The sequence below is a fragment of the Ovis aries genome, chromosome 6, assembly GCF_016772045.2.
Source record: "Ovis aries strain OAR_USU_Benz2616 breed Rambouillet chromosome 6, ARS-UI_Ramb_v3.0, whole genome shotgun sequence".
Classification (NCBI taxonomy): Eukaryota; Metazoa; Chordata; class Mammalia; order Artiodactyla; family Bovidae; genus Ovis; species Ovis aries.
In genome coordinates this window covers 68,285,907-68,509,686 of record NC_056059.1, presented here as the reverse complement: position 1 = coordinate 68,509,686, position 223,780 = coordinate 68,285,907, and the positions used below count along the sequence as shown (strand labels likewise).

The following is a 223,780-nucleotide window of genomic DNA, read 5'->3' as shown; positions in this document are numbered from 1 at the left end:
AAAGTCTTATATTCATGAGAAATTGAGGGCAAAAACTGATTGTCTAAACATTGTTTCTGCACAAACTAGCCAGTTTATATTTTTCAAATAACCACGTTAATGTTCTACTACTATCTGAAAAGTCTAGGTGTCATGGGCAGTGAAAGTGTTACTGAATTTTAAGGCTCTGCTGACTCTATATATAATTTAACATACTCAATATAACAAGCATACTTCAGTCACCATAATGAATAAGGACATCCCAAACCCGGGCACGAAATCTTTTCAGTCTTTTGTTGATAGGCATGTTGTCTGCCTTTGTGTGTATATGTATCTGCAATCCTGAAGCACTGTGTGCACTTCCACATGGTAGCATCTTGGCTCATTTGAATAGATGCAACCCACACTTGTTATTGGAAAAGAAAATTCTTCTTTTTCTTTGAATGTCATTGACTGTGGCTTTCAGGACTCAATATATTTTAATTAACCATAATTTTTGGTTTTTAGTTTTTGATACTTAGATTGTTGCAGTTTGGTCAATCAATCCTCCTTTAGGCTGGTTTCTCCATCTTTCTCCAGATTTTCTAAAGCATCATTACTATCTGGCAATAAATGTTCCAAGTCCATCTAGAATGTTACCCCAAGAATGGAATCAGCTTCTCTCCAAAGAGACCTGCTTAAATAGACCTGCTTAAATAAATAGTTCTGGTTTGTCTGCTATAATGTGAAATGTGCATTAATGAAAAACCACATGTTTTACAAAAATACACATTAAAAGTCATGGGGCTTATGGGATAAATAAAGTTAGGGAGGCTGCTCAAAAGATAGGCCACCTTGTGACTAAAGTGCTAAGAAAAACAATCATTGGTACCTTGGCAATCACCTTGGACCACACATGCAGGCAGCTAGACATGGCTAGAGGCTACCAGAGTAGACATTAAAAATTCACATAAACATTGAATGGCAATACTGGCCACTGTTCAGTTAGAGCAGAGCCAGGATGTTGCTGGGATAATCCAGCCGGAACCAGCTCTGAGCCAGGAACTTCCCAGGCACAGGAGCCAAAAGTGACACAAAGCTGGGGTCCACCTCTCTGGGCTTCCACAGAGCCTGGTACAGATGCTCATTTTCAATGTCCACAAAACACAATGTGAAGAATCCTACTCCAAGGACAGCACTGAGCGGTGAGCATGCTTTCTTTTCTGCTGAAGGTTTCAGTTCTACTCCTGCTCTTCTAGCACTCCTCACCTAGAAAAATCTGATATGACCAGGCTTGACTTCTGGGTTAGACTGACATCATTCTCTAATCACACTCGAACTATTTCCTATGGCAGAAACGTGCTTTGCAAAGCCATCAATTTCTTCTCTCTCTGTACATGCAGATATCCTCCCACCTCCTTGAATCTGAGCTGACCTGAACCTGCTTTAACTACTAGAGTACAGCAGAAGTAACTGAAGGGCTTCCAAGATTGTCATAAGAACTTTTACAGCTTCTATCTAGGTGCCTTGGAATGCTCACTCTGGATGATGCCAACCCCCACCTAAGAAATTCAGTTACCCTAAGCCCACCATACCGTAAGGAAGCCCAAGCTAGCCACGTGGAGAGAGAGATACCCAACTAGCTCCCCATTGTTCCAGACATCCCATCCCAGATGTCAGACATTTAAAGATGATGACTTCAGGGAGTTCCCTGGTGGTCTAGTGGTTAGGACTCAGCACTTCATTGCCGTGGCTGGGTTCAATCCCTGGTTAAGGAACAGAGATCCTACAAGCTGCAAGGCAGAGCCCCCACCAGCCCCAAAAAAAAGATATACAATAAAGATGATGACTTCAACCATAGCCACACCTGACTGTAACCCTAAAAAGACCCAAAGCAAGAACAACTCAAGCAAACCTGTTAACCTCCAGAACAATGAGAGATAATGGTGATTGTTGTTTTAAGCCATTAAGTTTTAGGGTTATTTTACCACTTTAATGACAGAAAGTGAAGAGGAACTAAAGAGCCTCTTGATGAAGGTGAAACAGAAGAGTGAAAAAGCTGGCTTAAAACTCAGCATTCAAAAACTAAGATCATGGCATCTGGTCCTATCACTTCATAGCAAAGAGATGGGGGAAATGTGGAAACAGTGTCAGATTTCATTTTCTTGGGCTCCAAAATCAATGCGGATGGCGACTGCAGCCATGAAATTAAAAGACACTTGTTCCTTGAAAGAATAGTTATGTCAAACCTAGACAGTGTTTTTAAAAACAGAGACATCTGACAAGGTCCATAATAGTCAAAGCTATGGCTTTTCCAGTAGTCACGTATGGATGTGAGAGTTGGACTATAAAGAAGGCTGAGCACCGAAGAATTGTCGCTTTCAAACTGTGGTGCTGGAGAAGATTCTTAGAGTCCCTTAGACTGCAAGGAGATCAAACCAGTAAATCCTAAAGGAAATCAACCCTGAATATTCATTGGAAGGACTGCTGCTGAAGATCCAATACTTCAGCCACCTGATGCAAAGAGCTGACTCATTGGAAAAGACCCTGATGCTAGGAAAAATTGAGGACAAGAGGAGAAGGGAATGACAGAGGATGAGATGGTTGGATGGCATCACTGACTCAATGGATGTGAGTCTGAGGAAACTCAGGGAGATAGTGATGGACAGAGAAGCCTTGTGTGCTGAAGTTCATGGGGTCTCAAAGAGTCGGACATGACTTAGTGACTGAACAACAACAAAATTTTAGGGTGATATATTATGTAGTTGACCAGAACATAGAGAAATATATTATACTAGTGTACAGAGAAGGCAATGGCAGCCCACTCCAGCACTCTTGCCTGGAAAATCCCAGGATGGAGGAGCCTGGTAGGCTACAGTCCATGGGGTCGCTAAGAGTCGGACACAACTGAGCGACTTCACTTTCACTTTTCACTTGCATGCATTGGAGAAGGAAGTAGCAACCCACTCCAGTGTTCTTGCCTGGAGAATCCCAGGGATGGGGGAGCCTGGTGGGCTGCCATCTATGGGGTCGCACAGAGTCGGACATGACTGAAGCGACTTAGCAGTAGAAGTGTATGAAAATTAAGCATAGGTATGGAGGATAGATTATCTGTCTTGAGTGTGGTGTTGGGACAACTATAGCTGGGCTATTTAGAGGCAGAGTTAGAAAAGATCTCCTTTGTATACATGAGCTCACATGGACACTTTCAAGGTTTAGTTTTACATTTCCTCTGTGCTATACCTGCTAACAATTTTAGCTTCTCTTGGGGCTTCCCTGGTAGCTCAGCTGATAAAGAATCCGCCTGCAATGCAGAATGCAGGAGACCCCGGTTTGATTCCTGGGTTGGGAGAAGGGACATGCTACCCACTCCAGGATTCTTGAGTTTCCTTGGTGGCTCAGATGGTAAAGAATCCACCTGCAATGTGGGAGACCTGGGTTCGATCCCTGGGTTGGGAAGATCCCCTGGAGGAGGGTATGGCAACCCACTCCAGTATTCTTGCCTGGAGAATTCCATGGACAGAGAAGCCTGGTGGGCTACAATCCATGGAGTCACAGAATCTTCCAAACTTTGATTTTAAGTTCTTATCTTCCATAACTTCCTGAGTCACAGATTTATTTATGAAAGTGAAAGTGTGAGTCGCTCATCGTGTCTGACTCTTTGCAACCCTATGGACTCTGTAGCCTGCTAGGCTCCTCTGTCCATGAGATTCCCCAGGCAAGAATACTGGAGTGGGTTGCCATTTCCTTTTCCAGGGCATCTTCCCGATCCAGGTATCAAACATGGGTCTCCTGCATTGCAGGCTGATTCTTTACTGTATAAGCCACCAGGGAAGCCAGATTTATTTATAACTTAAATGATACAACTACTTATTTTTTATCCTTCCACACAAATTAAGTCTGAAGGGAAAATGTTAATATTAACACAGATAATAAGACTACTGGATGATTAATAAGGTTTAACATTGCAGTGTTTGGCAGCTATATTTGTAAATATCCCATTACTGATTGCTACTCAAATTCTTTTGCTTTGATTTATTGCGGTTGAAACATAAACAAAGCTTCCTGTTATGTTCTGGTTTTAAGATTTTTGAAAGTCCTATTTTTACCATGCTACTGTTTCAATTACCAGAAATTATAATGTACTTTCTAAAGCATTAGTAGAACCAGAAACAGCTTTTCATAGGAAAGGAGAAAACACAACTTGTTTTAAGTTTATTTATATTTGCAGTCATTAATAAGTACCATTTTCATCTATTACTGTTTCTTACCTGGCATTTTGTGACTTTTCATCTGTTTCATGATTACTGACATCCAAACAAATAAAAGAGTTACATTACACATGGTAAAAAAACTTGCATCATAAAGTAATTTGATAACAAGAGACTTCTGATGGCTTTACACTGGATAGCTGAGAAACACAGACAAAAAGAATTATCACCAAGATACAGACAGTCCTCTTACCTGAGACTTTGTCTTAACCCTGCTGCTGCTGCTAAGTCAGTTCAGTCGTGTCTGACTCTGTGCGACCCCATAGATGGCAGCCCACCAGGCTCCCCCATCCCTGGGGTCCTCCAGGCAAGAACACTGGAGTGGGTTGCCATTTCCTTCTCTAATGCATGAAAGTGAAAAGTGAACGTGAAGTCGCTCAGTCATGTCTGACCCTCAGCGACCCCATGGACTGCAGCCTACCAGGCTCCTCTGTCCATGGGATTTGCCAGGCAAGAATACTGGAATGGGGTGCCATTGCCTTCTCCGTCTTAACCCTATTATTTAGCAAATATGCACTGGTAGCAGCAGCACCTTCTCTTTTCAACAAAGAGGTATTATTTGCATATAATGCCCAATTAAACAAATGTACCTTTAGGTGCAAGAGTTTGTTTACAGTTCCTTTTTTTTTTTTTTTTCAGAAAGACTACTCTTTTATTATTATTATTATATTTTTGACTGTGCTGGGTCTTCCTTGCCGTGCATGGACTTTCTCTAGTTGCGGCAAGTGGCGGCTACTTTTCGTTGTGGTGCATGGGCTTCTCATTGCAGTGATTTCTCTTGTTTTGGATCAGGAGCTCTAGGGTGTGAGAGCTTCAGTAGTTGCTGGTGTGTGGGCTTAGTTGCCCCGTGGCATGTAGAATCTTTCCAGACCAGGGACTGAACCGGTGTCCCCTGCATTGGCAGGCGGATTCTTAACTACAGGACCACCTACAGTTCTTTTTAATTAAAATACTTTCCTTTCTTAAAGCGGCTTAAACTTTTTTTGTTCCCTATCTTTCTCAAAAGATTAACCACTGTCCTTCAAGTGGACTTCCCTGGTGGCTCAGACGGTAAAGCATCTGCCTACAATGCGGGAGACCCGGGTTCAATCCCTGGGTCAGGAAGATCTCCTGGAGACGAAATGGCAACCCACTCCAGTATTCTTGCCTGGAAAGTCCTCCAAATGTATTGAGACAAACAGCTGGCTGATGAAACTTGATTGCTCAATAGCAGCTTAAATTTAGGCCCCAATATTATGTTTGAAATATAAGTGTGGGACTTTCTGCCATATATTTTTACAAGACAGTGGACTATTGTGGTAGTGCAGCCCAGGCCCTGAAAGCTGATCTCTCTCGATATGGTCAGGACTACGTCACTGACCTCAATAAACAGAGTGCCCGCTGACTTTCTCTGCAGAGTAGCCCCAAAGCACTAGGATGTGCCCTGGGTGGTATACTGGGTAACACTCGGTGACTCCAGGCTTACAGGTCCTTCTTCCTTCTCTGACAGCAAGCTTTGCTCTACTCAGAAGGGCTGGAGATGGCTTTTAAGCTTACTGTGGTTTCACCCATATCTTTTGTGGCTGCATGAAGATCCATTCCTTTAGAAAAAAAGACCCTGCTTTCAATTCCATCACCAGAACTAGAATCGCAGTCTTCATGCAACCTGTGTCCTATAGCATCTGAAACCCCAAGCTTACTGAGACTAAGGGCATGCTTTATACATAACCCCCACCCCTACATTCCAGCAATCAAATATTGAGCTGAACTTAAGGGAAAAATGGATTTCAAATAATCCTTACTTGGTGAATTATTTCATCAAAATAATTAAACACAGAGTTGATGCTTCAGTTTTAATGAAAAGTAGTCTGGAGTAGCTCATAAACAAGAAGCATTAGCAAGGCCTTGATCAGTTCTTGGTGGAGCAGTGTAACCCATTCAGTTAGTAGCAGATGTAGCCCAAAGGAGTGAACCCGTGGATTCCTGCAATTTTTGCTAGGATGTGATATAGAAATTAGAAATGCTTTTCATATCAAATGTAAAGTTACAAAATTAACAGAAATAAAAATAAGACTAGATATTTTCCATAAATTCTTTGCATTCATATAAAGCTTTCTTTCTGTATATTTAATATCCTTAATACAGTCTTCCAGGTGACCCAGTGATAAAGAAACCACCTGCCAAGCAGGAGACATGGGTTTGATCCTTGAGTTGGAAAGATCCCCTAGAGAAAGAAATGGCAACCCATGTTAGTATTCTTGCTTGGGAAATCCCATGGACAGAGGAGCCTGGCAGGCTATAGTCCATGGGGTGGCAAGAGTTCGACACAACTTAGCAGCTAAACAACAATGCCCTTAATAACTAACATAAATATTGCAATCATTTCTTACACTTCACTGATTTGAAAGCTTGTTTTTCCATTCAAATGAAATGTTTTGACTGGTTAAATAGTAGTTACCTGAACACCCCAGTGGAAAACCTAGAGTTGTATTTACTTTCATTGACTATTTCTCAGTTCAGTTCAGTCACTCAGTCGTGTCTGATTCTTTGCAACCCCATGAATTGGAGCACGCCAGGCCTCCTTGTTCATCACCAACTCCCAGAGTTGTCCCAAACTCATGTGCATCGAGTTGGTGATGCCATCCAGCCATCTCATCCTCTGCCATCCCCTTCTCCTCCTGCCCCCAATCCCTCCCAGCATCAGAGTCTTTTCCAATGAGTCAACTCTTTGCATCAGGTGGCCAAAGTACTGGAGTTTCAGCCTCAGCCTTCCAATGAACATCCAGGACTCCTTTAGGATGGGCTGGTTGGATCTCCTTGCAGTCCAAGGGACTCTCAAGAGTCTTCTCCAACACCACACTTCAAAAGCATCAATTCTTCAGCACTCAGCTTTCTTCACAGTCCAATTCTCACATCCATACATGACCACTGGAAAAACTATAGCCTTGACTAGACGGACCTTTGTTGGCAAAGTAATGTCTCAGCTTTTGAATATGCTATCTAGGTTGGTCATAACTTTCCTTCCAAGGAGTACGTGTCTTTTGATTTCATGGCTGCGATCACCATCTGACTATTTTTAAGATTCACTAATTAATAATATTTGCCATATTTATTTTTTCTCTCATACACTTGTGTACACACACACTAAAACATATATATGTATTTATATATATTATATAATTATATATTTAATATATATTATTTATTATTATATATATGCATATATATGCATTTCAGAAATGTGGGTGAATATGTCACAAATATCTTCAATATGAAATAAAAGTAAAACAGTATTATCTATGATTCCAGACTCTATGGACATCTTGTAGATACCAAAATCATAACTACATTTTTGTCTTGCCTCCACATCAATTTATTAATGTGGGTCACATTCAGAATGCCATCCCTCAGCAAGGGGAATGAATTTCTGTTGGCAAATGATGAGAAATAATGTTGATAATTATGCAGGGAATAAATTCATTTCCCCTCCTTTTTCTTTCTTTCTTTTTTTTTAGCTTTGTCATTTCATTCTTTCTTACAGCTGGTGTAGGTAACTGACCTGACTGGGGAAACTCTGTTCCAACTTGGAGCAGTTTCCAGGAGACTAATGAATCAGAGATGGCAGAGCCCACCATTGATTCTAACCTTATTCTGTAGAGGAAGAAAACGAAGCAACAGATTAGTAAACTGCTGTGCCCAAGGTCACCCAGCTAGTCCTTGTTTCCAACCAGGATTCACTCTGGATGTCCCCCACCAGTGAGGATGATCCTTATCCTTGCCTCTGCCACCCAGGAGATGTAGAAAACATTCTCTTCAGGATGTCACAGTATCTTCCAGGTATTTCTTCCGAAGAAGAAGACTAGTGCCTGCTGCAGCAGATGCCACACCTGGCATCCTCCCTGCCCCATGCACAGGGCTATGGGGTGGTACCCAGGGTGTAGCCCCAGGCTGTTGCAGCCCCATCTTCACCTTCCTGTGTTCTGGGATGGACTCCACGGAGTTGTCTTCAAGGGTCAAGGCTTCCTTCTTCCTGCTTCCATCACTCCCTCCAGATCCAGGTGAGCCCTGAGGTTCTCCCTCTGGGGATGAACCCCCACACTGCCCTTCCCACCCTGCTCCTTCCCTCAGGTGAGCTGGCTGTACTTGGCAGCTAGGACTCTATGGGTGGTAGCAGCTAAAGCGGCCCTCGGTTGCTCCCACCACCACCAACTTTAAAAAAAAATCTCAAACAGCTGGAGTGCGTTTGTTTGGTCTGGAGTTATTCCTGCTACAGACAGCCGCCACCCAGCTGGCAGAGGCCAGTTGCTCTGAGAGCAGCCTCCCTGCCTCCTGCCAGCCCCATGTTAGCTGCACACACCGATTTTTTTTTTCTCTTTAATGACATGTAGTTGATTTACATTGTTGTGCTAATTTCTGCAAAATGACTCACTTAAACACAGATACGCATTCTTTTTTAATCTCCTTTTCCCTTATGGTTTATCCAGGAGATTGGATATAGTTCCTTGCTGTTTATCCATTCTAAGTGCAATAGTTTGTATCTGCCAACCACAAACCCCCCAGTCCATCTCTCTCCCTTCCCCACTGCCGCTGGGCAAACTCAAGTCTGTTTGCTACATGTGTGCACGTGTTTCTGTTTTGTAGACAGGTTCATTTGTGCCATATTTTAGATTCCACACATAAAAGATATCATATGGATAAGGTATTTGTCTTTCTCTTTAATTAACGTTGCCAGGTTTAGCAAATAAAAATACAGGACGCCTAGCTGAGTTTGCCTTTAAGCTAAACAACAAATGTTCTCCAACTATGTAGGTATGTCTCATGCAATATTTGAGACTTATTTATACTAAGATATGATTTGTTGTTTAGCTGAAACTTGGACCCAACTGGGTGACCTGTGTTTTACCTGTCAACCTTACTTTCATATTGAAATAAGAGGAGCTGAAAATTCTTCTGCAAGGTCCTGAAAGGATCTGCAGCTCCAGCAAGGGTGCAAGGCAGTGCACACTGGTGAGCTACATTTGCTGCCACGAGACAGTGATTAGATGTCTGGTATGTCCTACATGGGGCATTACGCACATGCCACCTGTGCTTGCAAAACTGCCTCCTCAAAGCTAGAAAATGATTTACAAGTAGTAAAAATGGAAATTCACTCACACCCAAATCCAGAGGGCAGAAAACCCAGAACAAGTTCTGCTCGCAGTTGCCAAGGAAAAAAAAAAAAAAATAAACCATGACAAAGCCAAATAGTTGCAAAAGCATTCCCTTACACAGAAGCAAAGAGTTACTTGTAGGGAGAGTGGGTTTGTAAACTCTTGCCGTTTCCATAGGAGCCTCTCCTAAGATCTTCCCATTCTGTAAACCCTGCCACTAGCGGTCACTCCAAGTATTCCACCAACTCCCCGACCTGCTGGCTTCAAATCGCATCAGCTTTTACTTTGGCTGACTCAGCAGCCTGGAATGACTCACTTTCAGTTAAATCAGTGACACATTTAAAATATTGCCAAATTCAGACTTAAACTGAAGAAAGTAGGGAAAACCACTCGACCATTCAGGTATGACCTAAATCAAATCCCTTATGATTATACAGTGGAAGTGAGAAATAGATTTAACGGACTAGATCTGATAGAGTGCCTGATAAACTATGGACAGAGGTTCATGACATTGTACAGGAGACAGGGATCAAGACCATCCCCATGGAAAAGAAATGCAAAAAAAGCAAAATGGCTGTCTGGGGAGGCCTTACAAATAGCTGTGAAAAGAAGAGAAAAGCAAAGGAGAAAAGGAAAGATAAGCATCTGAATGCAGAGTTCCAAAGTATAGCAAAGAGAGATAAGAAAGACTTCCTCAGTGATCAGTGCAAAGAAATAGAGGAAAACAACAGAATGGGAAAGACTAGAGATCTCTTCAAGAAAATTAGAGATGCCAAGGGAATATTTCATGCAAAGATGGGCTCAAAAAAGGACAGAAATGGTAGGGACCTAACAGAAGCAGAAGATATTAAGAAGAGGTGGCAAGAATACATGGATGAACTATACCAAAAAGATCTTCATGACCAAGATAACCACAATGGTGTGATCACTCACCTAGAGTCAGACATCCTGGAATGTGAAGTCAAGTGGGCCTTAGAAAGCATCACTATGAATAAAGCTAGTGGAGGTGATGGAATTCCAGTTGAGCTATTTCAAATCCTGAAAGATGATGCTGTGAAAGTGCTGCACTCAATATGCCAGCACATTTGGAAAACTCAGCAGTGGCCACAGGACTGGAAAAGGTCAGTTTTCATTCCAATTCCAAAGAAAGGCAATGCCAAAGAATGCTCAAACTACCGCACAATTGCACTCATCTCACATGCTAGTAAAGTAATGCTCAAAATTCTCCAAGCCAGGCTTCAGCAATACATGAACTGTGAACTTCCAAATGTTCAAGCTCGTTCTAGAAAAGGCAGAGGAATCAAAGATCACATTGCCAACATCTGCTGTATCATGGAAAAAAGCAAGAGAGTTCCAGAAAACATCTCTTTCTGCTTTATTGACCATGCCAAAGCCTTTGACTCTGTAGATCACAATAAACTGGAAAATTCTGAGAGAGATGGGAATACCAGACCACCTGACGTGTCTCTTGAGAAACCTATATGCAGGTCAGGAAGCAACAGTTAGAACTGGACATGGAACAACAGACTGGTTCCAAATAGGAAAAGGAGTATGTCACGGCTGTATATTGTCACCCTGCTTATTTAACTTCTATGCAGAGTACATCATGAGAAATGCTGGGCTGGAAGAAGCACAAGCTGGAATCAAGATTGCCAGGAAAAATACCAATAACCTCAGATATACAGATGACACCACCCTTATGGCAGAAAGTGAAGAGGAACTCAAAAGCCTCTTGATGAAAGTGAAAGAGAGTGAAAAAGTTGGCTTAAAGCTCAACATTCAGAAAACTAAGATCATGGCATCTGGTCCCACCACCTCATGGCAAATAGATGGGGAAACAGTGGAAACAGTGTCAGACTTTTATTTTGGGGGCTCCAGAATCACTGCAGATGGTGACTGCAGCCATGAAATTGGAAGACACTTACTCCTTGGAAGGAAAGTTATGACCAACCTAGACAGCATATTCAAAAGCAGAGACATTCCTTTGCCAACAAAGGTCCATCTAGTCAAGGCTATGGTTTTTCCAGTGGTCATGTATGGATGTGAGAGTTAGACTGTGAAGAAAGCTGAGTGCCGAAGAATTGATGCTTTTGAAGTGTGGTGTTGGAGAAGACTCTTGAGAGTCCCTCGGACTGCGAGGAGATCCAACCAGTCCATTCTAACGGTGATCAGTCCTGGGTGTTTATTGGAAGGACTGATGCTAAAGCTGAAACTCCAATACTTTGGCCACCTGATGCGAAGAGTTGACTCATTGGAAAAGACTCTGATGCTGGGAGGGATTGGATACAGGAGGAGAAGGGGACAACAGAGGATGAGATGGCTGGATGACATCACCGACTCATTGTACATGAGTGTGAGTGAACTCCGGGAGTTGGTGATGGACAGGAGGCCTGGCATACTGCAATTCTTGGCATTGCAAAGAGTTGGACACAACTGAGCAACTGAACTGAACTCAACTATTTATGGTATTTATGGCAGGCCAACTTTGGCTCCCTAAATTGTACACGCACAGATGTGGAGATGTGCTTAAATTTACCTCTCTATTCAAGGGAAATCTCTCATGTGCAAAATGCCATGAGGGCCACTCCGGGGGCCGGGGCTGGGGTGATGGGATGAGAAGCTGGACAGGTGGGAGTGTGAATATTCTGTCCATATTGTGAAGTGACTTATGGGTGTATGCCAGATGAGTGTCAGTGTGTTGTTTAAATCACTTATCTAAATCAGTCAGTTCAGTTCAGTCGTTCAGTCGTGTCCAACTCCTTGCCACCCCATGAATTGGAGTACACCAGGCCTCTTTGTCCATCACCAACTCCTGGAGTTTACTCAGACTCATGTCCATGGAGTCGGTGATGCCATCCAGCCATCTCATCCTCTGTCGTCCCCTTCTCCTCCTGCCCCCAATCCCTCCCAGCATCAGAGTCTTTTCCAATAAGTCAACTCTTTGCATGAGGTGGCCAAAGTATTGGAGTTTCAGCTTTAGCATCAGTCCTTCCAATGAATACCGAGGACTGATCTCCTTTAGGATGGACTGGTTGGATCTCCTCGCAGTCCGAGGGACTCTCAAGAGTCTTCTCCAACACCGCACTTCAAAAGCATCAATTCTTCGGCACTCAGCTTTCTTCACAGTCCAACTCTCACATCCATACATGACCACTGAAAAACCATAGCCTTGACTAGACAAACCTTTGTTGGCAAAGTAATGTCTCTGCTTTTTAACATGCTATTTAGGTTGGTCATAACTTTCCTTCCAAGGAGTAAGCGTCTTTTAATTTCATGGTGCAATCACCATCTGCAGTAATTTTGGAGCCCCCCAAAATAAAGTCTGACACTTATCTAAATAATAGGTGTTAAATTTAATTCAAAAGTGCTAAATGTGATGGGCTCCAGTCCTACGTGGTCATTAGAGGAAAAATCATTTTACAGATTCACAATCAACATTTGATTTACATTTAGTAATGAAGATCCAACCATGCAACCCAGCCTAAACCTAGAGATGGCAGCACCTGGGGATTTTGTCTTCAAGCACGTGATGTTACGAACTGCAATATGTGAGTGAAACTCAACCCAAGGAGTTGGGGGCTGGGGCTCATTTCCCTGTGCACGAAGGTCACCACTAAACCACATGAAGGGGTTCTTAAAAAAGGGAATCCTGGCCCAGCCATGACGGTATACAGTTTGCTCTTTTGCTCTTCTCTATTAAAACACAGCTGGGACTTGCACAATTTTCATGGGGTGTCCAGATCACGTCATTGTCCTGCAGTTGTTGTTGTTGTTAGTTGCTCAGTTGTGTCCAACTCTTTGCGACTCCATGGACTGTAACCCTCCAGGCTCCTCTGTCCATGGGATTCTCCAGGCAAGAATACTGCAGTGGGTTGCCATTTCCTTCTCCAGACTTAGTGGAGTAAGTTCCTGGAAAAGGAACAGTGCCCAGGGTCAGGAGTGAAGCCAGTCTCTGTCTTCTAAGTTTGCTATTAGAGAGTTTCTCCAAGTGAGATGCCAGAACCACAATGTCCAGACCTTCTAGGACAGCAATCCTCAAATCCCCACTGTGCAAACAAATCACAGAATCACAAGAGACCTGGTTAAGATGCAGAGGTGTCAGGCACCCTAGATTCTGCATTTCTAACTTCACTCAGGAGGTAGGTAAAGACCACACTTTCAGTAGAAGGACCTCAGCATCGTCCTGTAGAAAACCTTCCAAATGGGTTCCCTTCTTGGCCCATGTCCCAACTGTGACATCTATGCTGCCACCTCCTGGCCACCCCTCACCGAGCTACTCTCCTTTCACTACTGCAGCCACACTGGCCACTCTCGGCTCCCAGAACATGCAGGGCCTCTTCCCACTGCAGGAATGGGCACTTGGCAGTGCCTCTGTGTGGAGTGTTCCCACCAGGGCTTCTTACTGTCATAAAGATCTTGGCTCAGATCTCACCTCCATAGATAGGTGTTCCCATCTTATCCTATCTAAAGTAGCACACCCCACCCGAAGCATTCTTTATCACATTCATACCTCCTAAAATTATCTACAAAATCATTGCTTATTTAAATATTCCCTTCTATATTATCTCTCTTCTCAATAAGAACAAAAATCATTTTTGTCTTGGTCACTAGAGCACCCCTGTGGACTGGGGACAGAGCCTGGCACACAGTAAAGTGTTCAAGAAACATTTTTGACTGAGCAAATAAATTTCAACTGAAGCCCCCAAAAGTGCTTTTCAACATACTTCTGTTAGAAAAGACACACATGTTAGTGATGGGAAGGTGGTCTCAGACTGTTCACTTTCCAGAACTCACTAGAGAAGAATGTAGTTAATCTCTTTTACTAACTTTATGTGATCTCTTGGGAAGCATCGTCATGATCAAGAAAATTTTTAAAGTAGAAAAATGTTAACTATTCCTGACTTTCAGTCTAACTTTCCCTTTACTTAGAACACTTTCATAGAATTTCAGTAGAAAGGGTGACCAATTACTGTCTCTCTGACAGTCTTTACCATTGGAAGCAGGTTGTTTGGATCTAGCTTTTAGATGCTTTGGTAAGTGGAAACCCACTTGTAGATGTATTTTAAAAGGGTTTGGGTAAAGATTCCTGGGATTTCTAGGTCCCTGGCAGTATCTACCCGCATCTCTCTTGAGTCTAACATAATACCTTCCTTAGCCTCGTTCATGCTTTTACCCAAGCCTTGAACTTGCCCTGGCTTCCCAGGACCCCACCTGTATTTCTGCATGACCCGTATGCCTAATGCAGTCATGCTTCAGTGGGAGCCATTTATTATAGTCCGTCATCAGTCCCATCAGAGAGGATGTGTTGAGCTCCTCCTCAAGGGCCAGGGGCAGATTTCTATAATCCTCCCTGGGTCTCAGCATCTCAGTATTCAAACCTGGCACACTGAGGACAGCCAGCAACTGAGGGCCTCCCTACATCTAATTGTGAGATCTTTCATCTGTCTGCTTACCTTGAAAAATCTTTTCAAGGAAGTATGTATAACCCCGGCATAAAAAAATTATCTTAAAAACTTTAAAAGTAGGGATAGTGAATAATTCATGTTCATCCCACTGCTCTGTTGGAGCTCATATCAAATCACAAACCAGATTGTCTGCAGCCAGGAAGTCAACAAACAGGTCATTGTTTCCAGAAACCTGTAGCCACCTGAAACCCTGTACACCTGTACAAACGTGTAACCTTTGTACACATTCAGGCTCCACAGTAGCCACTGATTGATCGACTGATTGAAGAAAAGTGATTGAAGTTTTCTAAGAGAAAAGCCATAAATGCTCCCAATCACTCCCTCCTCCGAGCTCACCAGGTGCTCACAGGAAGGCTGGGGACAGGATGGTGACCGTGATTGGGGTCATGACTAAGGAACACTGAGCTTCAGGATCGCCTGCTCTTTACCTTCAGGGAGAGGCTGCCCTGCTCCTCAGGCTGCTCCTTGCACGCACACCCCTGAAACGTGGCCTGAGAAAGGGGCTGAGAGCTGGGGCTCCTGGCCCTCCCAGTGGGAACGTGCCAGCACCCACATGGTGGATCACCTCTCCCAACTAGGCCAGGAACAAGTCCTAGAGGCCCCGCCCAGAGGGTTCTTCCACGGAACCAGGCCTAGGCCACGGGCCTGCTGTTGAGCAGGAGATGTGAAATAGTGGAACTGAAAGGTCAGAATTGCCCCTCTGGCCCTGAGGCATTGTAGGCGGTGATAAGAGAGGAAACAGGAGGGGAAGAATGAGATGAGGAAGGAGGAACTTAAGCATAAGTCCAGGGAATGCTGAGGGCGTCAGTGAAGACTCTGGGAGGGGGTCCCTCAGATCCTACCCCCTTCCACACACCTGGGGCTGCCAGAGCCCAGGCGCCTCAGCCATGCAGCAAGTCCAGGAGGTAGGGGCTGGAAGCAAGCTTTCCAGAGCTGCTCTCTATACCGCTGTGGTATGGTTCAGATCAGACAATCCTGCAAGGGCCCAGAAGAGGGTGCCCTGGACAAACGTGCCTCCCTGGACTGCTGTGGCCACGTGCTCCTGGACCAGCCATGCTGGACCCTTTCCATTCTTTGCCCAAAGCCAGCAGCACGTGCCCACCTGTAAGTCTTTGTGTCTTCACCCGTGGTATAGGAATGAGAGTGGCACTGACCCCACAGGCTTATATAACTTCTTTGCACTTTAGTTTCATCATTTGCAACATGAAGATAATACTACTATCTATTTCAAATGATTGATCTAAGAATTAAATGATTCAGCATTTGTAAAACACTTAAATCATGTCTGGTACCAATAAGCACCATACAGATGTTTATTGTCCTTGTTATTCTACTTCCAAGTTAGATTTGTTTCATGAACGTTCCTGTGTGAAACTTAGGAAAATTTCATTTCTCTTAGGAAATGAAAATATTCCAGGGTCACAGAATCATAGCCTTTCAGAGCTGGAGTGAATTTTTAAAAATTAATCAAGCCCACCCTTTTGGATTTTAAATGATAAAAGTCATCTCAGTGTAACACAGCCAAGGTGAGCTGGCCCATAATGCAGAGCCCAGACCAGAACCCAGTTCAGAGCTCTTTCCAACACACCACTCTCTGTCTGTGCTTATCAAACCAAGCACCACATGTCAGGGGCCCCAAGCAAGTCAGAGCCTTTATTGCCACAGTCAAGCTTGGGTCCAGAGAGCAACACAGAAGCATAAAAGAATTTGGAAATCACTCCCCAGTACCACCACTGCTTCACTGTCTTTGAGATACCTCTAGAAACCTGATCCCCTAATCCTATTAATAGAACCTCTAGAGCTATTGCTGAGTCCCCTCTGGGCTCCACCCACCACAGCTTTCAGTGGAATTCCAGGGATTCAACAGGAAAGTTCTTCCAGTTCTTCAAAAATGAGCTGTGTTTATGCTACCTCTTAATTCTCCCTAAAAAGTCTCTTGCCCTGGGGAGAGTTTATGTAACTTTCTCCTAAGGTCAAAGCACTGTTCTCTTTCGGCAGCTGGACATTAATTGGTCATCGATCTTTGAACTATGCTTTTTCAGACTGCTGCGCTGAGAAAAATGAATAACATCCATCTTTTGGAGTGCTTTCTGCAAAAAAAAAAACCTTTCTCAGGCATCCTTTCTCTCCTTTGCCACTACCACCCTCCTCTAGGTGGGCCCTTTTTACACTCCCGGGTGATTTATCACAAGGTGCTCTAGTGTGCTGGTAAGGAGGACAGCTTCAGGGTGAGACCTGGGTTTGAGCTCTGGCTCTGCTGTTAGTGTGCAGGGAATTGCTTTGGGGGTTTAGCTTAAGTCCTCTTAGCAGAGACACAATGGTGCTGGCTCTGGCTCCAGTCTGTGCACACACAGAGCAAATTTTTTGCCTCTCTTCTCAGATGGGGCTTACCACCACCCCCAGGGCAGGAGGATTCTCATGTTTAAACTGTGATGGTTGTCTCTCTGATGGAAGATGCTGCCTACCACCCAGTCTTCATGGATGCTCTCCAGACCTTTCACTGCTTTTTCTATTTCTTGTTTGGCTTTCAGCTTTTCTTGTCTGTCAATATCATCACCTCCCAATGGAAGAAGGGAAAGTAGGAAAGTTGTGCCCAGGAAATGCCAAAAGGCTATTAAGCATGATTATATACCAAAGCTAACTTTTCCCTGAACTAACTAGTCATTTATCTGGTTTGCTGGCTTAAAGAAAATCTGCTTTGTGATTTGCTCTGAGCTCCAACAGAGTGGAGGAAGGAAGATTATGAGTTGTCATTACTTTTAGACTTTGCAAAGTTATTCACTTATGCCAAGGCTCTGCACATTTCCTTGAAAAGAGAGAAGGGAGAGGTGTTTTTCCACCTGTTCTTTCCAACTTACTCTTTCTGCCCACATCCTTACCACAGCTTACCTGGCTCTTCCATGATTTTCCTGTTGGCCAACTGCTGACCATCCCTCCTCCCTGATCTTCCCTAAACCCATACACCTGATCTGAGCCACTTTGCTTTCCATAGAGAATTTGTTCCAGATACAAACAAATTTCCTCCCTCCTCAGTTCAGTGCAGCAGAGTTTGGAAATTTTTTTGAAAGACCTTTATTAAGAACCTAATGGGCAAACTAGTATTGAGCTGGTATTCACCATTGTGATCCAGCTGGTTATAAAGTCACTGAAATATTGCAAATGACATTATTTTATAGAGAGAGAGCCCTAAAGACTCCACTAAAAACTAGAAGTGATCAACAAATTCAGTAAAGTTGCAAGATGCGGAATCAGTATACAAGAAGCAGAAGCATTTCTATACACTAACAACAAACTAGCCATGAAAGAACTTTAAAAAAAACTCATTTATAATGGCATCAAAACCAGTAAAATATTTAGGAATAAATTTAATAAAAAGGTAAAATATCTGTACACTGAAAACTATAAAACATTGATGAAAGAAACCAAAGAAGACACAAGTAAATGGTAAAAGATTCCATGTTCTTAAATTACAAAAATTAATATTATTAAAATATCTATAGTACCCAAAGAAATATATAGATTAAATGTAATCTCTGTCAAAATTCAAATGACATTTTCCACAGAAATAGAAAAAAAAATCCTAAAATTTATGTGGAACCACAAAAGACCCCAAATAGCCAAATCAATCTTAAACAAGAACAAAACTAATGTCATCACACTTTCTGGTTTCAAAATACACTACAAAGCTATAGTAAATCAAAACATTATGGTAATGGCATTAAAAACAGACATATAGACCAATGGAACAGAATAGAGATTCTAGAAATAAATCTATGCATTTTCAGGCAATTGATCATTGGCAAAGTTCCCAGAATACACACAGGAAAAGAATAATCTCTTCAATACACAGTGTTGAGAAAACTGGATAGCCACATATGGAAGAATGAAACTAGACCGTTGTCTCATACCACATAAAAAATCAACTCAAAATGGATTAAAAACTTAAATATACCTGAAACTGTAGAATTATTAGAGAAAACATAGGGGAAATGCTTCTTGAACTGGTCTGGACAATTATTTTTTTGGCTATGACACCAAAAATCATAGGCAACAGAAAAAAAAATAGACAAATGGGATTCCATCAAGCTGAAAAGCTTTTGCATAGCAAAGGAAACAATCAACAGAGTAAATAGACAACATGAAAGAGGAAAAAATATTTGCAAACTATACCTCTGGTAAGGGGCTAATATTGAAAATATAGGAGGAATTCAAACTACTCAATAGCAAGAAAAAAATAACTCTATTAAAAAGTAGACATATGATTATCTCAATAGATGCAGAGAAAGCCTTTGACAAAATTCAACATCCATTTATGATAAAAACCCTCCAGAAAGCAGGCATAGAAAGAACATACCTCAACATAATAAAAGCCATATACGATAAACCGACAGCAAACATTATCCTCAATGGTGAAAAATTGAAAGTCAGGAACAAAACAAAGATGCCCACTCTCACCACTACTATTCAACATAGTTTTGGAAGTTTTAGCCACAGCAATCAGAGAAGAAAAAGAAATAAAGGGAATCCAGATTGGAAAAGAAGTAAAACTCTCACTGTTTGCAGATGACATGATCCTCTACATAGAAAACCCTAAAGACTCCACCAGAAAATTACTAGAGCTAATCAATGAATATAGTAAAGTTGCAGAATATAAAATTAACACACAGAAATCCCTTGCATTCCTATACACTAACAACGAGAAAACAGAAAGAGAAATTAAGGAAACAACTCCATTCACCATTGCAATGAAAAGAATAAAATACTTAGGAATAAAGCTACCTAAAGAAACAAAAGACCTATATATAGAAAACTATAAAACATTGATGAAAGAAATAAAAGATGACACAAATAAATGGAGAAATATACTATGTTCATGGATTGGAAGAATCAATATAGTGAAAATGAGTATACTACCCAAAGCAATCTATAGACTCAATCCAATCCCTGTCAAGCTACCAATGATATTTTTCAGAGAACTAGAACAAATCATTTTACAATTTGGATGGAAACACAAAAAAACCTTGAATAGCCAAAGCAATCTTGAGAAAGAAGAATGGAACTGGAGGAATCAATCTGCCTGCCTGGCTATACTATAAAGTTACAATAATCAAGACACTATGGTACTGGCACAAAGACAGAAACATAGATCAGTGGAACAAAATAGAAAGCCCAGAGATAAATCCACGCACCTATGGACACCTTATCTTTGACAAAGCAGGCAAGAATATACAATGGAGAAAAGACATCTCTTTAACAAGTGGTGCTGGGGAAAATGGTCAACCACTTGTAAAAATGAAACTAGAACATTTTCTAACACCACACACAAAAATAAACTCAAAATGGATTAAAGATCTAAATGTAAGACCAGAAACTATAAAACTCCTAGAGGAAAACATAGGCAAAACACTCTGACGCAAATCATGATCCTCTATGACCCACCTCCCAGAGTAATGGAAATAAAAGCAAAAATAAACAAATGGGACCTAATTAAACTTAAAACCTTTGTGCAATGAAGGAAACTATAAGCGAGGTGAAAAGACAGCCTTCAGAATGGGAGAAAATAATAGCAAATGAAGCAATTGACAAAGAATTAATCTCAAAAATATACAAGCAGTTCATGCAGCTCAATTCCAGAAAAATGTGACCCAATCAAAAAATGGGCCAAAGAACTAAACAGATATTTCTCCAAAAAAGACATACAGATGGCTAACAAACACATGAAAAGATGCTCAACATCACTCATTATCAGAGAAATGCAAATCAAAACCACAATGAGGTACCATTTCATGACAGTCAGAATGGCTGCTATCAAAAAGTCTACAAACAATAAATGTTGGAGAGGGTATGGAGAAAAAGGAACCCTCTTACACTAGGGAATGCAAACTAGTACAGCCACTATGGAGAACAGTGTGGAGGTTCCTTAAAAAACTGGAAATAGAACTGGCTTATGACCCAGCAATCCCAGTGCTGGGCATACACACAGAGGTAACCAGAATTGAAAGAGACAGGTACCCCAATGTTCATCACAACACTGTTTACAATAGCCAGAACACGGAAGCAACCTAGATGTCCATCGGCAGACGAATGGATAAGAAAGCTGTGGTACATATACACAATGGAATACTACTCAGCTATTAAAAAGAATACATTTGAATCAGTTCTAATGAGGTGAATGAAACTGGAGCTTATTATACAGAGCGAAGTAAGTCAGAAAGAAAAACACCAATATAGTATATTAACACATATATGTGGAATTTAGAAAGATGGTAATGATGACCCTATATGCGAGACAGCAAAAGGGACACAGATGTAAAGAACAGACTTTTGGACTCTGTGGGAGAAGGCAAGAGTGGGATGATTTGAGAGAACAGCATTGAAACATGTATATTATCATATATGAAATAGATTACCAGTCCAGGTTCAATGCATGAGACAGGGTGCTCAGGGCTGATGCACTGGGATGACCCTGAGGGATGGGATAGGGAGGGAAGTGGGAGGGGGTTCAGGATGGGGAATGCATGTACACCCATGGCTGATTTGTGTGAATGTATGGCAAAAACCACCACAATATTGTAAAGTAAATAGCCTCCAATTAAAATAAAATTTTTTTTATAAAGTAGGCAAAGGACCTAAAAAGACATTTCACAAGAGACATACATGAAAAAATACAACATCCCTAATCATTAGAAAAATACAAACCAAAAACCACAATAAGGTGTAACTTTCATCTGTTAGAATAGCTATTTTCAAAAGACAAGTTTTGGATGCAGAGAAAGGGGAACACATATATACTGTTGGTAGGAATGTAAATTGATACAGCCATTATGGAAAACAGTATGGAGGTTCCTCAAAAAAATTAAAAATTGAACCACCTGCTGTCGACAGAAAAAAAAATGCACAACATGAGAGTTATAAGTAAAGTTTATTTGGGCACAAAATGAAGACTATAGCCCAAAAGACAGCATTTCAGATAGCTCTGAGAAACTGCTCCAAAGAGGTAGGCGAAAGGTCAGTATTATATATGACTTTAGTGTAGGGGGTTATATGCAGTAAAACGTACATTTTGGTAGAGGCTTGCTGCTAGTCATGAAGAGCAGAGGTCATCATTAATGATTTTAGTGCTTTTCTAGATATGAGGAGGTACAAGAATTGGGCTCATAAAATTGTCTCCTGAAAATATCTAACCATCTGAAGGTTTGTTCTGCTGTTTTTTCCCAGAGAACACATTCCTGATCTCCATCCCAAACTCTGTTCAGAGTGTGTTGAAGATTAGCAGTACAGCAGTTTGTGGCTTAATCCCTGCAGAGGCAGATTGCTTTGCGACCCCATGGACTGTAGCCTGCCAGGCTCCCCTGTCCATGGGATTTCCCAGGCAAGAATACTGGGATGGGTTGCTATTTCCTTCTCCAGAGGACCTTCCCAATCCAGGAATCAAACCCATATCTGCTGTATTGGTAGAGGTAGATGGCAAGGGCCAATTTTTAGTTGGCACTATGATCCAGAAGTACAACTTCTCGGTATATTTCCAAAGGAAATGAAATTGAGTCTTGAAGAGATATTTGCACTCCCCTGTTCCCTGCAGCATTATTCACAATAGCCAAGATATAGAATCAACCTAAGTGTCCATCGATGGATGAATGAATAAAGAAAATGCGGTGTATGTATACACAGAGGAATATTATTAGGCTTTGAAAAAGAAGGAAATCCTATCTTTTGTGACAACAGGGATGAACCTAGAGGACATTATGTTAAGGGAAATAAACAAGGCACAGAAAGACAAATGCTGCATGATCTCACCTATATGTGGAATCTAAAAAAAGTCAAACTTAGAAGCAGAGAGTAGAATGGTGGTTGCCAGGGAGTGGGAAGGGGGGTAGAGAAAATGAGGTGCTGTTTGTAAAAGGGTACAAAGCTTCAATTCTGCAGGTTGGGTAAATAAATTATGGAGATCTAATGTATAGCATGGGCTTCCCTGGTGGTTCAGCTGTAAAGAATCTACCCGCAATGCAGGAGGCTGAGGTTTGATCCCTGGGTCAGGAAGATGCCCTGGAGAAGGAAATGGCAACCCACTCCAGTATTCTTGAGGTTGTAAAAGAGTCAGAGACCACTTAGCGATTCAACAACAACAAATATATAGGATCGTGACCATAAGTAACAATTGTATACTTGAAATCTGGTCAGGCAACATGTTCTCATCAGACACACACAAATAGTAATTATGTGAACAAAATGGGTATGTTGAGTTCCCAAGGTTATCATTTCACAATGTATCCATATATCAAAACATCATCATACACTGTAAATATTTATAATTTTTATTTGTCAATTACACCTTAATAAAGCTAGTGGGGGAGGGTAGGAGATTAAAACACTGGTATCCATTCAGCAGCTTCCCCAAGATTCCTGAAAGTGAAAGTCATTCAGTTGTGTCCTACGCCTTGTGACCCTATGGACTTCAGCCCACTAGGCTCCTCTGTCCATGGAATTCTCCAGGCCAGAATACTGGAGTGGGTAGCCATTCCTTTCTCGGGGGGATCTTCCCAATCCAAGGATTGAACCCAGGTCTCCCCCATTGCAGGTGGACTCTTTACTGACTGAGCCACCAGGGAAGTCCCACCAACAAAGGGAGTTGTTGTTCAGTCTCTAAGTGGTGTCCCACTCCTCGCAACCCCATGGACTACAGCACACCAGACCCCTCTATCATTCACTATGATAGAGTGAATGGTAGCATCTGTTCAAATTCACATCCATTAAGCCAGTGATGCTATCTAACCATCTCATACTCTGCCATCCCCTTCTCCTTTTGCCTTCAGTCTTTCCCAGTATCAGGATCTTTTTCAAACAGTCGGCTCTTTGCATCAGGTGGCCAAAATATTGGAGATTCAGATTCAGCAACAGTCCTTCTAATGAATATTCAGTGTTGATTTGATCTCCTTGCTGTACAATCAAAGGCAGAGCACCCACTAAAGCAGCAGGGGGCACTCCAGATCCCTGCCCCAACACTCAGCCATTCCACTGATTAATGTTTGTCCTTAAAATAGTTGACTGTTACCCCATGCTAAGAGGAATAAATAAGATTACACATTTCCAGAGTTAGATTCCTCATCTGAAATTGAGTGACCAGAGACGGGCAGGCTCCCAATGCCTAGAGGACATAGCCAAGCTCCTCCTAGAACCCTGCCCTGTCCCAGGTAAACTCCCTGTTGGTTGAGGACAAGGACATTTCACTGTTCCTTCTGATTCTCGCCTAGAACCTGGGCTCCCTCCTAGAAGTATGAGGCCTCCTGGTCCAGTGATACCCAAACAGCCACTGACGATCAGTGTCCAACTGTGATGAGGTTTTACCAGCCTGCTGAGACATGAGTGAAGCAAGAGACACACCTATATAGAGTGGGGTTTGTTTTGAAGAGGAGAACAATGGTCTCTTTTATTTTTTCATTTTTAACTGTTATATAATACATAACACATAAATTTTTCCATCTTTCACATTTTTAAGTCTACAGTTCAGTAGTGTTAAGTATACTCACGTTATCATGCAGAGCTTTTTCAATGTGCAAAACTGCCATTCTGTACCTATCAAACAATAACTCCCATATCCCCCTCTCCTTCATCCCTGGCAACCACCATTCTATTTTCTCTAAAAGTCTGATAACTCTAGGTCCCTAATATAAGTGGAATCATACAGTATTTGTCTTTTTGTGACTGGCTTATTTCACTTAGCGTAATGTCCTCAAGTTTCATTTATGTTGTTGCATATGTCAGAATTTCATTCTTTCTTGATTTGTACATTATTTGGTATCTATATACCACTGCTTATTCATCCATTGATCTGTCAGTGAACAATTTGGTTGCTTCCACCTTTTGGCTATTGTGAATAGTGCTGTTATGAATATGGGTGTACAAATGTCTCTTTCAGACCTTGCTTTCAATTTTACAGGTATATATATCCAAAAGTAGAAAAGTTGGAGCGTATGAAAATTTTAATTTTTTAAGTTGTCGTCTAGAACACCACTTTACATTCCCACCAACAGGGAACAGGGGTTACAATATCTCCACATTCTTACCCACGCTTGTTATTTTCATTTCATCTCAAGAATGGGTGTGCTCATATAGGGTGTGAAGAGAGATTTTTATTTCACCATCTTTCATTACAGGGTTGTGTATTTTCCTTTTACTTTTTTTAGAGATTAAAATCATCTTTCATCAAATGGCAGCAATCATAGATGGTATTTTTTTAAAAAACAAACAGACAAATATGTTCTCATTTGAAATATTTATACAATAAATATTCCTCTTTTGGTCCAGAATAGCCAATAAAGTTTAGTATAAAAGGAAAACTATGCTACTCTCTGCCACTATACTTTTAAACAATTCCCAGTCTAGGGAATATAAAGAGCACATACTAATTTGCACGGCCTGTCCTGTTTTGAAGCGCCCTGGCATTGTTTCAGTATCAGGTACATCTATACTCCACGTATTTGAACACATTTAAGCAGGCTTTTTTTCCATATTTTAAAAAATTGTTTTACATTATGGTTTATCACAGGCCATTGTTCCCCGTGCTATAAATTAGTACCCTGTTGTTTGTTCATTCTAAAAGAAGGTATTTTTTTTTAAATATCCTTACATGGAAAATTTTAAAATTGACATTACTATGTTAAATCCAGCCATTTTTAAAAGAAAAACTTCAGATCAAAACATCCAAGTCTAGAAACTATTGGGCAGAAAGAACAATAAATGCACTAATACTTGCTTAGGGTAAGAAGACGATGGATTTAAAATACAGAAAAAGGAAAGAAAATAAGTGGATTGTAAAACATATGCAATAGAGACAGAATAATATTGCTTAGCTGGAAGCCAGTCCTATTCCTGCTAATCTAGGAGGGGGAGCAGATGGTATTGGGGTAGTGCCCAGCCTCCTCACCCCATTTCGGGAAGACTGTGAGTTGAGAATGGACGCAACAGAACCAGGATGATCTGTCCAACTGGCTACCATTGATATTCTTCATTTCATATTCCTCTTTAGTTTCTTTCCCCATTAAATTACTTGTGGAAAACTGCCCTCTTTATGTGGCTGGTAACTACACTGGAATTTATTTCACATCCCAGGAACTAAAGGAAAACTGCAGGTGTGTTTAGAAAGGCTATGCTACACAGAGCCACCTTCATACACAGCAAAAAGTCCAGAAAAACTAATCTAGTGCACACTGATCAGCTTTACAAGTCCTCACATATTATCCTATTGTAGACTTAAACTATCTAAATTTCTGTACCTTGTCATAATTTTTAGCACCAAAGAGAGAGAGAAAGAAAGAGATGATTGATTTTATATGGCAGAATTTATAAGGGATAATATCACATCATTGCCCAGAGTATCAACTCAGCTAATATAAATGAGATGAAGCCTGATATCAGAGGCTGGGTTTTTTTAACCAGTAAGAACATGAAGAGATGAATCGGTGTGTCTGCTTAAAAGTTGTTATCTTGAAGGCTATAAATGTATTTTAATGATTTCTGAAATACATTCTTTTGAATGATTCCCTGGGTAGTAAATTGCCATGCACTCGGAATGGATGTGATTTCTGGAAATAACTAGAAGTGATTCAAAGCCACATCTGGTGAAGATGATTGGAATCACACAGGGAAATGCTAGTTTCATCTAAAAAGGAGATATGGTTACAAAATAATATAGCTGGTTTGTAAACCTTTCTGAAGACAATTTCAAAAGAATTCTGGAAATGTGTGGAGCAATGAAAAACATTATCGGTAAAAGTGTAGGTGCCTAGTTTGACTGCTCTGTAGAAAAACTAAGTTTAAACTCTGCCATTACTATCTGGGGGAAAAAACCCAAAAACTTTGCTTTCCAATGATACTGCCTAACTACTGCTCATGGAACGCCAGACACAGGCTGGCAACATAGGCCATGTCTTGGCCTACACTTCTGTTTTCTTTGGCTTGGAGAGTATTTTTAAACTCTGCATATTTAAATTGGGATATTTAAATTTTTTTATTAATTACAAATTTTTATTTTATGTTGTAGTTGATTTACAATGTTGTATGATTTTTGAGTGTACAGCAAAGTGATTCAGTTATACACGTCTATTTTTTTTCAGATTCTTTTCCCATTTAGGTTATTACAGAATATTTAAATAGAGTTCCCTGTGCTATACAGTAGGGCCTTGTTGATTATCTGTTTTATATATGGTAGTGTGTACATGTTAATCCCAAACTCCTAGTTTATCCCTCTCCCTCTCTAAACCTTTCTCCTTTGGTAACCATAAGTTTGTTTTCTAAGTCTGTGAGTCTGTTCCTATTATGTAAATAAGTTCATTTGATCATTTTCTGAAAGTTTTTAAAATCTCAGTTTCTGACTAATCATGGGAAATCAGCAGAATTGTGCTATCATTACCAGGCATGCTCTGGCACCAGACTGCTTGTGTCTGAAGCTCAGCTCAGCCACTTTCCTACTTGTTTGGACTTCAAATTATTTAACCTCTCTGTGCTAAGGACTCAAAGCAACTCAAGTTATCATCTTCATCTGAAAAATAGGGATAGTAACAGTAGCTCCTTGTAGGGTTACTGTGAGCTTAAAATGAGATCATCTATCTGCCTCCATAAATGTAAGCTATTCCCTGGGAACACCACACCTCTTTTCTGCAGTGGCTGCCTGTTCATACGGAGTAAACATTCTCCATTTCACACAGTTCCCGTGAGGTCCACTTCACCCACTCCAGTAACTCCCTGGCCCTTGTGGGCACCTGCAGTTTGCAACCTCTGCCATAGAAACATGGATTTGGCCAAGCAGCCACAGTTCAAGATAAAGAAAGAACTACCTCCCAATCACAAAGTTAGCTGACGGCTGTCCTGGCCAGCTATCTGCCCGTCCATGGCCACTTCGGGTGCTCCTCAGTCCTGTCACCTTGGTTCTCTCCGAGCCCTCCAGCGAGTTACAGGTGGCCCACAAAACTGCTTCAAAGCCGTGTGGACTTGCAGAGTTAATCGGATTTTTTTCTTTCACTTGTAACTGATATTCTTCCTAGGTTAGGAGAAACAACTTAGACTTGCCAATAAAAAATATTTATATCTTTCCCAAATCTAAATTGTCTCCTTTCTGAATAAAATTTTAATCTGTTGGAAAGTAATGGAACTCTGTCTGGACTGGTTTGAGCAGCCTCACTAGAATGATTTCATCTCTGATTTTTATCTCCTTTCTTTCCCTCTGGTCAGTGTCTGGGTACATGAGGAACACACTCTGTTTTGGAGCCTTTGGGGAGAAAATGTTCTCAAATTAGGCTTTGCAAGGGGACTTCCCTGGTGGTCCAGTGGCTGAGACTCTGAGCTCCTAATGGTGTGGAGCCAGGTTCGATTCCTGGTTGGGAAAATAGATCCCACATGCCGCAACTAAGACTTGGAGCAGTCAAATAATTAAATGCTAAAATAAATAAATAAATAAAAGACTAGGCTTTGCAGAAGGTGTCACTGGACCGCCCAGTAGCTGCACATCTTATTGTCATTCTCTTGCTGTTCCTCACCGGCCAGACCCTGCCCAGGCTCTCACAAACACTAAGGTTGGCCTGATTTCCCTGCACTTCTAGCCCTAAAGCCCTCCATCAAGGGTCACCCGGCCACATAGTCTGCTTTAGGGCAAGATCTCCAGAAGAAAATCTTAACCACCCTCCACATTTGCTGCCTGATCCTGGGGTCCTGAGAAAAAAGATCCTGTGGTCAAACTTAAAAGCCAGTGTATTATTAGCAGGGAGACCTGTGTGTGTGTGCTAAGTCACTTCAGTCATGTTCGACTCTTTGCAACCCTATGGACCATAGCCTGCCAGGCTCCTCTGTCCATGGGATTCTCCAGGCATGAATACTGGAGTGGGTTGTCATGCCCTCCTCCAGGGGATCTTCCCAACCCAGAGATTGAACCTGCATCTTTTGTCTCCTGCACTGACAGGCAAGTTCTTTACCACTAGTCAGCTGGGAAGCCTAGGGGGGTCTGCAGATGGGGAACAATCCCTGGGAAGCCACAGTGAGAGGAAAAGGTCACTGAACAAGGACAAGGGGGTGCAAATACAAGACGATGCTCGAGGAAACATAGCTGGCTGCCCAGGGTCGTGGATGTCTCTAGAATGGCTGCCCAGATCTTGGAGTAATTAAATAGTCAAGAATGGGGGAGGAAGGGGAGAGGAGGAAGGGCAAGGAATGCATTTGTGGGCTCCTTCCATTTCCTGTCTCCCTGTTCCAACTTTACCCCACAAATCAAAACTTTCCTGCACATCTGGGTTGCATTCCCCAGACCCGCTGTGCAGCACTCAGAGAAGCCAAACCCCTGTGAAAGTGTGCTGTGCCTGAACTTGAAAATGGTGGGGCTCTGGCTTCAGCTGTAATGGCTTCCATGGGACCCACATTTCACCATTAGAGGGTGAGGTCCATAGCAGGCCCAGGGCAGTTGCTCGCTCGGGCTGCACATTGCTGGCCCAGGCTGGCTACCATGAGAGAAGAGCTGCAGAGGGTGGACAGGGTCCAGCACGGCTGACCGCAGCCCTGTGACTGGGCCCAGGGGTGGGTGGCCAAGGCAGTGCAGGGAGGCACATAGGTTGGGTCCAGTGCACCCCCTTCTGGGCCCTTGTGGTACTGCCTGGTCTGAGCCACACCACAGCCTACAGATAGCAGCTTGCTTCCAGCCCCAACCTCCTGGACTTGCTGCATGGCTGAGGCGCCTGGGCTCTGGCAGCCCCAGGTGTGTGGGAGAGGGTAGGATCTGAGGGACCCCCTCCCAGAGTCCTCGCTGATGCCCTCAGCATTCCCTGGTCTTTTCCCTAAGTTCCTCCTTCCTCATCTCATTCTTCCCCTCCTGTTTCCTCTCTTATCACCGCCTACAATCCCTCAGGGCCAGAGGGGCAATTCTGACCTTTCAGTTCCACTATTTCACATCCTCCTGCTCAACAGCAGGCCCATGGCCTAGGCCTGGTTCCGTGGAAGAACCCTCTGGGCGGGGTCTCCAGGACTGGTTCCTGGCCTTGTTGGGAGAGGTGATCCACCATGCGGGTGCTGGCACGTTCCCACTGGGAGGGCCAGGAGCCCCAGCTCTCAGCCCCTTTCCCAGGCCATGTCTCAGGGCTGTGCATGCAAGGAGCAGCCCGAGGAACAGGGCAGCCTCTCCCTGAAGATAAAGAGCAGGTGATCCCGAAGCTCAGCGTTCCTTAGTCATGACCCCAATCACGGTCACCATCCCGTCCCCAGCCTTCCTGTGAGCACCTAGTAAGCTCCAGTGAAGAACTTGTGGGCATGCTAAGTTGCGTCAGCCACGTCCGACTCTGTGACTACATGGACCGTAGCCTGCCAGGCTCTTCTGTCCTTGGGATTCTCCAGGCCAAAATACTAGAGTGGGTTGCCATGCCCTCCTCCAGATGATCTTCCCAACCCAAGAATCGAACACCATCTCTTAGGTCTCCTGAATTGTCAGGTGGGTCCTTTATCACTAGCACCACCTGGAAAGCCCCAAAGAACCTGCTGCTGCTGCTGCAGCTGCTAAGTCGCTTCAGTCGTGTCCCACTCTGGGCAACCCCATGGAGAAGAGCCCACCAGGTTCTTCTGTCCATGGGATTCTCCAGGCAAGAATACTGGAGTGGGTTGGCATTTCCTTCTCCAAAAGAACCTGCAAATTGGTGCAAATTCTGTAGCTCCAAGGAGTTTTGTATTTTTATTCTAGTCACATTCAGCCCTTAGAAATTCATTAAAAACCTTAGTTGAATTCTTACCAACTTGTATCTAGAAGCATCTGCCCTGGTCAAGCAAGGGCTCACAGCCCATTCCTTCTTGGAGATGCCTGTTTCCCCTCAGATTTTTTTTTTTCTCTCTTTCTTTTAGCCAAGCAGCTTGTGGGATCTTAGTTCCCCAACTAAGTATTGAACCCAGGCCACGGCAGTGAAGCGTGGAGCCCTAATCACTGGACCACAGGGAATTCCTTAGATTTCAAGTTAGTTGGTTAACACAACCTCAACTCTCTGACAGATTCAAGAGAAATGAATATGCAGATTATCTGCCCAATCATCATATATTTGATTAAGGTCTAAAACACTAGAGAAAAAGATATGATAAGCCAACTGAATAACACGACTCAGTAGTAAATGGAGAAATTGGAGAACAAACCATCAAACAGCAAGAGAAAGCCCTTGTTTTTGTTTTCTTAAAACCCATATTAACTCTTGTATATTAAGCTGTTAAGAAAATTCTAGCATCTGCAGAGTTTTGCAGTTCAGCTTGAATTGAGCTGGGAATAAGTGAGTGATGTGGATGATGTTTTCATTAGAATCCTCTCTGCATTATATAACTTATAACCATGCTCATTTACCATTTAAAAATATTTTAAAATTAGAGAAGGAACACATTTTGCTAGTAAGTCATGAGCAATAAGCAAAGCATCCCAGCCACATGTTGTTGATTGCTGCTACGATCTGGGGACACAACGTGAAAACAATGGAACCGAAATCTGTCTCATTGAGAACACTGGAATCATTTCTTCTCCAAGAAACAGAAATTAGAAGTCTGGGAAGGGCTGGCTCCTTGTAAACTAGGCCTTTCTATGCCTCTTCTTAACCTATTTGATGACTAAAAATATTTGAATTGTTTGTGGCACCAAGTAGGCATTTAAAGGAATCCATAAAATTAGTATTCATATAATTAAGCTGTATGAGATGAGACAGGCTAGCAGGTCTCACACATTGAGATCGCTGCCCGGACAAGCAGAAACACCACAACGGTTACCATTCACACTGGCTTCAGTCAGTCTTCATCCCAGCAAACCCTTTGCCATCTGTTGACACCCAAGAGTTAACCTGGGCTGGAATCAGAGTTCCCAGACAGGCTGGCACCCCTAAACAATCCGAGCCGTGTCAGGGTTGACTTATCTTCTCTGAAGTCACTTTCTTTAATCAACCATTTCCAAAAACACATTTACAAAATGAAATGAGTCATGAGTACATACGAGTAATATTTTAGCTGGTAGTATATTCCTTGGACACGTAATTGCTTAGAACTTAATCTGAAGAAGGAACTAGCTTTCAGTCACTACAAAATTGAGTCAGATTAAGCCAAAATGCGAAACTTTGGAAATGCAGAATGTTCTTAACAGCTTAAAGGAGGTGGTAGAGTGTCAAAATCTAGATTTCTGGTTCCCACATTGACCCAGTTGCTCATCAGTTCAGTTCAGTTCAGTCGCGGCTGACTCTTTGCGACCCCATGAACCGCAGCACGCCAGGCCTCCCTGTCCATCACCAACTCCCGAAGTCCACCCAAACCCATGTCCATTGTGTCAGTGATGCCATCCAACCATCTCATCCGCTGTTGTCCCCTTCTCCTCCTGCCTTCAATCTTTCCCAGCATCAGGGTCTTTTCAAATGAGTCAGCTCTTTGTATCAGGTGGCCAAAGTATTGGAGTTTCAGCTTCAGCATCAGTCCTTCCAATGAACACCCAGGACTGATCTCCTTTAGGATGGACTGGCTGGATCTCCTTGCAGACCAAAAGACTGTCAAGAGTCTTCTCCAACACCACAGTTGCTCATCAGAGAGACAAAAACCAAATTCATAGAATTTCATGTATTTTCAAATAAAGAGATATATAAAAACCAAGAAACCCTGACCAAAAAACAAACAAAAAACTGAATGGTGTCCCAGAGGAAAGTCACTGTTACAAAATGATGTGTGCTGTGCTTAGTCATTCGGTTACAACCAACTCACTGCGACCCCATGGACTAGAGCCCACCAGGCTTCTCTGTCCATGGGGATTCTCCAGGTTAAGAATACTGGAGTGAGTTGCCATGCTCTTCTCCAGGGGAATCGTCCCAACCCAGAGATCAAACCCAGTTCTCCCTCATTGCAGGCGGATTCTTCACAGTCTCTAATCTCCCCCTTTTCCTGAAGAATTAGGATTGGAAACAGATGGGGTCCTGAGCAGAACAGGCTTAAAGAGAGAGCTTCTATTGCTTCTAGAAACAGGTAGTTACTTGCTGTCACAGCCAAGCTCTCCTAAGGTCAGAACTTTCTAGCAGCCTCCCCTAATTCTAAGCCTCCCCCTCGACTAGGCAGGAGGAAGAATTATCTATTGTAAAGCTGCCAAAAGAAGGGCTTTTCATGCAGATGAGTTTCTAACCACGGCAAAGGAGAAAACAAAAATATTTTCTTTGGGCGGGAAAAACATTCTACCAGAGCATTAAAAAAAAAAAATTGTATTCCTTCCATCACATTACTGAGATGTGTGCAAGACCAGTTTGTAAAGTTGCTAATTAGCCTGGAGCAGCTGTGTGGACAGACGTTAGGAGTTTGGGCCCTGCGGCCAGATTGCCTGGGTTCACATCTTGCTTCTCTACTCCCACACCGTGGGAAATTGCTACACCAGTCTGTGCCTCTGATATTTTCATCTGTGTAATGAGAAAAAGGTTATCGTGAGGATAAAATAAGTTATTGCTTGCAAAGTGGGGCTGGGTCGTAAAAAGAGCTCAGCAGGTATTATGTATAATTATTTTTTTTTAAAGATTTATTTATTTATTCAATTTTTTTGGCTGCTCTGGGTCTTCATTGCTGCATGTGGGCTTTCTCTAGTCATGGCGAGCAGGGGCTACTCTTCGTTGGGGTTCATGGACTTCTCATTGCGGTGACTTCTCTTGTTGCAGAGCCTGGGCTCTAGGGCTTCAGTAGTTGCAGAGGATGGGCTCAGAAGTTGCAGCTCGCAGGCTCGGGAGCACTGGCTCATTAGTTGTGGTGCACTGGCTTAGTTGCTCTGCGGCACATGGGATCCTCCAGACCGGGGATCAAACCTGTGTCCCTTGCATTGCAAGGTGGATTCTTAACCACTGGACCACCAGGGAAGCCCCACGTACAATTACTTTGGTGGCAAACTTCTTTACATGCCTCAATTGCTTGTGATCCATGACTGCCTGTTAGCAGAGGAGGAGAGTTCCCATCGGATATTTGTTAATCTGAGGCTTCTTCAAGGCCCTTGTCCCATAAAGGATTTTCTTTAATTGTCTTCTCATCCTTGAGATTCCTGGCAGCCACATGGCTCAGCTGTGACAGCCGAGGGATCTATTTGGATTCTACACATACCACATACATTGCACCCACTTGCCTGATTCGTGAGTTGTGTTGGGGTTTATGCATTCATAGGATGAATTGCTGCCTTTCAGAAAAAGAAACCAGGGCAGTACTTGTGTGGCAGTGCAAAAATTTCACAACTTCAGTAAAGTGGACAATTTCCTATGCTATCATGTTAATATAAATTCTTTTACTGAAGTAGAATATATATAACTAAAAAGGGTACAAATAATGGAGAGCTCCAGGAGCAATTCTAAAGTGAAAAAACCTGTACAACCATCATCCTAAGACAAACAAGTCACTACCAGAACCTTAGAACTTCATCCCCACCCCCCACCTACTCTGGCTCCAAATGACGATTCTTCTCTTCCTCAGAGGAAACCTCCTCACTTCTGACCCTGCAGATTAGCTTTCCTGGTTTTGACTCTTATGTAAAGGGAATTACAGAGAATGAACTGCATCTTGTTTCTTTCATTTGGTAGTGGAACTGTAATAATCACACAGCATATAAGGGTGGTTTGCTTCCATTTCAATATCATTTGGCACTCAGACTCAAGCATTTCTGATGAGTTATACCTAGGGTGGAAAATGATGAATCACAGGGATTATGTATGTTCAAATTTAGTTTGTATGTTCAAATGACAAACGATTTTCCATAGTATGGATAGCAAAGTGTACTCACAACAGCCACAGATAAGAGTTTCAGTCATTCAATCTCCTCACTAAACTGGGGGTAGTCAGGCATTTTAATTTTCATTGTAGCACCTCTAGGGGTTCTAATTTATATTTCCCAGATGATTAACTGTATGGATCATCAGACACTTAATTAATGAATATCAGATGCTTTTGTTAAATATTTTTTCAGCTATTGAGATTATACGATTGTAAATACAGTAGATTGCATTGACTGATTTTCAAAAGTTTAACTTTTCACTCTTGGAATAAATCCAGTTTGATCATTATCAACTTCAATTTAATATTTTGTTTAAGATTTTGCCTATATGACACAAAAGAAACTGATCTAAAGGATTCTTTCTTGTAAAGTCCTTAGGTTGTACTGACATTATAAAACAAGATTCAAAATGTTATCTCTTCCTCAAATGTTGGGACGAATTCATTGATGGGGTTCTCCAGGCTTGAAGTTCTGCCTCATTTTGTTTTGTAGGAAGGTTTTTCTGTTAAGAAACAGATGAATCAGCATCCCAAATGCCCATTTCTTTTCCTCTTCTTATTATCCCCCTTCTCAAGAGTAATCCCCAACCTGACTTCTGAGACCATTATTTAGTTTTGCTGTTGGTACCTTATTGGAATCTGTTAAGCAAATCTGAGACTTGTATTTTGAACCAATATATGGTTACTTTTGGTATTGTTTTACATACACGTGAAAAAAATGCCTATTCTGAAGCTGCTGAAAGCTGTGTGCTATGTAAGGCAATGAAGTTTGACAATTTTGCTCCTCAAATGTTGAATATCCTTAATGTCTATTTATCTGCTTATTCTATCAGTGAGAGATGTGATAAAATCTCTAACTATGTGGGTCTAATTTTCCTTTTGGTTCTGTCCCTTTTTGTTATATTTTCTTGATATAATAAATTGAATGTATCAATAGATTGATAAAACAAATTGAATAGATTGAATATATTAATAGATAGACATAACAAACTGATAGATTGAATATTTTACTGTTTTAAAATATCTCTCCTTACGTCAGTAACATCAAAGTAGATTTCAAGGCAATGGATATTACTAAAGATAAGAAGAGATATTTCAGAATAGTAAAATATCCAGTCCATCAATCTAGCATGAACTGCTAAATGTACTGCCGAACTGCTGGGAACATATTCTTTTGATTTTCAGTTATCTGAAATTGTCTTTATTTTCCCTTTATTCTTAAAGGATATTTTCAATGGAGTAAATGTTCTAGGTTAACAAATTTATTTTTCACTTTGGCACATTTAAAGTATGGTCCATCTTCTCAGCTTCACTATGTTTGATGAGAAGTGGTGGTTCTTGAAATGGCTGTAGCCATTGTTATTGCCACTGAAGCTGTTGTTGCCAAAGAAATGTATTTTTACCCTTACTGCCTTTGCAAATTTTTCCTTTTTTTTTTTTTTAATAGCAGTATAGTTGATTTACAATGTGTGTTAATTTCTGGTATATAGCAAAATGATTCAGTCATATATATATATATATATGTTTGTTTTTAATTTGTTGATAATATTTTACTGTTGTTACTTATAGGTCTGGCCATTTTTAAAGACTTTCTGTGTTGTTTTTTTTTTTTTTTTCCCTAGAAGTTCTACTTGTATGTACTTAAGTCTTGTTCTTTTATATTTGTCCTGCTTGGGTGTTTGTAGGGCTCTAATTGGGGCTTGTCTTCTTTCATTACTTTTTGGAAATTACTGAACATTACAGTCCATGGGGGTCATGAAAGAGTCAGACATGATTTAATGACTAAACAAAAACATTTCTTTAAATACTGCTGCTTCTACTTTCTCTCTCCTCTTTTCCCAAGACTCAAATTATGTGTATTTAACAGCTTTTCACTGTGCCACACATCTCTTGACTTGTCTTCATATTTTCTACATTTTGAAAGTTTTTCTGTGCTTTCATCTGGATTTTTTCTCTGACATATCTTCTCAACACTAATTCTATCTACATAGTGTTTAATCTTCTGTTAAACCCAATCCACTGAGTTAATTTCATCTAAGTGGGTTTTCCAGTTCCAGAATTTTCATTTTGAATCTTTTTTATAGTTTCCAGTTCTCTGCTGAATTTCCTGTCTTACAAATATTCATTTAATTTAAATTCCATGTCAGATAATCCTAATATCTGAATCTCTTATGGGTCTTTTTTCTACTGATGTTCCCCCTTAAAAAAATCTTGTTCTTTTTATAGGCTTGTTTTTTTTTTTTAAATGATTGCTAACACTGCAAACAAGAAATTATAGACATCACATGAGGTTCTGTATATTTTTTAATAAAAGAAAGCTTATGTCAAGGCTTCAATAGTCTTATGCTGCTGCTGCTGCTGCTGCTGCTGCTGCTGCTGCTGCTGCTGCGTCGCTTCCGTCGTGGCTGACTCTGTGTGACCCCATAGACAGCAGCCCACCAGGCTCCCCTGTCCCTGGGATGCTCCAGGCAAAAATACTGGAGTGGGTCACCATTTCCTTCTCCAATGCATGAAAGTGAAAAGTGAAAGTGAAGTCACTCAGTCATGGCCGACTCTCGCAACCCCATGGACAGTAGCCTACCAGGATCCTCCATCCATGGGATTTTCCAGGCAAGAGTACTGGAGTGGGTTGCCATTGCCTTCTCCCAATAGTCTTATAGATATCCAAAAATAGACATCAAAAAGCTGAGCAAAGGCCTGGGGAAATGGGTTATGGACCTGAAACTGGGGACCAAGCTGTCCCATCCATCTCAGGGAACTGCATGTCCCATATCTGCTTCTTGCTCCTGCTCTTTGCTAATCAGCTTTTATCTCTAATTTATTAGCATATTGTTGTTGTTCAGTTGCTCAGTCAATCCAACTCTTTGTGACCCCATGGACTGCAGCATGCCAGGCTTCCCTGTCCTTCACCATCTCCTGGAGTTTGCTCAAACTTATGTCCATTGAGTCAATAATGCCATCCAATACAAACAACGTAAAATGTTAACCTACCCCAAATCTTCATGACATTATAGATCTCACACTCACTTATATCCCCTGGAGAAGGAAATGGCAACCCACTCCAGTACTCTTGCCTGGAAAATTCCATGGACTGAGGAGCCTGGTGGGTTACAGTCCCTGGGGTCGCAGAGTCGGACACGACTGAGCGACTTCACTTCACTTCACTCACTTATATCTTCCTGACGGACTCAGTATATCTTAGTTCAAATTTCTGAGGAAGAGGATATAAAAGACTTAGCCAAGTCTGTGGCTGACTGGCACCTGCTGGAACAGGTCCAGTCACCATAGGTGTAGAGGTGTGAACTCACATATTCCAAAAAGGCAGCAAGATCAAGCTTAAAAGTAAGTCTCAGCAGGGACTTGCCTGGTAGTCCAGTGGTTAAGAATGTGCCTTCCAATGCAGGGGATGTGGGTTCAATCCCCAGTCAGGGAACTAAGACACCACATGCCATGGAGCAACTAATCCCGTGTGCCCTCATGCCACAGTAAAAGGGCCCACATGCCACAAACAAGACCTCAGGCAGCCAAATAAATAAATAAATAAAATTTAAAAAGAAGTCTCTGTAGAAACCAAAGATACTCATATCTAGTATGAAAACATTAATGTCAGCATCACCAGATTTTGTCATTTTCATTTGGGCTTCCCAGGTGGTTCTAGCGGTGAACCCGCCTGTCAATGCAGGAGAAATAAGAGATATAGGTTCAAGCCCTGGGTCAGGAAGGTCCCCTGGAGGAGGGCATGGCAATCCACTCCAGTATTCTTGCCTGGAGAATCCTATGGACAAAGCAGCTTGGCGGGCTACAGTCCACAGGGTGGCAAAGAGTTGGACACAACTGAAGTGACTTAGCATGCATGCACACACTTAATCTGTTAGCTTTTCTGAAGATAAATTACATCTCTGCTTTTAATTTTAATTTTTCCATGAGTGAATAGAATTTTACTTCATATATGTATCCCCCGTGGATGACATATTTTTCCAAAGAGAATTTACTTCTGGTTCTGTCAGGCTGTTAGAGGCTATTACCTTAACTTCATGAGGGACTGAACTGATCTGGAACTGAGTTTTAGTTCTGTGAGTACTGGTCTATTTCTAGATCATCCTTATTCATAGACAGCCTTCACTCTCACAGATTCTCAGGGTCCTAACCTTAGATCTGGTGACCAGGGCCCATCCTTCTTGGCATACTCTGAACTCTGGGAATTTTGTCACCCCCCTCCCCATGAGACCTTCAAAAGGTCTGAGCCCCTCAGCTTCAGCTTTCACTTTCATACTTGGAAACTGCCTGGAGGGAAAAAAGATGAGCCTTGAATATCAGGCTCATTTCTCTTGGCTTCTTTCTTCTAGATCTTTGCCTAACAAATGTTCACTTCCTTAGTAGCTTTTCAATTCCTTCAAATAGATTTTTAGTATTTTGCCTAACTTGTCTAGTTATTCTTAGGTTGCAGGAGGTTGTCCTAGACAACTTAACCACTACAGGAAGCCAAACTGCATATGTCATCCATGTACTTCCCAAGAATGTTATCATTTTAGAATAAGAATTGGTCTTATTCTGGGGATCTTTGGTCACTCCATACTATGGAAGATCTTATAGCTAACTTTTTTATTAATTGTCTCACCTGATGCTTTTTCTCAGCAGCTTTCTGAAAATATAAGCCCATATGGCACATTTTCTGCTCTTGCTCCTTGTCTCAAAGAGAGATCTCAAGCTCAGGGTGAGCAACCTGTGAATATGGAACAGTGCTATCTAAGCCTCATCCAGCTTGGGTGGCAAGTGGGATAATGATGACAATGCTTCTTAAATGTGTTGTTGTGCCTATGACAATGTCATAGTCCTGGGGTCAGGCCACAAGATCCATTCTTCCATTTCCTTCCACTCACCATCAGTTCTATTTCTAGATCTTTCCCCTCTGGAGTGATTGTCTCCTACCGAGAGTCTTGGTTTTCTACATGCCCTTCCTCCAGGACCTCCTTCAACATCTCCTGTATGCCAGGCAGGAATCTAGCCCCGGAGCTGGACCAGTGGATCACCTCTGGGTGAGTCCTCTTTACCTAATTGTCCTCTACCTTAGTATATCTCATTCTCTGCCTTGGAAAATTTGACCTCCTCTGATGCTTGTTTTAACTAGTCATCTAGTATTCCTGGTATTGTGATTCTGAGGCACAGCCTACCCTTGTCCCACTTTTCCTTTTTATTCCACCAGCTGATCCCCTCCAGTGCCCCCAAATAATCTCACAAATGCCATCCTCCATTGTGCCTGCAGCTCAAAAGCCATAGAAAGCTCTGGCTTATTACATCACTCCAGGAACTTACGAAGTTTCCCATGCCTGCTTCACTCTTCCCCTGCCACCTTCTCATCAGTCAGTTCAGTCGCTCAGTCATGTCTGATTCTTTGCCACTCCATGGACTGCAGCATGACAGGCCTCCCTGTCCATCACCAACTCCCAGAGCTTACTCAAACTCATGTCCATCGAGTTGGTGATGCCATCCAACCACCTCATCCTCTGTAATCCCCTTCTCTTCCTGCCTTCAATCTTGCCCAGCATCAGGGTCTTTTCCAATGAGTCAGTTTTTCACATCAGGTGACCAAAGTATTGGAGTTTCAGCTTCAGCATCAGTCCTTCCAATGAATATTCAGGACTGATTTCCTTTAGGATTGACTGGTTGGATCTCCTTGTAGTCCAAGGGACTCTCAAGAGTCTTTTCCAACACAGTTCAAAAGCATCAGTTCTTCAGTGCTTAGCTTTCCTTATGGTCCAACTCTCACATCCATACGTGACTATGGAAAAACCATAGCTTTGACTACACGGACCTTTGTTGGCAAAGTAATGTCTCTGCTTTTTAATACACTGTCTAGGTTTGTCATAGTTTTTCTTCCAAGGAGTAAGCGTCTTTTAGTTTCATGGCTGCAGTCACCATCTGCAGTGATTTTGTAGCCCAAGAAAATGAAGTCTGTCACTGTTTCCATTGTTTCTCCATCTATTTGCCATGAAGTGATAGGACTGGATGCCATGATATTAGTTTTTTGAATGTTTGAGTTTTAAGCTAGCTTTTTCATTCTCCTCTTTCACTTTCATCAAGAGGCTCTTTAGTTCGTCTTTGCTTTTTGCCCTAAGGGTGGTGCCATCTGCGTATCTGAGGTTATTGATATTTCTCCCAGCAATCTTGATTGCAGCTTGTGCTTCAAGCCTGGCACTTTGCATGATGTACTCTGCATAAAGTTAAATAAGCTGGGTGACAATATATAGCCTTGACGTACTACTTTTCCAATTTAGAACCAGTCTTATAGCTCAAGTATAACCTTCTTATACTTGAGGTCATCCCGCCCCAGTCTAGTGACTATTACACAGGGATGGGGCTGACCGCAGGACTAGTCTGGATTTGAAGGCTGGTAGGAATGGCAACTCAGCTCAGCTATGGAAACTTCCCACTTTGTTTTTTATCATCCCTTCACCTGGAAAACAATGCAACGTATATGCAAGCCTTTGGAGATGTACGATAGTTCAAGATAGGGGAACTGGGTTCGTTGGGTCTCCCTTATTTCTCAAAAGGCATGTCCAGAGATGGGTGGTCTCAGCAGTCTGTAAAGAGAGAGGAGTTTCCTAGGTCAGAGGAGGCTGACTTCCAAATCTTACTGCTTTTCATATCAGTCGGGGGCTGGAGCCTGCCAGCCACGTCACCTAGACTGAATGTCCTAGATCCATCACTTCTTGCTGTGCCAGTTACACAGCCTGCTGCTGCTGCTGCTGAGTCGCTGCAGTCATGTCCGACTCTGTGCGACCCCATAGATGGCAGCCCACCAGGCTCCCCCATCCCTGGGATTCTCCAGGCAAGAATACTGCAGTGGGTTGCCATTTCCTTCTCCAATGCATGAAAGTGAAGTCACTCAGCTGTGTCCGACTCCTAGCAACCCCACGGACTGCAGCCTACCAGGCTCCTCTGTCCGTGGGATTTTCCAGGCAAGAGTACTAGAGTGGGGTGCCACTGCCTTCTCCGGTTACACAGCCTAGTCTCGTTACTTTTCATTTCTCTCAGGGCAATGAGACCTATTTTTTAATCATCTGTTCTCACTCTGTCCAGGGGCTCTTTCAAACTTTCATCTCTCTACCTCTTCTCTTCCTCTCATTAGAAATCTTTGAATCAGTCCCAGAGAAAATGAAAACCAAAGGCGAGAAACCTTCACGACCGCCTACCCATTTACAAGAATCTTCTGTCTTCTGCTGTCTTGGGAAAATTCGTCCAACTTGTCCTGCTACTAAATCTCCGCCTATGCTTTGGAATCCTTTCTCCTTATTCCTTCAGTCTTTTACTCCAACATTATCTCTTGTCTCTCCTTTATCTTGTCATCTTAAAAAACAGTCACAACATAGAAATTGAGTCAGTCAGTTCAGTTGCTCAGTTATGTCTGACTCTGCGACCCCATGAACTGCATCACGCCAGGCTTCCCTGTCCACCCCCAACTCCTGGAGTTCACCCAAACCCATGTCCATTGAGTCAGTGATGCCATCCAACCACCTCATCCTCTGTCATCCCCTTCTCCTCCTGCCTTCAATCTTTCCCAGCATCAGGATCTTTTCAAATGAGTCAGCTCTTCGCATCAAGTGGCCAAAGTACTGGAGTTTCAGCTTCAGCATCAGTCCTTCCAATGAACACCCAGGACTCCTTTAGGATGGACTGATTGGATATCCTTGCAGTCCAAGGGACTCTCAAGAGTCTTCTCCAACACCACACTTCAAAAGCATCAATTCTTCAGCACTCAGCTTTCTTCACAGTCCAACTCTCACATCCATACATAACTACTGGAAAAACCATAGCCTTGACTAGATGGACCTTTGTTGACAAAGTAATATCTCTGCTTTTTAATATGCTGTCTAGCTTGGTCATGTTACAACTTTCCTTCCAAGGAGTAAGCGTCTTTTAATTTCATGGCTGCAATCACCATCTGCAGTGATTTTGGAGCCCAAGAAATAAAGTCTGACTGATACTGTTTCCACATCTATTTGCCACAAAGTGATAGGACCAGATACCAAGATCTTAGTTTTCTGAATGCTGAACTTTAAGCCAACTTTTTCACTTTCCTCTTTCACTTTCATCAAGAGGCTTTTGAGTTCCTCTTCACTTTCTGCCATAAGGGTGGTGTCATCTGCATATCTGAGGTTATTGATATTTCTCCCAGCAATCTTGATTCCAGCTTGTACTTCCTCCAGCCCAGCGTTTCTCATGATGTACTCTGCATATAAGTTAAATAAGCAGGGTGACAATATACAGCCTTGACGTACTCCTTTTCCTATTTGGGACCAGTCTGTGGTTCCATGTCTATTTCTAACTGTTGCTTCCTGACCTGCCTATAGGTTTCTCAAGAGGCAGGTCAGGTAGTCTGGTATTCCCATCTCCTGCAGAATTTTCCAGTTTATTGTGATCCACACAGTCAAAGGCTTTGGCATAGTCAATAAAGCAGAAGTAGATGTTTTTCTGGAACTCTCTTGCTTTTTCCATGATCCAGCAGATGTTGCAATCTGATCTCTTGTTCCTCTGCTTTTTCTAAAACCAGCTTGAACATCTGTAAGTTCACGGTTCATGTATTGCTGAAGCCTGGCTTGGAGAATTTTGAGCATTACTTTACTAGCGTGTGAGATGAGTGCAATTGTGTGGTAGTTTGAACATTCTTTAGCATTGCCTTTCTTTGGGATTGGAATGAAAACTGACCTCTTCCAGTCCTGTGGCCACTGCCGAGTTTTCCATATTTGCTGGCATATTGAGTGCAGCACTTTCACAGCATCATCTTTTAGGATTTGAAATAGCTCAACTGGAATTCCATCACCTCCACTAGCTTTGTTCATAGTGATGCTTCCTAAGGCCCACTTGACTTCATATTCCAGGATGTCTGGCTCTGGGTGAGTGTGAGTGATCACACCATCGTGATTATCTGGGTCATGAAGATCTTTTTGTACAGTTCTTCTGTGTATTCTTGCCACATCTTCTTAATGTCTTCTGCTTCTGTTAGGTCGATACCATTTCTGTCCTTTATTGAGCTCATCTTTGCGTGAAATGCTCCCAATGGACGGAGGTTTGTGACATTGTACAGGAGACAGGAATCAAGACCATCCCCAAGAAAAAGCAAAAGAGCAAAATGGCTGTCTGAGAAGGCCTTATAAATAGCTGTGAAAAGAAAAGAAACGAAAAGCAAAGTAGAAAAGGAAAGATATACCCATTTGAATGCAGAGTTCCAAAGAATAACAAGGAGAGATAAGAAAGCCTTCCTTAGCAATCAATGCAAAGAAATTGAGGGTTATGTTTTATCTGGTGGGAATTTTTAGGATTTCAAGCCTGGAAGACAGTATCTCAACTAACCCTGAAATAACTGTTCCAAGCAGGCAGGGGAAGGAGTCAGGTTATATAGAAGTGTGCAACAAACGTCAAAGATTATTGTGAATTAAGGAAAAGCAGGTATCTCAAATTAAGGAATATAGCACTCATCTTTGTATGGGAAGATGCAAATGTCTGGGTACACTGAGATCATTCCTTTCATATGCATCTCAGCTATCTGAGGCCAGCATCCTGCTTTTGGTTTTTCACATCCTTAGTTCCTCATTCACCATTCACTGTAGAGTATCAACAGTCAACAGCTGCTGGATTGCAAGCATTCTTCTCCCTTTTTGAGCACTCTTGGGGCTCAGAAATTCACATCTGGAGGCCCAAAATCACCAATGGCTGCGGCATCCTTGTTTACTGATATGGCAGGGAATTCTCCATTTCACATCTTGAGAGTATTTCAAATCCAAAAAAGGAGGGAAAAGTGGATTTTTCACTGATCATAGGAACATGTAACTGCTAGAACTTGTTTTTAAACTCATCTCTATTGATCAATGACAGTTTTTTATCGGGACCCACATGTGGTACTTCGACTTAAAAGTTTTAACGGTATGTTTGGTCCTTGTCCCAGTTCCTGACACAGAGCTCCTAAAATCCTTGGGATTTCTCTAAGTGAATAGAAATTATGGTGCCTTTTGTTATGTCAATGAGATGCCTTTTAGAAACCCCCTAATGAGGCTGCTTGCCAGGGGAACCAGCCCTGTGATTAGAGGGTTGGAATTTCCAGTCTAAACCCCTCATCTCCAGAGAAGAGCTGGAGATTGCATTCAATCACCAATAGCCATTGATTTAACCAATCAGGGCTGTTATGAAGCCTCTTTAAAAACTCAAAAGACTTCAGAGAGCTTTCATGAACACATGAAGATTTGGGGAGAGTGGTACACTTAGGAAGCATGGAAGCTCCATGCCCCACATACCTTGCCCTTTGTGTCTCTTCCATTAGGCTGTTTCTGAATTACATTCTTTTATAATAAACTGCTAACGGAAGGAAGGGGTTTCCCAGGTGATGCAGTGGTAAAGAATCCACCGGCCAATGCAGGAGACTCAGGTTCAACCCCTGGGTCAGAGGATCCCCTAGAGAAGAAAATGGCAACCCACTCCAGTATTTTTGCCTGGGAAAACCCATGGACAGAGGAACCTGAGGGGGATACAGTCCATGGGGTCCCAAAAGAGTCTGATACAACTTAGTGACTAAACAACAACATGGGAAGTGACTATTACTCTAAGTTCTATGAATCACTACAGCAAATTAATTGAACCTAATCAACAGTTGTGGGAGATTTAGCTAATTATAGCTGGTTGGTTGGCAGCACAGGTGACAACCTGGACTTGGAATTGGCATCTGAATCGAAGTAGGGGTGCAGTCTTGCAGGACTGAGCCCTTAACCTGTGGGATCTAACACCCTCTCTGGGTCAGTTCAGTTCAGTCACTCAGTCGTGTCTGACTCTTCGCGACCCCATGAATCGCAGCACGCCAGGCCTCCCTGTCCATCACCAACTCCTGGAGTTCACTCAGACTCAGGTCCATCGAGTCAGTGATGCCATCCAGTCATCTCATCCTCTGTCGTCCCCTTCTCCTCCTGCCCCCAATCTCTCCCAGCATCAGAGTCTTTTCCAATGAGTCAACTCTTCGCATGAGGTGGCCAAAGTACTGGTATTTCAGCTTTAGATCATGTCAAAACTGAATTGCTTGGTACTCTTGGAAAACACCCACACACCAGACCATGCCTTTGGAAGCCAGCCACAAACTTCTGAAATTGGCTAATTAGCAACAAATAGCCTTACTCCAGTGACCTCAATTCCTTGACTGATGCTCAACAAATCCCTAAAATGCTCACTTCTGAAAAAGTGGCCAATCCTGAACTCCAGTTTCTCCCAAACTCTAATAAAATTAGCAGGAGAGGGGCACCAGTAAGTTCATCAGAGAACCCAGCAGCGCACAGAGTGCTTACACACTTTCATCCTCCTCCAGGCCAACTCTCTCCACACTGTGTGAGCACCCCAGCAAATTCTGGGTAGACACATCCACCTGAGTTTACACCTCGGCTCCCCTACCTTCCAGCTATGTGACTTAGGACCAGTCACTCAAACGCTCTGAACTTCTGTTTCCTCTACGTATTTCCAGGAGATCAGGATACAGCACATGGTCTGACTGGCCGCCTTCTCTTCCAAAAGGAGCTACATGATGTCATCAAGTCAACAACTGGCCTTCTAGACTACATCCCTTGAATCCTTACAGCCTGCTGATAACCAGATCTCAAAACAAAAATCCACACATAAACACTTAACAATGGTGTGCTAAAGTAATGACAATCATCGTGATGGACTAGAAAGATTCTGCCACCTCCACTGGTATCTTTGTGTACACTGCTGCACCTCCTTAGGGACAGTTCTTGGATCAGTCCCCACAATGCCCAACTCTCCAAAAGGGACACTCAGTTCCAACTGAGTCAGTATCTTTCTGGCCTACCATGTATAACTGATAAGGTGCCACTTACACCCAATCACCATAAGACCTTCCATCCAGAGGTGAGGTGAGGTGAAGTCGCTCAGTTGTGTCCAACTCTTTGCGATCCTGTGGACTGTAACCTACTAGGCTTCTCCGTCCATGGGATTCTCCAGGCAAGAATACTGGAGTGGATTGCCATTCCCTTTTCCAGAGGATCTTCCTGACCCAGGGATCAAACCCGGGTCTCCTGCATTGCAGGCAGATTCTTTACCGTTTTGAGCTACAGGGAAGTCCTCCATGATAGGATAACCCTTGTCCAAATCCTACTCTCGAGGTAGGATATGTAGGAGCCAACAAGTAATGAAGCCAAAATAAATAATGGGCCATCAAGAGGAAAAAAAACACAGTGGCTTTCAATATACTATTAGAAGTTAGACCAAAACTCTTTGGAGAGTTAGTTCACTGGTAACAAGTACAACTACAGCTCTCTTTAATCATCATACATTTATCGTAAGACTTCTACAGAACACTAGTTTGAATTTCAGATATTCAGATTAGGCAATTCTGAGATGCCTCTGCTGGAAAGTGTCAGAGGGAAAACCAAACCTCTTCAGCATGCTTTCTCAAGGCCAGAGTTCTTCATAATCCACTCTCCAGGGAGCAACTGCAAAAGAATTTCCTTCAGAGGACTGAATACATTTCTTTGGGAAAAGAGATTTACATTTTAAATGATATTTTTAAAAAATGTCCATTTAATTACTACAGTCAATTTTTGTTTTTCAGTTTCCAATTATTATTCTCAGCACAGGCTACTTACCATAATTTCTCAGCAAGTACACTTCTATACATGGGATGATTTTATTTTTTGTTAAGGCAATTGAAAATAAATGTTAGGAACCGACTGGGGGTGGGGGGTTGGGGGCGGGGAACCCAAAGTATTGTCTGTTGAATGTGCCTGAAGCGGTGAACATGCCTTATTTTGGAATACCTCCTGCACCACAAGCGTAGCTTAGGTACACAGGGCCAGAAAGCCTGATGTATTGTTTGCTCACGTGATAGGTTTCTTTTTTCTTTCCTTTCTAGCTATAACAAAGTTCCAAGGGCAATTCTTTTCTAAAGAAATCACAAAAGCTTCCCTCTAAGCTTCTGCCTAAAAGTTATTCTTCCCACCAGAATTTGGGAAGAACATTCAAATGAGTCATTTCAGTATGATATAACCACGTCACAGCACCATGGGAACTAGGTCCTACCTTTCTATAGGTTCAAACAAATGAAGAAAGTTCAGAAGGAGATGTTTCCCACCTCACTTTTGTAGCCTTGGGGCTGACTTGATGATACATGAAATACTTTAAAACTACCTTGTGTGCTGTGCTTAGTTGCTCGGCCATGTCTGACCCTTTGCGACCGCATGGGCTGCAGCCCGCCAGGCTCCTCTGGGGATTCTCCAGGCAATAATACTGAAGTGGGTTTGCCATGCCCTTCTCCAGGGGATCTCCCCAAGCCAGGGAGAGAACCCAGGTCTCCTGCACTGCAGGCGGATTCTTTACTGTCTGAGCCACCCAGGGAAGTTTAAAACTACCTTAAGGGGTTTTTAAAGAGAAAGCCACGAAAAGAGAAAAATAAACAGATCAGTTCTGAAATCAAACACAAATAACTTTTTTATTTATGGGGTATCGTTTTACATCAATTCCATTAAAACCTAAAACCAGTTTGCTGTACTCAAGTTAGGTGGCATAACAATATTTCAGTTAAGCTGGGAGTCACAGACTTGCACACGTTTATGAAGGTGATGCAAATACTGACGACACGAAGCATTCACAGTTACAGGTTAGCTGCAGTTCACTGACAGTAACCCCCGAGAGAAATGACTTCATGAAAAGAAGCAACCCACATTTTGGTCTCATTTACAGACACCCAACAATTTAGTTGGTCAATGGATTCTATACATTTATTATACAACATATGAAAGAATAAAAGATAAGGCTTACAGAGGTATTTTAGCAGTTGTAAGAGTAAAAACCAAGGGCACAAACTAACTTTTAAAGCTTTCTGTATAAACTTCAAAAGCACTGTTAAGATGGAGACTGAGAGGCAACAGAAGTCTGTTGTTAATCCAGATCCTAGAAGTCTGTCTAGTCAGCTTTATAAAAACTTAGTTCAGAGGTCATGCTTCAAATAAGCTGCACGTAACGTTATAGAGGGTGATTATGGCAAATAAAATAATGCAATTTCTGACCTACCGCAACAGTAAACATCTAAAAGTTGGATTCCATTATCACAGAGTATTGCAACGTGGAGGCCAAAACACGACAGAAAGAGAGAAAGGGTGGAGATGTAGGTGATAAAGAAAAACCAGAAAAAGGCACCCTCATTTACTTAGCATTTGCCCATAAATAAGTGCTTGGTGACTGCTCAACTTATGTAACTTAGGGAGATTTTTATGAAAAAATATCTTATTACTTCTGGCTCTTCCTCCCCTTAAAAATAACTGCATAAAATCACAGAAACCAAGGGCAAGCACGCTGCAGTCACATTTATTTTTCAAGGGAATTCAGAGATTATTTGGCCTTTTCTAAATAGGCAAGATCATCCTTTGGAATACTTACTTCCATGTTACACATCATGAAATAATTTTTGCTTAGCTTTTCCAAAACCCCTGTCATCAAAATGTTCAATGTGTGTTAAAATGTAACATTTTCCCTGTAGCCACCCTCTTATTTTGGGATTAACTGTGCTTACTGTTAAAAAATTTTCCAGTTTCTTACAGTACCTTTGAAAATAATTTCATTGATGATTTCTATTTGCTTTAAACAAAACTAGAGTTGATCGAATTTAAGAACTGCTGCCTTTAAAGTGTGATTTGTTAACTTCATGGGATCCTTTTGAAAATGAATCAAGTTCTTTACAGGCTGGAACCTGCCTATAGCCAATTGCCAACGGAGTTAACAGGCACCCGTCGGAATGGAAGCCCTTTCAACACGCTGGTCTCAGGAGCTGTGCTTGCTGTCAACGTCTTCTGTTCTTTTCAGGGATGAATTTGTGCAAACTGGTGTGAATGTGTAAAGTAGAAGGGGAGTCTACAGCTTCTAAACAAGGAATGATTAAGTATGCTTAATCACTACAGAGTTTTTCAAACTTCTGGTTTATTTCACAGCAAACCAAACCTTTCTATTTGGTAGAAAAAGGAAGTGAATTTCATTCTACCAGATCATGATTTTGTATATGCACACACACTGTATATACATACAAAATTCCTGTCTTTGGCGGTTCAGTTAGGGAAAAACAAAATATGAAAATCTGAACACTGTTTGCAAAGAAACTATGAAGTCGTGGTCAAACAGTAGCATTGTCTGTGTGCTTTACTCATATAATGCCATTTAAAGGTTCACATTTGACCCAAAAGGTTTTGGGGCCAGGTTTTGAAATAATCTGAACCTCTTCCAACTGTCACATGTTCAGTCATGGATTCTGCTCACAACTATGCATTTACTTGCTCAAATGCACCAGTAGCTTTTACTTGGTTCTAAGTCATTAGACTGTCTAATGACGGTCTAAGTCATTAGACTACTGTGTTCTCACAAAACTTTAGGGACTAAATTAAGTCATTCAATAGCACCAGAGAGTTGAGGGAGAAGCATGTTTTTTATACATTTCCTTGAGAAGGGCTAAGACAAGAAAAGAAAAAAACAAAAACATAAAATACAAACCTAAAAATACCGTCCCGTTTACTTCTGTTTCCTTACCCACATAAATAATGGCTATCACCTCTCTGTACATATTACTCAGGTAATGACGAGCGGCCCCTCCAGGAAAGGTCCTACCGTGTAATAGAGTTTTTAGCTCAATGCTGGTGGTGTCGTGTCCACTGCCTGCAATGGACATTCTGCCAGGAAAAGCCTAGCATGAAAGAAACAAAAAAAGGAAAACAAAACAAAACACCTCTCACTTATAGTATAGTTCTTCCCCCCACCCGCCCCCGCAAAACTAGAAAATCAGACACCATGAAAGCTTAACTAAAAATTCAAGCCACAACTAAAAGTGCTCTGCAGTTATAAATTGCCAGCAAACCATTAGGTTTTCATGGAGGCGGCAAAATAAATTTTACTTAGAATGGCATAGAAAGCATCAGCAGACCAAACACTGACTAGAAGAATGCAAAAGGGGTGGGGGAAAGCACTAAAAAAGTGTACAAGGGTTTAAAACCAATGGGAAAAAAGGTGCAATTGTAATTTGTTCATCTGTACCTATATTCAAACTATGACAGCTTTAACATTAGAAAATCAAAACCTATATACTGCATGGTGGAAATGATTTGTGGCATGGTATGGGTCTATATGTTCAATTATTCTAACTTTCATCATTTCAAAATGCTAATATTTAAGTAAACCAAATTAGATTTGGCATAGCGCCTCTGAAAAGTTACGACTCCCACCTCCTTCCAAAGTTGGCCTCTTAAATAATAAGGTTAATTCTGGCAACATTTGCATATGGTAATAGCTGTTCTGTCTTGTGTTCTGAAATGCTACATTTTGAGACCAAAGAAAAGTGTAATTGGGTCATTTGAAAAAAGGGACTAGAAATATGCCACAAAAATTATTTTACAATACATTTTTGCAGAAATAATCTCTAGGTGAAGCTTTGTCTTTTTATACACATATACAAAATTTAAACAGCAATATACACATAATCACAGTGAGGACGTTGGCAAATTCACCAATCTGTAGTGTAAATACAAACTGCAAAGCAGCCTTCCAAGAGAACAATGCTACACAGCAAGCAGAGCTGGCCCATTCAATAGCAAACACCAACACGTCCCTGCCAAAGGGAGACAGTGCAAGAAAAGCAGCATGCGCTTGGATACAAACAGCAATTTATGGCTAATGGTTGACATAACTGTGGTAACAGTGACTCTCTCGCTGCTATGCATAAAGTCCTAGGACATCTGTTTGTCTTTATACCACTCCACAAACTCGTCCAACAAAACTGGCCCTGAAGAGAGAGAGAAGAGAGGGAGGGAACAACACAGCTATGAGACTTCTCAGAGGCTGAGGAGCAAATGCGCGGGAGACAGGGGGAAAACAACACCCGCCCAGTACTTACACGCTCCATCTTCATCATAGTTGCTGAGGTCAAGGTTAATTGTTCTGCTAAACTCTAGCACATTGCACCACTGGTCTTTATTAATAACTTTATATTTTGATTGCTGGTGGAGGAAAAATAATATGAATTACTAACACAACAAATCAGACAGTTTCAACTGCTGTGACAATCAACTTGATAACAGCTCACAAAGGTCCATTTGAGGGGTGTTAGGCACCATGCTAGGAGAAGGGTGAGTGATGGCGAGAAGGGAACTTTGGATGACAATTTTAATTACAAAAATATTATGGGGGCTCAACATAAAACAACAAATGCATCAAAGAAACACATCTTTACATCCCTAGAAGTGCAACTGCTAGATGGCAAAAGCCCTTTTATGTAAAAGAGGGATAATATCCATTTCACAGAGATGTGGTAAGGCTTAAGGCAGATAATTTCTATAATTTATGAAAAGCACCTTATTGAGTGTGTGGCACACAGTAAGTGCTAAATAAAGAGTTGCTCCCATTAACAGGCCCTGACATGAACATCATGCTTCCTGTCAAGCTGTCAGCTAACGGCACATGCCACTGTGGGTTTACTCAACGAGACCTTGCTAAGAGCTGCAAGCAGTCTCAGGACTAGGTGGTCCAGCCACTGAAGAGTTATTGTTCTAATAATTAAAAACTTGAGTCTGATCATAAAAGGACTAAGAACAGCCATGAAATAGTTTTTCTCTTCCTCCCAGACAGGAAAAAGGACACATGCATATTTCAAAATACAGTATTCCTGTATAAAAATCTAAAAATAAAACCCAGTCTGATAATTCTTAAATCTTTGCCACTGAAACCGGGAACACTGGAAAACAAGTACATAAAAAGCAAAGAGAGTTGAGCCAATGGTTTGGAGGATGCAAACACAAGAAAAGCTCAAGTGAAAGGATTACTGGGTCCTTTTAAAAGAAAAATGCAAACTGGTGTGAGAGAGAGAACAAAGCACAGACTATAAGTGTAACTTTCTAAGCAACTAAAAGCAAAACCCAGTCACTGTTGATGGTGCTCCTGGAACTGTGTGAAGTCAAATCTGCTGTAGTCTTTTAGCTATAGAAGGACCTTCACACCCAGCCTTAAATTCTTCCCAGCCTCCTGAGATCAGGAGCCCATTGCTACTCACTTTCCAAATAAAGCTAACATTTTTGAGGATTGTCAGAGAAGCTGGAAGAGATCACTGGTATACATGGGCTGTCATGTAAACAAGTGCTTCTTATATTAAAAACTTATTTTCATACCTTTCTTCAGGAATCCCAGTTAATAATGTTAAAAGCAAATTTCAATAACAGTTCTCCAAGGAGCCTGTCAGTTAGAAGTTTTTCTGGACCATTACACCAACAAGTTGTGAGGAAAATTATTTCAAGAGTGAAGCTGGAGTCAGGGTAAAGTCCAGGAATTTCTCCAAGATCCAACACCCTCTTCCTTTCAAGCAAAAAGCAATTTTTAAAGGGGTTTGGGGACTGGAGGGCAAGAAGGAGGCTATATATGACAACCCAAGTAACTCAGACTTTCAGCTCAAGTTCTTCCAGGTCTTAACAGTATTATTACATTGGCATCAGAGCCAGTTCCTAATAACCAGCAGCTCAGAATTTCTCTCATTAATACTTAGAGCAAACAAACGATAACAATGGAGGGAAGTGCTGGGTTCTTTCAAACACAAACATGAAGAAAATTTAAACTGCAGGAGATACCAAATGAAGGAACTGGCCACTGAGACTGAAGCTGCTTGGAGATGAGAGTGGGTAAGGACTTGTTACAGACTGAACTTAGTGAGAGAGTGGATGGCTGTTCTCTAACCTTCACTTCATCAAAGTGGAGCTTCATCTAAAGCCACAAAATAAGGTAAAGCTTGTCCCACTCTCGTTATAAAAAGCAGGAAATCTAAACACAAACAAAAGGGGGAAGAGAGAGGAAAGGCCAGAGCTGCGCTGTCTGGAGCATTTGCAGGGGGGCCAGGGGCGTGTGCAGTGCACACGTGGGGACGCTCGGGACTCGGGAATGTGCTCAGTGGCAGCAAGTGTGTCGCCACAGTTCCTACAGGCAGAGAAGTACGACAAACAGAAAAGTACAGAAAAGGACCAAGTAAAGCACACTTGGTAGTTCTAAGCAAGCAAACATACATTCCATAAAATAACAATTTAGTACCTCTAAGAACTGGTGAAAAACTGGAAAAAGGGGCCAGATTTTTCCTAGTAACAGTCCCAACATGCACTTGGCAGTGTTTATGTCTAGGCTTCGCTGGTCCTTTTCCTGTTTAACAAACAAAAACAAGGATGAGCCAAGTGCCCCCAAATAATCTGTTTCAACAATCCAAATTCCTATTTCACTTCAGTGAGGAATCAGTAAACAGCTCCTGTATCATACACCATAAAAACCCTGAATCAAGACTAGGGTAGGGGGGAGGAGAGGTGGTCAGACATAATGGAAGGATTAAACAGTTTTGTACTATAGAGTTTTACTGTGAGAAAGATTCATATCAATTAAATGATTACCCTAATCTATGATTATTTCATGGGATATGATTGTTACCTGTGATTATTTCTTGGGATAAATAAAAATCCATAACTCAGTCACTAGCTGTTTGACATTTATGATTATTATCGACATCATAATTACTGATCCCCAAAACCTTTAACTTAACTAAATAGAGTTTAAAGGTTTCAAATTTCATGCTTAGGAATCAGGTTTCCTTGAAAAAAAATCTTTCTTCCACCAATTTTATTTCACTGGTAAATGTTTTTTTTTGTACCTAAAAATGATGGAGTTCAGTGGAGCTCATAATGAACACTGGGGCACTGGAGAATCTTCCATCCCCCACCCTGGGGGAAAGCAGTATATCCACCTGTCTACCAGCCACAGTGCTTCTTACCTTAGATCTGCTGCATGCGACATCTCCTAGCAGAACACCCCTAACTAACAGCCAAGTGAAAGACGACATTGCATGAGGAATCCAGAAAAGACATTTACATAAACCTGAATGTGGGCAGATTAAGCTCCTTCTACGGATATTTACAATTAAGAATGCTAATTTCTCACTGATCTTTCTTACAAGATTCCATTTGGGAACTAAAAAGTGGGCAGTTTCTATGTAAAAGGACAGAGGACCTGGGACCCTGAGTGGTAACCTTAGACATCAAATGCTAGCTAGCCTCGTCATGGTATCTTAGTTTCAAAGAAAGTTTGCAAAAGTATCTTTCTACAAAGGGAGAAAGTGCCTGGCTGTTTCATGTGGAGTGGAATCTCAATGTTCACCAGATTAAAGGAGGATGCATGACCCCGTGGCAGCCACATATGCAGCCACACATACCTCCTGATAAAACTGTTACCTCAAGGATTCTAACAGTGAAGTGCTCTTGAGTACAAGGAGAATTTCTGGCCCTGACATTGATTTTAAAGTAAAGGACTTAAAACAATACAGCAAACGTAAGCGCCTCACTCAATAGCCAAGAATGGAGATGTGCGACGGGTCTGCCTTTTAGCCCCAGTTGTGCGGCACGATGACCACGCAACCACAGGCCGGGTCAGATGGCTCTCAGTCACCCGGCCCTGTCCTGGCCACACAGCTGAAGTCTGAGGCGGGCTCCACAGTTCAGGGCAAGGAGGGGCCTGCCCTCCGCAGCCTGTCCTGCCCTCCCCTGGCCACATGCATGGCCCTGCTCAGGGGTGCAGGGCTCACTCCGAGGAGAGGACAACAGTGGGAAGGGCGCCCTGTGGGGGCCCCGCTTCTGCCCCCGAGCCTCATGGGGTGTTGCACTGCATGGCTCGTGCTTCCGCAATGCACTGTGCAAGGAAACAGCAGACTTCCTCTTGTCCTGTCACATGGGTGCAGCAGCAGCAGCATTCCCCGCTATGAAGCACCCTCCACAGTCCCATGGAAGAAACCCAGGGACCTGCTGGAAACGCACGCGGCACCACGGGACCGGGCACCAGTTGAACAACAGCTCAGGCAACGCTGGGCTGAGGGCATGGACGCTCTGGAAATGCTCTCCCTCTGAGGAGCCTGCAGTCACTCACTAGACCTAAAGTCGCCAGTCTTGCCCTGATACACACTGTGCCTTCTTCCAATACCATCCACGTCCCCATCACAATGGACATACACTAAGGTGACAGAAAAGAAGATACAGAGGACCTGGACAGACTCTTGGAAACAGTGCAACCATCTGACAAACTGGTGATCATGAAGGATTTCAATGCATGTGTTTGGCAGCGATGCCAAAACATGGAGGGAAGGCATCAGACTCACAGGGCCGGAAAGCTGAACAGCACTCACTCACTCCTGCTCTGCCAGGGTGCCAGCCAGCAGCTTGCAATCACTAACACCATCTTCTGCCTAGCAAACAAGAGAGAGATATTATGGAGGCACTCGCAATCTGAACAGTGGCATCTCGCTGATCACCAATGTTGCCTGTGGGGGGAGGTGAGGCTACGTGCAAATGACTATGACTGCAAACACTGCAGATTCCTGGGGACAGCACAACTGAGAGATCCCAGAGCAAACATCCACGAAACAGCAAAATGGAGACACGCCCGGGGGTTCTCTGACAGTGATCCTAATGGCATTCTCAAAGATGTTCCCAACTAAGTGAACTGAATCTCCCAGGATGCTATGAAGCAGCCATCAACACTGAGTGTTGTTTTTTTTTTTTTTTTTAAGTCACCTTAACAAATCCAAGGAATACAGCTAAAAACATCTAGAAGCCCTTCAAAGGAAATTCAAATAGTATGCTGTCAACACTGACCCTGTGATTCTGCTTGTGGAGCATCAGGGTGCAATAGGCAGACTTCGGCATCTCAAGGTCAGAATCTAAGCAGCAAGTACCTTGAGACAGACTGTCCAGTGTCAACCAGAACCCACAAAGGCCCATCAAGGCTAAGGGGAAAGCAGCAGAACCGCTCTCCCTGCCACCTCTTGACCCACAATGTGCAGGTATGGATTTCATGAAGTTTCATTTTTCTAAGACAACAAAACAAACAACTTTCATTGTATCTATCAAATACTAATAGGAACCAAGCAGGTTTCACACACACACACCAAAGATCTATTAACCCCCTACAATACACCACTAGAGTCTGCTTTGTGGTCTTCCTTAAACACACATTTTTAAAAGCAGTTACAGATGTTATTTGCAGCTGTAAAACCAAAGGATCCTACTCAGAATATTCTAAAAAGCTATGTTTCGTATATGGAACGAGAATGCACTCCTCAAGCTAAAGACTACTAACCACTAATGTAGTGAATAATGAAGTTTTATCAAGTTCTGATTTGACGTTCAACTTTGAAAACAAATAGTGTTTTTGTTTATGTAAGACTGTTCAAATAGAGGTCTTCCTGTAAGATGTGAAAGTTGAGCTTTTTTTTTTTCTTAAATGGCACAAGTGACACAAACTAAAACAAAATAATTAATCAATTGTAAATATGTAAATATAAATATTACAAAAATGATTCTCCAAACATCTAGGTATTCAGATACGCTATGTCACAGATCTCTATCAGATGACCAATTTCCAATTTTCCCAAAGTTTTAATAGCTTAAAAACTTGCATTTGAAAAAGGGGAATGCGTAATTACTAAAATTATAAAGAAAAATATCTTTAATGTTAAAAAAGACATCCATAAGATTTCGAGAGAGGCTAGAATATATAAGAAACAACATATAAGTGCCCATGATCACAAACATATTAAATGGTGACAACCAAGAAATTGGTGACAATTTACGTGAAATCAAAAGACTGTCACTGAAGATCTGTAATACAATTCACAGAATTTTTATTTGAAACCATGGGGATTACAAAACATAAAGAGACAAAGCAGTCTTCCTTATCACAATTCAACAAACATAAGGCAAAAACAGAGTGCTAAAGAACTTGAATCAATGTGGTTGTCTACAAAGCTGAAAACACAGCAAATCAGTTTTTTGAATGGGAGTTGTTTTTTTTTTTTTTAATTACACATTAGAAACAAGGAAAAGGTCTTAAAACTCATGAGTGCCCTCTCACTGGAAAGAGTAAAACTAAAACAAGATGCTTAGAGAATTCACCCAGGATAGTTCTCAAAAAACAACGTTTGCAAGGCAATTACTTAATTAAGCTCAACTACTGACACTTTCTTTAAAACGTAAAGAGAAACAAAAAAGATCTTTCAACTGGCACAGCTTTTCCACAGTCATTTTATTTGGTATAGCTTCTATTACTGTACTCTTGGAAGACAAGATATTATTTGAAACCTGAGGTTTGTGCGTGTTAGTCGCTTCGGCTCAGTTCAGTTCAGTTCAGTCGCTCAGTCGTGTCCGACTCTTTGCGACCCCATGAATCGCAGCACACCAGGCCTCCCTGTCCATCACCAACTCCCGGAGTTCACTCAAACTCATGCCCATCGAGTCAGTGATGCCATCCAGCCATCTCATCCTCTGTCATCCCCTTCTCTTCTTGCCCCCAATCCCTCCCAGCATCAGAGTCTTTTCCAATGAGTCAACTCTTCGCATGAGGTGGCCAAAGTACTGGAGTTTCAGCTTTAGCATCATTCCTTCCAAAGAACACTCAGGACTGATCTCCTTTAGAATGGACTGGTTGGATCTCCTTGCAGTTCAAGGGACTCTCAAGAGTCTTCTCCAACACCACACTTCAAAAGCATCAATTCTTCGGCACTCAGCTTTCTTTACAGTCCAACTCTCACATCCATACGTGACCACTGGAAAAACCATAGCCTTGATTAGATGGACCTTTGTTGGCAAAGTAATGTCTTTCCTTTTTAATACGCTATCTAGGTTGGTCATAACTTTTCTTCCAAGGAGTAAGCATCTTTTAATTTCATGGCTGCAATCAACATCTCCAGTGATTTTGGAGCCCAGAAAAATAAAGTCTGACACTGTTTCCACTGTTTCCCCATCTATTTCCCATGAAGTGATGGGACCAGATGCCATGATCTTTGTTTCCTGAATGTTGAGCTTTAAGCCAACTTTTTCACTCTCCTCTTTCACTTTCATCAAGAGGCTCTTTAGTTCCTCTTCACTTTCTGCCATAAGGGTGGTGTCATCTGCATATCTGAGGTTATTGATATTTCTCCCGGCAATCTTGATTCCAGCTTGTGCTTCTTCCAGCCCAGTGCTTCTCATGATGTACTCTGCATAGAAGTTAAATAAGCAGGGTGACAATATACAGCCTTGATGGACTCCTTTTCCTATTTGGAACCAGTCTGTTGTTCCATGTCCAGTTCTAACTGTTGCTTCCTGACCTGCATACAGGTTTCTCAAAAGGCAGGTCAGGTGGTCTGGTATTCCCATCTCTTTCAGAATTTTCCACAGTTTATTGTGATCCACGTAGTCAAAGGCTTTGGCACAGTCAATAAAGCAGAAATAGATGTTTTCTGGAACTCTCTTGCTTTTTCCATGATCCAGCAGATGTTGGCAATTTCATCTCTGGCTCCTCTGCCTTTTCTAAAACGAGCTTGAACATCTGGAAGTTCACATATTGCTGAAGCCTGGCTTGGACAATTTTGAGCATTACTTTACTAGCATGTGAGATGAGTGCAATTGTGTGGTAGTTTGAGCATTCTTTGGCATTGCCTTTCTTTGGGATTGGAATGAAAACTGACCTTTTCCAGTCCTGTGGCCACTGTTGAGTTTTCCAAATTTGCTGGCATATTGAGTGCAGCACTTTCATAGCATCATCTTTCAGCATTTGAAATACCTCAACTGGAATTCCATCGCCTCCACTAGCTTTGTTCGTAGTGATGCTTCCTAAAGGCCACTTGACTTCACATTCCAGGATGTCTGGCTCTAGGTGAGTGATCACACCATCGTGATTATCTTGGTCATAAAGATGTTTTTTGTACAGTTCTTCTGTGTATTCTTACCACCTCTTCTTAATATCTTCTGCTTTTTGTTAGTTGCTTAGTCGTGTCCAACTCTGTGACCCCACGGACTGTAGTCTGCCAGGGTCCTCTGTCCATGGAATTCTCCAGGCAAGAATACTGGAGTGGGTCGCCATTTCCTTCTCCAGGGGATCTTCCCGACCCAGGGATTGAACCCATGTCTCCTGTGTTGCAGGCAGATTCTTTACTGTCTGAGCCACTAGGGGGTTACAAGCACCTAAGTAATGTCAATGAAGAAAAATTTAACCACTATTTCTAATTTTATGGCTAACTTTTATTGAGAACTGAACCAGCAACGGTTTTAAGTGCCTTATACTCAATATTAAAATAATAAGAGAGGCTATTATCATATGCCTATTACGAGGCATTATTATAATCCCCAATTTATCAATAAGGAAACTGAGGCACAAGAGTTAAATGACTGTCGATAAGAGCTGGGTCTTGAACCAAGAGTCTGATTCCAGACCTGAGCATTTCATCTTGTACCCACTTGCCTCCTTCTCAGCTCTTCAGAGTTCAATTTACTTTACAAACAACTGCTGAGCAAATTCAGGCAATAACCAAAGGGTAACCTTAAAGGTAAAGCCAACAAGATGTTCACAGTAACGAACCTGGGATTAAATGACCATATTTTCTTCTACTTCTGTCCTCACCCATGTCCGCCTTCTGTTTTCCTCATAATTTACAATTAAAGTATAAGAAGTCGAGAGGAGTGTGTGTCCGTGTATGTCTGGTGTGTTGCAGGTTGTGTGGAGAGGGAAATCAGACAAACACATTGGTTAAGAAATAAGAACTGACTCAAGTTAGAAGAGGAAATGAATCAAATGGTCACAGCAGATCTCAGGTTAAAGTTAGACAGAGTTCTCTGGTAACAGGGTGTTGAACATTAAGACCCAACAAAATCTTCCTCAGCAAATTCTATGAGTAACATCCACAACCATTCCACTAAATGGAAGTGACTTAGACATTAGCTCTAACATGTGACCTCTTAGCACCTTCCTGAAACACCTCAAAAACTAAATAAAACCACAGGCAGTTGGAAAAGTTGGGTGTATCACAGGACAGGCTGTGAGGACTAATTTCTAACAACCGATCAACCATCGCAAGATCACCTCTCAAGAAGGCGGGATTCCCACTAGTACCTTCTGCCTCCACAAAACCCTGTGATACAACTTCTTAAAGCTTCACTGCAAGGGCTGAAAAGCCAGGACTCGCCCCTAAAGAAATCTCCCATCCTTCTCTTGTTCACTGCCCTTCTTCTCTTTTACCCCGCCAAAACCCCCCTTCTACCCATCCAGAAGCCTCTGTGCCTCAGTCACTCAGAAGGGCTCCACTCAGCTCCCATCTCTCCACCGAGCCTAGAAACTTCACTCAGTCCTCCCTGTCATTCTCGCCTTCCTGCACCTAGGCTGTGGGATGTGCTGCTGGAAGACCTCCTCAGTGGGTCATCAATTCATGGTGTCAACTCTCAGCCAGGCTAAGATGCTGTTCTTCTCAGCGCCTCACTCAGCCCAACATTCACCCTTCTCAGAACCCCAAGAGGCAACTCCCTCTATGGCTTTCAGCACAGTACCTTGTCTTTGCCCCAGAGGATACAGAAAAAGCAAATTTAACTGATATATAAGAACTAGCATCAGAGCAACCAAAAAAACCACTCTATTTAGTCTTTTATCTCATTTCTTTGTCCCATCTTATTCTCACTAGGTCCTTTTAAAGGAATAGGAATCCATACAACATATGTTTATATAATAAAATTTATATTAGGGGAAAAAACACTAAGCATAAAAATATTCAAGGCAAAATTCCACTTGCAGAAGAAATGGCCATTTCAGCCCAAGTCTCTATCCCCCCACCTTCCTGGAACAAGACACCACAGGACGGGGTGGCAGTTTGAGTCAGGAAGGTGGTGTGGCCTGGGGACAGAGCTCAGGCCCTCATGCTGTCCCCTCCTCTCTGGCCCTCAGTCTCACCATCCGCACAGTGACAAGACTGAACCCAGGTCCTCCATAGTTTCTTTCAACTCTAAAGTGTCATGATTCTCTGACATCTGTAAGACTATATGTAAGCTCAAGTCAAAGTAAACTTAGGAGAAAAATAATATAACTTTACAATCAAGTGCTATTTTTAATTGGTTACAAGGTTCTAAGCTGAGGGGGAAAACAAGCATATCCTTAGGACTATAATTTTGGTGGAGAGATGTTAAACATGGGCATTTTATCTTTTCCTGGTATTATACTATAGTTTCTTCCCAGGTATATTAAAAGGTGAAGTCAAAGTGTAAGTTGCTCAGTTGTGTCTGACTCTTTGTGACCCCATGGATTGTAGCCCACCAGGCTCCTTTGTCCATGGGGATTCTCCAAGCAAGAATACTGGAGTGGGTTGCCATAGCCTCCCCACCAGGGGATCTTCCCAACCCAAGGATTGTACCAGGGTCTCCTGCATTGCAGGCAGAGCCACCAGGGAAGCCCCAAGAATACTGGAGTGGGTTAAAGGGTAATTCAGAAAATTTAGCAAATGCTATTGTGTGGCCTTTGAGAAAAAGAAATGAGCCCCCCAGTGACACCAGCATACTGTGTGGAGGTGGTTTCCAGGCTACATCAAGAGAAGGGGGAACCCAAACCCAGCCCACTGGGACCCCAACTCACTAGGCTGGAAAAGACAGTTTGTGGATTTCGAGGAGGCATATAATTTGTGGGACAAAACACCAGCGAGGTAGAACTGCACAGAGAGGCCTGGGGACCCACACTGTCCCCCAGTTGCTGGCTGAGGACTTGTCTGTGCACATGTGAGAGGAAACCGCCTGAGTCTAGGGAAAGAAACATTGCAGAAGAACTTGCAGAAATTCCCAGAGCCCACACATGGCTGGGAACAGCCTGAATTCCCACCAGGCACAGTCGGAAATTCTCAAAATACACAGGGCCTTGGGTGGAATCCTCAGGAGGGTGTTGTCTTCCTGGTAGGGCTACGTCATCCCTAGACTGAGGCTGCTCTGGACCAGTCCTTTCAGAGGAACAACATGATTCCAAGTAACTTAAATACATACCAGGAAAAAAATTTTAGTTAAAGGAATACAACAAACTCAAGCAAACAACAACAAAAAACAATCAGCATCCAATTAAAAAACAGAAAAAAAAAAAAAACCCTATCAGGAATGCAGAGAAACAGTAAAATATGACCCATAACTAAGATAAAAATTTTAACCAAAGAAAGAGATAAAGGCATGACGGATATGACAGAACCACAACACAATGCTGTTAAAACACCTGTCATAAACACATCTGAGAAGTTTAAGATGGTATAAGAAAATATTATCATGATGAGAGAAATGGATATAAAAAGTCACAAACAGAATTTCTAGAGATGAAAAATACAGCATCTGAAATGAAAATATACCAGCTGCAGTGAGCAGAAGAAAAGATTAGTATTAGAAGATACAGTAATAAATATTACCCAAAGGGAAACAAAAAGAGAAAACAAAAACAAAAAAAACCATAACACAGCATCAGCAGCTTGTGTGACAGGATCCAGCATCTAACACAAGTATAACTGTAGTCCCCCAAGGAAGAGAGAGGGAGAACAGGAGAGCTATTTGAAGAAATAACAGCTGAGAAATTTCCCAATTTAATACAAACTGTTTCAGTTCAAAGGCCTAAAAACTCAACAAATCCTAATCAGAGTAAACATAAGGAAATTATGTTGAGGCACACCATAGTCAACTTGCTGAAAATCAGTGAAAAGAGAATAAAAGCAACCAGAGAGAACAAAACAAGACACTATGTTCAAAGGAATTATGAATGACATCAGACGTATCATCAGGAACTGCACAAGACAGAAGACAATGAGAGCTAGCATTAAAGCACTAAAAGAAAAAAATGGTCAATCTAGAAATCTTTTATCTAGATAAGTACCTTCTAAATTGAAGGCAAAATAAAAGCTTAGAAACTCATCACCAGAAAATCTGTACTATGAGCAATGCTGAAGGAAATTCTTTAGGCAGAAGATAAATGATACCAGGTAGGAATCTGGATCCACACAAAGGGAAGGAAGCACAGACAAGTGGTATATCTCTGGGTGAATATAAAAGACATTTTTCCCTGGTGGTCCAGCGGCTAAGACTCTGTGCTCCTCAATGTAGGGGCCCGGGTCCAACCCCTGGTCAGGGAACCAGATCCCATATGCTACAGCTAAAAGCCCATATGCCGCAACTAAAGGTCCTGCATGCTGCGACTAACACCCAGTGAAGTCAAATAAATAAACTTTTATAAAGTTGCTTTAAAAAAAAAATTTTTTTTTTGCTTATTTAAAGCAAAAACTATATCAATATATGCTATGAACTGAATGTTTGTGTTCCCCCCTTCCAAATGATGGTAATAAGAGGCAGGGCCCGCATGACTGTGGAGGAACTCCACTAAAACAAAGACTGCAGGGAGCTCCCTCCTCCCTTCCACCATGTGAGGTTACAGCAGAGACACACCTACCCTGCTAGCACTATGAGCTTGGACTTTGCAGCCTCCTAAACTGTGAGAAATAAATTTCTGTTATTTATAAGCTTCTGAGTCTCTGGGACTTTGCTAAGCAGCCTGAAGAGACTAAAGCAACATATCGTGAGATGTGCACACATGTGTAAGTAAAATGTGTGACACAGCAGCCACAAGCACGGAAGGGCAAAATGAACGTGTCCTGCCACAAAGGCTCTAACGTTATACGTGAAGTGGTATAATTAGTGGAAGATAGACAGAATTTAAAGATGTGTGCTGTAAAGCCTGATTAATCACAAAAAATAACACAGAGATACAGATAATAAGACAATGGTGAAATGGAATGATAAAAACAGAGTCTAAAAAAATCCAAAAGGAGTCATGAAAAGAGGAAAAAAGAAATAAACATAGACGGAACAAAAAGGGAAACGAACAGCAATACAGGAGGTGTAAACTTAACCATATCAATAAACACATTAAATGCAAATGGTTTAAGTATCTCAGGACATATACTGGCAGCCCCAACTATGCCTATGCTACCTAAAAGAAACCCACTTTAAATATAAAGACACAAATAGGTTTATAGAGGATGAAAAAAGACATATCACATAGACTTTACTTAAAAGCAGAAACGGCTATATTTCTATCAGACAAAGTAGACTTCAGAACAAAGAATATTATCAGAGATAAAGAGAAACATTTCATAATGCTAAAAGGTCAGTTCTTCAAGAGGACATAACAATACTACATGTATCTAAATCTAGTCTGAAGCCTTGAAATACGGTGAAACGAGAAAAGACACAAACAACAGAAGTAATTACAGTCAGAGTCCAATATTTGTCTCTCAGCAAATAATAGAACAGTAGGCAGAAATCAATTAGGATACAGAAGACCTGACCAATCCTACCAACCACTTGACCTAATTGACATTTATAAAACATTCTACTGAACAGCAACAGAATAGTCATTCTTTGCAGGCACACATAAAATATTCATCACAGCAGACCCATTTGGTCGCATTTCAGGCCATAAATCAAACCTCCATACCTGTTAGTGGACTGAGACTATACAAAGCATGTTCTCTGACCATGGCAGAATTAATGATAGATTATTTGGAAAAATCCTAGTAGTTGGCAAATAACACAACACACTTCTACATAATCAATGGGTCCCAAAACAATCACAAGGGAAACAGGAAAATATTTTGAACTGAATGCAAATGAATATTTAACACCTCAAAACTTGTGGGATACAGCTAAATAAAACAAATTCAGTAACAAATTCATCTTAGGGCATATTTTAGCTGAACTGAATCTATTTGGTAATGATGTGGCTGTTATTCAGCATTACATAATGGGGCTTTACATAATGGGGCTTTACATAATGGGGCTTAATTCACTGATATTTATTGATACTCTCCTTAAAAGGCAAAGATTTTTGCAGGCTGCTACCAGACATAGGAAGAAAGAAAACACGCAGCCCTTAAACTGTCAGAAAAAATGCAGGCCTGAACCCAAACTCCCAGGCCAAGCTAGCGGGACACGAGGGCCATGTAAGTGATGATCCTATGTGACGGTGGAGCCAGGCAGCTTGGCCCAGAAGCTGGTGATGGAGCGAGCAGCAGGGATACAGACAAGGCTTAGACAGCGCTTGGCACAGCACAAGGCAGGGGCAGGCGGCAGGTTCAGCAAACAGCTAGTTCACGGTCAGCAGAGCACAGGCATCTTGCGGAAGGGGAAGCCTGGATGGGACTGGACTGCAACCGCCTGGGGGAACCCGGAGATGGGACCTGGAGCCAGAACCCGAGTGTGGTCCTGGACCTACTGCTGCGCAACAAGGGGCCCCCAGTTCACCCTACTCCTTGGTGAAGGAGAACGAAACCATCCCATTCATCACTCAACTGTGATGTCCACATGGTGATTGAAGCGCTATATTCACATGGAGGCGGTGGTGCTCATGGCTGAAGGTGGACAAGTGGCCCAAGGCTGCGGGAAGACGGACCAAGCCCTGCTGGTGTGAGTGCCTGGTGAGAAGGGAGAGGGCGTGGACAAGAGGCTACGGGGGCAGTGCCGGCAACGAGCACAGCCTCAACCCCCAGGATGTAGCAGAGGCACAAGAGAGAGGCAACGGAAGGAGCCTCTGTGCCCGACCGAGAAGGGACAGACAACCGGGTTGGAGGAAAACTGGACCCAGTTATAAAGTAGTGGATATGTGGGGAAATTTCACTTCCAAACAAGGAAGTTAGAAAATACAGTTGTTCTGGTGAAAAGGCAAGATGCTTCTAAACAAAACTTCACCCATATGATAGGACACCGCTGACTCAGGGAGGAAAAAAATCTTGAGAAGGAAAACATTTAATCCTGGAAACTATGCATCTACTCTAAAAGCATCTGATCAACAGCTTCTAGATATAATTATACAAATGCGATTGAGTGAAACACTGCATCTGAGTTTGACCGTATCACTTCTAACATCTATACATTTTCATGCGTGTCCTAATTTTATCTGAGGCTGCAAAAATTCACACGTGAGGACACCACACTGAACTTACTGCTGTGCTGTAGGTGCACCAGATCTCGACAGCAAATAAATTTTTGGCTAAACTAACAGAGCCAAAGCGAAGAAAAAGTGAAAAGATCCACATGGTGGTAAGGAAAAAAAAGAACTGTTAACTGAGTTCTCTGCTTAAAAAAAAGAAATCATTAAAAAAAATCATCAGTCAAGAAAGCCTAATCACCTGAACCCACCAAACACACAAACAGAACAGAAAATTACCGTCCTGCAATACAGTATAATCGTTATGTTCGGGCCATGGACAGTGAATGAACACAATGCCAACTGGTGCCTCAGGATTTACTCACTACCTGTGGTGACCAGGCTGAAAAATACAGCTTTGTTTCACTCTAGTAGAACCACCGTCCCAAACTTGGCCTGGTTCACTGTGTGACAAACAAGATGATCATTTTTCAAAATGATGACTAGAAACTACATTTGAATCCTATCCATTGAAATTAGCTTACATTTGCAATTCAAATGATTTTCAGGTTTGATCCAGCACCCCAAGTGAAACCGGCTTCGACCTGACTACCTTATTCCAGAAAACTCAATGGGCGAACGTTTGCTGTTTCGTGAGAAGGAAAAGCTTTTCCAAGCTTACCTAAGAGCTGTTTAGAACAATGTCTATGATATACCCATTTACAATTACTTCTAAGCCAATCACATGGCTATTAAAGGCCTGTCACTAGAGCTTTTTGTTGACATACTACATTCTTGCCCAGACTCAGCTCGGGTAGAAAGCCTATGTGTAGAGAGAAAGTCTAACTAGCATCCTGGGAGTAGCTTACTCAACTTCCTTGCTGTAGCATGTAAAACAAACCTCAAAAGGCAGTGAAAGGGGGGAGGGGGGAGAGAGAGAGAAACATCTGGATAGGATCCAGAGGACTCACCCGTGCAAAGTCAAATGCATATCTGTAAATAAGTTTAAAGTTTGTAGAATCATTTAATAATGATCTTAAGTAATCCAAAGTATTTCTGAGTTTTTCTGTTGTATCACATCTAGAAAAACAGAATAAAGGCAAATTATAACCGGAGTTTTTTCTGACGTGGGGCAGTAATATAAAACACAATCCCAAAAGACAATAAAAACGCTGGAGTTGGAACACGTCCACGATGAGCTTTTTTTCCTATGCTTTTCAAGAAATTTTGAATGTACGGAAAAGCTGAAGGTCCTGTAAATAAGCACCCACGTGCCCATTCCCTGGGTCCACCATGAACACTGTCCCATCTGTGCTCTCTCACACAAGCACTTTTTTCTGTGCCTTTTCAAAGTAAGTTGCCAACATAATGCCACTTTACTCCTAAATGCCTCAATGCCATCATCACTCTTAATATCCCAGAAATGTTAGCTTTCTTAGCTCGCATATGACTCACGTGCAGATGTCCCAATTTTCCCCCAGCTCCTATCTGCCATCAGAGATCCAATCACGGCTTATGCACTGCTCCCAGGTGTCTATCTCCTTAGTCTCTAGAAGGTATCCTGCCTTTTTTCTGTCTTTCTTGACAATCTCATTTTTGAAGGGACCAGATAGTTGTTTTGCAGAATCTCAGTTTGTCAGATAATTTCCCTATGATTACATTTAGATTAAGCACTCATGGTAAGAACACTCCATGCTATGTGCTTCTCCTCCCACGAGGACAGTCCGTTCCATTACTGGTGATACTAAGATGACTCATTTGGTGAAGGTAGTACCCGCCCATCTCTACTTAAAGGTACTCTTGGCCCCTCTAAATGGTGTGTAACCTCGAGGATGATACCTTGAGACTGACAATCCTGTCCCTCAACAACCTATCACCAGGTGGGTTCAGCATCTGCTATGATCCCTGCCTAAATCAGTTTTACATTTGAGGATGCAAAATGGTGATTTTTCTAATTCTATCATGCTTTTACACTTACAGGCCGGAACTTTTCTATAAAGTTCCACTCACCACCTTTCTTAGTTTTGGACTAAAGGACTTTTGCCTTTTACTCAGGGTTATAATCTGTTACTGTCCTCATTCTTTATGGTGCACAACTGTCCCTCCAGTGTCATTCTGACATGTCCCCACCATCAGTCTCTGAGCGCATCCTTGCTTTCTGACACAAGATATTCTAGTTCACCTTGTACTACTCTCTCTGCCCTAGACTTGAAATCAGTTATTTCTCCAGGAAGCCCTGGTGATGACAACCTGTTTTCACAGATGACACACTTTATTTTCCTCATTCAGTCACTCTGTTATGTTCGACTCTTTGCAACCCCATGGACTGCAGCACACCAGGCTTCCCTATCCTTCACCACCTCCCGGAGCTTGCTCAAACTCGTGTCCATTGAGTCAGTGATGCCATCCAACCACCTCGGCCTCTGTCATCCCCTTCTCCTCCTGCCTTCAATCTTTCCTAGCATCAGGGTCTTTTTCTTAAGTAGCATCACAGTCTTTTTCCTAAGTAGACTATTTGGCTATTTTTACAAGCTAACTTTCTGTTCCTAATACTAGCCTTTAAAATTGAGAACCAAGAGTCATCATTTTCACTGGCAATATTAAAGATTTTCTATGCTGGATGTGTTTCTTTGTGTTTCCCTATAGAGCTTTTACCTCCTACCAAGTACAGATAATACATATTACAAGTATTAACAATGCAATGATTTTACATACTTTATTAAACCAAAATATAGTTCATTATAGAACACACTGATTTATTTTCAGCACTAAAATTGTGAAATTTCTGCAATTTTTTGTAGCCATCTACAAAAAGCTTCCCATGATCTACTGAGATGATACAATATCTAAAAGTCAAAAGTTACAGTAAATGTTTCACTTCTGAGTTTACAAGAATTTAGAATATCCTTGACTTCTTTGAAAACTAAAAAAAGATTAAAATTAGGCTAACTTTAGAAGTCAGAAAAGGCTTCTTTAAGGAACTGACTTGTAGGGTGAGAGCTGAAAGATAAATGGAAAATAGATGTTTTTGGAGAGGAGGACCTTCGAGATTAAAGGGATAGTATGCATAAAGGTCTAGCAGCATGCCAAACCTAAAGACTAAAAGAAAATCATGTGACTAGACTGGGTAGGGTAAAAGGGAACATGGTCCAAAAAAAAAACTGAAAGAGAAGTAGGGCCAGACCATAAAGTTTTTGTGGTCCACAGTGGGTTTGTTTGTTTGTTTGGGGTTTTTTTTTGAATACCTAGAACAACAGAAGCTACCTCCTATCATGAGGTTACCATGATCAGGCTTCCATCTTGAAAAGCCTACTCCGAATCTCTGTGGAACAAGGTGAGGGATGGGGGGGAGGAGGGGAGACACTGAGGGATAGCTAGTTAGACAGTTAGTGCCAGAATCCATAGGGTTCATGGAGGCTAGAAGGATGCATGAGAAGGCAGTACGTGGGAACCTGCGAAGCAGGAGTAGGAGCAGAGCTTACTGTGTATTGGGCTCTCTGCTCTACGTTTTGATTTTCTTACCACAGATATATGAGTAATATTTTATAAGTAGTAATATGGGGGAGGAGTAAAGAGAAGGGAAACAGCTAACCCCAAAACACCTAAGGCTGGAATTCCCCTCTTCATTTGGAAAAAAGGTTAAGGACCAAAACCACCGGAAAGTGGCCAGATTTGGGCCAGTTGGTTTAGTTTAGTTCTGCCCAATGAAAGGAAGAAGAGTAGCTGCTTGTTTCAGCAGATTCTAGAGCAGGAACCACTGCATAGCTGAAAGAATATTACGCAGCTGCAAGGTGAACGTGGAGTTCTACAGCAAGCTGGGGAGTAAGTCCAGCCAGCACTGGCAAAGATGTCCTGACACTGCAAGAGCTGGCCTGGAGAGTCACACGTAAAATGCCCAAAGTAAACTTTCACTTCATGTGTCTATTAAAGAGAGGTTAGAGATGATGCTGTCAATAAAGAGTTTAGTGCCAGTATTAGTCGTTTAGTCGTGTCCAACTCGTTGCGACCCCACGGACTGTAGCTCACCAGGTTCCTCTGTCTACAGGATTCTCCAGGCAAGAATACTGGAGTGGGTTGCCATTTCCTTCTCCAAATAAAGAGTTTAATCTGCTTTAAAAGGGGCCTGGTCCCATAGAGCCCGTGGACTAACCCCCACCAGGGATCCAGGCCGCTGAGTCACCCTGTCTGAACCATACATTGCCATCTAGTGGCCACTTAACAAGGTCATCTGCAGACAGCTCTGTTCCAACAAAGATGTGAAGCAACAGGCTTGGCCTGAGACTTCGAAGAGCAGCCACATCATTCAGCCCATTTCCCCCAGCTTTCCTGTGTACCACATACAAGAATGAGGTTGTCACAGAGTGATAGTGCCGCGCTGCTAAGGGGCATCATATGCCACAAGATAATACGCACATATTGTGGAATCACTGCTTATTTGAACTGTGCTGCTGAAACATAATCAGAAGTAACAAGAATGAGGATAATCTTCAAAGGTTGTAAACTCAAAGGTAGTTCTCTTCTATTACTCAGGGACAGCCTTCACCCCTTCACTTAGTCAGCCCAGAGGTATTTTTCCAGCCCATCATCAGTTCTATGCAGTTAGCTACAAGGCTAACATACTTTTTTGGTTTGGTTTTGTTTAGCTTAAATGCTCTATAAGCTTAATTCATCAGAGGTAACCTTAAACCCACATGCTGGAACAAGACAAAAAATAAAACAGTCAATTAAAACAAGAGTTGGGAATTTCCTGGCAGTCCAGTGGTTAGTACTCTGTACTTTCACTGCCTGAGGTATGGGTTCAATCCCTGGTCAGGGAACTAAGACACCCCCCCCCCCCCCCAAGTAACACGGCAGGGCCAAAATAAAATAAGAGCTGTGCCTTCTTTAAGAACCATCGCAAGAGCCTGGAGATAAATGTTCCCTTCCCCAACAGCTGCTGTCGCTTCTTCCAAGAATCACGAAACACAGCCCTGGAGAGGCCAAGCATGCAGCTCCTCCAGACAGCGTCCAGGAGACTGATTTCTGGGTGCCCCATATTCCATTGCGTCAACCTTCTTGGTTTTAGGGACACTACCAGAGATATCCAGGAAGTGGCAGATTCAAAACTCCCTGGTTCTAAAACCCCTGGGCTTCCTATTTCTAGTATGCACCCACAGTACAGTAACTTCAAACAAAAAAAGTCTTTTTTTTTTACTTTAATTTCCACTTGAGTCCAAAAAAGTTCACTTGACAGGTTTAATAAACCCAAAATGAGAAAAAAGGAAAAAATTCCAAATAGAAGACAAAATAGATCATTCAAAAGATGGACTATTTTCCATCTTTAGAAGATATAAAAGACTGGCCTCTGAGTTTTCTTATTTATTGGGTGCAAATACCTTATAAATACAAGTAGCATAAACAAAAATGACCTTATTACTATTGGATGTTTTGGCTGAACATTGCTTCCAAGCTCCTGCCTCAAATGGACTTTGTCTTGTTCCTGGCTTTTGTTTCCCCAGGACCTAGAATTCCGTGCTTGGCACATCACTGCCACTCAAATATTTGCTGAACAAATGACGGATCTAGGGAGGCAGGAGGGAGAGGGGGGTGGAAATTCATAAAACTTGAAATTGCACTATTTTTGAACTACAAAGAACCTTAGAGGTTATTGTGAGTAATCATCTTCACCTCACTGAAGAGGAAACTTACTCTCGAGTTTCACATCACAAAAAGAAAGAAGATTCCTCTTTTTTTTTTTTTTTTTTGCAGTGGATCAGGTTTGTTACTACACATTAAACCTCAAGGACCAAGCAGCAGCATTCTCTGGGAATCCACCTGCCACCACTTGTGTCACACAAAGTGTCAAGCAGAGTCCCAGCAAAGAGCTTGTGGAGCACCCCCTACCCCGAGAGCATACATGCAAGGCCTCTTTCAGGAAACTGCAAAGTTCAGTTCCCAGACAACGTGATCCTCAAAACATGAGCAAGGCCTTGCACTGGGTAATATTCTTCTGTAAAGGCAAATGTAAAAACAAACCTAGAACTATATAAAAATGGGATATTATACCATCTTAAGACAAATGAAAATGTGCCTGAAAAAATGCTGATGATACCTCCTCTAAAGCCTTGAATAAAATCTTGATTTAACCTTGCATTCATCATTACAAGGGTACTTAAAAAGGACCAGCCTTCCTGTGTTCTATCCGGAAAGCAACAGAGAGAGGCAGCAAGGAAAATGATGCAAGAGTTAGTAGGCTTAACATCACTCGAGAAGATGTTTCCCAACAGGATGAACACAATCCTATGAGATCCCAGAGACGTAACCCCAAAATTCTAGAGCATGCTGAGGAAAGCGTATTTGCAAAAGGGTGATTTGGCTTTTACCTAAAATGCATGTGTCATGAGATAATAGTTGTTAGAGGAAGAATGTGACTGAAGAATCCGAAGTCCTAGGTTTTCTTCCTACCCCTAATCCCATCGCAAATCAGATACCCCTTTGAAGCCTCTGTCTCCTCACTTGTAAAATGGGCAGGATGAAGTCTGATCTATCAAAGCAGGTGTGAGGATCAAATAAGAGAACAGTGAAAAGGCCTCATATAAGTGTACTAAAGCACAGCGAAAATAAAGTACTGTTACCAACAACAAAGGGACAATGATATTAAAAGTTGACAAATTTCTGAATTATTTAAATAAAACCATTAAGCTACTCAATTCCAATTTTAATACAAGTCTATTATTCCTACTTAAAGTAAAAAGAAAAAGCCATTCCAAGTACTTTAGATCAGTTATTCAATACTATCCTAAGAATTAGCACTTCCTCTTTTAATACCATTTGAAATGTTTCATCATTCACCTCATTTGTATCTTTCAGTGGATAAAAGAATGACAATTTGTTTTCCTGAGTGAAACTCTTAGCAAACACACACACATAAACACACACACAGAAACACATGCATGTAAGCACCAAGTGAATTCATAAAACCACCGATTTTTTCCTCAACTCTGCACCAAGTAACATAAACAGAACCTGTATTATTACTAATTTTTAATCACTAGAGTAATGAAATTTTAAATTTTCACAAAGCTAATGTGAGAATATATTGAATAAAAGATAAATATCTTCACTTGTAAGTTATACTTCACTCAACTGTTCTCACTAACTATAAACCAGATGCTAACACTGTGATTTTAAACCTATGCTGTCGAACATGGTAGCCACTAAACATACACAGCAACTGAGCACCTGAAATGCAGCTAATGAAGACTGAGATGTATCATAAATGTAAAATATACACCAGATTTCAAAGATTCAGTACGAAAAAAAAGTAAAATAGCTCAGTGATTTTTAAAATATTGATTAATATTAGGATGATAGTATTTTGGATATTCTGGGTTAAGTAAAATACATTAAAACAAATTTTACCTGTTTCTTTTTCCTTTTTTAAATGTGGCTATAGAAAATTTTAAATTATATATGTGGCTCACATATATGAGAAAAGGATGATCCATTCCTATTGAGCTGCTCTTGAAGAATACTAAAATAAACAGTGTACATTATATAAAAACTTCAATTGCTAAAATTTATCCATAATAGCCCTCCTCCACATATGAAAACGGGGCTTGGTCTTCACACCTGTGACCACAGGTGAAGCCTGCCCAGACCCCCAGGCTTTCCTCCAGTCACCCAACCCAGATGAGGTACCAGAGGGAGGCCATCACCCAGGGGAGAGCAAGGACCCCCACTCCCACTCCCATCCCAGGGCAGCCTCGGGACTTACTGTAGAGAAGTCATTCCTTTTAACCATTCCTGTAGAGTAAAATAACCCATATTTTGTGCATCCAATTTCCAAGCTAGGACAAGCATAACTACCTGTTTAAAATAAAACAAAGCAGAAAGACCAATCAAATCAGGAGAACATATCTCAGCAATTAAATACATTAACATCACACCAAATGTTCACAGTAGTTTAGTCACTGAAATATGGACAGGGTAACTTGAAAATGAGTTTTAGTTTGGCAAACATCTAGAAGTTTGATAATTCAGTCTGCTGATAAGGGTTTGGGCAAACATAACTTCTGTTGATGCCTGATGGTGAAAAGTATAAAGGGATTAACCTCTCCAAAGGGTGGCTCTGCAGTATCAAAACTGGAACCAGCAGTTCCACTTATGGAAGTTATCTCATAGATACACCTACACATGTAAACAAAGCTGAACAGGCATCAAGACTTACTACAGGACCATCTGTAGTAGTAAGAGACTGAGAACAACCAAATACCTGCTGGTAAGGGACAATTTAATACACCTTTGCTAAACACATTCTATACAAAGGAAAACAATGTCACTATTGAGACAAATGAAGTGGGGACATCAACACAAATACGGAACAGTTTCCAAGACCTAAGTGAAAATGAAGAGAGACATGCAGAACAGAGTGTTAAAACCCAAAAGGTAGGTGGTGGGACAGACAGTGGACGTATCTGTAAATTTAACTCTAAAAGGGGGTAGATGATTCTAATGTAGCCCAACATTCCCTGGTGGCTCAGACAGTAAAGCGTCTGCCTGCAATGCGGGAGACTTGGGTTCGACTCCTGGGTCGGGAAGATCCCCTGGAGAAGGAAATGGCAATCCACTCCAGCACTCTTGCCTGGAAAATCCCATGGACGGAAGAGCCTGATAAGCTGCAGTCCATGGGGTCACAAAGAGTCGGACAAGACTGAGCGACTTCGCTTTCACTTTCTTTCACTTTCCCAACATTCCACGTCTATGGCGCTGTGCCTGCAACAAGCACAGGCTGAACAGACTGCCACTCAGTCACTTCTCAGTGGGCACCATCCTTGCTTTTAGTGGATCTTCTGAAACTCTGCTGATGTGAGCAACTGTGGTAACTGGTTTGTGGCACTGCTCACCACTTTTTCACTTAGATGTTTTAGAGAAAAGGGTGGCACCAAGACAGTTATGGTGAGTTTAATAAATACCTGAAGGTATAAAAGACAAAATTACATTTTGAAGATGCCTCCAGCTGCAAGCTCTCTGGGGTTCTTACACAAGGACAGAGCTGAGGCCTTCTAGATTAGGGAGAGAGGAGGAGGCCCTCCCACCTCATCTACCTCAAGACCCAAGGCAAGATGAGGAGTAACTGAAAAACAAAGCATGCCATTCCTGGAGAGGTGACGAAGCAGGACGGGGCCTTCCTAGGACCAGCCTGCCACTCTGCAAGGCTGGCAATCTCTGGACAGTCACTCGAGAAGGGAACTCGAGTTCTCAACTGGAGATCACACATACCCTGAACGGCTGTATGTCTGTTTGTTGTAATAAAAAAAAGGGCAATGGGAAGAAAATACATGTTCCTATAATACAGTTGGCTGGGGACAAGCAGACGTGGCATTTGGCATGTAATCTCATTTCTTTACACCAGAAGAACTGCCCCACACCATTAAACTGCAATCTGGGTCAGATGGTGCCCAACCGGGTCAGATGATGGTGATAGTGAGAGGAAATCAGGGTGATGTAACATAAAAAAACGAGGCAAGCCAAGACATGGAAGCAACCTAAATGTCCACAGACAAGAGAATGGACAAAAAAGACATGGTACATATACACTTTCTAATTCAAACCTGATATGTTCTCAAACAGTATCTATATGCAATCCTCTATTAGAAAAATTAAATATTCCACATAAACACTTGTTAAGTTAAAAAAAAAACAAAACAGTTATGGCAAAGGAACACACACACACAGTATGCCTGTCATGTGGCCAAACAGCCAAAGCAGTTACCACACGGGAATTTCTTTACACAAAACAGACCTTTCCCCAGACAGCCAATAAGAAGCTAACTAAAGAACTTTATTGCTACCTTAGTAAATGAAAGCTGACCTGAATTTTACAAGCCTGCTTAAATTTCATAAGCTATAAATATCAGGCAAGGGGAAGATTTTAAATACTTTGAAGTGCTCACTTATCAATACAGATAAGCCTTTAAAAAAAACTATTTCAATGTTTGTTTTTCAAATAATTTCTAAAACTGGGATGCATCCATACCTGATGGCTTATCAGATTTACTTAATACTTTTCCCTTTAAGTGATGAATAAAATAATAAAATTTCTATTAGTGGCATCTTAAATTGAAATACAATAATAAGTACTTGGGAATAATAGTCTGAATTGGGTCTTTTAGTCTTCTATGCGATTCAACATTTCAAGATTATTTCTATTCCTACAGAAATGGAGAACCAAAGACTCATAATTACCAGAAAAGATAATAATAGCAACTATTTTTTTATTGAGTACTGGAATTTGGGGGCTTCCCAGGTGGTACCACTGGTAAAAGAATCCACCTGCTAATGCAGGAGATCAGGGTTTGATACCTGGGTTGGGAAGATCCTCTAGAGGAGGAAATGGCAACCCACTCCAGTGTTCTTGCCTGGAAAATTCCACAGACATAGAAGCATGGCGGCTACAGTCCAATGGGGCTACAAAGAGTCGGACATGACTGAGTGACTCACACACACACACACACACACACACACATACACACACACACACACACACACACACTGGTATTTGGGGGTGAGGAACTTTAAAGAGCTGGGCCTCGCTAGTTTTTTTGCTTAGAAACAGCTGCAGCACTCCTCTCACCCAACAGGCCTTTCTCCCCTGAGAGCAGATGCCCACTTAATCCCTCTGACACCTGCGGCCTGACACCTCCCAATCTCCCCACCATCAGGCCCTGCTGCCCATCCCCCTGATTACATGCTGACTGCCATTCCTTGGGTAGAAACTTGGGACTCCTCTCAGAGCCAGCTCACTCTCGCCCCTCTTACACTACCCTCCAGAAAACACTTGTCAACCTTAGACCATTCCCTGTCAGGAAACTTCCTTCTTAAAGACAGTGAAATGTTCTTTTCTGGCTATGTTCTTTTCTGGCTAAGGACCAGATTAAGCAAAACACTACTGACCCAGCTGTCCCCAAACCTCTGCACCAATCTGAATAATGTATCAAGACATCTGAACTAGAAAGATGGCTTAAAACGCAATGTTCAAAAAATTAAGATCATGGTATCCAGTCCCATCACTCCATGGCAAACAGGTGAGGGGAAACTGAAAGCAATGACAGATTTTACTTCCTTAGGCTCCAAAACCACTGTGGACAGTGACTGCAGCCATGAAATTAAGACACTTGCTCACAGGATGGAAAGCTATGACAAACCTAGACAGCATATTAAAAAGCAAAGATATCACTTTGCTAACAAAGTTCTGAATAGACAAAGCTATGGTTTTCCCAGTAGTCATGTATGGATGTGAGCTGGACCATAAAGAAGGCTGAGCACCAAAGAATTGATGCCTTCGAATTGTGGTGCTGGAGAAGACTCTTGAGAGTCCCTTGGACTACAAGATCAAACCAGTCAATCTTAAAGGAAATCAACCCAGAATATTCATTGGAAGGACTAAAGCTCCAAAACTCTGGCCACCTGATGAAAAGAGCCAACTCACTGGAAAAGACCCTGATGCTAGGAAAGACAGCAAAAGGAGAAGAGGGCAGCAGAGGATGTGATGGTTAGATAGCGCCACCGACCCGACAGACATATATCTGAGCAAACTCCAGGCGATAGTGAAGGACAGGGAAGCCTGCCATGCTGCAGTCCGTGGTGTCGCAAAGAGTTGGTCATGACTTAGCAACTGAACAACAACAACCTGAACCAGATCACATTAAAATTAAAAATACAAGGCAAAAATCAGTCCAAAGGCTCTTTAGAAAATTTAAAGTGTTACTGGGAGGAAGTGGGGAAGATGTAGGCATAGAAATGGTAACAAAAAAATTTTAATAAAATTTCTTTGTGAAATCTCTAGGCGCATGACATATCAGCATGGGTACCAGGTTATCTCACCAATACTCTGATGAAAGGGATGATCCCTTGGGAGCTCTACCAACATATAAATTCATTGAGGATGAAAGAAGTATTTGTTAAACTGGGGGCTGTAATATTAAACTGTATAGCTAACGAGCCAGGGCATTTGTATAATTTTTTATTTTACAGTAAGACAGATGTGGGAATAGGAAAAATATTCAATAATAACATGATAAGAATTAGGCAAAAATAATTAAGCATGTAAAAAACTTCTAATTGAATTTTTTAAGGGAAATACTTAGCACTTTTACACTAAAAATCAATCACTTTCCAAGCTAAATTCAACTGGAAGTGAAGGAGCTATGAAAAATCCTTGATAATTACAACCTATTCAAAACTCTTATAAATAATTAATTATTCAAAGTCCTGGGCAAACTCTGTATTAGTCTGGAACAACTACAGAGGAGGACAAAGATACACAATGCCATCAGTCCCCTAGTTATCTGTCATCAGAGGTACACACGCACACTCCACTTTTTAAACGTCTAGTTTAGTTACTTGATTAGTGAAATTAAAGAAATTAAGAAATTAAATGAGAAAAAAAAAAAAGACTAACTGTAGTTATACCATATCAACTGCAAAAAAAGTTCTGCTTTACAAACCAATTCAGAATGGAACTTATTTCTTAGATTGCCTCATAAAAACTAACATATCCTTACTTCTTTACTGTTGCATTATTTGTTGAGAGACAAAATCAGATCAACTGAGTTGCCCAAATTAGTAAGTTAGACTTACATTTTCTGGCTCGACACCAATGTCTTCACAGAATTTCTCCATGCCCTCAGGACCTACAACATCATCAGTACCTGTGATGAAATGCAATTTATATAAAGTAAATCTAACCATGTACAGATACTATTACTACTACTGTAGCATTATACTGTTAAAATACTTATTATTAAGATCAAATAACACCTAAAGACCATAAACCCTTTCTGAAGGAAGAAATTACCAAGCGTAAGTTGAAAAATATTCTGGAATTTAAGTTCTATCTTTAAAGGATTCTGCTTTGCACAATCATTTACATCAGTTTATGGCCAAGTCCTTCAACCTACAAATAGATGTACATATAATTGATAACTAAAGATAAGGTTATAGGTATTCAATTTCTATTCTTTAAAGTAGCTTATAAATCTCTATCCTTATTTTGATAATAATTTCAACACATAAAATAAATTTTGGAAACACAGTAAAAAACCACCTAATATTCTTTATAAAATTAACTGGGAAGTAATATAATTGTTTCTTTTACACAGAAAAAAAAAAAAAATCAAGCAGTCTTTTTGTTCTACACAAGGCAATAGCCCGTTCTTCACACTCCATGTTACTCTCTCTTCCTGAAAGAAATGTCCACACATTCCAGCTCTATCGCATCCCCACTCATTCTTCAACCACAGCAACTGTTTTCTGTTCCTCTCCCTCCATGGAAACTCCCCTTGCCAAGGCCACCAATCAGCTCTAATTACCACATCCAATAGACACAGTCCGTCTCTGTTTTATGCGGCTTCCCTGGAGTGGCTGGGATTATCCTTCCATAGTGTCTCAACCCGGGTCACCACTTGAAACAGAAGGCCTCATCCCGCAGCTCCCTCTTCTCCTACATTCTCAAGAGTCAATCAATGGTCCAGTGTGTTGCCAATTTTACTTTCCAAATATTTCTTAACTGCTGACTTATTATTCAGACATCATTCTCTTACTTAGATGACCATAGCAGTACCCTCAGGGTCTCCCTATTTCCAGAGCCTCACCCTGCTCTGACTCACCCTGCACACAGCCACCGGGAGGGTCCACCTCAAACATAAACTCCATCCTGCCTTAAAATCCTTTGATTTTAAGTTCCCTGCCATCTATGGATGAAGTCCAAAGTCTCTGTCATATCAAATAAGGTTCTTTATGATCTATTGCCACCCTTCCTCTTCAGCCTCATAACTTTCCACCTTCAAATCAAGTTTCCCAGAAATAAAAGAATCAAATAAATATTGCTGAATGAATAAAAATTAGGATCCAGAAATACTGATCCATGGTTTGCTCTGCACACATACATTGACATGTGGTACTAATACATGGTACTACACGTGGTACTGCTCTTGGGGCCTCAGTCCATCTCCCTCTCCCCTCTTCTGAGCTCCTTCCATCTTGAAGATGGGAACCATACAGGCAGTCCTCCCAATTTCCCCACCAATGGAGGCCGGATCAGGCAGTCCCCATGCAATGCTAGGAGTACTGTATCCACATATGCATCAAGTCCCAGCTCATCTACCTTTCCTTCTAAATTCCAACAGAGTAAGGTCTATTTATTCTTCTTATAACCTCAACTTACTACCCTGGCATGAAGTAGTTGCTCCATAAATTTTATTGAATGAATGGAGGGATATCAGAATACAAAAACCACTCTACAATCTTCCACAGCCTTCAGATGTACCAAGCTGCCAAGATCAGCAGAATCCATCTAAATGCCTTTGTTATTCAAATATTATCAACTGGGCACATACTTAAGCTAATCACTGTAGAAGTAGCTGACAAGGAATAATACATGGTCCCTGCCCACCAAGACTGGAAATAAAGCACAAGAGTCATTTCAATACAAAGTAATACCTAGATCACCAAGTATAAGGGGGTTAGTCTCAACAAAGGGTGACAACTAAAACCACCTTGCATGCTTGTTGGTCAGTTCTGTGTCACTTTTCTCCCTTCTAGTCCTTGGCTTCTCTTAAAATCCAGACTCAGGCTCTTCCACATAACCTAGCCGGAGCAAATACTTTTTCTGCCTGCTTTATTTGCCTTTTAATCACAAATGTGTTATTTCATGACAAATAATTTCCTTTCACATAGTTCAAATCTGTTACCTTTTTTGGGACTTTCAGTTTTTTTCTCCTTTTATTTTACATGTTTTTCAATGTATCCTTCATTTTGTCTTATTACAGGAAAATCAAGTAAAACTTTAATTAATTTTTAATTTAGTTTTTTGGGCAGCATTAATACATACAATGATATGAAATTTCAATTAAAACTGAAAATAAAAGTGCTAAAAAAGCAAAAGTTGTCCTTCTAACCTTTCCCTACGCCCCAGAAGAATTTCTTTAAAAATCCTTCCTCAAATAAGCTATTTTATAGAATTTTAGCTACAGTAAATATATATATATTTATTTCTATGCGTTTTTCAGGCAATTCTCTTTGGCCTCCAGGTGCACAACAATCATTTCATCTTCAATGAATCATTGTTTTTGCCTCCTCCTTTCCTGTATTTATGCCCCTTCTTTCTTTTTCTTATCTAACAGGATTAGCTAATAATCTCCCAAAAACAATGGCAAATAAGAAAGAGTGAGAATGGGCACCCTAGTTTCAGTCTTGACTCAAATGGGAATACAGTTAGCATTTTATCATTTGGGTCTGAGTGTGCACATGGGCTTCCCAGGTGTCTCAGTGGTAAAGAATCTGCCTGCCAAGGCAGAAGAACCCCTGGAGGAGGAAATGGCAACTCACTCCAGTATCTTTGCCTGGAAAATCCCATGGACAGAGGAGCCTGGTGGGCAACAGTCCATGAGGTCACAAAGAGTCAGACACAACTGAGTGACTAAGCACACACACGTGTGTGCATATACCTACATGTGCACACTCGTGCGTATTACACAAATGATACATGAATACATTCGTATGGTGAAACGTTCAAACAGAGAAGTCCAAGTGAAGTAAAGAGAAAGCCTGCCTTCCTCTTCTCCTTACCAGGCAGGCATGCATACTCTTGGGCCATTTTGCTATGTATTTGTGTATGTGCAAATATATAGTGAGATGTGGTTCTGAACTTGTTTATCTGCACACATGGTTCAGACCGTATCCTGCTTTATTTCACCATCTGGTAATTTTCCTGTGTAAACACCCAGCTGATATTCTGTACACTGCTCCACTGTAGGTCACTGTGTGTGTGAATTCCATGTTTCGTAGTCCTTATCCTCATGCCACTACCATAAAGTATTTGGGCTATGAGATTAAAGAGCAATGATATCCGATGGAAGTATTCATCTATTTCTAGCCTGCTAAGAGGTTCCGTTTGTAGGAACAGATGAGTTTTTAGTATCTACTGAAAGGACTCATTGGGAGGTGGTTACACAAAGCTGAGGGAAAAAAAGGCACTTCACAATCTTAAAAAATTTTTGTCTTTGGTTTCTATACTTTGTGATCTAAAAAAAACCCTCTGCTACCGATTCCTGAGCCTGGCAAGCCACCTGCCCTTCCCCTGCCTGGGCACAGGGCCTGGGGGTCTCCCAGCTGGCTGTCCCACTCACATGCCCTCCAACCCCACCTCCCCTCCCTGTCAGTGCTCATCACAGTGACGGTGCTTCTCCACTTGTCTGTTTACCACACAACAAAATGAGCTCCAAGCACAGCACTTCGGCCGTCCACACACACTCCACAGCCTGGCATGCAGCAGGCCCTCAGAGGTTTGCTGAGGTACACTGGGCAGTGGTGACATTAAGTTTCCCATGCTTTTTTCTTTTTTTTTCATATTTTATGCAATGCCATATGCATCTGTGTATTTTATAAAAAGCAAGGTTTTAACAGCATGGTTTGCAATGGCACGACTCATATTACTTTAATATTTTATCCTAAAAAAATTAAAACAGAGCTTATCAGTCAACATTACTTAAAGGCTACCCATAATCCTGTTATCTCCAATAACTTTTCCTTTTTTCTCATTATCATTCCCATGCACACATTTAGATCTATTTGTAATCACATTGTTCATTGGGCTTATGGGTGTACTGACACTAGACTTATCATTTATCGGTAGAATTGAGCAATCTTAATCTAACAAAAGGGCTTCCCAGGTGGCTCAGCGGTAAAGAATCCTGCTGCAATGCAGGAGATGCAGGTTCAGTCCCTGGGTTGGGAAGATCCCCTGGAGAAGGAAATGGCAACACATTCCAGCATTCTTGCCTGGGAAATCCCATGGACAGAGAAGCCTGGCGGGGTACTGTTCGTGGGATCACAAAAGAATCAGACATGACTTAGCAACTAAACAACAATCTAACAAATAGGCCACTCGCTAACACAAAGTAGATTAAAAGTATGTTTGAGGGAGATGGTTTAAAAGCTATGGAATGCCCTGGTGATATGATACTAGAGGTCCATTTAGAAGGTAGATATACTGACAATAATCTAGAAAACAATAGTCCTCCCACTTTCACTGCTATTTTAAGCAGGGGCTCCTAATTAAATATATTTAACTTTTCCATGAGGGCCCAAGACCATCATGGTACAGTTTCCGTAATCGCACCACGCTGCATCACTGGGGCGAAAGGGGCCACTCTGTCTCCTTCACCGACAGCCCACTGCTCCTGATCCCTAGCCTCACTTTGCTAAACCAAAACACAGCTCTGCTATAGGATCTAATTCAAAGTAGAGATGAAGAGCCTACAATCAGGACTTGCAGAACTTTTAGAACTCACATGTGTGAGCTTCAGTGTGACTTAAATGTTGGCACTTGGGTACCTGCTCTCACCTCTTATTCTTAGATATATTTCAGAAGGTGAAAGCCATCAGATAAATTATTTATGTATAGCTGGTTATTTAATGAGATTCCAGCTTCAGACAGAGGTCTAAACAAGACACTCCCCCAATCTTGCCCTCAGCAACACTGTCTAAAGTCAGAGGACTAGAGTACCACAGCACCAAAGTCAGTAAACCTATAACCACAAAGAACAGGACAAGAGCCCCAGTCAAGGAAGTTTCATTTATCAAATCTCTGAGAATCAGAAACTGAGTTGGCAGGAATTTTAAAAGGCAAGAGGTTGTATCCTAAGAGGTGCAAAGGAGGGCTAGGCTCAGGCTACGGGAGGGCGGAGGGCAGAGGTCAGGGCAAGAGTGGAACTGAGAGCTCTGGGAAGAATGCAGTTCCATCTGTGTCGTGGGACTGCACTGCCAAGGCCCCCTACCGCCCTCCACTCCACTCTGCTCAGGTGTTCAGCCTCCACGGCAGGGGGCTATCTCCCAGGGAACACAATAACCCCACAGGGTAGGGCCCTCCTCCGGGCACTGGGCCCGCAGCCTCACCCTCTGCTCCCAGACTGGCCCGGAGCACAGCCTGTCAAGCCTCCCGGGTACCCTCACCACGTACTTTTCCTGAATAATACTGATCTACAGTTTTTATTCATGTGGTTGGGATATTAAGAAATGAAAGAAGGTGCCAGGTGGGGCTTTTAGTTACTCCCAATTTCAAGCCATTTTTCCTGATGAGATACAAAAGAAAAGGGGGGGGTATCAAAATAGGGAGAGGCATACCACAGAAACTTCTTGCAGTAATGAACCCCACAATGAACCACCTGGCAGGGGTCTCAAGGAACCTAAAGAATGCGGCTTAATCTTCATCCCAAATGTCACCTTTTTGAACCAGAGAAGAGCAATCAAGAAGGAAAAACTGTACTGTGTTTCCTTTTAAAGGAAAACAGAAGTGTGGCTTTTACTATGGAAAAATTTATATTTGCTTATAAAGGAGGACACAACAGTATCAAAATGGCTGTGCGATGGTGATGGGATTAAGTGTACTTTTTCTGTTTCAACTTTCCTTCTTATAATACATGTCATAACAATAAATGTGAACCAATATAAGAAAGCAAGAGATTTTCATAATCAAAGTGACAGAAACACAAGAAAATGCTCATCACTCAGACCCAAGTACTGAACACCTGGAAACGTGCCGACTGCTTTCACTAGGAACAAAGTGTCCTCAAGAGAGTCATGCTTTCAAGATGTAAACATGAAAAACAGATAAATTCTAATACTATGTAAGTGTTTACACTATGTGTCCATCCCTGCAAATAAAAACCAGCTCAAATTAGTTCAAGTGACGAAAGAGAATTCACTAGAAAGACACTGGGGCAGCTCACAAAAATCCAAAAGACTACAGGAAATCAGGATCACATCCTTTCAAGTCTATCACCGGAAGAGAAAGAGGCTCTTCCAGTTTCAATCTGAAAACCCCAGGACATTTTATCTGATGGTCCTGATCTGGGTTACCTGCCAGCCCCAGGAACAATCTTTGTGGGCAAAGAGGGCAAGACTTTTATCAGAAAAGGGTGGGGTAGGAGCAAAACACTGGCCTCCGGAAGAATTCTCATTCTGATACCCAAGAAAAGGGCATCGAAACCAGTTATGATTTACCAGAATGTCCTTCCTGTAAGAGTACAAAGAAGGTTATTAAGCTAATGAAGCTAAGAGATGTACCATTTGCTTGTCAAATGGAAAAGTGGAGAAAAACACGCCAGGCAAAGGGACCACTGTGAGTTAGCTGTCTTTTCTCCCGCAGGTTGGGGTTAAGGGTGTAATGGATTGTTAGGGAATGACATGTGTGATCTGGACATTTTTTTTTCTTCTTCAAATTAGACAACAGGCAACCCATAGACCCTGATTGGGAGTAGAGACTGATATTAAGTAAATCGGTTTGAAGGTCATTGAAACTGTCAAGTGGATACGTTATGATAGAAATCTGGTGGGGAAGAGGAAGGGTAAAATAGCCTTCAGTTCAAACTTGTCTGAAAGGTTTTTTTCCCCCTTTTTTTACACCATACACAGCCACGAAAACAAACAAACCTTTTATTTCAATATTATTCAACGAGTTATAATAAACTGCAAAAATGGGATTGGTTTTAAGATATTTTAAACAACAAAACCAACACTGTCTGCCAAATAATCTTTCAAAATAGAGACACAATATAAGAAATTCCACTGCGCTACATAAAGGTTCAAAGCAACAAAGCCTATTTTAACTTGGACGCGTGAACCAAGCAGCCACCCATTACCAGCATTTTCAACAGGTTTCCTAGCAATCCAGAGTATTTCTCCCAAGTACATTTCATCTTTTCAGTTCCCTTCTAGTGTTCTGAATTCTTTGGCTTAGCTGCTGGCTATAAATAGAACCTTTGGTGATTTGTTTCAACTGTGCTCCCTCTTGAAAACAGGAAGACACACATACACACAGACACACACACACCAAATTCGAAAAGTACTCATTTTTTAATTCTTTAGTTTCCTCTAAAGTACTCTGTATTTTTATGAGGCTCAGCCTTAGGTGATATGATTACCTACCTGCATATTCATAGAACCATTCTAAGCACCTCTTACTTGAAAAGGCTTCTTCTTCAGTCTTTATTCTAGTTGAATCATATTTTCTATACATGCTAGAAATTGAGAAAGGAGTTTCAGAAGTTATTTAAAGATACTGAGTTTTTTAAGTAACAAATAGTTTTTATTCTTTTACCCAATCAGATACCTAGTTAACAGGTATTTCACATACGTTTAGAATATTCCACTTCTTGCATCTGGAAGCGTCACCTTTAATAACTATAGTTTTAAACACAGTCATACCTAGTATAGAATTAAATGGTAAGCTCTTAATACAGGTTTTTATCTGATGAACAAATAGCTAGTAAAAACTGAACAGAACAAGTATCTGATATACACCTTTCTACCTCTCCAGCCAGAACCAACTACAGAACAATAGTGAGATGCAGCAGGAAATGTCGCTGGTGTTTTCTTCAACTGAAGACCCTAGAATTCAATTGTGTTCCTGAATTAAGTTCTCCTAATGCCCATGTCATCTGAGTCAGGCTGGGCACAGACCACGGTCTAATGAAGAACCTGGCAATAGGAGAGACCTCCAAGGAACTTGTTAAGCAAATGAAAAGAAACATCAAATTATGAACAAGCCTCCAGGGGAAAAGAACCTCAGGAAAAAGAAATACAGAGAAATCCTGGCTCCTGCCCTTCTCCTGGCGTGTCCCATGTGGAACCAGTGCGTAAGCTGGACAACTGAGTCAGCAAGCACAGGGCCTCCTCCTGCACTGCTGTGACCCTCGTCAGGAATCCCTTATCTCATGACGACATGGGGCTGAGGAGCCAGACATTCCCTACTTGGGGAGGGGAAAAGAAGCAGTATCATTACAAATAGTGATTTCAATAGAAAAGTGATAAGCTTTATCCCTTATTTATATATGAACATTTATGAATACAGCTTTTATTTACGTAACATATAATATCACACATAATTCTTTTTTTTTTTTTTTTTCCCACAGAAGATTTCTCTCAAATTTATTGTTTTGAGAGTCTCTTTTTTTGGTATACATTTTTACTTTCTGATTTTGAAGACAATGGTCTGCTTTTCTGGTTGCCTGATGTCCTCTGCCAGCCTACAGAAGTTGTTTTGTGGAGTTTGCTCGGCGTTGAAATGTTCTTTTGAGGAATTTGTGAGGGAGAACGTGATCTTCCCGTCCTATTCCTCCGCCATCTTTCCCTCTGGACCACACATAATTCTTTTGAAGTGAGCATTTATTCATGATCAAGACTTTCACCAGGGATATCTGTATATACTGCTAATTAGAGATTCTGGGTTTTTGTACCCAAAAAACCCCAAAATATGTTATAGAGTATTAAGATACTGAAACCACAAACCACTAGTTTTGTAGTTCCTCTATAAAAAGCAGCCATACCACCTGGAAACAAAGGTGGGTACCGGGCAGGGGTTCAAACAGACTTGCTCTAGTCCTGGGTTTGGACATTTCTATCTCAGCTCAAAGTCTATAACTGGTCAATTAACTGGAGATCTACATAAGACTGTAATGTCTGAGTTACTTGACAATATTCTACCTAAAACAGGACACTGGAATAACACTCAGAAAAAAATAAATAATACATGCTACTACATGGAAGAATCTCAAAAAAACCGATGCTAAGTTAAAAAAAAAAAAGGCATTTCACATAAAGGTTCATTTATGTGAAATGTTCAGAAAAGGCAAATATGAAGACGTAGAAAGTGAATTTGTGGTTCCCTGGGGCTGGGAATAAGGACAGACAGACTGTTTACGTGGGTATCAAGGATCTAACTGGGGTGAGAGAAATCTTATAAAACTGGTTTGTAGTGATGGTTGTAAAACTCTAACTTAGTAAAAATTACTGAGCTGTACATTTAAAACTGTACACATTGTGGTATGTAAATAAAGTTTTTCCAAAAAAGACCAAGAATGAAACTCAACTAAATCATCCAGCTATAAAATTAGTTCCCCATGCCCTGGGTGACCAATGAAATGCTATCAATGAGAGTACCTCACACCTTTCTGCAACTCAACTAACCAGTTTTTTTGTGTGCATTAAAACACTATATTTTAATGAAACATAATTCTAGTTTTAAAAATAGTAAGTGAGAAAAGGGGCATTATTTTACATTTTTGCAAATGCTTTAAAAATATGGCTTTATATTAGACTGTCCAGTTCTCATTATCTGTTTCTACATTCAGACTGTTGAGATATACTGTTCTGGTTGAATTAGTGAAGAAAATTCAGCCTTGTACAGACTTGAAACTGGCTTTATCACGCTAAAAGAATTTAGACAGTGAAAAAATAGTAAGTGCTACATATAGCCATGCTATGTGATAACTAGAATTTAACAATTCCTTGATAATCATATCTGTACCACCAAATGGTCAAGGAGCTTGGCTTCATAAAGCTGAATCACTGGTCTAAACGGTGCTGGTGATTATTGATTATCTTCTAAATCACGGCTACAGTTTTTTCAGATAATACTTTCCACTCATGTGAGATAGGAACAGTGACACGATTTTCATGTTCTCAGAGTCCATCTCTCTAACCCTCTAAGAGTTACAGTATATGAAACATCACAAAGAGAAAGAAGCAGAAAGATCTCATCTGATCCCTCTGATTATCAATATGGCAATTCAGGCCACATCAGTGAAGTGAAATGACCTACACAGCCAGAATGGAGGAAGATAGGAAAAGGCAGAAAAGATTGAAACTATGTTGTTTGTTCATTGTTTAAAAAGAGAGAGAGAACAAAAGTGGCCATTAAAATCTGGCTGAAACAGTAAAAATGTCTAAAATAAGCAAACCTAACAGACCTTGGGAGTTACCAAAATTAGCAGGTCACTTGTCTGAAAGAGAAGTGGTTTCAACAGTCTTATTTTTCATGGTTCCTAACAAATCCTCACTCTTCAGGGAAGGAACGTCAGCTAAGCTAATATTCCAGGCAGGCTCAGAGCACTGAGGACAGGCAGCTCCCTTCAGCCACGTGGCCCAGGTCCTTGCAAAACCAGCTACGGGAATCCTGCTCCTGTTGCAGGTAGGGAAACCCTCTTAAAGAACAGATACACACCTATCCTGAGGTCCTCAACGGGCACAGACAGCAAGCCCTTAAAAGGAAAGAAACTCTATACCAGTTTTGGTGGATCAATGGCCTAAGATAAAACTTGAAATTTCTAAGAACCCAGATTACCTAACTCGTTTTTATTTCATGAACCCACACATTAAGTATCACAAAAATTACACTGTGTTTGCCTGGCAGAACCAAAACGACATTCCAGTCGGTGTTCGTGTACCTGGAAGGCCCACACTGGGCTCACGCATCAGTGTGCCTCTTTGGCACGTATGCCATCAACGTGGATCCACTGTCTCTGCTACATACCTATCGTGTCTACTTTTCTTGGCAGAGAGATCATCTCCAGAAGCAGGTCTCCTCTTTTTCCTCGGCGGCATCACTTTACTAAAGCAGTCTGAAGAACTGCAAGACCGCAGACTTCCTACAAGACACAGTGAAGAGCACAAAAGTAAGGACTGCCATGTCAAAACTCTGCTGAAGAACACCACCACTGAATGAAGAGCTCTCACGGTTTATGCTACAAAGGGTTTATATGTTACCTGAAAATGCTATAAGGTGAAAATATGGTTTTTAGTTCCTCTTTGAGAAAATGTTACACATACCATTTGAATCTTGGGCAGAAGCCTGACATGATCTTCAGCAAAACTTCCACAGAACTTTTTAGCTTGTTTTGCCACTTGAAGAAGATTCTGGTCTTATGGTCAGGGTTTTCTGAGACATAACTTCAATTTGGTAAAAGATATTAAAAATGTAACACCATCACAGAACACCTGTTGAGACTTTACCATGTACCAGGCCCTGCTCTTAACACTTATATGTCTGAACTCACTTAACCTCATGACAAGTTTATGAAAACAGAATAATAATGCCTACGTAGATAAGAAAATGGAGGCAGAAAGAGGTCAGGTAAGTGGCAAAACTGGAATTCAAACCCCGGCAGTCTCACTTCAGACTGTTTTAAATCACTGTAAATTAAAAGACAATTACAAGCCTATCTTGGCACAAGTACTAGCAGAGATATTATGTCATTGGTTCCCACAATAACCCTGCATGACACGCAGGGCAAAGACAATGATCTCTACTGACAGATGGGAAAAGCTAAGGATCAGGCACTCAAGAGACGTTCCCAAGGTCTTGGAAATGCTAAGTGGTGAGCTCTGGACGGCATCCTGCTCATCCGCTAGGGCCTTGGTGAGAGGCCTGGCCCTCAGAGAGCAGGCACTAGGGGCTGAGTGCTCTGCACTCTGGGCATGAGCTCCAGCTCCTCACCTGTCATGTGGCTTGGGCAGCCAATGACCTATCCTGGGTCTCTGGTTCACCATCTGAAAATGAGACCTTCTCAGCAGTGTTCTGAGGTTAACTCTTTCTCAGGAGTTTTCTGAGGGGAAAAGATCCACTCAGCAAGGGCTCAGGTGCCAAGCGTCACATGTAGACAGATGTTGGGAGCTGAGTTTCACAAGAGAGGTATGTGCTCAGGCCAGAGCTCCACATTTACCTGATCCTTACAACCACCCTACAATGGAGGGCATCCTTAAAACCCCTGTTCCTACAAATAAGGAAACTCAGGCAGAGAGATGAAGCAGTGGTTGGAAAGCAGCAGGTGGCATCAAGGATGGAACCCAGGCAGGCCCTGGCTCCCTGCCACCACTCACTGTCACTCCCACACGGCCACAGCAGCAGAGGCTGAGAAGCAGGGGACTGAGGCCAGAGCCTGGGAAAAACAAAAGTACCTCAGTTGTGTCCGACTCTTTGCAACCCCGTGGACTGTAGCTCGCCAAGCTCCTCTATCCATGGAATTCTCCAGGCCAGGACACTGGAGTGGGTACCTGTTCGCTTCTCCAAGGGATCTTCCCAACCCAGGGATCAAACCCAGGTCTCCTGCATTACAGGCAAATTCTTTACCATGTGAGACACCAAGGAAGCCCAAGGATACTGGAGTGGGTAGTCTATCCCTTTTCCAGGAGACCTTCCTGACCCAGGAATCGAGCTGGGGTCGCCTGCATTGCAGGCAGAGTCTTCACCAGCTGAGCTACCAGGGAAGTCCTTAGAGCCTGGGGGAGTCTGGATGCTGGGGACTTGGAAAAGAAGATGAGGACCTGGGTGGGGAGAAAACCTGGGTGAGTGCACTGTCCTCCCGGAGGCTTGAGGAGGAGGAGTGCGCTAGTCAGTGGGTGGCGGCGGGGGAGGCAGCAGCAAGGGGCGGAGGCGGAGGGGCTAAGGCTGGGGAACAAACCCAGCAAGCTGCAAAGCATGGACAGCTCTTTGCAGAAGGCTGTTCAGAAGGCAGGGAGAGAGATATCAGTAGCTAACGGTTCCAACATGAAAAGAACAAGGGCAGGGACTGGAACCTAAATCCTGGACACACTCAGGCTTCCACCTCCAGGCGATGTACTTTCAGAAGAGGCCAGCCAAAAGCACCTCTCCTGAAACAAACCAGGACAATGGCTCCAGTGAGGCGCGGGTCCAGCACTGGCTATTGGACCAGGCTGGCTCCTCAGTGCACAGGTAGAGCCCACTAGGCTGGAAAGATGACCCTCGGCCACCCTTCCCAGAGCTCAACCAGGGTTGGGGTAGAAGGATCTTCAGAGACACCAGAAACCCTCACATCTCACTCACAACAACAGCAAGAACAGGAAGCAGAAGAGCCGGAGCAAGTGCTGCCACCATACACACCCGTCCATCCTCCCTGCGAAACCCAGTCCTGTTTACACTGACGCACAAAGAGGTCTGAGAGGGGCAGAGACCCAAGCTTTTGCAGATCGCCAACAGACAAGATTTATTCTTGTCCAGTAATGCCTCAGGGTGGGGCTCGCAGAATAAAAAAGTGTGACCCAACTTGCCGGAAAGCCTGCCACGCTTCTCGGAAAGGAGCAACCTTGACGCTTGCTTCTCCCTTCGGATGTGCATGTGTGAAGGAGAGACACTGTCTCCCGGCTCTGGTCAGTCAGGTTCTGAGCTTCTAGTCCGGCACTGACCTCTCCCTCCCACCAGTGTTTGCAGAGCACAGAGGAAATGCACCCCTCTCTCCAGCCCGTGGGAAGATGACCATCATTTAAAACAATGTTTCCACCAATATTCACCAGTAAGATCTGATCACCACCAGCTCCTCTACCGTTGCCTCTTCCTGCAAACACTGCCATCATCCGTTACCTAACTTTTTCAACTTTCTTTTTTCTTACTAATGAACGCTTTCTGTTAAAGTTTCACAAATCACTTTTCCTGGCATAAAACGTATTCATATTTTAGCCCCAAAGCATCTCAAATTTTGCATTTTGTTCTTTTATTTATTCATGTGGCCCCTGTTCAGATGTCTCTGCTCTAATCATCGGCTTAAGTAAGTGACTATCAGGGGCCGTCCTTCACAATGAAACAGTGTCTGTTCAGTCCCAACGCCTGCTACAGTTCAGGCACCCACTGGCTCCTCGACCCTCTCACCTCCACCTCACAGGAAGAACGTGTCCAACTCACATTCCAGAGAAGTCACAGAGCACAGCTCTACAGGCAGAATCCTGGAACTCAATGACTTAAGTTTCAGGCTAACTCAAAAGCAAGTGTTCAATGCTGAGGAAAACAAGTTGACCTAAAATAATTTAGTGACATGAACCAAGTCAACAAAAACTTATAGAGTGCATACAACTCAAGGTGTGGTAGCCCCAACCCCCCACTTTGGCTTCAGGGATCCTACCCAAGCAACAGCAAGAACTCAAGATTTTTAAGTCCATGCACAAAAGTACTCCTTGGTTTGCAAGGTTCTGTCTGGTTCATCTGTGCAGACACAGCAACTAATACAGTATCATTATACGGTAATAAGGTATATATATATATATATATCCTATAGTAGACTCTCAAGAAATATTTGTTAAATAAATGTGTTCCTAAAAAATTTGTAAATCAACTTCTGCTAAGACGTCAGTACATTTCCAGAGATTTGAAACACCCAGGAATAGGTAATGGGCTTCCCTGGTAGCTCAGAGGTTAAAGCGTCTGCCCGCAATGAGGGAGACCCGGGTTCGATCCCTGGGTTGGGAAGATTCCCCAGGAGAAGGAAATGGCAACCCACTCCAGTATTCTTGCCTCGAGAATCCCATGGACAGAGGAGCCTGGTGGGCTACAGTCCACGGGGTAGCAGGTAATACACCACCATTTCAGACTTTTTCCCCCCATTTATCAGTTAAGACAAGCACTTGACTCAAGTATCCTGGCAGGTAGGATTTTTTTTTTTTTAATAACACAAATATTTGAGAATGTTTGCTTCTTAAAATCAAGACACTTAAACCCAAATGAATGTTTCACAAATTTGTATTTATCTGTATCATTAAATTTAGACTTTATTGCCTCAGAACTTGAATCACTTAATCTACCTGAATTACACTTATTTTTACACTGAAAATTTAGCAAGCAAATAATATAAACAAGAATCTTATGGAATGTTTATCTGTTTTAAAGAAGCTTTAGCTATTTTAACCTGCTACAAGTATCCACTTAGGTACAAATAATCTGCTATTATAGGTCAAGAGGCAAAATATTAAGGCTGAAGTTTTCAATTAACAACTACAAAGCACTTTCAAAGTTATCATCACAAATCTGAGAGGTATTATTACCACCCCAATTCGACACATAAGAAAACTGGCCAGTAAGTTGAGCTCCTAAAAGTTCCTATTCAATAAATAATTAACAAATAAAAGCTAACTAACGCACAAATTCATTTGAAATGATTAGAGTTAATACTCTGGTTTCTCTTCCAATCATATTATAGCCTTCTGGGGGGAAAATGATCAGAGTTACAAGTTTCCCATGTTTGCCAGTCACGCATCATCGACTCAGTGGACATGAATTTGAGCAAACTTCAGATCATGAAGGACAGGGAAGCCTGGCGTGCTGCAGTCCATGGAGTAAAGAAGAGTCGGGCACGAATGAGCAACTGAACAACAACAAAGAAAAAAGAGGAAAGAAAAAGATTCTAGGAATCCATCCTAAATCTCATTAGAAACGTTTGGCAGGTACTTACGGAAAAGGAAAGGCCTTCTTATTACAATAATAAAGAAGTAGGAAGACGAAGGGATGGATAATCTCAACTAGTAGTCCCAAACCATGATTCAGGCTCCTTCACATTACAGCGACAGACATTCTGGCGTTCAGTCTGCACACCTCCCCATTAGATGGACAGTGACCCTGAAACCCTCCCTCATTAGAAACACTTTTGATGCTGAAGTGTTTGTATGATCCTTAGGAAGAAAACAAAATTGTTTCCATTTTTTAACCAAAGGTTATGAGTGAGTTCAGGTTCATTTCTTTTTGGTTCAGTGTTTAACGAGAACAAATAAATTAGTCTATTAACTGACCATATTTTCAAATAAATCTGACCATATTTTCAAATAAATCAGTCAATGAATGCAGCTCTTCTTCTTACATTAAACAATTAGAAATATTACAACATTTTAAACATATCTAATAGTTGGTCCCAGAAAAATCAATTTTAAACAGCAAATTGAGTTCACCTGGATCAAACCACAAAGCCTTTTAATGCCTATGCAGCTGGCTGTTTTCATAATAATTTAACTAAGTATGTTATTCCTAATAAATGGTATCTAAGTAGCTACTCTGCTACTTTTTAAAATTTAATCATTTTGCTTGTGGGCCTCAAGTTAAAAAGAGGTCCTGTTCAGGAATTAATTCTCCTACGACATATTAAATTGTGCACCCAGTTGCATCCTCAAATAAGAGCTCTATACAATTAGAGATCTTTTTCTGACTTTTCCAAACTTAGTATAAATGCTTGTTCCAATACAAAAATCTCACTATCGAATTTTCATTATGTTTGTTGCATCATATAGCCTTGACTCACTTAATAACATTTTGTATGTTCATTCTGCCACTTCCATCATTTTTATATAGCTTTTTCACAGAACAGTGTCACAAAGGTACAGTCATTTAAGTTGATAAATGCAAGCGTGCTCAGTCGTGTCCGACTCTTTGCAACCCCACCGACTGTAGCCCACCAGGCTCCTCTGTCCGTGGAATTTTTCAGGCAATACTGGAGTGGGTTGCCATTTCCTCCTCCAAAGTTGATAAACAGGTTGTATTTTAAGACATCTTATCAGTATCACAATATTTTATTTCATTTTCTTGAACACATAAACTACTTACTTGCTTGAGTAAAACTATTAGTGTCCAAATGTGCAATTTTTATCCTACTATTAAAAACCAAAAAATTCCCTTTCCTTTCTCTCTAAACAATACAACTTCCAACATCTATCATCCTCCTTCACTATTATTATTGCTATTGGTCCTCTATGGTTTTTTAAATTCACGCCCACTATTTTGGGCTATTTCTCCAGTATTAATGTACACGCTCTCTCCTCTTTTTCTTTCTTTGGTGGCAGGAAGACTGAAAGAACCGAAGAAAAGTATTAGAAGAAAGAGAGGAGAAAGATACTGGCCTCTCACACTTGGTTTCACTCTCTCATGTACAGTTGGTATAGAAATTGCTCTACCACTGAACGAAGAGATTCAAAGAAGCACTACAGTGATTAACTTTCTCAGATTTCCAAACATTACAGATTTTATGTTGTTTAATTTTTCAAGTACGCTCTGTCAGATATGATAATCACAAGTGATGCTATAACCAGATGGGGAAATGTTAATGAAATGGACTACTCTAAGAAATTACTAATGCTAATCGACACTGACTGGCACGTGTAAGGCACCAGGCACTGCACCAGCAAGTCATATACCAAACATCAGACACACCCACTGTCCCCAAGGACAAAAGAGGACGTATGAGGCCAAACACACTCTCCACTTCAGTATTCCTGAATTATAGCCCCCAGTTATTAAACTCCCACATTCAGGTTAAATATTTAAATGTGACATTACTATAATAACAACACTCACTTAAATCCAAAGTTCAACATTAACTGAATACTGTACAAGGGGAAAACTTAGATGTTTCTTTTTTTTTTTCCTATGCCTATTTTTATTTATTTATTTATTGTTTTACTTTACAATATTGTATTGGTTTTGCCATACATCAACATGAATCCGCCACGGGTATACACGTGTTCCCCATCCTGAACCCCCCTGCCTCCTCCCTCCTCATACCATCCCTCTGGGTCATCCCAGTGCACCAGCCCCAAGCATCCTGTATCCTGCATCGAACCTAGACTGGTGATTCATTTCTTATATGATATTATACATGTTTCAATGCCATTCTCCCAAATCATCCCACCCTCTCCCTCTCTCACAGAATCCAAAAGACTGTTCTATACATCTGTGTCTCTTTTGCTGTCTCACATACAGGGTTATCGTTACCATCTTTCTAAATTCCATATATATGCATTAGTATACTGTATTGGGGAGAAGGCAATGGCACCCCACTCCAGTACTCTTGCCTGGAAAATCCCATGGACAGAGGAGCCTGGTAGGCTGTGGTCCATGGGGTCGCAAAGAGTCAGACACGACTGAGTGACTTCCCTTTCACTTTTCACTTTCATGCATTGGAGAAGGAAATGGCAACCCACTCCAGTGTTCTTGCCTGGAGAATCCCAGGGACGGGAGAGCCTGGTGGGCTGCCATCTATGGGGTCACACAGAGTCGGACACTACTGAAGTGACTTAGCAGCAGCAGCATACTGTATTGGTGTTTTTCTTTCCGGCTTACTTCACTCTGTATAATTGGCTCCAGTTTCATCCACCTCATTAGAACTGATTCAAATATATTCTTTTTAATGGCTGAGTAATACTCCATTGTGTATATGTACCACAGCTTTCTTATCCATTCATCTGCTGATGGACATCTATAGGTGTTTCATTACCGTAGCCAAGGGAAAGATAGCCGAAAGACTCTACCAACAAAAAATTAAGTTTAAAAAAATCAAAACAACTAATTATCAAGTTTAAAACATCTCCAGTGCCTACCAGTGTATTTTTCCAGAATAAGAAAACAGAAATGTGCTTTTTCTTAACTATTAGAACTGGCCCTGAAAATTATTTTCAGCATTATTGGTAGTAGCTAAAAGTTAAACACACTTAAGTGTGCATCAACAGAAACACATTATGATATATTCTCAAGACAGAAAATCATGCAGTCATTAAAAATAAAGCTTCATAAATGTGCTATACAAAGATCTCCAGGATACACTGAGTGACAAAAACAAGAGGCATATATAAATGTATACTTGTATTTGGGGGAAAATATATCCTCATCATCATTTGGGAAACAAATACAGGAATTTAAGAGTTATCTCTGGAGAGTCAAGGGTGTAGTATTAGCAGGGGGTGGGAGCTGGCGCTCATAAAACTGGATGGCAACGTTTGCTTTTTTACACCTTTTTGACACTTCTTTTAAAATCATGTGCATACACTGCTTTTAAAATTATTAAGGAAACTGTTTTTAACTGTCCTGACCTATGTTTACTAAAACAGAAAGATCAGGTGAAGGGACCCTCTGTGGCCTGGCCTTCTAAAACATACCTCCCCTTCTCTCACTCCTTTCCCTGGAAGGAGGAATGTCTGATCTAATTGGTAATGGGGGGCAGGAGGCCCTGTGCAGAGGGGCCCAGCCCCTTCTGGACTCCCTTTCAGCCCAGCCTGCCAGCAGAAGCTGCTACCCCGCACTGCCGTAAGTGGGGGTTAGAGGTGGGCCAGGTGTGCGGTGCTCTACTGCCTATGGCAGTGATTGTGTGTAAAGCTGTCTAATTAAGGTGAAAAAGCTTCTGCATTTCTGCTGTTCATCTAAGCTGTGTTTTCCAACACAACTGTTAGTTTAATATCCATCTTATTATGCCTAGTTTTCAATTGATCCTGAACCAATCTGGAGGAGAAGGGTAGGGAGTTCTAAATCCTAACAACCTCCAAGGTAATTTTTTTAATAAAAAAATTAAATGAAAAAAAAAAACCCACGATGCTATATAGTATATACAATATGAGCTCACCAATGCTAAAAAAAAAAAAAAAAACCAACAAAACACTACTATAAAAACATATGCAGGTACAAAAATACCCGAAAGAATAAGTATTAAAACAGCATACTAAAGGAGGGTTATGGCTTTTTCCTTCATTTGTTTTTGCGCTATTCTCTAACAAACTAACAGTTCTCTAACAATTCTCTAACAAGCTTGTGTTCATATATTACTGTGGTAACTTTCAAAAACTTTAAAATATATTTTAATAACTTTCACTGGAAGTTATCATAACTATAGATCAAGTGCAAGTTTCTGAACTCTGTGATCATCACAGTATAGAGAAGTGGTTCTCAAAGTGTGATCTCCAGACCAGCTCCATCAGGATCACATGGGAGCTGGTCAGAAATGCAAATTATGGGGCCCTACCCCAGAGCTCTGGAGGTGGAGCTGAGCAACCCGTTGAAACTAGCCCCTCCTTCCACCATGATTATAATGCCAGCTAGGGTTGGAGAACCAAAGGGCTAGAGAATTGTTTACAATAATCCACTTACAATTTTCCCAGTCATAAATCCTCAAAGTGAAAGAAAGTGTTAGTTGCTCAGCTGTGTCCAACTCTTTCACAACCCTAGGGACTGTACCCCGTCAGGCTCCTCTATCCATGGGATTTTCCAGGCAAGAATACTGGAGTGGGTTGCCACTCCCTTCTCCAGGAGATCCTCCCCACCCAGGGATCGAAACCAGGTTCCCCACACTGCAGGCAGATTCTTTACTGTCTGAGCTACCAGGGAACCCCATAAATCCTCAGGACCCATACAAAACACAGATATACTCCTATCTCCCTATCAATCAACTCATTTTATATCTCAAGTCAACAAGCATTTATGGAAAACCTTTCAAACTGCACTACTTTTTAGTATAAGCTGAAATACTTTAGTAAAGGAATGATTATCTTCAAACCACTGGGGAGAACCCCCAACCCCGTTAAAGGAACTGAAGTACTCGGTTATAAACCGGAGCTCTAGAACAGATTTCCTCCTGGGAAGGAGCTGTGGCATGCTGCCTCTATACACCCTGAGAAAGATCCTCAACCAAGGAACAACTTGCTAATGGGATGTATTATAATAACATGGAGCGGTCTCAGCTAGTATTTCTCCTTCGTAACTATTAGAAAGTTTATTGAAAATTAAGTAGGGATAGCATTTATAGATACCTGTTTGGTGATCGTCTTGGCCAACGTCTTCTGTTAGATTCTGCAAGAAATATTTTCATTATTACCAAGAAATCACACACCATACAGCAAGTTTTAAAATTCAGTATTTTCATAAATAGCTGATATCTTAATATCCATAATCTAAATTCTTATCAAATACACTTAAAACAACTGAACAGCTGGTAGTTTTGTCTTTAAAAAATTGACTTACTAGCTTATTAAGGGTGTGGTAGATCTTATGAATATTTGCCAGTGTTGAGAGATGAGAGTTCAGCTGAAAGTCTTTAAAAGAAAAAGGGGAAAATTCAGTGTCATTTATTTCCCATACTGTAAAAAGACTATTAAAAAATAAAGCTCAAAAGTGGAAATAAATGTTTTGATACAATTGAATACTATCACCATTATATTTGATACTTATTAAATACGATACAACATGCAACTACCAACCTATCTGCTAGAAATAGTCTGACAATAAAACTAAATTCCCAACCAAATGTTAAAATACCGTTCATGAAATTTTCATGTGAATTGTAAGACAAAACAAAAATACTTATACTTGTAGTTATAACATCCTATCAGCAATGAACTTAAGCTTAATAGAAAAATATCACTGATGCTGGCAAATTTAAGTAACACAAATAGACGACGGATCTCAAATGAACCATATTCACTTTCTCTTTCTCCTCCTAGAATTACCAGCACAATACAAGCTCTTGGCAAGAAAATAAACAGGAAAGCATCTCAATCACTTGACATTTCTTACAATATACGTATTTTGTTGACTCTTACACAACATAGAGCAGAAATGGAATCTAAGCCCCTCCCCCTCGTGTTTAACAAATACAGATAAATCAAAGGGCTGGCCTGAAAGTGGCCTGTCTGAGAGGCCAGGGCCCTGGGATGGAGTCTATAGTTCCTGGCACTGCAACAGTAAAATGTGCCACAGAGCCAGTAACACAGAGGCAGAACTCGCACTCACGGAGAATCGAAGACTGTCTCCACCCGCCATCTCTAACAACTTCAGGACTGCACACTAAATCACCCACAAAAGACAAAATCAAGCTGCTCTTCCACACAATACCGCACAACATAAAACTCTATGCTCGGCTTTTGAATCTCCAATTTCAAATGCTTCTCATAAAAAGTATGCTTGCCTCCATAGTGGGTTATATGAATGTGAGTTAAAAGTCGACGGCTATTTTCATATTTGAATAAGCATCAATACAAGCAGTTTCATAAAACATCAAGATTTACATTAGTTCCTTTTCTTTACTATCATCACAATTAGTAAATGTTAGTCTGAAAGTAACCTTGAAAAGATACTGTAACTTTCCAAGTTATGTCATTCTGATATAAAAAAGAGAGAGAGAGAAAAAAATCACCCTTTCCTGGAATATTTATTTAGGATGCATGTCAGATGCAAGGAGCCAACACTACAACACAAATTGTCTCTGCTGAGCTGGACTCTAGGCTGTGAAAGCAAGCTGATCTGCCTGCCAGTATTTAGAAAGCTTCACTTTTCTCTTCTAAATCCTGCCAGGAATCCAGGTCTGGGCTGGCCTGGAGGGCAGAGGGGCTAGCAGGCAGCAGAGTCCCTGACATACACACACCACTGTCAGGAGCAGCGGGCTATAAGTGCACATGTACACGTGCACGCGCTGGCCCAACCACCAGAAGCCCCCGGCCTGACACCACACGCACAGCCATTGAGAGTGGGGGCCAAAGAATCACAGGGCTTGGCTGAGAGACAACCAGAGAAGGACCTCAAATACAGACAAGTGTTAATTATTTAGCATCTGAATGGTTGAGCCATATTTAAGGTAAATGATGATATAAATATGTACAGATCTTGATTTTCCATCTTCATTAGTGCAACTGCACAGAAAAAGATTTTAAAATATTTGGGGTGTTTAAATATATATATATATACACACGTGTGTGTATGTATGTACTTACACTTCTATTTCATAAACCTAGGTAGGAGGCTCTAAAGCTAGGAGCAGTAGCAAAGGCTTTGGGGAACTTAATCTTACCCCATCCCCCTCCCCTGGCATCTATGACCAAGCCCTAAGCTCCCTTTTTGTACTCTCTCAATTTAAAATTTGGAAGACAAACGATACACTACAGTAATATCTTGATATATAAATTAAACTTCTGGACTCGCAAAAAAAAAAAAAAAAAAAAACCAGAAAACTTAAGGATCTAGATTCTGTCTTCACCGGGGATACACAGGGTCTGCCAAAGATCACCAAAGCAATAAGGTCTCCAGACCTGCTGATTCAACTGCCAAAATTCACACAGGAGAATCTAAACAAATTAAAATTGCTAAATCCGTCTTTACACACACACACACACACACAGTTTCTGCCAAAATAACACTCTGAGCTTTACAACCTGACTCTGGAGTCTAACAATTAGTTTGAATCTCAGATCCACCAGTTATTTAACCTAAATTTCAATGTCCACAGTTGTGAATGAGACTACAATGCCTGGATGGGGCAGAGAGTCAGAGTAATGTGTGGATCACAGTGAGTGCCCAATAAAAGATATTATCACTGTTAGATTATATATACCATTTTCCACACCAACCACCTACAATGGTTTCTACTTCTGTAGATCCAAGTCAAGCCCCACATCAAAGATCTCAAAGCTGCAGCTGCCTCTGTAACAGAGGCATACGGCCTGATACATCTCTACAGCCTATGATGGTATGTCTACATTCATATACCACCAACTGATTTCGTAACGATGGTGGAAGAATATCTCAGCAGTGGAAAAAAATATACAAGAGCATTTAAGGTTCTTTACATGAAGTTTCACTTTACAGACGATGCAAGTAACAAGGTTCATTTCACAAGTCACATAATATATGTCAGCAAGTCTCTATTTCCATATCCAGTGTCTACTATCATAACCACCTCATCATCACCTCATCAAAAAAAAGGAGAAAGAAAAGGAACCAGCAGCATGAAGAGAACAGTTTTTCTTTAGTTTCATCAAGGTAAAAAGCTAAGGAGTAGACACAAAATCCGGGGCGGGGGGGGGGGGGGAGAGACCAAAATGGCATTAAAAGATAAATCCACAAAGGTTAACACTATTGAATTCACGGTTCATCTGTTCACTGCTCAGGGCAAGTAACAGACCTTGAAATCTAAAATAGATTTCACATCCTTAAGGAATAGATGTTAAGGGTGAAGATCGCATGCTTCACAGAAGCGCATTTAGGAAAGCACTGACTGACATAAAATCTCCTCTGGCTCCTATTTCAATTCTAAAGGCTAAATGCTCAGTTAAGTCAACTTTAGTCCATGATCAAAAGGCTCTCCACTATCACTGGGTTAGACTCTCATGTGTGACATGCAAACCTAACATTCTGTATTAAAAGTGACAAATGGCTCTGCAGAAAAATACAGCATGCTTGATAAACGGCTTGCCTAAATTATCTTCCGAGTATTCTTTAAAATGATCAAAAAATCCTGATGTAGCATTAAGTTTTCTGGGAGTTTTGGGGGTTTTTTTTGTGTTTTTTTTTTAATAATTATCACTTGTTGTGACCTATATAACAGAAAAAAGTGAATGCCACTGAGAGGGTCAAAATTCACTTCCTTCAAACTACTCTTTGTATACAGAATCCCACAATATAGAGAGACGTAAGTAATAAAACAAAAACTGGTAAGTTCAGACAATGACCATCATCAACCAAAAGAATCAACTTTAAGAATTAACAGTGGTGGCTCAGAGGTTAAAGTGTCTGCCCACAATGCGGGAGACCCGGGTTCGATCCCTGGGTCGGGAAGATCCCCTGGAGAAGGAAATGGCAATCCACTCCAGTATTCTTGCCTGGAGAATCCCATGGATGGAGAAGTCTAGTAGGTTACAGTCCACGGGGTCGCAAAGAGTCGGACACGACTGAGCGACTTCACCACCACCACCAACAGGAGTTTACTTCCATAAGAGGGTCAGAAACAACTGAAATAGATAAAAATTCAAAACCTTCTTTTATGCCATAAATAATCACTTGTTAAATATACCTGGGAGGTGATCTCAATTATAATAGCAATGAAAAGTGACAGTACATGTAGGAATAAACTTAAATGTGCAACATTCAAGTGAAGAAACAGTAAAAGTTTACAGATGCAGAGATATATTCCTGGAATGGAAAGACCTGGTATTGTAAGACGATCACTTCACCCTGTACTGAACTACAAAATTAAACGCAATCAAATTCCTATTCTCCCTGCTTCCCACTTCCCCATCCCAAAAAAGAGGTGAGGGAAAGGGAAGGGAGTCAGGCAAGCTTAACAGATTGATTCCAAAGTTCACCTGAAAAAAACAAACACACTTGACTTGCCAAGAAATTGTTGTAAACAAAGAATGAAGAAGAACAGGCCCTATCAGACCATACATAATATAAAGCAGAGGTTGGTAAACTCTCTGCAAGAGTGCCAGATCTTAAATATTTTAGGCTTTGTGGACCATCTCTGCTGCAGCTACTTTGCCATTGAAGCTCAAAAGCAGCCATAAACAGTACACAAGCAAATGAGTGTGGCTGTGCTCCAATAAAACTTTATGTCTAGACACTAGGTGGTGGGCCTGGTTCGGACCATGAGCTGTAGTTTGCCAAGGCCTGGTGCAGACATACAGTGCTATAAAATAGGGTACAGGAGCAGTAAGACAAATCATTGAGAGAGAGTTAATAAACATGTCTATGCACGTCTGTATGGTTACGTGTATGTATAAGCACACAGAATTAACACGATTAAATGGTATTTCAAATCAACAGGGAAGAGATAATTATTCAGCAAGCAGAGGGCAACTAGCTACCATGTGGAACAAATTAAAATTAATTCCAACCTCAGAAGTTACAGATAGAAGGGAAAGGCACTCAAGGCTAAAGAGAAGTTATGGCCTCAGGGCCCCGCACGTTCTCTGCCTCTTCTACCCAATCTCATCTCTTACCTATCTTCCCCTCACTCTTCTCGGTCACAGAGAGCTTCCTGCTATCCTGTGAATACTCCATCCAAGCTCTTACCTCAGGGCCTTTGAACACACTGTTCTCTCTGCACTGAGCCCTCTTTCCTCTAATAATAACATGGCTTGCTCTCATGCTTCATCAGGTTGCCACTGAAATATCACCTTCTTACAGAACCTTGCCAGACCCAACAAACAGGACCCGTTCTTCACTATCCCATTACCATGCTTCACTTCTCTTTATGGCATTAGTGCCACCAGACTTTATGTCATATTTGGGCGCCATCTTCCTCTAGCATTAGAATATAAGCTTCACGAAGGCCAGAACCTGCTCTTGTCCACTGCTATAGCCCTAGTACCAAAAGCAATACCTGGCGCACATCAGGTGCTCAATAAATACTCAAGGAATAAATGACTGTAGGCACAAACGCATCAAGACTTAAATTCAGCATGCTTTGGTATTTCAAGGCATTCATATCTCTAGTTCTTCACATGTGAGAAGCAGCATGGTAACAGAAGAGACTCAAAGGCAGGGCAGGACAGAAAAAGGGTGGCTCTGAACCCTGTTTAAGAGGTTAGTCTAAGGACGAGTATTTCCACTGGGCTGGTGGAGGGTATGCAAATGCAACAGATGAACACAGCACGCTCCGGCATGCCTACTCAAAGGTGACTCGTGCACAGCTGTTTCACGTGAAAGCGACAAAACGGCTGTGGCACGAGATCTGAACGAAATTTCACCAGACCAAGTTACGCTCCCAGCGTCCAGAGAGAGCAGTTAATTCTGCACAGCAGAATGCGGGAAGCACTGCTATGAGCCTGGCTGCCACAGGAGTGTTTAAATCACCTTTTTTAGAAAGACTGCCCAACGGCAAGTGTGGCCTGGATTCAGAGTGGTGTTTCATGAAGGCTGCTGGTAGTGAGCAAGGTGGGAAATGATTAGGGCCTTCAGGTGGTCTGTGGCAGCAAAAGTGGAGAGTACAACGGGACCGCAGGACATCCACATTTAACTCACACCAATTCATGGCAACAGCTTGGCAAAAAGAAGAGGGAGAGAGAAGTCAACTGTCCTAGTAACTGCCCCTGAGGCCTCTACTTAATGACAGGGAGATGGGCAACAGGACTCTGACAGTCGCTGGGTCCGCTCAGTCTCCGCATGCATCTCAGAACACTGTATGAGCCAAGTATTTAGGAGATATATTTTTCATAAAACACAGTCCCTAAACATAAGCCAACTGGTGCTCAGTTGAAGAAGAGTTGGTGACCTGTCCTAATACTGGAGGTAAAAACTGCTGTGCTAGAGACAATCTGCAATGAGGGGGCACCTTCTGAAAGTATTTCCAGCAATTTTTTTTTTGTATATTTTTATTAATTTATTTGACTGCTCAAGGTCTTAGTTGCAGCATGTGGGATCTAGTTTCCTGACCAGAGATCGAACCTGGGCCTCCTGTATTGGGAGTGTTAAGTCCCAGCCGCTGAACCACCAGGGAAATCCCTCCAGTGATATTTTTAATACTGGTGATTTTCACCTTAGATATGGACTTTAGAACTCATCTCTATATAAAATGGACTGCACTAGGAGGAAGACCAACAAGACTGCTTTCAGGAGCTGTGAGGGAAGCTCACGTCCTTTTGTCCAAGTCCCCACAATTCTCCTTGAGCTATGAAAACTAGCACAAGCAGAGTCAGGTAACTAGTTGTGGCCAAGCTGGGGAGAATTCACACTCCAAAGCCCCTTCCTCCATTCTAACTCATCTCTGATGGGAGCATCAGGGAGTAAAAAGCAGCAGCATGTTCCACCAAAGTTGTCAATTAGTAGTCAACAATCAGTTCTCACAAAGTTAGAGAACCTTAATATTAAATAAAAAGATACTGGTGAAATCAAAACAATCTACCAACTTAAAAAAAAACACAGATGGTACAGAAAAGACATAACATCCATGTTATTTCTATTTCAAATACACCTCTTTGTTCTTGTCACTAAGAATTCACAAAAGTTTTTTATTATTAGCTAAACTCCAGCTGGTCAATCAGTAAGCAATGCTCTCAGGTACAAAATTTTTAGTATAGCACTATGCACATATATGTATTGATAAATGCATGCTGCTGCTGCTGCAAGTCACTTCAGTCGTGTCCGACTCTGTGCAACCCCACAGACGGCAGCCCACCAGGCTCCACCGTCCCTGGGATTCTCCAGGCAAGAACACCGGAGTGGGTTAATGCATTCTGAGGACAATGAAAATGACGAACTAAACTAGTAATGGCTTTGGGGGTGGAGGCAGAGGACAGAACATGGGGTCGTTACCATGTCACTGCCAAAAAAGTGAAACAAAATTAAAGGTTATCAAAATCAGCATTCATCCTACATGTTTCTGGAACAGAACAAGAGCAAGAGGCAGCGGTGCAGGGCTGGGCCTCTCTAAAGGCGATTCCACAGGGAAGGCTGAGGGCTGCTCCACGCCACTGGTTACATGGCCCACCCTCCTGAAACCTTAGTTTTACTCAGTGATGTGGAAAAAGTATATAATAGTGTATGTAACTAAGACTCACTGTTTAGGTCTGTCCTTTCTTCTAGAGAGCTTCCCTGGTAGCTCAGCTGGTAAAGAATCCACCGGCAATGTGGAAGACCTGGGTTCAATCCCTAGGTCGGGAAGATCCCTTGGAAAAGGGAATGGCTACCCACTCCAGTATTCTGGCCTGGAGAATTCCACAGGCAGAGGAGCCTGGCCGGCTACAGCCCATGGGGTCATAAAGTGTCGGACACAAGTGAGTGACTTTCACTTTCTTTTTCCTTCTAGAAACAGGAGCCCATTTTCCTACAGGTTTCGGGTACACTGAGGATATGAATGTCACTGAGGGGAAAAGAGACCCCTGCCAAGGGGGTCCTACAAGTGACAAGTAACAATGTAAGGTTGTAGAGATTTTGGATTTGTGGCTACCGCATGAAAGGAAAAACTCCAACAAGTCCAGGCAAGGCCCTACACGACCTGACCTAAGTCATCCCATTTCATTATCCTGCTCACTCCATTCCAGCCACACTCTTCCTGACTACTCAAGTGAACTCCTGGCTCAGGGTCTATTTTATTTAATATACCCTCCTCCTCTTTCCCACCTCTGTTGTCACTGGCCTGACATTGACATCACTGAAATGTCTGTTCAGACATCACCTCATCCAGAGGCCTCCCTCCCCTGACTTCTCTATCCAAACCAGCACCTCCATCCCCACCAGCGTTACCAGCTGAGCTACCAGGTTAGGGTTTACACCTTCATTTTTTGACCTTTTTTAAAAAGCTTTATTGAAATAGAAATCATCCACCATACAATTGATCCATCTAAAGTGCACAAGTCAATGCTTTTTAGTGTATTCACAGCTGCACAACCATCACAATGTTATTTAACAACATTTTTATCACCCCATCAGCAATCACTCCTCATTTTTCCCCTCACCCCTACATCATCAGGCAACCACTAACCCTACAGTTTGCCTCTGTACATTTTCTATCAATAGAATCGTAAGATATGAGGTCCTTTGTGACCCAGACATTTTATTTTATATATATTTACATCTTTATCCTTTGTCACACTCCCTGGAGCCCAAGCTCCATGATTACAGGCATCTTCTTTAGCTGTGTTCACCACTTTATCCCAATACCTAGAAAAGCACAAGCTGTCTATGGGGTCGCACAGAGTCAGACACGACTGAAGCGACTTAGCAGCAGCAGCAGCTCATGACCAATAAACAGAGGAAAAATGCTTTTAAAGTACCCACTGGGGACTTCCCTGGTGGTCAGGACTCTGAGCTCCCAATGCAGAGGACCTGGCTTGGATCCCGGGGCAGGGAACTAAATCCTGAATGCTGCAACTAAGACCCGGCGCAGCCAAATAAATAAATAAACTTAGAAAAAAGAGTAGCCACGGGATTGAGCAATGTGCAAGTTACTCTATAACTGGGGTGAAGCATGAAATGAGGCATGGTTGGAGCAAGAAGTGAGGGATCAGTCTATCATCAGGCATAAACAACTTGTTGCAGAAGTTTTACCATGAAGAGAAAGAGAAAGGGCAGAGTGGGTATTGAGTTTGGGCTTAACAATGATGAGACTGGAGCACATTTTTAAAACACTGGAATTCAACTTGCTTCGTACCCTAGAAGGTTACAGAAGGCACAGCGCACAGAGTGGGTCAGATTACAAGTCAGGGTGGGTCTATAATATGAACACAAATATACGTAGCATGTGATTTTAAAAAATTACAAAATGCACTTTTAAGTTTAAAAATTCATTAAAAACCAGTTTCACTTCAAAATGACTTAAAATACAAAGTCTACCATAAAATGAAGTCTACTTTTGACCCTATAAACAGTAGTGTTTTCAACTGGTATTCTAGAACCAACTTACGCTTCTGCACACCAACTGATAAGTCATTGAGCTATGTGAAAAGGCACAAGTACGTGTCTCACTTGTAAAACCTATTTTCACATTTGAGGCCAAATTATTAAAACACACAGATCTGAAACGAGTTTTCCACACCGCAAAACTAGGAAAAACCAAAAGCCAGGTTTGCGGGTCAGCTTCATACCGCACACTTGTCGAACTTGTTAGAAACAGGAAGCTCTTGGTCTAACAGCACCTGTCTCATGAGAACACTGAGGATCAAACGAGCCCCTGCTGCAGTGTGCCCAGCACAGTGCCCGGCGCAGAGCGGGCGCCACCTGAGCGGGGCTCTGTGCCACTCGGTGTCACCTGCAAGCTAAGCAGCGTGGCCTGTACAGGGGAGGGCTGGCCCAGCCCTGCCAGCCTCCCCGCCATAGTCCAAACCAAACCCCGTGTACACACTGAGCTACTGAACACTGATCCAGAGGCTGCACATCAGAATCGCCTGGGGAGTCTGAATAACTGCCACTGCTGGGGCCCCATCCAGGCCAATCGAACAAAAATAGGAGTGGACTTGTCAGAGCTTCTCAAGCAGCCCAGGTGACTCTACATGCAACCAGAGAGGAGCGTGCGTCCCCACCCTCTCTTCTATCCCCAGTCCACATCCAGTTCACAATCTCAGCCAGGCCAGAGGGGAGTCCAACCCATTCACGGCAACCCTCGCAGTGTGAAGATAAGATCAAGATCCAAGCTGTTCAAGGTCAAAAACTTAGGTGCAAACTGAAAGGAACCAAGGGGCAGTGAGGAGGAAGGCATGAACATCACTCTCCTCATCAATAAATACTTGTTATTTACAAGACACAAAGTCAGGAAAGTGAGCGTGGGAAGGAGGAAACTGACGAGGTGGGACCAGGTCATGGTGGGTGACTCGGAGCTTTCACTGAACACAAGATCTGAAGCTAAGGCCATCCAAGCACACCACCGCTTCTGGCTTTTTCCTCCTAATTCTCACAGGACCTGAAAAAGTGGCTGGGAGGTGAAGCCCCCATCCAGGACAGGTGGCGTGCCACTCAGCACCCGTCACCAACCGCACAGCCTGCGCCTGCTGGTGCCACCATCTTAAAGGAGCCAGCCACGTCAGGACAGCCAGACTGGCTGCTCTCCCACCTTGACTGGATACAAAGGGCCCTGGACTCACTGGCTTCACCCCACCCTACCCACTGAAGAACACAGATCCATTTCATCTCACTCATGTTAGAAGAGGCCCGATTTGGGGTAAAGAGTACAGCTCTGGCCTCGGAAAGCCCTGGGTAAGAGTCCCTGCTCTGCCGTGTCCTAGCTGAAGGACCTTCCTGTTACCCAGCCTCACTAAATCAAACAGCAGGCCCCTCCTCACCAGACTCTTAGGGTGTGTGCCAAGCACTCAGCACAGCACTGGCCCATACTGTGAACCAACAAAGGTTCATTATTTTAATCCCTATTATTATTATTCAACATGGAAGAGACTAAGGCAGACAGAACCCAGAAGATCAAAAAGACAGGGCAGAAGAATGACACGGGGACAGGTCTTTAAAACTCTCACGTCAATAGCCAGCTGTCTGGACTTGAATGTTCAACACTCCTCCTCAAGCTTCCTGTTTAATTAAGAACAAATAATCTGTGGTCTAATTTTGGGAACGGAATCTATAGAAAGAGATCTTAAAGGGGAAAAAAAACTTAAACTCACCCTTAAGCACAGAAAAAGATAAGATATCAGTTCAAAGATGTCACACAAAAACAACATTAGTAGCTCTATAAGTTTTCTGGCTTTTCGGCAGTGATGTTAGGCATCTCCTATATTCAAAAAATATATGCTTAAAAGGTACGTAATACAAATGTCTATTTAAAATAAAATCTTTAAGACTAAAAAATGACTATTTCATCAGTGACAAGAAAAAGTATGGAAATACTCTTCTTTGCCATAATCAGTTGCCCAGCTAGAACGCATTTTTAAATAAATGACTAGTTTCATTGTGAAATGGCAATAACGAAAGAAGAGGAGTGGGATAGAAGGAATTCATCCCAGACCCTGTTGGGATCCATTCCAAGAAGAAAAGAACCAAGTGCAAAACGAAGACAATCGTAACAACAGGCTCTGCCACCAACATTGATAGGCCAGTGACAGAACACAGAATTCCAGTATACCTGCCAGGTTACCAAAGGGTTAAGTGAGATGCACAAATAAAACAGTATTATTTCAGAGTATTCTTGCCTGGAGAATCCCACGGACAGAGGAGCCTGGCGGGCTACAGTCCATTGGGTTCCGAAGAGTCGGACGCAACTAAGCACACACGTTATTTCATAGGCAGTCGCAGGCACCTAAACACCAGTGCCAGAATGCCTGAGTTAGCATCTCAACTCACCACTTACAGCTGTGTGACCTTCAAAAGGTCACATTCTGTACCTCAGCTTCCTCACCTGTAAAATGGGGATGATAACAGTACATTCATATTCCTACCTTCAAGGGCTGGGGTGAGGATTAAATGAATGAAAGCAGGCAAGGCAACTGGAACAGCCCATGATTAATCACTGTGTATAAACATGTTGTCAGTCCCTCTCCTCCCCTGCGCCCCGCTCTGTTCCTCCTTTCTCCCTGCATCCCACATCTTCTGATTTCTCTCTTACCACTCCCCTCCTTTCCACTCCCTGGAGACTCTTTCTAGCCCTCTCCACGTGGCTCCTGCCCACCCCTCCACCTGATTCCCCTTAGCTCTGGCTTATCCAACTCCTTTGCTACTGCCAGGCTGCTCCCTCTACTTGGAAAGCACCCTTCCACCTCAGCCCCGGAGGCACACACCCATCTTTTCCTTCACATACTAGAACTTCAAAAGCTAAGCTTACACAATAATAGCTAACTTCCCTGAAGGGCTTCCCTGGTGACTCAGATGGTAAAAGAATCTGCCTGCAATTCAAGTGACCAGGGTTCAGTTCCTGGGTCTGGAAGATCCCTTGGAGAAGGGAACGGTAACCCACTCCAACAATCTTGCCTGGAGAACTCTATGGGCAGAGGACCTTGGCAGGCTACACAGTCCACGGGGTCACAAAGATTTGGACACGACTGATCGACTAACACGTCACTTCACTTCCCTGAAGTCTAATTTTAATGACTACCTATTTGTTTCTAAGCATGCTGGGCATCCATCTAACCTTCCCTGCCCCACATTTCAACGGTCCAGGACTTCTCTGCCTCCACCACTAAGCACTGGAAGGAAGCTCCTTAAACGCAAGGGCCAGGCTCATCTGTCTTTGTCGCAGGAGCACCCAGCTATAGAAAAAACCGCAAAGGTTTGGTGAGTGACCAAGTGAGGCATTGCCTCTTTCTTATGACCTCTGTTCCTCTCCACGGTCTCCTTTCATTTATTTATTTGGCTGCTCTGGGTCTTAGCTGAGTCACACGGGATCTTGAACTGTGGCATGTCAGCTCTTGTTCCCTGACCAGGGATAGAACCTGGGCCCCCTGCCCTGGGAGAGTCTTAGCCACTGGACCACCAGGGAAGTCCCTCGAGGGGCTCTTTTTAAAGCCTAATAAGAAAACTGTCATTACACAGTAATCATCAGCAACAAAAAGAGAAAAGTGCCAAGCATTTCTCTAAACATTTTGTCTTCTATTTAATTTAATTCTCAGGATCACTCCTCATCTTGCCTCCTACTCTTCCTCTCTGCCCAAGCCCCAACTCCACTCCAAGCACAGTTTGCCTGTTTGCCATTCCTCAAACACAGGTCTGCTCCCCTCCTCAGAGTCTCTGAATTTGTATTCCCTCTCCCTAGAATGCCCCCTTCACCTCCTCCAGCCTTCCCTGACCAAGCCATGTAAGCTATAACATCCTCTGCTCTTGTTCCCCTCCCCTGCACACATGGGGCATGGGTGTGCTCCCCTTCCCTGCTTGGTTCTTCTCTAATGAGCTGATCACCATGGAACACACTCTTATTATCCACTTCTTTCCCCATGCTGGAATGAAAACTTCATGACAGGTGAAGAATGGGGCCTAGTACACAGTAGGCATTCAATAAACACCACTGACTGAACAACTCCATACCCTACAGTAGGTGGCTTTATGCATGAGGAACCTGAAGCTTACACAGAGTGGTTGAGTAATTTATCCACGGTCACACAGCTAACAGGCGCAGAACCCAGATATTCTGACTCTAAGGCCCACACTTAACTACTCTGCTACTCTGCTTCCCTGCCTCCCGATCTGACCCAGAAAATACATCATCTCATCCAAGGAACTAATCCTAGAACTGTATGCCTTTGGTCCACAGAAAAGCCATCCACCAGGAAAACCTTTCAAGGGAACAAGTCAACTAAGACAAGTCAATTCTATGTGTAAAGATTTATAATTTATGCAGCACTGTTAGTTTTTCTTTGGATTTAATAGTTCAGTAAGAAGAGATGCTGGGAGGGATTGGGGGCAGGAGGAGAAGGGGACGACAGAGGATGAGATGGCTGGATGGCATCACTGACTCGATAGACGTGAGTCTGAGTGAACTGAGGGAGCTGGTGATAGACAGGGAGGCCTGGCGTGCTGCGATTCATGGGGTCGCAAAGAGTCGGACACGACTGAGCGACTGAACTGAAGAAGAGATTATTATATCTTTTTACACTGTAATATCCTCACAAACAGCAAAATGACAAATCATCAAATAACATGGAGGAGGCCTAAGCTGATATATATTAAAAGCCAAAAATTGTGGTGGAAAGTACAGAAGCACAGACTGCAAGGGAATATAAGGGTATTTTGAGGGACAACAAAATCATTCCATATCTTAATTATTGTGGTGGTTACACACACACATGTATTTATCAAATGGGTAAAGTTTTATAGAATTAAGTACATTCAATAAAGTCAACTAAACAGCAATTAGGACTATTAGATATGATTTTTGGCTAAACAAAATAAATATTCTACCAGTATTCTTTCCATACCTAATACTCTCAACAATTTGGGGGCGGGGGAGAGGACACAGATGTGATTAAGAGAAGACAGCAGTAAAGAGCTCTACACAGTGAGATCAGTGGGGTGACTGCATGCCTCAGAGTCCAGCATGACCACTGACAAAGACAGCTCCTACCACGAACACTGCCTCAGTACCCGCTTCAGTCTTTTGGATCACCTCAAGTCAGGGCTCTTGGACTCTGAACAGAGTCCAGGCAGAGTGGAAAGGCAGATCACTGCTCTTCTCCACAACGGCCTCTGCCATGTATCGACCAGTGATCGGTCTGGATGTTGAATTTGTCAGAATTCTTAGTTGTAAGCATCACAAACAAACCAGCTAACTTAAACAGGACAGCAATTTTTCTTTTTTAAGGTTATTAGATAGTTCCCACAATCTCCAGGAAAACCAGAGGACCAATCATACCAGCTGTACAACCAAAACATCTAAGGGCAGAGTGCACCACTGACATTACCTGGACCAGCCTTCAGTCTCAGAATCACACTCTGGTGTGGCTGTGTCTAGGCAGCTCTGCTTTGACAGTTAGAATTCCCCAATGAGAGGAAGAACCAGGGCCCCAAAGACTGGCAAAAGCCATCACAGATATAAAGAGATGACACACCATCTTTGCAAATACTACTGACACGGACAGCAACTAATGAAAGGTTTTCAAAAAATATTCACAAGGAAAACAATCCTCAAAGATGGAACTAAAAGAATCATACTCAGAGGTAATGTGATCTGGGGAGGGTGGGGGTCTTTCGACACATTATTTAATGTTTTACAGTGGTTCAGTTGATAAAGAATTCGCCTGCGATGCAGGAGACACAAGTTCAATCCCTGGGTTAGGAAGATACTCCGGAGAAGGAAATGGCAACTCACACCAGTATTCGTGCCTGGAAAATCCCATGGACAGAGGAGCCTGGTGGGCTACAGTCCTTGGGGGTCACAAAGAGTCGGACATGACTTAGCGACTAAACCACCACCACCACCAGTATATTAATTAGTAGTTTCAAAAACTACAAAGCCTACCTTCCTAGATTGAAAATAACTCATTAACAGCATCTTCAGATTAAAACAAAAACAATTCAAATCTAAAGCAGCAAATACTTTGTCTACCAGAATATTGGACATGACAGAGAAAAGATCCTTAGATCTGAACAGTCATGCAACAATTGTTAAAATATATGATTCTATTCAAGATGCACTTCAGTATTTTTTTCTATTTGAAACATAAGCCAAAAGTTGTAGCCTCTTTTATAGCCACCAATATAATAGCCTCTCTTATAGCCACCAAGGGTCCATCTAATCAAAGCTATGGTTTTCCCAATAGTTATGTATGGATGTGAAAGTTGGACTATAAAGAAAGCTAAGCGCTGAAGAAGTGATGCTTTTGAACTGTGGTGTTGGACAAGACTCTTGAGGGTCCCCTGGACTGCAAGGAGATCCAACCACTCAATCCTAAAGGAAATCAGTCCTGAATATTCATTGGAAAGACTGATGCTGAAGCAGAAACTCCAATACTTTGCCCACCTGATGAGAACTGACTCACTGGAAAAGACCCTGATGCTGGGAAAGATGAAGGCAGGAGGAGATGGGGATGACAGAGGGTGAGATGTCTGGATGGCGTCACCGACTTGATGGACAGGAGTTTGAGTAAGCTCAAACAGGAGTTTTGAGTTGGTGATGGACAGGGTACCCTGGTGTGCTGCAGTCCATGGGTTCGCAAAGAGTTGGACACGAATGAGCGCCTGAACTGAACTGATAGCCACCAATATTTTTTTTAATACTTTTTTTGTTTGTTTTATTTTTTGTGGCTACACACCATGCAGGATCTTAGTTTCCCAATCAGGGATCAAACTTGGGCTCCCTGCAGTAGAAGTGTGGTGTTTTAACTGTTGAACCACCAGGGAAGTCCCAGCCACAAATATCTTTACATGTATGTTCTGCTTAAAAGAATAATTCTCAAGAGGTACTTCTGCTAACCTGAATCTCAGAATTAAAAAAAGAATATGCTATGAAAGGCTACTGACTGTAATTTAAGCTGGTTACCTAAGTAGAGATGTCAGCATTAATGTCAGAGGCTCAGAAAACTCACCTCCAACACAATTTACTTCCTAAATAAAGAAAGACTTTGGTGAGCTTAATGTATTCTTAACATTAAAAAACAACAACAACAAAAAAAAAACACCCTTAGGACCAGACTCTGGTCATAAAACAAAATAGGAAGGGAGACAGACACTTCCAGGCTCTTTACCATCAGACTTGCCAAGCCCTGCCCAAGCCTTCCCCACCACGGCCCATTACACACCAGGTCAGAAGTGGACACATGTACTGTTACACATCACCAGTGTGCTACTCCCTTCTGGAGAACTTCTCCATGCCACAGACATTCTTCAAAACTGGTATCTGCATCTATTTAAAAATACATATTATTTAAATTGGTTTGCATAGGACAACTCTGTCCAAAAAAAATGGCAGAGAATGAATAAGTGAAAATAAGTGTATTCCTGGAAGAAAAACCTAAAGATAACAAAAGACATCTCAGAAGCAGAATTGCAGGAGGAAGCATGAAAATCTTTCAGATAATTCACTAACTGCTCAAGAGTTCATCTAAGTTCATCTAAGAGACCATCTAAGTTCAGTTCATTACATATTTGAGGTTCTAAGCAATGCAATGCACAGGACCACAGCATGGATACTAAGGCAGAGTCCCAGATCTCAAGAGAGAGTTATTGTCCAACTGGAAAAGGGACAAGTAAGTAAACACATAGCTACTGTTAAATAAGATAAAACCGTTAAATAAGATAAAACCGAGAATAAAAGTCAACAGTCCTTGGAGATTCGGTGGAGGGAAGGAGTCTGCTAGAGTGGGAAAAAGGAACAATTAAGAGGAGTGGCACTGAGAGCAGAGCAGGGAGAAGAGTTCAGAAGAAAGAAACTAAGCTTAAACTACAGAACCAGTTCAATCCCAGCTCCTGAGACATCTGTAAGCAACTGGGAGCCTTTGAGGTTTTGGGGTAGAGGGGTCATAAGGACAAAGATATTCAACTGATGATGAAGAGGATAAATAGGAGGCTGAGCCTGGCAAAAAGATTACTTACTGGTTATTATAAGAAAGGATGGCTCAGACCTAGGGCGATGGCAATCGGTATGGAACAGAGAGGACAGGCATAGGAAGAGAGATGCAAGCTTGCACTCACTACCAACCAAGAAAAGAGAGGATGAGCAATGTCTAAGCTTTCAGCCTGGGTTATTAAATGAACTGCAGTTTCATTCACCAAATGAAAAAAATGAATTGGTCTTGTTCTCATCTTTATTTTGGCCACTAGGAAGCTGAGAGCCAAAATACAGGGCCCATTTCTAACATACAGCAAGCATTTATGTGTAGCCTGTAAATCTGTATTTTCTTTCTCTTGACAGAATTTTATTTATATTTATTAAGTCACCTCTAATCATTTTAGAATGTGGCAGAAAATAAATCAACAGATAAAAATGATTGAGACCAAGTCAAAGACAGTTGGACAAAGTAGCTGATTCAGGGATATAACTATAGGCTGCCAACTCATAGCATTCTCCTCACCCTTCTTGGGCCCTAGGGAAGTCTGGAACCCACAACAGAAGCTAAAAATGCCAGACTTTCACCTTCTCCACCTCCCTTACAACTAGTAGTGGCATGATGTCAATTCTACCCAATGAAACTAAAGGGAAAGTCTCCAAGGTGACCGTCCAGAAAAGATTCTCTCTGGAAGGGAGGGAACTATAAGTAAATATACCGCTTTCACCCTTTTCTTACATAAGCATGATGTCTGGTGCTACAGCAACCACATTGCAAACATGAGGCAACGAGCTTAAGGCTCCTGACAAACCAAAATACTAAAAATAAAGGAAAAAAGTATACAAAGAGCCTAGATTCTTAAAAGACATACTGAGACTCTGTACCAGCCTTAGAACCATCCATCTCTAAACTTCTTGTTACTGAACAAAAATAAGCTCTATTACTTAAGCCACTTTTGATTGAGTATTTATTTGCCAGAGGCATCCTAAATCATACAACAAAAGTTATCAGGAGGTCAGTTTCTGAAACCATGATTTTTTTACACTGCTGACTACACAAGACTATTACTACTGAGATGAGAGCTGCTGCTGCTACGTCACTTCAGTCGTGTCCGACTCTGTGTGACCCCATAGACGGCAGCCCACCAGGCTCCTCCGTCCCTGGGATTCTCCAGGCAAGAACACTGGAGTGGGTTGCCATGTCCTTCTCCAATGCATGAAAGTGAAAAGTGAAAGGGAAGTCGCTCAGTCATGTTCGACTCTTAGCAACCCCATGGACTGCAGCCCACCAGGCTCCTCCATCCATGGGATTTTCCAGGCAAGAGTACTGGAGTGGGTTGCCATTGCCTTCTCCACTACTGAGATGAGAGCAATGCAAACATATATGATAGGAAAAAAGCAATAAGAGCTTCTGGGAGCAGTTAAAGAGAAATGGATATAATAATAAATAACATTGAAAACATGTGATCAAGTGTTAATAGGGGTACTTCTTGGGAGCAAGAAGAGAGGAATAAAAAACAAAAATACAGAAATTCTCAGAAGTGGAAAATTGTCCTATTCTTTGCAACCCCATGGACTGTGGCCCACCAGGCTCCTCTGTCCATGGGATTTTTCAGACAAGAATACTGGAGGGGGTTACCATTTTCTCTTCCAAGGGAGAAAATGAGGGGTTCTTTCTTTTCTGGCAATGTTACTGGTAAAACAACCTGAAAATATTCCCATTATAGATCTTTCTCTACTTATGATGGGGTTATGCCCTGAGTAAACCCACTATTTAACTGAGAATATCCTATGTCGAAAGTACATTTAATAAACCTAACCTACAGATAATAGCTTAGCCTAGCCCATCCTAAACATGCTCAGAACGCTTATGTTAACACACAGCTGGGCAAAATTATCTCGAAACTTCAAGCCTATTTTATAACAAAATATTGACTATCTCAGGTAATTTTTTTTTTTTTTGGCCATGCTATGTGGCAGGCAGGATCTTAGTTCCCCAACCAGGGATGGAATCAGTGCTCTCAGCATTGGGAGCGTAGGGTCTTAACTGCTGGACCACCAGGGAAGTCCCCTCAGGTAATTTACAGAAAACTGTACTGAAAGTGAAAAACAGGATGGTGGTCTGGGTACAAAATGGTTATAACTGTACTGGTTGTTTACCCTCCTGATTACGTGTCTGACTGGGAGTTGCCGAGGCCGCTGCTCAAGCATCAGGAAACTATAATACCAGACATCACTAACTTGAGAAAAGATCAAAATCCAAAATTCAAGGTACAGTTTTTATTAAATGCATATTGATTGAGCACCACTGTAAAGTCACACCATTCTTAAGCTGGAACCATCTGCTTGAAACAGTCGCAAAAGTTCTGGGAAAAGTTTAAGAAACGTTTGTTTAAATGCATAACTAAGCTCATAAGAAAATAAAACAACCTCCCCAAAGGCCAAAAATCAAAGAGGAACCTAAAAACCATAGCAGAAAGTGCTACGATAATAATGTATAGGAATCTGGGGTTTGCGTGCTGAGGAAGAGAGAGCGTCATGTGTATCTATAGGGCACCTGCCCTTTGGGATGAAACTGAAAAAAGAGAAAAGGGAACAGAACGACTGGCCTAATATTTTCTTTAAAAACACCCCCTTGAAGACAGTTACAGGTCTTGTTTTCAACCTCATACACTTCACCCTTTACAAGAGCAAATTTCATGACACATGCACATTAAAAAAAAAAAAGGAAAACATAACCAGGTTAAATATTTACATGTCACAAAGGAGTTCCTGGATATGTCACCTTAAGCTTAAGTAAAATATAAAACAGATATAAATCTTTTCCTGATAAAATCACACATTGCCCAATTTTTCAGCCATTATGAAATGAACCATATGAGTTCATTGAATCAAGCACTCAAGTTCAATATATTTGTAACCATACTAGATAGTTTCCAAATCTTTGGACTTCTTGGTAAAATTTTTATCATCTGGGTCATCACAATAATCTTCTAGTGACCATGCTACCAATGGTTTCATAGTACTTTATACATCACATTAAAAAACTCTTGTCACTTCTGAGCTAACCTGATAGCCCTCCTCCACATTACAAGTTTTGGAGTCCTCATTGCATATCAATGGTAAAGGGAACTGGCAAAGGATGTGATGTCTGCAGTCTACAGGCTGAAAGGATGGTTTCTAATACTAAAGAAAAACACATGAAAACCTAAGGTTCTCTCCAATGAGTTTACCTTCCTCTAGTCTCATTTGCTTTCCATGCTTCTTTGAAAACCAAAGACATCAAATATTCCCTTTGCTCATCTTCACATTTTCATGCTGACTTAAATAAATGAGATCATTTTCACCGCAATTCCATTAAGCCACCTCCAGCTCTCAATTGGTGGCACAGTGGTAAAGACTACGCCTGCCATTGCAGGAGACGCAAGAGACCTGAGTTCGATCCCTGGGTCAGGAGGATCCTCTAGAGTGTAAGTGGCAACACACTCCAGTATTCTTGCCTGGGAAATCCCATGGACAGAGGAGCCTGGCGGATTATAGTCTGCTGCTGCTGCTAAGTCGCTTCAGTCGTGCCCGACTCTGTGCGACCCCATGGACTGCAGCTCCCCCATCCATGGGATTTTCCAGGCAAGAGTACTGGAGTGGGGTGCCATTGCCCTCTCCGGATTATAGTCTACGGGCTCACAAATGAGTCAGACAGGACTGAAGAGACTAAGCACGTACATGCACACACACCAAATTCAAGAACATCTTTTCCCCAAAAGTCCCCTTATCCTTTGGCAATCCAAACGGCCCAAGAACTGCAAACACAATTTATACTATCTTCACAACGTTTTTACGTGTCTCCACCGCATTCTTAGATTTAACTAAGACGGAACCTTTTAACTTGGTGTTTATACACACAGGAAGCCACAAATACACACTATTCTAAACGCTGCTTTAAACTGCGTCGCATCTTCAATGTTTTTCCACAACCTATGTACTAAATGGTTCAAGACGAAGCATTTATTCTACAAGTAAGGGCAACAAATGCAAGTGGGAAATATTCAACTTGGGGATAAAGAACCCAAGTGTGAAAGGACTGCGCTTGGCTTGGTTCTCGCCCACCCGCTGACACGGGGAGAAGGTCCCAAAGGACAGGAACGCCTCCCTGGAGTGCGCTAGGGTCCGCGGGGAATAAAGCACGAGTTAGCGGAGCTGGGAGGCTCCGAGAGGCGCGCTGCATTCTGGGACTCGTTTCCACAGTTACCCACGTGCACCCAACCCAACCGCGGTCCGGACTACAAGTCCCAGAATTCCGCGGGACCGCCTTTCCCCTTCACGCCCGGCGACTGGTGCCAGACCCTAAAGGAAACCCCTAAAGCGCCCTCTCCGCAAGGCTGGAAGAGGTCGCGCCCCGAGGGCGCTACGCTGGGTTTGTGGTCCGGCCCTCCCGGCAGGGAAGCGGATCCCGAAGCACCAGCCTCCACACCTGACGATCAGAAATTAGACAACTGCGTCACAGACTGCCAAATCCTCGGACCGTCAGGGACCCCCCCCCCCGCCGCCGCCCCGCCCCTGGACTCCAGGGCCCCTCCGGCACCCACAGCGGAAAACCCGCAGCCTGCTCCCCTGCCCCGCCTCCCAGACCCGCAGCCATAGCCCGCGCCAGCGTTGACCTCGCTTCCCGCCGATCAGGGGTAACCGCGGCAAGCGCCAACCTCAGGGCACCTCCCCCGCCCCCTCCACCCCAGCCCCGCCCCCCCCTTATACCCTGAAGCTCAAGGCTCCCCTTCAAGGGACCCAGCCTTAATCCAGGGAAGGATACATCTCCCCCAAACACATAGTCCGACACCTTCCTCCCCGAGCCCCACGCGGACAGAATCTGGACAAGACAAGTGTTCCCCCTGCCCTGGCCCCTCCCAACCTCTCTTCCCTCACAACTAGCTCTTCACCCCCACAGCACCTCCTCTACCCCTGGCCCCATTATGTCACCCCAAACCACCTTCTGCCTCTCCTCTCACTCCCAATTTCCTTATGTTCCCAACACCTGCTCCATCCTATTACCCCAACCTCGGCCCCCTCTCACCACTCCCAGTTCTATCCCTCCACGCTTCCTATGGCCCTCCTGCTCGCCGGACTCCCCAACTATCCCATCACACCCCAATCCCTCCCACCATCTCCCTTTCCCATTACATCAGCCCTCATCTCCTTGCCTGCCCTCCTGCCCCGCACGGCCGCTGCCCCCAATCCTCCACCCCATTGTTCCCCCCCACCCCCGCCATCCAGCCCTTCTTCCCATTGTCCCCGCCCCCGCGCTCCCCTAGCACTCACCCGCCTTTCTCACGGAGCCGCCCGCACCGCTCAGCCCCTAGGAAATCCTCACCCCTGCGCCCCGCTCGCTCGCTCGCTCCCTCTCTCCCTCCCCCCGTCGGTGCCAACCCCCAACCCTGCTCGCTAGCGCCCGCCGCCGCCTCCACCTCCATTCACCCGGGACACTCTGGTCCCGGCCCTTCATCGCACGTCCCCCCCCCCCCCCTTCCCCCAACACTGAAATGGAGCCAGTCCCCACCCCCCTCACCTCCGCCCTCCCCCGGCAGGCCGGCCCCTTCCCCCCACGCCCGCCCCCGCCCCGCGCCGCCCGCAGCGTCACCGCCCGCCCCGGCCCCGGGAGGGGAAGGGGTGGCTCCCGGGCAGGGGATCCCGGCGTGTTTCGGGACAGGAGGCGCGGGGCGGGGACTGCGGGAGATGAGCGGAGAGTGTTGGCAGCCGCCCGCTCCCAGCCGGCTGGTTCTCTGTTACTCACTGACAGCGGCGGCATCCGAGTGCATTTTCGGGCAGCTCACACCGCTCTCGCCGCCCAAGCTCCCGCGCTCGCCTCGCGGTCCCCCCACCGGCTCGCCGCACCTCGGCTGGGAGCTGAGGACCCGCCGCCGGGCACTCTCGGCCCGCCCATCTCGCCTCCTCCATTGGCTGAACTTCGGCTGAGGGGCCGCCCACCCGCGTCTCTCATTTGACAAAAAGAGTGCAGAGAGAGCTGGTCTGGAGCTGGCAAAGAGGCCCCGCCCCCTAAAGTCCAATACGATTGGCCCCGGCGCCTCGTCCCCGTACCGCCCCTGGCGGGGGCCATGCTCCCGAATAGCAGGTTGGACCTGGCCGCTGTCACTCAGCCCCGGGGGTCCAAAAGCGCGTGTAGGGGCGAGGCTGGGGAATTGGTCCACCTTGACCCTGGAGCCCCGCCCTCTGGTGGGCGGGACTGGTGGAGCTGTAGACCAACCAAGGAAGATAGGTCGGCGTCTGAAACAAAGCAAGCGAAGTGTCTCCCAAAGAACGAAGAAGGAGAAGAGCCGCTGCACTGAGTGGGGGAACCGCCGACTCGACGCGTCGGAGTCTTCTGCTTGTCTCTCACGCCTCCGAGCGGCTCTCTACGGGAGCCCAGTCCGCGACGAAGTTGGACTGGGACTTCTCTTGCTGGCTGTTTCCTGCAGCTAGAGACTGATAAAGAGTCGCCGCGTCTTTATTTCCAGCAAACCCCCTGGTGAGGAACAAATTCTTTCTTGCACAAGTCACAACAATCCACTCTGTCCTCATTTTCGAAATGCGCTTCTTTTCCAGCGACAACACATTTCCTCCTCCTTCGTCACAAATGGTCTGTTCTAAAGGCTTCGACTGCTCCATGGTCGGTGATACACATTTGTGCGCCCGCAGACCACACGCAGAAAACCAAGGGCCACTCTCTGAGCATCGGGCTCAGGCTGGCACCTGAGCAAGTCCAAGGCTCAGGTCACCAGCCCTTGAAGGACAGTATGCGTCAGCTAAGTGAATCTAAGTCAATGACGGCAAGAAGCGGTCCAGAAAACTGTTGTTTGGCTGTTATTTGGCAGAGGAAGGAGTTAGTTTAGATGACTTCTGACCCTTGAGTTTCCTCAGTCAAGAATTCTCAACATTTTCCATAGTTCCGACGAGTTTTTCGCAAGGCTTTCAAACCAACTCAGCACACTCACCATATTAATGTAGCGGAATAATATTTTGAGATATTAGTGGAGGACCGCTTCTCCTATCCCAGCCACAACACACAAACACCACTTCCCTGTGTGCAGAAGCCTTGCCCCAACCTGCAGCTAGGCCATTCCACCCTCCCGCCTTAGAGAATGGATGACACTAAGAACAGCTGGTAACAAATGAGTCGTTTTGGTTTTAGACTTATACAGCCAAAGCTTTTGAGTTTCAGGGTTCTGAAATTTATGTTTCAAATCAGGACATAAATATTAAGACCAAAAACAGCCTATTTGAAAGAACAAGATGAAGCCAGTTCCTACGTCCCACACCACTCCCCTTGTAATATACTCCATCTTTCTTAATCCCTAATGTCTCGTTTTGTATCTGTCATGCTTCTATCATTCAAATACTTATGAATCACTCCATCTAATCATAGATTCTCAGAATGGAACCTGAATTTATCCACTTCAGGTTCAATTCAGACAAGACAAGAATCTCATCTCTTCATTGGTGACCTTTAACCTAACAGCATCAGCTGGGCCCTGCAGAGATGGGTAGGTACCTCTGTACTCTGAAATGAGGCATCCTTTGGGGGCACATCTAATAGTAAGAACGTCTGTCCTTAGCCTGAGGAGAGAAACTGCTCCTGCATTCTTTATACCATTTGTGTTTTCAACTTACTCTACACATCTAAGAAGTACTTACAGTTCATCCAAGTTTATAGTATTTTGAATATGTGATATTTGTATGGCTTTTTACTGCTTATCATGGTACTTCAAGGGCTGAAACACGTTTGTTTGTTTGTTTGTTTTTTACAATAATGGACTTGTTACTTGACACCTCTAAATTAAAATAAGACCAAAATTAATTTGTTGTAGGTAGTCATTTGCTATATCGATTTATTTGCAGCCAACTATATAATAATATATTGATATATTAATCTGCATGAGGCACCTGCCAGCTGCTTTGCCCCAACACCCAACATTGTCCTCTGGCACATAAAAATGTACGAAATATACAGCCTTTGTTGTATTCCAGCATCACTTTCAGTCGGGTCCGTATGATTGTTTTTAAAGAAAAAACAGATCTGGAGAGTAATTTACACAGATGTCTATAGTGAGTCAGCTGTAGCCTGAGGATTGGGAGGCAAAGCTCACAGCCTGCTAAGCCTCTCTGGCCCACAAGTCTTATGAATAATAAAACAGATATAATGAAGTGACTGCATAGTGAAAATGTTAGTTGCTTAGTCGTGTCCGAATCTTTGCAACCCCAAGGACTGTAGTCCACTAGACTCTGTGGGATTCTCCAAGCAAGAATACTAGAGTAGGTAGCCATTCTCTTCTCCAGGGGATCTTCCCAGCCCAGGGATCGAACCCAGGTCTCAATCGTTGCAAGCTGACTCTTTGCTATCTGAGCCACCAGGGAAGCTCAAGTGACTGCATAGTATTCTGTATATATTACCCTGTCATTTTAACAATCCCCAAGATTATAAACCTTTGATGGTAGAAAGCTTGTTTTTAATCTTTATGTCCCCAGCACCAGCTACAGTGCATTCAGAGTAGGCACGAATTAACTCTTCCTCAGAGTGAACTGCACGTTGACTGTAAGATGTAATTTTAGATGGGGAAGGAACCCTGCAGATAATCAAATCCAGCTTCCTCATTTAAGAATATGAGGCTTGAGGTCCAAAAGAATTAAACATAAAGTCATTCAGCTAGTTAACAGCATTAAACTCAAGTATCCCAACTCCTAAACTAGGTCTTTTCCTAAACCACACTGTCTAATAACAAATCTTCAAATTCCAAAGATGGATAAACCAGTCTCCTTTTCCATTAGAAAGTTATCAGTCTACTTCAAATTCTGTACTTCACAGTTAGAATATTGCCTTCTTTTTTATGAAGTTCCGTAAGGAATTTTTAAAATACATAATACATTTCCACTTTTTCTCATTGGTAGCATTCCCAAATCACTCAATTCCTGTGGGGATGTTTACTGAGATAATGTTATTCTGTGCATTTATATTCATGTCCTTGGAGAACCACAGTCTTGGGACTGTGGTGGGTAGAGATGTTTGGGAATGTAGTCTCTGCCATTTTGCTTCACCCAATTACTGCTTTAAGGTAATATTAAAGCAAGTTACTTTGTTTTAAATGATAATTTAATTGGAATTTTTCTATTTGTTGTACAACATACTTTTAATCAGCTTCTTTACCATCTGAGCCACCAGGGAAGCCTCCTTAATTTAAATCAATTTTTTTTAATACCTTAAGCCTAGATTGAAATTTAGTATGGAAAAGTCAAGTGAGAGAACAACAATGCTCTTTAATAAAATTTTAAAACTTCTCCCCAAATTCCACTATAGCATGCTTTTCTTGCATTTAGGGTTGGGGTTACAGAATGGAAAATAGCATAGTCCTCAAGACTGAAATAAAGTTGGGCCTGCTCAGACAAATAAGAGCCATAGTAACTTGCCACTGATGAGTAATGGTGCCCCTGAGAAGTCAAACTCCCTATGTTGTCGTGTTCCCATACTGGGGGCAGGTATATGCCCTCATACCTGAGAGGTTTATTTACAAGGATATAATAATATGGATATGAATGTGATTTTCAAAAATAGTGTAGGAAACCTGGCCTCTTTCTAGAGTATCTAGCCACTCCAGCTGCCTTTGTAGATATATATTATGAAAAATATTAGTCAGAAAGATTATTTGCAGGTTACTACAGCTTTCTTATCTATTTGATCCTTTTGATCTTGTTTCAAAAGCATCTATCTACTTCATGCTATGTCATTAATGAGGTTATTTATCCAGAGTAGCTAATGAGGTTCTGCTGAATGTAATGAATACTCTTGGACTGAGCATACATTCACGCTGTATCAGTAAGAGAGGAAAGCCTCTTCAGCCTACTGGAATTAACCTTCTAACCACTGAGGCCTGTGTTATTGGGAACCAGTTTCAGCTCTTAATTTAATTACGTATGTCAGAGTAAGATACATTTCTTTTCACATATATACATAGAACAGTTTTGCAAATAGCAATTTGCCAGATGCTACTAGGATAATAAAAATGTTGGTCTCATTTTTTAAACCTGCATCATAGTCAGGTCCCAATGATTAGGTTGTTAAAGGAAAAAGCATAGAAGTAGACATTTTCCTCACTGGCACCAGAAAGGACGGCCTCTCCTCAAAACTGGGAGTAATTGACAAGCCAAAAATATAGCATCATTTGCCTTCTGTCTTACTTTACTACCCTTTTCCCTTCATCAGCTTCCTTTTCCCCCTGCCTCTCTTACACTAGAGGTCAGAACACTGGATATTAAACACAAGCAAGTAACAGTGACCACAGATTATTTCATAAAATTGATCTGCTCTGGTCATGTGGGCTTGTAGTGCACACTCAAGACCCTTCCACTTTTTCATCAGCCTCCACTGGGGCTATATCATGTCTCCCAATATACAAAAACACTTAGCAGATGGAACTTTCTGGAACCACCTCTACATTGGATATTATTTAGCCTCCAGAGCACTTATGCCATCTTTTTTTGAAGCAGAATTTAGGCTTTCTGCAGCCAGATTGCCTGGACTAAATTCTGTTGGTTGTTTACCTGCAAAATAGTGAAAATAGTAGAACCTACCTCATAGCAATGTTGTAAGGATTACATGAATGAGTAAATACAAGTAAGCACTTAAATGTACCTGGCATAGAGTAATGTTCAATAAACATTAGCTGCTGTGATCAGTGTGACACTCTCCAGTACTCAACACATTCTGGAATAAACTTTCCCCCCTTCATGTCCAGCTTTTCATCCCAAGCTTGTTTTTTGTCTAATCTAGTCCCTAACTCCATAGTCCCTATTTTCTATTAGCTGGACTTCCTTCTTCCCTTCTAGAGTTCACGGTGAAACATATAGTTAGTATTCAGGAACATCCTTCACTAGGACCTAGGACATGCCACCAGTGTGAAATTAGTTTGAAATGACGTGAGACTTCATACAGTAGAGATAAAAAGTGAGGACCCAACATCAATGTCCATTGTTCAAATTATTTAAAAACTTGTGTAATGAAAATTGATTGATACTGGAAGTTCAAATGGATATAGGAAATTCCTGTGGCTATAGAAAGATGGTATACCCCAAAGGAGTAAACAGATCGTCATCAGTTACAGGGGATTCTGCCTGAATAGAGACACATGTTATGTTCCATAATGAATAATTTCTCTTACTTGTACTTTGATGTACTACTACTGCCTTTTCCCAAGAGCCACAGGAACTGGTATAAAAAAAAACAGTTTAAATCTTCTGTACTAGAGGCAGGGCTTCCCTGGTGGCTCAGACGCTAAAGAATCTGCCTGCAATGCAGGAGACCCAGGTTCAATCCCTAGGTCAGGAAGATCCCCTGGAGAAGGGAATGGCAACCCACTCCAGTATTCTTGCCTGGAGAATTCCATGGGCAGAGGAGCCTGGCGGATTACTGTCCATGGGGTCGCAAAGAGTCAGACACGACTGAGCGGCATGTTAGAGACAAAGGCAAAATGTCTTTTAAGTATTGCCCTTGGGCCAGCCTGAATTAAGACTTAAACCCTACCTACCGCTTAAACTCTTGAACAGGCATTAAACAGGCCTCAGTTCCTTCAACTATAAAAATGGGACTAATACCTTCAAGGGAGAAGCAAGGACTAATATATAAAAGCATTTTATAAAAGTCAGAGGGAAACACGAATGAATGAATGCTTGAGCACCAATTATGTGATGGGATCACATATTTCCGTGTGAACCTGATGCAGTCTTATGAGATGCAGTTGGCTAATTGTTATGCTTGGGACTATTTCAAGTAAAAATGAGTCTATTTTTAAATTCTAGAGGAGCCTGATTTCTTTATGAAGCAGCCATCTTAGGCTTCTCTCAGAAGAGCTAAGAATTTTTCAATTACACTGAGATTTGACATCAGTGTGTCAGTTTTTAATTTCATTTAGCACTAAATTTTTTGCCTGTCCTCAATGTAGAGAAAATTTCATTTATTTTTAAAAACTATTTCTAACCTGCAAGATTTCTTGACATGTGACAATTAGGGTAGCATTAATAAGCCTTTTTTTTTAAACTAATCTTTTCTCCAGCCCAACTGTAAGATGCTTAAAACGACTCCTTTCTATTTTATCCAGAGCCTTTTATTTTATGGAAATCATACCTGTCTGGGGATTTAACAGAATATTTGAATAAAAATGTATTCATTCATTACCACAAGTTCTCTGAATTGGGTGTTTTCACCTTAATCACATTGAGCTAATCAAGTCCTAATGAGGTCACATTAAATTCAATCTCAGAAGGTATAATTTTCCAATAGAATCTAAACAATGGATGACCTTTATAATGACTTTCTGAAATATAGCATTGCTTTAGTTACTCCAGTAAGCAGGGGATAAGACAGAAGGAAAAACCATTTTGCTTGGACAGCGGCTGCTGTGTGTTGTTGAAATGAGGCTCTTCATTTCTCCTTGCCTTTTCTAGCCCGCTTCCATGAATACAATGTCTTTTTAACATCCCTCTCAGGGCAGTACAGGAGGCCCCATCTATCTCCAGACGTCGTGGCTGCACAGCAGCCGAGCATCTCATTATGGCAAAGTGAAGCATGCCGGGAGAGTGGATGGAGCTGCAGACAGCAGTAGGAAATGGGGGAGGGAAGAGGAGGAGGGATGCTGTGGAAAAGACATGCCCACTTCTTGGTTCCACGTTACAGAAGTATGAACTTGCTGTTTTAGAAAGAAAAGACTATGTAGGATGTCAAAAACCTATGACTAAGCAGATTTCAGCCCCTACAACCTGGGTACACCTGTCTCAAGATACCCCACACCTCCCGACAGTCACACCTGAACCCCAGTCGGAGCTACCACAGGAGCCATATCGGTAGGAAGAAAGCATGAATCCAAGCATTTAAGAAAAAAAAAAAAAAAAAAAAACCTATGGTTCCAAAAAAGAAACAGGAAAGAATTTTGACACACAGACAAACCACTAACGGAATTGAAAACTATGTTCTTCCAACTAATCTGAATGCTTCCATTTTAGTTTGTTCCACTGCCTTAACCAAAATAGGTTAAAGCAAATGCCCTTAACATTTTGGGAAAATCAGACTCCCTTTAAGAATTGCTGAGAATGATGAGTCTCTGTCAAAGGCCTGAAACCTACCTACGTCCACCCCATCACCCCCTAAATTAAGGATTCCTAGATGAGAAATTCATTTTAGTTTACAGGTTTTTCCTTTTTAAAATCCAGGCACCTTAGGGACAGTCCGTGGCTAGCAGTAATTTAGTTATTGAGAGATGAGGTCCTCTCTGTTAGCTTTCCTTCAGGCAGGCTGACTTCTGAGCCTGCATTCAGATAAGGGGAGTGGAGGGTGAGGGGAGCAATTTCAGGCGGGGAGGGGCAGCATTTTCAGGGCGGTGTGCATGTAACAAACACAGAGTAACAGGAGCAGGGCTCTCTGCAGAGGAGGTGCCAAAAATTAATTTCATCTCTACAAATTTTGCTCACCTCCAGTTCCAAACTGGGTTGCAGTCAAAACTGCTCTTTCTGTATCGCCCACATTCAGCCTGTGGGCCCTACCCTACCCACCGTCGCCTCATGCCTTCTCTGTCCTTTAACTTTCTTCTCTGCATCCCCAACCCCAGGTCCTCATCAGCTCCAGCTGGGCTCTAGGCCTCCCAGCAGCCCCGCATCTCCTCCACCCCCCACCCTACCATCTGTTGGGTCTCTCCTGTAAGTCCTGCCTTGCACCTCTATAACCGCTTCCATTTTAGTCTCCATTCTTCCATCCTCACGATCACTTTTTCTGGCTGCCAAGCTCTATCACCACAACTTCAGCCTGTTTTAAGCCTCTATTCAAATCCCATAACTTCAACTTTGGGAAACATTTCAAGTTTCAGGAGGTAGATTGAAGGATATAAATATTGGCAAACACTTAAGGTTTGCAATACAGCTCACTTGGCACCAGGTACTATTCTAGTGCTTGTGTGCATTCGTTTAACCTTCCCAGCAATCCCACTTGCTCAGTCATGTCTGACTCTTTGCGACCCCATGAACTGTAGTTAACCAGGCTCCTCTGTCCATGGGATTTTCCAGGCATGAATACTGGAGTGGGTTGCCATGCCCTCCTCCAGGGGAATCTTCCCAACCCAGGGGTTGAACACATGGCTCCTGCAGCTCTTACGCTGATGGCCAGATTCTTTATCACTAGCACCACCTGGAAAGCCCATCAGTCTCACTAGGCAGAAACTTCTGTTCAACTCATTTTACAGGTGAGGAGACTGAGGCATAAGTAGGTAAAGTAACTCGCCTAGAGTCATACAGCTAGTGAGTGACAGAACCAAGAGAATTACACCGACACAGACTTGCTTCAGATCTATACTTTTAGTCACTACACTATATTGCATCTTTGTAAAGCATTTTACAGGGGATCGCTTACCCACCCAGTTCCCCTTCCGCCAACACACACTTCAGGACCTCTAATGTGGAAGCGGTAAGCAGTCACACTGTATAGTTCTAGGGGTCCAGGCAATGTCCTGTGTTCTCACCGTTCATCTTTAGTGGTAACATGGGACACAGTTTCCCCAGTTCTAGGGTATGGAATTTTATTCTCTCGTTAAACAGAGCCCTGAGTGCAGCAACAGGACTGTGTGTTGGGGTGTGTGAGAGGGCCCAGAGTAGCAGTGCGGTTATAGGATTGCCACCGAACCCAGCTCTGGACTGCGCCACTCATTCCCCTCTTGCCACATCCCCGTGGAGCCTTCTCTCCCTCTTCCAGCCTCTCTCCCGGGTGCCAGGAGCTTGTATCGTGGTGACTGGTAGATGGCCCTCCTGGACAGACTAAACCCACTTTCAGAACAAGACCCATCCTTAGGGAGTGAAGGCATACCTCACTGTTCCCCAACAGGATCAAGACTGACAAAGACTGAGCTTAGCTTAAACAACATCCTTAAGGAGTTGCTTGAAAAATCGGAAAGGGTACAGACAGACACCAACAGGTTATTGTACTTAATGGACATGGGAAGGGTTTAGGGCCAATTGTGTATATAAGAGCCTCAAGCATTTTAGCGTCCTGAAAGGGAGACATTTCTTTGCTCCCTGACTCCCTAAGTCACTCTCTCATCCTTGGAGCAAAGCTATCCCCGACCCCCAACCAGCACACATACAAAGTACAGTTGTCCCTTGAACTATTGTTGGGGTGGGGGGGGTTGGGAGCACCAAAAGTTTGCATACAACCTTTGACTCCCCCAAAACTTTATTACTAATAGGCTGCTGCTGCTACTGCTAAGTCGCTTCAGTCTTCTCCGACTCTGTGCGACCCCATAGACGGCAGCCCACCAAGCTTCCCCATCCCTGGGATTCTCCAGGCAAAAACACTGGAGTGGGTTGCCATTTCCTTCTCCAATGCATGAAAGTGAAAAGTGAAAGTGAAGCTGCTCAGTCGTGTCCGACTCTTAGTGACCCCATGGACTGCAGTCCACCAGGCTCCCCTGTCCATGGGATTTTCCAGGCAAGAGTACTGCCTTCTCCAACTAATAGGCTACTGTTGACCGAAAGCCTTACTGATAAACCATTGACTAACATATCTGTACATTATATGTAATATATACTGTATTCTTACAATAAAGTAAATTTGAGAAAAGAAATGTTATTAAGGAAATCACAAGGATGAGAAAATATATTTACAATACTGTATCAGCATTGTAACCTTATGCTTTATGAGTCATCTGTTAGTATCGACATCAATATTGTCTCATACAAAGTGCTATAAATGTTATGTATTACTAACACTAGTCATCAAAAAAGGAAGAGATAATGTGAAAAATAAGTTCATATTATTGGTAATGAAGAAGCAACAATATGATTGCTTTAATGTAGCTTGTTGCTGTTGTTGTTCAGTTGCTAAGTCGTGTCCGACTTTGCGACCCCATGGGCTGCAACACACCAGGCATCAATGTCGCTCACTGCCTCCCAGAGTTTGTCCAAGTTCATGTCCATGTAGCTTGTGTAATCCATTTGATTGCTTCCCAGTAGCCTAACATATACACTGTGAATGAATCATTATAAAATTTTGATGGCATATAGTATCATATTCATAATACAATGTTGGAAACATTGCAACATATTTTTAAAAAACCACTTACCTGTGATGATAGACTGATATGCAGTGTCTCCAATTATGACAGAGAGAAGCAGACTTTACAGTAATGTAATTCTTTGAAAGCAAAGTTATAAAACAGGAAGACAACTAACTTTATTAATTTTATATTAACTATCACTCACCTTATGCCTAGCTACATAAAGAAAGGCTGTTCACTTCAATACAAGTCTTGTACACGGTGTTCTACAAGTATATTTTTGTATACTTATTGAAAACCACATAAAAATGACCCGTGTAGTTCAAACCATGCTGTTCGAGGGTCAGCTGTATACATCGACCCCATGATGATCAGCCTAATTCATACATGCAAGAGGTGCTTGTACTCAGGATCTATTTTGATTATCAAAACTTACCTGTCCAGTGTCTCATTCCCTCAGATCCTTGTGGATGAGTGGCTTGCTGTTCTTGGATAAGCTAATTCAGGAGAAAATACAGGTAAATTAACATGGTATCCCTTACAAAGGTACTTACTCATTTAAAAAAAAAAAAAAAGACTTCTGGCAAACAAATGGCTCAACACCAATCCCTAACATACTGCCCCAGCCAGCCCCTTGCCCTGAGATGCCATCTCTCCTTCCTCTGCCTGTCCCCCTAAGTGTAAAGCTCACCTCCATTAAGCCTTCCTTGACTGAGACTGCCCACAGTCATGTCTTTTTCCACTTAACACCTGTAGCACTGGAACAGAATTTGGCGGGAGGAAATAGAACCAGAACAAAGGGAATGGAACATTGGGCTGGATGATCTCAGAGGTGAGCTCAGCTCATTCCCTCATTTCACAGGTAAGGAAACAAAGACTCAAGTGACTGGCCCAGGGCAAGTCAACAACGGTGTGGCGGCCATCAGAGTTATTTCTGTCCAGCCTTCCCCTCTTTCGCTAGCAAGGGCCTCCTCTTCTTTTGGGGAACTGCTCACCCCCACCATTCACCAAACAGCTTGGAGAGGAATTGCCTGTCAGGGGTGCTCCCACTCCCAGTGGACATGTGATCTCAAGTGGGCCAGCTAGCATCCTTCCCCGGAATTCTAAAAATCAGAAGTAAGAAGCAGCCTTCTCTGTCTGTGGGCTTATAAGCTGCCAGCAAGCATAGCCCCCTGCTCATTAAAAAAAAGCCAGTCCCAGAGAAATAAACACACACTAATTTGTTTGCTTATCCATTTATTCATGAAACAAACATTATTTATTAAGGACTTTCCATGTGCCAGACACTGCTGGGCCCATGGAATCACATGTTGGGCAAAAGCAGACCCAATTGCCATCCTTGTGGAGCTTACAAGTTTGCAGGGGAGACATTTCTTAAGTAATCATGCAAGCAAAGTAAAACTGCTATTTTGACAAGTAGGTAAGGAGAAAAGGAACTTTCTTCTGAGAACACAGTGGAACACAGGGTTTTGGTTTGGGTTTTGTATTTTGTGTATGTGAGCACCACATCAGTTTACTTCTTTGGTTTTCCAACTTCCCTCTCAGTGCCAATTCAGTCTCTCCCTTGACTGGTCAGCGGTGTCGTCCGTCACTGAGGATGGCTGCGGTCTCTGAGGAGAGGCTCAACAGAAAGACTGGGGTTTCCAGGTGACAGCCAAACTAGCCAAGGACTGCAGGGTCCACAGCAGATGGGCTAGCTTGTACATGGCATGAAGTTGCACTGCCAAGGAGGGAGGAAGGCTGAAACCCCACCTGGATTCTCCTAACCAAGCCATGGGGCCTGGTGTGAAGCTGTATGTGCCAAGAGGCAGGAGACCCTATTCACACACTGGCATTGTCCCCTCAAAAGGGTCACCTTTTTCTAATTGACCCCCAAAGGCTTGAAAAACTCCAGCCGGCTTTCTGGGTGTGATTCAGTCAGGCTGCTGAGCAGGGGGAGTGGCGGCTTTGCTGAGGAAGTGACTGGACACATGAATAATGAAGGCAACGGTGAAAATGAAAAGTCATTCAGTCATGTCAACTCTTTGGGACCCCATGGGCTGTAGCCCGCCAGCCATGTCCATGGAATTCTCCAGGCAAGAAGACTAGAGTGGGTTGCCATTCACTTCTCTAGGGGATCTTCCCAACCCAGGGATTGAACCTGGGTCTCCAGTGAGCAGTAGATAAACTAAGTTGGGGGGAAGGATTTTTTCAGACACAAGCCTGTGCACTGACCTTGTCTTGACGGCTATCTAGTCCCTGACTCCAGTTGTTTCTGAATCTTGAGAGATCCCCTGCCCTTCCAAGGGATTACTGTCCTGACCATACATTCCCTCTTTGCAATTCAAGTTAGGTTTCTGTCGCTTGCAATCAGGAGAGTTCCGACTCAGCCAAGCTGGACCATCTCGCCTTCCTCCCAAGTCCAGCAGGCCTCCTCACTCTGCCGTGCCCCATCCTCCCATCTGGGTAACCTCTACTCTGTGTGGCCGCCTCACCTCCAGAACAAGAGCTCTGTCTTTGATATTCTAGCATTGTCTCTAGCATGTATTTAGAAACTCAATAAATATTTCATCCATCAAGGATTGTTTAATCTGCTGGTGATCTTTGTTTCCACTAGGACTGGAAGATGTGGTGAAGAATTAGAGGACACAGTGGCTTTTCTCTACCTTTGTCATCACCCACCAAGTTCATCCATGGTTTCTACTGCCTCTGAGCATACAGCCGCCAGTTTATACTTATATCGATAGAGAGCTCTGATTTGTTTATTAGAGTTTGGCTGTGGGGAGCCAGTGGGATTCATTTCATAAGGAAGAATCAGCAATTTTTATTCTGTCTCTGCATGCTTCATGTCAGTGGGCCACCTTTAAGATGAAGCACATTCCAGAGATGAGAGTCTACGCATGTGTGCATGCTAAGTTGCTTCAGTCATGTCCGAATCTTTGCAGCCCTGTGGACTGAAGCCCACCAGGCTCCTCTGTCCATGGGATTTCCCAGACAAGAATACTGGAGTGGGTCCCCATGCCCTCCTCCAGAGGATCTTCCCAGCCCAGGGATCGAACCCACATGTCTTATATCTCCTGCATTGGCAGGCCCCTGAAAGTCTATAGTTGAATGTTAAAGATGGCTTTTACTCTGTGCTTAATATCTGCTAGCCCTGGAGAAGAAAATGGCAACCCACTCCGGTACTCTTGCCTGGAAAATCCCATGGACGGAGGAGCCTGGGAGGCTGCAGTCCATGGGGTCGCAAAGAGTCGGATACAACTGAGCAACTGTACTTTCCTTTCACTTTCCTTAATATCTGCTATAGCCCTGTCTAGAAGTGTCAGGAAACTTGAATTCCTCTGTGGTTTTATGAGCCAGGAAGTCTGCTTTCCCGTTGGTCTTCATTTTATTCTCAAACTAAGGGCAGTAATTCTTCCTTCCCTTCCAACTCCAGGGCCTGAGCCATTTCAGCTTCATGGTATAGCTCATGCCACCACTGCTGCTATTAGTTTTGTTGTTTTGGTTTCTTTTTAACCTGGTATTTGAGGCTTTTTGAGACTCATGTCTCCTTTTAATAAGCCAGACTCTAATGCTTGAATGCGCATTGTTCTACGGAGACTGCTGAACAAGCCAACATTGGGAATAAGAATCAGAGAATTAGATTACTTTTCTTCACTGTCTCAAGACTCAAGGGTTGAGGAACAGTGAGCTTAGCATGGCTGAGGAGACTTCCTACATGTCATGTTAGTTGGTCTCTGTCCTGCTGCTGTTTCATACCTTGGAACCAGTTTTGGGTACACAGGAATCAGTATATATCATCCTATTTTTGAATCTGGACCTTTGGTCTGGAAAAGCAATTTTCAGTCTTTTTTTTTTTTTTGCCATGATACACCTGAAAAATATGTTCCCACCAGCAACTTGTTCCCACAAACTTGGAGTAAGGCAATATTATACCATAGATTTGTATATATGCAGGTGGCCATGTTTTCCACTCGAGAAAGCACATCAGAACACAAGGGAGTGAAATTTATGTTAGTATAAACTTAATCAAATTAATTAAATATATATATATGGCCTACAGATTGGAGAGATATTTTTGATTCACATATCTAACAAAAGTTGGTATACAGAATATATATTTTTAAATGCTTAAAATTCAAAAACAGTCACCCAAATTTTAAAATGGACAAAGAATTTAAATAGACATTTTTTTCCAAATAAGATACACAAATGACCAACAAGCAAATGAAAAGATGCTTCACATCATTAGTCATTCAGTTCAGTTCAGTCGCTCAGTTGTGTCCGACTCTGTGACCCCATGAATCACAGCACGCCAGGCCTCCCTGTCCATCACCAACTCCCGGAGTTCACTCAGACTCATGTCTGTCAAATCGGTGATGCCATTCAGCCATCTCATCCTCTGTCGTCCCCTTCTCCTCCTGCCCCTAATCCCTCCCAGCATCAGAGTCTTCTCCAATGCGTCAACTCTTCGCATGAGGTGGCCGAAGTATTGGAGTTTCAGCATCAGCCCTTCCAATGAACACCCAGGACTGATCTCCTTTAGAAATTAGGGAAATGCAAATCAAAGCCACAATGAGTATCCACAGTTTGTATCCACTAGGATAGCTATAATTAAAAAAAAAAAAAAAGTAATAAGTGTGGAAGAGGATGTGGAGAAACTGGAGCTCTCATCTTTTTCTGGTGGGGATATAAAATGGTTCAGCCATTGCAGGAAATAGTTTGGAAGTTCCTCAAAAATCTAAACATAGAATTATCATAAAAAAATAATAAAGTTAGTTGTTCAGTTGTGTCCAACTCCTTGTGACTCCATGGACTGTAGCCCACCAGGCTCCTCTGTCCATGGGGATTCTCCAGGCAAGAATACTGGAGTAGGTAGCTATTCCCTTCTCCAAGGTATCTTCCCAACCCAGTGTTCAAACCCCGGTCTCCTGCATTGCAGGCAGATACTTTACCAGGGAAGCCCCAAGAATTGTCATGTGACCCAGCAATTCTACTCCTAGGTATATACCTAAAACAAACAAGGGTTGGGGAGTAACTGCTTAATGGATACAGGATTTTACTGTTGAGTAATAAAACTGTTTTAGAACTAGATAGAGGTGATAGTTGTACAACATTGCGAATGAACTATATGCCACTGAATTGTTCCCTCTAAAATGTTTAATTTGATCTTATGATAATTTCACCTCAATAGAAAACATAATGAAGCATTCAGATTTAGGCGTTTTATTATTACTAATAAGAACCTAGTGACACAGCTAAAGCTATGAGGACACTGTAATCTGAAGTGCTCTGCCATGACAATATCACTTCTATTTCTCTTTCCTTTAATTCTCAGCTGAGTGCTCATCACTGTGTACATAAAGATGCATGGATTTTTTAGTAGGTGTGTTGTATTTGTAGGCATACAAGTCATTGTGCTTCCTTTTCTATCAGTCAACTTATTTTGAAGGGAACATAACTCTTGATTTCTTTAGTTCAATTGTGTGTATGTGTGCATGCTCAATCATACTGAATATGACCCAGGGATCGAACCCAGGCCTCCTGCTTGGCAGGCAGATTTTTTTTTACCACTGAGCCATCCGGGAAGCCCTTAGTTCAATTATCAATCCTGTTTAACCAAGTCTTAAAGATACCTATAAGGTTGTGTTTCCCTTCCCCTTGTTAACATCTTAAGCCCACTTTATCACCATGCCACTATGCTAGTGTTTCTCAGAAGTGAAAACTGTGGACCACCAGCATCAGAATCACCTGGCCCCAAATCCAGACCTACTTAATCACACTACCTAGGGGGTGACCTCAGGAATGTGCATTTTTATTTTAAGTACCACTGCCATATGCTTTTGTGTGTAGATACGGGGACCATTGAGCTTCTCAGGTGGCTCAGTGGGTAAAGAAGTCGGCTGCCAATGCAGGAACCACAGGAGATGTGGGTTTGATCCCTGGGTTGCAAATATTCCCTAGAGGAGGAAATGGCAGCCCACTCTAGTATTCTTGCTGGGATAATCCCCATGGACAGAGGGACCTGAGGCGGGAGGGGGCTACAGTCCACAGAGTCAAAAAGAGCTGGACACAACTGAGTGACTAGGGATGTGTGTACTTGGACTATTAGTTTAGTCTTGATTTACTTTTAATAATTAATTTACTAATTCATTCAACCGAACATATTGAGTACCCATTAGGGCACTATGTGAGATACTGTAGTGAGAAATGGAAACCACAATTTGCCAAAAAACAAAACCCCACAAACAAAAAAAAAACCCTGTATTGTGATTCACAAAACAGATTAACTGCTAGACTGTAATGTACAACTTAAAGTATCTAAACTCAAATTATTTTAACACCTGCTCATTCAGAACCGTGTATCCCAAGATTGACCTATGATGGGATTAGTGTCCTTATAGCCATATGAGGATACAGTGAGAAGTCAGCCATCTGCAAGCCCAGCAGAGGGCCCTCACCAGGAACCAAATCTACTAGCATCTTGATCTTGGATATCCCAGCCTCCAGAAGGGTGAGAAATAAGTGTCTGCTGCTTAAGCCAGACATTTTGCTATGGCAGCCTGAGCAGATTAAAGACAGGAAGTGGGGACCTCACTGCATTCCTTCCTGAATCCACCTCAACACCTCACTGCAGCCACAGTCATTTTTACCTACACCTGGACTCTCCGTCAACATCATGCTCTAAGATCACTCTCAAGGCTAGTGCCTGGATTTCTTAGCACTGAACATCTCCAGCTCCTTCTCACTTTTTTCCTCTGCCACCCTCCACACATACTTTCCCCATCATAGTCCAAAGTGGCTCTTGAGAGCTCACCTCCCATTCCTGGCCACAGAAAGGAGAAGAGGCCTTCCCTTTAAGGACAGTGCCTGGAAGTCTCACCCACTCTCTCCTCTTAGATCCTGTTGTCAAGAACTCAGACTCATGGTCATTCCTCACTGCAAGAGAAGTTGGCTGTTATAGCCATTTTTTCCTCACTGTCCATGTGCCCAGCTAAAATTGGGAGGTTCTTACAGAGGATGGAGGAGAAGAAATATCAGAAGACAACGAGCAGGCTCTGCCACAGTGGTGTGTCTCAATTGTGATTTGTATCACCAGGAAATCTGTTACTAATGAAGTACTCAAGATTACGAATGAATTATTAGTATTTCTAAAACAGGAGTAGATGCAGGGTCACGTCTTTGTTAACACTTACTCTCTCTCCCTCGTATTTTGATGTTTTCTTGAGAGGTAGTGCTAAATTCCACAGTAGGGAATTGAGTAAAACACAATCTTATCGATGCCTCGGTCTGCTGTGAATCACTGCTGCTAAGAGTTATGGCATGTTTTAGTTGTTCCAAACCTTTGTGGTTTTGTCAGATGTGAATATATTAATGAGAAAGTGTCATGCATTTATCTTAATGGCAATCATCTTGGCTCTCATGAAGGGAAAAAGGTTAAGAAATCTTATACCAAATGAGCTCTGAAGTGCTAATCAGTTCTAAAACATCTGCGATTCAGGGCATATAAATTCTCTTGTGCGTGGACCGCTTGAAACAGAATCACATAGGAAGCTTGTTAACAATACAGATTCTTAGGCTCACCGCATACTGATAGAATAAAAGTCAAGGGGAGTGAGGCCCAGAAATGTGCCAATTGCGCAAGTTCTCCAGGTGATTCTTAGGAGCACAAAGGTTTCAGTGCATTTCCTGGGTCTCTTTGAGAAAAAGTCTGGCTAATACTTTTTATCATCTCTCATGAATTAACTCACCTGCATCTAGCTGCCAGGCTGAAACACGCACAACTTGAGTCAGAGGCTACTTGCTTCTAGAGCAGGGGTCCCCAACCTCCAGGATCTAATGCTTGATGATCTGAGGTAGAGCTGCTGTGACAATAATAAAGGGCGCAATAAATGAAATGCACTTAAATCATCCCAAAACCATCCCCAGCATGGTCTGTGGAAAAACTTGTCTTCCACAAAACTGGTCCCTAGTGCCAAGAAGGTTGGGGATATCTGCTCCAGAGGATGATCAGTAGTGGATTTTACTAGCTGTTCCTCACAACAGCATGATGTTGAACTGCTGCGGTCTACAGCATCACTGACACTGCTTTTCTTTGCAGCTTGGAGTTTCAGTGGAAAATTACATACACCTCTTGAAATCACTGCAGATGGTGATTGCAGCCGTGAAATTAAAAGACGCTTACTCCTTGGAAGGAAAGTTATAACCAACCTAGATAGCATATTCAAAAGCAGAGACATTACTTTGCCAACAAAGGTCCGTCTAGTCAAGACTATGGTTTTCCAGTGGTCATGTATGGATGTGAGAGTTGGACTGTGAAGAAAGCTGAGTGCCAAAGAATTGATGCTTTTGAACTGTGGTGTTGGAGAAGACTCTTGAGAGTCCCTTGGACTGCAAGGAGATCCAACCAGTCCATTCTAAAGGAGATCAGTACTAGGTGTTCATGGGAAGAACTGATGCTAAAGCTGAAACTCCAGTACTTTGGCCACCTCATGCGAAGAGTTGACTCATTGGGAAAGACTCTGGTGCTGGGAGGGATTGGGGGCAGGAGGAGAAGGGGACGACAGAGGATGAGATGGCTGGATGGCATCACCAACTCGATGGACATGAGTTTGAGTGAACTCCGGGAGTTGGTGATGGACAGGGAGGCCTGGCGTGCTGCGATTCAGGGGGTTGCAAAGAGTCGGAGACGACTGAGTGAATGAACTGAACTTGAAAAGGGTAAACATGTTCAGTACACTCACTTGCTACCCTCCCCACCTGTCTGTATTGGCATGGTATCACAAAATGTAATATACAAGGTTATAGTCTGTAGATTGTAGGAGAGTTTTTCTTTTTTTAGCTTTTGTGCATATACTGATGTATTTGGGGGCTAATAGATCTATTTAGCAAACAGAAGAGCTTACACTACTGATGCTGTGGCATCCACAGCTATCTAGGAAAAGAGGAACTGAGGGTCTGTTTTGTGCTCAAGGTTCATTACACGCTTCTGATACACACAGGCTTATTTAACTCTCCTTAACAGTCCTGTGAGATAAAGCATCTCACTTTATTTTCATTTTCTAGAGTGACTAAGTAACTTGTTTAAGTTCATCTAGAAAGTGAAAGAGGCTAAATTTTTAATACCCTTCCCAACCCAAGTTTAATTAGCAAAATAGGGAGAAAAAAGGGTGGGGAGGAGGGTATATGGCTCTTGAGTCAGCAGGTTTCCATCACAGCGTTGCTCTCCAACATTTTTGTTTGAGCATCCCACCAGTAAATATGTCTGAGTGCCTCTCCCATCTCTGTGTATTTTTAAAATAAATATCCACATTAGAAACCAGTTTGCTTTTTGAACTCTCATGGGTATCAGAATCACCTAGAGAACTTGCTGAAGCACGGTTCATGGGCTCCCACCTCCAGAGGGGCAGAGATGCAGTAGGTTTGCAATGAGACCCAAGGATCTGAATTTCTAGCAGGTTCCCAGGGGACTGGAAAATACCCTGATGCTGGGAAGGATTGAGGGCAGGAGGAGAAGGGGGCGACACAGGATGAGATGGTTGGATGGCATCACCGACTCAATGGACATGAGTTTGAGCAAACTCCGGAAGATAGTAAAGGACAGGGAAGCCATGGTGTCCATGGGGTCGCAAAGAGTCAGACACAACTGAGCAACTGAACAGCAACAACCCAGGGGACAGCGATGCTGCCTGTGATGAACCTCGTTTTCAATAGCATTGCTATAAACATAACCTCCAAATCAAGATTCTAAAACACTAAAATACAGTGGAATAAAAGTAATTCTAGGGACTTCCCTGGTGGTCCAGTGATTTAGAATCTGCCTTGCAATGCAAGGGACTCGGTTTTGATCCCTGGTCAGAGAACTAGGATCCCACATGCAACTAAGAGCAACTAAGGCTGAGCACCACAAGGACAGCCCACATGCCACAGTTGGAGTCCGTGCACCTCCGCGAGAGATTCTGTATGATGCAAATAAGATCCTGCGTGCTTCAGCTAAGACCCAACACACTCAGACACATAAATATCTTTTAAAATACACCCCAGGAGTGAAAGAACTCATTTTGGAAACCACTACACCAAACTGAGCTATAGTAGCTTTCCCTGGCAGAGAGGTAAGCTTGGAGGCACTTTCATAAATCACAGAAATTTCCCAAGCCTCAGACACTGTGGATAAAGGAGATGATAAAGGGACACATCAGATGGGCACAGCTCAGGGTCTCACTAATACTCCCCGGTAGCACTCAAGCTCTCTGCCTTTCATTTCCAGCTAACTACTCCTATCATCTTTCCTCTGCTTTAATTTGTTTCCCTTTGTGATAACAGCCACCATTGCTTTTAGGTGATGCAATCTAGCACTCCTGCTGTTCCTTTTATGGAAATTCTAGCCACTGCAAGTACATGTGGTACTTGATATCCACAAAGCAAAAATGTTCCGAGTGAAGGATGCTTTGATTGAACTTTAATTTTGCTGTTACTTTGAAGTCCCAAGCTACTGGAATGCAATATGCTGTTCAGCATGGTTACATTCAGAAACATTTGGAAGGGAATTTTCCCCTGCTTACATCTGATGTACATTTGCAAAGTGCTTTTTGTAGATTTCATTAGTGATTTTGCTGCTTGGTAAAAAATAGGACAGGTTTCTATTCAGTAAACAATTTTCAGTACTTTGGAAGAGGAGCGATGAGGTATTTGCAAAGACTTTGTGCATAAATTTAAATCTAAAGGCTACTACAGCAATAAGCTATAAAAGACATAGAAGCTATAGCAATAGGCTATTATAGCAATATAACTATACTATAAATTAGATAATATGTTACATAATTAATAATATAAAGTAATACAGGGTAATATAGCAATAGGCTCTGCTGTAGTAAGAAAAAAGAGGGTTGGTATAGCCATTGCTTCACTGGAAAAGGCAAAGAAGCATCTTTTGACATTTTGAAATAAAGAAAAGTGAAAGCATAGCTTATTAGTAAAGACAAAGTGCCTTCGACCAGAGAAAACCCCAGAATTTCCCATGACCAAATCTGAGCAATAGAGCAAATGTCATGTACTGGGCGGTGCTTTTCAAAAAAATCATTTGTACTGTACAGGAAAAGTACTGTGATGTGTGCTCTGACTTTTGTTAACTAATGTCTCAATTTAAAGCCAGATTCCAAAGGACTGATTTTTATTGGTCAGTGAAATGACTCCTACAGCTGTTTATTTCCTGACTAGTTTCTCACCCCCATTCATTTCAACTAAATGGCACTTCTTTCATGGGTGGAGCCCCTTGCTTGCTCAGAACTCAACATAATGGGACTGGCAGCCTAGGCTGATAGCAGCATCTGACACCACAACCATTATCCTGACCCCCAATTCTTCCAGAAAGTACTCCCCCTTTGCCCTCAGCCCTCATCTCATTCCTGCCTCAGGAAGAAAATAGGTCATGTGGGAAAAGAGAGCGCATGTACCATCAGAAATGCAGGCACTTAAGGTAACATGCCTAGGTCCTAAAAGTCCTGAATTCCCCCAATATACTTGAAAAGCTCAGAAGCCAAAAAGAGGAAGATGGGTTGCATATTACGTTCATCAGAAAATATGTATTTGAGCCCAGCAAGGTCTCCAGCAGTACAGGTATACTGGCCTTGGAATCAGCAGTTGTGAGCAGTGTTGTACTTTCCCCATCTCCTAGACATGCCATTCTGGTCAAATCAACTCAATTAGCTTGAGGATTAGTTTTCTCATCTAGAAAATGCAAAGAAAAGCTCCTGAAATCTAGCTGTGGCAGATTAAAGACGCTCACATAACTTTTCCATACATTTCCTATTGAAAGTGGGGTCCTGGTCCCCTGTCCTTGAATTTAGCAACTACTTTGCTGAATAGGATATGGCAAAAGTGACTGTTCTATCTGAACCTACATTTTAGTCTTCTGGAAGCTTCTGTTTTCTATCCCCTGGAACATTTGCGTAGGAGCCCTGAGCCACCATGTATAAAGTCCACCTACTCAACATAGAGAGGACACCTAGGAGACTCAGATGAGTCCTCCTCTCCAGCCTTCCTCATCAAGATACAGTCACATGAGTAAAGCCGGCCAGGAACTTCTGGTCCAGACCAGTCACCATCCATATGCCAGCAAGTGACTCAGACAGTGCCACAGGGGACAGAAGGATTGTCCAGCCAAGTCCTGGCTAAGTTTCTAACCCGCTATAAAAAATTAATAAACCTCAATTAAAGTGGGGCTGCCCTTGCTGGCTCAGACCATAAAGAATCCGCCTGCAATGCAGGAGACGTGAGTTTGATCCCTGGAATGGGAAGATCCCCTAGACAAGGGAATGGCAAGCCACTCCAGTATTCTTGCCTGGGAAATCCCATGGACAGAGAAGCTTTGCAGGCTACAGTCCATGGGGTGGCAAAAAGTTAGACAGAACTGAGCAACTAAGGCACTCACACGATTAAAGTGAGGAGACCAGAAGGGGGTGCTCTCATGCCCTGTGATAATAGCAGAGACCCACAGGAAGAAGAAAGACTCCTCTTTCCTGGCAAGACTCGGCCTTGGAGTGTTTACTGTAGCACTCCCAACTTCCTTTTCTCCTCTATACAAGTGGTCTCCTTCCCTTGCCATGTGGGGACTTCCATGTGGCTTGTGGTCACAGACCCTAAATTGCAATTGTCTGCTGATCCAGAACAAACCTATCTTTGCCAGAGAAATATCTGGCAGTCTATTTGTTTTAGGTCAATACCACAAAATCATGAGACATAGTTTATTATACAATAATATATTATTAGGACATCAGCTAATAGTATATTATTATTAAAAAGGTGACTGCTATAATCAAAAAGAAATTGCAGGTGCAAAAGGATTTGCAGACTACAAAGCAACATGTTTTGTCACTATTATATAAAAGAACAGTCTCGGAACCCAGGTGTTTACAATGATTAATTTTGTGACATTTGCCATTCCTGTTGAGGAATACAAAGTCAAGTATCTGTGGTAGAAATGAAGAGAAATACATTCAGCTTCTAGTTCTTTATTTTGATGGGAGCCAGGGCTGTGGTGTTGGTGAAGACTCTTGAGAGTCCCTTGGACTGCAAGGAGATCCAACCAATCCATTCTGAAGGAGATCAGCCCTGGGATTTCTTTGGAAAGAATGATGCTAAAGCTGAAACTCCAGTACTTTGGCCACCTCATGCGAAGAGGTGACTCATTGGAAAAGACTCTGATGCTGGGAGGGATTGGGGGCAGAAGGAGAAGGGGACGACAAAGGATAAAATGGCTGGATGGCATCACTGACTCTATGGACGTGAGTCTGAGTGAACTCTGGGAGTTGGTGATGGACAGGGAGGCCTGGCGTGTTGCGATTCATGGGATGGCAAAGAGTCGGACACGACTGAGCGACTGAACTGAACTGAGGGCTTTGTGAGTAAGGGATATTAATGTTATTTCCAGCTGGTAAAAGAATATGCCATCAGGCTTTTATTTATTTCATTTCCTTAATTCATAAGGAATTTGGGGGAGTGATTTCTTTTCCTATGACTATATTCACCTTAGAGTATTTTGAAGCAATGATCTCAATTAACCAGAGTATTCAAAGATGGTATTCTAATTATCTGAAAATTTCATCAATGTTTCTTGTTGATCTTTCTTAAATGCTATGATAACTTTGTCTTAGTATGTTGTTTGGAAAGTCTAAACTCTTGAAAAAATCATGAAAAGTTAATTTATTAAAAAGCTTATAAGTTGAGTGTTTCAATAGAGTACATTTTCCCATTGAAATAAAGCTATAAATGATAAGATTCCAAGACTCAGAAGCAACAGAGTTCCAAATGTGTTATAATACTGCATAATTGTACATTTTAAAGTTTTTTTAAAATTTCTACAAGCAATTCTATGCTGTGAACTTTTTTTTTAAGCCTCATAACATACACTCAGCCTGATCAAACCCTTTTCAGTAAGATCTAGGGAGCCCCCAGGATGTCAGACTCCAAGTAGAATGGCAGTTTCACGAGGGCAGAGGCTGTGTCCCGGCTCGCTGTGCTCAGCACAGAGCACAGACCTCAAAAGCTTGCTGTCATCCCCAAAGCAGCACAGCACAGTGCCTAAGGTGCGCCTCAAGTCAGAGAGACCTGGCTTTCATTCTGCCCTGCCTCTTGCTAGTGTCAACGCTGGGCAGAGCTCAGCATCTCTAAGCCTCAGTTCTTCAACATTAACCTGAGAATTGAGTGTGCCTACCACATGGAGCTCCTGCAAAATTTCAATGGGGGACTTCCATGGCAGTCCAATGGCTTAGACTCTGCCCTTCTACTGCAGGGGGCTTGGGTTCGATCCCTGGTCAGGGAACTAAGATCCCACATGCCACATGGTATGGGGAAAAAAAACAAAATTCAGGGACATTTTATGTAAAGACTTGTCATGTCTGGTATATAGACAGGGCTCAAAATGTGGCAGTGATCATTATTACTATTACTGAACACAGACTCATCCCAGGTGTGGCTCCCATTTCAGCAGTTCTGGGGAGTGGTGGAAAGAAGAAGAATCTGCAAAGAGTATTTGTGACAATTTATATTTCTTTTTCCCCCAAATGTTGGAGATCAATTAAGTTTTATTTATATTTAACATATGGGTTAATAGTAGTACATGTATGGAAGTTATAAGTAAATATATTGAGAGTATATGCTCTTTTTTTTTTTTTTACTTATAGGACTGCATACATCAAAATATTTGTAAAGTGTTGGCCTAATTCTTCAGAAAAGTCACTGTATCTGAAGCCAGGCAGAGGTGGACACTTGCCTCAAAGAAGGAGCCCACCTGTGAGCAGAGGGAGCTAAATATTCTTGGCCACAAGAGAGACCTTGAGTCTCTATCCTCCAGCCTCCAACAAAGACAAGGTCCTGCCTTCTTAAGGGAATGACCTTGGAGGAGTAGATAAGTAAAGGATAATAAGAGAGGAAGGGAAGAATTCTAACAGACAACCAGCCAGCCAGGCAAAGCATCAGGGATGAAGTTAGCCAGCAAATGGGTTCGGACTACCTTTGCTTAGAGTGTCTCAACAAGAGGGTGTGGTAGGGTGTGTGGGGGGCGGTGTGTCAAGCAGAGTTTCCATGGTGTTGCTGAGAGCAGGATGAATAGAGTGAAAAGAAGAAATGAGGTCCAAAAAATGGTTGGGAAAGGAATCTCCTCCACCAGTGATACAGGCCCTATTCTGGTGCCTGCGGGGAGAGGGAAAGGAAGGAGAAACAGAGATGCAGGTGGAAGGTCAGGAATGTCCCTATAGGGTGGTGAGCCCAGGATTGGGTCACCATCTGTGATTAGAGATTGTGGCAGACAGACAGACATAACTCAATTTGGTGCATCAGTTTTTATGGTGTAGAAGCATGGACTGTCCATCAGATACTCATGATATACCCTGGCAATATTTCCCCTCTCATTCCCGGATTTTATAGGAGGCGATATTATATGGAACACACAGTGCTGAACCAGGGAGTTAAGAAAACTGTGTTCTTGTTTCAGTTTTTCTGTTACTTAGCTATGTCCTTGTGTAGGCACCTAGCTTCTGAATTCATTTTGTCATCTGAAAAGAAAGAGAACTAATTTACATGATCTCTAGGTTCCCTTCCAGCCCTGTGATTATCAATTTCAGGATTCTGAAAGGGGCATATGCTCTTAGGAATTGCCTCATATGCCTACACATTGAATGCAGAGAAAAGTTATAGTCTATTAAGGTTGTCTGATTATTTATGTTATCAATCAATGTTTGACTAGGTGGTTCCCCTTCTAGAGTCTTCTTTAATGTCTTTACTCTGAAATAACTTGACTGTGTTACTACTCCTATTAACTACTCACATAATGAGGTAGCTCAAAGCATTAACTCAGAGTTCCTTGGTACTGATTAAAGTGTTCTAACTAAGAGAGAGAGAAAGGGAGAGAGAGACTGCATTATTAGCTCATAAGAAGCTATGGCTAAAATAATCAGATGCTTCCCAAATACACTGAAATTGAAATAACTACTGACCCAGCTGTATAAATTGAGATAAATTCACCACTCTACAATACAGCAGGTCAGCACTTTTCTTATTTCTTGTCTCTTCCATTATCCTCAGAATCCATTTGATCATTTAAAAAGTGTAGTAGAATTCAAAAACAAAATGAGAAATGAGAAAATCGGTTGGAGAGAAAGCGGGGAAAAAAGGAGAGCCTGGTCTCCAGAGTGGAGGAGACGTTGGCTGTTAAGAATATGTCCACTGTAAAGTAGGGGGAGAGATTTGGGTGTTTCCGTTCCCCGCATGGGACTCTATCCTCTTCAATCTATAGACTGTATAGTCACTGTATTATCAGACCTGTTCTCTTGGTCAGTTAATGATGCTATAACAAATTACAATGGACTGAGTGAGTTAAAAAACAAATGTTTCTCACATTCTGGGAAGTACAAACTCAAGGTGCCAGCAGATCCAGTGCATGGTGACAGCCTCTTCCTGGTTTTGCAGCTGGCTTTCTTTTCCTTGTATCCTCACATGGTGGAGGCAAGAGAGAGAGAACACTCCTTTGTCTCTTCTTATGAGGGCGCTAATTCTTTTCATGCAGGCTCCACCTTCATGACCTTACGACCTCTTAAAGACTTCACTTTCTAATACCATGACATTGGGGGTTATAATTTCAACATATGAATTTGGGGAAGACAAAAACACTCAATCCATTGTACCTGTTCCCTTAAGGGCTTATTCAAGAAACAAATATTGTCTTATCTTAAATTTAAAAGGAATCTGGAAAAATAATAATAACCATCTTGCTTGCAAGCTCAGTTTTTAAAAGGAAAAAAAAAACGTAGGTGGAAAATTGCCAGAAATGTTAGAAAATGTTTACAGAGATACCTTTAGAGGTTTTCTGTTAATGCAAAAAAAAAAAAAGGAAAAAACCCAGAAAACTTTATATAGTGTTTTACTCTGCTAGGAAACAGTGCAAACATAAAGAATCTGTATACCTTCTCTACCCAGTAAGCTGGATGTGAAGAGGAGCTAGGGCTATAGATTTCCCCAGAAACCCTAAAAGTAAGGAGAACTAAAAACATATTGTATTTTGCTGGATTGATAGATTATACCCATTTACCAATCATTTCAAGTGCATTCACATTATCAAAGTTGTCAAAGCAGTCTCCTAAGTCTCAGGATGGCAACCTTCCCCCTCTGTCCCCACCCCAGTTTACAACCAGCATCAGCCTCCTACTCCAAGGTGAACCTTCTCAGAAGGGCTCAGTCATCAGAGAAACTGTGGTTAGCCACATCCTCACCCCACTCAAAACATTAGGGCCTTTACTTTACTCCGGGATTCAGCAACAACAAGCCTCTGTAAGGCTGAGCTAGTCAGAGGTTCTCTGAATTCCTGGACTCGCATTGGAATAATCATCATCAGGTTAAGGGGGATTACATATTATCAGGGTTCCATGAACTTTTTGTTACAACTAGTGAAAGATGTATACTTGCACAAAGCACGCTATAGTGTGAAGGTATAAAGAGATTATTAAATATGTGTCTATTTAAATGGAGAACAAAGATAGTGTCTTTGCAAATATTAAGCAGTTGCACTGGAATTTTCCCCTTATCCTTATTCCCTGGGAGCCTTCCACTGGTGAACCTGAGTGCCTTCAGACCTATCTCCAAGCTCTTCAGATATTTGTCTGTTCTGATGTTAAAGTAGTTCATGGAAGTCTTCATTTCAGTGTATTTTTGTAGAGTATTTTTTATAGTATTTTTGAGTCCTAGAACTTTTCTTTTTCAAATGGGCTGTGTCACTCTGTATAGTTTTACAAAAGTATAATTTTCCTGCTGCCTTCAATCTTTCCCAGCATCAGGGTCTTTTCCAATGAGTCAGCTCTTCACCTCAGGTGGCCAAAGTATTCAAGCTTCAGCTTCAGCATCAGTCCTTCCAGTGAATATTCGGGACTGATTTCCTTTGGGATTGACTTGTTTGATCTCCTTGCAGTCCAAGGGACTCTCAAGAGTCTTCTCCAACACCACAGTTCAAAAGCATCAGTTCTTCAATGCTCAGCTTTCTTTATGGTACAACTCTCACATCCATACATGACTATTGGAAAAACCATAGCTTTGACTATATGAGCCTTTGTCGGCAAAGTAATGTCTTTGCTTTTTAATATGCTGTCTAGGTTGGTCATAGCTTTTCTTTCAAGGAGCAAGTGTCTTTTAATTTCATGGCTGCAGTCACCATCTGCAGTGATTTTGGAGCCCAAGAAAATAAAGTTTCTCACTGTTTCCATTGTTTCCGCATCGATTTGCCATGAAGTGATAGGACCGGATGCCATGATCTTAGTTTTCTGAATGTTGAGCTTTAAGCCAGCTTTTTTTACTCTTCTCTTTCACTTTCATCAAGAGGCTCTTTAGTTCCTCTTCGCTTCCCGCCATAAGGGTGTCATCTGCATATCTGAGGTTATTAATATTTCTCCTGGCAATCTTGATTGCAGCTTGTGCTTCATCCACAAGCTGGAATCCACGTCAGTAAGTCTGTTTCCTTTTGTCTGTTATTTCTGCTGATCATGGATTGTAGTGTCTTATCTTCTATGTGCTCTGTCATCTTTGATTGTGTACTAGACATTGTATATGAAAAAATTATTGATAGAAATCATTTGAGATCTGTTATCTTCCTCATAAGAGGATTATTCATCGTATTTTACTTTACTTTATTTACTTGTTTTGCTAGGTGTCAAGGGGCATGAGCCATCAAGAATCACTTTCATCTCAGTTCAGAGTTTGAGATTTTGTGGGGCCACCAAAATCAGGGACTTTCAATCTTTAATGTGAACACATCACCTATGGATCTTGTTAAAGTGAAAAGTCCTACTTAGTAGAATTGGGACAAGCCTCAGGAAGCCACAATTGAAAAAAAAACAACCCAAGTCATGTCAGTGGGATAGTTAATTTTACATGTCAACTGGCCACAGGGTACCCAAATTAAATATAATTTCTAGGTATGTCTTTGAGCATTTTCTGAATGAGATCAGCATTTGAATCCATGGGCACAGTAAATTGCTTTCTCCAGCGTAGTTGGGCATCATCCTATCAATTGAAGGCCTAAATAGAACAAAAGGTGGAGGCAGGAGGAATTCACCCTTTTTTCTTCCTTACTCATTACTTGAGCTGGGACACTGACCTTTTCAAGCCCTCAGCACTCCTGGTTTTCAGGCATTCAGACTCAGTCTGGAATATAACCATTGTTAGATGATTTTGCACAACTCTAGGCTAACTGTAGGCTAAAACTCTGAGTACCTTTAAGATAGACTGAGCTATGGTGTTTGGTAGGTTAGATTATTAGATGCAGTTTTGATTTACATGGGTTTTGAGGGACATAACCCTATCATAAGTTGAAGAAGACCTAAGCACAGATGGCTTTAAAACAACAGTTATTATCTGTCAGGGATTTAGGAGCAGCTAAGCCAGGTGGTTGGACTTGGGTTTCTCGTGAGTTACAGTCAAGTTGTGAACAGGGGTTGAAATACAATTTGAAGGTTTAGCTGGGGCTGGAGGTGAAAAGTGACTCATTCCCGTGGCTGTTGGCAAAAGACCTTGATCCCTCCCCACCTTTCTACAGGGCTGCTCATAATGTGGCACCTGGCTTCATCAGAAGTGAGTCACTGCCTGTTATACAGAGTAAAGTAAGTCAGAGATAAAACAAGTATCGTATATTAACACTTATATATGTAATCTAGAAAAATGGTACTGATAAACCTATTTGCAGGGCAGGAATAGAGTCTTAGACATAGAGAACAGACTTATGGACACAGCAGTGGTAGGAGAGGGTGGGATGAATTGAGAGAGCAGCAGTGAAACACATTCCCATGCATAAAAAGATAGCTAGTGGAAAGTTGCTGTACAGTGCAGGGAGCCTGGTGCTCTGTGACAACCTAGAGGGGTGGGAGGGAGTGGGAGGTGGGAGGGAGGTTAAAGAGGGAGTGGACATGTGTATACTCTGGCTGATTCTGTTGATGTATGGCAGAAACCCATACAACATTGTAAAGTAGTTATCCTCCAATTAAAAAACTATTTTTTAAAGAAAAGAAGTGAGTTTACCCCACCCTCAAAAAGAGGCCAATTAGGTTCCACCTTTTGAAGAAAGTACCAAATCACTTGTGGACATATTTTTAAAACCATCATAGCAACATCATATTTTGCATATGGCCATGTGCTCAATGCTTTTCTATTAAATAGATCCAAGGAACCTCCTTAGGTTGAGACATAGAACTTTTGGAAATTCTCTTATAGTCTTTATCTCTTCTCCCAAAGATCAAACAACATACAGGGCCCTCTCCAGTTCTAAGATGTATGTGTGCCTTCCTAGGCAACACTCAAATCACTATACGCTGTGGAGATGATGCTGTTGGGCTGAATTCTCCCCATCACCCTCCTGCTTGGTGGTGGAAAGAAAATTCTCTGTGGGAGCCCGCTGTGTGCAGAGATGTGTTCCCTGACAGCTGGTGGCCTGACTGGAGACATTAATGGAATGTGGCCTGACTAGAGACATCAACGGAATGTGTCCTGTACAGCCAGGAAGTGATGTAAACACAGACGAGAGACACAATTCTATCATAGCTCAGGGCAGGATGGCGATAGGCATGCTGCAGCTGCTGACTCAGCAGCTGTATGTATACAGTGTTCTTCTAACAGACTTAATCTTTAAAGATTTTCCCCCTGCTTTGTCCCAAGAGGGATTTAAGGCTGCTTGATTTTTGTAAGTAATCCTTCCAGCTCATTAAAAAAAAAAAAAAATCCATTTCCTATTTTTAAGCACTAAAAACTTAAGACATTTTTGTTATTCTATCTCTCACAGTAAAACTTTCTTAGATTACCCCACATTCTATTTTTTTATTTAAAAAATTAAGACAATTTGGAAAAATGCTTGTATTTAGCAACATATGTTATATTGATAGGCTTCCAGGTGGTGCTAGTAGTAAAGAACCCGCCTGCCATTGCAGGAGACACAAGAGATTCAGGTTCAGTCCCTGGGTTGGGAAGATCCCCTGGAGGAGGGCATGGCAACCCACTCCAGTACTCTTGCCTGGACAGAGGAGCCTGGCGGGCTACAGTCCATGGGATTGCAAAGAGTCCGTCACAACTGAAGCGACTTAGCACACACATTATACTGATAGAATTTCCCTCTGGGTAGATATTGTATTTTTCCAAAATTGAGGGGTTTTTTTGTGTGTATCTTCCCACTTTAATTCATCCCTTCTTCTTATCTTATAATATTTTTCTTTTCCTTAGGACTTGTTTTAAAGTTTATAGAAAGTATTTGGGAGTACTCATATGAAAATGATGATTGTTCTCAAAGTTGTGCCCCTCTTTGTAGGATCCAAATCTAAAAAAAAAAAAGTAATTGATAAGTAAAAATTATACAAAAGTTAGGTTCTTATGTAAAATTTCAACCATAATCTATTGTGGCTTACTTATCTATCATAAAACCTGCAGAGATGTGATTAATTTATAAAACAGCAAATGAAGAGGGGAAAAAAAGGATTCATGCCTCTAGAAAAGGCATATTAAGTTTAACCTTCAAGGTCCTTATTCCATGATTACAGATCAGTCCACAAACACAACTGTTTAAGAATTATTGGCTGATAATATTTGTGAAAAATAAGTCTGGATTTTCTCCCATGCTAAGTTGGAATAATATCAATTTTACAGCTGAAAGGAAGTTATTCATGTTACATGTATGGATCTATAAAATCTATTTTGGTATATTTGCAACTTTGAAGTCTTCTACAGTGCCCAGGTTCTACAAATTAATGATTTACTTTGCCAATAAATACTTAGGTAATTATATAGCTCTGGTTGGTATAATAAAATAAAAAGGCACTGGAAAGGAAGCCATGACTCCCTTTTCTTCATCAGAGATTGCAATATCTGAATAACCTCAATAATGTAGGAGATAGGAGATCTGTATACTTTGTCATCACAAAACAAAAATAAAAGATATTAAAATTTTGCATAACCTTTTTACTATTTCACAACTAGACCAAGTAGTAAGGAAGTAATCAAGGATATACCCAAAGATGTAAAGAGTCCCTTGGAGACTTTCTGTAATAATGAAAGACTAAAGGTACAAAAACCCAATTGGTTAACTAAGTTTGGTATAGCCATATAATGGAATATTATGCAATCATTAAAAATATTTTCAGAAGAGTACTTTTTATAGAAGGAAGTTCATCATATACTATTTGGATGAAAAAAATTAGATTAACAAATAGAATGAACATATACACACATGTATGTTTCATAAATTTACAAAGTTGGGTGATATATAGATACACGAAAAGTCAAAGTATTAGTCATTTCCGACTCTGTGACCCCATGGACTATAGCCCTCCAGGCTCCTCTGTCCATGGAACTCTACAGGCAAGAATACTGGAGTGGGTAGCCATTCCCTTCTCCAGGGGATCTTCCTTATTCTGGAGATCAAACCCACTTCTCCTTCATTGCAGGCAGATTCTTTACAGTCTGAGACAGCAGGGAAGCCCATATAGATACATATACATATATGTTTGTGTGATATATATAGATACATATGCATATGAAAAAGAAAAGATGTATCCAAAAATATTACCAGTGATAATCTTTGAATTGCTGATTTCCCTCTAGAACATAAGCTCCACAGGACAAATATGTGGTCTTATTCACCACTCTGTCCCCAGTTTCCAGCACATCTTGATGCTAACTAACATAGTACTGGCATCATGATACTCAATGGCTATTTGCTGAATTAAGGAATGAGATTTTTTTAACTTGGTATTCTTTGGCTATTTCTATTTTATAAATTTTCATATGTACACATTTTTATAATAAGAAATTTTAAAGCAGGCCTTCTACTTATGCTTCTGTTATTTTCATAATTAAACCGAGTGAGAAAGCAAATCAAACCCCTTCACAGTTGGCTTGGACCAATCTGCAGTTGTGATTAGCCAAAAACACTTTATTTGGACTTCTCAACACTCCTGATGTAAGAATAAGGAAACAGGAAATTTTTTTTTTTCTTCCCAGATCTTTGAGCTTTCATTTAAGAAGTCACCTTAGTCAACAAAGGGCTTCCCCGATAGCTCAGTTGGTAAAAAATCTGTCGGCAATGCAGTAGACCCCAGTTTGATTCCTAGGTCAGGAAGATCTGCTGGAGAAGGGATAGGCTACCCACTGCAGTATTATTGGGCTTCCCTGGTGGCTCAGCTGGTAAAGAATCCACCTGCAATGCAGGAAACCTGGGTTCAATCCCTGGGTTGGGAAGATCCCCTGGAGAAGAGAAAGGCTACCCACTTCAGTATTCTGGCCTAGAGAATTCCATGGACTGTATAGTCCATGGGGTTGCAAAGATACGGACAGGACTGAGCAGCTTTCACCCAGTCAACAAAAGGAGGGAAAATTTCTATTTTACTCCTACTGTTACTGCTACAAATATTGTTGCCGGCATTGCAGCTACTGGCTCTGAAGCATTTACCAGGCACTATTTTAGGAATTTTGTGTGTCATTCAAAGCTCAAAACACCTCAAGAGTCAGGCACTACTGTTTTTCCCATTTTGCAAATGAGATTTGAAGTTCTGAGAGGTTAAGCAACTTGTCCACAGTTGCCCAGCTGTTCACTGATATGACTGAGGCTTGCAACTGGGCAGCTTCACCCCGGGGCCCATGCTCTTCACAAGAACATTGCAGTTACAAAGGGCAAGGTCAAATACAGCAAATGAAGCAAATCCAGACTGGGCTAGAGCTCTCCTTAAATTCACTGCCTACACTATCGTACAGTTGTGTCTTGTTGTAAGGAGAAACAAGGGAAAAAAAGAGAATACCTAAATGTCATTTTTCCCCCATACAAAATGAGGTCTGAGATGTTTCTATAGCTATTAACTGGTAAAAGTAGTAGAAATGTCAAATAATACTAACAATGTATTGAATATATGATTCATTCTGAGCCTGCTTTGAGACAGATATTGCCTCTCATTACCCAGTCATGGGAGAAGCACAAAGTACTTACTGCAAATCACATGTTTTTCTGCAAACAGGTTTCTCAGATAACCTCTATTTAAAACTAAACAGCACCCAATATGTTTCACGGGGTGGAATATCTGTAAAAGAAACGAATGATCCATTCTCCATAGTTGCAATGTTAATTGCACATTAGAATAACCTGCAAAGGTTTTTTTTTTTTTTTTCAAGAAGTTCTAATTGGTCTGAGGTGGGACCAGGCAGAGGGAGTTATTAAAAGCTCTCTAGCTGAGTGTTAGTGCAGGCAACACTGAGAATCACAGCAACCCAGTGATGCCAACAGGCTTCCTTCCCATTTGTTGGCTCTGTCACTGACTAGCCATGTAGCCCTGGTGCAGTTCTATTATGTTCCTCAGCCTGAGCTTCCTTCCCTCCAAAATGGGCATAACAAGAAGACCGATCCAATGAGGCTTATGGAGATAACCCAGGGCACACCTAGAAGAGGGTCTGGGACACAGCACACTTTAACATTAGCTGTCACAATGGTGATGGTATGGTACCATGTGGTCGTCTGTGCCTGAGGCTGGGATTTCAGCACGTTTCTCTGTCTCAGAGAGCAGGGACCATAACTTCAGCCCAAGTGAGATGTTATAAAGTTTACCAGGAGCTTTTTATGTGAATAAACCTCTGGAATCTAATCCGTAGCTCACTGTGACGTACTATTTAGGTCCCTAGTGGGGATGCATGAGCTCATAGCTCTAGTTCACGTAAAGGAACTCACTCACCTGGGATTGAAGTGAATTTTCTCTGGAACTTCCCTATGGTCTGTGACCACTTTCTGGTTGTCTCTATAATTAATTGGGTCATCAGGAATCCTAAATTTGGCTACCTGAATTTCAGAGTCACTCAGTTCAGCGTGGGAGATTCTTGCGTAACCCAATCTGTGGCAGAAACAGAAATGGTTTGTAAAGATTTTATCATCATACTGAAATCTGATGAGATCTGGCAGATAATACCTTCACTAATAAGTCAGTTTCCTGTTTCTAACTCTGTATATTACTAGAATGAACTTGATTTATTACTCTAAATATTTACCAAAATATTTCTTTCATGATGTAAATGAATAAGGAACATGCACATAGATTTAATTAACATAATTGGCAACCTTACTCTTACTTTTTTATAGTAACTAACGAATATTCTATGTATACAAATTGCCTCTCACATAATTGCTTTGTGTCAGTGGCAGGAATTTAGGAGCAAAATCCTCCAGAATTTAGGAGCATAGTCCTAAATTCTTTTTTACCTTAAAAAAAAATCCAAAGATCCCATGCACATTTTCATTCACAATTAAACATCTAAAGAAAAGATTTTTAATGACTGAAAGCATCAATTCTTAGGTGTTCAGCCTTCTTTATGGTCCAAAGAACTGGACTGCCAAAGAATTGATGCTTTCGAACTGTGGTGCTGGAGAAGACTCTTGAGAGTCCCTTAAACAGTAAGGAGATCAAACCAGTCAATCCTAAAGGAAATCAACTCTGAATATTCATTGGAAGGACTGATGCTAAAGCTGAAGCTTCAATACTTTGGTCACCTGATGCAAAGAGCCAACTCATTGGAAAAGACCCCGATGCTGGGAAAGATTGAGGGTATGAGCAGAAGGGGGCTACAGAAGATGAGATGGTTGGATGGCATCACTGACTCAGTGCATATGAGTGTGAGCAAGCTCTGGGAGATGGTGAAGGACAGGGAAGCCTGGCTTGCAGTCCATGGGGTCGCAAAAAGTCAGACATGACTTAGCAATTGAACAACAACATCTGAAAAACTGCACATTTTTAATGTCTGGAAAAAAAATTTACATCCTGCTTTTGCTTTGAGCTTTCAGTTCTCCAGGAATTTCAAAGCACTTTGTAGATGTTATCCAAATAGTTATCAGAAGCTCAGTTGGAAAAATGGGGGAACCATGAACAGCCAAGAGTTAATTTTATTTATAGTTTGCCTTTAAAAGTCAGCTTCAGTCTGACTCTTATTCAAAGAACAAGTATACTCATTTGTTCATTATTCAAAGAACAAATATATATCAAGCCCCTACTACATGGAGGCATTGTTCTAGGTATTGGAAACAAACAGTGACTAAAACAAATTTCTTGCCCTCCTAGAGTTTCCATTCTAATTGAAGAGGACAAATATATGTATATATGTACGGTGATAAGTACCCAAGTACTGTGGGAGAACAAGCAGAGGACAGAGTACAGAAAACGCTGGTGGCAAAGGTTGTTATTCTATAATGAGTGGTCAGAGCATACCTCTCTGACAAAGTGACATTTGAGCAAAAAGCTGAATGAAGTGAGGGAGCAAGCCACACAGGTATTGGAGGAAGGGTGTTCTTGGGAACGGGAACAGCAAATGCAAAGATCCTGAGGTCAAATGTACTTGTCTTTTCTGAGAACCAGCTCCACAATGACTGGAATGGAGTGCATAAGGGGAACCTGAGTTTGCATGGGGTAGCAGATGATGCAAAGCCTTCCTCACAGACTTCAGAGTTTCTCTGAGAGGGAGATGGGACATTATGCAGAGATGTAGTGGCTATGGTGTAGAGAGCAGACACCAGGGTAACAAAGAAGAGAGACCAGTTAGAAGGGCACAGAGGTAATTTAGATGAAAGACCAACAGGGGCTTGGGCCACAGTAGCAGAGGGAGGAACACCAAAAACCTGTCGCTCCATCCAGAATAGAGACAGAAACCCAGAGCTGGAACAAATGGAGAAGCAAGCCTGCCCACCACAGCAGATGAGAGAAGCACAATCTCGGCATCAGATGTGGGTCTGAGCTGTCTGACAGGTTAATGCATTTGTCTAAAAGCTCAGGTCCCAATTCTGTGTAGTTCCCTGTAATTCAACGTCACTCTCTCTAGTAAATCTAGGTCATTTATTTCCCAAATCTCTAAGATCAAAGTTTAACCCATTTCATAGATTCTGCCTTCAAAAAGCCATTGAAGATAAGGAACCTGACAATCTAAATCTTCTACCAAAGCAGAGAGTCTTTCATTGTTGTCCAGTAAGTATTTATTAAGTGCCTACTGAGAGCAGGGCATTGAATTAGATGATCCAGGTAAAGTTTATAGAATTGGTTTCCTGGACAGAAACTGAATAACAGTCATCTCTAACTGCATTAATTTTTCATATTTTCAAAATTACCTTCCCATCTGTTACAGACTAAATGTTTGTGTCTCCTCCCCTCAAATTCATATATTGAAGCCCTAAACCCACCCCTTGCCCTGTGCAGCCACATTTGGACCTCTAAGGAAGTAATTAAGTTAAATTAGGTGGGGTAGGTCCCTGATCCAGTAGGATTAGTGTCCTTATAGGAAGAGTATCGGCTTCCCTGGCAGCTTGGTGATAAAGAATGCACCTGCCAATGCAAGAGATGTCGGTTCAATCCCTGGGTCAGGAAGATCCCCTGGAGAAGAAAATGGCAACCCACTCCAGTATTCTTGCCTGGGAAATCCCATGGAAAGAGGAGCCTGGCGGGCTACGGTCTATGGGGTCCCGAAGAGTTGCACGCAACTTGGTGACTAAACAACAGCAAAAGGAAGAGATATCACAGAACATGCACGCTCTTTCCCTCTGTCCCCAAAACCATAATAAAATTAATTTCTGTTGTTAAAGCCACCGAGTCTATTGTATTTTTGTTATGGCAACCTGAGCTGATTAAGATACCGTCTCTCACAGTCATAGTCACTATCTGTATGGGTGTGTGTGCACACACATCGCACTCAGTTGCTCAGTCATGTCTGACTCTTTGCCACCCCATGGACTGTAGTTCACTAGGCTCCACTGTCCATGGAATTTTCCAGGCAAGAATACTCAAGTGGGTTGCCATTTCCTACTCCAGGGGATCTTCCTGAACCAGGGATTGAACGCATGTCTCTTGAGTCTCCTGCATTGGCAGGCAGATTGTTTACCACTGATGCCACCTGGAAAGCCGTATGTATGTATATATATGTCTAAAAATATTGCCATCTCCCTCTCCTAAGGAGAAAAAAAAGGTTTTGGGCCACAAATGTACAAACAGAGCCCAGTGATTAGTTATAATGGGCACTGGTACTATAAATACCCCTGTTACTTGGCAACTAACAGTTTTTACATTTTGAACTTATACCTATTTCAATCTATCTTATAAACTGTTTTCTAGAGACTCTAATATCCCCATTAAAGCAACCACTTTAATATGAATTTAAACAGAAGTAGTATTTTCAATCTGAGATATCAGTCTTTTTCTTTTGGTATTAAACTGTTCTTTGTTTTAAGAAACACTGCCTTCAAAACAGATTTACAGTTACATGCTTGAATTTTGAGATTTTCCAACTGTACTATTTTGGAATTTTATATATATGGATAATGTTCACCTTTTTATATGGGGTAATCTTTTTTGAAAAATATAATCTACCTGGAGAGCTCACCACAATATAGCAGTGACTCCACCTTACCCAAGATTACATGATTAGAAGTCAGCAAAGCTGGAATTCAAGCCCAGGGTTCATGCTGTTTCTATCATGTCATACAGTCAAAAATGGTGCCATTCCCAACATGTTTTGACAGTTAACAATTATCATGCTTAACAGCTTACACAGTATCCTCTTTGTATAATTAAAGTTGATTTGCTTAGCCATTTACTCTTTCTTAAATCATTAGGCCACACCCTGAAAAAAATGTTAAATTGGGTAACTAACCAAATCAATGTTTATGAAAAGTAACAAAATTAATTAATTGCTTCCATAAAGTTTTACTTTCCAGGATAGACCCAAAAGATCACAGTAATAACAGATTCAGAAAAACAGCTCTCAAACACCTATGCTTACCTGATCAGCCCTCGATACATAATGTATTCACACCATCTGTCTTGATCTGTGCTGTCAATATCCTAATGATGGAGACAGAAGAGAATGTTTAAAGCATTAAAAACAGTGCTCTATTTTGAATTGTCAGGGAAATGTGTGAGCTGCAGTAATAAATAAGCCTTTCTTTGTAAATGCTTTGTACATTTCTTTGTACATGTACTCCACTTGATTCCTACTGATGTTTTAAGGTCCAAATTATTTACTCAATCTACAGATACTTCCAAAACACCTACCTTTTCCCCTTCTAGCCCCTGTAAAACAGGAAGGTGATCTAGAGAGGGAGGTAAGAAGTAACTCGGTAATTACTACATAGCGCCTGGCTTCGCACAGCCTCGAGAGTCTTGCATCCCAAGCAGAACTGATTACATGCTCCTCGGCCATCCTGTGTAGTCCTGTAGGTCCACCAGCTACACCATTCTGCTTAACTGCTTATGGTCTCCACTCTCCCCTGCCTGAGCAGAGAGCCTCTTAATCACCTTGGCTCCCTGGTGCTTAGCATGAAGCCTGGCATCTGGCAAAAGTTCAGTCTGTATTTGTTAAATGGACTCACTGGAAAAACACACATTTTAGGAGTAATCATGAGTCTCTTTGATGTAGAAAGCTTGAGACCAGCATTATTTTTCAATAGAAAATCAGAACATAAGCATTTTTTGCTATTACATTTTAGGAAAATTCTAAACATGGAGCTTTTATACTAAGGAAACCTTCATTTTCTTCTTTTAAAAAATATACCTGACTTTTTACTATTTTGACTAAATTTTACTATTAAAATATAATTTAAAAATATTTTTAAATAACTAAAAGAATACACACAATTTATTATGTACTTCTAAATTTTTTTCTTAAGCTTGGTAGTGGACACATAAATGCTAGTTTTTTTTTTTCCTTTGGCCCTTCTGTGCAGCTTGTGAGATCTCAGTTCCTGACCAGGGGTTGAATCCCTGAGCCATAGCAGTGAAAGCCTGGAATCCTAACCACTAGACCACCAGGGAACTATGGATTCTTGTTAATTAATCTTTACTATTATTCACATATCACACACATACAATATGACTTTTGTATACATAGAAAAATTGTAATAAATTTTTAAAATTAAATTTAAATTGGATTTCCCTGGTGGGCCAATGGTTAAGACTCTGCATTTCCACTGCAAGGGGCACAGGTTCAATCTCTGGTTGGGGAAGTTCCACATGGCACACAGCAGGGCAGAAAAAAAAATTATTTTAATATTTTAATGATGAAAAAAGCAAATATATTTTAAAACTACTGCTCTGGCTTGCCTTGGGAAGAGATAAAAATTTAGTCATTTACCTGTATGTAGTGGGAATAATCAATTAGGAATACAATTTTGCTATCTTTTTATTTTACCAGATTTTTTTTTAAAAGATGCTCTCAAATTTTAAGACTGCAGAATTTAAATACTCATCTCTTAAAGAGGACTATCTATTCACTCAAGCATTTATGATTAAAATTCCTCTCTGCATTAATAAAGTTCTTAATAGGAAAAGTTATATAAGAATCTGCTGCCAATCTTGTCACAGCTTCTGACCCTGACAGTGGAACCCAATAGAGTATTAAATTAAAATAAAATAAAATTCCTCTTCCCTGCACACACACACACATTCCCTCTATGACTAGGATACAATCAATTTTTTCTTAAACCTGCCAAATATCATCTTGTCTAATATTCTCCTGTACTTTATAGACCATATACTTACATGTTTATCTAATATGATTTTATACATACAGCCAGATGTACATAATACAAATATATAGCTATCCCTTACTGAGTGCATCCTATATACAAAGCTGAGGATCTTTTAGACATTATCTTATCTTACATCCTCATGACAACCCCATGATAGGTATTATTAGCCCTACTTTACAGATGGTTAACCAGAAAGGTTAAGTACTTGCCCCAAGGTCACAAAGCTGGTAAATGTGACACCAGCCAGGTAGGCTAGTGTATGAAGAGGTTACATGGAGAGAGAAGCCCAGCCAGCAGCCAGCAACCAGCACCAAGGCCCAGACAAGTGAGTGGGGGACATGTCAGGACCCCCAGCCACAGACACCAGCTGACTACACGAGTGAACCCAGGCAAGAACAGAGCACCACTCCGCAGACCCACAGAGTCACAAGGTTATTAGGCCACTGTTCTTTTTAAGCCACTAAGGTTTGTAGCTTTCACAGTGATACACAGTGATAAATAGCTAATGTAGCCCCTGTGATTCCACACTCTTCAGATTTCACTCTTACTCCTCTGATCTCTACTTAATCTCTTTTCTGAGAGACTCTCTCCCTTCTCTTCCCTCACCCATCCCCCTCACGAGAGCCACACTACAGGTGACTCTATCCGGGATTCTCTTTGGTCTTCCTTCTGCAAGTCTTAACTCTGTAAGCAACAACGTCCCCTCCCACAGTTGGAATAATCGCCTAGATAATGACAACTCCTTAATCTATATTTCTGATCCTGACTTCCCTTCTTAGTTCCAGATCCATATATTCAGCCGACTAGTAGACATCTCCCCTAATATCCCACAGATTGTTCAACTCAGCCCATAGCTGAACTCATTTTCTTTGCAAACCTCTCCTTCCTTACGTGTTCTCTAAAATAACATGTCACCATCATAAACCCTCCCTCTGACCAAAGCCAAAATTAAGAGTCCACCTTGACTCCGCTTCTGCCTTATCCACTAGGGCAGAGATTAACTCATCTCCTTAATATCTGCCTTGCCCCATTCCAAAGTTGTAGGATTTTTAGCTAGGTCTAAGAGTATCAAATTGCCAACATCCACTGGATCGTGGAAAAAGCAAGAGAGTTCCAGAAAAACATCTTTCTGCTTTATTGACTATGCCAAAGCCTTTGACTGTGTGGATCACAATAAACTGTGGAAGATTCTGAGAGAGATGGGAATACCAGACCACCTGACCTGCCTCTTGAGAAATCTGTGTGCAGGTCAGGAAGCAACAGTTAGAACTGGACATGGAACAACAGACTGGTTCCAAATAGGAAAAGGAGTACGTCAAGGCTGTCTATTGTCACCCTGCTTATTTAACTTCTATGCAGAGTACATCATGAGATACACTGGGCTGGAAGAAGCACAAGCTGGAATCAAGACTGTCAGGAGAAAAATAAATAACCTCAGATATGGAGATGACCGCACCCTTATGGCAGAAAGTGAAGAGGAACTAAAAAGCTTCTTGATGAAAGTGCAAGAGGAGAGTGAAAAGGTTGGCTTAAAGCTCAACATTCAGAAAACGAAGATCATGGCATCCGGTCCCATCACTTCATGGGAAATAGATGGGGAAACAGTGTCAGACTTTATTTTGGGGGGCTCCAAAATCACTGCAGATGGTGACTGCAGCCATGAAATTAAAAGACGCTTACTCCTTGGAAGAAAAGTTATGACAAACCTAGATAGCATATTCAAAAGCAGAGACATTACTTTGCCGACTAAGGTCCGTCTAGTCAAGGCTATGGTTTTTCCAGCAGTCATGTATGGATGTGAGAGTTGGACTGTGAAGAAGGCTGAGTGCCGAAGAACTGATGCTTCTGAACTGTGGTGTTGGAGAAGACTCTTGAGAGTCCCTTGGACTGCAAGGAGATCCAACCAGTCCATTCTGAAGGAGATCAGCCCTGGGATTTCTTTGGAAGGAACAATGCTAAAGCTGAAACTCCAGTACTTTGGCCACCTCATGCGAAGAGTTGACTCATTGGAAAAGACTCCTGATGCTGGGAGGGATTGGGGGCAGAAGGAGAAGGGGACGACAGAGCATGAGATGGCTGGATGGCATCACTGCCTCGATGGACGTGAGTCTGAGTGAACTCTGGGAGTTGGTGATGGACAGGGAGGCCTGGTGTGCTGTGATTCATGGGGTTGCAAAGAGTCGGACATGACTGAGCGACTGAACTGAACTGAAGAGTATCAGGATTCAATACTGCAGCACATCTCGGTGCTCTGTGATGACCTAGATGGGTGGGATGGGGGTAGGTTAGGAGGGAGGTCCAAGAGAGCAGGGATATACGTATGCATATGACTGATTCACTTCACTGTACAGCAGAAACCAACACAACATTGTAAAGCAAGTATATTCCAACAAAGAAAATTTAAACAAGAGAATCAATCTAGCACAACCGTAAATAAACTATATTTCAATTACAAAAAAGAAAAAAATTAAACATTGCATCTCTCTGGCTTCCCAGGTGGCACCAGTGGTGAAGAACCCACCTGCCAATGCAGGAGACATAAGAGACGAGGGTTTGATCTGAGTCAGAAAGATCCCCTTTAGGAGGACATGGAAACCCACTGCGATATTCTTGCCAGGAGAATCCCCATGGACAGAGGAGCCTAGAGGGCCACAGTCCATAGGGTCACACAGACTCGGACACAACTGAAGCAACTTAGCCCACACGCACGCACACTGAATCTCTCAATTTCCTGAACAGTGAGATATGGCCAATGACTAAATGCTAATCAACGAAATGTAAGCATGAGTGTTGGAGTTTGCCTTCGAGATAACTTGTATATGCTCCTGGCCCCGTCTTTATCCCATCCTCTATCTTGCTAACTAGAACAAGGATGTGGCCATCTTGTTTGTGGCCATCACAAACTTGGGAGTGGAGGCCTTGTAATGCGGAGCCACGAAATAGAAGGGGCACGTTCTCAATACCCCCAAGTACCGTACTTGCAGTAAATCACCTGCCCAGACATTCACATAAGGAAACATACCTCTCTTATTTAAGCCACTGTCATTTTGTTTTCTCACATATAGAAAACTCTCATCATGCCACATTCTCTCACCTGCCTCTCTAAGCCCTTGATAAGATGGATAAGTCTTTTTGTTTGCAGATATTCTCTCAAGATAATGAAGTAAAAAGAGACATGTAAAGGACCAAGAAATGTACATAGGGCTTAACTAAACATAGCAATTACATTTCTCATTATAAATTAATGCACTTGGGACTTTCCTGGTGATACAGTGGCTAAGATGCCTTGCTCCCAATGCAGGAGGTCCCAGTTCGATTCCTGGTCAGAGAACTATATCTAGTTCAGCAAAGATCAAAGATCCCAAGTGCTGCAGCTAAGACCCAGTGCAGCCACAAAAATAATTTTTTTTAAAAAAAGATCCATTGCTATTTTTTTAATAAAAATAAAATAATGCATTTAACATTCCAGTGTGTATATATATCTCAAGGATTTAACTGTCAGTTTCCCAGAGTGTGATTATATCTGGATACACCAATAAATTCAACCATTTGGGACCTGAACAGATAAGGACAATCTCAGTGTCATTTAGTGAGGTCTTGATCAGCCAGCCTCTCTATATGACACATTATCTTCTACCCTCATCATGATTAACTTGCACAATGTGGCAGATTCTATTTTCTAAACATGGCTACAGTAATCCACCTTCCACATAATATTCTTATTTAAACTTAACACTCGCCTCACCAAGAGATGGGGTTTATGTTTTGTTCAGTTGGATATGAGCAGGCTTGTGATGATAACAGGCATACTATATGACTTACAAGGTCATACAAGACAATACAGCTTCTTCCTGGGTCTCTTGGGACACTCACTTTTAGAACCCAGCCATCATGCAAGAAAGAAGCCCAAGAAGCCTACAGAAAAGAACCAGGACTCTGAGTCCAAAGCCGGAGCTGAGCTCCTCGTCAACAGCCCCACCAACTTGCCCCTTATGAGTCATCTGCAAAGTGGCTCCTCCAGTCCCCAGTTGAGCCACCTCTCTGTGTGCCGCAGACATGAGCTATCCCCACTGGGTCTTGTCCAATTTGCAGATTCATGAGCAGAGAGATGAATGCTATTTAAAAAAAGTATGTTTTGGTAGTTTTCCATGCAGCAGTTAGATAATCAAGATACATATTAAAATGTTGGGTTGGGTTTTTTGAAACCTGAAGAAGCAACACTTTATTTAAGAAATCGAAACACCTAATAAGGTTGTGTTACCTTCACATTGCCATGTTTAATGAGCTGTAGATAATCTCTGGAACCAGGTGCTGATGTGATATATCCCAGAAATATCACTTGCTCAGAGCTATTTTTCAGTAGTTTTGAAACAGCAATAGCTTGAAGTTTCCTGTCGAGGTCATCTCTGAAAAGAATGCCAAAATATACCTCTTTATTGCATGTGCAAAACAATTTTAAAAAATACTAGGTACCTAAGTTCCCAAATAATAACTTCAAACAGTGTGAAAACCCAGAATAATTCCTATTAGGACACATTAACTTCAGTTCAGTTGTTGCTCAGTCATGTCTGACTCTTTGCAACCCCATGGAACTGTAGCACACCAGGCTTCCCTGTCCATCACCAACTCCTGGAGCTTGCTCAAACTCATGTTCATCGAGTTGGTGATGCCATCCAACCATCTCTCCTCTGTCATCCCCTTCTCCTCCTGCCCCCAATCCCTCCCAGCATCAGAGTCTTTTCCAATGAGTCAACTCTGCATGAGGTGGCCAAAGTATTGCAATTTCAGCTTCAGCATCAGTCCTTCCAATGAATACCCAGGACTGATCTCCTTCAGAATGGACTGGTTGGATCTCCTTGCAGTCCAAGGGACTCTCAAGAGTCTTCTCCAACACCACAGTTCAAAAGCATCAATTCTTCAGTGCTCAGCTTTCTTTATGGTTCAACTCTCACATCCATACACGACTACTGGAAAAACCACAGCTTTGACTGTTATGCAAATGATCAAGACAGCTATTGTGCGTCAAATGAGCAGCTGATAAAATTTTGACTAAGAATGAGATAACCTTTCCCCACAGATCATTTGGAATTGAGTGGACCTAAATAACTAAAAGCAGCATTTGTTCAACTTTTCATCAGAGGAAATTATATTAATAATCTTAAGACTTGGTCATTGGTATTAGAGCTAAAGATTAGTAGTTTAAAAAAAATCAAGGAGTAAGAGGGAGAATCCTAATATTCACAGAACACACCAGGTTTGTTAACCTACTCAACTCTTTCAACTGAACACTTTCTAAAAGCCTCCATAGCGCTCCTGGTCAAATACCAGCTAAGCATGCTGCTTTTATTATGTTGAGCACTCTAAGTGTGTAACTGACAATGAGGCAAGTACATCAAGCTTTTGGGGGGTTATTGTCAGTCTGGGGAAAAATAGGGACATCATAGTTGGTATGATTGAGAGAGGAAAAGTGAAACCACTCTAGGCATTTCAGACAAAGTGAATTTAATACAGGGGATTGGCTACGAGGTGACAGGAAGCCAAATAAGACTCAGTGAGGCAACTGGAGTTGAGTGAGCAACGACTACCACCTCGAGGGCCAGAGGGACAATAGGAAGAGGTGATAGTCCCAGAATCCACAAGGTGGTACTAGCTGATGGGAAATGGTACTAGGAGAAGGCTACTTAGAAGGATCTGCTACCACTGAAGGAGCAGTTGGAGCCACAGTGGAGACTCAGCTGCTGCCAGAGACAACAAAGAAAGCAGAGAGGGAATGAGAAATACTCTATCTCCCCTCTCCTCCAACCCTCCAGCCTTGCATTAGTGCATTACATTGGCTCAACCTATTCAGAAGCCAGAAGGCAACAGACTATGGGAAATGTGGTTTCCAGCAATCTGTAGCTGGAAGGGAGATGAACCAGGAAAGGATCCAAGAGCAAACAGGCAGTAGATCAACACAGGCATTTAGAGAGTAAGACAGCTAATGTGCACGCTCAGTTGCTCAGTCATGTCTGACTCTTTGCAACTCCATGGACTATATAGCCTGCCAGGCTGCTCTGTCCATGGGATTAGCCCGGCAAGAATCCAGGGGATCTTCCCAACCCAGGGATTGACCCCACGTCTCCTGTGGCTCCTACATTGGCAGGAAGATTCTTTACCACTGAGCCACCTGGAAAGCAGGAGCCAGCTAACACATGACTGTTAAGAAACAGCAGTGGGAAAGGAAGATAGGGGTCACCAAGGACTGAGAAGACTCGAGAAAACTCACTGAAGAAGAAGACAGGACTGAACTTATCCATTCTTATGCACAGACAGCTGAGCACTATCAAAAGACGTCTCTAGAAGTAGAAGAGTGAAAAGAATGACCATTTGTTGAACATCTTTGCCCAGATGCATTGCCAACTCTTCTCTATACCCTGGAGGCTGATCCCAGCCTATTTCATCTCATGGGCTCCCTTGTCTGCTAATTCCCAGTGAGGTCTGGCCAAGTGAAGGCACCAGCAGGAGATGAACAGGTAGGAAGAGAGAGAAGTTGGGATATTTCTTCTCCAAGAGCTGCATTCTTCATGCCTGGTGGCCCTTTTCTGATTCAAGATGAAACAGGGCTCTGGGAACACTGTTTCTCTCTCTGTCCCTTCAGGCCTAAGTATCATAATGATTCTCCACTGTTAACCAGTGTTTGAGTACCTTAGCATCTCTTACCTGTTCCCCTGACCCTTCCAACATCTTTGTAAGTAGTCCCTTCATTAGGTCTGCAGTGAATTCTCTTCCTCTCACACCCACAGCCGGGATTCAAATCAAGTCTAGAGCCTGCCAAAGTTACTGTTCCACAGATAAGAGTTTTCATTCAAATATGTTTTAGCAATATATTATTGGAAAATAATCTATGAATTTGGTTTTACATTTTCTCAGGAGATACATTTCATCCAGTGATAATAATTAAAATGTGTATGTATATATAGGTATAAAGGAAGAAGGAGGAGGGACTAGGAGAGAGGGAGGAACAGAGGGTGACTGAATGCATGTTTTATGTTTCCTTATCTGTTGATGTATAATCAGCCCAATAGCCCTATAATGTGGGCTGAAAAAAACTAATTTTATCTGATTTTCAGAGACAAGGGAAATATAGCTCACTGAGTTTACCTTACAACAGAACCCAAACTGTAACTACAGACTACAGGTTCTGTATGGGTTTGTACATTCGTTCTTCTTTGTACATTTCTGCCTGTTATAGGGGGGAAAAAAAACCACAGTAATTAAGCGGTGACTCAGTTAATTGCCTAATATAACACCAATTTTAGTTATGGTGTATACCTAAATAATTAAGGAATGCCACTGTTTTCTGTTAATTGGTTGTAAAGACATATGTATAGTCGGTAATTTTAGAAATCCCATTGAATCAGCTGATAACATGCATACACATTTTGTAATTCATTCTTAATATTAATCTGATTTCATGTTTATAAGCCATAATCACTAGAAAGTGAAATCTTTAAATATTTATTCAGAATAAAAAATTTTACTAGTGTTATAGAAAACAACGGCAAACAGAAATATGTACTGATGGCTTTACAAACTATTTGAAGTGTGAACTTGCTCATGTCACATGGGCATGGACAAGAGCCAAGGCTCTAAGGGAAAAGGCTGCAGCTAGCACTGTGCTTGGGACGTGACAGATGCTTGACTTGTGTTTGATAAATAATCTTTTAAGCTGCCCAATGTACCACACATTTAGAGGTGACCAATTTAGTTTCATAATAATGTCCAGTATTAACTGACCAGTGACTCTAATCATAAACTTTTCATGACAAAACTATTCATAAATATATCTTATTTCATTCCCACAAGAATCCTATGAAATAGGTAGGATTATTGCTCCTAATTTAGAGAGAAAACTGAGACATAAGGTAAACAAATTTGGTGACGGATACACCTTGAATTAGGATTCAGACCAGATTATCTGATTTCAGGTTCTGGAGTTTTCTGTTCTTTGCCATTTAGCCAGACCACTTCCCTCCCTGAAGTGACAGCTCCTCAATAGATGTTTGTTCTTATCATTACTGCTGTTGTTGTCATCATTATTAAATCATGAGAGCAAGCTAGCAAGCAAAGGTATATTGTTAGTTGCAGAGATTTAAATATGTGGTTAATAGAGTTAGAAAAGGCAGTTCTTCCTTGCTCTTTTCCAAACAATTTGAGGGCTGTCTTTTCGTTTTCTCTTCCCTCTCAAGTCTATTCTTCACATTTCAGAGGAGGTCTGAAGGAGTTAAAGGAGACAGCGGGGGGAAAGCAAAGAGAAAAGGGGAAGGAGTGTGTTCAACTATTTCTTCGGTTGAGACCTTGCCAGCTTTAAACACAAAAATGCCTATTTTTCAAAAGATAAACCCAATTCACCTGCAATTTAAGCTCAGTGGAGTGATTGCTGAATGCCTATACTTGTGACATGAAAATTGCTAGGAGAAACAGAAGGCATTTCTTTAAACAGTTTTTCAGCGATATGGACTATCTATACCATCCGTGCTCCAAACACCTTCTCATTTCTAAGAAGACCAGCAAGAGTCCAATTAGCAAACAGTCCCCATTAACCACATTTGAATGGCTGGCTTATATTACTTATGCTCTGACTTTATTTCACAAAGTAGTCAAGTGCACTTTCACAGATGCACATAACACTGTGAGAAAAAGAGAGGTGATAGGAAGTAAGGATAGCAGATGTACTCATCTTGTTTAGGTGAAACTTACAATACAACAATGTTGGGGGCGTTTGTACTGTTGGTGTTTTAGTCTCTAAGGCGTGTCTGATTCTTTTGGGACCCATGGACTGTAGCCTGCCAGGCTCCTCTGTTCATGCGATTTCCTAGGCAAGAATACTGGAATGGTTTGCCATTTCCTTCTCCAGGAGATCTTCCTGATGCAGGGACCAAACCCACATTGCCTGCATTGGCACTGAGCCACCAGGGTAGCCCTCTGTTGTACTGTAAGTTTCATCCAAACAAAACAAATGTGGCTGCTACCTTTGTTTGTTGTTTTTCAATGTTCTCTATGTCACTGTAAAGCTCTGTGGCCTTTTGTGTCATGCAGATAGACAGCGCCCATTTGCCATATTTTATAGCACTAAGCACTTCGCATGTATGTTTTCAATGACGATTAAAGAATGTTCAGTATTGTTGTTAGTCACTCTGTTGTGTCTGACTCTTTGCAACCCCGTGGACTGTAGCCTGCTAGGCTCCTCTGTCCATGGGATTCTCTAGGCAATAATACTGGAGTGGGTTGCCATTTCCTTCTCCAGATGTTCAGTATGGTAGAATATAAATTATATACTTTTATCTTGGCTTGAATAACATGATGTTGGCATTATTTGTGATTTATTCAGTGCTAAGCCACTGGTTGTGGATGTTATTCTTTGTAGATAAAACTCATTCCCCATTCCTCATCTCGCCTTGGAGGGGAACCAACTTAGAAAATCATCTTGGCCTCTCTCTCTCTCTCTCTCATCCTTTACTTCTTGGGAGGATTTTTCTAATAAATCAAGTTTGGAAGAATGAACTAAGAATGCTTGTCTCAAACCCTTCCTATCTCTTCTTGGAGCCTGCCAGTTTGCCAACAGGGAGTTTTCTTGTGTTATTCTCTTCACTAAGGGGAGAGTGTGACAGGGCCGACTCAGTCCCTGCCTCATGGTTCTGCTGCTTTGGGGGAGTTGGCATCATGTATTACTGGAGGGATGGATGTATTAGCAGGTCCATGTGGGCACACGTAAGCCATGTTGTCCAAATAGGTTTATCAGAATCAAAAGAGATGTTGATCTCCCTGCCAGATTCCTCTGCCTACCTCTCATCTGACTGGAAACATGACAGGTAAAGGAATGTCATTTAGTACCTCAAATCCCTCTGGCACTTCCAACTGGAGTAATCCTTAGAAAAAGGGAATTCCATCTTTCCGTAGTCTGGTTTACCATGGGTTTCAAGCACTTGCAGGCTCTGAGTTAGGTCTACCTGCTTCCTACGTGTGTGACCCTGGTTGGATAAGTCATCTAACCTCTCAGTTTAGTTTCTCTGTTAAATGGGACTATGTACTGTTACACAATATGTAGATTAAATACAACATAAGTGCTAAATGCACTTAGCACAGTGCCTGCTCAGTAATCGCTGGCTGACACGGCCATCACTGCTGTCTGGTACACCATTAACATTTCTGTACCTGATTTTTTTTTTTTTTCCCTTTTTTTGGCCACACCATGCAAACTTGTGAGATCTCAGTTCCCAGACCAGAGATGGAACTCAGGCCCCAGAAGTGAAAGCCCGGAATCCTAACCATTAGGCCATCAGGGAACTTCTTCTATGCCTGATTTTTAAAACCAAAAAAAAAAAAAAAAAAACACCAAACCAGAAAACCACTTTGAGAATAATAATTTTAAAAAAAAAAGTAAGAAAGGTCAATGCATGGAAATCAATGTAATGTGTTAATAATATTTTTTGGCATTTGTGCACTATGAGAAAAACCAAAGAAACCCACTCGTAATTGCCAAAGTGGGTCACAACAAAATCCACCAATTTGTTGGAAACGTTGACGGTCAGCGTGATGGCTGGTGCAATCTCGCCCTCTGGCGACGGAAGAAGGTGATGCTCCGATTTCACAATTGGGTATCTTGACAAAGCCATAATCCTGTATTTGAACGGAAAGAAACATGTGCATCACTATTGGTCCCACCATCTCATGCCAACAGAACTAAGAATATGTGTTCTTAGGGATGCTCACACTTCAAGCATCTCATGAGGGGCACTGAGAACAACAGTAGGGCGAAGACGGATGGGACCTTCTGTAGAACGATTCACTGCAAAAGGACTGTTCAGCATGTCTCACTGTGTCACCAGGCACAACACTGTCAACTCTGTCTCATATGTGCCGTGGAGACACAAAAAGGGTGGGATTAGGGCCACGCAAATGGACGCACTCCATTTTACTTGCATTATTCCTCTGGCAACTGATCTGCATAAACAATTCTAACGTTAATCAACACATGAAGGAGTGTACAATCCCGCCAGCCAGGACTCAGAGCAACAATTTACAAAATCAGAAACTACAAATGGTCCGATAAAGATAGGAAAACATGTCCCACCTCACTCTAAGTCAAAGCACTACACATGGAAAGGGCGCCCAGAGCTCAGAGCTCAGCCGGCTTCTCTTCCCTGGCTTCACACACAGTCTGTGTGGCCCCTCGTGAAGTTTCTCGCACAGAACCGTCTCTACAGTGATGATCCTGAATGCACATACCCAGCTTCTGCGGTCCGACTCGGCCCTCCAAGCTGCCCACAACTGCCTACTGGACATCACTTGACTGTCCCAGGGCATCTCGAACTTAGCACAATCCTGCTGTTCACCTGGCCATTCCTGTCCCATTAAATGGCATCATTTCCTATCAGGGACTCAGGTAAAAAACCCAGGTGCTGCCCTTGTCACTTTCTGACATCTAAACCACTAGGAAGCCCTGGGAATTCCCCGATGGTCCAGCATTAGGATATGGTTCTCTCACTGCTATAGGCCTGGGTTTGATCTCTAGTCAGGGAACTAAGATCTCACAAGCTTGACCAAAAAAAACAAAATATCAAACACAAAACCCCCCAAGCTCCCAAATCAGGAATTCCTGTCAGCTCCGCTCCAAAATAGCTCCCGAGTGTGCCCTCTTCTCCATCTGCACAGCCCCCACTGTCATTTCTAACCTGTGTTAGCCCCTCTACCTCATCACCTGTCTCCCTGCTCCCACTCTTGCCCCCAACAATCTGTTCTTCTAGGAATAGCTGGAATGATCTTCCACACACATATACCAGATCAGACTCTCCCATGTTTAAAATCCTCCAGTGGTTTTCCATCAAAACTGAGTTAAGTCAGTGCCAAGCATGGCTTATGGACCCTATAAGACCAAGGGCCCACTCCTGACCTCCTTCCTTACTAGCTCCCCCTAATCCCCATGCTCAGGCACACCGCACGTGATCTGCCTCGAGTCCACACTAGCTCCTCCCACAGCTGGTGCTAGTCCTCCCCATCGTGGGGTGGGCAGAGAGACCCCTCCTGACCACGCTGCCTACAGCATCATCGCCCACTGCCCTGCCTACCCTGCCACTCTCCTTTTCTACACAGCACTCACCACTATCTCAAATTATCTTATTTATTTTTGTGTGTACATGATTATTTTCTGTCTCGTCACACAGGAATGTAAGCTCCATGAGGACGGCATGTGGGGCAGACATGTTTAGTGCTGTAACCTCAGTTCCTACATGCAATGGTTTATAATAGCGAAGAATGAAAATATCCAGCAACAGAGAGGCCATTGAAACAATGGTGGAATATGCCTATCTTCAGCACCTCCTCATCCCCCAGGAAGCATCACTGGGACACACTCCTAGGGATAAGGCATCACAATATCAACTGTCCACCCCAAGCTTATGCTGCCTAGTCTTTTATACGTGCAGGATTCATTCTCAAGGTACACTCACCCCCAAGTGTGATCCCGTGCACTCGGCCCAAAGTCGGTGTAGAAACCCAGCTTCTCCCCTAACCACATGGTCAAGTCGTTGTTTCCAATATAGGGCTTAGAAGCATCACTCTCCAAAATTGTTATGAAATCTGCACCTGTTCAAGCGGGGAAAAAATGGATGTGGTAATTAACCACAGCAATGTAAAAACAATTATCAAAACTCAATTCTTGCAATCCCCTACCTTTAGTCATAGATCAAAAAACCAAGTAATTCCTAATGAGTTACTAGAGTGAACTGGCTCAAATCTGAGCTAAAAACATATTTACCATATTTAGAATGTATGGGACACCTTGTGGAAATGGCGGAAAAGATCAAAACATAACTTTCCTAAATTTTCAAATATTCACATCTTTTCCAAAATTTCAAATATGCTTAATGCCTTTCTCAAATATCTAATTTATGTTCAAAAACAATATAGTGTACAATACTGTTTTATTCCTGGGCAAACACTTCCATGGTACTGACACAGAGGTGAATTTATTCAGATAACCCTGGTTGGATGTGCCTATAATCAGTACTAAATGATTAAGGGCCCAATAAATTTCTTAACGGTATTAGAATCATACAAACCCTCAGCTATTTCTCAGAAGACAAGCTTATCTTTAGGAATAACTCCATGCAAGAGACCTCTAGTCGATCTAAGCGCCAAACACCCATATATTTTAAAGGAGGCTTCATCCAAAGATGAGTGCCTCAGGGAATGAAAACAAGTAAAACTGGCCCTCAGGCTCTTGAAAGCAATTTGCTTTGCAAATAAGCATCACTGCACCCCATTCTGCCTTTTAATCTGATGGCTTTCTGGTCCTTAACAGCAGGTTCCCAAGTGACAGGAGCCCCCAGCAGGGGCATTTCCAAGAGCAAAGGCATGACAAGACTCTGCAGACACCCAGAATGAGACCTTTTCCCAGAATCACTATTTAATTGCTTTCAAGCAAACACAGATGTTGTTACAGAAGCTTCATCCTCCTGTAGCCACCCACCAAAGTAAAGCCTTTTTAAGAGATTAGTCTAAGACCCAGCAAATCCTCCTCTGATTACTTATGATCTTGCACAAAATGAAAATAACAATAATAGTTTCTCAAAGCCTGAAATTAATTTCAGTACAACTTACCTGTTTGATTGAGCAGTTGAGCTGATCTTTCTAGACTAGACCATCCATCATTGTCAAAGCCAAACCTGAAAGGCCAGATGGCAGCAGAGACCTCTGTGGCTGGTGCCTGAGGAATTGTTTTAATGATAATTAAGGACAACGGAACAATGGCAGTTTCTGTGAACCACTTTTCCACCTCTCTCTACCAAAATTCACTTTTCAGCAAAGGAATTTTCAGGCATTTGCCCACAGCTAATGCATAATCAGGGCTTCCCTGGTGGCTCAGATAGTAAAGAATCCACCTGCAATGCAGGAGACCTGGGTTCAATTCCTAAGTTGGGAAGATCCTCTGGAGAAGGGAATGGCTACCCACACCAGTGTTCTTGCCTGGAGAATTCCATGAACAGAGGAGCCTGGTGGGCTATAGTCCATGAGGTCGTAAAGAGTCAGACATGACTGAGTGACTAACGTGCAATGCATAATCATAAGGAGATATTTGCTCGTTGGTATTTCAAATCCTGAATGATGATGCTGTGGAAGTGCTGCACTCAATATGCCAGCAAATTTGGAAAACTCAGCAGTGGCCACAGGACTGGAAAAGGTCAGTTTTCATTCCAATCCCAAAGAAAGGCAACGCCAAAGAATGCTTAAACTACCACACAATTGCACTCATCTCACACGCTAGTAAAGTAATGCTCAAAATTCTCCAAGCCAGGCTTCAGCAATACGTGAACCATGAACTCCCAGATGTTCAAGCTGGTTTTAGAAAAGGCAGACGAACCAGAGATCAAATTGTCAACATCCGCTGGATCATGGAAAAAGCAAGAGAGTTCCAGAAAACATCTATTTCTGCTTTATTGACTATGCCAAAGCCTTTGACTGTGCGGATCACAATAAACTGTGGAAAATTCTGAAAGAGATGGGAATACCAGACCACCTGACCTGCCTCTTGAGAAACCTGTGTGCAGGTCAGGAAGCAACAGTTAGAACTGGACATGGAACAACAACAGACTGGTTCCAAATAGGAAAAGGAGTATGTCAAGGCTATATGTTGTCACCCTGCTTATTTAACTTCTATGCAGAGTACATCATGAGAAATGCTGGACTGGAAGAAGCACAAGCTGGAATCAAGATTGCTGGGAGAAATATGCAGATGACACTGCAGATATACAGATATGGAGATGACACCACTCTTATGGCAAAAAGTGAAGAGGAGCTAAAAAGCCACTTGATAAAAGTGAAAGAGGAGGGTGAAAAAGTTGGCTTAAAGCTCAACATTCAGAAAACTAAGATCATGGCATCCAGTCCCATCACTTCATGGCAGATAGATGGGGAAACAGTGGAAACAGTGTCAGACTTTATTTTGGGGGGCTCCAAAATCACTGCAGATGGTGACTGCAGCCATGAAATTAAAAGACGCTTACTCCTTGGAAGGAAAGTTATGACCAACCTAAATAGCATATTCAAAAGCAGAGACATTACTTTGCCAACAAAGGTCTATCTAGTCAAGGCTGTGGTTTTCCTGTGGTCATGTATGGATGTGAGAGTTGGACTGTGAAGAAGGCTGAGTGCCAAAGAACTGATGCTTTTGAGCTGTGGTGTTGGAGAAGACTCTTGAGAGTCCCTTGCACTGCAAGGAGATCCAACCAGTCCATTCTGAAGGAGATCAGCCCTGGGATTTCTTTGGAAGGACTGATGCTAAAGCTGAAACTCCAGTACTTTGGCCACCTCATGCGAAGAGTTGACTCATTGGAGAAGACTCTGATGCTGGGAGGGATTGGTGGCAGGAGGAGAAGGGGGCAACAGAGGATGAGATGGCTGGATGGCATCACAGACTCGATGGACGTGAGTCTGAGTGAACTCCGGGAGTTGGTGATAGACAGGGAGGCCTGGCATGCTGCGATTCATGGGGTCGCAAAGAGCTGGACACGACTGAGTGACTGAACTGATTATCATAATAAATTTGTGAGTTTCTAGGTTAGGCTTGGAAGTTACGAGGAATGTTGGGAAAGAGATATTTATAACAGCAAAAAATTAGAAACAACCTGGCTGTTGTTTCAGTAGGAAAAATAAGAAAATGAATGAAAAAAAGATTATACATATACTGGAATACTACTGAGCCCTAATGAATGATTTAGGGTTGGGGTTACCCTTGCATTAGAGAAGAAAGGGGTCACAGAAGGATACACAGAGTCCTTTACCATCTTTGCAGAGTGGCCTGCCAATTCCGCACTGGCAAGGCTGAGGTTCAGGAGCACAGCACCCTCTGAAAATTCCTCTTTTGAGTCCATGGGCCCAGTCAGAGAATGCGGTACCCAACCATAACTATTTCAAACTAACTCCAGTTGACCAACAGCATGGATCCCATGAAAGAGTATGGCCAGATTAGACCAACTATACTACCACGACTGAGAAAAACAAAGTGGAACATAAAAATTCAGGTTGAGAGAAGAGTGAAGACCACCTCTTGGCAGAGGAGGACTACCACTTCTAAACAGCTCAGTGTGCTGTAGCAGGCCTCTCATGTCTATACAAGAAAGATGACTCCATTTAGCAACGTCCTATAAAGAGAATGGGACCATCAGCAGAGACTTCCAAAGGCATGATTACATTCATAAAAAGTCACACTTTTTCACATCACTATATACCTATGATTCACTCTGGCTTTCATCACTCCAAAACCTGTTATTCTTTCATTATTCCCATGCCATTAAATGTCGCCACACTCCACCCAGTTGCTCAAGCCAAACGCATAGAAGTCATCCTCTATTCTTCCCTTCCCTTTATCCATCTACATTCTAATCCATCAGCAAATCCTATCAGCTCTACTTTCAAAATATGTTCTAAGTCTATCCACTCCTGTCCAATTCCAGTACCATGGAGCCCATCCAAAATTCCAGGGTCTCTCTCCTGGACACCTGAAAAAGCCTCATAACCTATCTCCCTGTTTCCACTCTACAATCCGTCAATCCATTCTTTACAAAGCAGCCAAATTTATAGGCTTCCAAGGTGTTCTTGCCTGGAGAATCCCAGGGACAGGAGAGCCTAGTAGGCTGCCGTCTGTGGGGTCGCACAGAGTCGGACACGACTGACGCGACTCAGCAGCAGCAGCAGCAGCAAGGTGGCGCCAGTGGTAAAGAAACCTGCCTACCAATGCAGGAGATGTCAGAGATGCTGGGTCAGGAAGAGTCCCTGGAGGCGGGCATAGCAACACTCCAGCATTCTTGCCAGGAGAATGCCATGGACACGGGAGCCTGGTGGACTATAGTCTACAGGGTCACAAAGAGTCTGACACAACTGAATTGACTTAGCACACGTGCACACACACACACACATATGCATGTATATCATATCATATCATATCATAGCATATCATATCATATCATATCTCTTTGCATGAATGCTTGAAATATTCTGGCGGCTTCCACTGCGAGAAAACTAAGATCAGAATTCCTCCCTGTGCTCTATAGGCCCTATGATGTGATCTCACTTGTGCCCCCATCCTCATCTTCGGCTTCCCTTTGCCAAGATTCAGCCACACTGCCCACTCTGATGCCCTTCAAACACTCCAAGTCTGTTTCCTTTCCATTCTTTTCTTGTGTTCCTTCTACCTGAATCCATTACTCCTAGCTCTTGCATCTCAACTCAAACGTCACGTCCTCAGAGCAGCCTTCTCTAACCACCCAGACCAGTTACTCTCTACTCCATCATCTTACATGCTTCAGAGCCACCTGATCTAAAGTGATCGTCTTTATTTACTCCTTCCTCTGAATACCGTCTTTCTCCCCAATTAGACTGTAAACTCCATGAGTTTATATTACCATGAGGGCAGGAATCTTGTCCAACTAGTTTACCTCTATATCCCTGATACCAGGCACACAAGAGACATCCAATAAGCATTTATCAAATAACATTCATGTATCACATGAATTAATCAATGAATGAACTAATAAAAAAAACAGGTATTAAATCTAAATGAAATGATTCCTTTTTAAAAGAACCCCTTGCTGACATTGAGGATCTTCTTCTAATTGACATCTTGTTACAATAATAAAATTAACAATTGAAAGGCAAAAGAAAGAGACCATGTAATGAACTATTTACTTTTTAAGGAATAGTTACTGAGTTCTGAGTATGTACCAAGTACTCTGTGAGGTGCTGGACATACAAAGCTAAATAAAAGGAGCATGGGCTTCATCCTCACTATAGCTTTTTAATTGATGGGAAAATTTGCCTGATAATTCAGATTGCTAAAATTCAAAGTTAACCCTCAAATGCTGTTTTTGCCAAACTATAATTCTAACTCCATTATGAAACATATCAAACTTTTAATCAGAGCAGTTGGAAAGCATCACATTGCAATGACTTACTCTTGCTTCTGCCCACCTGCCTACAAGAGAAAAGGGAAACAAAACATTAAACTATAGACAAGAGAGGAAAGGAAGAAATGAGAAAACTATGACCCATCAATGCCAAGCATAATCCACAAAATCTAGAATTATCTTTAAGATTTTCCTTAAAGAATCATGTATGTTGCCTTCAGAAATATGTACCAAACAGTACAAAGAAGCCCACTATAAAATAGTTTTTTATCTCATAGTTTGGATATGTTAAGTCATTGAATGACAAAAATAACTTTATATAACAAATCATGATGAATTTAACTCTGATATACGGGTCTATCCTGTCCCAGGAACCTAACTTCATAAATTAGTTCCACTGTGTTATCAGCCTGTGATCTAATGGTTCGCTGTTGCTGTTTTTGTTGCTGATTAGTCGCTCAGTTGTATCCAACTCTTTGTGACTCCATGGATTATAACCAGCAGGTTCCTCTGTCCATGGTATTATCCAGGCGAGAATACTGGAGTGCATTGTCATTTCCTTCTCCAGAGGATCTTCCCAACCCAGGGACTGAATACTTGTCTCCTGCATTGCAGGAGGATTTGTTACCACTGAGACAATGGGGAAGCCCAGCCTAAAGGTTAAGAATGTGGCATCCAGAGCCCTGAAGTCCTCAGACCCAGGTCTAGGGTTCACTCATAATAGTGAAGTGTACAAATGCCTGCATATACATAGGCATCATTTAAAATTCTATCTCAAAACTTTTAATTACTTACCCCTTTGCCCAATTTCTTCTCATAGGTTTTATGCCGTAGTCCTAATCCCAACAATCCCACACCAACAAGCAGCCACAAAACTGAACAGAAAACAAAAAATAATTGTTTAACAGAAACGGTGATGGACAGGGAGGCCTGGCGTGCTGCGATTCATGGGGTTTCGAAGAGTCGGACACGACTGAGCGACTGAACTGAACTGAAGCTTAATTTCAATAGTTTTAATGAAATTATTGAATTTATTAGCCATGGATTTTATGTTAAGGGGAAATATCTATTTCTTGGGTTAATTTTCATGTTTGACATGCATATATAACCCATACTTTAAACTCAGACATCATGGACACCTTATCTTTGACAAAGGAGGCAAGACTATACAATGGAGTAAAGACAATCTCTTTAACAAGTGGTGCTGGGAAAACTGGTCAACCACTTGTAAAAGAATGAAACTAGATCACTTTCTAACACCGCACACAAAAATAAACTCAAAATGGATTAAAGATCTAAATGTAAGACCAGAAACTATAAAACTCCTAGAGGAGAACATAGGCAAAACACTCTCTGACATAAATCACAGCAGGATCCTCTATGATCCACCTCCCAGAATTCTGGAAATAAAAGCAAAAATAAACAAATGGGATCTAGTTAAAATTAAAAGCTTCTGCACAACAAAGGAAAATATAAGCAAGGTGAAAAGACAGCCTTCTGAGTGGGAGAAAATAATAGCAAATGAAACAACTGACAAACAACTAATCTCAAAAATATACAAGCAACTTATGCAACTCAATTCCAGAAAAATAAACGACCCAATCAAAAAATGGGCCAAAGAACTAAATAGACATTTCTCCAAAGAAGACATACGGATGGCTAACAAACACATGAAAAGATGCTCAACATCACTCATTATTAGAGAAATGCAAATCAAAACCACAATGAGGTACCACTTCACACCAGTCAGAATGTCTGCAATCCAAAAATCTGCAAGCAATAAATGCTGGAGAGGGTGTGGAGAAAGGGAACCCTCCTACACTGTTGGTGGGAATGCAAACTAATACAGCCACTATGGAGAACAGTGTGGAGATTCCTTAAAAAATTGCAAATAGAACTGCCTTATGACCCAGCAATCCCACTGCTGGGCATACACACCGAGGAAACCAGAGTTGAAAGAGACACATGTACCCCAATGTTCATCGCAGCACTGTTTATAATAGCCAGGACATGGAAACAACCTAGATGTCCATCAGCAGATGAATGGATAAGAAAGCTGTGGTACATATACACAATGGAGTATTACTCAGCCATTAAAAAGAATTCATTTGAATCAGTTCTGATGAGATGGATGAAACTGGAGCCGATTATACAGAGTGAAGTAAGCCAGAAAGAAAAACACCAATACAGTATACTAACACATATATATGGAATTTAGAAAGATGGCAATGATGACCCTGTATGCAAGACAGCAAAAAAGACACAGATATGTATAGCAGACTTTTGGACTCAGAGGGAGAGGGAGAGGGAGAGTGTGGGATGATTTGGGAGAATGGCATTGAAACATGTATACTATCATGTAAGACTCGAATCGCCAGTGTATGACTGATGCAGGATACAGCATGCTTGGGGCTGGTGCACGGGGATGACCCAGAGGGATGTTCTGGGGGGGGAGGTGGGAGGGGGTTCATGTTTGGGATCACATGTACACCCGTGGTGGATTCATGTCAATGTATGGCAAAACCAATACAGTATTGTAAAGTAAAATAAAGTAAAAATTAAAATTAAAAAAAAAACTCTAAGACATAAAAGTAGCTTTGCTAAAAACATTCCAAGAACCATGAAAATAAATAAATAAATACAATAAAATCATAAATATATACAAGAAAATAATTCTCCATGAGCAAGAACCACTGCAAAAACACCCTGCAGAATCAAGCCCAAATATTTCTTATATTAAAACTTTTAGAATCCAAGGCTGAATGCCAAAGAATTGATGCTTTCAAACTAATGGTGCTAGAGAAGACTTTTAAAAGTCCCTTGGACTGCAAGGAGATCAAACCAGTCAATTCTAAAAGAAATCAACCCTGAATATTCATTGGAAGGACAGATGCTGAAACTGCATCTCCAAAGAAGCTGATACAAACAGCTGATTCATTGGAAAAAAAAAAAAAAAAAAACCCTGATGCTGGGAAAAGTTGAGAGCAGGAGGAGAAGGGGGTGACACGGGATAAGATGGTTGGATAGTATCACCGACTCAATGGACACGAGTTTGAGCCAACCCTGGGAGATAGTGGAGGACAGAGAAGCCTGGAGCACTGCAGTCCATGGGATCACAAAGTCAACCATGACTTAGCGACTAAGCAACAACAATACAGTACACTGGGGCTTCTCTGGTGGCTCAGCAATAAAGAATCCACCTGCATTGCAGAAGACACAGGAAACGCAGGGGACGCTGGTTCAATCCCCGCGTCGGGAAGATACCTGGAGGAGGGTATGGCCACCCACTCCAGTATTCTTGCCTGGGAAATCCTGTAGACAGAGGAACCTAGCAGGTTACAGTCCATGGGGTCGCAAAGAGACATGACTGAGTATGGATGGGTGTGTGCTAAGACACTATCTGCAAATGTTACACATTCAATCAACATTTTTATTTAATCTAGTATATTCTGAGATGAATCTGACTGAATAGTAAACTAATTTGATATTTGTTTCTGCTCATCAGTATTCCAAACACTAACATATTTAATTTCCAAAAAAAGGAGAACAAGAAACAAAATAAATAGTCTCAACGATTTCAACAAATATTCTGGAAATCCTAGTTAAATCTACGTTAGAAGTAAAACAAAACTAACACAGAGTATTTGTGGTTGAAATGATTCAATAATCAGAGATCTCTTTTAAAGTATTTCATTAAAAAAAGGTATGAACAACATGGGCAAAATGTTAATAATTGTTGGAACTGGGTTAAAGGGTACATTTGGGTTCATTATACTTTTTAATCTCACATGTTTGAAAATTTATATTTATAATAAAATGCTTTTAAAAATAAAACTATACTCACAAAGTTTCACGTATTTTTCACTCTCTCTGAAAAGCGCTTTAGGACTGTTTTTTGTTTGAAAATGAAAATCAACGCTTTTCTTCGGACCCAATAGCATATTCAGCCCAATAATTAGCATCACAGTCCCTGTCAAAAAAGAAAGATGAATATATTACATTTTGATCCAAAACTACTTCCAGTAGCAAATTCCAGGAGCCTAAATTCCATTTAAATGGATATATCCTGAAAATTCAGTTACTGAGTTATCTCAGTACCTAAGCAATTACTCCAATATTACTTTTAATTATTAGGATAATCATAAGAAATCAGGAAGGGTTCTAGAAATTAAGCTGTACACTAAAAGACCCCAATCTTTGCTTGATAAGGGGCTTCTTACAATTTCCTGAGTATTTTTTAGTTGTTAGGTTGGTTGTAGTGTTGGTCACTGACTATTGATCATCCAGGGACGGGTGGGACAAAAAGAAAGTAATCTTCTGGACTGCCTCAGGGACTTGGTCTTCTCCACCAAAGGGACCATATGCTCCAAGTTGAGGAGCACAAGAAGAGGTTACTTAATATGAAGAGTATTAATAACAAGAAGAGGTTCTTAATATGGCAGCATTCATGGCCTGGATTGTGTGTCCAAGCAGAGGATGCACACTGGAGCTCACACTGGGCCAAGAAAGACGAGCTCAGCTGGGATGCATTTCTATGTAGCTTGCACGTGAAGTCTGCATACTTCTAACACTGTATATAATGAGAATTAGAAACAGGTGTAATTGAGCAATATATAAATTAGGGAATGTCAGGTAAAAGATGCTTAGGTGGAAGGCTAAAAAGAAAGTTATGTGCAATTAGTAGGAAACAGCAGGAGAAACCTAGACAATACATTTATAACTAGTTTCTGATCTAATACAGATTCTTTACAATGGTTATTCAAAGCTACTCTGAACTTTACCAATGTTCCTCAGTTCCTGTGGCCTTATCAAAATAATGTCACTATTACTAAGAAGAATTCTTAGTTATTTGAAGCTGTAATAAAGCACAATTTCTGCAATTCCATAAGTAGTGAGAAGGAACTCAAAATGCCTGTCGCTCATAACATTCTACAGAAAGAAATGTACGCTTAGAATGGCTCTTACTTTTGTTCCATTGCTCCACATGGCAGACCCCCAAGCAAGCTGGAGTAAGAAAAAAAGCAGGGCATTGGACAGGAAGATAGAGCAGGACAGAATACACACACCTGAAAGAAATCAGAAGAAACACAAAGTTCGCAAAGCCAAGACTATCGCGGAGGAAATGCAGCCATGTATGTCTCTGACTGGGTCGTAGCTTTGATATCTACCAGAAATAGCAAATCCTCAAACACTGCTTTAAAATATTTCGCATAATTGAAAAATACCTCTTCCAAACCGTCCTGTCCTGGCAGATGTCTAGTTCACAGAGAAGAAAAGTTTATGTGCAAATGCACAGAGTGGTTGGATATATTCCATGGGCACAAGGGGGACTGACAGACGAACGCAAGTAGAAGCCCAGACTTCTGCGTGGCATCCACGCCAGCATAACTCCCTAAGTATTTGTCTAATGTGAGGTGTGCTGTCCCCCCACAACACAGAAGCTCCAGGTGGGCAGGATTCTGTCTCTCAAGTCTCCGGTACCTAGCCCTAGGCCTGGACCACAGTAGCTGCACAATAATTTTTTAATGAATAAATGAACAAGTAGAAAAATGTGTGAACAGACAAGAACTGAGTGTTAGTTGCTCGGTCATGTCCAGCTGTTTGTTGGACAGCCCGTGGACTGTAGCCTACCAGGCTCCTCTGTCCATGGAATTCTCCAGGCAAGAATACTGGAGTTGGTTGCCATTTCCTTTTCCAGGGTTTATCTTCCTGACCCAGGGATCGAACCCAGGTCTCTGGCATTGAGGGAAGATTCTTTACCATCTAAGCCACCAGTGAATTCCTTATTAAAATGTGTTTTATCTCCTCAATTTTTCAAAGATTTCATCTTGGAGGCATTGGACATGTTTTACTTAAAACTAAAATGACAGGCAACATTTGATCTGTGTCTGCTTGGTACACATCAGTAATTTCATTACTGCCAGAAGACAATTTCTAAAATATTAAACTGAGGTAAGCCTATGAAATTTTAATTTTGGTATGTAAGGTCATAATCATTGAAATGGAAGATATGTACTCTATGATTTTATCATTTACATTTCACTTATCATTTATCATTTACACTAAGATTCACATATGCAAAATCTATTTTATTGGTAAAAAGAGGGTAAATAAAAACCATATAAAATTCAGGAGAACCAAAAAAACATACTTCCTATGTACATTTTTACAAGCCTACCATCAAAATAGCAATGTGACCACCATGCTCATATTTTTTCCTTACATATCATATAATACAGTGTTTCATGGACCTCTTTTACACCTTGTTATGGTTTAAACTTGTTTTTTTCACAGCTATTTATTTCCAACGGCTTCCCAGGTGGCTCAGTGGTAAAGAAGTCATCTGCCAAGCAAGAGACTTGGGCTCAATTGCTGGGCCTGGAAGATCCCCTGGAGAAGGAAATGGCAATTTATATCAGTATTCTTGCCTAGAGAATCCCATGGGTAGAGGACTACAGTCCATGGGTTTGCAAAAGAGTGAGACATGACTCAGCGACTACACAACAAATTTACTTCCAGGGCCTTTGCAGTAATAAATATTACTGAAAGTCATCAATGAACTAAGAAATTTTTTTCTTTTTTTAACTTACATGTTTTAAAAGCCACACAGCATGTGGGATCTTAGTTACCCAACCAGGGATTGAATCTGCACCCCCTGAAGTAGAAGCAGGGAGTCTTAACCATTGAACCACTTGGATGGTCCCAAGAAATTTCTTTTTTAAATAGTAATTTAGACATTCCTCTAGTTTGTTTTTTTTTTTTAACCAAAAGAGTCTATTTCAATAAGAAAGGCAAAATCATCCTATTTATTCTACTCAGTCGTGTAAAGTACATATCCCAGTCAGTCCTGAAAGGAATGTTTGAGTAGTGACTTGAATCCAGACCTTTCAAATGTACTTACCCAAAAGCACATCAGATCTTTCTCGAGCATACACACCTCCTGGGACAAATTTAAAAGCTGTGCACCAGGCACAGAAAAATACTTCTAGAATATAAAATATCATGGCCGTGGTCATGGCTTTTCCAGGGCTTGAGCCTGAGCTAATAAGGTGTCCAAGCACTTGAGGCCACATGGATGCCGTGAAGAGAGCAAGCACACAGCCAGACACAGCGGCTGCCCACGTGGGCAGGTAAAGGAGTCCTGCTGCCGAGGTCGCTCCTGTTTGTGAGAGAGAGAAAGAAAACTAATCAGACAGGAAAGCAGTAATAGCCTCTTCCATTTTCTTTAAAAAAAAAAGAAAAGAAAAGAATAATAAGCTTATAGGATGACCACTTTATGACTATTTAGAGCCAGAAGGGACCTCAGGGGGCATGCTGGTTCAATTTCTAGACTGATGAGAAACTAAGGTCTTGGCAAGGTTAATATGCTTTGCTTAAGGTCATGCAGCTAGTTACTTGCACAGCTGGAGGTGGACTGTGGATCCAGAAAATCTCAGTCCAGTGCTAGGTCTTTGAGAGGAGCAGTGGAAGAGAAGAAGGCATTGTTAGGTTGTGTTAAAATTCGTATAGCAAAAACTGAAAAAAAAAGAAATTATCTGAAATACCAAGAATATGTTAATTTAATTTAACCAGCCAAATCTAGGACATTAGAAAACAGGTAAAGTCAGGGTAGTTTCTGAAATTTTTGTTAAGAACTTTTTTAAAGCAGGATCCATCCATTTAAATGCTGCCTGTCAACCCACAATACATAAACTGACCTTCTCAATCTCACAGTCCTAAAAGAAGCCGTGACTGAGATTGCATTCCTGGACTCACTGCTTTATAGTTCTGCAGGCAGTACATTCATACACACATCAGCCTCTGAGGTGCTGGGGGGCTGTGGAATCTGCCTGGTCCATTGGAGGCACTTAGTAAATGTTTGCTAATTCACTGAGCCAGATCTGAAGGAATATGACCTTTCTCCATATTTCTATGAAATCGGCTTTGAGATGGCAGCACAGCACTCCATTACTGGAGCCATCAATATAATGCCTTTGCACAGAATATGATATTTTCTAGACATTGGACATCTCCGTCAACATTATACATGATAGAGACCCACCCTTTAAGGACATCTACAGCAGCCTCTGACTGCTTGGGGCAAGAATTCCAGGAAGAGGATCCAGCCCGCTTCTTAGCACCCCGTGGCTCTCATCCAGCAGCAAGCTCCACCTGCACCATCACAGTGCCATGTGACTGTCCTTCCCCACTTCAAAAAGAACAGCACTCGGATGAATATGAGAACCAGACTGCAGGGCCCGCTACAACCCACAGATTTTATTTCCATAGTCAGGCCTTCAAATTTTTAACATGGTTATCTTAATAACAACTTTTTAAATTTGAAATAAACAAATGTAAAGCCTATTCACTGAAAGAAATTGAAGAATGCAGAACTGTAAAGAAGCAATTAAGGATCACCCAGGACTGAGATAAGATGATCCCAGCTAATACGCCTATATATTTCCCCTATGTCATTTTCTGTATATATACAGAAGTATTTTTACGTAAAAAAATGAATCAAGCCACATAGTAAGGATTATATTCTGCTGTTTGTGGGACATTATATCAGGAACATTTTTTTCATGTCATTAATATTTTTCTTCTAAAGCATGTTTATGTATATATACTCTTCCACTGGATAAATATACAACAAAAAATAAACAATCATTTTCCTGCTGATGGCCATTTAGAAAGCTTTCAACACTGTGAGGAACATCTTTCTTTGTCAATTAATCTCTCACTACATCTCTGATTATTTCCTTAAAATAATTCTTAAAAAGATTCTTAGAAGTACAACTACCGCGTCAGCAGACAAAAGCATTTTAAAGAGTCAATACTTGTGGTGCTTTCCTGAGAGTTTTCTGAAGTTCTCACTTCCTCCAGAAATGCAGCCAAAAGCATTTCTTTCTAAAAAGTTTTACCAAATTAATGATGAAATTTATAGCATATTTTGATTTTCATTTATTTGATTATTAGTGCAGTGAAGTTGCTCAGTCATGTCTGACTCTTTGCGACCCTGTGGACTGTAGCGCACCAGGCTCCTCTGTCCACAGGATTCTCCAGGCAAGAATACTGGAGCGGGTTGCCATTTCCTTCTCCAGGGGATCTTCCCGACCCACGGATCGAACCCAGGTCTCCCATATTGCAGGCAGACGCTTTTAACCCCTGAGCCACCAGGGAAGCCCTATTTGATTATTAGGGAGGGGGAGTTTTTCTGTTTACCAATTTAAGCGAAAATGAAAGTCACTCAGTAGTGTCCAGCTCTTTGCAACTCCATGGACTATGCAGTCCATGGAATTCTCCAGGCCAGAAACTGGAGTGGGTAACCTTTCCCTTCTCCAGGGGATCTTCCCAACCCAGGAATCGAACCCAGATCTCCCACATTGCTGGCAGATTCTTTACCAGCTGAGCAACCAGGGAAGCTCCAAGTTTACCAGCTTACAATGACGGTTTTTCTAAAAAATGAGTCCTAATTAGATATTTTAATCTATGACGTTGCATCTGTCTTACTATAAAGAAGAGAAAGAAAATCTCTCTTCAAATTACCCTTGACAAAATAAAAAAAAAAAAATTACCCTTGACAGTGATCGCTTTCATTTTTAATTTATTTCTATTTTTAAACAAGCTACATATTTTTCAATCCACTAAAATTGTATTTTTACAGTTATAAATTCAAAACCAAAAAATCTGAAAGGTGAAAAAGAGTTCCCCTGGTCCCCTATGAGTTCCCCTTAGTGAAGGCAACCAATGTTAGCATTTTCTTTGCCATCCTCCTGGAGACAGTCTGTGCACGGGAAGAAAAAGGCACACGTGTGCATTTTCCTCCCTTTTTGTACACCAGTGGGAGCATATGATACACTGTTACTTTGCCTGTTTCTCTTAACCATGTAGCTTAACTAGTGTTTTGTTTGAGGCTGCTGCTGCTGCTGCTAAGTCGCTTCAGTTGTGTCCGACTCTGTGCGACCCATAGACAGCAGCCCACCAGGCTCCCCCGTCCCTGGGATTCTCCAGGCAAGAACACTGGAGTGGGTTGCCATTTCCTTCTCCAATGCATGAAAGTGAAAAGTGAAAGTGAAGTCGTTCAGTCGTGTCCAACTCTTCCCGACCCCATGGACTGCAGCCTGCCAGGCTCCTCCATCCATGGGATTTTCCAGGCAAGAGTACTGGAGTGGGGTGCCATTGCCTCTCTCTTTGTTTGCGTCTGAGTCCTCCCCAAATAAGAAGTGGAGAAAACCACTAGACCATTGAGGTATGACCTAAATCAAATCCCTTATGATTATATAGTGGAAGTGAGAAATAGATTTAAGGGACTAGATCTGATAAACAGAGTGCCTGATGAACTATGGATGAAGGTTCGTGACATTGTACAGGAGACAGGAATCAAGACCATTCCCAGGAAAAAGAAATGCAAAAAAGCAAAATGTCTGTCTGAGGAGGCCTTACAAATAGCTGTGAAAAGACGGGAAGCGAAAAGCAAAGGAGAAAAGAAAAGATATACCCATGTGAATGCAGAGTTCCAAAGAATAGCAAGGAGAGATAAGAAAGCCTTCCTCAGCGATCAATGCAAAGAAATAGAGGAAAACAATAGAATGGGAAAGACTAGAGATCTCTTCAAGAAAATTAGAGATACTAAGGGAATATTTCATGCAAAGATGGGCTCAATGAAGGACAGAAATGGTATGGACCTAACAGAAGCAGAAGATATTAAGAAGAGGTGGCAAGAATACACAGAAGAAATGTACAAAAAAGATCTTCATGACCCAGATAATCACGATGGTGTGATCACTCACCTAGAGCCAGACATCCTGGAATGTGAAGTCAAGTGGGCCTTAGGAAGCATCACTATGAACAAAGCTAGTGGAGGTGATGGAATTCCAGTTGAGCTATTTCAAATCCTGAAAGATGACGCTGTGAAAGTGCTACACTCAATATGCCAGCAAATTTGGAAAACTCAGCAGTGGCCACAGGACTGGAAAAGGTCAGTTTTCATTCCAATCCCAAAGAAAGGCAATGCCAAAGAATGCTCAAACTACCACACAATTGCACTCATCTCACATGCTAGTAAAGTAATGCTTTAAATTCTCCAAGCCAGGCTTCAGCAATACGTGAACCGTGAACTTCCAGATGTTCAAGCTGGTTTTAGGAAAGGCAGAGCAACCAGAGATCAAATTGCCAACATCTGCTGGATCATGGAAAAAGCAAGAGAATTCCAGAAAAACATCTATTTCTGCTTTATTGACTATGCCAAAGCCTTTGACTGTGTGGATCACAATAAACTGTGGAAAATTATTCAAGAGATGGGAATACCAGACCACCTGATCTGCCTCTTGAGAAACCTGGAACAACAGACTGGTTCCAAATAGGAAATAAGTACATCAAGGCTGTATATTGTCACCCTGCTTATTTAACTTCTATGCAGAGTACATCATGAGAAACGCTGAGCTGGAGGAAGCACAAGCTGGAATCAAGATTGCGAGGAGAAATATCAATAACGTCAGATGTGCAGATGACACCACCCTTATGGCAGAAAGTGAAGAAGAACTAAAGAGCCTCTTGATGAAAGTGAAAGAGTAGAGTGAAAAAGTTGGCTTAAAGCTCAACATTCAGAAAACCAAGATCATGGCATCTGGTACCATCACTTCATGGGAAGTAGATGGGGAAACAGTGGAAACAGTGTCAGACTTTATTTTTCTGGGCTCCAAAATCACTGCAGATGGTGATTGCAGCCATGAAATTAAGACGCTTACTCCTTGGAAGGAAAGTTATGACCAACCTAGATAGCACATTCAAAAGCAGAGACATTACTTTGCCAACAAAGGTCGGTCTAGTCAAGACTATGATTTTTCCAGTGGTCATGTATGGATGTGAGAGTTGGACTATAAAGAAAGGTGTGCACCAAAGAATTGATGCTTTTGAACTGTGGTGTTGGAGAAGACTCTTGAGAGTCCCTTGCAAGGAGATCCAACCAGTCCATCCTAAAGGAGTTCAGTTCTGGGTGTTCACTGGAAGGACTGATGTTGAAGCTGAAACTCCAACACTTTGGTCACCTGATGCAAAGAGTTGACACATTGGAAAAGACCCTGATGCTGGGAAAGATTGAGGGCAGGAGGAGAAGGGGATGACAGAGGATAAGATGGCTGGATGGCACCATCAACTTGATGGACATGGGTCTGGGTGGACTCCGGGAGTTGGTGATGGACAGGAAGGCCTGGTGTGCTGCAATTCATGGGATCACAGATTCGGACACAACTGAGTGACTGAACTGGAGACAACAAGCAGAATTCATAGTAATTGAATATTCCAATGATATTTATAATAACCAACATGTTCATTTTCAATTGACCAAGTTCCTCATAGAATAAAACCATAAGCATTCTGTATAGTACCCCGGGGTCCTATCAATGCATTTAGGACATATTTTAAAATAGAACTTTGATTTTACTAATTTAATTGGCATCAAGATAAAGTTCCTGTCTCTTCACATTTGGGAAATTCTATTGGTGGATATATATATATTTTTAACTTAACACTAAAATTGACTCTAACCATTCCCACCTTTTAAGAGGAAGGGAAAAGAGTGGCATAATTGAGTCACAGTAACAAAACAGTCACAATCATTAAAATAAGTAGATCGGGGACTTCCCTGGCCATCCAGTGGTTAGGACTTCACCTTCCCATGCACAGGGTGAGGGTTCGATCCCTGGGTGGGGAGCTAAGATCCCACAGGCCTTGGGGCCAAAAAAGCAAAACAAACAGAAGCAACATTGTAACAAATTCAATAAAGATTTTTAAAATGGTCCACACCAAAAAACCTTTAAAAAAAGATAAGTAGATGGTTCTGGAAATATGATAGTCTTCACCAACAGTCTGTAATCCTAAAGGACGTGACTGGGCAGCAAAGGTACAGGCTTTTGAATAAGCAAACGTGGACTCTCCCAAGGCTGAACAGAGGAGTGAGGGGTGAAACTGGTTACCCACACAAAAGAAAGGGAAATTGAACTTCACTGTGACATCCCAAACAAGTCCATTCCTGAAAATCAGAGAAGCAAGACAGAAGAAGAGGTTTGGCCACATGGCATGTCCAACCCTCCATCTCCTCAGACCGTCAATAAAACTGCTACAGACATCTGTACCCAGATAAGTTATCTAGGAGACGGGGGAGAGGATGTCAGCATCATCAGGCAGGTAAGACCCCTAAGGAGGAGTGGGAAAATGAGGAGGAGGAAGCAAGAACCTGGAGCCTGTAACCCCTGGTAACCGTGGTGACATCCGAGTTCTAGGGGCTGCCGCTCGTGAGACTGTCCCACCCACACTGGCACAGGCTTGTATGGTCGTCTCCTTCCACCCCAGGGGCATGTACCTGTGAGTAAATCGGACAACCAAGCATTTCTACAGAGAAACCACACACCTGTAATCCACCAGATTAAACCGGAACCCGGAAACCATGAACAAGGCGAGAGCATCAATCCACTTGCCAAGCCCAGCAGAACTGCACCTCTGTTTAAAAAAAAAAAAAAATGACATGTTATAGGATATCTGATGCTGTTACTATTCCATTACCCCAAGTATAAAAGGGAAATGTATCTTCTACCTCTAGGCACATCCAAGAGACAAGGTGAGTATCACGAAAGTCCTCTGGGAAACAATGTAACATTCAGAACACTGACATAAGAGCACCTCTGACTCGTCATAAATGACATCTGCAGTCTTTCATGGTCAATGTAAACAAAGTAACGGAGCTTTCTCAGACCATTATAGTTCATATTGGCTATGGGAGATTTTAAATGACTCTAAAGTAAAAAAGAAAAAGTCACTGGGAATAGTTTCTATTTAGTGTACTTCTTTTCATTTTTTTCTCAACCTCAATAGTTATCAATAGTTTCTGCCTTCCTAGGACTGAGGTGAGTTTGATAAATAATTATAAATTGTGTGTCTTTGAAAATAACCACAAACTATTTCATTCTTTAACTACTTTGGCAAAAACGTGTAGGAGATGGGGAGGGAAAAAAAGAACTAAGCAGAACTTCCCTGGTGGTCCACGTTCCCTAAGACTCCACGTTCCCAGTGTAGGGAGCCCAGTTTCAATCCCTGGTGAGGGAACTAGATTCCACATGCTGGAACTAAGAGTTTGCACGTCACAACTAAAGATCCCAGATGCTGCAACAAAGACCCAGTGCAACCAAATAAATTTTAATAATAAATATATAAAAATAATATTAAAAAAAGAATTTAACTAAACTTTAGTGGGAAATTACAGCATGGCACTCAAAGAAGTAGCTATAGTATAAATAAACTAAAAAACATAGAGTGCTTACTAGTTAGCAGGAACTGTTTGAAGATTTTTACATATACTGCTGCTGCTGCTAAGTCGCTTCAGCCATGTCCAACTCTGTGTGACCCCAGAGACGGCAGCCCACTGGGGTTACCCCCGTCCCTGGGATTCTCCAGGCAAGAACACTGGAGTGGGTTGCCATTTCCTTCTCCAATGCATGGAAGTGAAAAGTGAAAGTGAAGTCGCTCAGTCGTGTCCACCTCTTAGTGACCCCATGGACTGCAGCCTACCAGGCTCCTCCGTCCATGGGATTTTCCAGGCAAGAGTACTGGAGTGGGTTGCCATTGCCTTCTCCAGGGGATCACCCTAACCCAGGGATTACATCATTGCAAGTAGATTCTTTACTGTCTGAGCCACCAGGGAAGCCCAAAGTAAATGCTATAATTATCCCCATTTCACAGAGGAGGACACTGGGGAAAAGAGCACTAGGGAAAAGAGTAACCTGCTGGATATTAGACACAGCCGCCCACGTAGGACAAAGAATCTGAAACAGGCCCTCTGGCTCTGGAGTGAGGCTCTCGGCCGCTCTCCTGCCTGCTCCCACCCTCTAAGGTGAAGGATGGCCCTGGGTGTTCAGAAGACAGCAAAGGCCTGAGAGGACACGGTTGATCACTGTCTATCTCCAAGTCAATGACAAACGTTGATGAGGACCTACTGTGTGCCAGGCTCTGTCCCAGGGGCTTGGGATGCATCTGCAAACAAAGAGCCCTTCCCTTCCCATGCTCCCAGTCCAGAGGGGCCACTCACCTGGCCACACACAGTCCTCAATCGTCCCTGTGACCTCCCAGCATTCCCTCAGCACAGGGGCAAACAGCCCTCAAGTGCCTTCATCTCCAGAGTACACAGTGACGTCATGCTTGTCTAGCTGCTCACACAGAGGAGCAAGGTGTTCAACCATACCAGTCAATTTCTGGATTGCTTCCAAACCCAAACTCACCCAAATGGGTTCGGATCTGGCCCTGGATGGGGGTGTCCACTCACTGCCCATCTGGAGACAAGAGACACCTCTCCAAAAATCCAGTGGGTGAGGAACATGAGGCTGCCACAGGCAGCGCCTGCCAACAACCAGTTCAGACCAGAAACCACTGCCTTGGCTGCCTTACCATTCTTCTTCTGCTGAGGTTTATAGCAGGCACCATCTAGAATGAAAAACAGAAAAGGGTCAGTTACACAGAAATTTACCCTCTATATTAGCCGACTTTAAACAAGTAGGAAATTGTACGTGGCTTCAAGGAGCTTACTTAGAGGGGAAGGTGAGACCCCATAACAAGTAGAACATGCCGGGAGGCAGGCAGTGGGAGGCTAGATCAGGATTTCAGGAGAATAAATCATTTTGGAATCTGACAACTGAAAATGCAGAAAGGTATGTACTTCATGTGAAACAAACAGCTATGAGCTAAACTATATGTATAAAAAGTGAAAGGTAAGTTCAGGGAGCAAATGCAGTCCACCTGGAATGGAACATTCCCAGTATACCAGGCTGTTTCTCCCCAAAAAGAACAAGGTCCTCATCTAACCCTCTGAGCCCCCAGAGTCTTAACAGTGCATCGACTAAGCAGTTACTGTGGCCAGCCCCTCACATAAACTCATTTAATCTTCACAGCAACTTTACGAGGTAGGCTCTATTACTAACCCCATTTCATGGATTGAAAAACTGAGAGGCCCAGAGAAAACAAATCCAAGATCACATAGCTGGCAGAGAGAGCCTAGCCAGTATCTGTGTGCTTTACTCTACTATACTTCCTAGGACTGTTTTAACAGTGAAGTCTGTTTGTTGCATTAGTGACTTCACATACAGAAATGTACCAACTGCAGAAAATGCTGGCAAGAGAATGCCTTTATAGGAACAGAGAGACTGCTGGGCAGGTGCTTCATGACACTGGGAAGCCTACTTCAGGACAGAAAGAAACCTGAGAGTCTGCCTGTGGGAATGAAAGCATGATTTCATAGGCAGGAAGAAAGCCATTCTGCCCAGCAAGGAGTGAGGGGGAGGACGAGCAGAGCTGAGAGCTATGGGGTGAGGGAGAGGGTGCTGAAGACAGATGGTGACCAAGGGCCCGAAGGCCAAGGAGACAGTCTTTGGAAAAGAGCAGCTTAAGCTGACTTTCCCGAGTAACAACACTGCTACACACTATGGTGTGTGACTCTCCCCACAAGGCGCAGCAAATCTTCAATAAAACTACCCCAAAAAACGTTGCCAGGGATGATGAGATATCCTGGGAAAGCTGGAAAGGAGTTGAACTTTGTAAATGGGGCACAAGGCAAAAATAGGAAGGGACTAACAACTGGGTCACAAAGATTTAAAACAGAAGCGAGAAAGAAGAGAACTCCAGAAATGTAAAGTCCAGAAATGTAAGGGATACCCTGAATCCAGATCTTTTATCAGGCTGTCCCTGTGAAGTTTGCTGCCTGAGTTTCTACTTCACATGTGAGCATTTTATAAAATACAAAACATATATTAGGGCGTGAGAACTGAGTTCTAAATGTTCTAATCAACATCAATGTCTCTTGATCAATTTACATGCATGATGTTCCCCTCTTCTCACCACCCCAATTTCTTACCAAAATTGGAGGAGTTAAACAAACTCTGTTCATGGTGAGCCAAACTCTCTAAACTTTCATTAACCTGTGAGATTTCTCCTTGTATTTACAGAAGTATAGTGACTCATTGAGAGTTACACAAAGCCAGGAGCAAGTTAAGTAAAATCTAGCAACATTTCTTCCTTTTCTTCAGAAGTCTGGAGATAGCGAGTAATGCAAACGTGCAAGTTTGCTTGTAAGCTCCGGACAGGTGATTCAAAATGTGGTATGAATATCCATGGAGCTAGTGGTAAAGAACCTGCCTGCCAATGCAGGAAATATAAGAGACAAGGGTTCGATCCCTGGGTCAGTTAGATCCCCTGGAGGACGGCACAGCAACCCACTCCAGTATTCTGGAGAATCCCACAGACAGAGGAGCCTGGTGGGCTACAGTCCATAAGGGTGCACAGAGTAGGACTTGATAGAAGCAACTTAGCCTGTAAGCACATGAATGTTCAGGATTTCCTTTCTTTTTACATTTTAGATTTGGAGTTTAAATACCTTCAGACTTAAGGGTAGGGCGGGGTGGGTGGGGGGAGTGGAGCAAAAGCAAAACACAAACCAAGAGAAAAAAAAGAACAAATTCATGCAGTTCTCAGTGTTGGAGGAGACTCGACTCCCTTAGACTGCAAGGAGATCAAACCAGTCAATCCTAAAGGAAATCAGTCCTGAATATTCATAGGAAGGACTGAAACTGAAGCTCCAATACTTTGGCCACCTGATGCGAAGAGCCAACTCATTGGAAAAGACCCTGATACTGGGAAAGATTAAAGGCAAGAGGAGAAGGGGACAACAGAGGATGAGATGGTTGGATGGCATCACTGATTCGTTAGACATGAGTTTGAGCAAGCTCCGGGAGGTGGTGATGGACAGGGAAGCCTGGAGTGCTGCAGTCCATGGGGTTGCAAAGAGTTGGACACAACTGAGCGACTGAACTGAACTGATGCAGTTCTCAAGGCCCTTGCTAACAAATAACTTTTCAGAGTGTTACAGATGGGCTGGGGTCAGTGTGGAGGCAGAGGGCTGAACGGATCTCGTCCTGGAAAGCCCTGTTCAGAGGGAAAGAGGAGAAGACAGAGCTGAAAGCCAGCAGGGAACGTGAGGCCTGGGTCTACTTTCCCACTCCACAATGAGACGAGCCAGAGACGAACGGTTACTGTCACCCTCTGTGCTGCCAAGGAAAAGGTGCCTTCTGCTCAGATAATAGTCCACTTCCGAGGTCAGCTACTCTTGCAGAGGGAGAAAAAGCAGACATGGAGACAGAGTGCAGAAAGACTCGTTTTATCTTTCCAAGATGTGTGCCATTCAGATAAGAAAGGTAAACAAACTGTGCAAGAGAGAAAAACCCCTAAATAAACTGGGCCTATGCTTACCTGTGTAAATACGATCAAGTGTGGCAATAGTACTTAATGTCAGTATCACTCTGTTGGACATCTGATAAGTCCAGACTGGGTTTAGTGACGTGTACCAAATGCGGAGAACAAGAAGAAGAATCTGTCCTAAAATGAATCCCCAGATTCTGAAGTACCTGTAAGTACAGAAATATTTTTAACAACTTTTTTGTGAGTGGTTTCAAAGTACTCCTTCCATTGTGAATTTCACAGTGTCACAAAAGGAATATATGAGGTAGTCTTGTTGGTAATCTACACAACTTAACCTTTATATAGCCCGTTACCTAGGCAACTCATTATAATTTCTCCATTCTCACAGCATTATTGAGAGTAATGACAAATACTCACATCCTGGTTTTGTGAAAAGGAAAAAAAATGAGACTTTGACAAGGCCTTTCTGAAAGCTAAAAACTGTAACTTGGAGTGCCCGGTCCCAACTTCCCTTTGGTAACTGACCACACTTGTTTGCCTATAGGCACAAGATGCAAACTATACCTTTGCAAGCCTCTTCCTGTCCACCACGTCACAGCATGCACCACCAGTGACGAAGACAGACCAAGTGCAAGGATCATGAGCCGAAGTTTGGCATTTGGAGCCTGAAAGGAGGCGATGCTACCTACAAACAAATTTTAAGGAGAGCTAAACATTTCTGGCAAGCATGCCCTACTAGTTAATGATCTGCCTTTGATAACTGTTGTGTCTAATACCATGTTTACCCTCAGGAAGATAGAGTTAATGTATAATTATGTGTGTGTATAAATTTTTTTGAACATTTTTATTGCAGTATTATTCATACCATAAAATTCACTGTGTTAAGACTCAGTGGTTCTTTTTTTTTTAATTTTTATTTTTACTTTATTTTACTTTACAATACTGTATTGGTTTTGCCATACATTGACATGAATCCGCCACGGGTGTACATGAGTTCCCAATCCTGGACCCCCCTCCCACCTCCCACCCCATATCATCTCTCTGGATCATCCCCATGTCAGTGGTTCTTAATATGTTTACAAAGTTGCACAACTATACCTGAAATGAACACTGTATTGTAAACCAACTAAACTTAAATAAAAAACTTTTTTTAAAAAGTTCATCTATGTTGTAGCATATGTCAGGGCTTCAATCCTTTTTATGGCTAAATAATATTCTATTGCATGGATACACTGCTTTTTGTCTATTCATTCATCCCATTGATGGGCATTTGGATTGTTTCCACTTTTGGGGTATTATGAATAATATTGCTACTAACATTTATGTACCAGGTCTTATGTGAATGTTTCCATTTTTCTTGGGTCTAACTCCAAGGGGTGGAGTTGTTGGATCATATGACAACTATGTTTAATATTCTGAGGAACTGCCAAACTGTTTTCCAAACCAACTGCACCATTTTACATTCCCATCAGCAATGTGTAAGGATTTCAGTTTCTTCATATTCTTGTCAACACTTAATATTGTCTATCTTTTTAATCAGGGCTATTTTAGTGAGTCGAAGTAATTAAGATCAAAACTAATCTAAATTAATTGTATTGGGCTGGTCAAAAAGTTCATTTGGATTTTTCATTAAAGAAAACCCAAATGAACTTTTTGACCAACCCAACAGTATGAACTAGTTAATGGTTTAATAGCTAACTATGTACTGATTAACCTAAAATATCTGAAGGAAAGGCAGTGAGACAGCATGTAACACTCAGATCATCTTTGTAGTTGTGTAAGAATCCCTTCAGACTCTGCGAAAAACAACGTTGTTTCATCTTCTTAGGAAGTATCTGAAGTCCCCCCCAAAAAAGATACCTGAAAAGGGAGTTTTAAGGCAAAGCATGACTTACTTCAGCCTCTCTTGAGCATCATCAAACTCAATGGACACCTGGAAGAGCATCCGACACAAACTGGTTTCTTCATCCTGAAGTCACTTTCCTAACCCACATCTGAGTCACCTTCCTACCCACTCCTCTTTCTCAAATACAATTCTACTCTTTACTCAAGTAATGGGTTTTCAGGGAGAAAGGAGATGAAAGGGGAACAACAAGAAGTAGCTCAAACATCATACTCTCCAGTTGTTTCCTATTACATTACAGCCTCCAGAAGTTACTGGGCCAGAACTAGACTGAAAACAAAAAACTGTCCCAGAAACTGTATGGTGAGTGGCTCTATAGGTAAAGCTGCCACAGGCAGCACTGAGCAAAGGCAACAAAAAAGCGCACTGATGAGATAGATCCGCCCCATAAAGCCAACCATGGAGTGTAATGAGGCCATCGTCATAAAAGAATTCTGTAAGCCAAGGATAGTTTAACTCAGTTACTATATATACTCTGGAAGTAGGAAGTTTCATCTTTATTATTTCTGGAGCTGAAAATTTCATGATCATTTGATATTTCTTTTCATTCCTACAGACACCATCTTTTAAAAGGATGCATTTTCCAGTGGTCTTTCCCACTGCTCTTTAGGGCTTCAGATCTTTGTGGGTAACCACAGAGCTTGCTACACTCACTAACCATGTTCTGCCTTCTTCAGGGACTGATGCACAGAAAAATGGAAGGTGAATTTCCTAGTGATTTCAGTCACTGTTCCTAGACAGAGGAAATACACACAGCATGGTTGGTTCATGAACAAATGCCACTTGGAAAACTCAGAGAAACCTATTGGTTCATGAACAAATGCCACTTGGAAAACTCAGAGAAACCAACTGTGTTATAGCAAAAGGGCAAGACAGGCAGTACTTTTCAGCTACAGATTCAACCAGACTGGAGTCTGGTATTTTTGTTTTAGAAACTTTTTCTCCATGACCTCACATTCTTACTTTTTTTTACCACTAGTACTTTTCCAAGGTCTCTCAATATTTATTAATATAATAACCTCAAGTCTTTGTGATAGTAAGTGTATATTTTTTAATTACTGGGTTTTGGCAATATAACATATTGAAATCCAGAATTCAAACACTGTGAAAGGTATACAGTGCAAAGTTTCATCTTCATATCTGTCTCAATATCAAATTTTTCACCTTAGAAGCAACAAAAATATCAGTGTGTTTTAAAATACTTTGGACCTATTTAATGCATGTTCAATTAATTACTAAATATATTTCATCTAGCCTATTTTACACAAATGTTAGCATTCTGAACATACTGTTTAGTGCTTCTTTTTTTCTCACTTACTATTGGAGAACGTTCCATTTCCTTACATAAATGTTCTCATTCTTTAGTATAGCTGCATAGTATTCTATAGTACTCCCAGTTTCATAACCAAAATTTATTTAACCTAACCTATCCCGTATGGATGACATTTAGATTATTTCTGACACTGTTATTATAAATATTGCTACAGTGATTAAATAACCTTTTATTTTTATCATTTGACACATACGTAAGTTTATCTATAGGATATATGCCCAGAAGTGGAATTGCTGAGTGAAAAACACGGAGTTGTAATTTTGATAAACACTGTTAAATTATCCTTTGCAGAAGCTGTTCAAATTTACATTCCCACCAGCAATGCATGAGTGCCTGTTTTCCCATGCTTACAATAATGTTATCTAAGTTTGTTCTTTATCAATCTGATATGAGAAACTATCTATAAATATATATATGATTTGTATTCTACACCCTTTAGTATCGTTTAAAGAACAAATTATATTTCCTTTCCAGTAAACTGATCACATCCTTTGCTTTCTCTTCTATTGAGTTATTGGTCCTTTTATTACTGATTTATAAAAACTCCATATATTAGTGAAATTAGTCCTTTGACTAGAAGAGTTGCAATATTTTTCCTAATTTATTGATTACCTTTGCTTACTACAATGTTCATCATGCATAATTTCCATATTTTTATGCATTATCATTTAACAACTTTTTAATGACTTCTGAGTTTTGTATCATAGTTGGAAAAAAGAACAAAAACATATTTAACACTTTCACATCTCCAAGGTATCTTTCTCCTCTTCAGTTCAGGGGCCCTTAAAATTTTCCAATCTGACAGAAAAGTTAAAAATGTAAATATGCTGACTCTTGGTCTAGACTTACAATTCTACTAAAACTCTTGAAGGCAGTAGTAAGAGAAAGAGACATCTTTTATTTTTTACTTAATCATTTAGCATTCAAAGAACAGTCTACATATTTCCCCTGGATTTTTAACTAAAAAAAAGAAATATAAGGAATCACTTTTAAATCTTACCAACAGTAATTATCCGCAGCAAGGCTAGCATCCACTTCTTATTAACCAGTTTCCAGACAGGAGTAATTGTGAGGAATAATGGAGAAAGAAATGCTACGGCAAAACCTTCCAACCCAGTGAGTCCTAGTGTTTGCAGGGGAAAGTAATAGATCATTGGGCTCAGGTCATGGCAGAGAGACCAAGAAACATATCCTAGGAGGGGAAAAAGGGAAAAAACAGTTTTTAAGAAAGAGAAAGTGTAACTTTGTCACCGTTTCAGACAACAGCCCTTCCCTCCGTCCGCTACAGCTGGACTACTTTCCTGGTGACTCAACCTGCCAATGCAGGGGACACATGCAGGGTTTAATCCCTGGGTTGGGAAGATCCCCTGCAGAATGGAATGGCTACCCACTCCAGTATTCTTGCCTGGAGAATCCCATGGACAGAGGAGCCTGGCGGGTTACCGTCCATGGGGTTGCAAAGAGCCGAACACGACTTAACAGCTAAACAACAACTACTACTACTACTACAGCTGCTCTGGCTGGCTGCCCTCCTTCATGACTCTGGCCTTAACTGGGTTCCAATAAGAGAATTCCATCCCCTTCTCAGGCCCAGGATGAGAATGGCTTCCAGCTATTTTCAGTCCCTCAATATCCCCTGTTTGTCCCTTTAACCTCATTCATCATTTCAGTTCAGTTCAGCCACTCAGTCATGTCCAACTCTTTGAAACCCCAAGAACCACAGCACACCAGGCTTCCCTGTCCATCACCAGTTCCCGGAGTTCACCCAAACTCATGTCCATTGAGTTGGTGATGCCATCCTACAATCTCATCCTCTGTTGTCCCCTTCTCCTCCTGCCCTCAATCTTTCTCAGCATCAGGATCTTTTCCAATGAGTCAACTCTTTGCATGAGGTGGCCAAAGTACTGGAGTTTCAGCTTCAACATCAGTCCTTCCAAAGAACACCCAGGACTGATCTCCTCTAGGATGGACTGGTTGGATCTGCTTGCAGTCCAAGAGACTCTCAAGAGTCTTCTCTAACACCACAATTCAAAAGCATCAGTTTTTCGATGCTCAGCTTTACTTATAGTCCAACTTTCACATCCATACATGACTACTGGAAAAACCATAGCCTTGACTAGACAGACCTTTGTTGACAAAGTAATGTCTCTGCTTTTTAATATGCCGTCTAGGTTCATATAGGTAGGTAAAGTGAAAGTAGCTCAGTGGTGCCTCACTCTTTGCAACTCAATGGGCTGTAGTCCACCAGGTTCCTCTGTCTGTGGAGTTCTCCAGGCAAGAATACTGCAGTGGGTAGCCATTCCCTTCTCCAGGAGATCTTCCCAAATCAGGGATCAAACCCAGGTCTCCTTCATTGTAGGCAGATTCTTAACTATCTGAGCCACCAGGGAAGCCCTGTAAGGTGGCAGTCCCTTTATTAAAGGCTCTTCATCTCAGCCATCCAGGTTTAATCTTGTTTCCCGTCAGGACCCTGAAAAAATTTCCTCAACTAAGTTGACCTTTCTTTAATGAGAAATATGGTGAAAATCAAAAACAGCAAAAAACAATAGAACTCCTTCCTCCCACTCCAGACTACAGAAAGTCAGGTTAGTTAGGAAATAATCCTTTTCTTGTGAGTAGCCTATTTTAAACCTAAGCCTTAGGAGGCAGTGTGGGGTAGTGGAAAGTTCAGACCTGAAGTTACTTTCACATCTGCTGACCTTGTTATCTTCTACAATGATGATAATTAACCAATGGACATTTAACACATGTGAGGCTCTAAGTATTCACAGGGATCTTCTTTCTGACTCCTCAGACAACCTGTGTCCTAGGAAACTAACACTATTTCTACTCCTCCTTTACAAATGCAAAATCAAACAACAAAAACTCTGGAGATCCTGAAAGTTAAGTAACTGCCTAAGGTCACAAAAGTAGCAAGTAGCAGTGAACTGAAAACCAAGAAATCCAGTTCCAAACTATTCTTAATCACTGAAAACAGTACTTCTAACCACCCCATAGAGTTATCAGGATTAAAAAAGATCAAGTACACAGAGTACCTAGCCCCCTAGGTACCTACTGAGGGCATAATTCTTTTTACATCTTGTACTTGTGAGATACAGACTGGGCCAAATAATGAACCTCCCCGCCCAGAAAACCCAGTTCTTAGGAAGGCACCCCTTCCTTTCATTGTGAACTACCAATCTCCCAAACGTTTGTCTGGGAGTTCTGATTTCAACCACACAACTCAGACAATATCAACAACAATAGTTGTTCCTGGTACTTTTTGCAAAGCTGCTAAGGGAACACACGACGGGACTCGGGTCCCACGTCGGATGTATTTGGCCAAATGCTCACAATGTGCGACCACCACCCAAGCCCACTCGTGCCGGGCCAACCCCAGCAGCAGACACGGCCCTGAGTGTTACAGCCAGGGCACCGAGGGAGGGGGGAACGGAGCCCCCTTCTGAAAGGTGCCATTTCCTCCTCCAAGGGGTCTTCCTGACCCAGGAGTGGAGTCCCCTGCATTGGCAGGCGGATTCTTTACCATTGAGCCACTTGGGAAGCCAAAGCTCGGTACCAAAATTTATTCAGTTAAAGGTCATTGGTGAGGGAACTCGGGCTTGGTACCAGCCTCGCGGTTCGAGGGCGACAGGTGAAGTCGTGCCCGTTGGGCGCAACACCAGGGTGGCATAGGAGCTCAGGAAGACGGGGGAGCGCCGGATCCTCGGAACCTCAATCTAGGGCCTTTCTCTCTTTTTAAAATTCCTTCAGCAGCAGAAGGTGACAGGGGACAATAAGCATCTCTATCCCGGGCACCGAGCTTGCTTTCCTTCCTCCCGGGGCTCAGCCAAGCCCGCCGAGCATCGTGGTTCCCGGCAGGGCAAGGGGGACCGACGGGCAAATGCGCGGCAGGCGGCCTCGGCTTACCCAGGAGGCTCTCCAGGAGCACCTCTCTCCATGGCGAGGTCATGGCCGCAGCCCCTAGGTCCCGGGCCAGCTGCCGCGTCCTCCCGAACCTGCGTCCACGCCCCCGGCACCAGCCAGCCCGCACGCCCGGCCCTGGCGAGGGTGGGGCCCGCCGCCGCCTCCGCTCCGCGGCACCCGGCGCCGCCCGCCGGGCCCCGGGGCTTTTCTGAGTGCCAGGTGCCCAGCGCCACCGCCAACGCCAAAGCGAAGGAGCCGGGGCCCTTCGACCTGACTCCGGGGAAAAAAACAGGTCTCTCGGCCAGCCAGCGGAACAGCTCCGGGGGGGGCGCGCTGCGAGCGCGCAGGAGGGCGGCATCGTGGCAACTCTGGACCCGCGGTGCTCTTTAAAGGAGGCCCGAGGGCGCGTGGCGAGGGGGGAAAGCTAAGACCGAGAAGGGGAACTGAGCAGCCAAAGGCTCTGGCGCCTTCGGCGAGCAGGTGCCAACAGGACCTTGGCGTTCCTAAGGCCCGGCGACGCTCTCAGGCGAGGGGACCTGTGTGTGCTTCTGCTTCTTAGCTTTGGTAGTATAGAAATCACATTCTGGAAAGGTGGCTGAAAAAGTCTACAGATCGCAGAAATTTCTTTGGCTTTCAGAGACGTCTCAACGCTTGCTCATGGGAAAGAAAGTAACTGATGGGAGTGGAAACTCTGCCCTCCTCCTCTCTATGGATAATGATCTTTGAGAGTGCCCATCCCTGAGGAGACAGGGAGAGACATTCTAACAAACAATGGAACCAGTGAACCAGGCCGGTTATTTCTTGCTCAGATACTACCACACCCCAGAATGTTTTGGATTTTTTTTAGAACCTTCTCAAAGCAAATGTATTTTAATTCGCTTTAATTTGCAGGGTGGGGGGACAGTTTGTCATTTAGCACTTCTGGAAGGTTTGCCATGGAATTAAGCAATGATGGATTGTCTAAAAGCATAAGAATCAGTGAAGAGAAGTTATTGCTGTAAGTCCATAGCAGTTTTAAGCAAAGAGTTCTCATTGTAAGTAGATAAAGATCAACTGAATAGAATTGAGAGTTCTGGAAATAAACCTGCTTGTTTAAGGTCAAATGATTTTCAACAAACTTGCCAAAACAATTACATGAGGGAAAGATTGGTCTTTTCAACAAATCAATCTAGGAGAATTGAATATCCACATGAAAAACAGCAAATAGGACACCCCCACCCATTTTCACACAATAGATAAAGATTAATTCAAAATGGATAATAACTTAAATGTAAGAGATGAAACTGTAAAAATCACAAGATAAAGGAGTAAATTTTCATTATCTTTAGTTAGACAATGAATTCTTAGATACAACAGCAAAGCACGAGTGAAAAAAGAAGTAATAGTTAAACTGGACTTCATGGAAATTAAAAGGTTTTGTGCTTCAAAAGACAGTTGAAAGTGAAAAGACAATGTGCAGAATGGGAGAAAATATTCTAAAATCATACATCTGGCCCATGCTAAGAGTCCCTTGGACTGCAAGGAGATCAAATCTGTCAATCCTAAAGGAAATCAGTCCTGAGTATTCATTGGAAGGACTGATGCTGAGGCTGAAACTCCAATACTTGGGCCACCTGATACAAACTGACTCACTGGAAAAGACCCTGATGCTGGGAAAGAGTGGAGGCGGGAGAAGAAGGGGACTACAGAAGATGAGATAGTTGGATGGCATCACCAACTCTATGGACATGAGTTTGAGTAAGCTCTGGGAGTTGGTGATGGACAGGGAAGCCTGGCGTGCTGCAGACCATGGGGTTACAGAGTTGGACATGACTGAGTGACTGAACTGAACTGAATGGAAGTCGCTCAAGTTGTCTCCTACTCTGTGGGACCCTGTGGACTGCAGCCCACCAGGTTCCTCTATCCATGGGATTTTTCAGGCAAGCATACTGTAGTGGGTTGCTGTGCCCTCCTCCAGGGGATATTCTGACTCAGGGATTGAACCCGAGTTTCTTAGATCTCCTGCATTGGCAGGTGGGTTCTTTACCACTAGCACCACCTGGGAAGCCCTTGTGCATCTGATAAGGAACTGGTGTCTGGAATATACATTAAAAAAAAAAAAACTCAGTAATAGCCACTTTAAAGATGAACAAAGGACTTGATAGGCTTTTTTGCAAAGAACATCTACATGTAGCCAATAATCAAAATATATTCAGGAAAGTATATTCGACATTATTTCATTAGGGAAATACCAATCAAAACCACAATGAGATACCACTTCACACTCCCTAAAATGACAATAATCCAAAAAGTCAGATAATAACAAGTATTGAGAATATAAGTATACCTATGGCTGATTCACGTTGACGTATGGCAGAAACCATCATGATATTTTGATTATCCTCCAATTAAAATAAAATTTAAAAAAATAACAAGTGTTGATAAGGTTGTGGAAAAAGTGAAAACTCCTACATTGCTTAGGGGAATGTAAAATGGTGCAGCCACTTTGGAAAACAATCTGATAATTCTTCAAATGATTAAACATAGAATTACCTTAAGACATATCAATTCTACCCCTAGGGGTTTATGTATGTGTTAGCCGCTCAATTGTGTCCGACTCTTTTCAACCCCATGGACTGTAGTCCACCAGGTTACTCTGTCCACGAAATTCTCCAGGCAAGAATACTGGTCCTAAGTCACTTCAGTCTTGTCTGACTCTTTGCAACGCCATGGACTGTAGCCTGCCAGGCTCCTCTATCCATGGGATTCTCCAAGCAAAAACACTAGAGTGGGTTGCCATGCTCTTCTCCAGGGGATTATCCTGACCCAGGGATTGAACCCAGGTCTCCTGCATTGCAGGCAGATTCTTTTAACACTGAGCCACCAGGGAAGCCCCCTAGGTGTTTATACCCAAGAGAAATGAAGCATACATAATTTGTGAACAAATAGTAGTGTTACTCATAATAGCCCAAAATGAAAACAACCCAAATATTCAGCAACGAATAAATGGATAAGTAAGATGTGGTATAAGCACACAATAGAATGTCATCCAGCAATAAAAAGGAATGGAGTACCAACACATACTATGACTTAGCTGAACGGCAAAAATGGTGGTAAGCGACTAAACAACAACAAAGTGAAAGGAGCCAGCCAATAAATAAATCACATGTTATATGACTCCATTTGTATGTTCCGAATAGGCAAATTTGTAGTGGTCTAGAGTAGAGGAACGGAGAAGGCGCTGGTGACCCACTCCAGTACTCTTGCCTGGAATATCCCATGGATGGAAGAGCCTGGTAGGCTGCAGTCTATGGGATCACTAAGAGTCGGACACTTCACTTTCAGTGAGCGACTTCCCTTTCACTTTTCACTTTCATGCATTGGAGAAGGAAATGGCAACCCACTCTAGTGTTCTTGCCTGGAGAATCCCAGGGACGGGGGAGCCTGGTGGGCTGCCGTCTCTGGGGTCACACAGAGTCGGACACAACTGAAGCGACTTAGCAGCAGCAGCAGCAGCAGAGTAGAGGAGTGATTTTTTTTAGGGTTGTGGGAATGGATAGTGAAGGAAAAGGAATTAATTAGTATATAGTTTCTTTCAAGGGGGATGAAAATCTTCTAAAATTAGATGGGCGACGATTGTACAGCTTTGTGAATATGCTAAAAACATGGCATTGCACATGTTGAATGAATGGGTGAATTATATGGAGTGTGAGTTATATCTCAATAAGTCAGCTTTTAACAGGCAATTCATTCTAGTTACATCACGTAAAAATGTTTTGACTGGATTCCAGTCATTTAGTATCAGCCATTCTTTAAAGTGTGAAAGACTTCAGTGACTGAAAACATCAGACATTGCATTTTCCTTTCTCTTTGCCTAAATATGTTTCCTTTCCAGGCACCTATATGAAAAGCATTTAATTCTGTGCTGTGTATACTTAGTGGTTGCTCTTCAAAATTTGTCCCTTTTCAAAGCTAAGTGCTAGGAAAAACTTGGCTTCTACTAAGGATGCAACGTGTTTTCTCTTCCACTCAAAGCTCAATTTTTGTCTTAGTGGTTTTTTAGTGTTGTTGTTTTTTTTTTTTTCAATCTTCAATAATTTTGATCTCAGGTGACCTCAGCCAGCAACACCTTGAAGCAGGACTTGGGTTCCCAGTCAGGGATTGAGGCTGGGTCACAGTGGAAAGAGCACCAAATTTTAGCCACTAAATCAGTGGTCAGTGACAAGGGCCCTGGCCCTTCAGCTTTGCAGAAATGATTCCCCTAAAGACAGAAAGTAGTGAAACAAGTTTTGTTTATTAGGAGGAAAAAGAATACAGTATATATGGATAGACACACAGGCAGACTCAGAGGAAGAGTCTGTGAGTTGTACCCTCATGGCAGTTTAAATCGCTTATATGGGGCATTTCTTCCAGGTTCCCTTGAGCCAATTATTATTTACCTGGTTCACGGTCCATATTCGGTATATTTCAGGATCCTCCCATGTGTCCATGCATCTCTTAGCCAAGATGGATTCTATCTCAGAGGCCTCTGGGTGGCCTGGCCTTAGTTAGCATCACACCCATGTGACCTCCAAGCAGCCTTTCTGCACATGTGTGGTTGGGGAGGTCTCTTCACTTCAAGAATGAGAAATATATGGTCTGGGCAGGGCCCAGTCTCCTCTCTTATTTGTCCTGCTATTCTTATTTTAGAGTTTTGGTCCTTAGGGAGTAAATCTCCAATCACTTTACCCTGGGGGTGCCCATCTACCTCCTGTCTCAAATTCCCCCTGAGAGATGTAAACCAAAAAATACTTTATTGGGAAAATGAAGAGTGAAGGTCTGTCTTCTGTAACTTCAGGCTAGATAGAGGCTTGCAGACCCCACCTGGTTAGGGTCATGGAGCTCTCACTCTGTCTTATTAAATGGGCCCCAGTGTGACTTCTGTTGTGGTTTCAGCAGGATCTGCTGTGGGGAGTGGCTGGAGTCCCTGCATAGCACCATTGTCCGGTGATGCTCTAGAGAAAACAAACTAAATAATTAGATTAGAGAAGCAGGGGCTAAAGATCAGTAAGACTATTATAATCAGAGGCTCAGGCGAGGGTAGGATTCCGGTTGTACAAGATCAGCATATCTTTCTCTATTTCCAAAATGGAAGCTCTGAACCTGTTGGTCCCAAGTCTCCTTCTGGGAGGGTTGGGTTAGGCAAGAGACGTTAGAATTTTCTTCAGTAGGAAAATGAACAATTCTGACCCTGTACATTACTGTTTTGAGACTTGGGTCTCTAGTAGAAGACCATTTTCCATCATGAATTTGGCTAAAATTCCTTATGAGATGGATAAAGGGATCGCCATGGCCCATGATGAACTTTGCTCTGGGTAAACAAATCCAGCATTCTGTCAACCTAGTAGAGGAAGCAAGAGTTTGTGCAATGTGAACCAGAGAATTTTCTGTCCAGCCTGTAGATAAGGGAAATACACATAGAAAAGCTAAAGCAATTAGTAGCTTTGTAGTAGCACCAGTCAGGGTCATATTTAAGTCACCCAGCGTGGGCAGAAAAGTTCAGTGAATTCTGAGAGCAAGAATGTGAGCAGAGAAAACAATACTTATCTGAATTTACCAGAGCATATAAATTACTCTGTATGTGGCTTGGAGTGGAAGTGGAAGGTGCATTAGAGTGCCAGGAAGCAAAATGAAGATAGTAACTATGGGTACTTAGCCTAGAGTCTGTTTTAGTTTTTTTAGTACAAAGTGAAAGTAGCCTAGTCCTGTCTGACTCTTTGTGACCCCATGGACTATACAGTCCATGGAATTCTCCAGGCCAGAATACTGGAGTGGGTAGCCTTTTCCTTCTCCAGGGGATCTTCCCAACTCAGGGATCGAACCCAGGTATCCTTCATTGCAGGCAGATTCTTTACCAGCTGAGCCACAGGAGAAGCCCAGAGTCTGAAACGTGTTTATTTTATTTTTGAATAGTAGCCTCAGGTCTTCTTCCACCCATCCACCTGGAATTTAGGCTGTTCTGGTCTTCCGGATCCTGGGGAGACTTAGAGGAAGTGGTGGATTAACAGGGGTGGCTGGAATGTGGTTCTTCAGGTTCCTGTAACCTATCACTAGGGACAGGTTCAATCCTGGACAGATGAACCCAGCTGATGACCCTCTGGAGTTTGACTGCTGTTAAGAGTGCTCTGCAAGACTTGGTAAGGACCCTTCCATTTAGGGAGTAGCTGGTTGCCAGGGTACTCATTCTTCCAGGTCTCTGAAAGTACCCAGTCTCCACATTTTACAACAGGGTAGCTGAGACTGTTAACTGAAGCGGGCTGCACTCTGTTGCCATATTCTTGTATAGCCTTCTGGACCTGGCCCAGATTTATAATATGCTTAAGATGAGCCTGGGTTTCTGGGTCAGTTAGCATGTCTGGAGTAAGGAATGACCTTCCGTATGTCATTTCAAAAGGGCTTAGCTTAGTAATTGTTTTAGGAGCTGTCCTGACCCTTAAGATGGCTATTGGAAGCAGGCGATACCCTGACTCTGACATTTCCTGACAGAGTTTTTACCGAAATTTTTGTTAGAGTATGATTATCCTGTTCCACTTTTCCTGAGGACTGAGGGCTCCAGAATGAATCGAGGTGGTATTTAATTCCTAAAACCTGCAAAAGCTGTTGCATGACCTTTGCTACCAACGAAGCTCCATTGGTCTCTCCGAAGGTGACAGGGCAATCTGTATCTAGGAATAATTTCCTTTAACAGTGAGTTAGTCACTTCAGCTGCCTTCTCTGTTCTAGTGGGTAAGGCCTCTATCTATCTAGTAAAGGTATCTATGCTGTGCTTAGTCACTCAGTCGTGTCCACCTCTTGCAACCCCATAGACTGTAGCCTGCCAGGCTCTTCTGTCCATGGGATTCTCCAGGCAAGAATACTGGAGTGGGTTGCCACTTCCTTCTCCAGGGGATCTTCCCAACCCAGGAATCGAACCCAGGTCTTCTGCATTGCAGGCAGACTTTTTACAGACTGAGCTACGAAGGGAACCACCCAACGTATCTATAAAGACTAATAAGTAGTTGAAGCCTTGGAAAGAGAGCATCTGAGTGAAATCTATTTGCCAGTCTTCTCCTGGGTACTTCCCATATCACAAGACAAGACTAGCAAGAGGAAGAGGCTTATTGCCTCCTGGATTATGGGTGGCTCAAAGGGCACAGGCTTGAGTAACTCTTTTGTCTCCAGGAGCCCTTTCCCTGTAAAAAGTTGGAAAATAATCATAGACATTGTATCTCTCCCCAGATGGAGTCATGTGGCCCTTTAATAATTTTCTACTGGTCAAAGAGAGATGAGCAATTTCTGATCTATGTGCCACCAGCCATCTCTTTCCTTAGTTTTCCCTCTGTCTCGTGCCCAATTCTCTTTAGAATCTGAGTACCTGGGTATAACTAAGTTAGAAGGGGTAAGGGATGGAATTAGAGACATTTTGCTGATGGGCATCAGGGTTATTGTCTTTGCTTCCGAATCTGCCCTGCTGTTTCCTTAGGAAATTTGAGAATTTCTTTTGGTGCCTGTGGAAGTGAGTGACTGCCACCTATGTTGGTTTTTGAACAGCTTCTATGAGATGTGAAATCTCAGCCCCATATTTTGTAGAGGAGTTTCCTGCAATTAGAAGTCCTCTCTCTTCCCAGATAGATGCGAGGGCATGTAAAACAAGGAAGACATATTCTGGATCTGTGTGTGTGTTTACAATCTTTCCTTCCCTTAAGATTCAGGCTCAAGTTAGAGCTATTAGTTCAGCCTTTTGGGCCGAGGTGTTAGATAGCACAGGTTTTGCTGCTATGACGCTATGAGCACTCACAATAGCAATACCCTGCCCTCTTGACTCTATCTCTAACAAAACTATTGCCTTCCGTAAACCATTTTTCCTCAGGGTTTTCTATGGCCTGGTCTGTGAGGTCAGAACTACAGGCATAGATCTGGCCAAGGGTTTCAAGGCAAGAATGTGTTAACTCTGGGCTTTCGTCGGGCATAAAGGTGGCAGAGTTTAAAGTGTGGCAAGTTTTGAGGATTAACTCTGGGGAGTCAAGGAGCAAAGCCTGGTACTTGATAGAGTAGCCTCCAGTGACCAACAGTGGCCTTTTATCTTAGAATTCCTTGTACTTGATGTGGGGTCTGGAATTCCAGCAGCTGTCCAAAGGTAAACTTATTAGCTTCTTCTACCAGTAAAGCAGTAGTAGCTACTGCCTGGAGGGAACATCCATACATGACTATTGGAAAAACTGTAGCTTTGACTAGATGGACCTTTGTTGGCAAAGTAATGTCTCTGCTTTTTAATATGCTGTCTAGGTTGGTAATAGTTTTTCTTCCAAGGAGCAAGCGTCTTTTAATTTCATGGCTTTAGTCACCATCTGCAGTGATTTTGGAGCCCAAGAAAATAAAGTGGTCCCTTTAAGTCCCCTCCTGGCCAATCATAACGTATTAACCCAAATTCCTGAGGACACTACTAGACTCCTTACCCTTACTCTAGTAGTGTCCTCAGGGATTTGGGTTAGTATGTTATGACTGGCCAGGAGGGGACGTAAAGGGGCCACTGCTGTCAGGCCTTGGACCACCCTATATTCCCCCTTTGGCTTAACAATTGGAAGAATAAGAGTGTTGCACAGAGACTGGCAGGGCACCAAGAGGCCGAGCTTTAGAATTTTATCCACGAGAGGTTGTAAACCCTTCTTCACTTCCAACTTTATAGGATATTGTCCCTTGTTAGTATAGGCATTTTCTGGCCTACAGCTAATCCTTAGAGGTTGGGCATTTATAGCCCTTCCAGGGAGTCCTTTGTCCTACTATAGCTGGGAATAGAATTGCTATTATGGCTGGTCTGTCATAGAGTCAAAAAAGGGGGCTTCTCAATGGCCTCCGAACAGACCCCAAGGGTCAGAAGGTCCCTCCCAAGGATAAGGGTAGGACACTGAGGTATAGCTAGAAAGGTGTGTGAAATCAACCATTGCTCCAGTTGGCCAGTGAGGGGCCCAGTGAAATAATGGGTGCAAAGCTTTCCACTGACAACAGTCACGGCGCAGCTTTTGGAGGAGAGAGGTCCAACATGAGAAATTAAGACAGAGTCAGTGGTTCCTATACCAATTAAGAAATCTATTTTCTGTCACGCCAAGGACTACCCAAGGCTCCTTGATGGAGATCGACTTCTCACTGGCGGGTGGGGTGTACCCACCAGAATCCCCAGGCCACCTCAGTCATCTGGCATGGGCATCTCAGGAGCAGGAGCCCCCTTCTCCTACAGGACTGAGGGCAGTCCCTCTTCCAATGAACTCTTTGTTTGCAAGTTGGGCATGATCTGGGGGCTCTTTCTGGCAATCCAGGCCCAGTGGCCAGTTGACTTGCGTTTGTAATGTTGCTCCTTGTTGGTCTTACCTCCAGATAGATAGTTGGACTTTTTCAGACCCCTTGGGTTGGCCTGAGGTCACAGGCATGTCTGACAGCAATGCCTGTCAGTTATACATGAGCCCTGGCATGTCTTTTCTCACACTGGGTCCTCTCTACTCCTGAGCTTGGTCTTTATTATTAAATATCCAAAGGCCACATCTAGGAGTGGGGCATGGGCATTTGTGAGCCAAACTACAACTTCAGGAGTTTACGTCTAATATCAGGGGCAGACTGGCTATGCTGTCCCAGCGGGGACTGACCTTCAGAGTTGAAGGGATCTTTACTGGTATGTTTCCTAAAAGTCTCCATAAGCTGCCCGTGAAGAAGGGCTGGATTTCCCTTTTCTGCCTGGGTTACTCCTTAACCTTTTTCCTAGTTAACTGACTTTTTGATATACTTTCTCATCCCTTCTAATCGGATCATGTGCTTCTGGGAATTATAATTCCAAGAGGGTTCCTGATTTGAGACTGCATCTCCACTCATAGCATTGTGTTCAGGTTGATTTCCAGCAAGCTGGTCAGCACGCCCCTGAGCTACAATCCAGACTTTCTGTTTTCCTCAGGAGTATAGCAGGTAGATAGAACTCCTTGCATATCCTTTCAAGTTAAATCATAGACCTTCAACAAATTTACTAGAGTCTTCAGAAAATCTACCCAGTTCCTGTTTGCACTGGGCTAACTCGGTTAAAGAGAAGGGCACAAGTATTCTGATTGTCCCTTCACCATTTGCCACTTCCCTAAGATGGTACAATTTTTCTGGTCCTGGGTGATAGGAAGCTCTGCTGCATGTTACCCCAGAAGGACTAGTTTCTGTTTCTTGAGGTAACAGAGGGTAAGGAGAGACACAGGGAGATGGAGTTTGAGGGACATAGGGAGGTGGAGTTTGGAATCGGTCAGAGGAGCCAGGAGAAGTAGGTGGCTCTGGAGAGGCAGGAATACTGTCAGGGGCAGGAAGAGCTCGGTTGCCCTGCTGAGAGACAGGAGAGCTTAGAAGGGGATCATCCAAAATGTCGGGAGAGTCTTATGGTTGTCCAGGTTTTAAATGGCAAGAGCTGTATAGGGTGGGATTTTGGTAAAGGGGCATGAAGGCCTGAACATAGGGAATCTCACTCCACTCTCCCATCCTGTAGCATTAAAGATCCAATTGCAGAATGGCATTATACTTTAAAAACTCACATTCAGATCATTTTCCTCTGTTCCCCAAATTATACAAAGGCCAGGCCCTGCTGTAGTAGAACTGAAGTTTCTCTCTTCTTAATCCTTTGGTTTCAAAGAATTTCTAATTCTTAAGGATACAGTCCAGAGGTGTTTCTTCTGGCTTAGAAGGGAATTCTCCCATGTAGTACTCTGCAACTAATAACAAGAGAGCACTTCTGAAATGGAACCCTAGGAACACTGACCAGGAAACCTGAAAGATTTTAGGGTGTCCCCCAAATTCCCTTCAAACCTGATTGGGTTTCAAACATCCTCTATGTGCCAGCTGATTTCTGATCAGACGTCTTACACCCTCCTTCTGGCCTTGCACTAGGTGCCTGCCCCAGCACAGCCAGAGAAGTGTTTTTGAACCAGTCCAGGTATGTTTCCAGGACTTTCCTGAAGAGGGATCCCTTATCTGTAGAGCTTATGCCCTCCAGTTTATGCTGGAGTGTATTTCTTGAGACTGAGCATCCACAAAGTTTATACTTTGGGCTTCTGGTTAGTTGCCAGCCCAATAAGCTGTCTATAGCAACGTGGAGGCTGCCAAGGCTTGGAGTGAAGGGGATCCGATAGATGCAGAGGAACCCTTGGAAAACTTGGAGCTAAGCATATGAGAAACATGCTTGCTAGCCCCAAACCAAAGGATGGACTTGGACACACAAAACACCGCAAAAGCAAGACTTTTAATGACTGTCTTGTAAGATCGGATGTCTGGTGAGCAGGCATACCCAGGACAGTTACAGCAAGCAATTTATTCTCTAGCACCCAAGTCCCTCCCCCAGTTCCTCATTGGCTGAGTACTATGGGGTGAACAGTCTTCCAAGAGGTTGCCTAAGTTTATTCCCTTCCTCCTTATGGGCTGGCCCCTCACTGACATCTTGTTTTCCTCTTTCCCATGCAGTTATTCTTGTTCTTGTGTTTGAATTCACCGATAGAATGAGCCTGCCCGAAACCCTAGGTATCCCATCTCCCTTTGTTTGCCCAGACTTTCCAGTTTTGTAACTCCTATGGTTGCTACAACAGCAATGTCATTATTCAAGCTAGTTATTAATAGTTCCTCATTCTTAAGTTAGCATTTATTCTTGAAAATGGACCATTAAACATGAATGTTTCTTACGGGCACTAGGGAAGATGGCATGGGGTTCAAGGCTTGAGGGCCAGGTCAGGAGGCAGAGAAATTCTCATAGTAGATTTCTGGGCATAGAGTGAGGTGAGAGATTAGACAGCAGAAGAACCCAAAATGCCCCCTACGTTATAAGGTGGATTCTTAACCACTGGATCACCAGGGAAGCCTAAGGCCAATCATTTTGATTTGCCCAGTTCACAGTCCATAACTGGCATATCTCAGGATCCTCCCATGTGTGTGCACACATCTCTTAGCCAAGAGGGATTCTACCTCAATGGCCTGTGGGTAGCCTTGTATTAGCATTATTCCCCTTTGACCGCTAAGGAGCCTTCTGCACATGTGCGGTCAGGCAGGTCTCCTGACTTCAAGAATGAGAAATATGCTGTCTGGGCAGAGCCCAGCCTCCTCCTTTAATTGTCTTGTTATCCTTATGGCAGAAAGTGAAGAGGAACTAACAAACCTCCTGATGAAAGTGAAAGAGGAGAGTGAAAAAGTTGGCTTAAATCTCAACATTCAGAAAATGAAGATCATGGCATCCGGTCCCATCACTTCATGGGAAATAGATAGGGAAACCGTGGAAACAGTGTCAGACTTTATTTTGGGGGGCTTCAAAGTCACTACAGATGGTGATTGCAGCCATGAAATTAAAAGACGCTTACTCCTTGGAAGGAAAGTTATGACCAACCTAGATAGCGTATTAAAAAGCTGAGACATTACCTTGCCAACAAAGGTCCCTCTAGTCAAGGCTATGGTTTTTCTAGTAGTCATGTATGGATGTGAGAGTTGGACTGTGAAGAAAGCTGAGTGCTGAAGAATTGATGCTTTTGAAGTGTGGTGTTGGAGAAGACTCTTGAGAGTCCCTTGAACTGCAAGGAGATCCAACCAGTCCATTCTAAAGGAGATCAGTCCTCGGTGTTCATTGGAAGGACTGATGCTAAAGCTGAAACTCCAATACTTTGGCCATCTCATGCGAAGTGTTGACTCATTGGAAAAGACTCTGATGCTGGGGGGATTGGGGGCAGGAGGAGAAGGGGATGACAGAGGATGAGATGGCTGGATGGCATCACGGACTCCATGAACATGTGTCTGAGTGAACTGCCGGAGTTGGTGATGGACAGGGAGGCCTGGCGTGCTGTGATTCATGGTGTCGCAAAGAGTGGGACGTGACTGAGTGACTGAACTGAACTGAACTAAACTGATTCTTGTCTTGGAGTTTTGGGTGAATCTCCAACAGATTTACCCGCTCCCCACCATGGCGGGGTGGGGGTGGGGTTGGTCACTGCTAACTATAAAGGAGTCTGGAAAATGCTCCCTAGCTATGAGCACAGAAAGGAAAGAAACTAAGTTTTGGCGAGCAGCCATCCATTTCTGCTGTAAAAACCTACCTTATACATCCTGTGGGCCTTGTGCTAAGCTGTTTGGCAATTACATCAGTTACCTCTCCATCCTGAGATCATTGCCTTTGCTAGGTTTTCTCTGGGGGTTCCCTTATAGCTCAGTTGGTAAAGAATCTGCCAGCAATGCAGTAGATCCCAGTTCAACCCCTGAGTCAGGAAGATCCCCTGGAGAAGGGAAAGGCTGTCCACTCCAGTATTCTGGCCTGGAGAATTCCATGGACTGTATAGTCCTTGGGGTCGCAAAGAGTCAGACAAGACTGAGCAACTTTCACTTAACTTATTTGAATTTTCTCTCATTCTGACTTTTTTTCCAAATGCAGAAACAAGAAATGAACTCAGGATGCAAAGGGCAATGTCATCAGAGGGTTTTTTTCCCCTCCCTTTTTTACAAAGGAGTAATGTTTTAGTTTATAATAATTATTATGATTTATCATTTTGTCCCTTGGTGGCACATGGCAAGAAATTTTATGATTCTAGATCCTTCACTTTGTACCTTGTAAGTTTGAATATATTGTCCCTATAGTCAGTTAACTATGAAGTTGCTTTTATTTCCCAAATATCATAAGTCAAATAGAATGCTCATATGAATTTGTAATTACCTTGTTCTTCATTGAATGTCATTGCTATTTAAATAGTTACTGCATATTTTTTTACTCATCACATATATGATATGAGTTACTTGTATAACTGATAACGGCATCATCCAGTTTGCCCTGCTCTGTGAATGCATCCATTATATGTCAATTCATTGCTGCTACCTCAGTTTTTGTGTTTACAATCTGCTTGGTTTAAATTTCATTTCAAAGGCCATGGCCTTTTCATTTTTGTCGGAGTCTGTTCTAGGACCTCAAATGGCCATTTGCATTCTTACTCTGAATGGAAATGAATGAAGCCCATTATGGCACTGCCCACTGCTTCCTTCTGCCTCCCCTATTTCTTGCAGCATGAGCACATCAAGTTCAGTCAGAACATGTTGGGACTATTTTTCTTTTTATCAGAAGACAAGAATCTCTACTAAGAGATAGTACTTTTATGGTATAATAAAGATGTTCTGATCTAGCAAAAAACAGAAGTGTTTTTCTTTGAAGAGGTGAAATAAAGAGAAACCATCCATGTTACTTCAGGCTCTCAATTATGCTCATTAATTTTTTCAAAAAAAGATTATTCTCTGACTTTAGAATAAGCTCACTTCCTGTTTTACATTGGCAAGTGTTTATTTCTCCCTTGGATCATGTGTCCACAGTGGGTTGACTGCCCCTATGCTCCATCATCGTGCATCCGGGACTCAAGCTTAGGAGCAGCGCCTACTTGCAGCTCTCCTGGAGCTCTCACATCACCTTCACCTACACTGGCCAAGCCAGTCTCAATGGGGCAGAGTCTGCTCGAGGAGGTGGAAAGTGTTTTTGGATAATAATGCAGTCTATTACAATTCTCTTTAAAAATAAAAAAAAAAGAAGAAGAAGAAGATACATATAGTTCAGTTAGTTGTTTAATTTTAGTTAGTCTTTGATTAGTAGCTATTCAACTTTGTTTCCCTGCTTTTTTTAACCGAATACATTATGAATATTTTCTCATGTTGATAAAGTGTCTTATGCACAGTAACTGTTAACAGCTGGCTAGTACTCCACAGCATGGTTATATCTAATTTACTTAACATTCCTCTTTTGATATTTAAGTGGCTTTGTTTAGGGTAACATTCAGGTGGCCAGACTCAATACCTAGAAATCATGAACAACTTTTTTTTCATACAGTCTATTCAAAAGAGAAAAAGGTTATTAGGAGGTTGGGATTAACACACATATACTACTATATATATAATAGATATGAAATAGGTCCTTGTTGGATACTCAGTTTTTTAGAATAACCTATAAGGGAAAAGACTCTGACAAAGAATATAGATAGATAGATACATACATACATAGGTGAAAAAGAAAAGTTGCTCAGTCATGTCCAACTCTTTGCAACCCCATGGACTGTAGACTGCCAGGCTCCTCTGTCCATGGAATTCTCCAGGCAAGAATACTGGCTGGCCCCTTATCCAGGGGATCTTCCCAACCCAGGGATCCAACCCAGGTCTCCCTCATTGCAAGCAGATTCTTTACTGTCTGAGCTACCAGGGAATCCCAAGAATACTGGAATGGGTAGCCTATCCCTTCTCCAGTATATCTTCCCGACTCAGGGATCAAACCGGGGTCCCCTGCATCACAGGCGGATTCTTTATCAGCTGAACTACCAGGGATATATGCATATATATCACTGAATCACTGTGCTGTATATATACATACATATATATATGGATGTATACCTGAAACTTGTACAACTTTGTAAATCAACTATACCTCAATTAAAAAAAATAAAATTAGAAAAAATAGATATCAAAAGAGAGAGGTTACTTGTCTTTAATAAATGGAAAAAGTAACTAACTTCTCTAACAAGGTGGTGGGTTTCAGCTGTTTTAGCCAAGTCTCAAGGCACCAGGTTTTGCTTGCGATTATGGACATGAGTTTGGGTAAACTCCGAGAGTTGATGATGGACAGGATGGCCTGGTGTGCTGCGATTCATGGGATCGCAGAGTCGGACATGACTGAGCGACTGAACTGAACTGAACTGAACTGATCAGACTTTAGACTTTCTATGAGGAAATGGAGGCGTACCCTTTGCCTTTCTCCACAGACAAGTGTCTTTTCTTGAATGGAAGCTCCCTATGGCAGAGAAAGTTAACTATCTACCAAACGTCCCTGCTGGTCCTCCCTGTCACGCAGCAGAGTTGCTACTGGAAAGGAGCTGCCAGCCATGGGCTATGTTTCTCAGCTCCCCTGCCATCTTCATGAAATCGTGAGTGACTAGTTGTCACCAGTAGAAGGTGACCACATGATATGTGTCACTACCAGACAAGGAGTTTAGAAAGTGTTATTTCTCCTGTCTCTCCCTTTCTGCTTGTGATAAGGGGGCCTGAGGGAAAGGCTGAACCACCAGAAGAAGGAAGCCTACATCCTTGAATCACTGCAAAGAGGAAAGCCAGCCCTTTGACTGGGTCACGGGTCTCAGGCTGCTCTGTGTGACTGAACCATACTTGTGTTGGGGCTTATTCATTATTGAACTAGCACTGCCCTGACCAAGACATCCCATCCAGTGCTTTCCTCAGAGGCTAAAGGGTATACAAATTAAAGGGTATACATCATACAGATGTAAAGAACAGACTTTTGGACTCTGTGGGAGAAGGTGAGCGTGGAATGATTTGAGAGAATAGCACTGAAACATGTATATTATCATATGTGAAACAGATCACCAGTCCAGGCTCGATGCATGAGACAGGGTGCTCAGGGCTGGTGCACTGGGATGACCCTGAGGGTTGGGATGGGGAGGGAGGTGGGAGGGCGGTTCACGATGGGGAACACATGTTCACCCATGGCTGATTCATGTGAATGTATCGAAAAAACCACCACAATATTGTAAAGGAATTAGCCGCCAATTAAAGTAAATTAAAAATAATAATAAAGAGAATACCTTTCAGCAGTCATCCTGCGTTCCAGGAAACAAACTCACTCAGAAGGACAATGCAGATAGTCCGGCAGGCCCAAGGCAGAGTCTCCTCTTAACCAAGGACCCTGACCAGTTTTTGTGAAAACCTTATATACCCTAAGTGTACTTGCTCAAACCCACCTCCCCAGATTCCTTGAAACTAGTCTGGACAAGGTAAAAGAGAGATACGATCAAAGTTAACCCATGATTCATGCGTCACAAGACTAGATAAGCAGTGGATATTTATCAACAGGCCTGTGGTCATATCCCGATAAACATAATGGAATTTACCACTTTGTTCTGTTACAGAGATAATGAGCATATTCTTTTAGGCAACGGAGAGTCCAAATACAAGTCCTGAGGCTCTTTTATCCGGGGGT

General features: G+C 42.2%; 2 protein-coding genes across 29 annotated transcripts; both read right to left on the bottom strand.

The window, feature by feature from the left end:
- Positions 1-48,040: 48,040 nt before the first annotated feature.
- Positions 48,041-122,814, bottom strand: DCUN1D4 (defective in cullin neddylation 1 domain containing 4). 20 transcript variants are annotated; one of them, XM_042251407.2, is made up of 11 exons: positions 122,671-122,814; positions 99,728-99,798; positions 99,517-99,556; positions 89,711-89,825; positions 86,326-86,417; positions 78,979-79,049; positions 74,114-74,205; positions 67,329-67,437; positions 53,680-53,784; positions 51,506-51,608; positions 48,041-51,394 (listed from the first exon to the last, which is right to left on the bottom strand). In XM_042251407.2, the coding sequence occupies exons 1-11, from the start codon at positions 122,693-122,695 to the stop codon at positions 51,339-51,341; spliced, it is 879 nt and encodes a 292-aa protein (XP_042107341.1). In that variant the 5' UTR covers positions 122,696-122,814; the 3' UTR covers positions 48,041-51,338. The 20 variants fall into 20 exon arrangements, with proteins under 20 accessions (XP_042107341.1, XP_042107342.1, XP_042107343.1 ...); XM_042251408.2 differs by having other exon boundaries at positions 48,041-50,302; XM_042251409.2 differs by having other exon boundaries at positions 78,979-79,031.
- Positions 122,815-123,142: 328 nt separating this feature from the next.
- On the bottom strand, positions 123,143-223,476 carry CWH43 (cell wall biogenesis 43 C-terminal homolog). 9 transcript variants are annotated; one of them, XR_009601039.1, is made up of 18 exons: positions 206,788-206,886; positions 203,882-204,073; positions 200,210-200,330; positions 199,697-199,851; positions 196,681-196,882; positions 194,820-194,908; positions 188,334-188,591; positions 185,277-185,402; positions 182,228-182,307; positions 177,132-177,237; positions 175,979-176,114; positions 174,000-174,149; positions 167,752-167,896; positions 161,744-161,805; positions 157,669-157,824; positions 140,686-140,799; positions 133,392-133,452; positions 123,143-132,924 (listed from the first exon to the last, which is right to left on the bottom strand). XR_009601039.1 is itself a non-coding variant. In XM_060417096.1 (16 exons), exons 1-16 carry the CDS (start codon positions 206,828-206,830, stop codon positions 157,008-157,010), a joined length of 2,037 nt encoding a protein of 678 aa, XP_060273079.1. In that variant the 5' UTR covers positions 206,831-206,886; the 3' UTR covers positions 153,753-157,007. The 9 variants fall into 9 exon arrangements, 4 of the variants coding, with proteins under 4 accessions (XP_060273079.1, XP_004009873.4, XP_042107340.1 ...); XR_009601040.1 differs by lacking the exon at positions 174,000-174,149; XR_009601038.1 differs by lacking the exons at positions 123,143-132,924; positions 133,392-133,452 and adding an exon at positions 134,175-137,542.
- Positions 223,477-223,780: the final 304 nt, after the last annotated feature.

Coding starts and splice junctions, on each gene's coding strand:
- CWH43 (XM_004009824.6), bottom strand. CDS start 206,830: ATGACCTCGCCATGGAGAGAGGTGCTCCTGGAGAGCCTCCTGG. Junction 174,150..175,978: donor GCACGGGATCACACTTGGGG/GTGAGTGTACCT, acceptor GTTCAAATACAG/GATTATGGCTTTGTCAAGAT. Junction 157,825..161,743: donor ATGTATCGAGGGCTGATCAG/GTAAGCATAGGT, acceptor TTTCTGCCACAG/ATTGGGTTACGCAAGAATCT.
- DCUN1D4 (XM_060417098.1), bottom strand. CDS start 122,695: ATGCACTCGGATGCCGCCGCTGTCA. Junction 74,206..78,978: donor TTGGTGTCGAGCCAGAAAAT/GTAAGTCTAACT, acceptor TATTTTAAACAG/GTAGTTATGCTTGTCCTAGC. Junction 53,785..67,328: donor ATGCATTTGACTTTGCACGG/GTGAGTCCTCTG, acceptor TTTGTTAAACAG/GAAAAGGACCAGCGAAGCCT.